This window comes from Cervus canadensis, chromosome 13 (genome assembly GCF_019320065.1).
Source record: "Cervus canadensis isolate Bull #8, Minnesota chromosome 13, ASM1932006v1, whole genome shotgun sequence".
In the NCBI taxonomy this organism is placed as follows: domain Eukaryota; kingdom Metazoa; phylum Chordata; class Mammalia; order Artiodactyla; family Cervidae; genus Cervus; species Cervus canadensis.
Window position 1 is genome coordinate 18,072,098 of NC_057398.1, and position 288,358 is coordinate 18,360,455.

Consider the following 288,358-nt stretch of genomic DNA (forward strand, 5'->3'; position numbering starts at 1 on the left):
ACGCGAGTCTCCTCTTCTTGTCCAGCTAAGGGGAGAGCCAGGTGCTTGCATGGCCAGACGCCTTGGATAGGGACCGGTTCGAGGGGGACTCTGGGGACTCCGGAAGGCCCCTTGTCACTTTTCCCAGACCTGGCAGGAAAGTATTAATATGCCCTGCAGCGGTGGCCCCAACCAAGGGAGCACGCTTTCTCTTTCCACCCAGGGAGAGGGAACGGAGCCCCAGCTATTTCCAAGCCTGTTTTTCCACAACAAACTGTAAGAGAATTAGGACCCAGGAGATTCCGGAAATCTCTACACAGGGAAAGAGCTGATCATCTTTCCTTCTGCCAACAAGCTTCACTCTCCAGCGCCATTGCTCTCTGGTTGCCCTAAGGCAGTAGAGTCACCATCTAGATGACAGACCTAGCTGCCTACGGTATGGACCGAAGCCTGCGGACTGCTGCGCAGAGGGGATGGGGTGTCAGGGAAGGATGGGAAGGAGGCCTGCCCTTGAGTGAGTAAGAGTTACTCTGCACAAAGTGCGGAAGAGGGCATCTGGGCAGGACAAGGCATCCAGGCCTGAGAGCGGCTGTTTGGGGAGCTGTCTGTGGGCGGACTAACCTTTGCTAATTTAGGCACCTGGGAGATTATCTAGGACACACCCTCAGTGTTACAGAACAGGCCCAAGGTCACACAGGTGGTCTCCAGGGTCGTGGGCAATGCTCTTGCACCCCACCCTCCACCCCCATATTCCCACAGCGAGCAGATCCTCCAACTGCGACCTACCATTCTGTGCTGGTTAGTACTGATCACTTCATAATACAGTAACTGGTACCATTTATGGAGGGCGTCCTGTCACCTGGCATTGCTGCAGTCTTAAGAGATGGGTACTGTTTCCTGTCTTCTTTGTACAGATGAGGAAACTGTAGTTAGATGATCTGTCCAAGGTCGCAGAGCTGACAAGTCCATTAACCACCCAGAACAATGCTGTTGCCAGCATTCCGCATATTCAACATGGAAAGATTTTGTTTAAAAACATCAAAAAAAAAAAAAATTGTGAAGTACTGTGATAGTCAGATTATGTTGCTGCTATGGTCTGGCCCTTCCTTTCTGGATCCTCTCTGCCTTCTTCTTCTGCCAGCCCACATAAAATCCTGTAAACCTCGAAAGACTTCCTCTCCTCTGTGCGCAATGTCAACCCTACCAACAACAGTATTACTATTATTGAGGACCTGTTATGAGGCAACGCACTCTATGTTGGATGTTTTAGATCATTAGAACAACTCTGCAAAGTAGGTACAGTGTATCCCCACTTTAGGAATACAGAAACTGGGGTAGACAGAAGTGATGGGGCTTGCCCAAGGCTACACAGCTAGTATAGCCAGAGTCTGAACCCGGTTCTATCCAGGTCCAACACTCTCTGCCTTGTTTCTTCCTTTCAGAGTCACTGCTTTGGAGCTCAGACTCTTAATTAGAGATTTCAGCTCCAGGACTTCTGCTCCCCACCTCCCCCAAAAGTTAATGATCTGTAAGGTAAGTTTCTGAAAGTTCTAGCAAAGGCCTAGTATTTAAAGGAAACCTGCCCTCGGCCTTTTTAACATGCAAATATTCACCTTCAGTATACTCATTAAATTTGTTACTTTGCACTTAACAGGGGGATGAAGTGTCACAGCTATACAGAGGCTTTAACAGGCACCTGTAGGAGACGTAAGAGACACGAGTTTGATCCCTGGGTCGGGAAGATCCCCTGGAGGAGGAAATGACACCCTACTCCAGTATTCTTGCTGGGAGAATCCCATGGACAGAGGAGCCTGATGGGCTACAGTACATAGGTAGCAAAGAGGTTGACATGACTGAGTGTCTGAGCACCCAGCACACAGGGTCCTAAAAACACCATAAGCCAATCCTTAGAATGCTCTTAAATGATTGTGGCATTTGCATGCCTCAAGGCACATCCCATTCATCTGGATTCTGTTTGGTTCAGCAAATATCTCTTGAGCTCCTACTGTGTGCCAGGCACTGGGGAGACAAAATGTAGTACCACAAATCCTGCCCTTGAGGAATTTCTGGTCAACTCAGAGTAGGGAAGGGGCGGTGCCTAAACTCTGTATAAGTGGTCCCATCAAGGTGAGCATAGGGTGGAGGTGTGGGTCGTTCACAGGAATAGCTAGACTGAGATGCCTGCTGGGTGGTCAGGAGGAATCTAGGCGAGCTGGGTCTTGCAGAATGAGCAGGAATTAGCCAGACAGAGGGGGAGGGGTGGGATAGGCAAGTCAGTGAGGGAGGGATTAGCATAAACACAGGCATTGAGGTGTGAAACTGCCTGGTTAAGTGTTAAATATAAAGGTTAATCTGGGAAAGTCTGGGGGTACGGGTGAGGCTGCAGAACTAGGGTGGTGGGGCCTGGTTGAAGGCTCTAGGTCCCCGGTGAGGTGCTTGGACCCTGTCCTTTGAAGTGAGAGTCCCTGGAAGGTGGTCTAATCTGGGCCTTAGCCTTGAGCACCTTTCTGGGCTGGGCAACTGCCTTACCTCCTTGAGTATCAGACTCTTTCATTACCATCCTTTGGAGAGGAATCTAGGAGGAACCCAAATGTAGAGTAAATAGCAGACACAGAGCCCCCCTCCTCCTTTTGGATCACCTAGGGAAGTCTCCCTCCCCTTAGCCTGGATGAAAACACAAGCTTCACTCCTCCTCTCCACCCTCCCATAATGGGCTCTGAACACTCAGTTTGAATAAGGAGCCTTGTGGGTTGTGGAAGTAGGGATTTCCCTTAGGATGGAGGGAAAGGGTGAGCTGGTCCTTCACGGTCCCTCCCTTAGAGCAGGTGGAGTAGAGGGGGAAAGGGTGGGAGGGACACCTCTGTCATTCTTCCCCTTACTGCCTGCAGGAGCATGTCCAGCTGGAGATCTGCATTTCCTGTCCTCATCAGGGGGCACATGGTCCCCGAGCACTAGGGCATCTGATTCTGGCGGCCCCCCTGGTGATACTGGTTACAGTCCAGGGCCTCCCCCTCAGACAGACCCTCATCTTTCTTTCCAGCAGAAGCCCAAGAGAGTGTCAGGACTGGTTTCCCATGCACCCGCCTCTCCCTTGATAGGAATCCTCCTGCTGTTTCCCAGGGTCCAGTCTACCCAGAGCTTATGTAGACCCTCCCGGGATGCTGCTAAAAAGGCTGATTCTGAGGTCTCGCCCTTGGGGATTCTGATTCCTTAGTTGGAGTTAGGCCCAGGAATGTGTTCCCTAACAAGCTTCCCAGGTGATTTTGAGGCCAATCAGTGTAAAGAAGCAGAAACCCTCAGCTTAAAACTCAGACTCCTTTGTATGGCACAGCGGTCCCTCTAGCCCCAGTTCTTATCACCCCGAGAGCCTGTCCAGCCCGCCCACCATATTGAATTGCTTCTAGTTCCCCTGACTGGCCATACTGGCTCATGTCTCCTCACCTTTGCCCAGTCTTTCCTTCAGCCTGAAACACGCTGCTTCATGCCACACACACATACACACATCCCACCCCAACTTGGCTGTCTCCTCCTAGACCGTCCACACTCAGCTCAAGTGGCGCCTCTGCAGAGACGCCTTCTCCAACATCCTGTGCTGTCCTCCCGACCTGGGTTCGCGCACCCCGGACCCACTTCTGCCCGAGCACTTATCACTCTGAGTGGTCGGCCTCCGACACCTCACAGCGCTTCCTGTTCCTCAGCCTCGTTCCTGGCCCCAACACACTCCTGGCACATAAAAGCTACTGACTAGAGGCCACGTAGTTAAAATGAAAGACAAAAAATCCCTGTCAGGTAAGGATGCCTAAGAGCAGAAGACGGGGCCGCTCCTGCTCAGGGGATCAAGGTCATTTCCAAAGGATGTGGTTCATTCCCTCAGTGTGGCCCGTCCTGCCCCAGGGCCTGCGAGATAGTCGGCCACGGGCAGGGCGAGGACCGGCCTCCAGCCTTCGTGACTCCCAATTACACGTAACACTCCTGCCCTCCTCGCTTTTCCCCCAAATGGCCACTGATCCCAGACATTGGTGTGGCCCTTACACTTCAATTCTGAGTGAGTCTGGAAACTTGCAGATAAAATGGGCCTCAGAAGAAGAAATAGATGGGGAAGGGGAGAGGAGAAAAGAACGCGAAAGAAGCAGGTAAAGCTAGGTGGAGAGAAGACAGTCAGGCAACTTGGCAACTGGGCACCTCCCGAGAGCAACCACCTAGGTTTCTAGTCATGCCGCTCTGCACACACTAACACACGTACACACACATGTACACACACACGTGGGAACACATGTATGCCATGTTCTCCTTTGCCATGCTTGCCTGAGCTGACTCAGACCCAAGAAGAACAAAGGCGTGCTTCCTACCTGGTCAGCCCGCACCGCTGCCCGGGGCAGGCAGAGGGGGAGCTGCCGGGCTGGGACGGGCCTGCCCTGGAGACACTGAGGCCCTGGAGGCCCACTCGCCCTGTGCCCACCCTGAGTCTGCCAGGCATCTGCTCCCGTGCAAGTGCACACTGTAGCTTTTCATTTCCTAATCCTAATCACCGGGAAATGACTGGGCTTAGGCAAATGTTTTAATACTCTCGCTCCGACTCCCCCACGCCTGCTCGGTGGGAGGCCGCCATCAATAAGAGGAGAGGACCCCTAGCTCGCACCTGCCTGCCAATAGCCATGGTCGTCTTGGCCACATTGATTTTTCTCGTTAATGAAACGAGAGCAGATGCATGCGGAAGATACTGGAGGTTGACTGAGCACGGGAGTCATGTCTGTGACAGCTTTTGATCTTGAGAAAAGACAGTGTTCAGTTCTATGTGATAATTCGATTAAGACATATGAGAAACTCTGAAAGCCTCACGGTTTTTCTGCTGCAGATGGAGCCCTTTCTAGCCCCTCAGGCTCTGCAGTCCCTCATCCTGTCGGGGTTCCTGTCTCCCGTCCCCTCCTGCCCCCACCAGCTTGGGAGGTTTTGCTGGAGACACAAATGAGCCTCCAGAGAGCCTCTGTCTAAGCGAACACCCTCCGCTTCCCGGGTCCCTCGGAAAGTTTTTTCCCCTGTGTTAAGTGAAGGTATGTAGTGGGTGAGGTATAGGAAAAGACCCAAATTTGCCAAGTCCAGGATTAGACTGGCGACCTGGGTTCAGCTCTGGCTGGACTATATCTCCTTGTGGGTCCAAGCACTGGGTCACTCTGAGTTCAGTTTCCTTACCTGGAAGTGTCAGGCTGGACTAACAGGTCCCCAACTAAGCTTCTCAGAACCCCAGGGCCCTGTGAGACATGAACAGGTCTCCCAAGAAAAAGAGATTTCAAGTCCAGTAAATCTGGGCGATAATGCATGCCATCTCACCTTCCTGGCAGTTCGTTAGGCCTAAAGGCATTTCACAGGCTCAGCCATGTCCTGAAGTGAAAACAAAACAAGATAAAACCAGTTTACCTTTGCTTAACACTGCCTTTCTCAAAAGTAACTGACCACGGAAGCTGTTTTCCCCCCACCCCCACATAGCAATTAACATCCTGGGGAACACACTCTGGGACAACATGGACCAGACAAGCTCTAGGGTTCCTTCTTGTTGGGATGGTCTAGGCCTCTTGACTTGGAGAGGAGCAGCAGGCAGCTGCTATGCAGCAAATTCTAGGATCCTGTAGAGAGGGCCAGGCTACAAGCAGAAAAGTCTCCATCAGGGGGCAAGTGACAGCCCATCCCAGCTTAATTTTACCCTATTTTTTAAGAAAACCTAATGCTAAAAGGAGTTAGAGACCAAAAAAGGGGAGACTTCCTTTTAAAAAAAAAAAAAAATCTCAATTTCCTTTCCAATTCTTTGTCAGTTTGATTAAGTCAATTTACCTTAAAACTAACAGCCTCAGTTTGCCCATCTGAGCAAAGGGAGAGCAAAGGAGACTTGGCTGAACTCACTCAACATTAATCCTCAGAACAGGATTTCCCAACCTGGGGTCCCCAGACCCCTAATGGGGGTTATCACCCATATTTCTCTCTCTCTCTCTTTTCTCTCTCTCTAATCACTAAGTCATGTCTGACTCTTGGGACCACATGGACTGTAGTCTGCCAGGCTCCTCTGTCCATGGGATTCTCCAGGCAAGACTACTGGAGTGGGTTGCCATTTCCTTCTCCAGGGGATCTTCCTAACTCAGGAAGCGAACCCAGTCTCCCGCATTGCAGACAGATTCTTTACCAACTGAGCTATGAGGGAACCTGGAGTCCCCAGACACCTAATGGGGAGGGGAGCATAAGTTATCACCCATATTTAAAGAAGTCTAATGGAAATCATACATTTACCATGAGACGTGTCTTTGCTTTTGACTGGTATTATATCAACTGAATATGACAGTGTGGGTTGCCAAGGGGACAAGGATTATTATGCAATAAATATGGTTGGTTTGTTGGACAAAACTTTTATTACTTCTTAAGGATCATAGAAGTAATAAAAGGATCAGTTGGTAAGCAAAGGGTTACAAGTTACTGACTCAAGAGGTTGGGTCCAAAACCAGTTCTAAGAGCTGTGGTGGAGAGTGAAGGAGCAGACAGGATCTGCAGAAGGTTAGGATGTTATTTTGTAAAGAAGAACTATACACAAAAGATCTTCATGACCCAGATAACCACAATGGTGTGATCAGTCACCCAGAGCCAGACATCTTGGAATGTGAAGTCAAGTGGGCCTTAGGAAGCATCACTATGAACAAAGCTAGTGGAGGTGATGGAATTCCAGTTGACCTATTTCAAATCCTAAAAGATGATGCTGTGAAAGTGCTACACTCAATATGGCAGCAAATTTGGAAAACTCAGCAGTGGTCACAGGACTGGAAAAGGTCAGTTTCCATTCCAATCCCAAAGAAAGGCAGTGCCAAAGAATGTTCAAACTACTGCACAATTGCACTCATCTCACATGCTAGCAAAGTACTGCTCAAAATTCTCCAAGCCAGGCTTCAACAGTACGTGAAATGAGAACTTCCAGATGTTCAAGTTGGATTTAGAAAAGGCAGAGGAACCAGAGATCAAATTGCCAACATCCACAGGATCACAGAAAAAGCAGGAGAGTTCAGAAAAACATCTACTTCTGCTTTATTGACTATGCCAAAGCCTTTGACTGTGTGGATTATAACAAGCTGTGGAAAATTCTTAAAGAGATGGAAATACCAGACCACCTTACCTGCCTCCTAAGAAATCAGTATGCAGGTCAGGAAGCAACAGTTAGAACTGGACATGGAACAACAGACTGGTTCCAAATTGGGAAAGGAGTATGTCAAGGCTGTATAGTGTCACCCTGCTTATTTAACTTATATGCAGAGTACATCATGTGAAATGTCAGGTTGGATGAAGCACAAGCTGGAATTAAGATTGCTAAGAGAACTATCAATAACCTCAGATACACAGATGACACCACCCTTATGGCAAAAAGCGAAGAGGAACCAAAGAGCCTCTTGATGAAAGTGAAAGAGGATAATGAAAAAACTTTCCTCAACATTCAAAAAACTAAGATCATGGAATCCGGCCCTATCGCTTCATGGCAAATAGATGGGGAAACAATGGAAGCAGTGACAGATTTTGTTTTCTTGGGCTCCAAAATCACTGCAGAGGTGACTGCAGCCATGAGATTAAAAGATGCTTGCTCCTTGGAAGAAAAGCTATGACCAACCTAGACAACATATTCAAAAGCAGAGATATTACTTTGCTGACAGAGGTCTGTCTAGTCAAAGTTATGGCTTTTCCAGTAGTCATGTGTGGATGTGAGAGTTGGACTATAAGGAAAGGTGAGCACCGAAGAATTGATGCTTTTGAACTGTGGTGTTGGAGAAGACTCTTGAGAGTCCCTTAGACTGCAAGGGGATCAAACCAGTCAGTCCTAAAGGAAATTAGTCCTGAATATTCATTGGAAGAACTGATGCTGAATCTCCAATACTTTGGCCACCTGATGTGAAGAACTGACTCATTTGAAAAGACCCTGATGCTGGGAAATATTGAAGGTAGGAGGAGAAGGTGACAACATAGGCTGAGATGGTTGGATGGCATCACTGACTCAATGGACATGAGTTTGAGCAAGCTCGGGGAGTTGGTGGTGGACAGGGAGGCCTGGCGTGCTGCAGTCCATGGGGTCGCAGAGTCGGACTCTACTGAGCGACTGAACTGAACTGAACTGAGGGTGTTCACAGGGAAGATGTCGCCCCCAGGGAGCCCTGGGGGACATCTGGAGTTTGTGTGCAGAGGTGTGTTTCGTGTGTGTGTGTATGAGGGGCTGTGCCACAGTGGCCCCTTTCAGAGCTTGCTGGGGAAGAGTCTCAGTGGGCTGCGTCAGGGTGTGCGGTGCTACGTTTACTGAGCTGAGGAGAGAAGGGTGCCCACGACGTGGCCAGTGGGCTCAGGGATCAGGTCAAAGTGGATTCGCTACACATTCTTAGAAGGCCTTCATCAGTGCCAGTGTCTGAGGGTTTGCAGGCCCTTGAAAGCTCTGATTTTATGTGTGTAAAGTCCTATCCCATTGGGCCTCCCACCACCCTTTCATAAGCAGCCACATCTGGAAAGGTTCTCTGCTTGTTTCATGGCTGTTTACTTCCGCCCCGTAGATGCCCTCACCCAGAATCACCCCTCTACTCTCCTGCTTCCGTTTCTCCCCCTCAGGCCTCTCAACCAACATCCCTCCCACGAAGTCCGGCTCCATTTCTGCAGCGGGGTTGGGGAACTGGGCCCCGGGACTTGTCTCTGCCCCCAGGAAAGCAGTGGTGAAAACATGGTTGGTAGGTCCCTGTATGTCATGAGAAAGCTGCTTTGCTTTTAAAACTTCTTCAGTATGGAGCATCTAAGATGAAAACTTTCTCTTGCTAATATTGATATTGCTAATAATATATCTTACTAAGAGTTTTGGCCATTTCTGTGAAGATTCAGAGGAAACAAGGAGAACTGAGGTGGATTCCATTTGCCCTAGCACCTGAACCTGGCTACTGGCTTTAGCTAATTGGCCAAGCTGAAAAGGAATTTTTTCTAGAGTGTTGAGAACAAAGCATTTTGGAGTGTGTATGTGTGTGTGTGTGTGTGTGTGTGTAATTATGTCAAAAGACCTGATAAATAAATGCATAGTTTGGAATGGAGAAGTTAGTCATTAAAGTATAGGGGAAAACGTGAAAAACTTTGAAATGATCCCCAAACATCATTGGATGTACTGTCTATGCATCCTTTCAGGTTATCTGAGCTATTTTATAATTCTATGAATTGTAGTAAAATGGATAGTAATGCAAATGATTTTTGTCCTGAGAAATGACGATTGTATTTGTAGAACTGACTCATGAATATTGACCAATTTTGCTGATTTTGCATTTGTTTGTAAATTTTTCTCACATTCCAGATGTCTATATATTTATCTAAATATCTATTTATTTTTTTTAATTTTTTTACATAAAAATATATTTATCTAAATATCTATATATATTTATCTATATAAGAATCTATATATTTAGATAATTCTTTGAACAGGTTATAGCATTATACTGATTTTCTGATTAATGACAAAATCTCTAACATGTTTGCATTTTAGATAATTCTTTGAACAGGTTATAGCATTATACTGATTTTCTGATTAATGACAAAATCTCTAACATGTTTGCATTTTATAACTGTATGAAAGACATGACTATCCCTCTTAAAAACTATCTTTTGACGTGTCCACAGAGAAAGGGCCATGTGAGGATACAGTGACAAAGCCACCATCTGCAAGCCAAGCAGACAGGCTTCCAGAGAAACCAAATCTGCTGACACCCTGATCTGTACTACCAGCTTCTAGAACAATGAGAAATATATTTCTGTTATTTACGCTCCCCAGTGTGGGGTATTTTGTTATGGGAGCCCTAGCAGACCAAGACTGTTTACCCAATTTGTTTATCCATTCTCTTGTTGATGGACGTTTGGTTGTTTCCAGTTTTTTTTTTTTTACAATTGTGAATAAATAAAGCTGCTCTTAACATTTATATACAAAAATTGTGCTTGTGTGCTAAGTCACTTCAGCTGTGTTCAACTCTTTGTGACCCTGTGGACTGTAGCCTGCCAGGCTCCTGTGTCCATGGGATTCTCCAGGCAAGAATACTGGATTGGGTTGCCGTGCCCTCCTCTGGGGGATCTTCCCAACCCAGGAAAAGAACTGGCATCTCTTATGTCTCCTGCATTGGCAGGTGGGTTCTTTACCACTAGCGCCACCTGGGAAGCCCATACAAAAATTATCCTTGGTCAAATTAATTCAATTTATGTTTTCAACGAATATTTCTTAGTGTAAGCCAGGCATTATGGTTGGACAATGAGAACAGAAAAACAGATGGCATCCTTGCCCTCAAGAACAGTCTAGAATGGAAAAATTTGTAGTGGTGGGTACGTCTGTGCTCAGTTGTGTCTGACTCTTTGAAACTCCAAGGACTGTAGCCCACCAGACTCCTGTCCATGGGATTTCCCAGGCAAGAATACAGGAGTGGGTTGCCATTTCCTTCTCCAGGAGATCTTCTCGACCCAAGGATCAAACCCACGTATCCTGCATTGCAGGCGCTGAGCCACTGGGGGACAAGAGAGCTGAGCCTGTATATGCCCAAAATAAAGTACAATCGCCCTATGTGGATCTGTCTAGTCTCTGGACATGCATTGCCCCTAAGGGCCATGGTTTGGGGTGAGGCAACCAGCTGCCACTGAGGCATACCTCGGAGGAGCTGTCAACCAGAGACACTGCTCACAGCACCCCCACACCTGTGGCCCACACCTGTGGCCCAGATCTGTGATGCAGACCTTTCCTTAGACAGAGACCTGGCTGGTGCACTCTGGCTCCACCATAATCCACCCTGTACGCCATTCAGCTCACTTTTCCACACGTGTTCTTCCAGGACTGTGGTGAGCTTTTCCTCCTGAGGGAGGTTAAAAGGATGAGACAGCCCCTCACTTGATGCAGCTGATGCTCTTTCCTTCTAGATGCCCCTCATCATCAGTTTTCAGCTCTCCCAGCCTCAGAGGCTTGTCTGGTGATGTGACCCTGACCTTACCCCCAAGGAGCCTGGGCCCTGGTCACCGTGTCCTTGGACTGAAGTTTCGGTATCTCTCCATTTACACCACAACTGAGCAAAGAAGTATCAGGGTACTCAGATCACCTGTATTAAAAAAAAAATAACTTTCTTTCCACAAAAAGGACAAAAGCATGACAAGCAGATATAAAGATGAATGAAGGGACTCCTCAAGATGGGAGAGGAAATGGGTGGACATGGAGTACATCTCTCTCCATGGATGCATCAGGAATACACCTTCAGACACAGAAGGTCTTGCAGAACACTAGCTGAGAGGGGGCAGGGGTCCCTGACCACTGGAAAGGAATATATATCCACACAATACTGGCTAGGACCAAGGAAGGAGGGGAAAAAGAGGAGAATGAGCAGCTGGACCTGCGTCCGGGATGGGGAAACTGAAAGTGAAAGTGTCAGTTGCTCAGTTGGATCTGGCTCTTTGCAACTCTATGGACTGTAGCCCACCAGGCTCCTCTGTCCACGTAATTTTCCAGGCAGCAATACTAGAATGGGTAGCCATTCCCTTCTCCAGGGGATCTTCCCAACCCAAGGATCGAACCTGGGTCTCCAGCACTGCAGGACATTCTTTACCATCCCAGCCATCAGGAGGAACTGAAGCAGGGGTCAAATCCCAACATGGGACAAGGGTCTGGGACAGCGGAGAAGAATTTGAGGCTGTTGCAAAGTGCAGTGGCTGATCTATATAACAGTCCGAATAGAAAGAAAACCACACAGACAATCCTTGCCACAGCCTTACGTACCCTGGACAGGGATGCAAATCCTCTGGAACCCTTGGTGGCTGGGAACTGGAGTGCAGGGATTGGAGAGCAACCCCAGGATGAGGTCTGCTGTTGATTGTAGGGAAATGGCCAGAGGGGACATGAGAGAGGAGATCGTGGTAGGAAATGCCTTTGGAGGAAAGCAGAGGAGCCAGGGAGGCAAGGTGATGATGCTGAGTCATGCGCAGGGGATGGAGCCATCACTGTAGCTTCACTCTCTGCAGACCAGCGCTGATAGTTGACGGATAGAGAAAGACCCCAGGGAGGGTAGCCCTTCAAGTGCCTAATGCACTGAGCAATAGAGAAGGGACCCCAGCCAGGGATTTGCCTTGGAAACAAACTGAACTCATTCTGTTGTTTTTGAGATTGCATCCAAGTATTGCATTTTGGACTCTTTTGTTGACTATCAGGGCTACTCCATTTCTTATAAAGGATTCTTGCCCATAGTAGTAGATATACTGGTTATTTGAATTAAATTTGCCCATTCCCATCCATTTTAGTTCACCAATTCCTAAAATGTCGATGTTCATTCTTGCCATCTCCTTTTTGACCACTTCCGATTTACCTTGATTCATGGACCTAACATTCCAGATTCCTATGCAATGCTGTTCTTTACAGCATCGGACTTTATTTCACCACCAGACACATCCAGAACTGGGTATCATTTCCACGCTGGCTCAGCCTCTTCATTCCTCCTGGAGCTATTTCTCCACCCTTCTCTAGTAGCATATCAGGCACCTACTGACCTGGGGAGTTCATCTTTCAGTCTCATATCTTTTTGCCTTTTCATACTGTTCATGGGGTTCTCAAGGCAAGAATACTGAAGTGGTTGGCCATTTCCTTCTCCAGTGGACCACATTCTGTCAGAACTCCCACCATGACCTGTCCATCGTGGTTGGACAGGCACATAGTTTCACTGAGTTACAGAAGGCTGTGATCCATATGATCATTTTGGTTAGTTTTCTGTGATTGTGGTTTTCGCTCTGGAGGCCAAGAGATTGTAGTTCTTGCTTCTATCTGCCCTGTGACGGATGAGGCAAAAATCCCTTAGAAGAAATGGAGTAGCCCTCATAGTCAACAAAAGAGTCTGAAATGCAGTACCCAGGTGCAATCTCAAAAAACTGCAGAATGATCTCTGTTCGTTTTTAAGGCAAACCATTCAACATCACAGTAATCCAAGTCTATACCCTAACTACTAACGTCAAGAAAGCTAAAGTTGAATGATTCTATGAAGACCTACAAGACTTTTTAGAACTAACACCAAAAAATGCCTTTTTCATCATAGGGGATTGGAATGCAAAAGTAAGAAGTCAAGAGATACCTGGAATAACAGGCAAGATTGGCCTTGGAGTACAAAATGAAGTAGGGCAAAGGCTAACAGGGTTTTGCCAAAAGATTTCTCTGGTCATAGCAAACATCCTCTTCCAACAACACAAGAGACGACTCTACGCATGAACATCACCAGGTGGTCAACACCAAAATCAGACGGATTATATTCTTTGCAGCCAAAGATGGAGAAGCTCTAAACAGTCAGCAAAAACAAGACCTGGAGCTCAGATCATGAACTCCTTATTGCAAAATTCAGACTTAAAATGAAGAAAGTAGGGAAAGTTATTAGGCCATTCAGATATAACCTAAATCAAATCCCTTATGATTATACAGAAGTGACAAATAGATTCAAGGAATTAGATCTGATAGAGAGCCTGAAGAACTATAGACAGAGGTTTGTAACATTGTACAGGAGGTGATTACCAAAACCATCCCAAAGTAAAAGACGTCGTAAGAAGGCAAAATGGTTGTTTGAGGAGGCCTTACAAATAGCGGAGAAAAGAAGAGAAGCAAAAGGCGAAGGAAAAAAGGAAAGATATACTCAACTGAGTGCAGAGTTCCAAAGAATAGCAAAGAGAGATAAGAAAGTCTTCCTCAGTGATCAATGCAAATAAATAGAAGAAAACAATAGAACAGGAAAGACTAGAGATCTTTTCAAGAAAATCAGAGATACCAAGGGAACATTTCATGCAAAGACGGCAAAACAAAGGACAGAAACAGCAAGGACCTAACAGAAACAGAAGAGATTAAGAAGAGGTGGTAAGAATACACAGAAGAACTATACAAAAAAGATCTTGATGACCTGGATAAACATGATGGTGTGATCACTCGCCTAGAGCCAGACATTCTGGAGTGTGAAGTCAAGTGGGCCTTAGGAAGCATTACTATGAACAAAGCTAGTGAAGGTGATGAAATTACAGCTTGGCTATTTCAAATCCTAAAAGATGATGCTGTTAAAGTGCTGCACTCAATATGCGAGCAAATTTGGGAAACTCAGCACTGGCCACAGGACTGAAAAAGGTCAGTTTTTATTCCAGTCCCAAAGAAGGACAATGCCAAAGAATGCTCAGACTACCACACAATTGCACTCATTTTATGTGCTAGTAAGGTCATGCTCAAAATCCTTCAACCTAGGCTTCAACAGTACACAAACCAAGAACTTGCAGATGTACCAGGTGGATTTAGAAAAGGCAGAGGAAACAGGGATCAAATTGTCAACATCTGTTGGATCATAGAAAAAGCAAGAGAAAAAGCAAGTAGAAAAGCAAGTAGAAAACCATTTACTTCTGCTTCATCAGCTAACCTAAAGCTTTTGACTGTGCTGATCACAACAAACTGTGGAAAATTGTTAAAGAGATGGAAAAACCAGACCACTTTACCTGTCTCCTGAGAAACTTGTATTTAGGTCAAGAAGCAAAAGGTAGAACCAGACATGGAGAAATGGACTGGTTCAAAATTGGGAAAGGAGTACATCAAGGCTGTATATTGTCACCCTATTTATTTAACTTATATGCAGAGTATATCATGAGAAGTGCTGGGCTGGATGAAGCACAAGTTGGAATCAAGCTTGCTAGGAGAAATATCAATAACCTCAGATATAGAGATGACACCACCCTTTTGGCAGAAATCAAAGAAGAACTAAAGAGCCTCTTGATGAAAGTGAAAAAGGAGAGTGAAAAAGCTAGTTTAAAACTCAACATTCAAAAAACTAAGATCATGAAATCCAATCTCTTCACTTCAATGCAAATAGATGGGGAAAAAGTGGAAATAGTGACAGACTTTATTTTCTTGGGCTCCAAAATCACTGCAGATGGTGACTGCAGCCATGAAATTAAAAGATGCTTGCTCCTTGGAAGAAAAGCTGTGACCAACCTAGACAACATATTAAAAAGCAGAGATATCACTTTGCTGACAAAGGTCTGTCTAGTGAAAGCTATGGTTTTTTTTTACAGTAGTCTGGTACAGATGTGTGAGTTGGACCATGAAGGCTGAGAGTTGAAGAATTGATGCTTTCAAACTGTGGTGTTGGAGAAGACTCTTGAGAGTCCCTTGGACTGCAAGGAGATCAAACCAGTCAATCCTAAAGGAAATCAACCCTGAATATTCATTGGAAGGACTGATGCTGAAACTGAAGCTCCAATAATTTGGCCACTTGATGCAAAGAGCCAACTCACTGGAAAAGACCTTGATGCTGGGAAAACTGAGGGCAGAAGGGGACGACAGAGGATGAGATGGGTGGATGGCATCCCTGACTCAATGGACATGGGTTTGAGCAGACTCCGGGAGACAGTGATCACTAAGACAGGGAAGCCTGACGTCCTGCAGTAGTCCATGGGGGTCACAAAGAGTTGGACATGACTTAGTGACTGAAGAATAACAAGTCATCTTGACCAACTTTGGGTGGATTTGTGCTGCCACCTGGCTTTTGTTTTTACTGAGTCCCACCACTTTCACAGTTCTGGAAGGGTGTCTTCATAGAAGAGAGTCACCTCTGAACTTTTAGTGATGCTGGTATACCTCTGACCATTACCTTCTCCATGGCCTTTGTTCATGGTAAGTCCTCTTGGCCTTCCAGCCATAGTGTATCCAGCAAGCCCACTTCCCTAGCTTTGTGGCCCCTGCCTTCACTGTCTGCTGTAGCAATTCTGGAATTTTAACTTTGCTGAATACGGACAATCGCTTTTTCAATGTTTCTAGCAGCTATCATAGTAGCCAGTTTTTAACCAACTTCTGGAATCCTTGCTAGGGAGTTGTATCTTGTCGAGCACTTCCAAGTCAAACATACTTCTCTATTCAATCTTATATTCTGGAACCCTCTTATATTCAAGAACCCTCAGGATATCCTCCAGCTCCTACAAAATATGGAACAGGGGTGGGAGGGCTAGTGAGGATTATGCGGAGTTACGTCTACAGGCTCAGAGTGTTCTCAGGGGTTTGAGGAGTCAAAACCTATGCAAGGGATCCAACCAGATGTTGCATCTGATGTGTCAGGCTTTCCCATAGTGGGTCCTGACCTAGCACAACCTGCCTTGGTTGGTTGGTTAACTGTCTTTGAAGGTCTACTACTCTGGTAAGTCCTTTGTCCTTCCTCTTCCCTCCCACAGTAGGAGATGAGCTTCTTTGTATGGCAACGGAGAGGCCCTGATTCTACATCTGGCTTTCAATTGCCTGGTACTTGTCTTCAGCCATTCTTGCTCCTTCTGTAGATATCAATGGTACTTAGCAATAGCCATCCAATTTCATTTCTCTATAGCTCTTTTCTCCTCTTCACATCTTCAATGCCTGATCCATCGCAAGTTCATCCCTTCTCCAGTATACCATCCTGATTCACCATGGATGAAACTTTTAAAAATTGCAGGGAAGACAGGGAAGGAACGTGACTGGCTCAAGGGAGAAGACTCCTGTGAAAAGCAGTTGATTAAGGAGCTCATTTGTTACTATTTAAAAGAGCCCCAAGAACTGTCATCCCTGGAGGGGCAGAGGATAAATTCTCACCAACAATCAGAGAACCCAGCTTGCTGAGGAACCTATAGTTTGTGTGTGTGTGTGTTTTGTGGAAAGAAAGTGTTCTTTGATTTTCTTTAAAACGGATACATTCTGATCAGGCATAGCTTTGGAAAGAAGCTGCTTCCTAGTTCCTGCTAAGCACGAAATATATGTGTATGTTTTTTTCCTTCTAAGGAATAGGGAGAATGTGGGCTATTCAGTCAGTCGGATCTGCATCTTAATTCCAGGGTCAGCAGTTACTGCAGTGTCCACAGCCGAGCACTGAGCACTTTCTCCTCTATAAATGGTGCTAACACTACACGATGTCACTGATGTGAGATGGTCCCTGCCTGTGCTGGGCAGTGAGGGTCAGCAGTGACTACTCTGCCCTTGGGGGACCTTATCTGTTCTCTGTGGAGTAGAACAGAAAGTTCATGGGATGAAGAAACAGCTGCTAATTATCAGGAAGGGAGCACCAGGATGACGTTTTCACACAACTTGATTCAACACAGGATCGCTGATCAGTTTGTCAGTAAGCAAGTGTTCCTAAGAGGCACAACCTCTGTAGCAATTGATGAAAAAATAAAAGTCAATTACTTCCTAAATTTGCTCAATAGTTTATCTACTAATAATTTCTAGAAGTTACCTTTCACTTTAACAAATATTCATTAGGCTTCTACTATCGTCTAGGTACTTGACACATTTCGGTAAATATGATTTTGTGTGACTTCCCAGTGACAAAACATCTTTGGAAAAAGGATGTCTCCCCTCCCTTGATTTGTATTACTGCTAGAACTCCAGACTAGACTAAGATTGGGGCATTGCATGTAAGGAAATCAGCGTATATCCTCATGGTCACTGACAACAGCTGGCAGCAGGACACACACCCTACCCAGCAAGTTTTTTGACAAAGGCTGTCAGGGATGGGCTTAAAGATTCTTAAAAAAATCTATGGAACTGCAAGCAAAAAAATATCTGAATTCAATAATTGACAGGAACAATCTTTGACAAACAAGTTTCTAAACTATCTTTGATATTTCATTATCAAAGGGCTGCAGAAGACTTGATTGACTAAAATTAAAAATGTAAAACACTACAGTGTATGTATACACCTATAGGCATACAAATGTTGAGCATGTATTTTCATCATCAGATTATAGAAAGAGGTGCTGAGGATCCAACAAGTCATATATATCCACAGCTTATCTGACTTTAACCTGGTAACTGCATGTTATCATATTCTGGTTTAGTCAATAAAATATTTTTCTCTTTTCATTTTGAGTATATTTAACCTGGGGTCAGTTAATTTGATGACTTTTTCTAGATAGATAGGAGTAATAATCCAGGAATTCCACAGAAAATTCTATGTTCCCACAGTGTCTGGGTATGGTGTCAGCTGTCCAGCATGTAACTAAAAAAAAGATCGGCTGCATCAATCCCATTGCTTTAGGGTCACACTTCATATATTACCTAAAGAAAAAAGTGCTGTTTTAGATTATTTTTCAATTTAGTAAGAGTTAAAAAATGTTCACCCGTGAAGTCTGTTTGCCCTAAACCCTTAACAAGTTAGTAGTCCTAAGAGGAATCATGTTCAGGATACAAGAAACCCAGAGAGAAAACACACATAGTCACACAAACCATTCACCAGTGACAAAGGAGTCAGTAAACTGTTGGAAAACAGAGAAAGCTTGTAATAATGAAAAAAGAACAGTTTTTTTTTTTAACCAATCACTTATTTTCTTTTAAAAACACATAACCACATTAACTTTTTGCTTTATACAACCATCTAGAAACTATAAAACAGTACCACATTGTGCATTAAACCTACTTTCAAGAAGGGAACGCCACACTTCATAAGAATTCTACCCATGTAAGAAGGAAAAAGGAGACAGTTAATAGCATAGTCACAGATACAACATGAGTCCAAGCAAGCATCAATTCTTTGACATCACCTTTTCCATTTACCAGAGTGGAGGGAGTAAGAAAGAAATCAAGGGAGAAAAAGGAGGGAAAGAAGCACCCACAGAGGACTAATCACATTCCATGGTTACTTTTGACAACTATAGCTCAGTTTCATAGAATAGTATCACCTGACCAACACAATGTGGCGGGGTGGGGTGGGGTGAAGGAAACATGAGTAAGAGGGAGAAGGTTCAAAAAGACAGGTACATTTTACACCCTATTGCCCTCCTAAATACTCTTCACTGATACAAGCTTCTGTGCTAATCTGGAAAACGGTAAGATATTAATCTTCACAATGTGATAAAGCTTATGAGTTCTGCTCTTTCTGCAAGTGTGAGTGGCTCACAATTGTATAGTTCAAAAGAATAACAATGTCACAATCAGCTACTCTTTCGGGATTCCCCACAATCTTTCTCCTATTTCCACCATGCTGGTGTTGCAGCATGGACCATCAGGGAATTGTAGGGAGGGACTTCAGAGATAATGATAAAAGGAGAGTGAGATGAAATCCTTTCTCTTTCTTAGAAGTTCACATCTTTCTGATAGTTAAGTCTTCCCTCTGTTTTCTGGTGGTTCAGAGGAAAGGGCATAGGAAGAACTAAGGTAATATGGTGGACGTTTACTCAAGTAACTGGTCTGACGGTATATAAGATGAGATGGTGTAATTAGCAGACACACTGGATCCAAGGCAAACAGTTGGTTATTTGATTGTCCTCCTTAGGTTGATGGCATAAAACAAAACAAACAAAAAAACTGAAGGTAGCTTTAATAATAAAATAAGCTAAAGGTCTCTGCTATAAGGAAACATACTTTAGATGAAAAGCAGTATAATTTGTTTCTCTTCAGGGAAACTCATCTTGTCCCTCTGACTTCCTCTTCTGTAGTAAGTGTGTTGAAAGTGTTAGGCCAATGTGATAACCACCATACTCCATAGTAAGCAAGCAAATACATTCCGGAAGGTTGTTTTTAAGGGGCAACTCAATATCACAGTTTTGCCAATTCATATTAGAAAGGCATGATGAACCATTCGCATCAGCAGGCTCCTCTCAATTCCCAGGCAAATTTCTCATATCATTTAAATTAAGCTCCGAACTTCTTTGACGTCTTCATATTTGGTGAGTGGTGTGGATTAACGCTGGGTAAATTACTGGTTTGTAGCGTTAATCAGCACAAATTTCTTACAATCTAATATGATAAACTCTAGCCCACATTACCACTGTGCTGACATTGTATAGACTGAAAATATAATGCAGAAAGTTAGCTTTTAAGATTTGCTATCAAGACTGACACCTGAAATGCAGAAATTTATGTGTTTAAGCAATTTGTAAAATCTCTTTAACCCTTCCTTGCTTCAGCTAAACATCAAAAGCAAGAAATAAGCCAGATGCATCATAAAAAGGAATGAATTAAGCTCAAAATTTTGATTTACTTCTCTTAACTTTTCCTGAAGTTCTACTAGAACTTTTATTGTCTTAACTCAGTGACATAGATTATATCTATTACTGGCTTTAAAAATTAATGTGTTAAAAGTTTGGTGATTTTGTAGTTGAGAAAGCCTTAGATTCAATGTAACTTTTTTCGATCTGAGAAGCCACTTTAATTTTTAAAATTTCAATATGCTGTACAGCTCTTGTTTCTTAAGAGCTAAAAAATTTCATGCAAACTATTACAGAAAATAATCTGAAATTCATTTACCAAATAAAGTGCAATCACATCAGAGAATCCTAAATATTTGAATAAAATAACACCATGGATAGTTATTTTCTAAATTACTTTCCTTAGACTAAAAATTTTTTCTAGTCATTGCTAAGAAAATTGCATTTGGGCATAAAGAACTATTTCCCGAGTAAAGGAAAGTAGAGGAGAAAGAGGGTAGCAAAACAGGCAGGTGGCTACCAGCAGTATAACCACCCAAAGCAAAGACTGCAAAAGGCAGCATCACCTCCATGTGATCAAGCTCATCCACTTTCCTCACTGCCCGGTTCTGCTGCCAAGCTCCAACTTCCTCTTGCTCTTCTCTGCTACCTCCACAATTACCTTATTTCTCTTCAACTAAGTGTCTGTTAATCAGTGCCTGTACACTCAATAATAGGCTATTTTCTCCTATTCTTAACTTGCCTTAATTAAGAAAGCATGAACTGCTTTCTCTAGTTATCATGAATATACTTTGGTCAACCATGGTAGAAGGATACCATATACCAACAAGTTACTTCTAACGAAATCTCAGTTAAAATCTTCAAACTACATGCTGGGATACTGGGATGTCACAAATCCGAGGGGCTGGGCTCCATTTTCCTTCTCTAAGGGTTCACACATGCTTCTGCTGGGGTGACTGGCATTCTCCTCCCACAACACTGCTTCTGTATCTGAAATGAAGCAGCTTTTTTAAGGAGAAAAAGGGCTGATGCGGAAAAAGAAAGTTGCACATGTTTCCAACCTCCTTCCAATCTTAAAAATAACTATTATAACCTAATTAATGATGACAATGTGTGATCATTTTACTGTCTCTCTGTATGGTATGAAGTCCTCAATTATTCCATTTTAATGGTATAGGCAGCCTTAATTAGAGGAGCATATCTGTGCATAGAAAATAAGCCACTTTTGTCTTTTACTTTCTCTACACACATCAATGCTTTCCATATTATCACAAAATGAAAAAGAAATTTTATCCTCTTTTAAAAATACTTCTTTTTCATTCATTTGGGGGTATTTTAACTGATATCATCAATTGAGTGATTCTCAAATAAAATAAAACTAGACTTCCTAAACCTAAAATCAGGTGAAGTTTTTCCTTTGGTTAGATTGCTGCTCCTTTAAAATAACTCTGTGATGTTCATTTCCTAGGAGTTCTATTGAGAGTTTCAGTGTACAAAACGCTTCAGTAAAATTTTAGGTAGGACACAGCATTCACAACTACAGCATACAAAAGTTAGGTGACAAAAATGCACATTGCCTTTTCTGGAGGAAAAAATTATAAATTCTATCTTCCAAACTGTTTCCTCTTGATGAGGAAAAGCCTTCTTTTCTCTTTATAGCTTCAGGAGGAACATAAAGCTGTTGTATTTAAAAACATGTTTAAGCATCTGTCAAAGTAAGCTGAATGTTACCTAAGCCTTATCATTCCCGAACAAACTATTCTGATAGGACCAACAGCAGAAAAAGAATATATTCAAACAATGCATTATCTATGAAAAAATAATACTGATCAGGGTTGAGAATCATTATAGTTGAAAAAAGACCAAACTGGCCATAGGATACACTAAAGTAAAAACACTGGGGAATTAAAATACCAGAAGTCAACTGTAAGATTTTACGTGTATCATTATATAGGTTTACTAACAGAGAATGAAGCTGACAAGTCAAATTGCTCTGGATACACATTAGTACCACCAATTTTATTTGTACAAGAAATGACTGGTCCACTGGACTTTTCTATATAACTCAGTAATAATTACTGCTCCTTCTGGACAGACCAGTGATATTTCCCCCATAGTTTTAATGTACAAACCCAGAATAGTTAGGAAAAAAATCCCAAGTATAAATAATGCAACCTTTAATCTATTAAGGGTCACTAAATTGTTACCACTGATTATTAGAAATGATCCATTTTATTTAAACTTAAAAAAAAAATTAAATTTCTCTTCTTCAGTTGTGGGCCAAGGAATATGCTTGGCAAGACAAACAAAGCAGTAAAGACCACAGAGATTTGTGATTTTTCAGAAAAAAAATGTCTCAATTCAGGAAGGGACCAAATTTTGGAAGCTTGACAGAATAAAGATGAAAAAATTCCTTTAAAAAGAAAATGTTAGTTAATTGGTAAAATTTTGGTAATAACAGGAATTTTAATTAATCTCCTGGAATCATGACAGGGATGAGTGAAGACTTGTGATGTATGGCATAAGAGCTAATGACAAAAGGGTATACCAAAGGGCAGTAATTATATGCTTTTAATACTAAGTAAATGATAATGCTAAATTTAATGCCAATCACATTCAAGGGAGAAAAATCCTTTAGGGTTTTTGGGCTTATCTGATGACTTAGGAAATAGGAAAGAAATTAGACAAAAGTGAAAATGAGCATCGTGTACAGACCATTATAGTCTGAAATTTCTAAGAAATATGCTTTTTGTGTATAACCAAGCTTAGGCCCCCCAAATTGTACAGTTTTTCCGTCACAGGAGGGCGTGAAATCTAATGTTCATCCTTTAAAACTGCTGGGAGAAACGGCTGCCAATCTCTGTTTCATCGCTGTCAAGTGAGAGAGGAAAGATAACTTGTTCTATGCTCTCAAAAGCACGGTTTCCCCAAGACAGACTTTTAATTTGATCAACTTCTGGCTAAAGTAAGTGGGCCCAGAAGAAAAACTATCCAATGAGGGTGTAGAGAGTCTATGAAATAGCTGAGCCTTCTAATCCCAAGTTGGTAAACGCTGTACTTCAATTACCCTACATGTTGAAGCTTAATAAGGCGTAACTTCAGTTACGGTTGGAATATGGGCAAATGTATTCCACATCTGTTCCTTAAAAAAATGTATCAGACCTCTTCAATAAATTTCAACTGGTCGCGTGGACGTGTGTGAAGGCTTTGTTGCAGGAGACACGCTCAGGATTCAGAAGCAGCAGCAACTTAAAACATCAGTAATAAAACTTTGGCTTAAAATTAAAAAGAAAGGAAGGAAAAGTCAAACAGGTACAAGTCGTCTCATGAAAGAGGTATTGTGGACTAAACCCTCAAATGCTGTCCAACATTAGTTTCCCCTGTCTTCACTGTTACCACCTTCATTGTACAGGAGTTATATCATTCTTTTATGGTTAAGTTTCATAAATAATGAGAAAACCATATGTAACAAATACATCATCTTTCCCACCCACCCAGCAACCCTCCCCAAAATAAGAAAAGTTACATCAAATTAAAAAGTAGCTTCGTGAATGAAGGTACTGCTCTAAGTTGCACTTTTCCTGCAAGTGCGGCCAGTGCTTTTGCGCTGGGTATGAAGGAAAGGAAAAGATTCTCCACATAAACTGACAAAAAATTTAAAAATCAATGTCCGGTTTCAACCAGTCAAAACCGGGCCAAGCGGAAGCCGAGGTATCTCGGTACCGTCCCATCAGAGGGTCCTTGCAATGCCTGTTCTTCATCCTGATAGGTTATCTGTATCCTTGTGATTGTAAACAATCCAGGAGATACTATATTTTTGTTCCTTAAAATGTCCTCTGATTGGCAAAATGAAGTAAATATTTGTCTTAAAAATAGAAAATGAAAATTAAACAAGAAGAAAAGAAAAGAAACACAGTGAGCTTGTTTGGAGTCCATAGGATCCGATCTGGAAGAGCTCGGAAAATGTGTTATATATCTTCTCCTGTTTTCGGCTGGAAAGGTACTAGAGGTTGCGTTGGTCGAGGAAAGAATTGTAGAGTAGGAAAACCAAGGATGTTAATCTAGACTTCAGAGGATTCAAGTGTTAGCTTCATCATCTGTGTCTTCTATCAATACCTTAGTGTCACGAGCCTTGGATCTAGTGGTAATGAGAGGAAAAAAGAATACTTAGTCCATTACTAAAATACAAACACATCCAAAGTATTAGGTACATTTTCAATCTTACTACCATTAAAAATACATCATAACCAGTCATGGACACTATATACTACACCAGATCGACTGCTCCTAGAGCTTTGTATTAAATTTCAGATATTACTGTAAAAACACTAAGAAACTATATTGCAACCAGAGGAAGGAAACAACAATGGCAGGTCATGTGTAATGTGCAATGGAGGGGTTTAGATTTTATGATGTATTTTTTTAAGCTCTCCGAGATGCCAATTTTCATCTCTGTAAAGCAGGAATAATGACACCTTTTTACATAATACTGTCTCTCACTTCATGGAGACAGTATGAATATCAAGCGAGAGAATAGATATAAAAAGCATCAGTAAAGCATTAAACAAATACAAAGAATTACAATGAGGGTGACAGAAAAATCATTTGAGGAACACATGAAAAACCAGGAGGGTTGGCCAGTAGATTAAGACTAAAGGAGAGACATGACAGTTGATCAAGTATACACAGAAGACGGGCTTCCCTGGTGGCTCAGACGGTAAAGAATCCGCCTGCAATGCGGGAGACCTGGGTTCAATCCCTGGCTTGGGAAGATCCCCTGGAGGAGGGCATGGCAACTCTCTCCGGTATTCTTGCTTGGAGAATCCCCATGGACAGAGGAGCCTGGTGGGCTACAGTCTATGGGGTCACAAAGAGTCGGACACGACTGAGTGACTACGCACAGCACACAGAAGAGAGAATACTAAATCATGTTAGAAAGCCCAACAAGGATCAACTGGTTGAAGTTATACTGAAGCATATTTCAACATAAGCTATCTACCACAGTAAATATCCAACAATAAAATCAGGTGCCTTGTATAGTTATAAACTTCACTATCACTGATGACTGTTAATCAGAATAAGATAATCAACCATTCAGGATTCCATAAAAGAGATTCTTGTACAGGATGAAAAATGGAGTATTAGATAAAGTCAAAATATTCTGCAACTCATGAGCTCTATGAGGTAAAGTAGGTATTATTATTACTTGACAGAGGTAGAAATGGACATTCCAAATGTTAAGGATGTGTTAAATGGCTGCATGAGTCTCAAAGTTAGCATTCAGTCTCAGATCTTATTTTAGATTTGCTACTGTCTCCTTTGCACATAACCTGCTCCATTGTTCTAAATGTCTTCCTCTGGAGGCAATCTAGTATGCTGGGGTTTTTCCGCTGAACATCTGAAACTGAACATAAAAGATCTACTGCGTCCTTGTTTTTGAAGCAGAAAGAGTGTATGTCTGGATTGCCCTCTGCTGGTAACTAGCGAGGACTTCACTTTCAAATTTAGGAGCTCAATGGGACAACCATCTATTGCACTGTCTTCCAGCCCTTTGTGGACCTTCCCTTACTACCTCTACCAGTCTCCACATCCCCTCCTCTTGCTTCTTCAAACTCTGCTTCCTGCTGTATGTAATGGTATCATGCTTTGTTCTGACGTTCTTCCTACTGACCTCCCTGACCATTCCTTTCCTACCCCTTTTGTTTGTTCTTTTTCTTCTCTTGCTTGTGCTTGTTCCCTAAGACACTTCCTTGCTCTGCTTTTCTCTACCTTCTCTTCTTTAGAGAACTTACAAATTCTATCTGAACGCTCAGACAATTTCTCCTCTGCTCCCTGTGGGTTATTACCATCTCTAATTTTTTTTTTAACTTCCTTTAAAATGTTTCCTTGTTTTCTTTTTTGTCCTACTCTAAGAGCCCTAATCCAAGTCTTTAATGTTCCATACTTAAGAATAATGCAATTGTCTTTTAATTGATCCAGCCTTCAGTTTTCCCTTTCCCAATATATGTTGCACAGTGCCACTGAAAGTTGTGAATATATTACTTTCATAACATTCTATGAAAAAATTCTCTGTGACTTCTTCCTGCCTACAAGATAAAGCTTTCAGTCTTCTACAATCATACTTCATTCAGCTAAATTTTGTTACTATTTGTTACGAGCTCTAGTCACATGGCTTTTCTTTCCATCCCTCATTTCCACCTTCATGTCTTTACTGTGCCTCTAGCCTATCCAAACACTCCCTTATCCTTCAGAAAACTGCCCTGTCTCCTCTTTCATTCCAATCCTTTGTGATATCTACTGTCTCTAAATTTCAAATGCGACCACATATACCCTATACTTAGAGGGTACAGCTATCCTCCAAGCAACTTTTAGGAATATACAAAGTCAATGACCGATAAAAATATTGCTGTAGGTATTTACTAAGAAAGTAAAAAAATAATAGCTTATACTTATTGTGCTCTTTCTGTGAGGAAACTGGTGTAAATTCCAAGTCATAACAAATAATCTACCTAGCCACCCTCTGAACAGGGACCATACTAATCCCAATTTCCAGATGAGCAATAATATAGAGAAATTAACTGATTTGGCCAAGATGACACAGATGTCAAGTGGCAGAACCAGGGTTCCTAAAATTTATAACTTGAAAATGATTTTTATACAAGATAAACTTAAGAGTCAAATAAATTATTCTCCAACAAGTTTTCCCCAGTGTGCTTTTAAGCCAAATCAGTAGGTATTAATTAATGCATTAATTAACATACTAATGATATTTTACACTATGTGTCCATTAAGACATTCTATACATAGGTTGTGAAAAATGGCTGAACACCAGCAATTTCATCAGGTGCAACATGACTGCTTCTTAACTTAAATGTTGTTGTTTAGTCGCTAAGTCACGTCCAGACTCTTTTGCAACCCCATGGACTGTAGCTTGCCAGGCTCCTCTGTCCGTCGGATTTCTCAAGGCAAGAATACTGGAGTGGGGTTGTTATTTCCTTCTCCAAACTTAAATGCTACCCAGTACTAAAACCTGAAGGGAACTCATCTCACAGAAGTGGCAGCCGTACGTACTGAGAGGCGAGGCGAGGCCGGCGCAGGGATATGCTCTGACTGTACTTCCACGGCCGGTTCTTCTGGCGGTTCCGAACCCCATCTTCCTGGTCCATCATCTGCTCTAGCAGCGTCTGATCATCAGCATTCAGAGGGGCCACAGAGATGTCCCGCACAGCACGGAATTCACCACAGTTATTCAGATGTTCATTCTCCAGGCGGAAGAAGTTCCACACAAATCGCCTTAGCAAAATGGGGTAGGAGTAGGTGAATTACTTATAAAATTTGAATATACTACTACTATCACCTGTAGACCTCCAAGTACATCAACTTTCTACTCATGGAAATACACACACACACACACACACACACACACACACACACACAAAGGAATTAAGGACTAGAATATTAAAATAGAAAAAGGTGGTGTGTGTGTTGGGGGGAAGGGGACAAAAACAGAATAGGCAAAGGAAAGGGACTCACAGAACACAGGTTCAAAGTACTCATTCTTTCACTTTATTGAACAAATATTTATTGAATACCTACAGTATGACAGGAAAAGCCACAGTATGACAGAGACAAAGCCTATGCCTGTATAAGTGTAATTCCTAATAACAGAGACAGGTATGAAACAAATAAACAATTAGTTAACAGTATGTGCTCTGAAGAAAATAAAGCAGGGCAGGGGTACAGAACATGCTTCTTTGAAGAGATGACATCTAGCAGAAATCTGAATGATGTAAGGAAGCAAGTCAGGTAAAATTCTAAAGAAAAGAGTCTGAGGCAGAGGAAACAGCAAGCACAAAAGGGGCAGAAGAAACAGCAAGTACAAAAGGGATAGAGAAAACAGCAAATACAAAAGGTCCCACACTGGAGAGGACTTTGGTGTGTTAAAACAACAGCAATGTCAGTGGGGCTGGAATGGAACAAGAAGGTTAAAATGGCAGGAGACAAAGATGGAGAGGAAGAAAAGGGCCTGATTCACAGACAGCCTTAAAAGCCACAGTATAGAGTTTAGACTTATAGTGTGACAGAAAACAAGGAGTTCTGAGCTGGAGAATAATATGATTTAAGATCAATCTATCTGCTGCACTGTGAAGAGATCAAAGACAGCTGAAGGGAGATCAATTAGAAGATGTTGTAGTAGTCCAGGAAAGAGATGACTGAGACTTAGATACAGGTGGGGATAACAGAGGTGATGAGAAGCAGACAGACAGGATTTATTTATGAAGATGAGGCTTACTGGACATGGGATGTGGGTGGTCTCAGGTTTCTGTTTTCAGTGAATGGTGACACCATTTACTAGAGATCTGAGTTGTTTCTATTGCCATTAGATACCCAAGAGGAAAATTCAGTAGCTAGATGGATATGAGTTTGCAGTTCAAGGGAGAGACTAGGACTACAGACAGCATAAGAACAGAATTTCAAGTCACGGGCTTAGGAATAAGTGGAGGAGAGGAGTAAAAGAGGATCAAACCCTACAGCATGCAACATTTACAATTTGGGAAGAGGAAAAAGAACCAGTAAACAAATCGAGATGGAACAGACCGTGAGACAGAAGAGAGTAGTTCCTGAGAAATCAAATGAAGAGCTTTGCTGAGAGGTAAAGTCAGATAGAAGAACCACCACTGGATTTAGGTAGAGGATAAAGAGGCAATATGATCTAAGAGCACAGATTCTGGGAGACTGTCTAGATTCAGATCAGGGATCTGCTACTTACTAGGTGTAACAGCCTTGGATGATTTACTTAACTTATGCTTCATCAGTAAATGAGACAGTAGCAGTACTTATCTGACAAGATTGTTGTAAGGATTCACTAAGTTAGTACATGTAAAGTGCTTGGAACAGTGCCAGGTACATAGAAGACAACACATTAGTGTTTGCTGCTGTTATTAATTATTAACAAAAGCCATTTAGTTTGAGTACTGAGGAAGAGGACGAGATGAATTAAAGGGAGAATGGGGAAGGAGTCAGAGAGCAGAGATAGCAAGTAAAGTTATCTCTTAAAGAGTTTTGCTGTAAAAGAGAGCACAAAAATGGGCAGTAGTTGCAGGAAGAAAAAAGATTCAAAGGATCTTTTTTGCTTCTGCTTTAAATGGGTGATATAACATCTGATGCTTTTAACCAAATAATTTTTTAAAAAGAAAAAATCAAGAATAAAAAAGTAATTGAGCTACCTCTTTTTTTTTTTTACTAGAAAAAAAATTAAAGCAGCATACATGAAAGATAAAGAAATGAATGGGGGGAGGTGGTGGTGATGAGAATTTCAATGACATTTCTATTCAGAATTACTTTAAAATTTCCATTGCAATTTCAACTTCAACCCATGGATTATTTATATATATGCTGCTAAATTTCTAAATGTTTGTGAATTTTCAGGTATCTTTTTGTGATTTTACTCTTCCAACATTTGTTAAGACTTCCTTTATACAGCCTAACACATGGTTAATTTTGGTAAATGTCCCATGTATATTTAAAAACATTTGTATTTAGTAGCTGGGTTGTACACAATGCTCTACATATGTCAATTAAGTCAAGTTGGTTAACTGATTACTTGTTTTCTTAAAATTTTATTTATTTATTTTTGTCTGTGCTGGGTCTTCATTTCTGTGTGGGCTTTTCTCTAGCTGTGGCCAGCAGGGGCTACTCTCTAGTTGCGGTGTGCAGGCTTCCTGCTGCTGTGGCTTTTCCTGTTGCAGAGCACGGGCTCTAAGGTTCAGAGGCTTCAGTAATTGTGGCACGTGGGCTCAGCAGTTGTGGTTTGCAGACTCTAGAGCACAGGCTCAACAGTTGTAGCGCACAGATTTAGCTGCTTCATGGCATATGGGATCTTCCTGGATCAGGGATCGAACTCATGTCTCCTGCATTGGCAGGTGGAGTCTGTACCAACTGAGGCACCAGGGAAGCCCTGATTACTGGTTTATACTGAGAAAAGTATGCTAACATTTTCCTCTAAAATTATAAATTTATCTACTTTTACTTTCTAGCAATGTCAACTTTCATTTTACTATTTTCAAGCTATGTATTAGGTGCATACAAATTTGAATTGGCTATCACAGATGAATCTCAAAGTCTTTTGGTTTGGGAAATTTCTTTAGTGCAAAATCAGCTTTAGTGTTCTGCTTATCATGGGGTACCTGCCTTCACTTAAGAGTTTGGGCTATCATGTCAGATCACTGATGTTTTTAGGAATATTAAAAAAACATTTCTCTGACACTTTTATTATTTCCACTGAGAAGGTGGGCTAAATAACCCAGGTTGCTAAATTGTGAAGTGTGATCCTCAAAAGATTTTAATTCTAATTTCTGTTCTAAGACTTTTTACCTCCCTGTTTCTACTCACAACCCTTCTAATGGAGCTCAATGATTTTTTTTTAATTTAAAAACTTATTAAGTGTAACATACATTCAGAGAAGTGAACAAGTATGATGGGCACAGCATAATGAATATTAACAAATTGAACCCATTGTGTAATTAGCACACATTTCAAGAAACAGAACATTACTGCACCTTACTCCCCACTCAAGGAGGTTATCCTGGTGCCACTTCCACTCACTGTCCCACAAGGGCAAATATTATTTTGACTTCTAATACCATAGATAAATTTAGCCTGCTTTTGAACTTCATAAATTTGGATTCATACAGGGACATACTCTTTTGTGGCTAACTTCTTTGGCTCAATACTTTGCTTTGTGAGATTCATTCATGTTTTTGTATTTAGTCTTTTGTTCTCATTACTGAATAGATTTGCATGTGCATAAATATCACAATTTATCTATCTGCTCTAATATTACTAGGCCCTTGGGTAATCTCCACTTTGGTCTGCTGCAAATAATATTATTGTGAACATTATTGTATGTGGATCTTGGTGCCCTTAGGTAAGCATTTCTGTTTGCTATATACCAAGGAGTTCATGCACAGCTTTGGTGGATACTGACAAAGAGTTTTCCAAAGTGGCTATTGTACTAGTTAGTTTCCTCCTACTTGCAGTGTTTGTAAATTCCAATTGTTCTATAGTCTTCTCAATACTTGGTGTGTCTGTAGTTTTCATTTTAGCATTTATAGGTGAGTAGCTGTATCTCAAAAGTAGGTTTAACTTGCATTTCTCTGATGACTAATCATGTAAAGAACATTTCCATATGTTCATTAGTCATTTAGATATTCAAATGGGAGTCCAATTCTAAAAAAAAAAGCTTCTAAAAAAGTTATCATCAGCATAACTTTGTAAGAATTAATGTCTTAGTCCTACAGTCAGAATTTTCCAACACTGAGGCAGATGAGAAGTCTGAGAAAAGCTGGAAATTTTAAGCTTTTCAGGTATAAGTTTTTAATGAAATCTAATTTGTAAGTATTGAGTAACATTTTAGGTAAAAAAAAAATCTCTGATAAACTTTATAGTAGTCTGCTTACCGGAAAACCTCAAGGGGAGCAAAGACAGTAGCAATGATGTCCCCAGAATGAGGCAATGAAGTCATGGAGGTAATTGAGATCTGGATAGTCCAAGCAAAGCGCAGGATCACGTCCTCTATGATGGCACTGTAATAGTAGGCCTGAGGGATAATAAGCAAATTGAGTAAACGGACCATCATGTTTCTTACAAATAAGCACACCTAGAACAGTAAACAAGAGTCATATATCATACTGACAAGAGTGAGTAAAGTAAGTAAAGAGTTCTATATTTTAAAAGACTTCACCAATTTAGTTTTTTTCATAGATAGGACAATATTCAAAATGAAGTTTTATTGAATTTCAGTGATCCTTTAACAAATATATTAATACTTCATTCCCATACTGTGTACTAGGCTCTCTTCCAGACCCCAGAAATACAAACCAGATGAGATCCTCGAGCTGACTGGGAAGACATTCTAAAATGTAGGTGATACACTAATAGCTCAATAGTTCAAATTAGAAAACATGAGATTTATTAACTGTTATTTGCGCTTTTACTTTCAAATTGCCTTACCCTTCATTTGAAAAAAGTTTTTCCTTCTTTTTTGATGTCAGAAAATAACACAAAGCTTAGCTTTCACAGACAATTAAATTTAAGGAATGTTCCGTTTCCACATGGGGAAGACAAGCACTCGACTAATTCTTTCAGTTTTAGCCACACAAAAGTCTTAAGGACACAAACTGCCAATTGACCGGAACTATAATTCATGGATTTTCTATTCATTTCAAGATATCCAGCTCTTTAAAAATATGTATTTAAAGGTCACAACATCTTATGGAAACTAGAATTGCTAAGTATTAAGTCATAGCATTTTATTTTATTAAAAGAATGTCAGCAAAGGAGTATCAGTCAGTCATGGTAGAAGGCTATTAAACAAAACAAACAACAGTCCTCTTCTTGTCCTATTCTCTAGAGACAAACATCTTCAAATTTTGAACATTTATCTTCCACATTTCTAAATAATGTGTGTATATTGCTATATCTTGATTAATTAATTTTAGACATTATTCACTGCTTACTATGATTAATTTTATGAAGTTTTTTAACACATTAACATATCTCTTTGTTCCTTCCCCCAGCCATTCAATACAGCGATAATGTAATTTTTGGATAAATCCACATGCAGTGAAATCATTATTAGATGTCTCGATGAAAAGCTGCAATTTCATATGTCTTTAAGAGCCAATCAAGCAGATCCACAGCTGACTGATGTGGGAGCTGATGTTACCAAAAATTAAAAGTCTTTTGGGAGGAATACACTTAACTTGAGGTGAGGAGATACAGAAAAGTTAAGTTTTAATATGGAGATAACATAAATGCTTCCTGGACCTGGGTATGGTGCTCAACAGAATGCACTGTTAATGCCAAGGAACTTATTTTAAGGTTCATATAGCTGTGTTCTTAATTTTTAAATGAAGACCCACTGAACTTCACAAATAGCGTCTTCCCTTTTTTAGCACAATAAATTTAACTCCAATATTTGCCCCTTTAAAGCTGAGAGGGCTATGGTGATCCTCTAGCACGTTTTTCTTATATATTTGTAAAGCCTAATGTACAAAAGCATATTATGACCCTAAAATGGGTCATAAAAATACATAATAACAAAGAAACTGGAAGATTCCATTAACTAATTTTATTACGTAGAAATAAAAAAGTTAGTACTTAAAGGATGAACAGATTAACATTTATGTAAAGATATAAATAGCTCATCAAAGCAACCATCATAAGAAGATAGAAATGTATTATATCTCTCAGTAAGGCAAGAACAGTACAAGGAGCAAAGGCACATGCATTTGGTGAACAAAAGGCCATCTTTTCTTGAACACATGTCTGCTGTCTGACTTGTGCTTAATATTACTTTTTTAAATTTTCTTTTCAAATGAGACTTAAAAATCACTGTCAATGAACATCTCCTTTTCGGCCTTCATTTGTTTATATGAAGTTACCCTAACATATCATTCATCATATTCAGTCTATCATTTATTTTCAATCCTCACACTTGAAAACAGCCTTTCCTAAGCACCAATTATATATTACACAGTCACATACTTTCAAAGTGCAATTCTGAAGTATTGGTGACATTTTGACATAGTATAAAATATTAGTGACCCAATTTATACTCCCCTCTGCATCACAGAATTTTAGGATTGGGAAAGGATCAAGAGATAATCTAGTATAACACCCTACCTTAGAGAATACAGTGCAGTCTGGTTGTCTAAAGTTATACAGCTCATTAGTGAGAGAGTTGGGGTTAAAATTCACTTATACGGATTCCCAATTCATTGTTTAATTTCTTTCAATATCTGAGTAAAGATACTTTTGGTCTTTTGACTATTTAATACAGTCCTTCTCATCCTTTCATTCATAATTTAGATAACGTACTCAAATGATTCTCAAGTAATTATCCATGTATTTTTGGATAAAATCAAAACTTTAAGAAAACTGACTGAAATAAATGAAAAGAAAAGCCTTCTTGATGTACCCAAGCAAAGTCAGGCACCCCTTCTTTCCTTTGTGCTTTCATAGCACTGTTCATTCAGTCAAGATTTTATTTATTCATTCATTCATTCCACAAACATGGTCTACTGTATGCCTGGGACTATGCTGGATAGTAAGGGATATAGATACCTAAACAGGTAATTAAAATGCAATGTGATAACTGCCATAATGGAAGTCTGTATAGCGTAAAATGGGACTAAGACGATTGGCTAATTATGCTTGGAGAAATAAGAAAGGCTTCTTAGAGAAAGGAACAAACTGACTTTTAAAAAGAAGGAACAAGGGATTTCCAGGAAGTCCAATGGTTAAGACTTTGAGCTTCCACTACAGGGGACATGGGTTTGATCTCTGGCCAGAGAACTAAGATCCCACAAGCTATATAGCATGATCAAAAATAAATAAATAAAATTTAAAAATAAATAAGCACCTTGATGTAGAATGCTAAAAAAAATGAGGTAAATTAAAAATAAAAAGAAGGAACAAGAATTTGCAAGGTAAACTAAGGGGAAAGAGGGCATTTAAGACATAGGGTATGGTATGGTTGCTAAGTCGTGCCTGATTCTTTCACAACCCCATGAACTGTAGCCAACTCCATGGACTGCAGCCCACCAGGCTTCCCCCTAAGACTCATGAGACATAGGGAATTGCATGTTAAAAAACAAATCATAAATGATAGTTATGTATTCCTCTATTCTAGTCTTTATTACATTGTATTGCAATCTGTTTACTTATCTATTTAGAACATAGATTATAGCCTCCTTGAGAACCAGAATTTTACTGTTTTTATTTCCTACAGTACCCAGAATTTAGTTAACATCTGGCACATTTTTACTGACTGAATGGATTAGCATTTTTTTGTAATTATTTTCTTTAAGTAGTCTGGTGTTGGGTATATACTGTAATACACCTGAGTGTTCTGTTTTTGTGTTTTTTGTTTTTTTTTAAATAAATATAAGCACTCTTTGTACATACTTTTTGGGGATATACAATCTCTTCCCGGAGGAAGGTGTTTTCTCCTGCATTCTTATCAAAAAGACCCCAGTCCATCTTCAGATCCCAGATGAGGGTATAACAGGAACTGATGAAACAAAAGACGATCCATAGATAAAAGAACACCGTGGTGTCTGAGTGACCTCGTTCTGAAGAAAGAAAAGGGAAACAGAAAATTACTATATTCGAGTAAAATTCTTCATTAAGTAAAACTAATTAAAGAACAGATTCTTCCTCCAGCTCCATAAATAGATTTTAAGTAAATCTCCTTAGTAGGATCCACATCTAAAAAAAGTTAAGTAATAAATCTGATTTATCTGAAATTCAAAATAGTTATCAAACATTCAACTAATATACAAGATTTATAGAAAAGTGCATTTAGAATTTAGAGGCTCAATGCTGAAAACATAATATTTCAAGTAACTGTGATGGAGGTTTAGAATATTACAAAAGTTGTCATTTTAATTTTTGCCATCAGGTGGCAGCTTTGGGTCAAATATTAAAAAAAAATGTATGAAACACCATTAACAAGGGATGTGCTGCATTTACTTTGAGAAATTCTTGGATTGTTTTTACTTTAGAACATTTCCTTCCTATACTTAGATCTTATCAATACTTATTGTGAAAACAGGTAATTTTAATTCTAGATAAAATGCTAGAAGGCAACAGATTGATAAGGAATGTATCCTTAAGAACATATATGAAAGCAAATTTCTCTCAAACCACAAAGCAAAAGCATGATATTTTTGCTCCTTTTGGATTTTATTTAATGATGAAGTCACTCAGTCATGTCTGATTTGTCACAACCCCACAGACTATATACAGTTCCATGGAATTCTCCAGGCCAGAATACTGGAGTGGGTAGCCTTTCCCTTTTCCAGGGGATCTTCCCAACCCAGGGATTGAACCCAGATCTCCTGCATTGCAGGCAGATTCTTTACCAGCTGAGCCACCAGGGAAGCCCAAGAATACGGAAATGGGTAACCTATCCCTTCTCCAGGGGAATCTTCCCAACCCAGGAATCGAACCGGTGTCTCCTGCACTGCAGGTGGATTCTTTACCAACTGAGCTATGAGGGTTTTAAGCTGACAACACTATAAAGTGCACTAAATCAGAATAATACACAACTTTATCTTTTTCACTCTTAAGTGCTTTGTATATTTTCCAATGAAACTCTTCTTTGCTAAGTCTGAAAGTTATTATGATGTTATTTCTGTTTTCTGGCTATATGGCATAGGTATATAATTACTACTAAATGGTCCTCAATCATCAGGAAAAAAAAAAAAAAGGTGTAACCTAATTCAAAAAAAGTTTAAATTTCAGTTAGTTTCTCAAACGATTAGAAAGTAAAGGCTGTATCATGCATTATCCATAATCCTTCCTATTAAAATAAACAAGTGCTAGAAATTCCCTGGTGGTCTAGTGATTAGCACTTGGTGCTTTCACTGCCAGGGCCTGGGTTCATCTCTGGTCAGGGAACTAAGATCCCACAAGCCTCACAGTACCACCAAGCAAGCAAACAAAAAGTTCTTATTAATCATTTTATATATTAAGGTGTTAAGTACAGTATTATTCAAAGGTACCCTTTAAACATCTATAATCTATTTAGTTGAAATGGCCATTTGTTATTGATGATAAACTGGAGCTCAAAATAAAATAAGCAAAGTATTATGAGAACATCAAGGAGAATGGGACTGTTTCCAAAAGTCCGAAATAAGAGGAAGCAGCAGTTGAGTTATTTCTAGAAGAATAAATAAACAGTGTTGCAAAAGTCAGGCAGATGAGACAAGGCTATTCAAGGCTAAAAGAAACTAATGAAAGGGCATGAGGGTGGGAAAGTGCAAGGTATTTTTTGAGAAGCTTCAAGTAATCTAAGTCTAGCGTGGGTGAAACAGAAGATGTGGGGGAGTGGGTATGCTTTGAAATGAGGCTGGAAGACATTCTGGGTCTGACTGTGGAATGCTTTCTTGTGCCTTAGGATTAGATCCATACTTCAGAAAAATACCTGATTGGCAGGTTGCTTTCATCAGAGCTACTTAGTTGGTTAAAAAAAGATACACTTATCTCTGAGCTCCAGTGTGTTGTTAGCAACAGTTTGTACCAGCTTTACGAGCTGATTAATAAATTTTCAAAAACTTTGCAAACTGGTTGTTAAACACAGTCATTTTAAGTTAAACTACATAAACATAATCTGCTATATTAAAAACAAAGGCAATGAAAACTCAGATTCATCACTTCCTAATTATTTTACTAAAATGATATTATTTGTTCTTTTAGGTTATATATGTTTATTGTATCTATATAATGGAAATACTGTTTATCATCTCCCAACATTCCACATGAATCACCTTAGTAGCTTGAAATTGGCTATGGTGGCAGTCTGTATTTACACCATGGAAATCAGCAAACACTGCAAATCAGTGCCCCAGCCCCATTCCCATTCCTGGACGAGAACTACTATTTTAAACATGCCAGGACACCACTGTTCACATTCTTCTCCTGGAAAGTCAGTGGCAGGGAACAGAAATACAAGTTTTTTAAATGGCCCATAGCTGATTCTAATGAACAGTCAAGCTTGGATATAAACACATTTTAAGGTTTAAACTATTTCCACAAAACTTTCCTCCATCAAAAGCAAACTGGGTTAATATTTGTACTATAGCACGGTGCTATACAAAATATCAATTTAAAAATTTTAACTTAATATTTTCTTACTACATAGCTTTAGTCAGATATGTTATGACCTGTTCACTTCCTTCTATATACAGACATAGAGTCTAGCTGAGTAATATTTTCAATAATTAGCATCATGGTTGCACACAAAAAAATCTGTAACTCATCTACTAAAGTTTGTAAAGAATAAAGCAAATTTAGCAATGTAATACAATTCATTCATCATACTTTCAAAATAAGATCAACAGAGAAAAAGAAAAAGGAAGTAATAATGAAGCTAAAAATAATGTGCTAATTTTCTGTTATTTCTTCTAGCTTTTAAATACAAGTTCTATCTTTAGAATATGGGCTTCACTGGTGGCTCAGACAGTAAACAATCTTCCTGTAACATGGGAGACCTGGGTTTGAGATCTGGGTTTGATCCCTGAGTAGGGAAGAACCCCTGGAGAAGGAAATGGCTACCCACTCCAGAATTCCTGCCTCGAAATTAAAATGGACAGAGGAACCTAGCAGGCTACAGTCCATGGGCTCGCAGAGAGTCAGACATGACTAAGTGACTATCACTTTCACTTTTCACTTATCCATCTTCAGAATATAATTCTTAAAATGGGACAATGGGCTAAATTGCCTTCCTTTAAGCCCATATTATTTCTATGAAGTTTCTATGAAACATACACAAGAACTTACTGACTTAAAAAATATTTTAATATAGTATTTTAGAATAAGTAATTTTTATCTTATGAACTTCTTCAAACAATGGTTAACATGCACCCGGTCTACAAATGCTGTATTTTTGATCTCTTTTTAATTATCACCCTTACTTGATCTTTCCCATCCCCTAAATGAGGAGTGCGTCTCCCTGAAATTATCTGCCTTCATTGGTATTCAGGGATTGTATCAGGAAGATATTATCACTTTAGGCAAGCAATTACATCTAATTCTCTGTTGGCTAACTCTGGTAGCCCACTTTAGTAATGGTCAGAATCACAGAAAATCAAGTTATTGGTATTCTACCCTAAGCTTCTATTACACACCTGCCATATTAGAAGCATAATTAATACCAGACATGTGGATGGTAACAGTATCTACTGAATCTAAAACAAATAAGCTTCTTAGAGTTTTCTACCTATTAGGCTTCATAGGAAGATAAAGCAAGAGTATGTTAGGAAAACTGCTAAGGAAAAAAACAGAAAAAAATCACATATGGACATCATCCTGAGCAATATTTCATGAAGGATATATTAAATATGGGCTTCCCTCATGGCTCAGATGGTAAAGACCTGCAATAAGACCTGGGTTCAAGCCCTGGGTTGGGAAGATCCCCTGGAGAAGGTAATGGATACCCATTCCAGCATTCTTGCCTGGAGAATTCCATGGACAGAGGAGCCTGGCGGGCTACAGTCCATGGGGTCTAAAGAGTCAGCCAGCAGGTTAAATATGAAAAAAGTGGCACTGTATGTAAAGTGAACACTGTTCTTTCAACCAAAACCTTTCTACTCTGGTAATAGCTTACTAGTTTTTAATCTTAAATTAAACAAGGAAACAAAACAGACTGGGGACACTGTTTTCAAATCCCAAACCTATATAGGTAAGCTGAGTTATGAATGAATTTAGCATCTAGCAAATTCCTAGTTCTACTCCTATAACCTAAAAACATCAAAGCACTGAATTATGAGACTAACATGGTTCTCTGAAAATTAATGGATCTAGAAACTTCTGTGATCTTTAAACACATTTCAGTTAATACCTGAGGTCACATGTGCTATATCTCCTTAGGTGGTTATTAATTTATCCCAGAACAGGCAAGACAGACATTATATTCCCATTTTAAAGTTAAGAAAGCTGAAGTTCAGCGAGACAGTAAGTGGAAAGATAGGTGGGTCTGAAGTTAGAAGATCTGGGTTTGAATCCAGACTCTATCTCTTGTCAACTCTGTGATTATAGAAAATTCATAATCTTAAAATGACAGACAAAAATGGAAATCACTAGGCCTAAGGATAAATAAGGAAGCTAGTAATAGGAATCCTAATCAAAGGAAGTTTTTTTTTTTTTACTAGACAGCACCATTTCTCTAAGACCATCTCAACTCAAAAAAATAGCTCCATAAACTATTAAGCAATATTAAAAATATTTCCAAGGTATCTGGAAAGCAGAATTTAAAAACTATACACATATTACTATTTCGTACTGTATATAACATGATGTTAATAGAAAAAGACAGAGGTAGCTATCTCTGATGAAGAAAATATGATTATTAAGGGGATTCATTTTTAACTTTATTTATGTATTATTTGAATTTTGTTTTTTACAGTGATATATACATATCCATGTTTTACTTGTATAATTAAAAGAAAAAGGAAGAAAGTGGACTAAAGAAAACAGTTACTAATAGGGTGATGATATTTTATAAATTATTTAAAGGAGTGTTTAATGTTGTTATATTGTTTTTATAAAAAAGGACACAGGAATTCATTTATTCATTCAACAAATGTTTACTGAGTGTCTACTACTATAAGCTGTGTTTTATATACATATATTAGATCAGCTACAAAGAAAAATCTGTTGTCTACTGGGTAACCAGGTATATTTTAGAGAATAGAAATATACTGAAGAATTATTAAGGGTTAAGTGTGAAAGAGGAGAGATGTAAAACAAACAAAAGCACAGCGTGTAAGTGTTACTACAGAACTGTGTATAGAGAGGGAATCAACAGGTTAAGACTTTCAGGAGGGGAAACAGCCAGGAAAGGCTTCCTGGAGGAAGTGCTACTTGAGTTGAGTCTTGAAAGTTAAGTCTTGAGTTAATCAGGTTTGTGAGGCAGACAGAGCCATATCAAAGAGTAGAGATCATTCGATCAACAAATGAACACCTACTTACTAAATGCCAGGTATTATTTTAGACACCATGTACACAGTTATGAATCTAATTCACCAGTGGACAAATTTCCTACCCTAACGAAGTTTACTACTTACTTGGGGTAGACACAAATAAACAAGATGATTTCAGATAGTGAAAAGTGCCATGAACAGAACATGGTGACATGAGCGATTCTGGTGGAATTCCTTTAGATAGTGTACAGGCAGAGAAGATCTCTAAGTTGATATCTGGGTAGTAAAAAGGAGCCAGCTACATGAAAAGCTAGAGGAAGAGTTACATACATAATATTAATCTCCTAGTAACCATATTTTAAAAGCTAAGAAGAAACAGGTAAAAATAATTTTAATAATATATTTAATATACCTAAAATGTTATTTTAATGTATGACCAATAATAATATAATACATACAATTCTTAGGGAGACCTTTTACACTCTTCCATACCAAGTCTACAAAATTCAGCTTGTATTTCACATTTAAAACTTATACCAACTTTGACTAGACATGTCTCAAGTGTTCAATAGCTCCATGTAGCTAGTAGCTACATTACTGAATAATGCAGTGCTAGATACTATAAATGAGATGACTATGAGGAGTGAAGATTGGAAGTGGTGTATTAATGAAAAGGCTCTTGTGGTAGCTCAGTGAGAAAAAATAAGGACTAGAATTGAGAGCAAATATAAGGTATAGAGAGGTCAGGCAAAATCTGAGAAACATTTAGGAACTAAAATTGTCAGAATTTGGTGAAGTGTGAAGATGAGAAGAAGGGTAGAATCAAGGATGACTCCTATCTGTTGTTGCTGTTGTTTTCCCTCTTTTTTTGGCCACACTGCAAGGCATATGGGATCTTGGTTCCCCAATCAGGGATCAAATCTGTGGCCCCTGGAGTGGAAGAGCAGTGTCTTAACCACTGGACCACAGGGAAGTCCCAAAGAAGGACTCCTAGTTTTTAACCTGGCTGACTGGGTGAGACAGTGCCAAGAATTGAGATAGAAAACACTGGTGAGTGTGGTGCTAAAGAAACCTTAGGGAATAAAAATATTTAGTTTTGGAATACTGACTTTGAGATACCTATGAGACATCAAGGTGGAAGATGGCCAGAAAACAACTGGAAATAAAAATAAACAATCTTGAGATACAGACTGGGGAGTCATATACATGTAGCCAGTGATTGAAACCATTTTGGAAGCATCAAAATAATACAAGCCTCTTCTGTGAAAAGGGCAATGACATAATCAGAAACAGAAGTCTTCTATCTGTATTGCATTTGACTAAACTTGGTTGAGTTTATTCTCCCTGTGTTTCTTTATACCAAAGATCTGAAGAGATGAGAGCTCTTTCAAATGTTACAGACCTTCTCTTAACTCTTCCAAAATAAAATTTAATTCTGTATTTGTAAACATTTCAAGGTTCATAAATATGTTTAAGTTATTGTATAAAGTCATTATGACTATCAGAATAGAGACAATAAGGAAAGGCAGAGTACTGTTTTCAGAGGTAGGAATGAGAAAAGGAAACAGGCTAGACCAGATGGCTTACTGAGATAAGGAAAGTCTTTTTAGGGTGAGAAACTGTTGAGCATATATATAGGCTGAAGGAAAAGAGCCAGTGATGATGAAAAGATTGAAGACTTAGGAAAGAAAATGGGTGACTGCTGGAGCAAGATCCTGAAAGAGATATGAGGAAATAAGGTCAGAGCACTAACCTTGTTCCCAAGTCTGGGAAAAATATGATGAGAATAGGTTTGGATTAAAAAAGTATGTATATAGGTGAAAGACAGCTGAAGGAAAATGACCTGATAAGTTCAATTTTTTCAGGGTAGTAGGAGACAAAGGTAGTCTGTGAAAGTAAACAGGGGAAGACTGGGTTGGAGATCTTGAGAAAAGGAATGAGCTAAATACTTTGTGCTTATATTTTCTTCTATTATTATATAAACATACTTTTGGGGCTTCCCCGGTGGCTCAGCAGTAAAGAATCTAGCTGCAGTGCAGGAGCCACAGGAGACACTGGTTTGATCCCTGGGTCGGGAAGATCTCTTGGAGGAGGGCCTGGCAACCCACTCCAGTCTTGCCTGGAGAATCCCATGGACAGAGGAGCCTGGCAGGCTACAGTCCATAGGGTCTCAAAGAGTTGGATATAACTGAAGTGATTTAGCATGCAAACATGCAAACATAGTTTTTCTCTTTTTCCTACAAGACTATACCCTATCTACTATTTTTAAAAGAATCTAACTTCAAAATGGAGTGAGTTGTATATGTGTTTGTATTATTCCATTAAATTGTAATGTCTTTTAGGGAAAGATCTCATGTCAGCATTTTTTCAGGGCCTATGTACTCCACTTCACACAGCAGGAACTCAACATTTGCCAAGTTGAATTGAGGGCAAGCACTGTGTTTTACTCATTTTTAAACTTTCTGCACAATGCCTTACATTCCAACAAATATTTGGGGAAGGCAAATGGTTCCTGGCAGCCTACACATACAATGTGTCTCTAAAAACTTGTATATGCTGAATATGAAAAAGTCAAGTAACAGATGTACATCTTGTATGAGGATTTAGTTTCCTAAGAACTAAAAATAAAAAAATAAAACACTTTATTGTATCTTGTCTTTTAGACATAATATTTAATGACATAATTCCCAGCATCTTACAGACATTTTTCATTTTTACTCTTTATAACAGAACACAGATAATCTCTTTAAAACCAACATGTTGGCACTGACACTTAAAACTTGCTAACAGCATGCCTAATGATCTCCATCCTTGCTTTAGTTATATTAAATGAGACATTTCCTTTCTAATAATGAAGTATAATATATAATTTCTATTCATTTTAATAAAAATATACAAAATACCCAGTTTTCAATTGAAAATCACTAGTCATACCAAGAACACGGAAGATAACAAATTGAAGGAAACAAGTCAATCAGTAGATGCCAAAAATGAGATGAGAGATGCTGGAATTATTTGATGAAAATGCTTTAATGAACAATTAAATAAATAAATACTTAAACAGTGAAAAAATTAAAAGCATCACCAAGGAAATACCTAGTCTCAGCAAAGAAACAGAAGACATAATAGCAGAGTAGAGAAGAGAGAAGAAAGAGTCTGCAAACTGGAAAACAGAAGAATAGAAACTACAAATCTTAAACACTGGAAAGAAAATAGATTTAAAAAAAGAAGAAAAGAGAAGAGGTTCAGGACCCGTGGAATCATAAAAAATGTGTCATCAGAGCCCAGAAGGAAAGAATTGAGAGGGGCTGGAAAAATACTTAAAGAAATAATGGCTGATAACTCCTCAAACTTTTGGTAAGAGACTTAAAGCTAAAGATTCAAGAAGTTGAGCAAACCTCAAATAAAATAAACCTAAAGCCAAGACACATTATAATTAAACTTCTCAAAACTAAAAATAAAGAAATGATGACCACAAGAAGGCTATCAAATAAAGCAGATTTCAGAGCAAAGAAAATTAGTGGAAACAGACAGGGCCATTATATAAGCATAACAGAATAAATCCACCAAGAAGATTAGCAAGCCTCATTGACTGTGTCTATGCCAAACAACCAAAATAGCAAAATGTGTGAAGCAAAAATGGACAGAATTGAATGGGAAAAAAGACAAACCCACAATTACAGTTAGAGATTTGAACTCTCCTCGTCAACAACTAATGGAACAAGTAGATAGAAAATAAGCAAGGATACAGAACTCAACAACATCATTTGTTAATAGGATCTCATCAACATTCCACCCTACAAGAGCACAATAGAGATTCTTTCAAGTGCCCAATGAACATATAGCAAGATCTGCCACAAAAGTCAATAGTTAAAAAAAAAAATTTAAATACTTGGAAACTAAACAACACACTACTAAATAATTCATGGATCAAAGGGAAAATCTCAAGGGATATTTAAAGAATACACTGAACTAAATGAAAATATTTCAAAATTTGGGGGATGTGGCTAAAGCAGTGCTGAGGGGAAAATGCATAGTATCATACATATTATACATACTACTGCATACATTAGAAAACAGAAAAAGTAACAAATCAATAATCTAAGAACCCACCTCAAGAACCTAGAAAAACAAAATAAATCCAAAGCAAGTAGAAGGAAGGAAATAACAAACACAGAAATCAGTGAAACTGACAAGGAAAACAGAAAATAATCGATGAAAAGCTGATTCCTTGAAAAGATCAATTAATAGCTGACAGAGTAGACACAAATTACTAACATCAGAAAGAAAACGGGATTATCATTACCAACACTGAAGACATCAGAAGGATAAGGGAATATTATATTTAACTCTACCCCCATAAATTTCAACAACTTAGATGATATGGACCAAATTCTTTAAAAAAACAAAGAAACTGAATTTCTAATTTAAAAACTGCCCCAAAATACAACTCCAGGTCCAGATGGTTTCACTGGAGAATTCTACCAAACTATTAAAGAAGAAACATTCCACAAATTACAAGAAGAAACAAAACCTCTCAATTTATTTTATGAAATTAGTTTTACACCTATGCCCAAATCAAAGACAGCACACAAAAAGAAAAATACAGACCAATATCCCTTGTGAACACAGATACAAAACCCTTAACAAGATATTAGCAAACGGAATTTAGCAACATGTAAGAAAAATTATATACCATGACCAAGTAGGGTTTATTCCAGAGATGCTACACTGTTTCAGTATTCAAAAATTAATAATATAATTCACCATTTTAATTGGTTAAAACTTAGAAGAAAAATGACAGGATCATATCAAAAGATCTAGGCAAAGCATTTGAAAAAAAAATCTCTCAGAAAAAGAGGAAAAGAGAAGAACTTCATCACCTTGATTCCTCAACAAAAACCCTATAGCATTAGCTAAGGAAAGTTTACTTATTATACTTACTGGTAACAAACGAAATGCTTTTGCCTAAGATTAGAAACATGGCAAGGATATCTGCTCTTACCATTCTTACTCAACAGTATTGGAAGTTCAAGTCTGTGCAATAAGCGGGGAAAAAAATGAAAAGAAGCAAAAAGTATAGAGATTGGAAAGAAAGAAATAAAACTGTCCCTTATCGCAGCTGACATTATTGCCTATGTGGATAATCCCAAGGAATGTACACTGGGATTATCCAATGCTGTATACTTGGAACACTGTACATCAACCATACTTCAATTTAAAAAAATTAGTAAAAAAAGATATGTCATGTTCATCTATGCATGCCAGGCATCCAGCACAGCCTGACATACAATAGGTGTTTTATAAATGTTTGCTGAATAAAACAGATGTGACAGATGTAATGAAAAAAGAAATTCAGTCATTAAATTATACTTAATGCAATTTATCATCTGTATAGATCCTTATTTACTGACTCTTCCATAACAAAATGATCTCTTCAGTGATTTTATTAAAGATTGACTTCTGCCTTTTCTCACTCCTTTAGTAATATAACAAAATAATAATAATTCTAGAATGTATAAAATTATGTTTTCATCATCTCTCCTGCAGAGAGAAACAGTTTCATTTCTTGAACTAAATGGAATGCTACTGAGCATAATTACTCTACAATATAAGGATCCCAAAAGTTTTTGACACTCTCTCAAGTGCTTACTTTATAAAGCTGTAAAAAACCTTCAGATACTAAATTCACATGGGTAGGAACTTTTTTGTTAGTTAAACTGAAAAAAATTAAGCAACAAACACAAGTTAAAATTATAGACCACTAAAACTGGAAACAAGATTAAGATTTAAGTAGTCATAACTGAACTCTGGTGTTGGAGAAGACTCTTGAGAGTACCTTGGACTGCAAGAAGATCCAACCAGTCCATCCTAAAGATCAGTCCTGGGTGTTCATTGGAAGGAATGATGTTGAAGCTACTTTGGCCACCTCATGCGAAGAGTTGACTCACTGGAAAAGACCCTAATTCTGGGAGGGATTGGGGGCAGGAGGAGAAGGGGACGACAGAGGATGAGATGGCTGGATGGCATCACCAACTCAATGGACAAGGGTTTGAGTAAACTCCAAGAGTTGGTGATGGACAGGGAGGCCTGGCGTGCTGTGATTCATGGGGTCGCAAAGAGTCGGACACGACTGAGCGACTGAATTGAACTGAATATCAGTAGTACACAGTAATAAGAGTTGAGTAAAAATATAAAAATAAAATATAGATATGTTAGAAAAATGACAATATTATACATTATGATTAATTAACAGATCTAAGAAGGAGAGAGTATATATAACAGGAAGTATGAACAGAGAAAGATGGAATGCTAAAATCTCTCACCATTTTCCACACAACCTGTCAATCAATACTCTAAACTTGTATAACATATCAGATGTAAAAGAGCCATCTGAAATAACTCAATCTCAGAGTCCAAGACTGTGATGTCTTTTTGTAAAAACCTTCATTTGATGCCCTTTCTTTCAAATGGGCATTAGAAATAAGAGTAAAACCTGTACTATCCCAAACTTTACCAGTACTTCTGAAACATCTATTCAAATATTTAATCCAGAATCATCTCATCAATTACAGTATCAATTCACTTTGAAAGTGAAAAGTGAAAGTGTCAGTCACTCAGTCGTGTCCGACTCTTTATGACCCCATGGACTGTAGCCCACCAGGCTCTTCTGTCCATAGAATTCTCCAGGCAAGGATACTGGAGTGGGTTGCCATTTCCTTCTTCAGGGGATCCTCCCGACCCAGGGATTGAACCTGGGTCTGTGGCATTGCAGGCAGACTCTTTACCGACTGAGCCACCAGGGAAGACACAATTCACTTTGAGATTTAATTAAAAATAAAAAGTTTAAGTAATCTCTAATGACTTTAAGCTAAAAAAAAAAAAAAAAGAAAGTTGATGGGGAAACAAAATCTTTTGGTCAGTAAAGAACCCTTGTACTTCGTTGGTTTTTTTTTTTTTTTTGTATTTGTGCTGAGGCTTCCATTAGCGTTAACACCTCTAATCTGTCTCTGCCCTTGTTCTCTCATTCTTCACTAAGGAACTTATTAACACATACTCTCTTAAAGCTTTCTTATGAAGTGGGAACTCTGTTATCAGGTAACATGCCCAAGGTGCATTTGACCCAAAGCCTATACTCTAATTCAGTATATTCTCCTGCTTCTCTACTATTCACTGCTTGACTATCTAAGACTTTACAAATAGTACAGTGAGAGGAAGCAGTATGCAAACCAAGTTGTTTCCATATTTGCTTACTACTTTCTTTAAAGTCTACTAATGTTTACTTAAGTGTGATCAATAGAAGTACCACGAGGTACAGGTTAAAAATGTAAATTTCTGGATCATCACCCTAATCTTAGTGAATTAGACTATAGGTGGGCCCAATATTATGCATTTTTAAGTAATAATCCATGGTGAGTCACACATATACCAAAGTTTTAGAATCCCAGCATCACATCATGCTACCTTGTTGGAAATAACTTTTTTAGAATAGAAAAGGGAATGGATTCAGAGGCTGAGAATTATGGTTTTGCTACTTACTGCCATGTGACCCTGGGCAGGCCATTTAATCTTGCTGATATGTTAAAATAATAACAACTACTACTTTCTCTCAGGGTTAATATCAGGTTCAAAATAAAATAATCTATGCCAACATAATGGCAAATAGCTCTATGAGAATAATAGAATATAAAGAGCTGAAGGATCCTGTCTTAGATAAGTCTAGTCTAGGACAACTCTCTTAATTTTTTTAATGAAAATAACTACTTTGCTGTTTATTAAAGAATCATACACTTACAATAAAAATTCATGAAAGGACAATGTGAGAGCACTGGACAACCATATTACCCATAAATGTTAACTTATTCATCAGCTAAAATTTTAATATTCTTTCTTTTCATTTTCTTATATAATAATTATAATCAGAAGAAAGTTAAATAATAGTGATGACTGCAAATATCCTCATGTTAGTCGAGATTTTAATGAGAATGTCTTGAATATTTCACCTTTAAGTCATGATTCTAACTGTTGGTCTGGGATGTTGATCGACAGAGAGAGAGAGAGAGAGAGTATGTGTGTCTGTGTGTGTGTGTGTACACGTGCATGCTATATTTAAGACATATCCTTATGTATATTTTTAATTAGTGAATGTCTCTGGCATCTATCTAGATGATCAGTGTGTGTGTGTGTGTGTGTGTGTGTGTGTGTGTGTGTGTGTGTGTGTGTGTGTGTACACGTGCATGCTATATTTAAGACAGATCCTTATGTATATTTTTAATCAGTGAATGTCTCTGGCATCTATCTAGATGATCAGTCTCATGGCTTTTCTTCCTCAGTCTTCAGTAAAATATTCCTAAATTATCTTAGTCATGGTTACTCCAAAGCCCATGTTCTTTCTCTCAACATAAAATAGTGCTTTTCATTAAGATGATGCATTTAAAATTCTTCCTGGCAGAGGATTTGATTAAATTGAGCAGAGAGAGGGATTTGGCTTTCTAAGGTGAGGACATTACACTTTCTGCAACAGAAGGTTAAATGAAGGGTAAATTTTAAACACTGGTTTCAAATATCAAATTTGTTTCAGTCGAGGAAGGAAATACAGTTGGCCACATATTCATAACTGAGGAGGAGGAAGAAGGTTATACGACAGATCCTAGACTTTCAGTTTGTCCTTCTTCAGTGCCCTGGTCTTTTCTACACCAGCTATGAAATGTTATAGAAGCCTCAATAATCCACTTTGGTAGATGTTCATTTCTTTTGAGTAGACTTCCTGGTGAGATTAAAACAGCTGCAAGTAGTACAATTCTGCTTTTAAAAGAAATACGCTCTTAAAAAAAATCAATTAAAAAACAGAGATGCTCCAGGGTATTATTATTCAGAGGCAAACAAAAGTATTTACAGACAGCCCTGAGAATCCCACACGAGGAACAAAGAAATGCAACACATCAATGTGATATTTAAGCAGTAGGTAGATGCTTTATTTTCCCTCCTATTAAGCAGAAGCACTATTTTAATATGTGAAGAAAATGCTACTTTTAACATAAGAAAAAATTCTTTCACTCTAAATATTTCAATTAAAACCAAATCTTATACCTCATTCAAAATACCACCAAAGAGGGATCTCCCTGGTGGTCTAGTGGTTAGGAACCTCACTTGCTAAACAGGTTCAATCCCTGGTCAGGGAATTAAGATCCCACATACTGCATAACATGGCCAAAAAATTAAAACAAACAAACAAACAAACTACCAATGAAACCGAGTATTAGTCACTGGTCTTTCTTTCCATATTTTGCTTGCTACATCCTAGGAAGCATCCTGGAATGTTTATTAACAATATGTATTAAGGATGTAGCCAGGCAGCTTTAACAAATACTTAATTATCTCTGGTATTTTTTTAAAGTGAATTTCCGGACCCTAACAAAAAAATAAAACTCTAAGCAAATTGCTCATGTCAAACCATTCTCCCATCACTTGAAAGAACATTAATATGTTAGTTAGTTCTTCAATTCAAGAATGACTTTCAATTTTCTGGCAGAGAGAAATTATTTATATAGTTGGGCTGACTCCACAATGCTCTTACTAATAAAAGCGTATGACTGTTATTGTGATATAGCCAGTTCCTGGCAATGTCTCTGGTTTTCCACGAATGTGGCCATTAATACAAAAGGATCACAAAGAGGCCTTTTGACGTGGCCTATCCATGTAAAAGTACAGTTTAAATTACTCTCCCCCAATGTACCTCTGTGATTTCCCAAACACAAATTTATTTGGCACTGGCACAGGGATAGCACACTACCCTATCTGATCTTCCTATGTTTACCACGAATTTAACATTTCACTTGTGAGATGAGCTCAGGTCATTCTATAACATTAGAAGGGAGTTTAGAGTAGAGTATAAATAATCACAAGACTTGGGTGTGAATTCTAACTTTGTCACCTACTTGCTATTTGACTTTGGAGCTATATTGTTTGTATTCAGATTCATAACCTAGGTTCTTTCATTTCGTAACTGTAGGACTTTGGCAAGTCCTTAACCTGTTTTCAACTTCTTCATCTAAAAATGACAATCAAGTGATTACTTCTATCAAAGACTCTCCTGTTTTTTTCTTTGGTACACACAGAATTTATTCAGGCAAAGAGAAGCAGCCACATTCTCATGCTAGAGATACTTGAAGTTGAAGTTCTAGAGGTAACACAAGTGTCCAGCCCAGGATCAGTAATGTTGCACATGTAAGCTGTGATGTCTTCACTGTTGGGGATTCTGTAAGCTACCTAACATCCTTGAAATAAACCTTCCTTCTTAAAATAACTGGCTTCTCTGGTGGTTCAGACGGTAAAGCATCTGTCTGCAATGTGGGAGACCTGGGTTCGATCCCTGGGTCAGGAAGATCCCCTGGAGAAGGAAATGGCAATCCACTCCAGTACTCTTTCCTGGAAAATTCCATGGATGGAGAAGCCTGGCAGACCACAGTGCATTGGGTCACAAAGAGTCGGACACGACTGAGTGACTTCTCTTTCTTTCTTAAAATAACCAGAGGATTTCTGTTGGGTGTCATATGAATCTTGGGTATAGAGGGTTATTGGAAGGCAAAACCCCCAGAGTTTTAGAAATCTATCTTGAAGACTGAGGACTCAAGTTTCTCTCTCTTTTCTCAAAGTTCCACTTAGTACATGTCTATTTCCACAGCAAATGAATAATGGAGAATAATAATGGTGAGAACCACAGTGTGGCGGCCATTCTCTAAAATGGCATCCAATGTTCCTTGCCCCCAGGTATTCACATCTGCAGGTAATTCCCTCCCACATTACTCCAGGGTTGGCCAGTAGCACATAGCCTAAGTGATGGATGGACAAAGACTCTCCTTGATATAACTCTAATCAGGCTCCTCTAAGTTCTCTAGACCTAAAATTTGGTGTCCATCCTTGTCAAGCATGCATCTCCCAGCTGTGGCAAGAATTTTGCTAAGTCAGTTTACAGAGAACCTTTTACCCTCAATATCTCATCAAATTCCTCATCCTCTACCCTTGGCATCTGATCACCCTGGTCTAATTTCAGCAAAAATCCTGTGTAGTCAGTTTAGCCAGAATCCTCCCTTTTAGTGTTTCCTTTTAGCAATTTCCACTCAGTGACCACTATCCTGCTCCTTGCCTATAAATCCCCACTTGTCCATTCTATATTCAGAATTGAGCCCAGTTCTGTACTGAGAGCTCTTTTCCTCTACTGTAACAGTTCCTGAATAAAATTTACTTTTGCCACATTACCGTTCAGCTCTGATTCTAACACCTCAAAATGTTGCTACGAAGATTAAATAAGTCAACACATGTTAAATGCTTAAAATTGCTTAAAAGGATGTTAGTGCATAGAAGTTTTCAGTAATTATTATCTTTAAATAATATCATTATTCTTCATTTTCAAGTGCTGTGGGTCATTTTTTACAAGTTACCATATAAACTCACTATAATTGAATTATTCGCCTACTGCTGGACATTTATTAGACTACTTTCATTTTTTACTATACAATGCTGTGAACATACATTCATATTCACCCATTTCTCTAATCACTACCTTAGGAAAAAGTTATGGAAAGGGACTTACTAGGTCAAAAGGTATGAATGATTTTAATACTCTTGACAGAATTACCAAATTGCTTACCAATTCAATCAACAGAATGAGTGTCCATTTCTCTACATACCTGCCAGCAAAGGGCATCATCATGTCTTTGATTAAATATGATTTCAATTAGCATTTCTTCTGCTTTTAGTGAAGTAGAACATTTTTCATATGTTTATTAGTCATGCTTATTTATTCTGAAAAATTATGTTTATATCCTTTCCAATTAAAAAAAGTCAGTTAAAATTGATTTCTGTTTTTGTTGTGATTAGATTACAGATTAAAAATTTCCATTCCCTTCTTCTGTGACTCTTACTCATTGATGTTGCATTTAATAATTTGCTTTGGCTGTTCAGGATGGGCAGACTCCTTTAACCTCAGCTATATGACTTGCTTTGGCCAATGGGAGGCTAGCAGATGTGAGGAAAGCAAAGACTTAAAATGTGTTTGCGCAACAGAACTGTTTCTGTTAGCACCACTTGAAAAGCTTTTCCTTGGGTAATTGCTGTCCCCTTGGCTGGGGCCCCAAAATGAACAAACATACAACCAACTCAAACCCAACTTTCAGGGAAGCACCAAAAACCCAATGAAAATGGTGGTGTGAAAGCCCTGCAATCCAGCTGAGTCTAATTTAGTTCCCAACAATTCCCAGCTGACCTACAGATAAAAAGGAGAATAAATATCTACACATAGATAAAGAATAAATTACTGCTGTTTTAAGTTGCTGAAGTTTGGGGTGGTTTAACATGCAGCAATATCTGATTAGTACACTTACGGTATTATACTATGAAACTCTGAAAGAAAGAGATCATATATAATCTACTACTTGTATTCCCTAGAGTAACATATACCGAGCAGGAACTTAAAGCCTTGTAACTCATTTGGCTCCTCACTTTTTCCTTTTTTTTTCTGCTGAAAATACCTAAGAACAGTAACTTTTCTCAATTTTATACTTTTCACTAATAACAGTCTCATATAAAATTATACATAAGATAAATAATCTATAAGTTAAAATTAAAAATTTTATTTGCAAGTAATTGTCTTTAAATTCCTTTTAATTAGACACATTGCTCCATAAACTGAGTTCATAATTTTGACCTCTCTTTTAAACATCACAGATCCTCTACTAGTATCTAAATAACAGAGATTGTTTTTAAACTTTAAATTTTTATGCATGAGTATTTCAAAAGCAACACAATTTACACAGAAGTGCTAACAAATTACATCAGTTAAAAGAGCAACTAAGAAAACAAAAAGTAATTAGAGAAAAGACAACAAAAATGGCATCAAAGTATAAGTGTTTTTCTAAAAAGCTTTTTCTTTTAAATGACAAAGATGATACAAAAATATAATCTATTCAAATCTATAATTAATATTTTAAAAACAATTTAAGGTAAAAAGAGATTGTTAGTGTAATATTTATAAAACCATTTAAAATCAGCACAATGCCGAGTACATGAAAGTTACTCAAGAAATACTGTTAAAGTCAATTTAACAATCAGAAACAAACAATATCTCATATTTGATTTTATAGCATCCAGCAAGATTTAAGCTAATGCTCACAAATGGTGAATTCTAAAATAATCTGTCTCTTGTCTGCCTTATTAGTCAGGCTAGAAAAATTACAGCAACATGTATCCAATTTCAAAAGGGTTAAAGATTTGAGCTACTTTCAACATTAAGTCCAAAATGAAAGCAATTATTCAAATGAGTGGTTTTTTAAAAGTTTGTTTATGTCTTTAAAAAGTTAATGAAACAAAAGTTTCCCCAGAGATTAAAAAAACAACAACACTAAACTGTGTTTCTATTATAATGCAACAAGACTAAAATTTGGAAATTCTGGCATAGAAGTCTATTATTCAGGGTGGAAACAGGGTAACCAACAGGCCATACCCGGGGAGAGGAAGCACTTCAGGACTATGTGTGCTCACCCAGAACAATGAAAGGACTCTGCACTGAAGGCGCTGAACTACTGCTGAGGAATCCTCGTGAGGGGCCACAGCGCGCCTTACAGAATGCTAAAGACGACAGGCCCTAGAAGATACGAGGGATCTGGGCACTGGAAAACCACGGGGCAAACAAATACAAATGAACTCAGCTTTTAAGTGAGTAGAGAATATCTCTTTCCCAAGTATTTTTAAATGTGTTATAGTAAATGCTAACAAATGCTAACAAAAATGTCTAAAGTAAAATATGAAATATTTTTAAAAGAACTTTTTTATCCTTCTATGTATTCAGAGAACAGCAAAGAGCAAAATCTACTAAGAATTTATAAATATTTTAGAATGTTAGAAACTGTAAATGAAAAACAGAAAATCTAATGAAGTACTCTCACTGCATCAATGGATTAGAAATAACAACATAATGGGTTTTTCTATTATTGTACCTCCCACTGGCTTTTCCTAGCCAAGGCCAAGAAACCCCAAGAACACACAAAAACCATTTACAACACCTTCCTGTCTCCTCTACTCCCAATTCCAACAAAAAAACTTGTAGGAATGGCTTCTAATTTAGGCTTGTAATGAAAAGTGGATTCTTAAAATAAGATTGGCTTTGAGCGTTTCTAAAATCAGTGATGGAAAATAAAATATACTGACACACTTAAAGTGTGTTTCCTTCTTACTACAAGGGAGGGCTAGCTGCAGTATTATCATACTTCCCTCACTTGAAAAAAATGGTTTTAAGTATAAAGTTAATTCTTGTGCATCCATTTTTACAAACCATGAAGCATAGGACATAACCTTTGGCACAACCTTGAAAATGCCCCCAATAATGCTGTTACTATGGTAACTCTTGTAGGCTAGTTCTCTGAAAGGACTCAGATTCCTGAGTCTGAACAAGGTTACCTCACCATTTTCTACACTTCCCCCCCCTCAGAAAATGTGTCCTTTGCAATAATACATATACATTCAATAGAAAAAGATCTACATCATTAACCATACAGAATCTGTTCTTTTAGCTCAATGATCATTTCTAAAGTCTCTGCTTTCTGGTATCTTTTCGCTTGGAATACTGTCCAAGCAAACAAGAGAAATCAGATTCTACTTCTGATCACCATTTAATGTCAAATTTTCTGTCAAAGATTACTTTGAATTGTCTTTTTGGTAAAAAGAAAAATTAGTGATAAAAATATTTAATATGTAGCAACTATAATGTTCTTTTAATAGAAGTATATAAACTGTTCTGCACTGTTTTTTTTTGATTTAAGGGATATGGTTGGGCTATACAACCAATGCTCTCTCTAAAAAATGCTTGTGTGTTTAAAAATTTGTCCGTGGGCACATGAATCAAATTCAGTCAGTAAACAGCTATTACTTGAACAAAAGACCAAACACATTCATAATTGATACCTGGTACAATACCCCAACCATACACATGCAAAGTGATCATAAGTGTCTCTTTTAAAAAGATTTCCATAAAGGAAGACACATATAAACCAGCTCTAGGCAGTGAAAGTAAAAGTGTTAGTCGCTCAGTTGCAACCCCATGAACTGCAGCCGGCCAGGCTCCTCTGTCCATGGAATTCTCTAGGCAAGAATACTGAAGTGGGTAGCCATTCCCTTTTCCAGGGGATCTTCCCGACCCAGGGATCGAACCCAGGTCTCCTGCATTGCAGGCAGATTCTTTACCATCTCAGCCACCAGGGAAGCCCCAATAAAACATACCTGCAAAGCACAATAAGTTGATGCACAACAACAAAAAGTTTTGACTGAAGTTAACATACTTAAGTATACCCCTGTGTAAATACCTCACTTTTTAGTTTTAATTCTGAATTAGGGCTTCCCTGATAGCTCAGCTGGTAAAGAATCCGCCTGAAATGCAGGAGACCTGGGTTTGATACCTGGGTTGGGAAGATCCCCTGGAGAAGGCCATGGCAACCCACTCCAGTATTCTTGCCTGGAGAATCTTCACGGACAGAGGAGTCTGGAGGGCTGCAAAGAGACTGAAACGACTGAGCGACTAAGCACAGCACAGCACAGGTAAGAATTAGTAAATCCTCATTAACAGAGGAGCCTGGTGGGTTATAGTCTATGGGGTCTCAAAGAGTCAGACACGACTGAGAGACTAAGCATGTGAGATAAGGGGTTAACATATAAAATATACAAATAACTCATACACCTCACCATCCAGAAAAACACACCTATTTTAAAAATGGGCAGAGGTCCTGAACAGATATTTTTCCAAAGAAAACATCCAGATGGATGTCAGGCAAAAGAAAAGATGTTCAGCATCACTAATCATCATGGAAATGCAATTCAAAACCACAATGACTTATCACCTTATGTTTGTCAGAATGACTATTACCAAAAAGACAACAAATACCAAGTGTTGGAGAGGATGTGGAGAAAAGGGAATCCTTGTGCACTGTAGGTGGAAATTTAAATTGGTACAGCCACTAAGGAAAACAGTATGGAGATTCCTTAAAAAAATAAAAATAGGAATACCACACAACCCAGCAAGTTCACTTCTGGGAATTTTTCTGAGGAAAACAAAAGCACTAATTTGAAAAGACATACGCACCACTGTGTTCACTGCCTCATTAGTAACAGCCAAGGTATGAAAGCAGTCTAAGCATCCATCAATAGAAGAATGGATAAAGATGTGGTATATGCACAGAATGGAATATTATTCAGTCATAAAAAATGAAATCTTGCTACTTCTCATAACACGAATGGTCATAGAGGGTACTGCTGCTGCTGCTGCTAAGTTACTTCAGTCATGTCTGACTCTTCGCGACCCCAGGGACTGCAGCCTACCAGGCTCCTCCGTCCATGGGATTTTCCAGGTAAGAGTACTGGAGTGGGGTGATAGAGGGTATTATGCTAAGTGAAATAAGTCAGATAGAGAACGGTAAATATTGTATGATTTCACTTATAAGTAGAACCTAAAAAAAAACAAACCAAAAAAAAGAACAAATATAACAAAACAGAAGTAGACATATATACAGAGAACAAACTGGTGGTTGCCAAAGGGGAGGTAGGGGACGGGATGAATGAAATAGGTGTGGGAGACTAAGAGGTATAAACTTCCAGTTATAAAATAAGTAAGTCATAAGGATCTAATGTACAGCATAGGGAATATAGTCAGTAATACTGTAATAACTTTATATGGTGATAGCCAGTAACTGGACTTATTATGACCACTTTGTATAAAAATACTGAACCACTACAATATACACCTGAAACGAACCTAATATTGTTAAGTAAAAAAAAAAAGAATAACTATTAAAACATACTGGGAAGACACCAAAAGCAGGCAAAAAGCCTGAGCTTACTTTGGAAAGACACTGGCAATAAAGAGTAAAAATTCTGAGTTTGTGGCTTTTTGCCTAGAGGGTATTCCCAATACCCCTTCTACTCCAGTACAGAAATATCAGTCTTACTGCCTACAGGACAGAGTCAGGGTTGATGGAATGGCTGGCAATTTAGAGGAGTAATCCTTGAAGGAAGAGACCTGCAGAAAGGCTAAAATACACAATTGAGTACACAATGTTAAGTATCCCAGGCCAACAAACAAGCATGTACAACGGAGAGTCTGAGGAGCTAGCCAACAGTAAGTGCACATGAGAGAGGAGTTATAAAAGGAAAAAGTAAGGGAGCTTTAGGATATGACTCTTTCACTGAGGTACTTAGTTAAATTATATCATTTAACAAGAGTACCTCTTCTTAGTGGTAAAATTATTGGCTACATTATCAATATTACTGCAATCACGGAATCTACTGCAAAAAGTAGAAGTATCAATAAGGTGTTCTATTGGACCAAATCTCAAGTTTTTAAAAAAAAAAAAATCACCCTAATCTTTCAAGACCATCAGACACACAGCAGCACTTCTAGAGCACTAGGCAGGGCTCCTAAATACAGCATCTCAATTAAACATCACCAGAAAAAATTTTATCAAGCTATCTAAAAATAACTATAGTAATTTCAACTGGTAACGTTTCTTTAGATGAGAGTGCAGCTTCTAAGGTGTAGGCTGACACTGATTTAAACAAAGAAGGAAGGCATTTTAGTAAAAGCAAGTGAGATCTTTGATTGACAGTTCTTAGAAGAAGGTTAAAAATTCAAAAGGAGCGACTGCATGTGGCTCAGAACCTAAAAGCCTTTTTCTCCTCCCAACAGAAGAACAGTCTCAAGTAATAACTAGTTGCCATGGAGATAAGAAACTAGAGAGATCAGAGAACTCAATTTGCAGTTAAATAGGCTGGAAACAAACGCTACTACTTGGTGAAGGGAAACGAATAAAAATATACATGGCTGCCAGAGGGAATCTTTTTCACCTAGCATTTCCCAACCTCATTAATGAACAAGAAGTCTAAAAAACCAAATGAAAATCCAAAGTGTCTTGGATTGAACCCATTAAATAAACATAATTCAGGATTTCAAACATTATCACAAATCCTTCCTATTCTGTATGACTTTGATTCTTTTCAATGGTACTTGTTAGTAAATACTGGAATGAGGCTAAAATTGTGTTCAAGGACAAACTACTATAACTGAGGGGACTGGAAATTCAATGGGGAAAAAAAGCATGACAAATGGAAAGGTAACCAGATTAAGAAACAGATTCAAGTGGTGAAAATCTGGATTTTGAAAAATCTTTTCACAACCATTGAATACCTTTGTGAGTGCTGTAAAGAGCTGCAAACGTCACCGTGAAGAAAGTCGTGGAGTATTTCCCAGCATTAACTAAATGAGGAAAGGCTCTTTTTGTGTCTCGGTATCGGCGCAGGCACTGGATGAAGCGAAGCCAAGCAGGAATGCACTGAACAACAGCCCGCACACCATATGAATATTTGTGGCAAATTTCTGGTTCTGTGAAGATTTCAAAGAAGAAAAGATTACAATTAAAAAAAACAACTTGTTCACATCATCTAGTCATATACTGCATATACTGTAACCATTAGGAAGTCTTTAAGAGCAGAGAACCTGCTTTTCAGAATCATTTTTTTTTTTTGCAACTATTATATTAAACTTTTTAGTGATCGGTAAGCTGAGGAGAGAAGGTAAAATACACAGTGGGAGCTTATAAAAATCTGCCCACTCAGATTTACAGTTTTGTAATCCATGCCTTTGTGTGCGTGCTCAGTCGTGTCCGACTCTTGTGACCACACAGACTGTAGCCCGCCAAGCTCCTCTGTCCATGGGATTCTCTAGGCAAGAATACTGGAGTGGGTTGCCATTCCCTTCTCCAGAGGATCTTCCCAGCCCAGGGATTGAACCCAGGTCTCCTGCATTGACAGGCGGATTCCTTACTGTTGGAGCCACCTGGAAAGGCCCCTTTGTAATCAGCTTTGTACACTGTACACTCCTCTAGAGGAGTGTAGTAAAACTATAAGACAGAAGTTGAGTACACTAATCAAAGAGGAAAAAAATTAGTGAGCTCTGTAACCTGGAACATCTGGAAAACCTACAGATGTCACTGTTGATGACAGTCAATTTTATGAACTTCAAACCACTACAACATATCCATTATGGGTTGTCCACACTCTTGTTCTTTAAAACAAAAGAAACAAACAACAGCAGCAACAACAACAACAAAAAACAAAGGGCAGAGTTTACATTTTTAAAATGAGAAGAACAGAGTTGGTAAATCAATTTTCTTCAAATTCTGGAAATATATCATAGTGGCTCCACATATAACAGAGTTGTGATTTGCTGGAAGTCAATGAAAATCTGTGTTGGCCCTGGCATCATTAACTTTCATTAGTCAGATGTTACATAATCTGTCTAAATTTGGTCTTCATCATTAAGGCAAAATTCCCTAACTAGAATACCTGGCATAAGCGATAGTAAGAGTTACAAAAAGAGCCAAAAGGAAAACAAGGAGGTCTCCAATAAGAACTAAAAAACAACCTCTAATGACTTGCTCAAAGCACCTGATCTAATTTCTAAATAATCAGTATTTTTGATCATCATAAAGCAATACTGTGATGGCAATTGTTGACACTAGAGCATCTGTGATATAATTACTGATGTACTAGAAGTTTTTTAGCTTTAGAATTCTTTAAATGTAAGTTGTAAATCTCCTGGCAAATGAGTGGCTAAAATTATATAATTTAAGAGCCAAATTATATCGGATAAAGATACTGCTAAAACAGTGCCAAGTACATTTAATTAAGTTTGTAATATTATTGGATGAGCTTAAATTTCTCAGTTATCATTCCCAATATTTCTTGGTTTACACTGGCAGTTCAGTAGTGTGGATGCACATTCATACCCTACCTTCTGACTCATTTGGCAACAGGCCCTCACTTTCGTCCCATTTGAGCTCAAAGCTGTAGAAGCAGATCATGTACTCCAGGTCCATTAGTATCACGGACAGGCTGTTCAGCTGGTCGGCCAGCCAGAAATCAGCAAAGCCTACCTTATGGAAGGGGGCTGTAAACACTCGGAACTAGGAGAAAGAAAAAAAAAACAGAAAACAAAGAAACAAGAAAATTCATATTAAATATATCTAATTTGTGTCTGACTCTGAAGCATGATTTAGTTGATGAAATATAAACCAATGAACCAATCACAAACACAGGGTACCTGGCAACAATAGTTAGGTTCAAAATTAGTAATGAAAAGAATGAGTTGAATAGATCACTAAGAAAGAAATTAAAAGGGTGGGGCGGGGGGAAGGCAAGAGCAAGAGTCAAAAAACAGAAAGCAGAGAGGTAGGAAGAGCTGAAGTTGAAAGCAGAGAGAATGGCAGAAATGCACTGAGAGGACATTTACCATTAAGGTCTAAGATAAATTTGCTGGAGACCCATGTGCTATGATTATTTCTGGAACATTCTCCCATCTTAGCTAACTGAATACAAAAATCTTCTTTGCCTACAAAAGGTAGGAAGGGAAAGATAGTACCTCGGCTAAAGTATGTCTTATTCCCTAACCAAAGTCACTTTCGTTTCGCTAATGCCATGGCAATGATCATAACTGTCTTGAAATTATGTCATAAAAACCAGCCCACACCCCACTATTATGAAAACAATGATAAATAAATTCAGGTTATATGTCTTGAACACTAACCCATGTGGTGTATTTTTCTCATGATGCATTTCTTATAATCCATTAACTATAACAAATTCTATGTGCTAGGTGTTATCTATATCCCCATTTTACAGAAGATAATGCCTTTTAACCCTATTTTGCAGAAGCCTGTTTACCACTGCAAAGGAAAATCCTGGCATCGCAGAGGGAGGAGTTAGATACTTCTCACCAGAAAGAGGCTCAAACTGTACCAACTTGCCTTGAAAGGCCTTGAGTGAAGTGAAGATGGGCTGAAGGCAGCTTTGCTTCTTACCCTGTTAGACACTTTCTATCTCACACAGGTGAAAATGAACTCCTAAAACACAGAATTCTAAGCAACTGTTTTGAGAAAATGAGTTTACAGCTCCCCTGCCATCAAGGTATTTACTAGACATATCCAGCCTGGGAGACTACAGCCCTCTTCTCTCAGACTTGGCTGGTTCTTTCTATCCTTTCTCTAAATAATTTCTTTGATTATTCCAGGGAAGCAATAAACGGTTTTGTTATAAATCAATCCTGGGCAACAGCTATCCTGGAGCTTTAAAAATTAGAGCAGGGGTCTGCAGGATACAATATAGGCTTTAAAACATTACTTTCCAGAGCTGACCTATCTTGAGTCCATGGTTCAACCTTTTGATCACTTGCTTACTCTTTCAGTAAGCTAGAATAGATACTATCATCTGCAACCATAAGCTCCAGATACAGCAAACTTTTTTTTTTTTGCAGGGTAGGGTGGGGTAGGAGGTGTTAGGGATTGAGATGTTAATCATTTATGCACAAAGAGGTTCTGGCACCAGTTTGTATAATATTTTAAGAAACTCTAGGTATAGAATGGATTTAAAGGATTCCAAGAGACAGAAACAAGAGAACAAGTTATGATGTAACAGCAAAGGATCAGGAAGTTTAACTCAGTCTCTAGTCGTGAACTTTTTTGTGAAACGTGGACTTTTGTGAAACTGGTAGCCTAGAGCAAATTTCTCATTTCTCACTGACATGAGACAGACTACCATTAACTGTCACAACCTGCCAAACCTAGCCTTATAACCTGGCTATTAGAGAAAACCTCTGTAAGAGCAGAAGGGTAGGAAGGTGTATTAAATAAGAAACAAAGAAACAGAGGGATGGACTAGGAAAGGAAAGGAGTAGCATAAAATAGAAACTGGGAGGAAGGGAAAAATTACAGAAGAGAGAAGATGAAAAAATAAAGAAAGGAGGGAGTGGTTAATGTTTGTATAGGAGAACCAATGAACTTAATCATAGTCATTCATGCATTTAACAAAGATTCATTAAGTATTTATTATATGTCAAGCATTGTGAAGGTACTGAATAAATAAAACATGGCCTGTATCACCCACAATCCCTTTGGGCAAATAAACACCAAAAGAAATACTGACAGCACCATGTAGTAACTGCTATTACAGACAGGCAAACGAAATACCCTGGAAATATTTAAAAAGAAGTGAGCAAGTAGTCTGGTCAGAGGTGTAGTGAGCAGAGATGAAGATGAAAATAAACAGAACATAGTTAATTCCCTGATAAGTCAGGCCCTAACACATGGTCAAATTCATCTTAGATTTCTCTGGATTCCCCCTTTTAAGTGAGAATTCTCCTTCCTTTCTTATTATGGCTAAGGTCTTTCAACTTCTACTTTGCTTTGATTTTAATTAAAATAACGGAGAAACAGTATTAAGAAAGCGAAAACAATCTGGATATCTGATGTTTTACCCGCATACACAAAAAGGCAACTAATAAGTTACTACAAAGAATGTATGTTAACATCATCTTTGAATTAATGTAGACAAACAGTTAAGGAGATGAAATCTTAATTTCTACTTATAGATAATCACATTCTTTCAAATCTGATTTTAAGATTTCATTAGTTGATCCACTAATCAAAGTTAAACATCTTATATAAAATCTACCAGGTCTGTTAAATGGTAGTGTTTAAAAACACAGGTTATGGACCCAGAATGCCTGAGCTTACATCCCATCTCCATTACATCCTGGCTGTAGGACCCTACTTAAGTTCTTTGAACTTAGGTTTCCTCATTATAAAATGTGGATTAATAGTAGTTCCAATCTCATGTTTTATTAAAAGGAATAAAATAATTGATGAGGAGGGCATGGCAACCCACTCCAGTATTCCTGCCTGGAGAATCCCATGGACAGAGGAACCTGACAGGCTATATATAGTCCACGGGGTCGCAAAGAGTCAGACACAACTGAGCGACTAACACACACAAAATAACTGATACACATAAAAATGCCCAGACAATGCGTTATTAAATGAGAACATTTCTGTACTTATACCAGAGATATATGTAAAAATTTTATTATACAACTGAAGAAAATATTAGAAAAACCAATTCCAAAATAATATAGGAAAATACTCTTAATTTAAAAACTTCATGCAGCCTTCTATAAGAATAAGTTGATATCTTTGTTTAGAAAATCTGAAGCATTTTTTTATGCTTCCTAATTGGATTACAATGAGGACAAATACAGATCTGGATAGAGGATATATGAACTAATGAATGTGAAGAAACTGTTATTAGTTTGACATGTAATACTAATATCAAAACAAATCAATTTCTTAAAAATCGGGGAGAGGAATAACATATCAATTCAAATTAAAATATGAATATAAATGGTGCCCAGTGCCTACCACTATGGCCAGGTGACATGTTCTTTTTCCATGAAAAATTAAAGAAAAAAACAGGAAAGGGAAATGCAGTTTACTTTAGGATGAAGCTTTCAAAATAGCTGTATCAGGGAAACATAACTACCATAGAAACATTCTTGTTAATTCACTAGAAATAAATCTAAGAGTAAATTTTCTCAGTGAGATTTGAATTAAAAATAGGTCAATAGGTCAATTAATATTAAAATAATCTATAAATGCTTTTACTATTTACAATTATTACAAATACAACAAACCACAATGCTTCTTTCTGTATGTCACTGCTTCTGACAGTATATTTTACTATTCTCTTATTTCTTCTTCTAATATTACTGCCAATCTATTCCATCAACAAGTTCTCATTTATTAACACACAACAGATGCACAGATAAATATCTACTCAATGGGGAATCATTCTACTAATAAGAATAACTGGTCATGCATGAATCATAGCAGCTTCCTATTTAAACAAAGAAGGATGCACTGGGGAAATGCTCACTTAGCACATAATGTACACAACTGAACTATTTTGTTATTGTAATGATGCAATCATATTAACACATGAATTTTCTAAGTCTTCCAAATCTCATCTGAAATAACTTTATAGAGATTTCACAATAATTTAGGAAGGAAAAATAGGTGTTTATAATTTTGAAGTTATTTCCTTGTAACCAGAAGAATATTACATTTTTATGAAAATAACACAAAATCCAGAAATAAAATGACGACCTCAAAATAACAAAGGTAATCTAATATTGTTGTAGAAACTGGAAATGATTGATTTTTAGTACAAATTTCCAATGAGAAAAAAAAATGACCCAAATTTTTGTCTTACAAAAAAAATTCCTCTAAAAAGCATGTTTTTCTAGATGATGACAAAACACATTAAAGGTGATGATATGACTTATTACACACCTCAATAGCTAAGTTCCACACTCAGAATACAAACTTAAAATTAGACCCAGTGGTGCTATACTTAAAGGGAATGATTTGCTATTTATTTATATTCAATAAAGTTTGTGGAAAAGACAGAGACTCTTAATTTGTGATATACAAATAAATACAAATAAATGAACAATCAACTTGGGGAGAAGGGAAATCAAGATCTGGCCCATTTTCTTTTCCATATTGCTATAAATACTTATGTTGGAACATAGGTTGCTTTTAATTTGTTTAGTGCTTACTATGTTTTTTTAAGAGAAAGGTCATATTTTATATCTTTAGATATAAAAAATTTAGTTAATGCTATATGTAAAGAGTATACTGCTTAGCACAACAAAAATTCTGCTAACCCTAAGGGGCATACAAAAGGAAAAAGAAAAAAAATTATAGTTTTCAAGGCAGTATTATTTCACAAGGTTAAAAAAAAAAGTGAGACAGTAATTATGGGAATTTTGAAAGTTTGTGGAAACTGGCCAATTACTAATTTTCACTCTACTGTTAGTTGTATTTTATAATCTATGAAATAATTATATTAAAACATTCTCGACTGATTTTCAAAACAGAGCTGGTTAAATTTGAGAGTAAGCAGGAGTTCCTTCCCAGAGCAATCTTTACAATATCCCAAAATGTAAAATATAGCTACCATTTTTGCAGGAAATTTCATATCCTAATGCTAAGACTGCTTGATTTTGAGATTAAGAAATAGGTAAAATGGAATTTTAAAAGTTAATTTTTCAAACTAAACTTGGAGATCTAACAGGATAATCCTACTGCTTTTAGAGACCCAATACTTCACAAAATAAAAATATTTGATGACTTATGGTAATTTAACAGGTATATAATAGTTTAACCACTTGAAAAAAAGGAAACGAAGTTCTACATGTTATCACAGTTGATTAAGTAATCTGTATAGTAAAATAATTAATTATGAATTATTATCACTTTCCAATATCACTGTAATATCTCGACACTCTACTCCATTATGGAGGGAAAAAAAAATACATGAGTGCTTTCCTTGGGGCCACTGTACTGCACAACATGAGGTGTACCAGTTACACTGTGTTCTTTGCTTCTGGAGCTGGGGTACCACTCATTTAAACTACAATGTGAACATGACTTCTGAAGTTGGGTAATACAGGAGTTTTGTTTTCATTCTGGAAAAAGCCAATGATCAATATATCACTCTAAAAACGAAACAAAATTTCTGGACTTACCAGAAGTTTAAGCAGCCAAAACCGGGATTTATAATAGAAAGTTTTGGTGGGGTTGATGAGAAAGAAAACCATAAATCCATAAAGGGCAAGTGGGTACACATATGTGGGGATGACACTAATTGGAGCAAAGAAGCATGCCAGAAGGCTCAGGCACCACAATATCCCAAGGAATCCAGCAATCTGATAAAGGATGGGAAAGACAAAGAAAATTATTTTTATTTTTACCGTTACATAGAAAATCTTTAATAAAACAAAGATAAGAAAAATGGTTTAATTATTACATCAATAATCCCCTTCAAATAGAAAATAGAGTTTAGTACCCACTAAACCAGCCACATAGCTAATGAAAACTGTATTCATAGGATATTATATCTGGTTTGATTACCTCAAAGAGATGCTGATGAGACAAATTGCTTCTTGGATTAAGTTCAAAGATGAGCACATGATTTACTCCAGCCTGTCTCCAACCATACGTGTTGATGCCCAGTAGAAAAAGGAATTCAATCAGAAGAAAGCCACCCCGATAGATTCTTATCAAGGGCCATATATTTCTATCTGTTTCAAGTTTAAATATAGCTGAAAGAACATCAATTAACTGGTTAGTCAGGAAATCTGCAACATGTCCTTTAACTGTCTTTTCTCTTCTCAATGATATAGCCCTGGCAGAGGAATTTTTAATATTCAAAATGCAATCCTAGGTTATTTCAAGAGCCTGATAAACTTGCTTCAAGGTTCTTCTCTTCATTTCACTCTGCAAAATTCTACCAGAATAATTTTTCTGGAAAATTTGACTTTCAGCCTACTTATCCATGGTGAAATAGCTTAGAATCATCAGCTCAGCTGAGAAATTTCTGGCATGACAAAACTTCTTTGGCTTTGGTTTGGCCATCATTGAGCTGGATATAGTAACATCTACTTCAGAGTTACTATGAAAATTATAAGAAACAGTATACATGAAAGCAATGTGAAAGTTGAAATGTCATATAGATGACAACAGTATTTATAGAATGTTTATTTACTACGTACTAAGGATTGTATCTTTCCATATAACAATTTGTCTAATCTTCACAATGGCTCTGTGAGTTAAAAACCATTATCTCCATTTGATTGACAAGGAAACTACAGCACAGAGAAGTTAAATAATTTGCTCAGGGTTACCAAGCTAGTATAGGGCAGTGCCAGGATCTTAACTCAGTTTTGCTCCAAGGCCCAAACTCTTAAATTACTACATTCAACTGTCCATATGCCCATACAAATGTTCAGTATCACTACTATCCTATAGCTCTCCAATAATTATAATGTTCAAACATGTGAGCCTCACGATTCAAGTTCCTCACAATCTCATCTCCAACTCACTTCCCCCAAACTTATCCCATAGTGCCCCTAAATTAATTTTTACTGCCTGATAAATTTTATTATTGTTTGAACAAATTCACTTTTCACATCTACTTAAGTTGTTCCCTGTACTTGAAACGGCCTTGTTCCTTCTTTTGACCAATTCTATTTCTACATTATTTAAGAGTCAGATTCTCATCTGTTCATAAACTGACTGAATCAATATGTTTCATTTTGAGCCTATGTGCCAAAAATTTCAGTTTGGCAACCAATTTCTCAATTTTCCAAGTAACTATAAAATTTACTGTTAGTACTCACTTGAAATTTTATACTTGGAGTCAAATACTATAGACCAGATTTCAAGTCTTATATTTACTAGGGCGTATTTAATTTTTCTAACTCTCAGTTTCCTTGTTGGTCAATGGGGGAGAATATCTATTCTCATAAGTTTGTTAAGAAGATTAAATCTGAACAACAAAATGGCTAAAACACTGTTTGGTCCATTATGAATATTCAGTATGTATCAGTTTCTTTTTCCTTTTACTTGATGAAAATCAATGTCTTCATTAATTTGACAAATGTTTATGGGGTGCTCATTATATATGACATAATTCTAAAACCTGGAGATTCAATAATGAGCAACAGACAAAATAACTGTCTTCAGGAAAGTTCTATTCTATATAATGTCAGATAAGAATTTTGAAGAAAACAGTAAAGGGATAAAGACTGTTAGGTGTATTTTAGGTAGGGTGGTTGGAAGATGATATTTGCAGGAACCTTAAGGAAATAGAGACTGGCTTGTGTGAAGGAAAGACAGACTGACTCATGTGAAGGAAATAAAGACTAACTTGTACGAGTATCTGGAGGAACGGAGGCTCCAAGTAGAGGGAAAGTACAAAGAACCCTAAGATATGTATAAGCCTCATGTAGTCCAGGGACAGGAAGAAGATCAGGTCCACTGTGACTGTAATGAATGAGAGGTAAAGTGGCAAAAAGTTACCTAAAGGCATATGAGGTAGGATTTGTAGTACTTTGCCAAGATTTAAGCTTTTACTCAGATGTATGAAGCAAATGAAAGGTTTTGCATATAAGTGATACAGCCAGACTAATAATTTTAAAGGGCTACTCTATCTGTCATGTGAAGAACAGATTGCAAAGGAATAAGTATGGTAACAAGAAGATTAGTTAGGTGGTTAAATTTTTTTTTAAAATGTGTATATAGTTTTATATACTGATTCCCAAGCAAAGAACACATATACATTACAACAGTCAGGAAACAAAAATAAGTGCAAATCCCAAAGAATACGCAGTTAAACTACTAGAACTAATAAATGCAGCAAAATTGCAGTCTACGAGATCAACACACAAAATTCAGTTGTCCTTACATACACCAGCAATGAACAGTCAAATGAAATTAAGAAAATAATTTCAATTACAAGAGCATACAAAAGAATAAAACATCAAGGAATAAATCTAACCAAGGAGGTGAAAGACTTGTACACTGAAAACTACAAAACAATGCTGAAAGAAATCCCATATTCATGGATTGGAAGATGCGATACCGTTCAAATGGCAATGTTACTCAAAGTACTTTACAGATTCAATACAATCTGTATCAAAATTCTAATGACTCTTTTTTTCTTTTGGCAGAAATGAAAAATTGATACTCAAATTCATGTGGAATTATAAGAGGTCCCCAGGTAACAGCCAAAACAATACTGAATAAAAAAGGTGGAGGACTCACAATTCACGATTTCAAATTTTACTCCCAAATACTACTGGAGTAAACATAGACATACAGACAAATGAAATACAGTGAGAGCTGAGAAAAAAAAATTTATACATCTATGGTTGATTGATTTTCAACAAGAGAGCCAAGACTATTCAATGAAAAAGAATATTCTCTTCAACAAATAATGCAGAGACAATTGGTTATTCACCAACTGGTTATTCACATGCAAAAGAATGAAGTTGACTCCATTCTTCACAGCATGTACAAAAATTAGTTCAAAATGGATGAATAAGCTAAATATAAGAGCTAAAACTATAGAACTCTTAGAAGAAAATATATGGGTAAACCTGCAGAACTTTGGCTGGATTGGGCAATGGCTTCTAAGATATGACACCAAAAGCATGAGTAACACAACATCAAAAACAGATAAATTGGACTTCATCAAAATTAAAAAATTTGTATATCAAAGGACATTATCAAGAAAAGAAAAAGATAATCTAAAAAATGGGAGAAAATATTTGCAAATTATGTATCTGATAAGGATCTAGTATCCAGAATATATAAAGAACTCTAGCAAATTAGCAATAAGAAGACAACTCAATTAAAAAATGGACAAAGGACTTGGACAGATATTTTTCCAAAGAAAATATACAAACAGCCAATAAGCACATGAAAAGATGTTCAATATCATTAGTCATTGAAAGTGAAAGAAAGAGTTATTTGCTCAGTTGGGTCTGACTCTTTATGACCCCATGGACTGTAAGGCTACCAGGCTCCTCTGTCCATGGAATCCTCCAGGCAAGAATACTGGAGTGGGTAGCCATTTCCTTCTCCAGGGGCTCTTTCTGACTCAGGGAATCAAACCCGGGTCTCCTGCACTGTAGTCAGACTCTTTATTTTCTGAGCCACCAAAATTACTTGGACAGACATTTTTCCAAAGAAAATACATAAACACATGAAATGATGCTTAATATCATCAGTCATTAGAAAAATGCAAATCAAAACCATATAAGTATACTACTTCAAACCCACTAGGATGGCTATAATTAAAAAAAAAAAAAAAAGGAAATTCCCAAGTATTGATGAGAATGTGAAGAAAATAGAATCCTCATAAATTGCTGGTGGAAACAGAAAAAGGTGGAGCCTCTGTAGAAAATAATTTGGTGGCACCTCAGAAGGTTAAAAAGCATTATCATATAATTAAGCAATTCCACTGCTAGGTATATATTCAAAAAATTGAAAACTGGTACTCAAACAAATCCATGTATACATGTGTTCAAAGCAACAAAATTCACATTAGCCAAAAGGGAGAAACAACCCACTATAGCATATATTCAGTTTTGGTAGATACTGCCAAGTAGATCTCCTGATGTTATTCTTCTGCATTTCATGCACCATCTTCGTGCCTTTCTAACTACATCATTTCATTGGATGCTTTCAACTTTTTCCAGCATCTTTTTTTTTTAAAATATTTTGCACTTGCCTCCTCTCTAAAGTGCATTAACGCAGTTTCATTTAAACTTCAGATCATATAATTTTTTTTAAACAGTTCCTGATAGACATTTGAGACATTCTTAGAATTTTGCTATTATAAACAAAATGACAATGAATACCCTCCTTTCATACATGTCTTTGCGCTCAGGTACAAGTATGTTTATAAGATAAACTTATAAGAATAATATGTTTAATCAAACTGATTGTATTATAAATTTTTATATATATTGCCAGCTTTCTAAAGAGACTGCAACAATTAATACTCTTACCACTAGTATGCAAGTACTTGCTATTTCACACTCACATGCACTTAAAAAAAATTTTTTTATTGGAGCATAGTCGACATAAAATGTTGTGTTACTTTCTGCTATACAGCAAAGTGAATCAGTCATACGTATATCCATTCTTTTTTAAGACTCTTTTCTCACATAGGTTACTCAGGAGTACTGAAGAGAGTTCCTTGTGCAACACAGTGGGTCTTTATTAGTTATCTATTTCATAAACAGTAGTGTGTATATGTCAATCTCAACTTCCCAATTTATCCTTCTCTCCCATCCCCACCCCGGTAACCATAAGATTGTTTTTTACATGTATAACTCTTTTTCATAAATAACTTTGTTTATACCATTTTTTTTAGATTCCACATATAAGTGGTATCATACGATATTTGCCTTTCTTTGTCTGACTTACTTCACTCAATATGACAATCTCTAGGCCCATCCACGTTGCTGCAAATGGCATTATTTCATTCTTTTTTATGGCTGAGTAATAGTCCATCATATATATGTACCACATCTTCTTTATCCATTCCTCTGTCAATGAACATTTAGGTTGCTTCCATGTCTTGGCTATTGTAAATAGTGCTGCAGCGAACACTGGGGTACATGTATCTTTTTGAATTATGGTTTTCTCCAGGTTTATGCCCAGGAGTGGGACTGCTAGATCATATGGTAGCTCTGTTTATAGTTTTTAAGCAACTACTATACTGTTCTCCATAGTGGCTGTACCAATTTACATTCCCACCAACAGTGTAGAAGGTTTCCCTCATGCACTTTTAATGATCAACCCTTAACTCTGTTCAACCAAAAAGTGAAATGTGACATATTATTATTATATCAATTAAATATAGGTTACCAGGAAACTACAAGAAAAAGTTTTTAAAAAATCTGAGCAGATAACTTTTCATCTTCATAACACTAAATATCTGGAATAGGTGAGTTTCAGACAAATTATTAAATATTAGGTCATGTCCCCTTGAGGAACTACAGCAATTATGCACACTATTTTATTATGTCAGTGTTTGAAAAAAGAATCATGCTTGTACATGCATTACTACTGCTGAGTTTCTCTCTCAATTCTCAACTCTGTTATCTTTTAAGTAACCGCTGGGAGATAAATAAGGATAGACAGCTGGCTTTAACCGTATTTATCTCACAGACACACAAAGATTAAACAAAGAAGGGTTCTGAGGGGAGAGAACATAAATGCACAATGCTAAATGCATAAAGCACACATTAGGAAACAAACCAGACTGTCTCACAAGAACACAGGCTACATATATGAAAGAAAACAAACCCCCAACATGTCCCTGAATTTAAGAAAATGTTTCAATTCAGTCACATAAAAAGAATGAAGCTTATTTATCTATTCTTTTGTCTTATTTAATGATGGTAATAATGATAACACCATGCTCATCTTGGAAAGAAAAAATTTCACACACAGATGAGTAATGTTTTTCCTATAGAAAGAACAACTTCCATCTCATACGACATATACTTCAAATTGACATAGTATTTCACACCTATAAATGCTTTACTTATACCTCTTAGCTGATGTCTATGAACTGGTTTCAAGGTATCTTTTCATTTGTATCATCTAATACTCTTCTTCACCTTAGGTGAATTTACCACTTCTCTCCTTCAAAACTTATTCCCTCCTCTTATGCTTCACCCTCTAGAAAGGCCAACTAAATCTCTGCTCATCTGTCTCTTTCTCTTGGAATGCCTTTTATTTCATCAATGCCCAGGATAAATACCATTTCTTTAATAAAGTCTTCCCTGAAGCTCTCATTTGAAAGTAATCACTTGTTCCCTTGACCTGTTTAGAAAATACTTTCTATTTTGTAGTCTATTATTATTGTTTTAATATGTCTCAATCTCCCTTATGTAACAATAAGCTTCATGAGGAAAGTAATTCTCTTATTTATCTTAAGGTAGCAAGCCTAATCATAGATATATAAAATTTACTTGTTGAATGAATTCTCATACAATGCTGTAAATTTAAGGTATTTAACTCATTTAACAAGTGAGGAAATTGTTTTGGAGAACTTACGTGATGTCCTTAAAGTCAATTAGCAAATTAATAATTAACAAATAGTTGAGCTGGGACTGCAACCCAGGCAAGGCCTTTTGAAAATAAGTCCGTGTTTTTCCCATAACAGTTAGCTTGATAATCAATCTAGGACTAAGTTCTTTTTTATTGTAGTATTTCCATGCATTCTATGTAAGTAAACTGCATTCATCCCTAAAGATACAGAACTAGATTTAACCTGCACTGAAAAAAAAAAAAAGCCACAAAAAGACACTGCTAACTATAAAGAGGCAAGAGTGGTTGCACAGAGACAAGTTCAGAAGGTTGTTGCAGTATACTAAGCAAATGGTTGTTTAGACAGGGATGGTATTGGTCGGGGTGGACAGGTTCAGAACTTTATTGAGGACAGGGCAACAGGATTTGGTGATGGATTGAAAATGAGTATGAGGGAAAAGGTTAAAGGTTTCTGGCTTGAGAAACTGGTGAGAGGTGATGCTATATGGAAGAGAAAGCGTATTTAGTGATTAAAAAAATTTGTCTATCTAAGTTTAAGATGCTTATTAGACTCTAAGTAGCCAATGAGATATCATTTCAGAGGAAAAAGTATATAAGCTTGGGAGTTATTAGCATACAGATGATAGTTTTAGCCATAGGCTTGAATAAGATCACCTAGCTAGAAAATGCATGTAGAAAGAGAAAGATTTGAACATTAAACTCAGAGGTACTCCCCAGAGAATGGGAAAAAACTGCCAGCGAAGTTTAATAAGAAAACCAGCAGAGTGTGGTTTCCCAACAAAATCAACTAAAGAAAAGGTTTCAAGGAGTGATCCACAATGTCAAATGCTGCTGAGAGGTAAGTCAAATGCTGCTGGGTGGTTTAGTAAGATTATGCCTTCCTTGTTATATCATTTCTTGACACTGGGAATGCACTTGTTTCCAATTCCTCCTACCTCTTTATAATTTTTAAATTCTATAGAATAGAATATTATATAACCAAGTTTCTTAAAGTCATATGCAAAGTAATTGTAAATAGTTTCTAGAAATGATACAAGAGAGTCTCCAAAAAGCAAAGTAAATGAGCTTGTTTAGCGCGTAAATTTTGTAATATTTATTTACTCTCATCTGTGATCAAGGGAGCTGAGGTTCCTGATAACTGAACCCTGAAAATGACGGAGAATAGAGTCATAAACTAGCAATGTTTAAAGGGGTAACTATATCCAAAAGGAAAAAAAGAGCCAAAATAACCAACCAACACCCACTTTCCCATCAGTTATACAAACAAAAGACTTAACCCTGACAGATTTCTCTTTCAGTAGCTTTGGCAGTTGAGTGGTAGCTTTGTTAGAAGGACAGAATATGACATAAGCAGATCAGTAAGAATAATTTAATTCAAAATTTAAACTACTCACCGGCAAGCACAAGAGTAATATTCAATACAATGAATATTCCACAAAATAGGCCAACTCTAAAAGTAGTCCATGCTGGTGCAGGCTATAGAGAGAGGGAAATGGCATTTTGAGTACAGGGCAAAATACTGAATACATTAAGCATACAGTATAATAAAATTAGTACTACAGGCCTCAAAGTCCTACAGAGAAAACAGAAATATTTTATGATGGGAATTTTCATAAATCTGAGCTGGAGAATCATCATTATCCAGTAATATTAGAATTGAGTCACCTGTTTAATTATTTTTTAGAAATACGTGTCACTAAATAAAGAAAATTAAGATCTAAAACAGCAAATTATATAAACACTGAGTTTTCTTATAAAAAAGATTTAAGTGCAATTTCATTTTTACAATGTGTACATCTTTAAATTTAGGAAGTCAGTATTACTCAATTAGAGTTCACATATTTAGTACTATATAATTAGAGACAATGGTAAAAATAAGAATACATTTCTGAGTATTTACAGTATTAAACCAGAGTAACTTCAAGTCAATTTGTAAATATATACTAGAGATTCTCAAGTGAAAGGCATTTCAGAATATCATTTCATAAGTGAAAGTGAAGTCGCTCAGTTGTGTCGGACTCTTTGTGACCTCACAGACTGTAGCCTACCAGGTTCCACTGTCCATGGGATTTTCTCGGCAAGAATACCGGAATGGGTTGCCATTTCCTTCTCCAGGAGATCCTCCCGACCCAGGGATTGAACCCTGTCTCCCGCAATGTAAGCAGACGTTTTACCATCTGAGCCACCAGGGAAGTCCCATTTTTTGGCATAAAAAGCCAATTGCTCTCGCACCATTTGTTTGACGAATTTGAAAAGATGATCCTCTCTCCAGTGAAGTGCCTTTTTGCATCTTCATTGACAATTAATTGTTCATATATTTATTGGTCTATTTTTGGACTCTTTATTCTATTCCATTAATCTATTTGCCTATCCTGACACTAATAACACACTGTCCTGATTACTGTAGTTTTAGTGTTGATACCACATAGTGTTAATCCTTCATCTTAAGTTGTTTCAAAGTTGTTTTGGCTCTTCTTGGTCCTCTGTAATTTCACATAAATTTTTAGCTTACTAGTTATTTTTAAAAAGGTCTGTTGAGATTTTGAGTTTGTTTGTGATGCATCTAACAACTTAGGAAGATGCAATATTTTAAAAATACTTGGTTTTCTAATTTCTCTCACATCTATCTTCTTTCATTTTTCTCCATCATGTTTTACAGTTTTCAATATAAAAGTCTTGCACATCTTCTGTCAGACTTATCCCTAAATATCTATATATTGATCTTGTAATCATCAACCTTGCTAAAAAACTCACTAATTAGGGCATATTAGCTGTTCTATAGACCCACTGGATTTTCTATTAGGTCCTCATGACATCGGCAAAAAACAAAACCAAAACAATCCACCAGTTTTACTTCTCTCTTTCTCATCTAATTGTCTTTAATTTCTTTTGCTTACCATACGGCACTGGCCCTAACCTCCAGAACAATGCTAAATAGAACTGGTAAGAATGAATACACATTTTTGTTCCCAGTTAGGGAGAAAGCATTCAATGTTTCACCATTAAGTATGATATCAGCTTTAGGTTTTTCATAAACACCTTAAATAGGGATGAAGAAGCTCTTTTTATTACTGATTTCCATCCCATTCTGGTCAGAAAACATACTTTCTATGATTTAAATCTTTTTAAATTTATTAGGATTTAGCTTATGACACAAAAGATATCACTTAAACTGTTTTCTGGTATAACTACTATGTAGATATCATTTGACAGATGCTTTTTTTATGCATAACTATTGCATTTTGGATGAAAGTATGTAGTAGCCCAGAATATCTGAACCCCCCCACTTTCATATCATCAAATAAATATCTCATCTTAATCATCTGCTCACACGAAGTTAGCATGTCAGAATAAAGAAGGGCAGTAGTACAGGGTAAGAAGATAAAGGTCAGAAGACATTAAAATTTATTATGAAGTAAGATCTGGCATCTGATTTTTTCAAATGAGAATAACAGTAGTAATAAGTACTCACAAACTTTGGGTGAAACATTTTTTAAAGTAATGAAACCAGTATATTTTATCACCTAACAGACTGTGTGTGTGTGTGTGTGTGTGTGTGTGCATGTGCATGCACGCGTGCATACACACATGCTCAGTCAGGTCCAACTCTCTGGAGCCCCATGGACCGTAGCCCGCCAGGCTCCTCTGTCCATGGAATTTTCCACGCAAGAATACTGGAGTGGGTTGCCATTTCCTACTCCAGGGGATCTTTCTGACCCAAGGAGTGAACCCTGACTTCTTGCTTCTCCTGCATTGGTAAGTAGATTCTTTACCACTAGCGCCACCTGGGAAGCCCCCTAAAAGACTGTGTTGATTATTAAATAGGTCACATGAACCAACTGAACAACTGCAAATACTAACCTGAGCAGCTCCCAAAGGGGGAACACGTAAACGTTTCATAGCTTTTTGTCTGTCACCATCTTCAAGTTCATTGGTCACTACAGCCTAAAAGACACATTGTTAAATATTTATGCAGGTTATACTAAACTTGAGTAATGCATAAATAATTCTGAACCATTTATATTAATATATATGGTATTCTGATATACTCTTGGTGAGTATATACTGAATAAAGCAAAAGGAAAAATCATGAGTAAGAATATATGTAAAGCAACTAACAACAAAAGGAGAATAAAAATGAGGAATTACCTCATTTAAAATAAGGCTTTAATGTTATCAAAAATATGTGGTATATAAGTGAGATGACTGTACCTCAGTTTCAGAGATGAGCTGGTTGATTTTCTTGCATGTATAAAATGGGGCTACTTCTACATGAGCCACTCGCCAATCTGCTCCACGAGATGTTTCCAGGATCTTGTCATGCTTTTTAAGGATTTTTCGGAACCCTGTAAAATTCAGATTCTACAGAAAGAAATAAGAAACACTACTATAATTTCTACCACTATAAGAGAAAATGAAAAACAATAAGCACTTTGCACTGACTGAGATGAATGAAGATTGAGCACCAAGGGAAATGGCAATGCTTTTATAAAAGCATTTATTATAAAAAGATAAGACTCTTCTTTCTTATTTCATTTATTCATTTCAAGGTAGTATGCTATTAATAATACAAAGAAACTCTAGATTATGAATCCTATTATTTTAGTTTCATGTAAATTAATGGAAGTCCTAAACGTAAAACATTTTCATTTCCATTTTCCCATGTACAACTCTTTTCAAAATAGCTAATTTATATTATTTTGCTTCTTTGATGAAAAGAATATATCCAGAAAATATTCTGGATATATCATGAACTGAATACATTTATTAGTTCTTTGCTTTTTAAAGGACTGGTATAGCTATTCATCTCCCCCCTACTCTGCAAACATGTACAAACAAGCATGGAAAACGGACTATCATCTATTTCTCTTAACTTTCATTTTGTTTTCATACATTCTGTTTGGGGATGGGTGTGCAAAGAGCCAGTGGAAAAGAAGTGATCATAGTTATAGGTTTTGCTGATAATGAGTAGGAATTTCTACTTTTCCTCCATTTCAGCAATATAAAAATACTATACTTTTCTATATTCTCAAATTCTATTGTTTTTTGATCAACAGAAAAAAAATACAAAATCGTGGATTTGCAAGTTTCTTTAAAACAGATCTCCCAAATTTCCTCATCATATATCTCCATCAGTTTAAAAAAAAAAAAAAGAGCAGTCATTCTAAATTAGGTTTTGCATGCTTGCTGGTTTGTTAATACTTTTTTTTGATACTTTAATAGATCATTTTAAACTCCCCTTGGGGAGGATACCTCATGATTTGAAGACTGGTTACAATACATTTTCCCTTCTCCTCATTTGCAAAATAAATGTATTCTTACAGTATAGATAGTCTCAAAGGATAAAAGAGAGATAAGAACTTTTATGAAAAATTATTTTTCCAGAAGCTTTTTTAAATAATGACCCCAAAACAAAAACTTATGGCAAAATTAATAAAATAAAATTTAATAAGAGTACTTCCCTGTAACAGTAAGCATAATTAATAAAATATGAAATGTTAAAGAAAGTAGAATTATGAAAGGGAAAGATGGAAATAAATAAATGCATTAAGGACTTAACATTACTGCAGACATGACACCTTAATTACATTTTATTTTAAAATTCCAATATTCATCCATGGTAATATTTTTATTATATAATCTCTAGTTTTTATATAGTGATGATCTTAACTAGATTAGAAGTAATAGTGACAAGAATAAAATGGAAATACAACAGCACATTAGGTTTCTTTAAAGATATGGGAGATATTTTTGCCTGTTTAATTATTTATTATTGAACAAATAATCTGTTTTTCAATATGTTCTTTACAGATTTAACTATATGAACAAATTTACAATTTTGAGTGCCATGAACATGAATAAATGCCATGCATTTCTATAAGTTAGTATACATAGTAGCTCAACTTTTCAGACTGGGTTTTAAAATTTTCTTTTGCAGGTCTTTTTTTTAATAGTCATATTGCAGATAATAAAACTGAAAGGGCTCTTAGTGGCAAGTTGAAAAGTCAGTATCTTTTACATTATTTGTGTTAGTTGCAGGAAAGTTAACAGTTCAGTTGCTTTTGTGGAAATTTTGCTGTAGGTGGGGGTATAAATGTTCTTACATAGCTAGCAGTGATTGGGTAGATATATATTATTTCTTACTTCTACTCACTATTTAGAGATGCTTCTAAAAATAGGTAGCAGACTACTACTCTTTGAGTCAAGGGTTACTCCTGAATACTGTATAAAAAGGTGTGGGGAAAATTATCTTCAAAACCTAAGCCTTGTTAACATTATTTTATCATCTCTGATATCTGATTTTAAGAATAAATGAAATTCCAATAAGAATTGAAAGAATAACACGCTAAGAATTTCCCTTTTTGGATTGACACAGTAGTATAGCTCAAGGTGATTCTAATATAATTTCTCAATCATTTAAAGGTTCTATCCTCCATGATAAGAACTGAAGTACCTGATAGTTCTGCAGCAGGATAAGACTGAGGTAGAACTCGCTGAAGGCCAGTTTAAGGTCTTTAATATTCCTATGTTGGACACGTTCCTCATGGGACAGATGGAAGACTGGCTTTCTGCGTTGTCGCAGCGTGGTAACACCAGTGCTTTCTTTCTGCGCATCCAGTGATGATTGAAGTTCATTCTGAAGGGTAGCAAACCTGCGCTGAGCCTCTGCGAGCTTTTCTATAAGGAATAAAACAGAACTGTCAGATCATCAAGATAAAAAAACTCGCAAAAGTTCTCACTGACTTCTGAATTTTAACTAATTAGTTTCCCTAAAACTTCTAGGGAAAAAACACTGCATTGTAATATTTAGAAAGAGATAGGAAAAACATGTTTTAGGGTAATAGCCTCCTTTCATTCTAGCCCACACTTCACCCCCTGCAAAACCTCAAGTGTACTCTTTCTTTTTACAGATGAAGAATGGTGACATAGATTTAAGAGCTGCTAAGAGTGAGACTACAAAACGATACAAGCTGCTTTGTAATCTGGAAAACAGTTTAGAGATTCTCAAAAAGTTAAAACATAGAGTTACCTTAAGATCCAGCAATTTCACTCCTAGTACATACCCAGGAAAACTGAAAATAAACATGCACACAAAAACTTGTACATATACACAAACTGGTATTCATAATAATCAAAAAGTGGAAACAACCCAAATATCCTCTAACTGGTGAATGGTAAGAAAAATATGGTATATAGATACAGTGGAGTATTGTTCAGCCATAAAGAATGAATTATTGCCATTTGCAGCAACATGAATGAACTGAGAGATTATTACAGCAAGTGAAGTAAGTCAGACAGAAAGGCAGCCAAAACATAATCTAGGAATCAGGAGGGGGAAGTAGGAGTGGCTCCTTTCTCTATTATATGAAATATCAATAACCTCAGATACACAGATGATATACCACCCTTACGGAAGAAAGCAAAAAAGAACTAAAGAGCCTCTTGATGAGCGACTAAACTGAACTGAACTGAATTTTTGCCTCCCAACATGCAACTTGAGTTCTGCCTATTGGTTAGTTCTCAAAGGGAAATGCTTCTTTCACAGAACACAGCAATGGTTCTACTGAATTGGAAGATGAGACTTCCATCTGGCCATTTTGGGCTCATGATACCACTGAACCAGAAGGCAAAGGTGTTTACTGGTTAAAGTGTTTCTGATTACCCAGGGGAACAGGTAACACAACAGTAGCAAGGAGGATTGTGTCTGCAACCCAGGAGACTCTCTGGAACACATCCTAGGACTTTAATGATCAATAATAAAAGTTACTGAAAACTAAAGCAATCCAAAAAAGACAGAATTACTGAGGATTCAGCCCCTTTAAGAATTAAAGTCTGGGTTATCCCACCTGGTAAAGAATCCTCATCAGCTAAGATACTGGCTGAGGGCAAAGGAAATATGGAATGGGCAGTGGAAAAAGAAAATCATCGATATCAACTACCACTTCTTGACCTTCTTGTTCTGTCTTTTACATGTCTTGTATAGTCCTCTCTATCTCTTTGTGTTGCATTCTGAGTACTTCAGCTCTACCTTCCATTTTATAAATTCTCTCTTAAAGTCTACCCAATTCATAGTGTAAGCAATTTTATTATCATTTAAAATTTTCTAATTGATTATTTTTAAAAGTCAATTTTGATAGTTGCTACTCTGCTCATGGTTTTGATTCACTCTTTTATGTCTACAGTCATAATAAGTATATGCTTTATTTTGCATCTGAAAATTTTCAAATTCTATATATCCTTTCATTGCTAAACTGTATTTTGCCATATGGATATACCACATTTTGTTTAAATGTTCATCAGTTCATAGCCATTTGGATTGTTTTTAAGTCTTTTTAGGCCTTCCCTGGTGGCTCAGATGATAAAGCATCTGCCTACAATGCAGGAGACCAGGGTTCAATCCCTGGGTCAGGAAGATCTCCCGGAGAAGGAAATGGCAACCCACTCCAGTATTCTTGCCTGGAAAATCCCAAGGAAGGAGGAGCCTGGTAGGCTACAGTCCATGGTGTCACAAAGAGTCGGACACGACTGAGTGACTTCACTTTTCTTTTAAGTCTTTTCACTATATAAATTATGCTGCTGTTAAGATTCACATACAAGTTTTGTGTGGACTATCATCTTCATCTTTGCAAATCTGGGCTCAATCCATGTTTGTTGCATGAATGAATGACTATGTAGGAAAAAAGTTCTCTCTACTAATTCAAGTTCCTACACAGACATAAGGAAAAATAAAAACTTCAAGGGTTATTTTGTTACTTTCTTTAAACTAGTGATTCTCTTTCTCAAGGACAAGACTATCTAGAAGAGCATGTGAGGGAGAATCCCTAGGTGGGAGTGCGGAGGATAAAGCATATGGAATTAAAAACAAAAATTAATGTTACTACAGTTATGGTGTGAGAGTTCTAAACTTATCCAAAGGGGCATAGGTTTTAAAAGGATGAGAAAGACTGCTTTTTTGACACCAAGTGTCCACGTCTATTTTGTAATGATATCACTGTTTTCTAGAGTTAGACCTCCAAAAAGCTTCAAAGTGTGAAAGTCGCTCAGTAATGGCCAACTCTTTGCTACCCAATGGACTGTAAGCCTGCCAGGCTCCCCTGTCCATGGAATTCTCTAGGCCAGAATTCCAGAGTGGGTAGCCGTTCCCTTCTCCAGGGGATCTTCCCAACCCAGAGATCGAACCCAGGTGCATTACAGGTGGATTCTTTACCATCTGAGCCACCAGGGAAGCCCAAGAACACTAGAGTAGGTAGCTTATCCCTTCTCCAGGAGATCTTCCCAACCCAGGAATTGAATCGGTGTCTCCTGCATTGTAGGTGGATTCTTTACCAGCTGAGCTACCCCAAAAGCTTAAATGAATGGAATAGCAGAGAATCTAGAAAAAAGTATTAAATATGTATATAAAATATATTTGGTCTATCAATAGTTATAAAAAATAAAAATGAATATTCCTAAGCAATTTTATAAATACTGATGAAAATTGTCTATTTTGGCAATAAATTCCAATTTCTATTCATGCCAGTGAACCAAGTCACACTCTGAATAAGAACAGATTACTATTATAATATCTGCTTATTCCATAACCTCTCATATAATAAGATATTTGATAAAAATTTCCAATAACCATTCAAGAACTTTCAAAGCACTTGAATCCCCTCAAAGAGCTAAAAAAAGGTTATAAAGATCTATTTTAGTTTTAATGAGATTTGTATACATATTTTTTACTTTTAGAAAAGTTGTTTTAGAAATACAAGGCATCTTCAAAATAGCAAAGCTATTATGTTGTCATGCAAATGAAGAATAATTCTTGATTAAATAAAGTAAATGTCTTAGCACACTTTTATTGTTTGTTTGTCTTTAAATATTATCATCTTGCAGATTCAATTTATGGACTTCACTGTTACCTGAGATACAAAGTAAGTTTATGAGAATGTTGACCCATTACAGATGATTCAGGTAATCTTGTTATATTACATGCAACTTTTATATTGCTTTTATGTGGAATTCTTATGACCTGAAATTCTTACAACCTCATATACTTAAGGCTAAAACCTCTATGTGTGAAAATAATATTCTATTCTTCCATTCTTTTCTCTCTAATCAATAGCACTAATTTTCTTACAACTCCAGCCTCAGCTGACTGACTACCTGTTATCCTCCTTACCCCCAAATATGTTACAGACTTTAATGCATTATGCATCTGGATAGGTTTTTCCCTTTTCTTGGAACACTGTACTCCAATTCTTCTCACAAAGCCATTCCCAAACACATTCTGCCAAAAGGATCTGGCAAATGCCCACCCATTTTCAAAGACCAAATTTAAATGTTTCTGTTTATGCATCTTCATGTTTGTTTCCATAGTACTTTGCAAAACTCTACAATAACAAGCATCATAAAGTTTTAAAAGATAAAATTAGTAAAGAAATGTATTTGCACTCTGATATTTTCCATTCTACTATATTCTCTTGCTGTTGTTCACTCACTAAGTCATGTCCAACTCTTTGCAACCCCATCAACTGCAGCATGCCAGGCCTCCCTGTCCTTCACTATCTCACAGAGTTTGCGTAAACTCATGTGCACTGAGTTAGTGATGTTATCCAGCCATCTCATCCTCTGCCGCCCCTTCTCCTCTTGCCCTCGACCTATAATCCTTTTCATATTTTTAAAAAATGCTTGTGATGACCCCACAGCACTCACCAGTTATTGGCTTGCAAGCTACAATTGTTTAAAAGAACACTAATTTAGATGATAGTCTGCCTTTTTTGTGAAGATTCAATCCTGAAACTATTTTACCCGTGACTGGGCATTCCCCATGCTTTCAGTCTTAGAAAGAAACAAAAAGAAAAGCAAGTAGGGAAGGAAGAGGAAATAAAGAAGAAAAGAGAAAGAAAAGGTTAGTTTGGGTTGTAACTCTGTCCTCACATGCATAAGAAGAAGCCCTATATCCTTTTGTTAATGTAAGTCAATTACTTCCACAGCAGAGTAATTCCTGCCCTTGACTGCTGATTTCCGGGCGTACGGAATCAGAAATAATTGGACACTTAATACTAATTGACTATCACTTAAATTAAAAAATTAAATAAACTCTTTTGATGTCTAACTTAAATAAAATTAAATGCACATGTATTAAGTATATGGCTTGATGAGTTTTGACTCATCACCACTATAATCAAGAAACAGAATACTTCATGCCAGAAAGTTCCCTTATATCCATTTGGTTTCAATTACTGACCGCCCTCACCCCCCATCCCAACTAGGAAACTCCTTATTTTCTGCCATTATATGCCTAAAGGTTAGCACTGTCTTTTCTAGAACTTAATGTAAATGAAATGATATAATGTAAAGTCTTTGGCTTCTTTTGCTCTGCAGGACATTTATTTTGGGGCTTTTTGTTTTGTATTGGGGTACAGTCCTTTAGCAAACAATGTTGTCATAGTTGCAGGTGAATGGGGAAGGGACTCAGTCATACATGTACATTATCCATTCTCCCCCAAGTTCCCCTCCCATCCAGACTGTCACACAGCATTGAGCAGTTTCCTGTGCTATACAGAAGGTCCTTGTTAGTTATTGATTTTAAACAGAGCATTCTCTAAGTCTGTGAACATTTTTAAGAGCCTCCATATGCTGTATGTTCTAGTAACGTGTTGCTTTTTGCTGCTGAGATGTATTTCACTGTAAGGATAAACTGTATGTTCAACCATTTACTTGCTGATTAATATTTGGTTGTTTCTAGTTTGACCTATGTTAAATAAAGCTGCTGTGAACACTTAAAAAAATAAAATAAATTATTCCAACCAATTAAAAGGACTTCCCTGTTTTAATTGTGGAATACTGAAAGCAATAGATACAGTCTAAGATTCTTTTAAATGTAGGCACACAAAAATACTCCTTAGAAGCCAAGTATTTTGAATGGAGGGAGAAAGCAAATTGGTTCAAGAAAAGAGAAATTTGTGACATGAAGTAACTTGTACTCCCAATGGAAAAGAACAGTACTGGCCGTCATAAAAAAAAAGTTTCTAGCACTACAACCTTCAGTTTGTATTGACTGATACCACTTTCAGTAATAGAAAACAGCTGGAAGACTTCTAGGTCAGGTATTAGCAAAAATGTTATCATCAAAAGGACATCTTTAAAAAATTTCCCTCTCTTCCCATGGCCTTCAAATGTTGAAGATTTAATCTGTAACTCTAAAAAACACTTCTATCTTATTAGCTAAAAATATGTAATAAGAAATAAAAAACTTACATTAGGTTTTCTGAAATACTGAGAACAGTTTGATTGTTTACATGTGAAACCCTAGAGGGCTGAGAATCACTTTGCTCATTTTACAGGTACATACGTAGATGCATAGGAAAGTTACATACATCTTAAAAAAATTAATAAAGTTCAAAAATCCAAAAAACAATTGGTAAGTGATAGACTTGGTATGAAAATCAGCATCTGTATTTTAGTAGTACTCACACTGTTTCACTGGTTTGGCTTCTATAGCGTTTCTGGGGGGACTTCAAGGTTTCAGCCAAGGCTGTGCTCAGTTGCTCAGTGGTGTCCAACTCTTTGTGACCCCATGTGACCCCACCAGACTCCCCTGCCCATGGGATTGCCCTGGCAAGAATACTGGAGTGGGTTGCCATTTCCTCCTCCAGGGATTACTCCCGACCCAGGGATCAAACCCACATCTCCTGCGGTTCCTGCCTTGGCAGGCAGATTTCTTTACCACTGAGCCACCTGGGAAGCCCTCAATCAATGCTAGATCTCACTTTAAAAATAACCATTTTTAACTGACCATTAAATAATTTGTGAGATGTGACTGGGTAGAGGTAGGGTTTAAAAGATGAATTCATCCCTATATGATTAACAGTTTTTCATGTGCCCTAATATCTGAGGTTTGCAGTCTACAAGACAATCTGCCACAGAGAAGGCGGCTAAATAAGGAGGAAAATGATACCATCTAGGATAAGTGCCAAATTCTATTTCTGTCAGTCATGTCTTCATATTACCCATTACTTCTTGACCTGGCAAAAAGTCTGAAGACTATCAATTTGTACCTACTGCTTAATGACATCAAGAGACATGCTCCAATGGCTCTGCCACTCACACACAGATAGGAAGTTATTAACTCATAACTCCCAAATTTTTTTTTAGTAGAAAGCCTAAAATTATCTTTGAAAAGTAACCAAGTCTAAGATATCATTTTTCAAACTAAGGGTTGTAACCCAATACACAATCATGAAAGCAATTTAGTGTATAATAAATTAGCATTTAAAAAATCAAATAGAGAATAAAGAATATATTATAAGTAGTAAGAATAAGTATTGTTTCATGAGAATATTTTTAATCAAATATATTACACATACCCACATATATAGATGTTTGCAAACATACATAAAACACACACATCTGTCTGTATGATGAAGTCATAATTTATATGTATTCAAAAAAATAACTATGTATTAATTTATTTTTGGCCGTGCTGGGTCTTTGTTGCTGTGCAAGCTTTTCTCTAGTTGTGGCACATGGGGGCTACTCTCTAGTTGTGGTATGCGGGCTTCTCACTGCAGTGGCTTCACTTATTGTGAAGCATGGGCTCTAGGGCACATGGGGTCAATAATTGTGGCTCCCAGACTCTAGAGCACAGGCTCAATAGTTGGGGTACATGGGCTTAGCTGCTCTGTGACATGTGGGATCTTCCCAGATCAAGGATCAAACTCATGTCTCCTGTATTGGCAGGTGGATTCTTTACTAGTGAGCAACCAGGGAAGCCTTGCATGCATTTTTTATTGCAACTCAAAATATATTAAGTATCTAACTATTGCTAAGAGCAGATATTTAATTTTCTTTGGAAATCAAAAAACATTACCTGTTTTTTGTCATCTAATTTATACTTAATTAGAGTTGGGTTCAGAGAGCCTTCCCAGAAAAATTATAGTAAAAGAAAAATGCTAACGAACTTGACTTTGTATGTTTCTCATTTACAACCTTAGATCATATCCAATGGACTTTTCTTAGTCTAAACACTCTTTCCTTTGTAAATGCCTTCCTCTTTTAGTCTCCATTTTCCTCACTCTACATTATATGGCTGCCCTCTCATCTGTCTATATCCTGATTCCTCTTTATTCTCTTACTTCCTAATTGTAGAAATTAGGGTTAGGAAGTCTAATTTCTTTGAACACTGTAATTTCTGCTGTACATTTTTAACCCTTGTTGAAAAGCTATGCATTTGCATGGTGTCAAATAATATTTCTGTTTTGTCTCTGCCTTCTACATACTTGTAACAAAGTGAAAAGGACATGTATATATGCTATGCCCTTTCAAGCTCTGTGCCTTTGCATAAACTGCTCCCTCTGCCTAGGAAGAAATCCAGCCATAAGTGAAAAATGAGAAGGAAAACACAGAGTTTAGAAATTTGCTTCCTTTTTAAATTTATTTTCTGTTTAAAGGAGTGACCTGCTAAGGAGACCATTTATTCAATAAGTCTTAGAGGAAATAATTTCTGGAACAAGGTCTCCAGGAGCTGAAACTCAGTCATTAGTTATAGAATTTGCCATGGACTGAGGAGATATATCTTTTCTACAAATATTAGAGGAAAATAAATAAGGGTAAGAATGTCTATAGGTATTTGAGGGGAGGGGAGTGGCATAGATCTGCATAAGTATTACACACCAATAGGAACTGAAAGTCTTTATTTTTATTTGTGAAGGATGTGTAATGAACATGATAGGAAGGATGGTTGGGTCAGATAATTCAAGAAAATGGTATGGGGTTTAGAAAAGCACTCTGGAATATGGAAAAGGGCAGAGTAGGACTCACAGGTAGCTTTGAGAACATAGTTAAGAATGCAATAATGAATTTACAGTGGTTCACATTTGTTTTGCTGTATGTTTTTTTTTTCCCCCCAACTGTCCTAAGCAGCCTTGGGGTAGGAATGAAGACGGTAAAAGGCTGGTAAAACTCTACAGCTGGAGTTTTGCCAGGCAGAAGCAATCAATATAAGGCAGCGAGGGTGAAGGGATTAAAAGCACAAGGACTGATAGAAATGAAAGTAATTTGGGGAGGACCCTGGTCAACTGGAACAGGATGAAGGAGTCAAGGATTTAGAGTTCTGTGAGATGGAAAAGCAGACAGATGTTAAAGGAGTAGGGGGTAAATACATATATAAAAACAAAATGTTAAAAGGGTCAGACATAAAGAGATAAGTTCTAATATTTTCATCTCAACTCCAATCGCATTTGGTAGATGCCACTCTGGAGGCCATATCCTAGAGAGTGACATATGAGTGTTTCATGCAATGGAAAGGCTTAAAAGTGACATAGTTAATAATCTGCAGCCATGTCATTAAGCTCTGAGAGAAATGGTAAAACCACGTTTCTGACTCTTTAATACTCGGGAATGGGCCATGGTGAAGCTTTATCAAAGTATCAATTCATAATGAGTTCCTGAAATCCTTACAACTGCAAGAGAATTGGGCAGTGACCATACAAAGCTCACAGTGAAGTACCATATGTATTCCTACCTCAGCTAAAGAAAATATCCCTTAATTGCAGTATAGTAGGAAAAGCCCCAATCTAAAAATGGTCAGAAGTTTCAACAATGACATGGTAGAGTTTCTCCTTCCTTAGCAGCAGAAATTGTTTCCTATATGTTGTACCAAAAAACTGCTTACCTGAATAAAATGTGTTGATTTTGGCAAGTTCTTTTTCACAGGTTTGGAAAAACTTTTCTTCAAACTTGGCAAAATACCTCTTTACTGTGTCCTCATCTGTAACTGAAAGCAAGGAAAACAATATTTAAAGTTAATGTCCAAAGACCAACTAGGGAAACAAAAATGTAAGTTACTAATACTTTCTTAGTCTTCAAAATGACAACAATATATGCATTTCTTTGAAAAAATGAACTTGTGAACCATACCAAGGAAAGGTTAATCAAAGGCTTCTTCATAGGCACACAATTTTTTAAACTGAATGAGGTTTTCTAAATATCTACTATAATAAATTTATAGTGGTGGAGAAAATAAGTGTTCGTAAGACTTCAGAAGACACTACTGCAGAGAGAGGTGATCAAAGTAGGCTCAAGGTACTGGAAGGTGAAGTGAATAAGATTCAGCAGACAGTAGACTAATACTGCATTTAAAAATGCAGAAGAAAATGAAGACATGAATATGTAATGGTTTCTGGAAAAAAAATGAGTTGACTGTTATACCTACCTACTCATTTTCACCTTAGCTGCACCAGACATAGAGAAAGAGACATAGACTGATGGTTATAAATTAGATATTCCAAATGTTCAGTTGCTGGATAGCAACATAAATGAGTTAAGTATGTGGGTAATGGTGCAAGAGTGGTGATAAATGGCAACTGACACATTCAGGATAAGTAGTGGTATGGATTCTAGTTAACAGCAGAGCACAAGTCCATCTAGCTAGTTGTTGCCTAGGTTGTCAGATCTTCCAATTTTTCAGGGAGAAGTAAAATATCTAGATATTTTAAAAACACTGTGTGGGCCAATCAATGTATGTCTTTGCAGGCAGGATCCACTTTGTGAGTTGTCATCTAGCATATTGATTTACTCAATCTTGTAGTACAGATATACATATCTTCAGGAACCCCAAGGCTAAAAAGGGTATGTTTCTTGCCCAAGTGAGCTCTGACTAGACTCCAGATGCTAACTGTAATTTAGAACTATCTTATTTCTGGATCTCTAGGGCACTCTAAGCTTGAAATGCCCAGAGAAAGTATAGGTTCTTTTACATCCCTCAGATGCTTCAAATCTTAGGAGAATCCTGGAAATTCTTAAATAATTCACCCCTCCAGAAATAAGAGAAATAGTATTTCCTAAGCTCAACATCCAGAAAACTAAGATCATGACATATGGTCCTATCACTTCATGGAAAATAGATGGAGAAACAGTGGAAACACTGTCATCAACTTTGTTTTTTTTGGGCTCCAAAATCACTGCAGATGGTGATTGCAGCCATGAAATTAAAAGACACTTGCTCCTTGGCAGGAAAGTTATGACCAACCTAGATAGCATATTAAAAAGCAGAGACATTACTTTGTCAACAAAGGTCCGTCTGGTCAAGGTTATGGTTTTTCCAGTGGTCATGTATGGATGTGAGAGTTGGTCTGTGAAGAAAGCTGAGCGCCGAAAAAATGATGCTTTTGAACTATGGTGTTGGAGAAGGCTCTTGAGAGTCCCTTGGACTGCAAGGAGATCCAACCAGTCCATCCTAAAGCAGATCAGTCCTGGGTGTTCATTGGAAGGACTGATGCTGAAGCTGAAACTCCAATACTTTGGCCACCTCATGCCAAGAGTTGACTCATTGGAAAAGACCCTGATGCTGGGAGGGATTGGGGGCAGGAGGAGAAGGGGATGACAGAAGATGAGATGGCTGGACGGCATCACCGAGTCGATGGGCATGAGTCTGAGTAAACTCCAGGAGTTGGTGATGGACAGGGAGGCTTGGCGTGCTGCGATTCATGGGGTCCCAAAGAGTTGGACACGACGGAGCGACTGAACTGAACTGAAGTAGTATGTAAAACACACACACACACACGCACATACACTAATTCCAGAGATATTTTAAAGAAAACAAAAGCTTAAAATGAAGTTTTAAAAAGCATGTTCAATCTATTCATTTAATTTGAAAACAAAAATGTAAAAAAAAAATAGCACTACTACTTCTCTATTCTTATGCTTTAGAACTGAACAATTTATGCAGGATTCTACTAATTTTGCAGTAAAGAAAGGATGGCTACTTTAAGTTCCTCATGTAAGCTTAGCAGCTGAGGTACAATAAAGGCTGTAACTGCCCAAGGCCAGTGAGAATTATTTTTTCAAACAATAAAGCAGGTCAAAGCTTTTTGAAAAACTGACCTTGAGTTAAAAGATGCTCCATGGTATATGCTACTCTGTTTTTTCTTCTGGCCTCTCTAAATGGCTTTCAGGATCTTAGTTCCCATATCTGGGACTGAACTCGGGCCCCCATAGTGAAAGCACTGAGTCCTAACAACCAGACAGCCTGGGAAATTTCCAGATGCTGCTTTTATAATATATCTGGCTATAGTTTATTTAGAATAAGAGCAATATCTTACTCTACTTATCTACCCACTTTTTAAAAATTTTAATTTTATCCTCTATTGTATTATTAGGAAAAAAACCCCAACATGTCCTAATGTCAATCAGTTACAAAACTATCAATTCAATTAGTTACAAAAGACTAAATTTAGTTCAAAGAAATCTTGTGTAAATATGTCCATATATTAGCAAGATCTATCAACAAACATAAGATTAACATCAAGAGGAAAAAAAGGAAGAAAGATGAAAGGGTGGGGGAAAAAAATCCAGAACTGGCAAAGAATGACTCAGAGAGTACAGCTGTAAAGACCCTTTGCTCTTAATTAAATAAATATTAATACGTCAGTTATATTAAAGAGAGAGAGAGAGAAAGAGAGCGAGAGAATAACGAGAGATCTGTCATTTCTGTTACAGTTTTATCTCTACTTTCCATTTGTGGATGGCAGACCATTTCTTTCTCATCTACCACTCCCAAAATTAGTAAGTTATTAGCAAATAACTCTAAGAGTACTAATCAAGGTAAAATATTCTTACTGCATAGCAACCACCATCAAGTGCTTTTTATAGCAATTTTCAGGACTATATACATATATATATATATTTTACCATAAGTGTCATCTTATTTTCACATAAAATCTCTCAAAAACCAATTCTTTAAAACAATTAGTAACCTCAAATTTTTACGACTACTTTCAGTTTTCTTAATTTCCAGAGCTTTGAGAGATTGAAGGTAAGAATTATATATTTTTTTATCTTTACAGATCCTATGTCCAGCATAATGTCTGGTACACAGTATGCACTCCATATTTCATTTTTTAAATTGTAAATATGAAACATATTTGTTTCATAATAATTTTGAGAAAACTGTAACTCTCTATTAAAGTTTAAAAAGACTAAACTCAAAAAAAAATAAAATAAAATAAATTAAAAAAATAAAAAGACTAAACTCCAACAATTAAATATTTGTGTACAAAGGAATGATGCTGACCCAAATATAAATTTGAAAAGTATAAAACTTGTAAAGAAAAACAGGTATAAATCTTCATGATCTTAGATGAGGCAATGTTTCCTAAGATAACTTTCCAAAAGTATAAATAATAAAAGAAAATACTGATAAAGTGGAATTCATCAAAATTAAAAACTTAGGTGTTTAAAAGGGCACTATCAAGAAAGTGAAAAGACAACCAGAGAATGGAAGAAAATATGTGCAAACCATATGTCAGATAAGAATCTAATACCCAGAACTCCTAAAACTCAACAACTAAAAGATAAATAGCCCAATTAAAGCTAATTTTAAAAATGGGCAAGGATCTGAACAGACATATCTCAAAAAAAAAGAAAAAAGACAACAAGTGTTGGCAACGGTGGAGACAAACTGATACTCTTGTATATTGCTGGTGAGAATATGAAATGATGCAGGCACTTGGGAAAAATGTTTAAGTTCCTCAAAGTATTACAGAGCTACCATATGATCTGGCAATTCCACTTCTAGGTATATACCCAAGAGAAGTGAAAAAAAAAAATTGTGCATGAATGCCCAGAGCAGCATTATTCATAATAGCCAAAAAGTGGAAATAATAGAAGAGTCTCTAAACTGAAGTAGGATAAACAAAACATGGCATATCCATGTAATAAAATATTATTCAACCATAAGACGCAGTAGTAGTATTATACATGCTACAACACATACAGCATGTAGTAGTAATATACATGCTACAGAACAGACCTTGAGAGTATTATGGAAAAGAAGATAACACTAAATATAACATATTACAAAATCCCATTTTATACGATATGTCCAGAACAGTTAAATCCATAAAGACAGAAAGTAGACTAGTAGTTGGCAGGGGATGTGGGGAGGGAGACTGGGAATGATAAAAATGTCTTGGAATTAAGACAGTAGTGATGGTTGTGCAATCTTGTGAATATATTAGAAGCCACTAAATTTGTATTTTCAAAGGGTGAAATTTTACGGTATCTGAATTATAACTCAATAAAAAATATTTTAACTCCAAGTTTAACCCTATAACAGAAACACACTGAAACATTAAAGCCTATTTATTTATTCAACAAATAATTATTGTCCTATAGATGACGGGCTCTGTGCTAAACGCTGGAGATAGAAGAACAAGATAGATGTGGTTTCTGCCCTCATAAAGTCTATAGTCTAATGACAGAAGCAGAAAGGGAAAAAACCCACACAAAGAGTTACAAACTAGAAGGTATAATGAAAACACAAACAGGGTATTGAGATAGACTGAAGAACCAGAATGGATGACTATTCTTTTTGGCAAGCTAAGAGATCATCAGAAAAGACCTTTCCATAGGAGATAACTTTTTATCTGAAACCTGAACCTAAAACATAAGGAAAAGAAAGGGCAAATGATTACCAACAGAAGGAACAGTGCATTAGGAAAGAAATTCGGGTGCCGGAGGGGACCTGAAAGCAGATCACAATGGGACTGACAGTATAATGTGACAGGAGGTAAGGTCAGGGAAGTAAGCAAAGGCCTTTACATACAGGAAGATCATGTTGAGTTTAAATTTCATTCAAAGTGCAATGGAAAGTTTTGAAGGGTTTTAAGGAGGAGTCTAAAAAGTAGAAGAAAAAAGTAGAATTAGTTTAGTTTTACTAAAAAGATAATCTAAAATACCATTTCCCAGGACATTATGTATAGAGATGACAGGAAAGGAGGAGGAGAAGAATTTCAAGGAATTCAAGTAAGTCTGGGAAATACAAGTATAAGCTGATCTCTCTAATGTAGTAATTCTCAATGAGGGATGATTTTGTCTCCTGGGGGTCATTTGTAAATGTCTAGAGGCATTTCTGTTTCTTAAAACTAAGAGGGTGTTACTGGAGTTTAGGGGATAGAGGCCAAGGATGCTGTTAAACACCCTATAAGGCTCAGGACATCATCTTCTCTCTTTCCTCTTCCTCAACAGAGAACCCGAAATGTTACCACCACCAAGTTGAGAAACTTTGCTTCAAGGAAAAAGCTTTACTATGCAAACATACATTGTTATTATTTTATAAGGAGGAGAAGTAGTATACTGTTTCTGAAAGTTATTTATAAAAACACAATCTTTCTTGGGGGTAGAGGGAGGCTAGGGAAGGGGGTGAAGAACATTTATTAAAATTTTCAAGAATATGATTCTGTGGAAAAATAGTTTGAGAGGCATAAACTTTAATATTACCACCATCTCTGCATTTTTATTATATTCCATATGCAATAGCTTCTATGGCTTCTTAGCATCTCAAAAACTATTCATAAATGAAGATGGCTGATAAATAAAAATTAACATGTGACTAGGTTCCATCAAATATAGGAAGAATATTTAGCACTACTGGTTCCACGCTTTTAGGAAAAAAAAAAGTGTTCTGAGATTTTTTTAAAAGTGTGATTTACAAATAAGGAATAAATAACTTAAAATTCTATTTTTTCCCAAATGCTACTTCATCAACAGATGGGTGATTATATAAAGCATATGGCAAAGAAGGATTTCAAACATTAAAATGTTACTCTAAAATCACTGGTGTAGTAGAAATAGGACTAATTCAGTGTCATTCATTCAACAAGCAGTAAGTCCCTCCCATGAATCAGGCAATGAGCCAGGTGCTAGGAATATAATGATAAGCAAGATACATATAAACTCTGCCCTCAGAGATTACACCTTACACAAGGAAGCAGACTTTAATCAAATACTCACACAAATATATGAACTGTAATATGGGTCTGAAGAAAAAAGTAAAGGTAAAAATAAAAAAAATTAGTGGACCCAATCTAGTCTGCAAGAATTGGGAGAGGGGCAGTGAGGGAGTCTCTGAAAGTCATCTGAGATGAAATCTGACAGGTAAGTAAGCATTCGCTAGAGCAGCAGAAGCACTCCAAGCAGCAGGAACAGCATATAACATGATATTGTAAAATGAAACGAGCAGGAGACATTTGAGAAACTGAAGAGGACAGTGTAACAGCAATCCAGGGAGCAAGGAGGACACCGGTGGCAGTTAAGGCTAGACAAGCAAGCAGGGGCCAGATCAGTCAGGCCCTGTAGCACAAAGGCCTAGCCTTTTCCTATGACCAATGAGACATCCTTGTGTGATCAGATATGTTTTGTAAATGAGGAGATGTGGGGACACTAATCAGATCTGGTATCAGTTCAGTTCAGTTGCTCAGTCGTATCCAACTCTTTGTGAATCCACGGGCTGCAAGGCTTCTCTGTCCAGCACCAGCTCCCGGAGCTTGTTCAAACTCACATCCCTTGAGTCAGTGATGCCATCCAACCATCTCATCCTCTATCATCCCCTTCTCCTCTTGCTCTCAATCTTTCCCAGCATCAGGGTCTTTTCCAATGAGTCAGTTCTTCGCATCAAGTGACGAAAGTATTGGAGTTTCAGCTTCAGCATCAGTCCTTCCAATGAATATTCAGGACTGATTTCCTTTAGGATTGACTGGTTTGATATTCCTACAGTCCAAAGGACTCTCAAGAGTCTTCTCCACCATCAAAAGCATCAATTCTCTGGTGCTCAGCTTTCTTTACAGTCCAATTCTCATATTCATAAATGACTACTGGAAAAACCATAGCTTTGACTAGACGGACCTTTGTTGACAAAGTAATGTCTCTGCTTTTTAATATGCTGTCTAGTTCTGTCATAGCTTTCTTTCCAAGGAGAAAGCCTCTTTTAATTTCATGGCTACAGTTACCATCTGCAGTGATTTTGGAGCCCCCCAAAATAAAGTCTGTCACTGTTTCCATTGTTCCCCCATCTATTTGCCATGAAGTGATGGGACCTGATGCCATGATCTTAGTTTTCTGAATGTTGAGTTTTACACCAATTTTTTCACTCTTCTCTTTCACTTTCATCAAGAGGCTCTTTAGTTCTTCTTCATTTTCTGCCATAAGGGTGGTGTCATTCTATATCTGAGGTTATTGATATTTCTCCCGGCAATCTTGATTCCAGCTTGTGCTTCATCTAGCCCAGCATTTCGCATGATGTACTCTGCATATAAATTAAACAAGCAGGGTGACAATATACAGCCTTGACAAACTCCTTTCCCAATTTTGAACCAGCTTACTGTTCCAGGTCCAGTTCTAACTGTTGCTTCTTGACTTGCATACAGATTTCTCATTAGACACTAAGGTCTCCTGAGATAGGTATTCCCATCTCTTTAAGAATTTCCCACAGTTTGTTGTGATCCACACAATCAAAGGCTTTAGTGTACTCAATGAAGCAGAAGTAGATATTTTTCTGGAATTCCTTTGCTTTCTCTATGACCCAAGATGTTGGCAATTTGATCTCTGGTTCCTCTAGTGACATATAATTGAGATGAAATTATCTCATTGGCACTAGCTTTGACATAATTGGAATTATTTATCACCCCAATGAATGCTGATCTAATGTCTGCTAGTCAAAAACCACCAACAGATGAAATTATTGTTGTTGCTCAGTTGTCCAGTCATGTCCAACTCTCTGCGACCCCATGGACTGCAGCACGCCAGGCCTCCTTGTCCCTCACCATCTCCCAGAGTCTGACCAAGTTCATGTTCATTGTTATCATTGATACCATCCAGCCATCTCATCCTCTGACACCCTCTTGTTCTGCCCTTGATCTTTCCTAGCATCAGGGCCTTTTCCAATGAGTCTGGTCATCAGATGATCAAAATAAATGAAATAGCAATAAATAATTCCAAAGAGGGGATAATTCAATAGCAAAACAAATCATGTATACCAGTGTTTTCAAGTATTTTTTGCTTTCAAAACCTCTAAAAAAATTTTTGAAAAACTATCTTGAATAAAATTATGACAAAATGTTTTGAGCACATTTAAATAGTTATAAGCAATGAAATTTTTGATGCATCATAATTATTTGCATTTTAAATTAATATGACATTGGTTTAAACGTAACTAATGGAATTTAAATGCCATAGCAATATGATCATTGCAATATGATCATCCATTCATTATCAAATACATAAATGAGCTCTTAATATTTGGAAATGTTATATAATTTCATTTTTTTTCTTTAACTTACATTTCCATTCTACTTACATTACAAAATTTATTCTAATATAGTTTTGGATCTGGAAGTCATTTATGATTATCAATACTGTACTTCCTAGATATTAAATGTAGATAAATGAAAATTTAAATACAACTTTTCAAACCATAAAATTCAAATATTAGAATTTCTTCTGGATTGAGCTATCATTACTATTATTAGAACATACTACATCATACTACATCAGTACAACAAGTATGTAATAAGCTTTGATAAACATCAGATATAAAAAGTAAAATGTTATTGGTAATTTGAAAATAAATCTCATCTTTAAATGGATGATACTTTTTCTCCCAATTAGTTCCTATATCCATTGATAAATGTTACTTTATTCCTAGAAAGATAAATAAGTAGACTGGAATGAAAGTAGCAACATCAATTCTTTGAACTCCTTCCAAATGTTTTCCAAAACCTGTATATAGATCTGTTGCTGGGGTTTCCCAGGTGGTGCTAGTGGTAAAGAATCTGCCTGCCAATGGAAGAGATGAGGGAGATGCAGGATCCCTGGGTGGGGAAGATCCCCTGGAGTAGGGAATGACAACCCACTCCAGTATTCTTCCTTAGAAAATTATTGGAGAGAGGAGCCTGGCAGGCTACATACAGTCCATGGGGCTGCAAAGATTTGCATACAACTGAGTGAGCACACACACACAGTTTTAATAATGTACAGGGTGACAAAAAAGTCATTCTTCAATTTCACTGAAAACAATTTGACTTCAGAAAGATTTGTTTCCCTGTTAATCACTCACTTTCTCAACATCGACATCAAATATTTGAGTATTTAAGAGTATTCCTTTGTTTGGGAGCCAGAGAGTCAATTCAGATTTAATAAGAAACAAGCCTTTCTTTTATAAAATCAGAGAAAGGCCATCTGAAAGGGGACTCTTGGACAACTGCCTGGCAATGACTGAGGCAAATCGGTTTCAGGAATTAGTACATGTGGAAGACGGAGCTGGATTCCCCTAAAGGACAGTAAGAACTCTTTATAGTACTGTTTCTCCATTTCACCAACAGGACAAAACACTGATTTGTATACAGATGATATTGTTAAGTGAATTATCTATTCTTCACTGAAGGACTTTCATTTGTTAATTCTGTTAGCCTAATTATTTTACATTAACTAGAAAGTATATGCCATTATTTAAAGCTACTTTGTTAATCAAATCTATGCAGTTTAAAGCTATCCAGTAATCATAGGTTTTTCACTTCTATAAAGCAACAGGTTATATACATTAAGATTGTATTTACTAAAAACAAACCAAAATAAATCCCATACAAGTACTAACCAGGCCCAACCCCACTTAGCTTCAGAGATAAGGCATGTTCAGGGTGGCATGGCCATAGACAAATACAAAATATCTGATGATTACTTGAGAGGTAGTAGTTTAACTGAATTTTCAGGGTTTTCTTTTTGCAAAGATGAAAACAAGAATGAACCATAAGAATTATAACCACTCTGGTTACTTATTCCAAGAATAAAGCTTTCAAAGAATGACAGTTATTTCAAAGAACGACAGTAATTTCTCTCTGAAGCAGCAAGCAGGTAGCTAAAGATAGAATGCTTTTATAAGACATAACATCAATATTCCAGTCAGATATGAAAAGTTAGGAAACACAGCTTTCTAACAAAAAAAGTATTGAAAAATCAAGCATGTTGTACTCTTTGTTACTTCTTTAAGATCCATAAATTACACCTTTGTTGAAAAACTTCCCCAATATTTCCAAATTTTATTCTGACTTCACAGCAACATGTCAACTAAAAAAAAAAAATTAAGTTCTCAGCTCCAATTGCCTCAAAGCCAGAACGTTATACACTTCCCTCCTCCTCTATATTCTAAGACTGTTCAGTAGTCTTCAAATTAGAACAGAAAAATAGCCATTAATAAAGAGACTCTTCCAATGACTGACAGACAACTTTAAAAATGCATCCCTGAATCACATTAAGAAAGATGAGACAACAAAGGAAAAACAGATAAAGCAATAATGAAACAAACTGGCTACTAAAATCAGTTTTTAAAAAAATCTTAGTGATTTTATGTTTAAATAGAAGATTTGGTAATAGAAAGTGGTCAGGTTTCTATTTCCTTGAGGAAAAATGAACATATTCAATTCAATTAAAAAACCTTAACTAATTCCTAATCTAAAAATCAGTTTGGGCTCTTAATTAAATATAGACAAATGAACAACTAAACATACTTTATAGCTGCATCTCTCTTAAAACATGGATTGAGTGTTCTAGTTCAAGATGGCAACACAGACAACTCTTGAATTCATCTCTTCCCTCAGACACACTGAATGTGCTGCTGCAGCTGCTACTTCTAAGTCGCTTCCGACTCTGTGTGATCCCATAGACGGCAGCCCACCAGGCTCCCCCATCCCTGGGATTCTCCAGGCAAGAACACTGGAGTGGGTTGCCATTTCCTTCTCCAATGCAGGAAAGTGAAGTCACTCAGTCGTGTCCAACTCTTAGTGACCCCACAGACTGCAGCCTACCAGGCTCCTCCATCCACGGGATTTTCCAGGCAAGAGTACTGGAGTGGGCTGCCATTGCCTTCTCCAACACTGAATCTAGAACTACTCAGAAAGTAATCCAGAAATGAGGTGAGTGACTCCTACATATCAGGTGAAGGAAAAAATGCCTACACATCCACTTGAAATCACTAGGAAAGGATGAGACACATTCTGGCCATAAACCCCATCCCTGGCAAATCACCAGACAATCGGGAGGGAACGCCCAGCTTCACCAAGAGGGGAAAAAGGACTGGACCCCACATCTAAGGGAGAAATAGAAAGCAATAAAATAGTGGTAGGGTTCTTCAATAAATCACTTCAAACAATGCACAGATCATCCAGACAGAATATCAATAAGGAAACACTGGATTTGAACAAGTTAAACCAGACTTATAGAACATACCATCCAACAGCAGCAGAATACAGGTGTACCTCATTTTAGCTTTACTGCACTTTACAGATATTTCATTTTTACAGATTGAAAGTTTGTGGCAACTCTGAATCAAGCAAGTCTATTTGCGCCACTTTCCCAACAACATCTGTTCACTGCATGTCTCTGTGTTACATCTTGGTAATTCTCACAATATTCCAAACTTTCTCATTATTATTATACTTTTTTTATGATGACTTGGGATGTCTGATGTTACTATTGTAATTATTTTGGGGCACCATGAACCACACCGTATAAGATGGCAAATTTTACCATAAACACTGAATGTGTTCTGTGACTGCTCAACCAACTAGCCATTCACCAGTCTCCTTCTCCTGATTCCCCAAGACACAATAACGTTGATATTAGGCCAATTAGTAACTCTACAATGGCCTCTAAGCGTTCAGGTGAAAGAGTCACACATCTCACCTGAAACCAAAAGGCTAGAAATATTTAAGCTTAGTGAAGAAGACACATCAAAGCCAAGACAGGCCAAAAGCTAGGCCTCCTATGCCAGTCTGCCAAACTGTAAATACAAGGGAAAAGTTCTTAAAGGAAATGAAAAGTGTTAATTCAGTTAACACATAAACGATAAAGTAAAACAGCCTTACTGCTGATAGAGAAAGTTTAGCAGTTTGAATAGAAGATTAAACCAGCCACAGCCTTACTGAATGAAAGTAGCTACACTAAACAACAGATTTTCCATGTAGATAAAACAACCTTCTATTGGAAAAGAATGTTATCCAGGACTTTCACAGCTAGAGAGAAATCAATGCTTGGCTTAAAAGCTTAAGAATGGGGGGACTCTTTCATTAGGGGCAAATGCAGCAGGGTACCTGAAGTTGAAGCAATGACTATTAATCATTTCAAACATCCTAGAACCCTTAAGAATTATGCTCAATCTACTCAAGGTTTTTTGTATTTCCATACAAATTGTGAAATTATTTGTTCTAGTTCTGTGAAAAATACCGTTGGTAGCTTGATAGGGATTGCATTGAATCTATAGATTGCTTTGGGTAGTATAGCCATTTTGACAATATTGATTCTTCCAATCCATGAACACGGTATGTTTCTCCATCTGTTTGTGTCCTCTTTGATTTCTTTCATCAGTGTTTTATAGTTTTCTATGTATAGGTCTTTTGTTTCTTTAGGTAGATATACTCCTAAGTATTTTATTCTTTTTGTTGCAATGGTGAATGGTATTGTTTCCTTAATTTCTCTTTCTGTTTTCTCATTGTTAGTATATAGGAATGCAAGGGATTTCTGTGTGTTAATTTTATATCCTGCAACTTTACTATATTCATTGATTAGCTCTAGTAATTTTCTGGAAGAGTCTTTAGGGTTTTCTATGTAGAGGATCATGTCATCTGCAAACAGCGAGAGTTTCACTTCTTCTTTTCCTATCTGGATTCCTTTTACTTCTTTTTCTGCTCTGATTGCTGTGGCCAAAACTTCCATACTTTCAACACTATGTTCAATAGTAGTGGTGAGAGTGGGCACTCTTGAAGCCAAAGTAATCTTGAGAAAGAAGAATGGAACTGGAGGAATCAACCTGCCTGACTTCAGGCTCTACTACAAAGCCATAGTCATCAAGACAGTATGGTACTGGCACAAAGACAGAAATATAGATCAAAGGAACAGAATAGAAAGCCCAGAGATAAATCCACAAACCTACGGACACCTTATCTGTGACAAAGGAGGCAAGGATATACAATGGAAAAAAGACAACCTCTTTAACAAGTGGTGCTGGGAAAACTGGTCAACCACTTGTAAAAGAATGAAACTAGAACACTTTCTAACACCATACACAAAAATAAACTCAAAATGGATTAAAGATCTAAATGTAAGACCAGAAACTATAAAACTCCTAGAGGAGAACATAGGCAAAACACTCTCCGACATAAATCACAGCAAGATCCTCTATGACCCACCTCCCAGAATATTGGAAATAAAAGCAAAAATAAACAAATGGGACCTAATGAAACTTAAAAGCTTTTGCACAACAAAGGAAACTATAAGCAAGGTGAAAAGACAGCCCTCAGATTGGGAGAAAATAATAGCAAATGAAGAAACAGACAAAGGATTAATCTCAAAAATATACAAGCAACTCCTGCAGCTCAATTCCAGAAAAATAAATGACCCAATCAAAAAATGGGCCAAAGAACTAAACAGACATTTCTCCAAAGAAGACATACAGATGGCTAACAAACACATGAAAAGACGCTCAACATCACTCATTATCAGAGAAATGCAAATCAAAACCACAATGAGGTACCATTACACACCAGTCAGGATGGCTGCTATCCAAAAGTCTACAAGCAATAAATGCTGGAGAGGGTGTGGAGAAAAGGGAACCCTCTTACACTGTTGGCGGGGATACAAACTAGAACAGCCGCTATGGAGAACAGTGTGGAGATTTCTTAAAAAACTGGAATTAGAACTGCCATATGACCTAGCAATCCCACTTCTGGGCATACACACTGAGGAAACCAGATCTGAAAGAGACACGTGCACCCCAGTGTTCATTGCAGCACTGTTTATAATAGCCAGGACATGGAAGCAACCTAGATGCCCATCAGCAGACGAATGGATAAGGAAGCTGTGGTACATATACACCATGGAATATTACTCAGCTGTTAAAAAGAATTCATTTGAATCAGTTCTAATGAGATGGATGAAACTGGAGCCCATTATACAGGGTGAAGTAAGCCAGAAAGATAAAGAACATTACAGCATACTAACACATATATATGGAATTTAGAAAGATGGTAACGATAACCCTATATGCAAAACAGAAAAAGAGACACAGAAGGACAGAACAGACTTTTGAACTCTGTGGGAGAAGGTGAGGGTGGGATGTTTCGAAAGAACAGCATGTGTATTATCTATGGTAAAACAGATCACCAGCCCAGGTGGGATGCATGAGACAAGTGCTCGGGCCTGGTGCACTGGGAAGACCCAGAGGAATCGGGTGGAGAGGGAGGTGGGATGGGGGATCGGGATGGGGAATACGTGTAACTCTATGGCTGATTCATATCAATGTATGACAAAACCCACTGAAATGTTGTAAAGTAATTAGCCTCCAACTAATAAAAAAAAAAAAAAAGAATTATGCTCAATCTACTCTGCCTCTGCTTTGTAAATGGAACAACTCCTGCATGACAGGACATCTGTTTATAACATAGTTTACTAAATATTTTAAGCCCACCATTGAGACTTACTGCTTAGTAAAAGCTATTTCTTTCAAAATGTTAGTGCTGACAATGCGCCTGGGCACCCAAGAGTTCTGATGGGGATGTGCAATGAGATCAGTGCTGTTTTTCATGCCTGTTAACACAACATTCATTCTGCAGTCTACAGACCAAGAGAAATTTCAGCTTTCAGGTCTTATTATTTAAGAAATATATTTCGTAAGGCTATAGTTGTTACAGATAAGGATTCATTTGATGGATATAGGCAACATAAATAGGAAATCTTCTGGAAAGGAGTCACTATTCTTGATGCCATTAAGAACATTCATGATTAATGGAAAGAGGTTAAAATATCAACATTAACATGACTTTGGAAGAGGCTGATTCCATAACTTGAAGGGATCAAGACTTCCATGGAGGATATAACTAAAAGCTTTGAAGGAAAGAGCAAGAGAATTAGGATGAAAAGTGAAGCCTAAGGAAATCTAAAAAAGTGGGAATATATGTATACATATGGCTGATTTACTTCACTGTACAGTAGAAACTAACACAACATTGTAAAGCAACTATATTCTAGTAAATTTTTTTTTAAAAAGGGAAGAAAAAAAAGACTTAAGACTGTGCCAGTAAGGAAGTGGGTAACTTGCGGATCTGAATATAACTCATAGATCACTGTAAGAGTTAGATAAAACAGTAGATTCCCTCCCTCGCTCCAAAAAAAGTAGAGTCTAAAAGATGTGACTGAATTACGGCAATCTCATGATAAAATTTAAACAAATTAGATGTTGCTTTTTAATGGATAAGCAAAGAAAACAGTTTGTTGAGATGGAGTCGAGTCCTGGTGAAGATGTTGTGAAGACTGGTGAAGTGACAACAAAGGATTTAGAATATTACTTAGTTGATAAAGCAGTGGCATGATTTGAGAAGGCTGACTCCAATTCTGAAAGAAGTTCTGAGGGTAAAACAGCAATGCATGATACAGAAAAATCATCTGAGAAAGGAAGAGTCAACAGAGGAGGCAAACTTCATTGTCATCTTACTTTAAGATATTGCCACAACCACAACTTTTAGCAACCACTACCCCAGTCAGTCAGAAGCTTTCAACATCCAGGCAAGATCCTCCACCAGCAAAAAGATTACAACTTGTTGAAGGCACAGATGATGATTAGCATGTATTTAGCAATAAAGCATTTTTTAAATTGAGATATGTACATTTTTTAGTCATAATGCTAGTACATACTTAATAGACTACAATACAGTATAAACATAATTTTCATTTGAGCTAGGAGACCAAAAAATTTTGACATGCTTTGTTGCAATATTCACTTTATTGTGGTGGTCTGGAAGCAAACCTACAATATCTCTGAGGTATGTGTGTACATATTCTTCCCAAGTATACATGGGATATTCTCTGGGATAGATCATGTGGTAGGCAGTAAAATAAATCTTAATAAATTTAAGAAAGTTGAAATCATAGCAAGCATCTTTTCTAACTACTATGAAACTAATTCTAGTATGAAATTAGAACCTTTAAGTCTCAACCTCTATAGCTATTCTGAACTATATTCAGTTCCCTGAATCAGTCGTACTTCTCTTACCTTTGGACCTCAACACAAGTTGTTCTTCTCCCTGAACATTTTCTTCCTATGCACCCCAAAACTGTCTCTTCCCCAGCCTCAACTTTCATATTCACATTATTTCCCTTGTTCCCTGACACCCTACTCAAAAGCCTTTCTGGAAATATTACTGACCAGAATAACCCTGAACATATCTAACACATTTAATTATTGACTGTAATTGACAGATGAGTGGATAAAGAAGATGTGGTACATATACGTAATGGAGTATCACTCAGCCATAAAAAGGAATAAAACTGGATTATCTGCAGAGACATGGATGGACCTAGAGTATGTCATACAGAGTGAAGAAGGTCAGAAAAACAAATATCATCCATTAACACATGTATGTGGAATCTAGGAAAATGGTATAGATGAACCTATTTACAGGGCAGGAACAGAGATGCAGACACAGGGAACAGACATGTGGACACGGGGCAGGGGGATGAGATTAATTGGGAGATTGGGACTGACGTGTGTGCACTGCCATGTGTAAAACAGAGAGCTAGTGGGAGCCTACTGCATAGCACAGGGAGCTCAGCTTGGTGCTCTGTGGTAATCGAGATGGATGGAATGGGGGTGGGAGAAGATCCAAGAGGAAGGGGCTGTATGTATACATATAGCTGATTTATGTTATTGTACAGCAGAAGTTAACACAACATTTTAAGCAACTAGACCCCAATAAAAAAATAATAATTCTAGTAAAGAACACAAAACTACTGGATTGGCCAAAAAGTTCATTAGGGTTTTACTGTAAGGCGTTATGGAAAAACCCAAATGAACTTTTTGGTAAACCCAATATAAGCAACTTTTCTATTTGCTTTGAGACTGGATGACATATATTACATCGAAATTCCTATGGAATAAAAGAAAATATTGGCTGTGAATAGTCTATTATCTCTTGGGACAAGGAGTATCAGGTAATTTCAGGCACAGAATAGGAGAAAGGGTATTAGGGAACTAAGTCTTAGGGGGCCAGAAAAGGAAAAAAGCTACAGTGAACCTTATGTGTTAGAGTAAATCAGAGATACCAGTGTGAATTCATGGTTGTTAATATATACATAAATAGACAAAACAATACAGATATGTATATATGCAACGGTTAACACACACACATTCTCTCACACACACTCGCACATACATTTTTCCTGCTCCATCTGCTCTCAGAGTATAGGAAAATGATTCTCTGATTCTCTTAACGACAATGAGGAAACCCAGCATTCACTTGACTTCTAAATACCTTTAGAAGGTCTTGACTTCTAAATACCATTCCCCAATTAACAGAAGTCAGGGCTCTTAGGAAATGATTGTAGTGCTACAGCAGGGAAAATACAAGATGCCCCTGGAATATCTTGTGATATCAGAAAATAAGAAATTCTCACAAAAGGACTGGGAGATGTCAAAATTGACACAGAAGCCAGCGTGGAAAAGCTCCCAATGGCCAGAGCAATAAAATAAATGATAGAATAAATTATAATTCATAGAATAAAACAAATATCCACAGGTCCATATTAGTAAAAATAACTGAATAATAAATGTGGGAGAAAAGACAACTCTCCATTATAGGAGAATTCTAATTAATAAAGATAGAAGAAATGTGAACACCACAAACTCACCATTAGGCAAATACCACAATATTAAACTGTTGCAGGCAAGATCCACCCACAGATGCTAAAAGCAAAGAGCAAAAGTCTGAGGAGCAAGAAGATATTTATCAATACAAAGGGGAAAATAGGAGCTTTACAGTGCAGAAACTAGGTGATACTTTAAGCAAGTAATCAGAGTTAATATCAGTAGTAAAATGGGACATGTCAACATCATGTACCCCTGAAATGGTGTATTTTGAAGGACATATCACTTCTTTGGTATTTCTGACAAAAAGGCATGATCTGAATCTATTAATGAAAAAACATCTGACAAAAGTAAACCTAGATACTGTTAAAAAAAAAAAACTCATCAAAGTATATAGCATATATATAGTATCAAAGTGTCAAAGTCATGACTAAAGAAATGTTACAGATCGAAGGAAACTAAAGAGATAAACAACTCAGTGTAATGTGGGATCCTGAACTGGATTCTTGCACAGAAAAGAACACAAGGAAAAAATCTGGTAGAATTCTAATAAAGTCTATAGTTTATTCAGTAGTATTGTACCAACACGTGAGTTTTCTGGTTTCGATAATTTCACTATGATCATGTAAGATGTCAACATTATAGGACAACCAGATGAAGAGTATACATGAACCCTCTGTACTCTTCCTGCAATGTTTCTATAAGTTTATTTCAAAATAAAAAAAAAATTCAATATATCTATGGCTTGAAGGCAAGCCAATTAAAAAATAAAAAAACAACTAAACCTAGTCAAGAGAATGATTTAATTGTAATACCATTCCCCACACTATTTAATTAATAAGATGGTCCAACAATAAATCGTAAATATCAATGTTAAATAGCAAATATTTTAAGCATATCCACTATGTGCCAGGCACTGTGCTACTGGCTAGGAATATCGTGATCAAAAAGGCTAACACAGTCTCTATCCTTTGAGAGAAAACAGACACTAATTAAGTAATTAGAAGAGCAAAATATGTAGTAAAAAGGAAAGCACAGGATGCTAGGGGAACCTGACAATGAGCACCAAGGCAGTGCAAGTGATCAAGCAAGTCTTTCTGAGGAAATGACACTTCAGATGCGATATAAAGAAGAAACTTACAGGATATAGGGCAGGAAGAGGTAACTATATATGCAGGAGTTGAGAGTATGGCTGAGTTGAGAAGAATATTCTGTACTGCTGGACCGCACCAAGTGAAAGTAATCTAAAGTAAACCTGAACAGAGAGCAAGGAGTAGATAAGAGAAGGGCTAGGTAAGACTTATAAAAGATACTAGGCAGGGGAATAGTATGGTCTGATGCATCTTTAACAAGAAGGTGCAGGTGAAGAGACTGAGACATTTCTAGAAACAAAGCAGATTAGACATGCTGAGAACCTTTCACAGTACAGAACACCTAAAAATGCTGAATAAAATTTAAAGACCATCTCTATATACGCAGAGTTGAAAGAAAGTTAAGAGACACCTTCAGAGGTCAAAAACCTATGAGAAAACACAAATCCATGAAGGAACTGAACACTGAAGCAAAAAGCTAACCCAAGGACATCCACAGAGATAGGCTGGTTAAGGAAATAATACACTATCTAAATTAAATAGTACTTACATATAAACAGTAATATGCTCAAAACCAAAACAGCTATTTAAAAGAAAAAATAGTGAATTAAAAACCAGCAGATATAGATGTCTTTCACCACAGATAATTTGATAAACAAGCTCTCAAAGTCCACAGTCTAGTGCCAGAAGCACCAAAGTTGATCTGTTTGTTCCTTTTCAGTTGATTCAGCTATTCTGTTCTTTCAATCCTATGCTGCTGCTGAGTCGCTTCAGTCGTGTCCGACTCTGCGCGACCCCATAGATGGGAGCCCACCAGGCTCCCCCATCCCTGGGATTCTCCAAGCAAGAACACTAGAGTGGGTTTGCCATTTCCTTTTCCAGTGCATCAAAGTGAAAAGTGAAAGTGAAGTTGCTCAGTCATGTCCGACTCAGCGACCCCATGCACTGCAGCCTACAAGGCTCCTCCGTCCATGGGATTTTCCAGGCAAGAGTACTGGAGTGGGGTGCCATTTTCAATCCTATATGCTACCATAATTGCCTTCAACAAATCTCCATTTTATTCACTTTTCAACATTTAACTGCTTGCAGTGAAAGAACTCAACTGATAATCATTTCTACACTTAAAGTAGAACATATCATACATCCATGGAGATGAATAATTTCTACCTACATTTAGGATAACTGTTACCAACTGAATCCCAGCACACTGTGAGAGGAGTCAAGACAGTACAAGCTTAACTTCTACTACTACTACTACTACTATTAAAGTTTAGGCAACTTTATCATACAATTGAGATCTTAAAACAAACGAGTGAACTCTCTGGTAATTGTCTTCAGGTGACTTGGATATTATAAACTCTATACATCTAAACATCTTTTAAACATCTGAACATCTTTTAACTTTCTAGTGTCTTATGCCTAGGCCACTTTTGTGTCTTCGCTGCCATATTTCTCACAGGGGCCTGATGTTAGCACATCCTGTTAGACAGTAAGTACTAGAAGAGATCATAATTTTTCCAATAAAGATTACACTTAATTTGAGAGTAAGAGGTATTAACCCTCCCTTTGTTTTGTTAACCTCAAAGCAGTGCTTGCTCCTTCCCAAACCAGGAGGACATGCTTTCTGTATAGAGTGCTGCTACACTCTATGATCTCCATGTTTAGCTCTGAACATGCATTAGGACTTCACTGACTCATAAGAAAATGGGACCTTGTGTTGAACATTTGGAAAACATCAAATTAATGAAAATTGGTATTAAAACATAAATAACTGATATAATATTTCTAAGAAGCAACAGGGTGGGAATTCTCCTTTAGAAAAAGGACAAGCACTATTCAAAATGAGTTACCAAGACATAAAAATAAAGACACAAAGGAAAATCAAAGACACTCCTAAAACTTGCATTCTTAACCAGCAGCTCACAGATAAACTATAAAGAATTCCTTCTAAAACTAGGAGTGAAGTGTTAGCGATCCCAGGAGACATCTATATTTTTACTAAAATATGTAAAGTGATTTATTTACCTTAAAGAAAGTTAAAATGTACTGCTTCAGAATGCTAAAATCTCTGAAGTAAAGAGAAGAGAATACAGTACCAATTCTTCCTTGTTCCAGGATGCATGCAACAAATTAGTTAAGTAGACTGCAGCTGACTTAACTCACTGAAGAGTACTCAGTGAAAAGCACTGCTTTTTTCTGAACTTACTGAAATCTTTAGTCACAGAATTTTTATTCACATAGAGGGAAATAAAGTTCTTTTATTGGGCAAGATTCGGAGAATCATTATGAAAAATAACATCTTAGAGCCTTAAGGCCCCTAGAAATGTCTAACAGGCTGGAGGACACTCAGTGGGACAAGAAGGCTTTAATTCCTACAGCCAACTTTATGTGCTCTTCAGACTTACATTTAATATTTTCTGTTTAATTCTATTAAAGGCAATGTGCATAAATCCTACAGAGATTCCTGATTATGACTTTATTCTACAATATCCTTTTCATCTTTTGTCCTCAGAGTCACAAAGAATTGCATAAATATAATCTTAGTCATGTTTCCAATCTAAACTCAGATGGCATTCCCCAAAAGAAGGTTTTAACAGAATTACAGGGTTTGAGAGTTGCATAAAGAAACCTCAATTCTGAAGAGTTATTTTTGGCACACAGAGTCCAGAATTAGATCTATGAATCTTCTATGAATGAAGCAGAGGATCTTGTTAAAGGTTTTAGGAAATAAAAGTAGCCAATAAATTTGCAGATTACTGTTTATTTCTTCATTTTTTCACCCCAAAATAAGAAATAAAAGGCACAAGATATAGACATGTTAATTTGGGGATACAAAATAAATGCTTATTGATGATTTTTGTTTACATTTTCCCCCTGAAATCACTTCGCCTCCAGAAAAAAACTATGTTCTTAGTTTAAAGCCACCAGCACTGTAAATCTATTTGCCACAACTTATTTTCAAATTACAATTTCACCAAAAGACTTTTTTAACTGCTAGAAATACTTCATAACAATTCACTTCTGAGTGTAATTTCTTTAAAAAAAAAAAAGTTTTTGGAAAGCATATTCCATTTCCTTTAAGTTTACATCCCAAATGTGGGCCAGAAGAACAAGTTTATCTCCTAATTAGAATCACATTTGACAACTAAACACACCCAACAAACGTCTAGTGCCTGTTTATTACACACCAGGTTCAGTGGTCCTTTCCTTAATACACTGTATATATCAAAAAAGTAATATGATGGCCAATACTATCTCATTTGTGCTAATTTTAATTTCAATCCTTCCCATTAGCACCAACCTGTACAGAAAATATCTGCTATGAACCTTACAGCATTTTTCTGGAAATTCATATAATTTTTTGCCTTACTGATCTTATAGCTTAGAGTATGCCAACAGTACTAACAAATGCAATCTTCCCAAAAAATAAATAACAAAAACTGCAACATAGGAGAAGGAAATGGCAACCCACTCCGGTATTCTTGCCTGGGAAATCCCGTGGACAGAGGAGCCTGGCAGGTTATAGTCCATGGGGTCGTAAAAAAAGAGTCGGACATACTTAACAATTAAACAACAACAATGTCAACCAAAAAAAAAAAAAAAAACTGCAACCTACTGAATTGGGAGGCAGAAGGGTATGACAAAAAAGGACAGTGAACTAGGAGACAGAAAATCTAAGTTCCATGCTCAATTTCATTAATAATAAAGTTATACAACCACAGTAAGTTAAGCTCTATCTCTCCTAGGGGTCTCTTATTTTCCTTTTTTCTTCTCTCTTTTAAATCTCAAGAGTTTATTACCTCCCTGAAGATTATAAATTAACACTATAAAGAAAACGAGAATGATGAAATGGTAAAACCGACAATACTATCAATACATTAAAAGTGGGAATACGTTTGAAAGCAGTATCAGACGGGACTTGATCTGAATATCTGAGTGTAGGAAGGACTTAGAAGTCAATGAGAATAGAAGAGATATAGACAAATAAGGGAAACAGTGGGCGAAAGGACCTGAAACAGAATACTGTAAGAAGCACAGTATATATAAAGAAATTAAATTGGTTGGAACAAATGCAAATATAAAGGTAATTTAGAACTTGATGGATTATACCGTGGGCTCTCCTGGTGGCTCAGGCGGTACAGAATCCGCCTGCAATGCAGGAGACCTGCGTTTGATCCCTGGGTCAGGAAGATCCCCTGGAAAGGGGAAAGGCAACTCACTCTAGTATTCTTGCCCAGAGAATTCCATGGACAGAGGAGGCTGATGGGGTCACAAAGTGTCGGACACAACAGATGGCTGGGAAAACTGGCTATGGACTGCCTAGGTTCAAATCCTAGCTCTGTCACTTACTAGCTGAATGCTTATATGAGGTCTAATCATTTCCACTCTTCCTAGACAGTAGTAATACAGGAGTAGTAGAAGAGAAAGTACTACTCCAATGCAATGGATCTATGTATCTATTATCCTGCATATGCTGTGGCTTCCAGACATACACACATAATCTCTCACCAGACTGCATGTTCTTTGGCTAGTTAAGATCTAGCCATCCTTGAAGACGTTACTTTACAAACTTCCTGATACCACTGAAATAATTTTATTTAGAGTTCAAAATACCTGAGACATTACCAGATATGAAACTTATTTCAGAGATGAATATGTTAAAAACCTAAAAGGAACAAGAATGTGGCCAATGTCATGTTGATGCCATCTGATTCTCCTTACAACTTAATACTAAGCACTCAATCATTCAGAAAGAAATATTTAAGCTAAACATCCCTCTTTGGAACTTACAATAGTCATAGCCTAGATCAGTGGTCTCCAAAGAGGTGTGATTCAAATTGTGCAAGGTAATCACTTGGGGGAGGGCAAGAACATTTAGAATATTTATTTATAGAATTTATTTAAAAAATTAAGCTTTACTAAAATGTAATGCTAAAAAAATGCATAGAAACACATTTATTTTTTAGCATATACTACTAAAAAACAACCAAAAAATACTGCTGAAGGCTTGAAGAAATAAAAAGAATAAACTATACAACATTGGCTATTTGATAGGATAAAAAAAGATTTTTTAGTATATCTCAGCTTATGAAATTGCCATATTTTATCTTAATTTGAAACAAAAGAACAATTTTTTTGCTATATATTAAAAAAAAAAGATGTACTGGAAAAGATATTCTTAAGAGCAAATAACTTATTTAATAAAACCAATGTTTTGTGAGAAAAAAATTACATGTACATGAAGGAGGTCCTTTGGAATTAAAGAACTATAGGATTAAGCTGAGCCAAAGAGAAAGAAGAGAACTTGTTAAAGTACTTCACTGTATTACTCATGAGCAAACTACTGTAATAAACTGAAGCTAGCAGTGCCTAAACTGCTACACAAACTCATCAAGGTCATTAACTATTTTAATAAAAAAAACACTTTAAAATGTAGTAAGAAAAAATGTAATGAAATTCTTAAAGTAGTTTGTAGTAAGCTATAGTAATAGTAAAAATCTTTCATTGAACACAAAAGTGTGCCATTCATCTCATATCAAAGTAATTAAAAAAGCTGTTAAGCCTAAAATCAGAAAACAAATGTTTTGTATTTGCTGAACTTTTCTGGAGTAAGTAGCTTTCAGTAGTGTGCTATGTAGCAGATATTAAAATTAAAAAAAAAAAATTCAATCTGTCCTTTCAAAGAAAAGGTAACATTTCAACAATAAGTAAGAATGCATGTGCTTTTCAAAAGTGATCTGTCCTAATGGAGACAGCTTTTTGAAAAGGGTATTTAGAAATGGGACTTTTAAATTGCTATTGCCAAAACACTCTCTGACATGAATCAACAGCAGGATCCTCTCTCTATGACCCACCTCCCAGAATATTGGAAATAAAAGCAAAACTAAACAAATGGGACCTAATGAAACTTAAAAGCTTTTGCACTACAAAGGAAACTATAAGCAAGGTGGAAAGACAGCCCTCAGATTGGGAGAAAATAATAGCAAATGAAGAAACAGACAAAGGATTAATCTCAAAAATATACAAGCAACTCCTGCAGCTCAATTCCAGAAAAATAAATGACCCAATCAAAAAATGGGCCAAAGATCTAAACAGACATTTCTCCAAAGAAGACATACAGGTGGCTAACAAACACATGAAAAGATGCTCAACATCACTCATTATCAGAGAAATGCAAATCAAAACCACAATGAGGTACCATTACACACCAGTCAGGATGGCTGCTATCCAAAAGTCTACAAGCAATAAATGCTGGAGAGGGTGTGGAGAAAAGGGAACCCTCATACACTGTTGGTGGGAATGCAAACTAGTACAGCCGCTATGGAAAACAGTGTGGAGATTTCTTAAAAAACTGGAAATAGAACTGCCATATGACCCAGCAATCCCACTTCTGGGCATACACACTGAGGAAACCAGATCTGAAAGAGACACGTGCACCCCAGTGTTCATCGCGGCACTGTTTATAATAGCCAGGACATGGAAGCAACCTAGATGCCCATCAGCAGACGAATGGATAAGGAAGCTGTGGTACATATACACCATGGAATATTACTCAGCTGTTAAAAAGAATTCATTTGAATCAGTTCTAATGAGATGGATGAAACTGGAGCCCATTATACAGAGTGAAGTAAGCCAGAAAGATAAGGAACATTACAGCATACTAACACATATATATGGAATTTAGAAAGATGGTAATGATAACCCTATATGCAAAACAGAAAAAGAGACACAGAAGGACAGAACAGACTTCTGGACTCTGTGGGAGAAGGTGAGGGTGGGATGTTTCGAGAGAACAGCATGTATATTATCTATGGTGAAACAGATCACCAGCCCAGGTGGGATGCATGAGACAAGTGCTCGGGCCTGGTGCACTGGGAAGACCCAGAGGAATCGGTTGGAGAGGGAGGTGGGAGGGGGGATCAGGATGGGGAATACGTGTAACTCCATGGCTGATTCATGTCAATGTATGACAAAACCCACTGCAATGTTGTGAAGTAATTAGCCTCCAACTAATAAAAATAAATGAAAAAAAAATTGCTATTGCCAAAAAATACACACAAATGCCTGCATACTAAAAAATTTGGAAACAATTAAAAAAAGAATCTCCCAAATGAGGAATACAAATCGGCTGTGATTCATCTGGAAAAACTAAAGATGAAACTAATCCTATCGGTTTGTAACAGCAATTAGAGGATACCAAAAAAGATAAAAATTTAATAGGCAAACATAAAGAAAATTTTTGGAATTAGTGAGTGAAATTTGAAAATAAATAATTTGAGTTAGTTTGTAACTACAAACTTCTTCCATCTGTATCTACTCTTCTTTGTAAAAGAAGACGATGGCCAGGAAAGCAAACTATCAAAACAAATACAACTTACGAAAAGAACTTTCAATATCTATATTAAAAACCAATTATATTTCAAAAGAAATTAAGAAATCAATTCCATTTAGAAAAGTGTACAAAAGAATAAAAAGTTTAAGAATAAAGTTGACATAAGTGTTAAAGATTTACTCTGAAAATTATAAAACACTGTTGAAAGAAATTAAAGATGATACAAAAAAAAAAGGGGAGACATCCCAAGTTCATGGATCCAAAGATTTAACTGTCAGTATAGAAATACTTCCCAAACTGATCCATAGATTCAACACAATTTTTAACAAAACTCTATTGGTTTCTTTGCTAACACAGACAAGCTGATTCTAAAATTCTTATGGAAATACAATGAACCCAGCATAGCCAAATCAATCTTGAAAAATAAGACCAAGGTTAGCAAACTCATACTTCCTGATTACAAAACTTTATAACCAATAAGGAATTTGTATTCAAAATAAATAAAGAACTCTAATAACTCAACAATAAAAAGAGAACCAATTTAAAAAATAGGCAAAGGATCTGAACAGACATTACCCTGAAAAAAATATACAACTGCTAATAAGCACATGAAAAACTGTGGAGTATCATTAGCCAGTTGGGAAATGCAAATCAAAACCACAATGATATGGGAATTTCCTAGCAATGCAGTGGTTAGGACTCTGTGCTTTGACAGCAGAGGGCATGGGTTCAATCCTTAGTCCGGGAACTAAGATCCTACCAGCCATATGCAGCACTACCAAAAAAACAAACAAGCCAAAACCCACAATGACATACTATCTCACATCCCTAGGATGGTGATAACCAAAAATTGGGAAAACTACAAGTGGCAAGGGTAAGAGAAACTAGAACCCTCATACACCGCTGATGGAAATATAAAACGGTACAGCTGCTTAAACAGAGTTACTTTATGACCTAGAAATTCCACATCTAAGTATATATGCAAGAGAACTGAAAACTTAAAGGCATAAAAAAATTTGTATGCAAATATTCATAGCAGCATTTTTTATAATGGTCAAAAGGTGGAAGCAACCCCAACATCCATCAACTGATGGACTAACAGCTGAATAAAATGTGACCTTATCCATAAGATAAAATATTATTTGCCAATTAAAAGAAATGAAGTACTGATACATGCTACAACATGGATGATCTAGGAAAACATTCTGTTAAATGAAAGAAGCTAGTCACAAAAGACCACATAATGTCTGACTGCATTTATATTAAATGTTCAGAATAGGCAAATCCAAAGACAGAAAGCAGATTGGTGTTACCTAGGTCTGTGGGAGATGAAAAGCAAGGAAGAGTGACTGCCAGTGGTACAGGGATTTGGGGGAGTGATGAAAAGGTTTCAAAAGCGACTATGGTACTGGCTGTACACCTCTGTGAATATACTAAAACTCACTAAACTATACGCTTTAAATGGATGAATTCCATGATCTGTGAATTAAGTCTCAATTGAAAAATTAAGCATATTCCATCACACTGCTCTGACTTCCTAAAAAATGGTTTTGTGCTGATAAAGGAAATTCATATATCAGGACCTACAAAACGGAGGCTGCCCCAGTGACCCAGACTACATCACAAATCTAAACTTAAGTCAGCCTGCTGCTGCAGCTGCTAAGTCACTTCAGTCCGACTGTGTGAACCCATAGACAGCAGCCCACTAGGCTCCTCTGTCCCTGGGATTCTCCAGGCAAGAATACTGGAGTGGGTTGCCATTTCCTTCTCCAATGCAGGAAAGGGAAAAGTGAAAGTGAAGTCATTCAGTTGTGCCTGACTCTTAGCAACCCCACAGACTGTGGCCTACGAGGCTCCTCCGTCCATGGGATTTTCCAGGCAAGAGTACTGGAGTGGGGTGCCATTGCCTTTTCTGTAAGTCAGCTTATAACTATACAACTCGATCCTGCCTGCCCAAATCCTTCAGAAAGAGAGTACCACTGTTTGTGAGGCATTGTACTTCCCAATCCATGAACTGTCTACCCCTGAATAAAGGATATCAAACTCATTTACTAAACTGCATTATTTTTGTCATTTGACAGCACTGTTAATGAATATAAATTATTTTAAAGTATATTGCTAATTTCACTCCTTTATGAATAGGAAATCTGGAATTCCCCCTTTGTCTAGAATTGGCTGATTTAATTTTTAAATTTAGGGGAACAGAAAAAATACATTTAGAAAAAAAAAACCTTTTTATTTGCAAACAATCTCAAACTTACAGAAAAGTTGTAGGTACAGTATTATAGAGTGGTATAAATAACAACATATGTATGCAAGCGGTCTTTGATCCTGATTCCTGGAAAGAGCTCATAAAACTCTGTAATTTCATGAGTGACAGGAATGTCTTTTGTTGCTCAAAATGAGCTTATGCTAATGAGGTGCCTTTTGCTAGTCCCTTCATACCCTGCAGATTGCTTCAAGATGAAGGCTGGTCACCAGAAAGACCAAGACTGTGATTAGGTGTTAGACCTTTAAGCCTCACTCCCTGACCTCCAGTGAGGCTCGGAGAGGGGCTAGAGATTAAGTTCAAGTGACCAAAGATTTAATCAATTATACATGTGTGTTAGTCACTTAGTCATCTCTGACTCTTTTCGACCCCCTGGACTTTAGCCCACCAGGCTTCTCTGTCCATGGGGATTCTCCAGGCAAGAATACTGGAGTGGGTTGCTACTGCCTTCTCCAGGGGATCTTCCCCACCCAGGATCAAACCCAGGTCTCCTGCATTGCAGGCAGATTCTTAACTGTCTGAGCCACCCGGTGAACAGCTGGGTTCAGAGAGCTTCCAAGTTGGTTAATATATCAATGTGCATGCCTACAGAGGGCATGGGAACTCTGAAATAATCACCCCAACCCTCAATACCTTGCCCTGTGCATCTCCTTCCATTTGTCTGTTGCATAAGTAGAGCACTTTCCTGAGTTCTGTGAGTCATTTCAGCAAATTACCAAATGTGAGGCAGGGGTGGGTCATGTAGGTCCCAATATTGTAGTTGACCAAGCAGAAGTATGGGTGCTCAGGACTCCACTTGCAGCTGGTGTATGGACTGCCGTGTATGGACTGCCCTGTAGGACTACCCTTAAACTTGTGGGATCTGACACTAAATCCCAGGTAGATAATGTTAGAACTGAACTGAATTGCCAGATACCCAGTTGGAGTCTGAGAACTGGGTGTTGGTGTGGAAAAAGGACACATAAAAAAAAAGAAAAAAACCATACAAATAGAAAAATGATTCGTTTCCCTGAACCATCTGAGAGTAAGTTTCAAAATGATGACATCACCCTCAAATAATTTAGAATATATTTCTACAAACCATACCATTTCCTGCATAACAATAATATAAACAACAAAATCAGAAATTTAATATTGATATGATAGGGACAGAATGAAGGGACAAATAGGTGACTAAATAGTTAATCTCACCAGGGGACTGTAAGTAAAAATATACAGGAGACCCCTGTAAGTTAATGATTACTCAAAAAAGTAGGCTTGCTTAACCACAAAACCATGCAACAGAAGCACAGAACATGTCCCAAAACAGTAAAACAATGGTGGCAAGAGACCCATATCCTGCCCAGTGAGCTCACTAAGTTAATGATCCCTAGGACATCCTCTCTGCACATACAAAAAACAATAATCTGTAGACTTAGCTTGACCAGCAAAGACAATAAAACTCCCCTGCTTAACCTGGAGGAGGAGCTAATGATGAAAATATGACATCTATTCAAGAAGGTCTTCTCCCCCTTCCCACTTTTCCTTTGATTACAAAACTGTAGCCCAGTAAGTTCTCAGGGCATGGCATTTCTTGCCCATCTTCTTGTAAGCCTCACAAGCATCCTATTCTTATAAACCACTTCTTATCTATCACATGCTCTTGCTGAATTCTTCCCTGTGGTGAGATATAAAGGACTATGGTACTGGAGGTCTTTGGAGCACCCTTGAAATGACACCAATCACTGTTAGATGGCGACTGCAGCAGGACTTCCCTGGTGGCTCAGACGGTAAAGCGTCTGCCTACAATGTGGGAGACCCGGGTTCAATCCTTCGGTCGGGAAGATCTCCTGGAGAAGAAAATGGAAATCCACTCCAATATTCTTGCCTGGAAAATCCCATGGACGGAGAAGCCTGGTAGGCTACAGTCCATGGGGTTGCAAAGAGTCAGACACGACTGAGTGGCTTCACTTTGTTTCATGCAGCAGGACTGTGGTAAGATCAGGTCTAGGGTAGGGTCCTAGCAAGGCCGTGGGGTGCCACAGGCTAGCAGTTCTGGGGAGGATGCTCCATCAATGACAGCCCATTTCAGGTGGTCTGATCAACTCTGAACGCTTTGGGGTTCTGATCAGGTACCTAAGTATAGGCCAGGGAAATGATGATATATATGAATGTTTAAAGACAGGGAACTGGAAGAATGATGGCAACCAGCACAGGTTGCTATAGAATGGTATGGAGATGTGGAAGGGATCTTATTACCGCTACAGAAGACAAGGGAAATGGTATATGAAAAGGAAGGATTTTACTGTCTGGGTTGCCTTGGTTAGATTCCAGTCCTGACTGCATAGAAACATAAAAAGACAACAGAATGTCTATGCTTGTGCACACTCAACAGCAAGCCTGGGATAAAGCCAGCCACTATATGATGTCACAGGATTTAGCAATCTATACTCTTGTCTTTCACTCTGAGGTTTTCCTTCTCTGCTCTACATCTGTTTTTGTTTCGTTTCTTTCCTTTTGGACTCCAGAAGACCTTTTACTACACTCACGAGACCAAGGCATTCTTCTCTCTCAGTTTTATCTGGCAAGAAACCAGCTTAATTCCGAGACTTTTCTTCTATCCCTGATTAAAACTGAAGACTATGTGTTTCTCACAAGGCCTCCTGCCTTTTGAGATGGCCCACATTCTGACTGTGAAATGTTTCTAAGTAAATACCCATCATTTTGTCTCTTGCTGAATTCTTTCTGTGATGAGACATCAAAAACTTCATCAAGTCTTAAAATCAGGTGTGTAATCTCAATTAAATGACCCTGGGTTCAAGTCCCAACCTGAGTTTTGACTGGGTTAGAATCCCAGCTACCTGGGTTTACATCCTAATCTGGGTTACATGGGTTCAGTCCTAAACTTAAAAAAAAAAAAAAAAAAAAAGCTGTAAATTAAACAGTCAGGAGTATGGGAAATCCAAGACAGCCACCTGGTTCTTTCTGGCTCCTTGACAACCCTATTTTTATTTAATGGGTTAAAGCTTTTCTTAACTAAGAAGCTAAGCTCTCTGTCACACACATACAAAATGGTTAAAAATGTGTTTTTCACTTGGGGCATACTTTTTCTTTATTGGACAAATGTACAAGCCCATGTGATCAATTAGCCAGACTTATTTTACAAACAAATCAATTTAATTTGGCTATATTTGGTAAAAGTAAGGGTAATTTTTGGGAAAAATTATATTTTAATAAATATTAAATTTTAGTTTTGCTACTTGAGGTCCATATCTACTGCTTAAAATTTACTTCCCAAATAGCTCTTTGGACCTATGTTATATTATTGTAAAACTTAATTAAGTTATTAAGAAGGTATTCTAAGCTTATTTCTCAAACTGATCACTGTAATCTATCTTTGGATAAAGACCAAATGCTTTTAATCTATAATCAGGGGATATATGGTTAAAAAAAAATTGTCTTAAAAGGACTGTGTCCCACCTAGATAGAAGACCTCTTATCAGGTATTCTTAAGTTCACCACGCCACCCCACCCCCACCCCTGAAAAACCAAAGGGAATCAACTTCCAAGACTTAAGATCAGTTCAGTCGCTCAGTCCTGTCCTACTCTTTTCGAACCCATGGACTGCAGCACACCAGGCCTCCCTGTCCACCACCAACTCCTGAAGTTTATCCAAACTCATGTCCACTGAGTCGGTGGTGCCATCCAACCATCTCATTGTCTGTTGTCTCCTTCTCCTCCTGCCTTCAATCTTTCCCAGCATCAGGGTCTTTTAAAATGAGACAGTTCTTCCTATCAGGCAGCTGAAGTATTGGAGTTTCAGCTTCAACATCAGTCCTTCCAATGAACACCCAGGACTGATCTCCTTTAGGATGGACTGGTTGGATCTCCTTGCAGTCCAAGGGACTCTCAAGAGTCTTCTCCAACACCACAGTTCAAAAGCCATCAATTCTTTGGCACTCAGCTTTCTTTATAGTCCAACTCTCACATCCATACAAGACTACTGGAAAAACCATAGCCTTGACTAGATGTACCTTTGTTGGCAAAGGAATGTCTCTGCTTTTTAATATGCTATCTAGATTGGTCATAACTTTCCATCCAAGGAGTAAGCGTCTTTTAATTTCAACGCTGCAGTCACCATCTGCAGTGATTTTGGAGCCCCCAAAAATAAAGTCAGCTACTGTTTCCACTGCTTCCCTTCCACTATCTGCCATGAAGTGATGGGACCAGATGCCATGATCTTAGGTTTCTGAATGTTGAGCTTTAAGCCAACTTTTTCACTCTCCTCTTTCACTTTCATTAAGAGGCTCTTTAGTTCTTCACTTTTTGCTATAAGGGTGGTGTCACCTGCATATCTGAGGTTATTGATATTTCTCCCAGAAATCTTGATTCCAGCTTGTGCTTCCTCCAGCCCAGCGTTTCTCATGATGTACTCTGCATGTAAGTTAAATAAGCAGGGTGACAATATACAGCCTTGACATACTCCTTTCCAAATTTGGAACCAGTCTGTTGTTCCATGTTCGGTTCTAACTCTTGCTTCCTGACCTGCATACAGGTTTCTCTAGAGGCAGGTCAGGTGGTCTGGTATTCCCATCTCCTTCAGAATTTTCCACAGTTTGTTGTGATCCACACAGTCAAAGGTTTTGGTATAGTCAATAAAGCAGAAGTAGATGTTTTTCTGGAACTCTTTTGCTTTTTTGATGATCCAGCAGATGTTGGCAATTCGATCTCTGGTTCCTCTGCCTTTTTTAAATCCAGCTTGAACATACGGAAGTTCACAGTTCACGTAATGTTGAAGCCTGGCTTGGAGAATTTTGAGCATTACTTTACTACTTTTCCCTTAAGTAATAAATGTGCCCCACAGAGGACTTCCTGAGCCTTGATGTCAGTCTTTCCCTCTCTCCAACTCCTAAAAGTGCTGATTCTTTATTTCCAATTTACAGCCAGACCAATTCTTACTCACTCAACAGCGCTAGGGACTCCTTCTATACTATTCCTTTGCAGCAGTTTCTTGGACATTAACACCTGGTTGGGAGACTGCTTTAGAAGCGATAACATCCAAAGTTTTAAGCACAAATCTTAATTACATTACATGGTAGATTTTAACATGGGAAGGAAACTCTTGGATAGCTAACTACTGCCCCAGTGAAAGCTACTATATCCAGGGAAATGACTGTTCCAACAGGGCTATCTCACAGGCGGCAGCCAAAGCGCCAGTCAAGGTTATTACAGCCAGAGCCCACACAGACCAAATGGCAGCCCAAGTCCAAGAAAGCCATATAGTACACTAGGTGTGGAACAACACTGACCCTCAGGCAGATCCACAATGGAGTCACCAGATAAATTTTATTGACAGAGACAGATGGGACTATATGATTGTTAAATAGAGGGAATAAAAAAGTTTACAGTGAAGCCTGTTATTTATGAAAAAATAAAAGCAGTCCAACAGAGGCAAGATGAAAATCCTGCAGTTTTTCAAGGGAGGTTAATGAAAACTTTTTAAAAGTATACATATATGGATCCCTCCTCCCTCGAGGGACAAGCCCTTTAAGCTAAAGCATTGCATAGGCAAGTCTGCCCAATATATCAGGCACAACATTTAAAAAACTGCTAGCTCTCACATCTCTACAAACGAGTTGCTCCAAATGGCTTACTCAAGTTTTCAATAATAGGGGTATGGCCAAAAAGACTGAAATGCACCCAGAAAGATAAACAAAAGGCTCAAATGATTACATGGCTTTGTCCACTCAGGACAACCAAAGAAGAGGCCAAGCTTTCTGGGACAATCAGGCCACCGACGACCACAAGTCCCATGGGTACCCAGACAAAATCAGTGTGCCTGCCCTATGTGGACAGATGGGACACCGGAAGAAAGATTGTGATCTATGTGCCCTTTGCCAACAACCAGGGCATTGGAAGAGGGAATGCCACAGATGCCAGTGAGTAACAGGGGCCCCTTGGCCATTGAAGGTCTCATAATCATAAGACTAACAGGGCCCGAGGCCAAAGGTGGCTCTGCCTAGAGATGAGATCTTGATAACTAATACCAAGACTTCGGTGGTCATTGAAATGACAGGCCACCTGATAGAATTTCTCACATACAGTGGTGCAACCTTCTTGGTTTTAACCCAAAGAATTCAAAGTGAAAGTGAAGTCACTCAGTCGTGTCCGATTCTTTGTGACCCCATGGACTGTAGCCCACCAGGCACCTCCCTCCATAGGATTCTCCAGGCAAGAATACTGGAGTGGGTTGCCATTTCCTTCTCCAGGGGAATCTTCCTGATCCAGGGATTGAACCCAGGTCTCCTGCATTGTAGGCAGATGCTTTAACCTCTGAGCCACCAGGAAGCCATTAACAACTGTAGAAAATATGTAATGGGAGTGTCAGGAGACAGGGCCACACTTTACTGAGACCACTTTTCTGTAACATCAATAGTCGGTTTTTTTCTACATTGCTTTCTATTTGTGTCTGATTATCCTATTTCTTTAAGGTAAGGGATTTACTAACTAAATTAGGGGTCACTCTCTCTCTCTCGGGGCAAGAGAGCCACTCTCATCACCAAATAATATTAGTAACAGAAAAAAAGGAACATTAAATTGATAACTGAGATAACTTCTCAGTGCAGAAAAGAATTCAGCAAGAACAAAGTGGAACATAACTAATTTATTGTATTAGAATAGGATGCGTGTGAAGCTTACAAATGGGCAGGTGAGAAATGTCACGCCCTGAGAACTTACTGGGCTACAGTTTTATCATCAAAGGAAAAGTGGGGAGGGAGAGAAGACTTTGTCTTTTTTAAGTAGATGTTATGTTTTCATTAGTTCTTCCCTAAAATATAAAACACTGAGATTCTGGGCCTAACTAAGAACGAACAGATTGAGGTCTTAAGTGACATTACTACAGATTTGGAAACTGGGGAAAAAATGGTTTGGATCTTCAAAATCATGGTTATAATCTTTTAATGATTTTTTAATGCTTATTGTTATATTTCCTTTAATTTATATCTTTTTTGTAGACTCACCCTTCAAGGCTTAACATCTGAGCTAAAGAGATGATGCTAACCAGAATGACACTAACTTACAGTTGTCCCAATACAGAAGGGACAGTAAGTCATGTGTTCACTCCTTCCCCAGGCAAGCCTATGCCCTACCTCAGCTCAAAAGAGCTAATGACTGAACGAACTTCTCCTCTTACCCTTTTTTAAGCATAAAAGGGTAAGCACCTGGAGGGCGGAATGATGGGGACAGAATGAAGGGACAAAACAGGTGATTAAACAGTTAAGCCCACCAGGGGATTCTAAGTAGAAAAATACGGGAGACCCCTGTAAGTCAATGATTACTGGAGAAAGCAGGTTTGCTTAACCACAAAACCATGCAACAGAACCATGGGACATGCCCCCAAACAGTAAAACAATGGTGCGATGAGACCCACATCCTGCCCAGTGAGCTCAGAAAGTTAATGCTCCCTAGCACATGATCTCAATACACATAAACAATTAAATTGTGGATCTGGCTTGACCATTCAGGGACAAGAAAACTTCCCAGCTCAACCTGGAGGAGGAACTAATGAAGAAAACACGACGTCTATTCAAGAAGGACAAAGGTCTTCTCCCCATTTTCACTTTTCTTTTGATTATAAAACTGCAACCCAGTAAGTTCTCAGAGCATGGCATTTCTCGAGCACCAGCTTGTAAGCATCACAAATGTCCTATTCTAATAAATCACTTATCTTCCACAGCTTCTGAATGAATTCTTCTCTGCACCGAGACATAAAAGATTATGGCACTGGAGCTCTTCAGAGCCCCGCTGAAATGACACCAATGGGTTTCAGATACCCACTATCACTTAACCCTCAGATCCTATTCACGTTTCTCCAAAGATCCAGTCCAGAATTACATTTAGTTGCCGTGTCTCTTAAGATTCCTTTGATCTGAAAAAATTCTTAAATCTTTTCTGGACCTTAACGACCTTTACACTTTAGAAGATTGTATGCAGGTAGTCATTTTATAAAATGTCCCACAATTTGGGTTTATCTGGTAATTTCTTAAGATTACACTCAAGTTATACATCTTTGGCAGAAACCTCACAGAAGTGATCTGTTTTTCTTATTGCATTTGATCAGATGGCACACGACTTAGATTTGTCCAATTACGGGTGATGCTACTAATTACTTGACTAAGGTGCTGCCTTAAGTGGTAGGCGTCTCCAATGTAAATGAATTCTTTTTTCTCTTTGCAATTAATAAGCATTTTGTGAAGCATGTGCTAGTAGCCTGTTCCTAATCAAAATTTAAATTTACTAATTTATTGTCATTTTCCCTCTCTGTAATCAATAAGGATTTTAAGGAGTGGTAGTTTGAGACCATGTAAATATCCTAATCTTCATCAGAATTAAATGTACTTATTTTAAAATTTCTATCAGTATGCACTTATGGATCTCTATTTATTTATTACTATCGTTATTCACCTTAATACCCAAAATGTCCTAGATTTGGCCAGCAGAGGCCTCTTTGAGTAGGTTTCTCTATCACTTTGACATGTCCCCATCATTCTTCAAGTAATTCCTTATTTTCTGGCACAAGGTATTCTAGGTAAACCTTGTACACGCCCTCCCCCAGCCCTGGAATCAACCACTTCTCTAAGAAATTCTGGTTTGTTTTTGTGAGGCAAGGTTCAGTCATTTCTACAGGATGATATACAAGTTCCCCCAAATCACTATACTATGCAAAGTTGTTCAGTAACAACTGCATGGCTTATGGATAAAGTGGGATTAGGAACACAAAACTCAAAATCTTCATCAGGGCACATTTAAAAAACAGGAGCCTAATAAAAATAGTATCACAGTTATATATATATATGTTAAATGGCTACAGAATACATAAATGCCACAATAAATGTAGCATTTTAACTCAAAAACAAAAAGACCTCAAATTTGCTTCTGAAAAGTGGCAATCTGAAGGGCTGTAATTTTTGAATTATTGTGAAGTGGTAAAGACGGTGAGTTATATGAAATGAGAAAAAGTTTGAAATGGATGTGAATGGATGTAGATAACACTAGTGGTAAATTAAGGTAGCTGGTAAATTTTGACATGCACATGTGTGCACTGTTTGTATTTTTACAGTTTAATTCAGCTGTGCATAGTAGTCTGAGTTCATCGAGGGCAAAATTATACATAAATAAACACCAAATCACTTTGCTTTCCACCTGTTTCCTAATATATTAATTGCACTGAAACAAACTCACGTTTTCAAAATAAGTGTTAGAAGAGAACTAACTATACTTAGAAACTAACATCTGGATGCTCAGTGAGCTCATTTTTCATGGGGTGTTGATTTCCAGGCCCTCTCAGTAGACAGAATTAAGGCATACATGTATACACATCCATACAACATGTCTACCTATATACGCTGAAAAACATCAATTCATCATAGTATCTCCAATGCTAAAGGGGTTGGGGGCAGGAGGAGAAGGGGATGACAGAGGATGAGATGGCTGGATGGCATCACCGACTCAATGGGCATGAGTTTGAGTAAACTCTGGGAGTTGTTGATGGACAGGGAGGCCTGGCGTGCTGTGATTCATGGGGTCACAAAGACTCAGACATGACTGAGTGAGTGAACTGAACTGAACTGAACCCCAACCGTAAAGTTCATTCTACTTTTATTCCTCTCCATATCTGAAATTTCCTTCCCTAAAAGTTGGAAACCTGGCTCCTACTACTTTCAACATATTTACTTATTTGATCAACCCCTGTGTGTAACCAGTATCCCATGGCAACAGAGATCTACTCCTGCCCATGCAGGTGTCCTCCTCATCCCCTTCAGGCTCCAGTACCATGCACTGGGCTTTTGGAGTAAATTATTAGGGGGATTTATTGACTTTCTTGACCATGTCAAAGCCTTTGACTATGTGGATCACAATAAACTCTGGACAATTCTGAAGGAGATGGGAATACCAGACCACCTGACTTGCCTATTGAGAAACCTGTATGCAGGTCAGGAAGCAAGAGTTAGAACTGAACATAGAACAACAGACTGGTTCCAAATAGGAAAAGGAGTATGTCAAGGCTGTATATTGTCACCCTGCTTATTTAATTTATATGCAGAGTACATCATGAGAAATGCCAGACTGGAGGAAGCACAAGATGGAATCAAGATTGCCGGGAGAAATATCAATAACCACAGATATGCAGATGACGCCACCCTTATGGCAGAAAGTGAAGAAGAACTAAAGAGCTTCTTGATGAAAATGAAAGAGGAGAGTGAAAAAGTTGGCTTAAAACTCAACATTCAGAAACCTAAGATCATGGCATCCGGTCCCATCACTTCATGGCAAATAGATGAGGAAACAGTGGCAGACTTTATTTTGTTGGGCTCCAAAATCACTGCAGATGATGACTTCAGCCATGAAATTAAAAGACGCTTACTCCTTGGAAAAAAAGTTATGACCAACCTAGATAGCATATTAAAAAGCAGAGACATTCCTTTGCCAACAAAGGTCAATCTAGTCAAGGCCATGGTTTTTCCAGTAGCCATGTATGGATGTGAGAGTTGAACTATAAAGAAAGCTGAGCACTGAAGAACTGCTCTTGAACTGTGGTGTTGGAGAAACTCTTGAGAGTTCCTTGGAATGCAAGGAGATCCAACCAGTCCATCCTAAAGGAAATCAGCCCTGGGTGTTCACTGGAAAGACTGATGCTGAAGCCGAAACTCCAGTACTTTGGCCACCTGATGTGAAGAGCTGACTCATTTGAAGAGACCCTAATGCTGGGAAAGATTGAAGGTGGGAGGAGAAGGGACCGACAGAGAATGAGATGGTTGGATGGCATCATAGGCTCAATGGACAAGAATTTGGGTAAACTCCGGGAGCTGGTGATGGACAGGGAGGCCTGGTGTGCTGCAGTTCCATGGGATCGCAGAGTCGGACGTGACTGAGCAACTGAACTCTTTAGCTCTTCTTTGCTTTCTGCCATAAGGGTGGTGTCATCTGCATATCTGAGGTTATTGATATTTCTTCCGGCAATCTTGATGTGCTTCCTCCAGTCTGGCATTTCTCATGATGTACTCTGCACATAAGTTAAATAAGCAGGGTGACAATATACAGCCTTGACGTACTCCTTTCCCGATTTGGAACCAGTATGTTGTTCCTTGTCCAGTTCTAACTGTTTCTTCTTGACCTGAATACAGGTTTCTGAGGAGGCAGGTGAGGTGGCCTGGTATTCCCATTTCTTGAAGAACTTACGAATATATGCTTAGGTCTGTGCTAGCTAGAACTACACTAGAAGTAGAAGATATTTCCTTCTCTCAGCCTCTCAGGATGCTGATTTTATAGACATGTATCAAATTGATAATAATACAAGATAAAATATAACAGTGATGAAATGAATACCATACCACCACAAAACTAAAAAGAAAATTTGTTTTCCTCTCAGCTTATTTATTAGTAGTACAACTGAAGTGACAGTTCTAACATTTTTAGTACTGCCTCTTTAAAGACGATTACTCTGACATGTAATACTTTCTAGTTGTTTTACTTTTTTTCAGAAGAGATTCAACTATGATTTGTTGAGTGTCTACAATTTGCTAGGTCCTGTGCACACAGCCATCTTCAATTGTCAGAACTCCAATTACTATTTTGTACAGGGCAAAGTTAAGCTCAAAGAGATCTGCCAAAAGTCACCTAAATAGCAGAGTTCATTGGGATTCAAATTCAGATTCTGTTGCTAACACAGTATTGTTTCTACACAATATATAGCTAAACTATTCTACTTTTGTTTTTTAAACCATTAAAAGCAACTTTTAGATACCAGTTACTTTTTTATCATGTGGTATTCCTATCAAATTCTGAAACAGTATTACAGTATCAAACTGGAAAATTATTTTTTAGTTCTATGATTCACTATGACTATTTAAGATTATGATCAGTAACTTTATACATTCTAGTACTCTTTAAAAGCACACTGATATTGTCTATGGTGATTCAATGACAAGCCGGAAGATCTGTCTTCTAGAAATTATTTTATGCCTAAAAAAAAAAAAAAAGACTGAATGTTCAATTTCCCTACACAATCAGACATTTCAGAGGCAGTATATGGAAGAGCATTCTTCCTCTGGCATCTGTTAAATCAAAATTAGTTAATCTTCAGTTAAACGTACAGTCAATCAAAACTCTTCACCACAATCAAGTTGTTTAACCAAGGTGTATGGCTGAGCAATGAAGAAATTTCCAAGTCTTCAAAGAAAAATGACAGTAATAGTTACATACAGAAGATGAAAATAAGGCAAGTTTCAAATGCCAAAAATCAAGCATACAAGACTTTGATAAAGTTGCTATTTCTAAAACCCTCCAAAAAGATTAAGATAGGAATAGGGAAATACCAGTATCATCCAATGTTTTATAGTAACGTTTCAATATTCAAATAACCTTAGCATCAGTAATGAAAGTACACCAAAGAGAAAAGCAAATTTAGCCATATAACTCCAAAAAGAGAAAAGAATAATCCTTTAAAAAATTTAGTCATCTAAGCTAACTACTACCCTTTACTCTGTTACAATTTTTCTGTCTTATTTATAAGCCAACTTCATTTTCCAGTCCATTTTATCTTCTGTTATCCACGGTTAGTATGTGAGTCTGCAAGCAAATGTTAATTAATGCCATAAACATTCAACTTTTACTTGAATTTCAATCTTATTTTCATCCTACTCATACTATCTTCTTCCTCTTTTTCCATTACTAAGTGTCACAGATGATGCTATCATTATATTGCTTTCTGTATTTATAAGGGTCCAAGTTCATATCCCCAGACTAATGGGCGACATATTTATTCCCTTTAGACATTAACTCTTCCTTTCTCCTTCCTCTTGATGGAAACAATTTTCAACAGTCTATGTGAAAGATGAGCTCACCATGTCTTACACACTTAAAATTATAGACACAGTGGTGAGATTTATTTCAATGATTATTGCCATTTGTTCATTCTACTCCACAGGAAAGAGGGTCTGCCACTGCAAACTGAACTATTGGCTCATTTAAATTATTCTACCTCTGAAAGTGACCTATATTTAATTTTCCAGGAAATGGATAAAACAATTACGCATTGTGACAACTATAATAGAACACACAAAATTTTTAAACGCTATCAGCAAATTTGGCTTCCCTTTTACTGCTATTTTATAAATAAAACTAATGTTAATGCTCACAAAGTAAATCTAATATAAAATTTCTCTAAATTTTTGAACAGTAGCAGGTTAAGAGAGATAGCTTTAAAGAATCTCAATTTACTGTAAACATCAGAAACTTCCATTTTCTAGTAAATTCATTCCAAGTATTATTTATTAGGTACTGATCTAAAAGGTATGCTTTGAATGACTGGTGTTATTAGAAAACATATACCAAGGAGTCGAAGAAGGCAATGGCACCCCACTCCAGTACTCTTACCTGGAAAATCCCATGGATGGAGGAGCCTGGTAGGCTGCAGTCCATGGGGTCGCTAGGAGTCGGACACGACTGAGCGACTCCACTTTCATTTTTCACTTTCATGCATTGGAGAAGGAAACGGCAACCCACTCCAGTATTCTTGCCTGGAGAATCCCAGGGACAGGGGAGCCTGGTGGGCTGCCGTCTATGGGGTCGCACAGAGTCGGACACGACTGAAGTGACTTAGCAGTAGAAGCAGCATACCAAGGAGTACAGGAGAATTTAATTGGGTTAACAACAATCAAAAAAATAAAATAAAGCATATGGATGAGGAATAAAAAAAAAATCAAAATTATCTTATTCACAGATAATACAAAGTGTATGTACAACTTTCTAAGAAATCTACAGAAGCACTACTAGAACTAATAAGTGAACTTAACTACATTTCAGACTGTAAGGACAACACACAAAATTTAACTATATCTCTATATACTAATGTGGCTTCTCGGCTGGTGCCAGGGGTAAAGAACCTGCCTGCCAGTGCAGGAGACGTAAGAGACCTGGGTTCAATCCCTGGGTTGGGAAGACCCCCTGGAGGAAGTCATGGCAATCTACTCCAATATTCTTGCCTGGAGAATCCTGATGGACAGAGGAGCCTGGTGGGCTACAGTCCATGGAGATGCAAAGAGTCGGACATGACTGAAGTGCTTGAGCTAGCAACAAATGACTAGAAAGAAGACCTAAGTAAATGGAGAAATATATCATGTTCATTGATTATAATATTCAAAATTGTTAATATGTGAATTCTCACCAAAATGATTTACAGATTCAATGCAATTCCAAACTAAATCCCAGCAGGCTTTTTTGCAAAATTTGACAAGTATAGATTTTAGACTTTATTTGGGAATGTCAAAAAACCTAGAGTAGCCAAACAATTCTAAAGATGAAGAAAAAAGCTGGAACATTTATATAGCCCAATCTTAGGACTTAACTATGAAGCTACAGTAATGAAGACAAGTGTTACACTGACCTAAGGATAAACCCTATGGAATACAATAGAGAGCCCAGAAATACACCCACATATGTATAGTTAATTGGTTTCCCATAAAGACATCAATATAATTCAACCCTTCCTATACATATTTTCAAACGTACGTGAGGAGGAAACACTATTACTCCATGTTATTTGTTTGGGAATAACAAAATTAAAACGTGCAAAGGCTTACTTTTCCCTGATTAGTAACATATTAAATCCACACAGAAAAGTATCTCAATGTTTTCTCTTCTCTATGTTCAGCAATTAGTTCCTCTCCTTTGGGAAATGGAATGCAATGAGCTATGTACTGCAGAAATACAGCTGCTTTTCTCTTATTTAAGCTAGATGAAGTAAGAGAAGAGAGAACACTGACTACATGACCCTTCAGTACATATTCTGAATGCATTAAAAAAAAAAAAAAACTGTCAAACAGGAGCCTTAAAAAATGCTTTATTCCAGATTAAAAATGGGAAGAAAAGCCATCATAATGATGGAAAATGTAATACTACCAAAGAATCCATTATACATACATATATATCTCTTTGGAGTGACTGAAAAAAGAGAATCAGCCTGTGTTGTACCTAAAGCTGAAATGCTTTTTATAAACTCATTTCCTTATTAATACTGGAAGGAGGACAAAGGATAAAAAAGGATGAAAAGTTTCAAAATTTAAATCACTCCCATTTCTTGGGAAAACATTTTCAAGAAAATGTTCATAAGTGCTATGACTCATAGTTGTTTTTCAATATTCAGTAAACATTATATTTTTTAAGTTTCTAATATCCCTCTTTGAAATAAAATGAAGTATTGGTATTTTCAGACCTGAAAGCTCTTAGCATAGAAATACAAAAGAAACCCATACTCCCTGATTCCTTCAATTTGTCCTTTAAACTAAGGTATGTCTTTAATAATGGTTAAAGTGATAATACTGGATGATATACTAATCTTGAAATTAAAGCCAGTGTTAAGATTTTCTTTCACCAACTCTGATTTTATGGCAGGTATTTTGACTCTGTTTGAAAAGGCCAAGGGGAGAAAAGGAAACGGGAAAGTAGTATTTAATAAATGCCGCTCTGTGCCAGACACAGTATTATGCTAGTAAATAATCAGTTCTCAATGTGTGCATGTGTGTTTATGAAATGTATATATGTTTATTACAAATTTTAATAACAAATGATACACAAGACACAATTTATAATTATAATAAAATATACAATAATGTTTATTGTAAATTCCATGAAGTAAAATAATTCTGATAAAATGCTCTGGGCTGGTTTTGCAAAAAGTGATGAGAAACCAACCTAGGGTTGCAACTGATGAATGAATGTAGTTCCAACCTTAACGTTGTTTGATAATTTCATTTATGTGAAAGAAAAAGAGAAAAGTAAAATGACAAAGATGTATGTCATATCCTCACACTTGTACATCAATAAAATGAGCAACTTCTTTGCTGAATTAGATAATAGTTCAGACACAGCAACAGACAACAGACTGTTTAATCTGCTTTACTGGCGTTTTCCCTGTCATTTTCTTAAATCCAGACAATCAACAACACAATAAATCAAGCTCTGGTTTACAGTATTTACCAGTTTCCATGGTGTAAACACTACCATGACAGATTTCTGTCACGCTACCAATACTTTCCCAAACAAAGAATTGGGAAGAGATATACAACAGCACATCATTGTATATTTCACCATATGGATGTAACATACATACATTAGTACAGTGTAGCAAAATAATTAGAAAGTGAAAGAGCTTTGAGCATTTATATGCCATTACTTTTAACATAATTTAATCATAAGTTTACATAATTTAATTTTTTAATGATGACTGTATTTAACAATCAGTTCATAAGATTTCTAGAAACTGAATCACCTCTTGCAAGCTAGTATAAGCAAGCTCTAGTAGATTACTGGCTGGATACCATATAAATGTTTCACAGACAAGGGAACTATCCAGCAGGGGTTCATTTGAGATCGCTCAGTTCATAAATGGTAATACTGTGCCCCAAGCTTCGGTATGACTGACTCAAATCTGTGCTCTATTCTACCAGGTTATCAAAGATACACTTTATATCCAACTTTAATATAAAAATTCATACAAGGATGTTTTCTTTGCAAATGTCCAAGTGGAAACCTGATTTTGGTGTTCTTTTGACTTGGAATAACAGACAGTGCCATCACTTTCAGTAAGGGAAGGTTTGCTGCATGGGCTTGGGTTGATAAGGCAGGGACCTACCCATAAAAATCTTGATAGAGATATGCCTCATGGGAATTGGAAAGTCATGGCAACTGAGGGATTGGCCAATCTTCTTATCTCTCACAGCTATATGGTCTCTATTTTTCTGAATACATCTGTTCATTGTTTTTGTCTTATACACTGAATATCTACCGAGCAAAGAAAATTATTACCACGGATAATAAAAGAGACACCATATAAAGAAAGTGAGTCAATTTATCAAGAATACACCAATTCCTAAAAGTGTAAGCACAAGAGAGCTTTAAAATATATGAAGCAAAAACTTACAGAACTGAAAAGAGAAACTGACAAATCCACAATTATAGTTGGAGACTTCAACACATCTCTTTTAGTAATCAATAAAACGAATAGATAGAAAATCAGCAAGAATATGGAAGAACTGAACAACAGCATCAAGCAACTGGGTCTTTGAAATTTAAAGAACACTCCACTCATCAACATCAAAATATACATTTTTTTTTCAAATCTACATGAAACATTCACCAATCACATCCTAGCTTATAAAATAAGCCTTAGCAAATTTAAAAAAAGTGAAATTATATGAAGCATGTTCCTTTACTATAAGAATAATTCAATAATTTTTAAAGATAATAGTAAAATCTCTACACACTCCGAAATTAAATATATTTCTAGATAACCCAGAAGTGTGAAAGGAATATCAAAGGAAATTAGAAAACATTTTGAAGTGAATGAAAATACAACATATCAAAATTTCAGAGATATATAGTGCTTAGAGGAAAATCTATGGTATATATAATGTTTATATGAGAAAAGAAGAAAGGTCTCAAAACAATCAAAACAATCATCTTAACTCCTACATAAAGTAACTCTCAAAATGAACAAAATAAACCCAAAGCCATCAGAAAAAATTTTTTAAAAAATCACTGAAATTGAAAACAAAAACTTGACAGAAATGAGTGAAACCAAAAGCTAGCACTTTGTAGAGAGTAATAAAATTGATTTTAAAAAAAAACAACCCTCAAATAAGACTAGTGGAAAAAAAAAACGAAGACAAATTACCAACATTTAAAATGCAATAGGGGAAAAGATAAGTTTTCATTCCAAACCCAAAGAAAGGCAATGCCAAAAGAATATTCAAACTACCGCACAATTGCACTCACCTCACTAGCTAGCAAAGTAATGCTCAAAATTCTCCAAGCTAGGCTTCAACAGTACGTGAATCAAGAACTTCCAGATGTTCAAGCTGGATTTAGAAAAGGCAGAGGAACCAGAGATCAAATTGCCAACATCCACTGGATCATCGAAAAAGCAAGAGAGTTCAGAAAAACATGTACTTCTGCTTTATTGACTATACCAAAACCTTTGATTGTGCAAACTGTGGAAAATTCTTAAAGAGATGGGAATACCAGACCACCTTACCTGCCTCCTGAGAAATCTGTATGCAGGTCAAGATGCAACAGTTAGAACTGAACATGGAACAACAGACTGGTTCCAAATTAGGAAAGAAGTATATGTAAAGGCTGTATATTGTCACCCTACTTATTTAACTTACATGCAGAGTACATCATGTGAAATGTCGGGCTGGATGAAGCACAAGCTGGAATCAAGACTGCCAGGATAAATATCAATAACCTCAGATATAGAGATGATACCACTCTTATGGCAGAAAGTGAAGAGGAACTAAAGAGCCTCCTGATGAAAGTCAAAGAGGAAAGTGAAAAAGCTGGCTTAAAACTCAACATTCAAAAAACTAAGATCATGGCATCCAGTCTCATCACTTCATGGCAAACAGATGGGGAAACAAGGAAACAGTGACAGACTTTATTTTCTTGGGCTCCAAAATCACTGCAGATTGTGACTGCAGCCATGAAATTAAAAGACATTTGCTCCTTCACAAACCTAGACAGCATATTAAAAAGCAGAGACATTACTTTGCCGACAAATGTCTGTCTAGTCAAGGCTATGGTTTTTCCAATAGTCATGTATGGATATGAGAGTTGGACCATAAGGAAAGCTGAGCGCCGAAGAATTGATGCTTTTGAACTGTGGTGTTGGAGAAGACTCTTGAGAGTCCCTTGGACTGCAAGGAGATCAACCCAGTCAATCCTAAAGGAGATCAGTCCTGAATACTCATTGGAAGGACTGATGCTGAAGCTGAAGCTCCAATACTTTGGCCACCTGATGTGAAGAACTGACTCATCAGAAAAGACCCTGATGCTGGGAAAGATTGAAGGCAGGAGGAGAAGGGGGTGACAGAGGTTGAGATGGTTGGATGGCATCACTGATTCAACGGACATGAGTTTGAGCAAACTCTGGGTGTTGGTGATGAACAGGGAAGCCTGGCATGCTGCAGTCCATGGGATCACAAAGAGTCAGACATGACTGAGCGAATGAACTGAACTGAACTGAAAGAGTTTCGTAACTTTTAAAGAAAATGAATAGTCACTAAAAACATTTCAAAAAAGAAATCTCTAGACCCAAATGGTTTCAATGGTGAAGTCTAGAAAACATTTAATAAAAACTCCTAGAATGAGTTTTCAAGATTACAAGGACAACACATTTTTTAAAAAATCAAGCATACTTTTTTACACAAACAATGAACAACTGGAAAATTAAATTTAAAACTCAATACCACTTAAAACAGCTTTAACAAGGGGAAATAATTAGACATAAATATAGCAAACTATGTATAGGATCTATATCCTAAAAAACTATAAACCACTGATGAAGTATGTAAAAGACAACCTAATGGAGAGACTTACCATTGATCATGGATTGAAAGATGTCTATTCTCTCTAAATTGATCCCTAGATTTAACACACTTCTAATCAATATGCCAGGAGAATTTTTTGGCAGATAGATATAGATAAATTGAGTCTAAAATGTATATAGAATAGCCAAAGAACTACAGCAAGCATTCAATTTTTGAAAAAGAATAATAAAGTCAGAGGAATCACATTACCTAATTTTAAGACATAATCAATAAAATACTGACAGTGTGGTACTGGCAAAACAATAGATACACAGTACGAGGAAACAACAGAAAGTTCAGAAACAGACCTAAACAAATATGGCCAACTCATTTCTTGGCAAAGGTGCAAAGTTAATTCAAAAGAGAAAGGAGAGTCCAACAAATCTTATCAGAACAGTTGGACATCCGTACATAAAATGAACTAGCCTAAACCTTACATTTTCTACAACAGTAAATTCAAAAGGTAATAAAACTAAATACAAAACTATGAATCTTTCAGAAGAAAACAAAGGAGAAAATCTTTGTGACCAGAGGTTTGGCAAATTAGGCAAGATTCCAAAAATGAAAAGAAATAAACTTCATCGAAGTTTAAAACTTATGCTGTGTGAAGGACACTACTAAGAGAATTTTATAAAGATAGAAGCTACAGACTAGAAGAAAATATTTGCAAGTCACAGAATCAACAAAGGACTTATATCCACAATACACATATAAGGAACTCTCAAAACTCAATAGTAAGAATATAAACAATTCAAATAAAAAGTGAGCAAAAGACTAGGAAAAAGATGGCAAGCAACACAAGAAAGATGTTTAACACTATTAGCCATTAGAGAAATGCAAAATAAAACCACAGGGATGAAAATGTTCTAAAGTTAATATTATGGTAATGGTTGTACAACTCTGTGAGTATACTAAAAACCAATAAATTATACAGTTTACATGAGTAACTTTTATGTTACAAAAATTATAACAAAGACACTAAAAAGTAAAACTACAATAAGATACCATTTACACATGTATTCAGTTCAGTTCAGTTCAGTCCCTCTGTCGTGTCCAACTCTTTGGGACCCCATGAATCGCAGCACGCCAGGCCTCCCTGTCCATCACCAACTCCCGGAGTTTACTCAAACTCATGCCCATTGAGTCGGTGATGCCATCCAGCCATCTCATCCTCTGTTGTCCCCTTCTCCTCCTGCCCCCAATCCCTCCCAGCATCAGGGTATTTTCCAGTGAGTCATCTCTTCACATGAGGTGGCCAAAGTATTGGAGTTTCAGCTTCAGCATCAGTCCTTCCAGTGAACACCCAGGACTGATCTCCTTTAGGATGGACTGGTTGGATCTCCTTGCAGTCCAAGGGACTCTCAAGAGTCTTCTCCAACACCACAGTTCAAAAGCATCAATTTTTCAGCACTCAGCTTTCTTCACAGTCCAACTCTCACATCCATACATGACCACTGGAAAAACCATAGCCTTGACTAGATGGACCTTTGTTGGCAAAGTAATGTCTCTGCTTTTTAATATGCTGTCTAGGTTGGTCATAACTTTCTTTCCAAGGAGTAAGCGTCTTTTAATTTCCTGGCTGCAATCCAGTGTGCGGTCCGTCGCAGCCAGCGCGCTTCTGCTGGAGCAGCCGTAAAGAGATACCCCACGTCCAAAGTAAGAAAAACCGAAGTAAGATGGTAAGTGCTGCGAGAGGCCATCTAAGGGCAGACACACTTAAACCATAATCACAGAAAACTAGCCAGTCTGATCACACGGACCACAGTCTTGTCTAACACATGTATTAGAATGTGTAAAAATAAAAAATACTAACAATATCAAGTGTTGGTGACGATGCAGAGCAATTCAAACTCATGTGTTACTGGAAATAACCCTAATTTCCCTCAGCAGATGAAAGGAAACTGTCATATATCCATTACAGTGGAATACTATTCAGCAAAAAAAAGGAAGGAACTAATGATACAAGCAATAATGAATGAAACATGAATCTCAAAGGAATTATGCTGTATGAAAGGAGCCAGTATCAAAAATTACATGCTCTATTATTCTATTTATATGATATTCTCAAAAAGACAAAATCATAGTGATGGAAACAGATCAATGGTTGATGAGGGTTATGTGTAGGAGGAGAGAGTGACTACAAAGGGATAACTTAAGGAGTTCTGGGGATGATAAAACTATTCTGTACCCTGATTGTAGTAGTACTTTACATGTATTTATACATGTGTTAAAATTCATAGAGCTGTACATCCCCAAAGAGTCAATCTTATGTATGTTAACTTGAAAAATAAAATGTTAAGTAGTCAAATAACAATATCAATTTATATTATCACTATCACCAGAGCCCATTTCCCATTAAAGAGGGAAATGAAACAAAGAAGAAAATAGCTTAAGTCAAACCATTTGTTTTAGAAAACGCTATATTAGGTAACATATAACCTGAGTTTTCTCCAGCCTTACCAGCCTGAAGTATATCAGTGGTAAATTGTTTATTGCTTTCTGCCCTTACTTACATAATGTCTCGTATTTCCTTTTGGCCTCCACTCTCCACCCAATCCCCAACTCCAGTTATTTATGGGAGGCCACAGATGTCTCACAGGTGTTCTTATGGTCTCCACATCCTGTCCTTATTTTGTTGCTGTCTGACTCTTCATTTCATGGAAGTGCTTCACTATTGTTCCTACTGACCTTCCAAAGTTGCAAATCCTTAAAGAATTCCTTTATTCCTCAATACATAAGAGACATGCTATGTTAGTAGGATGTTTCAAGAGAACATCATTGAAACATGTATATTACCAAGGGTGAAACAGATCACCAGCCCAGGTTGGATGCATGAGACAAGTGCTCCGGGCTGGTGCACTGGGAAGACCCAGAGGGATTGGGATGGGGAATACATGTAAATCCATGGCTGATTCATGTCAATGTATGGCAAAAACCACTACAATATTATAAAGTAATTAGCCTCCAACTAATAAAAATAAATGGAAAAAAAAAAGAGAGAGAGAGAGAGAGATGCTAGGTTTTTGCAGAGATGAGGAGAATGCCCTCTTGTAATCATTTCAGGTTCCTTGACTGTGCCAAGCTCTCAACTCAAGATCTTGCTGCTATTTCAACTTGAAAAACTTCCCCACCTTTTCCCTAGCTAATTCATCCTACAATTGTCAGTTAAAACAGTAATATCAAAAAAAAAAATAAATAAATAAAAATAAAAAAAAAAAAAAACAGTAATATCTTAAGGTAACCCTTCTCTGACCCTTTCAGATTATATTAAATTCTTTTGTCATATTCTTTGATAGTACTCTATATTTATTCTTCGCAGTGCTTACATACCTCTAATTACTTATTCAAAATCACTGCTAGGTTACAGACTCCATGAAGACAGGGCAAGTGTCTCTTTTGTTCACTGCTATATCATATCTCTGGTGTGTAGTATATGGTAGACAAACATAAGTGGTTGCTATATGCCTCTCAGAGGTAACAGTCTCCCTGTCCCTGGAGGTGTAGAAAGAATGTTACAGGACAACTTCAGTAATAATGTAAAAGGGATTCAGACAAAGGTTGGAAGTTAAAACTAGAGGACCTTCAAAATCCTCTGAAATATTTCATTATAACGTGAATCACAAAATTTCAAATAATCAGAACACAATTGAACATACAATAAAACTATTCTGAGCATAACCTATACTATTCAAATTCTGGTGTGACACAGTTATTAGTCACTAAAATGTCCTTAAAAGATGCTTGAAGTAAAAATTCTGAACAATATTTAACTTAAAAATTAAAGGACCAAACTCAATCTTGTGCTCCCAACTGAATTAACAGATGTTGCCTGTTTTTGTTTGGAATACATGCCATTTCATGGAATTAATTATGTAGCTAATATTTTCTTTCTTATAAAATCTGGTGTTAATTGGAAATCAATTTTTCTTAAGTTTCAACAAGTTAAGTGTCTAGAAAGAGACGAAATGTCAAACCCAAATCTGTTTAAAAGCATTTAGAAAGACACTATTTGATCAGTTTTCAAATAGACTTGGACTATTAAAAACAGATCAGACACATTCTGTCTGACAATATGTATTTTCAAATCTAAGTGTGTTTCTGTACTTCAATAGGCATTATTCAATGAAGACACAACAAAAACACATTAAAGATCAACTCTCCCTTATGAGTAGTCAAGGGAACTAAGCTGCATCTCTGCCATTCCTCACTGGCTTACTACAAACAGGATTCTTGAGATTCTTAACTAATTACATCTGCAAAGACCCTAGTTTCAAACAAGGTCACATTCTGAAGTTAATCTTTTTGTACTTCAACTTACTCTCTAACATGAAAGAGGTAGTGTTGATGAAATAAAACTGTTAACTTTTCCCACAGACACCAGTATCTTTGTTGCTGTTAAGGCAATAGACCTTTTGCAGTCCTTACCTTCTGAGACTCTTTCACTGCATTTCACAATCCCGATCATTCACAGTTCTTGACACCCTATCTCTCCATCTTGATTTCCAAGACACTAATCTTCACGGTTACTTCTTCCTACTAAAGTCCACCATCTATGTGATTAACACACCAAAATGTTTATCTCTGGTTCATTTCATTTCTTCAGGCTGCTTCTTGTTTGTAGAAAAGCTGTAGCCTCCCAGGCCATTCCTGAGTCACAAAAGCCCGGCTCAAGAATTCATGATTGAAATGACATGAACATGTAGTGACAAAAAAAGTAGCAGCTGGGACAGGAGAACAGCATCTGTTGCTTTACAGATGCTAAAACCTCAATCAGATGGAAGGTATTAACTACCTGATGATCATCAGCACACAGACCTACTGGAGCCTGAGGATTAATAATGTTAACCCTGCGACACCGAATGTTACCTCACCATCAACCAATCAGAGAACTGTGCACTGGGAGGTCATACCCCGGTGATTACCCTCCCTCACTTTCCCCTTAAAACCTTCCCTGAGGCCCTTCAAGGAGTGCAGGTCTTTTGAGCACGAGCTGCCCTGTTCTCCTTGTATGGCCCTTGCAATGGGCCCTTCTCTGCTCCCAACTCCAGGTTTCAGTTTGGCCTCCCCGTGGCTTGTGCACATGAACTTGGGTTCAACAAAAATTTCACTACTTACTGAGCCCCGAACTTGCACACCATAATGAACATCTGTCACTGGCTCTCCCACAAACACCTTGAACTCATCATGTCCAAAACTGAATTTAGTAGACTGGGCAGTATAATGGTTAGGAGGCAAAGACTTTGGAATGAAGACTACCTGGGTTGAAATACTGGCCCTGCCTCTTATTAAATTTCTGACCCTGAAAAAGTTACTCTGATCTTTGTTTCTCTCATCTATAAAACAGAAATAATAATTACAATTATTCCCCACTTACAGGTTACAGTTTATGACTCTGAATAGAATCAAGGTGTGTACTGATCAATTCCTGTTTCATCATGGAGGTTCACGCTATATTGAGATCCAAGTTTCATGACAATGAGCTTGTGAAACCAGAAAACTATAGTGCTTCTTACAATCAGAGATGTATTTTCCATACCACATTTTAACCATGTTTCTGTTAATCAATGATGTGTACATCTTAAAATATTTTTTCTGAAAAACTGGTATTAAATTGGTGAAAACTAGGAAATATTAAAGCAGATACTGCTTTTCAATATAACGATTACTTCATTGACTAATTACTGGCATCTTTATTTTCAGTTTAGCATATCCAGTGGTGTTTATTCTAGTTAAGTACTAGTTTATTTCTCTATTCCTCACTGCACTTCAACTAGTAGCAGCATGTGAAAGAGAAATCATATTTATTAAAGTTCCTTAAAGTGAATTTGTCATTTAATTATCATCTTCTTACTCGGGATTTTGCTAATTTCAGCCTCTAGCACCCACAAGCCATTACTTACCTTTCAAGGCAGGCCACGTTTTAACTTTTCCAAGTCCCACCCAGGCACTTCTGCCTTGATAAGGCACTACTTCTACTTTTAAAAATACTTAAAAGTTATATTTTATAATTACATTAGTATAAAAAAGAATATAATCCAGGCGGGACTTATTATTACACATTCATTATTCATATACTCCTTTTTCCTCTGATTTTAGTGTAAATGAAAATGGTAACATTTCTATGGGCTCCTAAGAAAACTATGGGCCCTAGACCCTGTACTTAGAGTGCCTAATGGATAAATCAGCCCTGTTTCAAAGCCCTGCTTCAATGTCACCTCTTCAAGATATTCTTTGATCTCCTCCAAACTTGGTTCAAGGCAGAATGTCACCTTCTTACTCTCACAGCACTTGGTTCTCTTTTTTCTTGTAATATTTATCTTATTAAATTAGACACTAAAGAATCATCTCACCTACCATGGCTTACTCTTTTTTTTTTTTTCCCACCACCACTCCTCACCACCAAATTTGGCAGACAATTCTGGCTTTTTATTAAACTAAGTATTAATATACTCAGGATAGAATCCACTTTTCTCTCCATTTTTGTTTGTAGAAAGAAGAGTAAAAAGGAACTGAAGAACAAAAAAGACTGTTAAGCACTTGGTCACACACAATATCCAGATAGAAAGAGGTTCTTAAAGCATGTGATGCAACTCATGAAACAGCCAAATGTCTCAAATTGTTTGTTGTTGTTTAGTTGTTAAATTGTGGCCCCATGGACTGCAGTCCGCTAAGCTCCTCTATCCATGGGATTTCCCAGGCAAGAACACCGAGTGGGTTGCCATTTCCTTTGCTGGGGGCCCTTCCCAACACAGGTATTGAACCTGTGTCTCCTGCACCACAGGCAGATCTTTACCACTGAGCCACCAGGGAAGCACAAATGTCTCAAGAGGCATGCCAAATACTTCAAGTCAAAGTATCTGAATGCTGTTAATTCAGTGTAATGAAAAACACAGAAAACTGAAGATGTTTTTGAATGACCAGGGCTTAAAGGATACAGAACAAAGAGATTCCAGAAAGGAACTGAAGACAGGCAAGGGGAAGAAAAGAGGAGGAGACTATTTTACAATCAGTGTTTTTCTGAATGGGACTATATCATATTATCTAGTCCCTAAGCAGATAGAGTAAGTTCTCAAGAGGCAGGGGCTTTCAAAAAGGAATAAAATGAAAATAGGCTTCCCAAGAGGTGCAACAATAAAGAATCTGTCTGCCAATGCTGGAGATGCCAGTTCAATCCCTGGATCAAGAAGACCCCCTGCAGTAGAAAATGGAAGCCCACTCCAGTATCCTTGCCTGGAAGAGTCTATGGAGAGAGGAGCCTGGCAGGCTACAGTCCATGGGGTTACAGAGAATTGGACATGACTGAGTGCGCACGCACACACAAACACACACACAGTCCCTGCCATCTACGAGGAGGACGTGAAAGCAGTTCCTAACGTGTACTCTTCCAGGGAAGACAGCTAGCACACATTTTAGCTTGGCCAAAAGAAGTTTGTCCTGGTTTTTCTGTAAGCTGTTCCAGAATACCCTGCACAACCTTTTTGGCCAACAAAACATACTGACTGAAAGAACTGTCTTTGGAGCCTTTTGTGGCAAAATGGCCCTTGTACAATAACTGGAATAATGACTCTAAAGTTCTTTATATAACTGATATAACGTTCAGCTGTGGATGTGACTGGTGATGGAAGTAAAGTCTGATGCTGTGAAGAACAATACTACATAGGAACCTGGAATGTTAGGTCCATTAATCAAGATAAAATGGAAGTGGTCAAACAGGAGATGGCAAGAGTGAACATCAACATTTTAGGAATCAGTGAACTAAAATGGACTGGAATGGGTGAATTTAACTCAGATGACCAATATATCTACTACTGTGGGAAAGAAGCCCTTAGAAGAAATGGAATAGTCATACAAAAGAGTCCAAAATGCAGTACTTGGGTGCAATCTCAAAAATGACAGAATGATCTCTGTTCGTTTCCAAGGTAAACCATTCAACATTACAGTAATCCAAGTCTATGCTCCAACCACTAATGCCAAAGAAGCTGAAGTTGAATGGTTCTATGATGACCCGTAAGACCTTGTACAACTAACACCAAAAAAAGATGTCCGTCTCATCATAGGGGACTGGAATGCAAAAGTAGGAAGTCAAGAGATTCCTGGAGTAACAAGCTAATTTGGCCTTGGAGTACAGAATGAAGCAGGGCAAAGGCTAACAGAGTTTTGTCAGAGGAACGCACTGGTCATAGTAAACACCCTCTTCCAACAACACAAGAGACATCTGTACACACGGACATCTCCAGATGGTCAACACAGAAATCAGATTGATTATACTCTTTGCAGCTGAAGATGGAGAAGTTCTATATAGTCAGCAAAAACAAGATGAGGAGCTGACTGTGGCTCAGATCATGAGCTCCTTATTGCCAAATTCAGACTTAAATTGCAGAAAGTAGGGAAAACCACTAGACCATTCAGGTTTGACCTAAATCAAATCCCTTACATCATACACTGGAAGTGACAAATAGATTCAAGGGATTAGATCCAACTGACAGAGTGCCTTAAAAACTATTGAAAGAGGTTCGTGACATTGTACAAGAGACAGTGATCAAGAACTTCCCCAAGAAAAAGAAATGCAAAAAGGCAAAATGGTTGTCTGAGGAGGCCTTACAAACAGTACAGAAAAGAAGAGAAGCTAAAGACAAAGGAGAAAAGGAAAGATATACCTGTCTGAATGCAGAGTTCCAAAGAACATGAAGGAGAGATAAGAAAGCATTCCTCAGTGATCAATGCAAAGAAATAGAGGAAAATAATAGAATGGGAAAGAATACACAGAAAAACTACACAAAAAAGATCTTAATAATCTAGACAACCAGAAACAGTATGATCACTCACCTAGAACCAGACATCCTGGAGTGTGAAGTCAAGCAGGCCTTAGGAAGCATCACTATGAACAGAGTCACTGGAGATGATGGAATTCCAGCTAAGCTATTTCAAGTCCTAAAAGATGATGCTGTTAAAGTGCTGCACTCAATATGCCAGCAAATTTGGAAAACTCAACAGTGGCCACAGGACTGGAAAAGGTCAGTTTTTATTCCAATCCCAAAGAAAAGCAATGCCAAAGAATATTCAAACTTCCACACAATTGCACATCCCACATGGTAGCAAAGTAATGTTCAAAATTGTCCAAGCAAACCTTCAACAGTATGTGAACCGAGAACTTCCAGATGTTCAAGCTGGATTTAGAAAAGACAGAGGAATCAGAGATCAAATTGCCAACATCCATAGGATCACAGAAAAAGCAAGAGAGTTCAGAAAAACATCTACTTCTGCTTTATTGACTACGCCAAAGCCTTTGACTGTGTGGATCACAACAAACTGTGGAAAATTCTTAAAGAGATGGGAATACCAGACCACCTTACCTGCCTCCTGAGAAATCTGTATGCAGGTCAAGATGCAATAGTTAGAACCAGACATGGAACAATGGACTGATTCCAAATTTGGAAAGGAGTATGTCAAGGCTGTATATTGTCACCCTGCTTATTTAATTTATATGCAGAGTACATCATGCAAAATGCGGGCTGGATGAAGCACAAGCTGGAATCAAGATTGCTGGGAGAAATATCAATGACCTCAGATATGCAGTCTTATGGCATTCTTACGGCAGAAAGCAAAGAGGAACTAAAGAGCCTCTTGATGAAAGTGAAAGAGGAGAAAAACTGGCTTAAAACAACATTCAGAAAACCAAGATCATGGCATCTAGCCCCATCACTGCATGGCAAATAGATGGGGAAACAGTGGAAACGTGACAGAGTTTATTTTCTTGGGCTCCAAAATCACTGCAGATTGTGACTACAGCCATGAAATTAAAAGACGCTTGCTCCTTGGAAGAAAAGCTATGACCAACCTAGACAGCATATTAAAAAGCAGAGATATTACTTTGCCAACAAATGTCCACCTAGTCAAAGCTATGGTTTTTCCAGTAGTCATGTATGGAAGTTAGAGTTGGACCATAAGGAAAGCTGACTGCCAAAGAATTGATGCTTTTGAACTGTGGTGTTGGAGAAGACTCTTGAGAGTCCCTTGAACTACAAGGAGATCCAACCAGTCTATCCTAAACAAAATCAGTCCTAAATATTCATTGGAAGGACTGATGCTGAAGCTGAAGCTCCAATATTTTGGCCACCTGATGCAAAGAACTGATTCATTGGAAAAGACCCAGATACTGGCAAAGATTGAAGGCAGGAGGAGACGTGGGTGACAGAGGATTAGACAGTTGGATGGCATCACTGACTCAATGGACACGAGTCTGAGCAAGCTCCAGGAGTTGGTGATGGACAGGGAAGCCTGATGTGATGCAGTGCATGGGTTGCAAAGAGTCAGACATGACTGAGTGACTGAACTGAACTGAACTGATGGAACAATGAATTTAGAGCTGAAAAATATGTACACATGCTAAACTTCAGGAGTTCTTTAAGATGTAACATTTTTGTTATGTAGTATTGCCAACCGTCACTTTATGACTTTATTATAATTTTGGAATTATATGACATGGAAAGCTTCAATAATCTATTAATACTTTAGGTTCCTACAAGGTTTGATTTCCTAAAAACACTCCTGTGAAAAGGCATAAATTGGAAAAGAAGGAGAGATGTTTTAAATTTTATGTTCTTCAAGAAAATACAAAACAGCCTTTAAATTTTTTCAATGACAGAGCTTTATGGTTTATCAGAAACTTTATCATTCCAAATCTGAAAAGCTGCTAGTATATAGAGGACAACTGCTATGTTAAAACTGAATTCTTTGAAATATATATGTATATAAAATTAAGAAAATGTTCTCCATCTACCCAAAACAATTACTGTGTTCTTAAAAATACAAAGGTTTGATAAAATGACATATATTCACATTAAAGGCCCTGGGGGGCATTTGATAATTCCACTGATCTGTGTAAACACACCACCTGTCCATAACACATCAGTCTATAAATAATTGTAGCTCTTCCCATCCCCAAAATGGAAACATCATTTCGGGAGGAAAGCAAAGCAAGAGACACAACTGTGTCAAGTTGAAAAACAGTCTGAACTCTATTGTGGGACCAGTGTTCTGATGGTCAAACATTTTGCTTTCTTAGGCAGGATTAAAAAAATAAAATAAAATCACAGATGAATAAACATAAATTTATTTATCACTTTAAAGCAATAAAATTACATTTTTGTTCAATTAAGTTACATTATATATCAGATCATATTCACCATAGGCCAATTTCTCAACTAATTTGTACAATTTCATTTAGTCCCTTCTTAAAATGAGAGTTCTAAAATAATTTAAAACATAAAACTGAATGCATAAATATAAAGTAACATTTTAAATGTTTCTAGTTTAAGGTTTTAAATCTCTCCTCTAAATGTTTCTATTCAAATGTCCATTGTACATAAAAAAAAAAAAAATCTAAGCTCTAATATCGTATCCTAGAAAGGACATGTTTTACTATACCTATTCAACCTATGACACCATGTGTATTAAGTTGCTCCATCGTGCCTGACTCTTTGTGACCCTATGGACTGTAGCCTGCCAGACTCCTCTGTCCATGGGTTTCTCCAGGCAAGAACACTGGAGTGGATTGTCATGCCCTCCTCCAGGGAATCGTCCTGAACCAGGGATCCAACCCGCATCTCTTATGTCTCCTACATTGGCAGTCGTGTTCTTTACACTAGCGCCACCTGGGAAGCCCATATGACACCATAACTAATGGCAAAATGACTGTTCCAATCCCTGCTCATACCCAAGACAGGCACAATTTCTTTCCTCACCTCTCTCAAAAAAAGACCCTCTTTTATATGCAGAGTACAACATGCAAAATGCGGGCTGGATGAAGCACAAATTGGAATCAAGACTGCCGGGAGAAATATGGCAGAAAGCAAAGAAGAACTACAGGGTTTCTTGATGAAAGTGAAAGAGAAGAGTGAAAAAGCTGGCTTTAAACTCAACATGCAGAAAACTAAGATCATGGCATCCGGTCCCATCACTTCATGTCAAATAGATGGGGAAACAGTGGAAACAGTGGCAGACTTTATTTTCTTGGGCTCCAAAATCACTGCAGATGGTGACTGAAGCCATGAAAAAAGACGCTTGCTCCTTGGAAGAAAAGCTATGACCAACCTATTCAACATATTAAGAAGCAGAGACATTACTTTGCCAAAACAGGTCCATTTAGTCAAAGCTATGGTTTTTCCAGTAGTCATGTGTGGATGTAAGAGTTGGACCATAAGGAAAGCTGACTGCCAAAGAATTGATGCTTTTGAACTGTAGTGTTGGAGAAGACTCTTAAGAGTCCCTTGGACTGCAAGGAGATCCAACCAGTCAATCCTAAAGGAAATCAGTCCTGAATATTCATTGGAAGGACTGATGCTGCAGCTCCAATACTTTGGCCACCTGATGCAAAGAACTGACTCATTGGAAAAGACCCTGACGCTAGGGAAGAATGAAGGCAGGAGGAGAAGGGGACGACAGAGGATGAGATGGTTGGGTGGCATCACCAACTCAATGGACATGAGTTTGAGTAAACTCCGGGAGTTAGTGATGGACAGGGAGGCCTCATGTGCTGCATTCCTTGGGGTCACAAAGAGTCGGACACAAATGAGCGACTGAACTGAACTGAACTGAAATGTGAACAAACAGTACCGAAAAGAAAAATCAAAAACAAAGAAATCTTACAACCTAGATTTCTCCCATGTCAGTACCTAATGGAGCAATTTCCTTCTAAATTCTAATGACATCTAACCACCACATGCTGATTTTACTCTCTGATCAATTCCATTTTTTAAATATTCTGAAATGGGTAGTGTAACGGATTAAGGCACTCTATAAGGGAACAAGTCTTGAACAGAAAAAAACATACAGAATCTCACTGACTGGCAAGTACAAGAAACGACAATAACATTCTATGCTTGTCTTTAAATCCCATGAAGAGCTCATTAAAACACAGATGAGCAGGCCCCATCTCCTGATTCAGTATGTCTAAGGTGAGGTCCAAGAATATACATTTCTAACTCGTGCTTAGGTGATTCTGACGTCATTTGTCCAGGGACCACACTTTGAAAATCACTGATCTAATAATATTATATGCATTGTCATATCCTACACACAAAATCATACCTCAAATTGCTCTAATTTCATTAATTTTGAAAATTTTACTTTATGCCAACAGTTTTCAAATTTCTTTTATTAGGTGGCCTATTTCCTCGAGTCTTTTTTATGTTTTACATCTACCAAAAAAAGGAAAGCTTCCCAAAAGGCTAAAGGGCTGTCACACTACCTACTGCTTTAAGACAATGGAACTTGAAAGGCTTCATAAATTCTACCCTATGTCACTACATAATTACATTCGCCATTCCTCACTAATCAGGTTTACTCTCTAAGACAAGACACTATGCTTTGGCTTGGTTTAGATAACTAAATTTGTTTCCCTTTTAATAAAGATAATCTAAAAACTTTATTACAATATAAAAAACAGCTCTTCTCCTATATCCTAGCACTCTTTCCTCCATGTCAGAATCACTTATCATTTCATAAACCATTTCATAGTTGGTGCTACTGATTTCTACAAAATAAAATTGTTAGAAGGATGCTAAAACGTATCAATATTTATTAAATATCAAAATCAAACATTTTGATCCACTAGACAAGACCCTAACAAACCTCTCCAATTTATCTTTCAGATTTTCTTACACAACCCCTGTTTTTACAAGTCTATCTGCTAACTTTCCACCAGATTTCATCCTTCTCAACTATAAAGCTCTGTGTTCTCCTCTTTCAATTAATATCACCTTTAAAAGCAGTTTGAACTGGGTATTAATTCATTTTTCCTGACTGCATTCAATTCACTATAATAATTTTTGATCTGCAAACACATTGTGTTTGAACTATATAATACTTTGTACTTTTCAAAAAACTGCTTTTTCCAGTTCATTCAGTATGTATTTTCTTGTTTACAAAAAAACTGAAGTTCTTTGATTTCTTCTGATTCCTTAAAGAAAACTATAGTCCATATAAGATGGCATCCAATAAATGCTTACTAATTACCACAACTCTGACAAATAAATAAGTTTACTAAATAGAAATGGGGAAGAGAATGTTACTAATGCTTTCCAATAAACTGCATCTTCTCTTCTGTCTGGCACACAAATAGACAATAGTTCTGAGTTCCTCTACAATTAGGTATGCCCACATAACACAGCTACACTGTACAACAGAATGCAGGTGAGAGCGATATATTCTACCTCTAGGCCAGGGCAATTAAAATCTCCCACATAATATCCTACACATTCTTTGTTTCTGTGGTTACTTTTGAAGTCATAGGCTGAAAATGGTAGAAATACATATGAAAAGGCCTGGATCTTTAAATCAATTTTTGGAAAAAACTTGTCTATAAAATGTCCTGATCAGGCATAACCACATTAGATTTTGTGTGAATGAGAATTAACCTCCATTATGTTAAGCCACTGAAATCTGGACTGATCTGACACAAGACTAGCACTACTGATATTAATATGGCCAATAATGTTTACTAAATTAAAGAAATTTGTTTTTACAATTTTCCAGAAATTTAACTGTACATTGTCCTAAGTAACCTGAAAGCATTAATAGCCTTTATTCACTCATCAATGTTCCTTCACTATGTTCAATATCACAGTAGATTATGTACAGTGTAACAAAGTAGATGATATACTGTGACATTTAAAATTTACTTGAAAATTTAAAAAAAATTTATTTGAAAATAATTTCTTACACAGTATTTATTAACGCTTTTATAAAATTTCATTCATGTTAGAACTATACCTGAACCCCTCACAAGGGCTTTACTTTAAGACCTATGAAGACAAAGTAAATTTTTCAATAATAAAAGTAATTAAAACAACTAACACTGTGACCGGAATAGGTTGATTCCATTTAGCAAAGGACAAGCCTTAACTTTTAAGCCACATTTACCTACATCACCATATTCTATCATACCAACCTGATCTAAAATACAATGTCGAAGTATTTTAATAGTCACCTGAGTACCACTGTCTTAAAAATTATATTATATATACACACAACATTTGTTACAGATAACAGAAAAAAGGAACTAGGAATAATTCTAACTGAATTCTGATTCAAACCATCAAAATTATTTAATCTCTTGGTTTAAAAAGAAAACTTCCCTCAAAAGGAAAATAATTTCAAATATACAAATCACCTGGTGTAAAAAAAAATTAGAACACTATTTAAGATGTATAAGTATCAGTAAGGACACCAGGAAGATATCCAAACATAGCATCTTATGTAAAGACTAAATTTTTAACCAGTGTTGCTTTCTGCTTAGTCAGTGTATCAATTTTTTAATTAATTTTTTTTTTCCTGATTTTACGTTTTTCTTTTTTTGTTACAGCCCTCAGTTTTATCAGTTTCCTGGCCTTATAAATGTTATCACCAAGACAAAATGTTCCAAACAAAATGTGACTTTCTGGACATAAAGAAATTAAAAACAGGTCACTTCCTACTGCCAAGAAAACTCTGAAGCTCTATTAAACAGATAGAACATGTCTCAGAATGACTGTTACCTTCTCCAGACTTTTACCCCCCCAGTCTATTACATAACTGTCAGTTAATACTAATAGAAAATTATGGTTAAAGATCTTAATGAACACCATTACATTAATGTTGGTGAAAAAACCCAGAATGTATTCAGGAAACTTGTTAAGTGCTACTACCATCCACTGACTAACTAAAACTTAAGAAGAGGAGTTAGAGCAAAAGTTTGTGATACTGCAGTTCTGTTAGTTTTGGATGATTGATTTAAGGCTGTAAGTCATCTAAGGGCTAAGAGGAAACTATTTTAAAAATAAATTTAAGAAAAAGAATTATGGGAGGGGGGATAAAAAGCAGTAGCTTTAACAAATCTTTACAGACCTGTCAGCTTTTATAAATCTATTTTATCTTATCAAGGGAAAATATTTATAATAACTCAAAGTGAGATGGAATGACTAAATATATAATCTAGGATTATTACTATTATCATCTTATCATTTTCTCTAAATTATGGTTAATTTATACAGGTCATTAGACAGTGTTACCAAGTCAGTCATGCCCACATGTGTATTTGCCAGTGTACTTACTAGCAGACGGCTTGATCAGTCTTAATAAGGTTCTCATTATAATTATTATGGATTGAGAGTATCTATAACTACACACCCACAACCCTCACAACTCTTCTGGTGGGACAGTCAAAACACAAGATTTTTTATCTGGAATGGACCGTATCAATCATCGAATCCATTACTCTTATTTTACAGATGAAGCAACTGAGGCCCACAGATAATTGCTGGACAGCTAGTTCAATACAAAGCTGAAATTAAACTAAGAGTTGTTTTTGACTATCATGTAATTCTTGATTTAAGACTTCAAACTAGCTAAACCTAACTAAGCCCAAATTTATTACAAAATAAAAGAATGACAGCATCTCCAACAAGAAAAGCTAGTATGAGTAATGGTTGACAAATACTTAAGTTTCTATGACATTTAGGAGGTGATAGTAAAACTCCAGCTCACCTATTAAGACCAGAGGATGAACATGAGAATGCATCAAGTTACAAAATGGAGCTAATACACTTATTTCTGATACAAGTTTAACCTGTTCCCTGTAGTCCATATATGAACACTGTGTGTAAATTATGGAGCAAAAAGTAATAATTAAATCACATTAATAAAGAGTTAAAAGAAATAAAAAAAAACAACTTCTGGTATGTTACTGAATGCATTACACAGCATAAAGAGAGTGTTGCAGTCATTGAGCTAAAAAAAAAAAAAGTATTTCTGTTCTATTTGATTATTTAGTGGTAAAAGCTGCAATGAGTTTTATAGATGGACTTGATACAGATAAGACGGAGTAAAACTCTGTGAGAAGTATGCCATTTTTCCCCTCCAATCTCCCTGCTCTATGAGAGAGAGATAATCATGATGATGATGATGATAATAATAAGCAAGGATTTGAAAACAAAGGGGAATATTTCTTTCTTGTCTGTATTATTTCATAATGCATTATGCTTTTTAAAGTGTCTGATATGCAAAGAAATATGTTAGTCATAAAACTTATTTCTTTGCCATAATTTCTTTAGCCTCATTATGCAAAAAAAAAAGAAAAAAAAGACAAGCCAGATTAAAACTACTAACAATTTCTGGAACATGTTTATAAAAAAATACACAACTCTGGATGAATTCACAATGTGCTGGTTTTATTTTTTCTGTTGCATGTTAAGGTCACATATATGTACTATAACAGAAAATGTTTATGAAGTGTACTACTTAAAACAATCCCAGCTGTCGTGTATCGACAGCATTTCAGGCAACACTGCTCTAAAATACAAGTGAGGCTATGTAACAGGACAAAGCTCAAAGCCAAGACAGATAATGTTAAACTCATGATTTAAGAGGTTAAGAAAAGAATTTTAAAAAGCAATGTCTGGCTTAACCTGAGACAGCTACCTGCTTTCTACCTGCTTCTGCATGCAGTCTGTTGCAATATGTCATGATTAAAGAAAACTAAGTCTCTCATATATGTAGTTGGAAAAGTATCTTAATATCCTTTTCAGATAATTCTGTACATTCTGTTTTGACACCACACCAAAGGTCAACAAGTAGTAACTTGCTCTAAAGGTTAGTTGCAATGTGTAAGAATCTTTTTTTATACTGTTAACATTAAAATCCATTTGTCTAGTCTATACTTTGAACGGATCTTGTATCCAATCATAATTGTCTAATAACATGCACTGGTCATTTGGAAAAGATCTTCCAAAAGTTGACACATTTCATTTTAAAGTGACACCAGTTAGTATTACCTCTGGTCTCAAAAGAAAACTGTTAAATAGTGGGAAGCTGACAAGCTTACAGTGGCAGATAAAAGTTTTTCCAAATTCTAATTTTCACTTAAAAGCTCATAATTTTTTAATTGGAAATTACTATTGTTAGTTGCTTAAGTGATACTATGTTCATTTTTGAGAACATGTCTACTGAAGTACAGTGGATATCCACCATATTTTACAGACATTATACATTTAACACACAGGCCATAGTCTGCCTGTCAGATCTTGTGAGTAAAAAAATATACAAAACTATTTATATGTAGGCCTATCACTGAGAAAATGTGGCAACTATCAGTATACTTTAAGTAAGATGGAAGAAAAAAATACATAAATAAATAAGTAAGATGGGAGAACATCAAAGAAGTATTTGTAAGCTGGGCAATTCAAGGCCACACCTCTTATAGAAAACATAAAATACTTTCCAAGAAAGGTTATTTTCAACTTTCCAAACTTGTATTATGGTCACTTTAGGTCATTTTCTCCTTGTGAGGTGGGGAATGGGGAAGCTGACAGTGATGATTTCAAAAGTCAAGACTTTAGTCAATTTGATTCTGGCAACAGGCTTAACCTGAAGGCAGGCTTCCTTCTTCTGCTCCACTACTAACTTCAAGTAATTTGACCTTCCTAAAACATGTGACTACTGTCACCCATGGGCAACTAAATGTAATTGAGGACTTGATCCTTGCAGAGATCACTGGCATGGTCTTCTCCATCATGGGCTGGATATGCAACTGTTGAAGAGCACTGGAGTTTAGGAAAAGGAAGAAAACTAGGCCACTCTGGGAGGCCCTGAGCATTTCCAACACTGTGGAATCCTAAGAGAAGATCAACATCAGCCTAGTAATAGTGATCCATACTTCCCTAGCCTCTCAAAATAAATGGGTAGATTGAGTCTCCCTACAAAGGATACAGAGAGAACAACAAATAAAACAAAACAAAACATAAATAAATTTAACGGTCTAAACATATTAGGGAAAGTTTCTACAAGGTAGAGCTAAAACCAAAAAAATTTCCAAAACTCCAATGGAATCTATGCTGATTTTGATGACTAATTAACTGATGGCTAATATTAAGGCCTATCTGTGTAGATTCTAATACATTTTAACTTTTGCCATGGTGGTGGTGGTTTAGTCGCAAGTCATGTCCAACTCTTGAGAGCCCATGGACTGTAGGCTGCCAGGCTCCTCTGTCCATGGGATTCTCCAGGCAAGAATACTTGAGTAGGTTGCTATTTCCTTCTCCAAACTTTTGCCATAGATGGTATCAAATTTATAATATGCATTATGTATTGGTATCAAATTTATAATATGCATTATGTATTTGATAAATAAAAAATTTCTAAAGTCAGATTTTCACCTTGTTTTTCCAGTTACTAAGAAATTTGTTGAGCACCTAAAAAAGTAATTTGTATATCCCACAAGAATGCCTGCTGCAATGATAAATCATGTGACATACTCAAGAAATGTACACATTTTTGTAGTATGCAATAATGAAAATTAATTACTTGATAAAATTTTATAGCAGAGACTTTTGTAAGAGATGTCTAGATGGCATTTCTAGGTATTCTCACATTTCCAGGTATTCTCTGAAGTCCATCCTACAATATATAAAAACTCCTTAACTATACCCCTTGACAGTTAATTCCTATGCATCCCTGAATTCAAAGGTCACCTCCTCAAAGAAACCTTCTCAAACTATCCACCCTTAATTTATCAAATTCCCAACCATTCACACAAAGAACTCTACTTTTTCAGATTCAAGCAAGCAAAGTTGAGTACCTGCTCTGATGCTTCTCTACTAGACTATAAACTCTGTGATTACAGGGACTATATCTTTCTTGCTTATAATTTTATCTCCTTACACTGAACAAGTACTCAATAAATACTGCTAAAAGAATAAAAGACTAATAAAATGATTTAATTATTTATAATTAGAATAAGAAAATATTATTTTTTGACCTTTCAGCCAGGTCAATTATATGTACTGTTTCTCCTTGCCATCTTTTCATCAATAAACTTACCTGTTGCATGTCCTTTTCTCAAATGGAACTTAAAACATACTCAGTCCTAAATTCAAATCTCCCAATTAGAATAAAGAACCTGCAGGACAGAAACTATGTCTTACTGGAACTTCTGATTCTTAGAATATTATGACTTCAAAAATTTTTTAAAAAATGTTTACTTACCATGACCATATTCTTTAACTCCCTCTTACTTGCCTTTTCTCGCCATATCTGTCCAACAAATAGGATGGACATACCTTCTTTGCAAAATTTATGTTACTTCTGCTGCTACATCTCCCTACCAAAGTCACCTCTGCCATAATTAACATATTCTATATCTTGAGGAATAAAAATGACTGATTTTACCAGAGTAAAGGTCAAAAATTCATGTGAGGACAGATAAATGATTCATCAAAATCATATTATATGTGGGAAATAAGCATTTTTTAAAAAAAAAGAAACGACTCTTATCATAGCATCCTTTTAATTTAAAAAATACTTAACAGATTCCTACTTTCAATAAGAATACAGTAAGTCAAAGCAAACACAAGGCAACAACCAGAAAATGCTGGCTAAGTTTTTTTGTTTTTTAGTTTTTAGTTTTTGGCTGTGTCGTGGGGCATGTGAGATCTTAGTTCCCTGACCAGGGATCAAACCTATGACCCCTGCATTGGAAGCATGGAGACTTAACCACTGGACTGCAAGGCAAGTCCTGGATAAGTTTTAAAATCTTATTTGCAGAAGTATCAGAGAGCTATGGGAACCATAAAGACTTACAAAGCAAGGAGAACAGTTCAGAGCAGAGCTGATGATCTCCAATTGCCTTTTTGTTTCCAAACTCACCAACTTCTGACCTAGAGCATGGGCTATGGGTTGGGATTGGCCCAGGCAGGGAATCTCTGATGGGGGAAAAAGAAACTCACCAAGATCATAAACTTGAGAAAATTGCAGTTTAGGGGACACGAAAGCCTGACAGAGAGAGGGACCTTGCCTCAAGTATGTAACTGATCAGTACACTTGCTCCTCAAGACATCTGCCAAGTTTTAAAGGTACATGGGTGGCAGGAGGCTAGAGTGGCCTGAGAACCTCTGAAAAGCAGAGCTGATTTCCAACAGCATTTCAGTGCTAAGGAGACAGATCAGCCAGGTTCTCAATCAAAATCACCAGGACTCAGGAACAAGACCAGCTACAGCTTTGGTGAAACAACTGAAAGTGTACCCAAGCCCAAGTGAAATATGAAAGTTAAAAGTGTTAGTCATTCAGTGTGTCTGACTCTTTGTGCCCCATGGACTGTAGCCCGGCAGGCTCCTCTGTCCATGGAATTTCCCTGGCAAGAATACTGGAGTGGGTTACCATTTCCTTCTCCAGGGGATTTTCCTGGCCCAGGGATCGAACCCAGGTCTCCTGCATTGCAAGCAGATGATTTACCTGAGCTACCAGGGAAGCCACCCAAGTCCAAATTCGACTCACTTCCTGACCAGACTAAGGTACTCAGCCACTTTAACCTATCTGCATAATGGAGAAAAGGGAGAATCCTCTCCAGTCAAGGATGACATCATCTGAAATCTTTAAGCTTCTTTTATACAAACAATATTCAGCATATAATGAAAATAGGCAAGAAAACATGATAACCATGAGAAAAAAGCCAAACAATAGAACACACTCACAGATCATTCAGTTACTGGATTTATAAATCAAGGACTTCATAAATAATCTGTTTTAAACAATTCGTTTCTGAATTTAAAATTAAACAATAGGTATTCAAAAAGATTATTTTGACTTTTAAACACTTTTTAAGAATATCAAGGCAATGTGTCATTTCAGAGTACTATTAAAAACTTATATGGATTACAGTGATGTTTGCTGATAGCATTTTATTTATTTTAACACATCATAAACTTACTGGTTGAGGTGAGTATTACTAACTTTTGTACAAACCTATTGCTTTTTTGTACTGTGCTTGTGCTCCATACAATTATTATTTTGGGAAATGATTGTAAACTAGTAAGTTTTATATATCCTGAAATAAGTCAAGACCTTTAAAACAGCTATGATTAATATTTCAAGAAAATACTGGGTAGAAATGGGGATAATAGCTAAAAGAATAAAAAAATTTAAAAAACCCCAAAATATACTAAAAGAAATGAAATAGATATTATACAGCTTAAGAATCCAATATATGAAGTTAAGAGTTCAAGGAATGAATTTACTAGCAGACTGGACATGAAGAAGTCTAGGACTGGTATTCTGAAAGACTATTGGTGTTTTCTATAGAAAACATGTTCCTATAGAAAGCATGTTAAGAACAGAAAACGGAAAAGAGTGTTAACGTGTGTGAGGGATGCAGAACATATATAAGGTTACAAGTCTCAGAAGGAGAAGATGAACAGAATGGGATGAAGCAATATCTGAACAGATAGTAGCTGAGAAACTCTCCCAAACTAATAAAACAAACAAAAACAAGCCACAGATCCAATAAGTTCAGCAAATTCCAAGCTGAATAAATACAAAGAAAACCATATCTAGGCTCATTATAGAAAAATTCATGGAAATCGAAGACTTAGGGGAAAAAACTTTAAAGGTATCAATAGGAAAAGAGGCAGATTACCTTCAAAAAAAGCAACAAAAGCAGCTGATTTTCCATCAGGAAAGACTGAATCCAGAATACATAAAGCATAATCTCAAAGCCAAACAAATGATTGTTGATGTGAACTTGCAAAAATTAACAAAATTTGATGAAGTAAAAGTCCAGGAAATCTTTTATCCTGAAAGACTTCAAATATAAAACTAAAGAAGCTGCTATGAACACAACACAGATGTACTTGGCCATAAAAAGAAAGAATACAAGTTGGCAGGCTCACCTGAACAAAGACAGTCTAACACTATAATCAAGAGGAAAGGATGGTGGTAAGACACATTTATTCCACAGTCACATAGGCACTGGGACATCCCTAACTTTGGTTTCTGATGAGAGATGATCTAGGGAGATCTACAGTTAATGGCTAGTATACTAAGACAATTACTGGAGAAAGGTTGCTATAAGCATGAAAGTGAAAGTCGTTCAGTCGTATCTGACTCCTTGCAACCCCATGGACTATATAATCCATGGAATTCTCCAGGCCAGAATACTGGAGCAGGTAGCCTTTCCCTTATCCAGGCGATCTTCCCAATCCAGGAATTGAACCAGGATCTCCTGCATTGCAGGCGGACGTTTTACCAACTGAGCTATCAGGGAAGCTGTAAGCATATAGGTTAGTAAATCACACACACAAGCAAAAATGAGATGTACTCATCTGGGGAACTGTGAAATAACAAAATAACATCTATTTCTGCTTTATTGACTATGCCAAAGCGTTTGACTGTGTAGATCACAATAAACTGTGGAAAATTCTGAAAGAGATGGGGATACCAGACCACCTGACCTGCCTCTTGAGAAACCTATATGCAGGTCAGGAAGCAACAGTTAAAACTTTGACATGGAACAGACTGGTTCCAAATAGGAAAAGGAGTACGGCAAGGCTGTATATTGTCACCCTGCTTATTTAACTTATATGCAGAGTACATCATGAGAAACACTGGGCTGGAAGAAGCACAAGCTAGAATCAAGATTTCCGGGCGAAATATCAATAACCTCAGATATGCAGATGACACCACCCTTATTGCAGAAAGTGAAGAGGAACTAAAAAGCCTCTTAATGAAAGTGAAAGAGGAGAGTGGAAAAGTTGGCTTAAAGCTTAACATTCAGAAACCTAAGATCATGGCATCCACTACCATCACTTCATGGCAAATAGATGGGGAAACAGTGGAAGCAGTATCAGACTTCATTTTTTGGGGTTCCAAAATCACTGCAGATGGTGACTGTAGCCATGAAATTAAAAGACGCTTACACCTTGGAAGTAAAGTTATGACCAACCTAGATAGCATATTAAAAAGCAGAGACATTACTTTGCCAACAAAGGTCCGTCTAGTCAAAGCTATGGTTTTTCCAGTGGTCATGTATGGATGTGAGAGCTGGACTGTGAAGAAAGCTGAGAGCCGAAAAACTGATACTTTTGAACTCTGGTGCTGGAGAAGACTCTTGAGAGTCCCTTGGACTGCAAGGAGATCCAACCAGTCCACCCTAAAGGAGATCAGTCCTGGGTGTTCATTGGAAGGACTGATGCTGAAGCTGAAACTCCAATACTTTGGCCACCTCATGCGAAGAGATGACTCACTGGAAAAGACCCTGATGCTGGGAGGGATTGGGGGCAGGAGGAAAAGGGGACAAGAGAGGATGAGATGGCTGGATGGCATCACCGACTCGATGGACATGAGTTTGAGTAAACTCCAGGAGTTGGTGATGGACAGGGAGGCCTGGTGTGCTGTGATTCATGGGGTCGCAAAGAGTCGGACATGACTGAGCGACTGAACTGAACTGAAATAACAAAAAAAAAAACCCCACACACATATATAAGTATATATGTGCGTGCGTGCGCACACACGCATGCGCGCACACACACACACGAGATCTCTGTCTCTAGTTCTAGTACGGAGCTCCTAAAACTCTTGCAATCAACTAAGTGATAAGAGCATTAGGAGCATCTTCTTTGCTTCAAGCATTTTGTTTGGTCTTTGACCCTAGTTCCTAACACAGAGCTCCTGAATCCTTTGGGATTTCCTGGGTGATGGGAATATCTTTTCTTCCAATGAAGCAATGTTTGGGGGGCTCCTGGATGGCAGCTAATCACAGAAAGACCAAGCTGTGACTAGAAGTTTGGAATTTTCAGCCCCATCCCCTCCCTTTCAGGGAAGAGAGAAGAGCTGGAAATTGAGTTGATGATATCTACAATGTATCTACATTGACTACCTATCACGTAGTCAATGATCAATCATGCCTACAGGATATGAAGTTTCTACAAAAATCCCAAAGGTACAAGGTTCAGAAAGCTTCCAGGTTACTAGGAGAGTGGTGTGCCTGGAGAGGGCATGGATGCTCTACTCCTTCTCATATACCTTTGCCTTATGTATCTCTTCCATCCAGATGTTCTTCTACGTATCATATCCTTCTATAATAAAGCAGTAAACATTAAGTGTTTCCCTGAGTTCTCTGAGCTACTCTAGCAAGTTACAAAACCCAAGGAGGGGGTCATCATGGGAACTCTGATTTAGAGCCATTCAATCAAAAGCACAGATGATAACTGGGGATTGAATTCCAAAGTGGGGGGAATAAATCCTTAACTTGCAGTATCTGACCTAACTCCAAATAAGCAGTGCCAGAACTGAGTGGAATTTTAGGACATTTTAGCTCGTATCACAGAGAATTACTTGGGGGCAGGGTATGGAAAGCCTATACATTTGGTGATCAGAAGTGTCAGAAATGAAGTATTCTGGGTGAGTAGTAAGGGAGAGAAACACAGAATAAACGGATTTTTCCTACTCAGGAACTGTATTCAGGAATTACACTCACCTCTAAGCTGAAATGTCTCCCATACAAGGAATTTGTGCTTTTATCAAATCCCTCCATTATAACTACAGATCACAAAATATACTTCAGTTTGAATCCAGTTTTGAAACACAGCTTTGGAATCTACCTGAATCATACCATAATCTGTCCCAGTAAATTTTTCATGGTGACCTCAGACCTGGGAAAATACTTACTATCTTCTATTTACTAAATAGTTAGGTTAAAATAAGTTAATAATTATCTGTGTCATATTGGGCACTACCGAACTTCTTAGACACTGAAACCACATTGGACAACACCATCTTCATTCCCTTTTCTCAGTGGTTTTCATACAGTACTGCATTTCATCTCAAAACCATTGAAAATTCATCTTCACAAATACATAACATCAAAAGGAAGGTAGTGAGATCTAAAACTGTAATTGTGAACTACTTAGCACTAGTAGTTTGAACAGTTTCCAACAGATGTCAAGTAATGCTGTATTTCCTTCAGAAATGTAAAATACCTCTGTGCACAGTTTGGGCATCTCAGATACATAAGATATTAACAGTGACTATCTTATAAAACAATAAGTAAAAGAGATTAACAGAGATTGAACAAGTAATAGATAATGAGCAAAGGTGAGAAAGAGAGTGAGGGACAGACAGGAGGTTTGTGAGACCAAGAGTGAGCAACAAGGAGATCTTAGAACAGAACACAGCAGAAAGAACATCACCACCACCACAAAGACAAGAAGAGACATAGACAGACGGTGAGATGGTGAGAGGGAGACAGATGCACAAAGAGAGAAAAACAGATAAGGAAAGACAAAATGATGAATAAGACACAAACTGTCACATGAAGAGACAAAAGCAGACAGAGGGACAAACAGACAGTCAAGGACAGGGAGATACTGATGGGGGAGAGAGAAGACAGAAGAGATGACAGAAAAGACAGAAAGGCAGACAAAGAAGGCAGTAAAAGATAGATGGGGTAAACACAGAAAAGATGATCAGAAAGGTCGAGATAGCATTTAGAAAGACAGGGAGAGAGAAAGGGGTAAAGAGTGAGTCAGGGAGACAAGGAGAAACTATCAGGAAGATGAGTAAGACAGGTAAGGACGGACCCAGTTATTAGGACAAAGGGGTAGATGAAAGGAAAAAGGACGAAGAAAGAGGCACAGAGAGGCAGTGAGCACACAAAGAGAAGAGAAAGGAAAGCAAACAGGAAGAAAGGAAATCAGGGAGGGTAGCTGCTGCTGCTGCTAAGTTGCTTCAGTCTATCCGACTTTGTGCGACCCCATAGATGGCAGCCCACCAGGCTGCCCCGTCCCTGGGATTCTCCAGGCAAGAACACTGGAGTGGGTTGCCATTTCCTTCTCCAATGCATTAAAGTGCAAAGTGAAAGTGAAGTCGATCAGTCATGTCCGACTCTTAGCGACCCTGTGGACTGCAGCCTACCAGGCTCCTCCGTCCATGGGATTTTCCAGGCAAGAGTACTGGGATGGGTTGCCATTGCCTTCTCCCAGAGAGGGTAGAAGAAGAAAAAACAGGCTTCCCCTCATACCACGTCCACCCAGGGGAACAGGGATTTTATTCATTAGTTCATTCAATTCTTAAAGCATGATCCCTACAGTCTACCAGTGCATAAAAAAGAGCCAGGAATTAGCATAACCATTCATAATGCAGAGCTCTGCACTCCAGGGTTTTCTCTGGCCACAAGGGAAACATTCTCTCTGCATATTATTAGCAAATACAATCCACACTCTTACTTCAGATATTAATATTCTCACTGACATAATTTCATAGCTTTGTGAGTTTCCAAGGGTCTCTGTCCCAAGCAACCAATCTAATGCACCAATAATTTGCTTTTCCTAGAAAGACTCTACCACTATAAAATTATACAGAAAGCAATTTTAAAAGAGGAAACTACTAAATTCTAACGTGTTATGTTTTCAGGACAAACCAGTTATGCATACTCTCACAATGTATTATAAAATTAGCATTAGTTTGAATTTTTAAACTATTTATTGAAATTTTAAAATTAATAAAGCAGAAAATAGAGAATAATAAGCCCCAATGTGCCCAATGCCCAGTTTCAACAATGATTAACATCGTGCCAATATCGGCTGGTGGCAGGCACAGTGTTAAAAGGATCTGTCTGCCATGCAGGAGACCTGGGTTTGATCCCTGGGTCAGAAATATCCCCTGGAGAAGGAAATGGCAACCCTCCAGTATTCTTGCCTGAGAAATCCCATGGACACAGATGCCTGGTGGGCTAACGTCCATGGAGTCTCAAAAGAGTTGCACACAACTTAGAGACTAACAACAACATTAATATCATCATTATGTTTAAAAATGTGAAATAAGAAATAAAATTCAACATATGTACAACTTTTATCTTTATTGTTCCATAATTTTTAAATGCACTTTGACTTAAACATACTGGACTTTAAATTATTTTACTGCTAATCATTATGAAATTATCATATATTTAGTTTTTCCAGAATTAGAACCTCTGTTCTTAGATTCAATAAGTCTATGTCTACCCATTTCCTGGGTAGACATACCCTGGGTAGAATACCCAGGTATTCTAAGTATTTTATAAATGCAGATTATTCAAAATCTATTCTAGGAAAACAAAGTGTTACTATCCAATAGCCAAAATTACATTGAAAAGTTAAGTTGGAAAATACATGATAGTTTGTCTAATCCAGTGATTCTCACACTTGGCTTCACATTATAATGAGCTGAAGAGTTTTAAAATATACAGATGCCCAAGTCCCAAGATTTTGATTTAGTCAACTTAGGTTACAGCCTGTATACTGAGGGAGTTTTCTGTTTTTAATGTTCCCCAGGTGATTCTAATATGCAACCATGGTTAAAAATCACTAACCTAGTCCAGATTCCCACCATTTACAAAAATTTCCTCAAATATCTGTGTGAGGTAACCACCTGATAACCAACTTGCAAACTCACTATATATCAATCAGTTTAACTTTAGGGCAATATTTAATTATTCAAAAGTTTTAACAAGCAAAATATGCCAGTCCATAACCAGCAACCCAAGTTCTACCTTATCCAGTCATATAAAATAATTCTTATTTTTATTCATCATCAGAGCTACTCTAAGTATTCTATGCCAAACTGTTCTTCATTCATTTACCCTGACAACAATTTTCAAACTAGTGGTTCATTTCTAGAAAAGTTCAATATACTTTTTAAAAAATTGCATCTATAACCATTCATAATACTCCAGGAAAAAGATGGTCTGGTTAGAGGGCTCTGCACAGTAGTAGTATCACTTTTTTTGTTCTATACAATATAGAACTTAAACAGTTTTAGAAAGTTCTATCTTACTACTGGCTCAAATCAAAGAGACAGGCAATCCCTAGATATTTTTATATTAACTGTAATTATGTTCCCATTCTTCCACCCTACAGATTTTTTAAATTTCACATCTAGTCCATCCTATTGCATTTAACAGTAGTGTACTGGTAAATGTTCTCCAATGTGGTGGGACTAATCAGCATTTGCCAGTTTCTGTAATGTAAATACTCCCATCATGGCCAATTTCAAGCTACCAACACTGAACAGAGGATTGGGAGGAGATGCAGAAAATCATCACAAGCCTGTGTGAGACAATTTCGGCATACCACTAAATGTAACTCATAATTCTTAACTGGAAGTTTCCATCACAATCTTCAGAATCCTGTTTTGAAAAAAATTTTCCCAACCTAGCTCATCCTGAAGATTTGATGCAGTATATATACAGACTAGAATCCAGGTTTTTTCACATTTTGAACAATCTCCAGGTGGTTCTGAGTCAGAATCACATAGGCAGGTAAAATCCATCGAGATCTTTTGAACTCATCAAGATTTATTTAGGTGTCTTCCAGCAAGAAAAACAATTTTTTTTAATTGCTTCATGAAACAAAAGTTTTAAATCATGACTTGTTTTCATTAAAATAATTACTGAAAACATTAATCTAAAACTTTCCCTTACAGCTGGACAAACCTGTCAATACTTTATTAAATGTATTTCAATCAGCTACAAATCCCCCTAAATATATTATCATTCATCTTATATTTTTCTTTCCTGTCCACAGGCATAGCGTAACAGGTTTAAAAACTGTCTTCCTGAGATTGTATGCCTATCGCACTCTCCTATTCAATTATGAGAACTAACTCCAAAAGAAAATTAGGTGAGTTTGCAATTATTTGCTTTTATGAACCAATATGCACTCCTAGAAGATGAGAAAATTACTGAACATGCAGAAATAATCCACTTAAGGAAGGTCCACTTCTGGGTAGGAAGAGTAGCTGGAGGCCAACCAGCAGCCCCATATTAAGCTACTACACTGGGTAATATATATAATAATCACTATTATAGAAGCGAACAGCTGCTGAAAGAGCAAAAACTAAAGGTAAAGGACCTAATTTCAGAGAGGGAAGAACCTTAGAGACAAGTTTCCCTTCTGTAGCCACTAAGCCTTGTACATTTGCTATTTGATGCTCCTGCATGAAGCCAAGAACCTAGACCTCATACATGCAGAGGACTGCTTCTGGGAGCCAGATAAAGCAACAAAGTTACAAAGCAAACAAAAGGTTATACTTCAAGAAACTAAGAAAATCAAATTAAACTCCAACAGGAAAGAAAGAAGAAATAAAGAAAAGAGCACAAATCAATAAAATACAACCAGGCAAACAATAAAGACAATCAATGAAACCAAAATGTGGTAGTTTGAAGAGATCAATAAAACTGATAAACCCTTATTGATACTGACCAGGAAAAAAGAATATATAAATGTTCAATACCAAAATTAAAGAGGCTCTAACTAGAGATCCTGGAAACACTAAAAAGTTACTAAGGGAATATTATGAACACATTTTGTAAATAAATCTGACAACTTAGAGGCAAGGATCAAATTTCTTGAAAGATAAAAACTACCAAAACTCACTCAAGAAGAAATGTATCTGTACTATCTATGCAAAAAACTAAACTTATAACAAAGAGACACAAATTTTCACATATAGAAAACTATATGGCTAGATAATTTCATTGATAACTATTACAAAATATTTGAGAAAAAAAATACAAGTGTGTTAGTCGCTCAGTCGTGCCTGACTCTTTGCGACCCCATGGACTGCAGCCCACCAGGTTCTTCTGCCCATGAGATTTTCCAGGCAAGAATACTGGAGTGGGTTGCCATTTTCTTCTCCAGGGGGTCTTTCCAACCCAGGGATCGAACCCGGGTCTCCTGCACTGCAGGCAGATTCCTTATCGACTGAACTACAAAATGCAAAACAAATACAAAAAAATTCTGCTATATGAACTCTTCTACAACATAGAAGAGGGAGGAGGGCGTTAGCCGTTCAGTCACGTCCGACTCTTTGCGACCCCGCAGACCACCAGGCCCACCTGCAGGCTAATTCTTTATCGTGTGAGCCACCAGGGAAGCCACCCCCTCCCCCTTTTAGGGACAAGTCTCAATTGATTCTATGAGACTAACTTTATTTGATCCTCAAACCAAAGATAATATAAAAAAGAAACTATAGACCAATATACCTCATGAACAAAGACATGAAAATCTTTCACTCAATTTTAGCAAATCTAATTCATCAATATATTAAAAAATAATGCCAACACCAAGTAGGATTCATCCCAGGAATGCAAGGTTGGGTTTAACATTTAAAAGTAAATCAGTGTAATTCACCATATTAACAAAATAAAGAAGAAAAAAAGTACAATTAAGTCAACTGGTGCAGGAAAAAAAAATTTGACAAACTCCAACATTCATTGCTGATAAAAATCACTCAGTAAATTAGGAACAGAAGGCAACTTTCTCAATACACTAGAACATCAACAAATACCTACATCAACCCATTCCACCACTGTCTCCATACTTCTAAGATTTACTGAAAATGAAAGAATTACTTCTTCAGAGTGATATTTAGGAGGTATATGAGAGACCTAAAAAAATGGATGCAACAGTAGTAGCTATAACAATGGGTTTGGCATAGTCAATTAAGCAGAAATAGATGTTTTTCTGGAACTCTTGTTTTTTCAATAATCCAACGGATGATTGCCATTTGATCTCTGGTTTCTCTGCCTTTTCTAAAACCAGCTTGAACATCTGGAAGTTCACAGTTCATGTACTGTTGAAGTCTGACTTGGAGAATTTCAAGTTTTACTAGCGTGTGAGATGAGTGCAATTATGCGGTAGTTTGAGCATTCTTTGACATTGCCTTTCTTAGGGCTTAGAATGAAAACTGACCTCTTCCAGTCCTGTGGCCACTGCTGAGTTTTCCAAATTTGCTGGCATATTGAGAAGCACTTTCACAGCATCATCTCTTAGGATTTGAAATAGCTCAACTGGAATTCCATCACCCCCACTAGCTTTGTTTTTAAGTGATGCTTCCTAATGCCCACTTGACTTTGCATTCCAGGATGTCTGGCTCTAAGTGAATGATCATACCATCGTGGTTATCTGAGTTATGAAGATCTTTTTTGTATAGTTCTTCTGTGTATTCTTGTCACCCCTTCTTAATATCTTCTGCTTCTGTTAGGGCCATATCATTTCTGTCCTTTATTGAGCCCATCTTTGCATGAAATCTTCCCTTGGTATCTCTAATTTTCTTGACGAGACCTCTAGTCTTTCCATTCTACTGTTTTCCTCTATTTCTTTGCCCTGATCACTAAGGAAGGCTTTCTTATCTCTCCTTGCTATTCTTTGGAACTCTGCATTCAAATGGTTATATCTTTCATTTTCTCCTTTGTTTTTCGCTTCTCTTCTTTCCACAGCTATTTGTAAGGCCTCCTCAGACAGCCATTTTTCATTTGCATTTATAACAATAAATTAGAATTACACTGTTTTACTTTGCAAACTGTATCATTACCTATTTGTGGAACAAGCTCAGTATAAGGGTTTAATAACAGGTAAGCCTCATGATAAACTTCTTCTTTTCCTCTGTACTGACTCACATTTCATTTTAAAAACATTCTGACATTCTAAAACTAAACTGAGTCTAATTTCACTCTTAACAAAATGTTTGGAAAACCAAGGTTACTTATTAGCCTCTGAGTGAAAGGTCTTGTAAATTTATCATGTGCTTTGCTGGTCAACAAAATGAATCAGTTGGCATTCACTGAATCCTCAAAGCAAAGCAAAGGAGACATAACGAAGTTTAAGTTGCACTGCTGCCAGTCTCAATAAGCTAATAGTCTATTTGGAGAGACAAATAAATATTTACATAAAATTCAGGTTTTAAACTTTAACAACAAATAAACAACTATCAAAAGTTCATCCTAACAAGTTATACACATGCTACACAAAGCCAAATACACTATTTGACTGATCACAAACTGGCTCATTCTCTTTAGTCCTATTTCTTAGACAAACTGCTTATACTATACTGCTTATATCACGAGATCCCACCTGCTAACTCTCTCATCACAGTTCAGTTCACTCGCTCAGTCGTGTCCGACTCTTTGTGACCCGATGAATGGCAGCAAACCAGGCCTCCCTGTCCATCACCAACTCCCAGAGTTTACTCAAACTCGTCTCCATTGAGTTGGTGATGCCATCCAGCCATCTCATCCTCTGTCATCCCCTTTTCCTCCTGCCGTCAATCTTTCCCAGCAGCAGGGTCTTTTCCAATGAGTCAACTCTTCGCATGAGGTAGCCAAAGTATTGGAGTTTCAGCTTCAGCATCAGTCCTTCCAATGAACACCCAGGACTGATCTCCTTTAGGATGGACTGGGTGGATCTCCTTGCAGTCCAAGGGACTCTCAAGAGTCTTCTCCAACATCACAGTTCAAAAGCATCAATTCTTCGCTGCTCAGCTTTCTTCACAGTCCAGCTCTCACATCCATACATGACCACTGGAAAACCATAGCCTTGACTAGATGGATCTGTGTTGGCAAAGTAATGTCTCTGCTTTTTAATATGCTGTCTAGGTTGGTCATAACTTGCCTTCCAAGGAGTAAGCGTCTTTTAATTAACTCTCCCATCTACCAGTCTACAAATTTTCTCTATACTACTATTTTACACTTTTGCATAATGCTATGTTTATAAATTACGTATACTTACATCTGCTCAAATCTCTCTACATCTTCCTCTATAATGTTCGTCTCCCTTTGGCTGACCACTCACATCTTCTTCTATGTGTTTAAGGACATACACATGAGTGTCTTTCTGAGACAATCCAATACAAAACTTCAAGCCAAAGTCTCAAACTCTCTGGCCTTTGTCACTGTATTTAAGATTAATCTAATTGGATCACTGAGATGTGGCCAAGTCAGCTGCCTAACAGTACCCCACAATTTTACTAATACATTTTTATAATGGCCTAGCTACTATGTATCAGAAACCATATTACAAAGCAAGATGAAGCTGAATAAAATAAAGCCCTACCTTTAACAAATTCTTGAATTATTAGAAGAAAACTTCAAGCACAAAAATAATTATAATATTGTCAGTACTGTAAGAAAATTATGCATAAAAGTTTCATAAGACAAATGAAGAAAAGATCAGAAAAAGACATATCATTTGGCTGGGAATAGGAAGTTTTTGGTTACATTTCACAAATCACAGAACCAGGATGCACAAAATCAAAAAGGCAAAAGTAATTGGTTTGTCACAGTTAGAACTGGACATGGAACAACAGACTGGTTCCAAATAGGAAAAGGAGTACATCAAGGCTGTATACTGTCACCCTGCTTATTTAACTTATATGCAGAGTACATCATGAGAAACGCTGGGCTGGATGAAGCACAAGCTGGAATCAAGATTGCCGGGAGAAATATCAATAACCTCAGATATGCAGATGACACCACCCTTATGGCAGAAAGTGAAGAGGAACTAAAGAGCCTCTTGATGAAAGTGAAAGAGGAGAGTGAAAAAGTTGGCTTAAAACTCAACATTCAAAAAACTAAGATCATGGCATCCGGTGCCATCACTTCATGGCAAATAGATGGGGAAACAGTGACAGACTTTATTTTGTTGGGCTCCAAAATCACTGCAGAGGGTGACTGCAGCCATGAAATTAAAAGACGCTTACTCCTTGGAAGGAAAGTTATGACCAACCTAGATAGCATATTAAAAAGCAGAGACATTCCTTTGCCAACAAAGGTCCATCTAGTCAAGGCTATGGTTTTTCCAGTAGTCATGTATGGATGTGAGAGTTGGACTATAAAGAAAGCTGAGCGCCGAAGAATTGATGCTTTTGAACTGTGATGTTGGAGAACTCTTGAGAGTCCCTTGGACTGCAAGGAGATCCACCCAGTCCATCTTTAAAGGAGATCAGTCCTGGGTGTTCACTGGAAGGACTGATGTTGAAGCTGAAGCTCCCGTACTTTGGCCACCTCATGTGAAAGGCTGACTCATTTGAAAATCTTTCCTTGATGCTGGGAAAGACTGAAGGCAGGAGGAGAAGGGGACGACAGAGGATGAAATGGTTGGATGGCATCACTGACTTGACGGAGATGAGTCTCAGTAAACTCCAGGAGTTGGTGATGAACAAGAGGCCTGGCGTGCTGTGATTCATGGGGTTGTGAAGAGTCGGACACAACTGAGCGACTGAACTGAACTGAACTGGTTTGTCCGGATTTCAGCATCCCTACTCCTGTCTCTGAAAATAAAGCTTCTGACACAGAAATATGTCTCAGGTAAAAACAACACTATAAATAGAAATACTAGTGAATTTGTTGGGTCAGGATGAAGCTGTTTCAGATAAAATGCTTTTAGCTGCCAAGAACATAAGACTTAAAGAAAAAATGGCTTAAATAAGAAAGAAATGTATTATCTCACATAAGACGTCTGGAAGTAAGGTAATTCCAGGATTAGTTTCAGGTCAACATCTTCACATCATCAAGGATTCAGACTCTTTCCAATCTCTGCTCAGCCACCCTCAGCATGTCAGCTGTTCCCCTCATAGTCAGAAGATGGGTGCAGCAGTTTCAGGCATAATACAACACAACAAAAACCTAGGGGAAAGAATTTATTTCTTCTCTATCGCTTTTTATAAAAGCAAGAGAACTTAAATCCGTGCTGAAATCCATATTGTAGAAATCTTCATCTCAGGTTTTATTTGGCAAAATGATCACAAGCTCATTCCTAAATCAAACAGTGGCTTAGACCAATAATTTAAAAACTGTTTTAGTCTCAGGACTTCTCATACACCCTTAAAAATTATTAAAGATTCACAAAAGCTCAGTTTCTATGAGTAACATCTATAACTATTTACCATAACAGAAATAGTTTGAGAAGTATTAGTGATAAGTATATCATTTACTTAAAATAACAAAAAATAACATATTGGTGAAAGTAACTATTTTCCAAAATTAAAAAAAAAAGTTAACGTAAAGAATTTTTTTTTAATCTATCTCATATCCGGATTTTCCTGTCTGTTGAGTACCACACATCATGTAGCCTCTGGGAAACTCTACTATGTACTCATGACACAATAAGATTTTTTAAAAAATTAAGTAACATCTTACCACATATCAGGAAATAGTTTATACTTCACATACTCCTTGAAAAAAATCTCAAAGACTCTCTACGGTCCATATTTTAAGAACCTCTCACTTAGACCAAATAAGATTCATCCCCTGAGATTGAGAAGAGCTCAACCTCTCCTGAATTGAATAAAGTAGCACAAAACCTAAAGAAAACTAGAATTCAATTAGCGGGTGACAAAAGAGGTGGAACAAAGGGAGTGGCTGTTTAGAAAACAAACAATAGTAATCAACAGCAGAGATAATAAATCTGAGAAGGCAAAATCATAAAAAGTCTTAGATACTAAAATCTGTCTTAAAACCAACACTAAATAACAAAATGAGGTTTAATCTGAAAAACTATTTTTAAAAAGTCACTCGTAACAGAAAATTTGTGCTATATACAATATTTACCCAATTCTTACAACCACAATGAAACATTTATGTATATAAGTAAACAATCTGTATTCCTACTCTATAATCCCTAAGGTGCTGACTACATTCACAGTCTGTATGACAGTAGAAGTCAAGCATTGGAGTAACTATGCTAAAAGCACAATATTTTTTTAAAATTTATTTAGTTTTTAATTGAAGGATAATTACTTTACAGAATTTTGTTGTTTTCTGTCAAACCTATGAATCAGCCATAGGTATACATATATCCCCTCTCCCTTTTGAACCTCCCTCCCATTCCCTCTCCATCCCATTCCTCTAGGTTGATTCAGAGCCCCTCTTTGAGTTCCCTGAGCCATACAGCAAATTCCCATTGGTTATGTATTTTACATATGGTAATGTAAGTTTCCATGTTACTCTTTCCATACATCTCACCCTCTCCTCCCCTCTCCCCATGTCTGTAAGTCTGTTCTCTATGTCTGTTTCTCCATTAGTTCAGTTCAGTCGCTCAGTCGTTTCCAACTCTTTGCGACCCCATGAATCGCTGCACACCAGGCCTCCCTGTCCATCACAAACTCCCGGAGTTTACTCAAACTCATGCCCATCGAGTCGGTGATGCCAACCAGCCATCTCATCCTCTGTCGTCCCCTTTTCCTCCTGCCCCCAATCCCTCCCAGCATCAGGGTCTTTTCCAATAAGTCAACTCTTGGCATGAGGTGGCCAAAGTATTGGAGTTTCAGCTTCAGCATCAGTCCTTCCAATGAACACCCAGGACTTCTCTCCTTCAGGATGGACTGGTTGGATCTCCTTGCAGTCCAAGGGACTCTCGAGTCTTCTCCAACACCACAGTTCAAAAGCATCACTATTTCAGCGCTCAGCTTTCTTCATAGTCCAGCTCTCACATCCATACATGACCACTGGAAAAACCATAGCCTTGACTAGACGGACCTTTGTTGGCAAAGTAATGTCTCTGCTTTTTAATATGCTATCTAGGTTGCATAACTTTCCTTTCAAGGAGTAAGCGTCTTTTAATTTCATGGCTGCAGTCACCATCTGCAGTGATTTTGGAGCCCAGAAAAATAAAGTCTGATACTGTTCCCACTGTCTCCCCATCTATTTCCCATGAGGTGATGGGACCAGATGCCATGATCTTAGTTTTCTGAATGTTGAGCTTTAAGCCAACTTTTTCACTCTCCTCTTTCACTTTCATCAAGAGGCTTTTTAGTTTCTCCATTACTGCCCTGTAAATAATTCTTCAGTAACATTTTTCTAGATTCCATATATATGCATTAGAATATGGTATTTATCTTTCTTTCTGACTTACTTCACTCTGTATAATAGGTTCTACATTCATCTACTTCACTAGAACTGACTCAAATGTGTTCCTTTTTATGGGTGAGTAATATTCCACTGTGTATATGTACCACAACTTCTTTACCCATTCATCTGTCAATGGACATCTAGGTTGCTTCTGTGGTCTTTTTTAAATAAACACAAACATGCTTTAACAAGGTATAAAAAAGAACTGACAAAGGTAATTTGTAAGGTAACAAAATAAGTTAACAGGTTCTGCAAAAAGTTAAAAATTCACTTCATTAATCAATAGAAAGCTTTTATTTATATAATAAGCACTAATAAAATAAATAAAACACTTTATTCTTTAATGATTGTTATTAAAGAATAACAACCATTACTCTTTAGTGGTTGTTAATCCATTAATGGCACTAATTAATTGTGCCTCTGAATTTAATCTCAGCTCATTTTCTTCCAAACACTGGCTCACTATTCACCAATATCCTAGAATTTGTCACCATCCACTAACTTCATCACCTAACTTATGTTTATAGTAACTTACAAGTCAGACAGTATCTACAGGCCATAGGTACCAAGAAACAACTTTTAGCAAGCAACACCCAATGCACTCCAAATTTTAATTACTTGTCAAAGACTTCAGTTAATTAAAAAGTAACCACAATAAACACTTGAGCCTACTCAGTGTTCCACAGTTATAAAGTTGGAATTGTCTCAAGGAGGTATAGATACTTGTATTCCAAACTAAATAAGTGTAATTATAAAATCCAGACAATAAAAATGTTTTCAACTATTCATATTGAAAATATTTTTACATATATCCGTATTACTGGGGGCTTCCCTGATAGTTCAGTTGGTAAAGAATCCGCCTGCAGTGCAGGAGACCCCAGTTCCACTCCTGGGTCGGGAAGAACTGCTGGAGAAGTGACAGGCTACCCACTCCAGTATTCTTAGGCTTCCCTTGTGGCTCAGCTGGTAAAGAATTCACCTGCAAGGCGGGAGACTGGGTTCAATTCCTGGGTTGGGAATATCCCCTGGAGAAGGAAAGGCTACCCACTGCAGTATTCTGGCCTAGAGAATTTAATGGACAATATAGGCCATGGGGTCACAGAGAGTCAGACACAACTGAGCGACTTTCACTTTCAGTATTATTTTAGCAAAATAAAGTACATTTTATTTTTCTCATTGTAAATGGCAAGGAGAAAGGACAGCTTCCCAAGTTAACTAACTTTAAATGTCAATAAGATCCCCCCTTCACTCACACTGAAACTCATTAAAGAAACTCATGCTTCCAAATTACTTCATAGATCTACTTACCTTAGTGACCACCCAAAACTTCCATATTTAGCCCCTACATTAAATGCCAGAAGGAAAATAAGCTTAGAGTCACACTGTACACAGTTAGAAGTTAAAAACAATTAAAATTATTCATATACATTTGAAGATTTCTATAATTTGGTGGACACTTTTTAGAAATTGCACAATGGAGGCTGTTTTTGAAAAACAATATATTTAGGTTTCAACCAATAAAATGAAGGCCTAAGTCTAAAAGAAAAAAATGATTTGAGAAGTCATATAAAACAACAATTTCAAATTCATTAACCATGTACGAGAATGAGAAGAGGACTGATGAGAGAGTAAAAGAGTAAGGACAAAGGAAAAAGAATGAGTAAGAGGTAGAAGGACAGAATAACAATGATAAATATATCAAATATAAAAAGAAGGTACATTATATTTTGGTTGCAAGAGTCCTGAAGTTGATCAGAAGAACTGTGATTTCTTAATCACTAACTAGTGACCCTGGAAATTTGACATTTGTTTCACCTCACTAGGTCCTAGTAACCTCATCTTCTAAATTAAGAGGAATAGACAACGTCAATTTTTCCCAAAGTGCCTCACAGAATTTTTAGTCCTTAAAAAGAAAAATGGGTTTCATGGTCAGATAAATTCTGGAAACATTAAATACTGTATTTCTTCCTCTTTGATGGTCACAATGTAAACTAAATAGTGAAGTGAAAGTCACTCAGTCATGTCCAACTCTTAGGGACCCCACGGCCTATACAGTCCATGGAATTCTCCAGGCCAGAATACTGGAGTGGGTAGCTGTTCCCTTCTCCAGGGCATCTTCCCGACTCAGGGATCAAACCCAGGTTTCCTGCATTGCAGGCGGATTCTTTACCAGTTGAGCCACCAGGGAAGTCGCTATTTAGTAAACTAAATAGTAAGTAAGAAAAGTCCTAAAATGCCCTAGAATTAAAAATAGTAACAATAATATTAATAAACAACAAGAAAAATTCTTGTTTTTATTAAATGTTTTACAATCTTATTTGGCCACAAAACACTTTGTGCTCATAAACCACAAATAATCCAACAGATCAGAGAACACTCTTCACAAAACATGGCCTGAATAATCTCTAAAATCTTTTTATTACTTACATTTATAGCCTTTATCACACTGTGCCACTAAGTGTCACCATTACAAAGTACTGCTTTTAGCACTCAAATACATATAAAAAGCAATGAAATTGAGACTTCAACTTGGGAAACAGGGTTAATCAGCATTAGAAGCACAAACACTCTAGAAAAAGAAGAAGTCATCTTCCAAAGAAAGCAGAGAGAAAAACTTGTTTCTTCTTATAAAGCAGAAGTAAATAAAACTTCCCAAAGATTATGCTTGACATCCACAGAAAAGGAAAAGAAAATGTCCCTAAGATAGACAGGAAGAGGTAAGCCTGTCTCTCACAAGTCACCCCTGGGAATGCCAAGCTGGTGGCAGTACTACATTAGTACTGGGGGAAACAGCAGCAGTATGAGAATGCATAAAGTAACTATGGCAGCTACCAAAAGAAGAAATGGACTCAGAATGAATTCTACAGATGATATGGCCCACAGTTTATCTGATACATGAGTCCATCTACGGTATTTCACACGGGGGACTGACCAGTCCAGTCTTCCACTGACTACCTACAGGAGCTGGGAACCACACAGATAACTTAACCTTTTTTTGTTAAGATTAAAACAATTGTATTACAGCACTTTTCTGGTGATCACTGGTCTTTTTCTCATCTCAAGAACTCTCACACACCTCTTTTGACCATATTTTGATAACAAGATGAGTCAGTGGAAAGAATGCTAAAATGATGTCTAAAAACTGAAAATCCAATCTTCAACACTTGTCACTGACTGTGTAACAGTGAGTTAACCAACAGCTCCTAGCTTTGATTTCTTAAACTGAAAAATAAAGCAATCTCTAAGATTCATAAGCATTCTAACATCTTATGATTCCAAGTCTCATTACGGCATGATCTGTCTACCTACAAATCTGCTTACTCTGGCCAAGAATTCTAACACGTCTAAATCCTTTAGTGTAGTGTTCAGAATTAAACACGAGATTCCAGAAACAATTTATTCAGTAAAGAAGAGTGGGTTAATTATCTTCCTCTTTCTAAACACTATATTTACATTAATAAAGACTTTGATCAAATTAGATTTTGCGTAGCCACATTACATTCAGATAACTGTACCTGGTTATCCAGCCCTGTGGATCCTACCGACTACTTTTAACCAATACTGCACTAAAGTTGATCTCCCTTATCCCATACTTTGCAAATTGATTTTCTGGCACTGAATGTAAGATTTGAGATTTTTCTTAATTAGTCTGCATCTTGATTTGTTTAGGCCATCATCTTAGCCTTTTGGATTCAAATGCATAATTCAGAATATTAGCTATTCTTTCCATCTCATGAAGTGGTTGAATACTATTATTAGCAATCTCAACCAAGACAATGATTAAAATGCTGATTATAAGGGCTGATCAACAGAAAAGGCTAACACTGGAAATAAAGCTTCTACCTGAAAAGTCTAGAAAAAGAAGAGCAAATTAAACTCAAAGCAAGCAAAAAAATAGAAAACAGAACAAAAAAAAGAGAGAAAAATCAATGAAAATGAAAACTGATTCTTTGAAAAGATGAATAAAATTGATAAACCTCCAGCCAGACTGTAAGTAAACAAAAAAGAAGACACAAATTGCCAATATCAGGAATGAACAAGGTAGCGGAGCTACAGATTCTACAGCTAGTAAAATAATAAAGGAATGTAATGAGCAACTTTATACCAGTAAGCTCAACAATTTAAATATATTAACTCCTTAAACATCATCAACTACCAAAGTTTACTCGAGAAAAAATGGATAATCTGAATACCTTATTTAAACCTTCCCAATAGAGAAAACTGCAGGCCCAAATGACTTCATTGTTGAATTTTATCAAACATTTAAGGAAGAATAGTTCCAATTCAATACAAACTCTTCCAGAAAACTACTCATTCCATGATGCCAACATTACCCTGATGCCAAAACAAGACAAAGACATTAACCAGAAATGACATCTATAGACATATATCCTATATGAATACAGATCAAAAATTCTAATGAAATTTTAGTGACTTTAACTCAGCAATATATTAAAAAGGTATGCAATGACAAAGTGGGGTACTACAGACTGAATATTTGTGGTCCCCCTCAAATTCATATGAACCCTAATGCCCAATATAATAAAGCACCACTTTGGGAGGTGCTCAGTCTTCACAGTTGAGCCCTCATGAATGAAATTCCTGCTTTTATAAAATATATAAATATTCTTATAAATATGAATGCAAGGAAGAATTTAAAAGGAATATATTTCTACAAGTAACACTGACTGAAAAACTAGCAAGCAAAAACATCACCAAAAATTACTTTATCATAAACCTTGTTTTCAGTTTAAGTGCTCTGTGTCTTGATAAAGGTAACGGTTGAACAACACTGTAAATGTAGTAAATGCCACTGAATGCTAGTACACTTTAAAGTGATTAATTTTATCTTACATCAATTTATCTGAAAAAGAAAAAAGAAAAGAAAGAAAACTGTGAATATTCTGGGTCATGTGGCTAATTAAAAATTACAAATCTGCTATAGAAAACAAACCTCTGGTTACAAAATGGGAAAGGAAAGGTGGGAAAGGAAAAATTAGGTATGAAATTAAAGATACAAACTATTATAAACAAAGTATACAAGCAACAAGGATATACTATATAGCATGGGGAAGTATACCCAATATCTTGTAATAATCTATAACAGAACATAATCTGCAAAAATACTGAAACACTATGCTGCACACTTGAAACTAACAATAACCAACAAAAACAACAATAACCAACAAAAACTAACACCATATTTCAATAATAAGTTTTCAAAAATTATGAATCTGCTTTTTCCAGTATCTTGAAGGGAGCATTTGACCCTAATTGTTCATGGCAGACAGGTGGAAGACTCCCAACATGAATGAGGACAACTATAGGAATCATAAAAACAGCAGAGCTGAAGACTAGATGGTACCATACCTAAAAGTCTGCATTCTTCTGGACTTCTATCTATTTTTGGATACTGTTGAACTAGTACAAAGAATTCACAATGATCTCTAAATTTTCATCTGCGTTAGACTAACAGCCTCAAATGTTAACGTATATTGGTTTCCCAAATAAAATCCACCTTTTTAAAAAAATTTAAGACCCTTGGAAATTTGGCCTCATCCTTAAGAGTTCATTGCTGCTGCTGCTGCTGCTGCTGCTAAATCGCTGCAGTCGTGTCCAACTCTGTTCGACCCCATAGACGGCAGTCCAGCAGGCTCCACCGTCCCTGGGATTCTCCAGGCAAAAACACTGGAGTGGGTTGCCATTTCCTTCTCCAAAGCATGAAAGTGAAAAGTGAAAGTGAAGTCGCTCAGTCGTGTCCGACTCTTCCTGATCCAATGGACTGCAGCCTACCAGGCTCCTCCGTCCATGGGATTTTCCAGTCAAGAGTACTGGAGTGGGGTGCCATTGCCTTCTCCCTAGAGTTCACTATTCTCCTGTAATACCCCTCTGCTTCATTTAAAGTATTTCACTGAATCGCCCCCCAGTGTCTTACGTATTTACACACCCTTTGGTTTTGTCCTGCTGTTTCTTTGTGCCTAGAAAGCCTTCTCCTACAGTTATAACTATGCTTCAAGACCTAATTCAAATCTCAACTCCTTCATTAATCATTCTCTTACTACTTCACTTATGAAAATTCTTTTGTGGACATTGTAGATAAACTGTTCCTAAGGGTATGTACCTAATATATTGCACTATTCTTGTATTGTTAAAATTTCCTCTCTGCTGTAAATACCCCAGCTCATTTACCATGTCATGAGTGAACCATCATACCATATTTTTCCTTAAGTAGAAAGACATAATCTTCCAGAAAAATAACAAACTTGTTATACACTAAGATAACAGAGGTCTCAGACAGAAAAAAATAAGAGTATAAAAACAATAAATCTTACAATATAAGTTACCTTATTCTGCTCCATCCTTTATAAGAGGAATGCCCAAATTAGCTATTTCATGTTCTCATTTCAATGACCAAAAGATTCCATTTTGAATAGCCTAATAAGAACATATTTTAGAACTGCACAGCAATTGTGAAACAACAGAAACTCTTAAATACATTAATCACACTAAATTTGCAATGCCCTGACTCAAAGTATAGATATTTCAACCTCAAATAAGATTCATGTGCCTCGGGAGTATATGCAAAATTAACTGCATGTGATAACACACCAATACAAATTCAATTTCCTTTTCCAATCTCAACTGATTGCATCTTTTGTAACAAGAGCATAGCTGATCAATTTCTTATCAGAAGCTATAAACTGGCACTCAATCTTGTAGGGCTCAACTATGTGTCTCCTCTCAACCTTCAATAAAAATGAAAATTTAATCAGTATAGGCAGATTCCCTACCCCCCAACACTATAATCCCAAAGAGCTGTACTTACGGTTAGCAGGCAAGAGTATTTATTATCCAATCCTAAAAGTCATCAGAGTTCACCTTTTCAAAGCTGGAGCAGACACTTTCAAGTCTAAAGCATACTAAGAATCTAAGCTTTAATGAATGAGGTACTTTCTTTTATAATTATATACATATATATATATATGTATTTATGCATATATGGGTGTGTATGTATGCATTCTTCCCACTGAAAAAGAAAGTATAAAACAATGAATAATTTAGTAGCAATGATACTCTGAAAGAAATGCTGTTATGTGGCTTCTAAAGGAATTAAGACTCTCTGGTTATCACAGAAAGAATCAAGACTCCTTGGCAAAATGGCTGATTCCAGGTCCCAGACTGGAAATATGTCAGATGAGTCTGGAAAGTTTTGTCATACCAGATAGAAAGGAAGCAATCAAAGACTATAAGGGTCATATCAAAAGGAATAAGAAAATCATTTGAAAAGGCTCCTACTGGGTCAGAGCTAAATATCTGATCATCAAGAGAGATAAAAACTACACTGGAACAAAACATAACTAAGTAGACAGATTCAAACATCAGTCAGTCAGTTCAGTCTCTCAGTGGTGTCCGACTCTTTGCGACCCCATTAACCGCAGCACGCCAGGCCTCTCTGTCCATCACCAACTTCCGCAGTCCACCCAAACCCACATCCATTGAGTCGGTGATGCCATCCAACCATCTCATCCTCTGTCGTCCCCTTCTCCTCCTGCCCTCATATTAATTCACTAAAACACTTAGAAGAAACATTTCATTAATCATCTTTGTAAAATGTTAATGCACCAATATTGCTTCGAAAACTATAAAATAATTGGGCAATCATCCTACCTTTCCTATACAATCTGTAGCTAAAGGCAACCAAACAGTTAGAAAAGGGAAGTTTCTCTTTAGAGAATGCTGGCTAATAAACACAAGAGAATTAAAATATAACCATTTTGTACACATTAACAAATTCATGGATCTAAGGCTAGGCAATGATCATCAATAGATAGTAACATAACAAAGAGAAACAATCTGATATTATATATCCCTCCTAAAAGAGGTACACACAAGCATGTATATAGTGTTCTTAGGAGAAAGCATATACACATAATACTTAATTTGAATTAGATCAACTCTCTAGACTTAACTACAAATTTACAAGAAATACAAACAACATGTTAAGGTACACCACAGGAGTACAATCAGTAAAATCCAGACTCTGGGAGGCCGAAAAAACAAACAAATCAGTTTGCTCCACCAAATAATAATGATAATTAACATTTTAAAAAGAAAAATGCAAGAAAAATAAGAGAGTCAGAAACCTACATACCAGTTGGAACCAATAAAGCGTTCTCCAATGAGTGAAATGCTCTGTGGTCTCCAATATGGGAGCCTCTAACCTCACGAGGCTCTTGAGCATTTGATACGTAAGTAGTGTGACTGAAGATCAGAGTATTTCATTTTAATTGTAACTAATTTCAATTTTACTAGCTACTTGTGGCTAGTGGCTACTGTTTTGAATGGTGCCACTGTTGACAGATGGAGAATTAACATGCTTATTAATCAAACACAATAAATCATATGATAGATCTTATTTGTGTCTCTGGTCAGACTAAAATATCTTTTAAAATATATTAATAGTAAGTTCTTAATAGTATCAAATATCTGATATTCTTAATAATATTAAATTACTAATAATATTTTTATGTGTGATAACTATATTTTGGTAATTAGGACAGGAACTATCCTTTAGAAATATTTACACCAGAGAAAACCATAATTCAAGAAGATATATGTACCCCAATGCTCACAGCAGCATTATTTATAATAGCCAAGACATGGAAGCAAGCTAAATGTCCATTAACAGATAAACAGACAAAGATGGGGGGGGGGGTGTCTGTGTGTGTGTGTGTGTACACACACAATGGAATATTTCTGAGCCATAAAAAAGAATGAAAACAATGCCATCTGAAGCAACATGGATAAACCAAGACTTCGCATACTAAGTGAAATTAGTTAGAGGAAGACAAACATGATATTACTTACATGTGGAATCTCAAAAATGATACAACTGAACTTATATACAGAATAGAAACAGCCCTACAGATGTGCAAAACAAACATGATCCCCAGCAGTGAAAGCCAGGAGTTGGGACTGACACTTAGGCAGCGCTGTGTAAACAGGTGACCGAGAGGGGCCTGCTGCGGAGCCCAGGACTCACGTAGCTGAGCCGCTGTGCTGTACCAACACCTGAGACTAACACAGCATTGTAAACCAACTCTGCTTTTCTAAACGCACGCTTAACACAGAAGCAATACTTACGGAAAAATGATATAATTTCTGGAATCTGCTTCAAAATGATCAGGAGGACAAAACAACATTAGGCACTGAATTGATAAGAACTGAAGCTGGGTGATGGATCCATGGGATTCTGTACACATTTTCTCTACTTCTGTATATCTTGAAAGAAAATTTTTGAAAAATTTTTCATAATAAAAATTTTGGAGGGAAGAGAGGACATTTACCCCACATGCTAGGACAAGGTCTGCCTTTTTGTTTCCCTCAGGAAGGATACCAGAAATATAAAAGAAATCCTAAACAGGGATAGTTTGGTTAGAAGCAGGTAAGCTATCCTATATTGTATTTTATTCAGTCAAGCCTATATACTGGACAGCTTTTTACTTTCTGCGTATCATACTTAAATTTTTTTTTTTAACATCATTTGACTGTTCCCTTCAACGTGGGTAGATTAGACTGTGAAAACAAATGCCTGTTATACCTCTAGTTCTAGCACAAAGTTTGAAGATACAACATGAACTACAATGCATTTCTTTTCAATTCAGATTTAGGAATATGGTAGGCCAAACTGACCACAACCATTCTCACTCATGGTCAAAAGATATATCTATGTCAAATCACTGGAATCTGTGATGAAATTAAGGATCATGAGATGAAATCATCCTGCATTACCCAGAAAGCCTTAAATCCAATGAAAAATGTCCTTAGATACACAGAGAATAGATGAAGAAGGCAAAGTGAAGAGGCACAGATTGAGGTGAAGTGGCCACGAGGCAAAGAAGTCAGCAACTACCAGAGGTTGGAAGACATAGATTATCCCCCCAAAATTCCAGGAGTGAAGCCCTGCCAATATCTTGATTTCCCACTGTGGCCTCCAGTACTGAGAGAGAACAAATGCCTCTTACTTTAAGCCACCAAGTTTGTGATAAACTGTTACAGCAGACACAGAAAACTAACAGAGGATTATCTACTCTTTCAACCACTGAATGCCTTATTCCTTCTTATTACTGCAATAATTAAACATTATTGCAAATCTAAATGATTTTCAGAGCATATTTTCTACCTTGAGGTCAGGGATTTTAGTTTCTTTTATTCAATGATACAACCCAGTGCTGAAAACTACTCTCTGATCAAAACTTTCTATTCTTTCTACCTTTCTCATTGGCATTCTTTCACTAAAGACGTAAGGTCGTCCTACCTAAAGAAAAAAGAGCATAAAAAAAAACTTCCCTTAACTGAAAGTTCTGACAACTTGAAGCTTTAACAATTGTTCCAGTTTTCTAATACTAGTTTAGAAAATTCTATCTGAAATCATCATATTCATTCATGTGTTACAGTATTCTTTTGTATACTATGTAGACTGGATACCAATAATTTCCAGAATTTTTGTTTCGTGACTTACTGTTTTGTAATTATTCCTTCTCTACTTTATGACCTTCCCTCAAACTTACCAATAAATAAATAATAATTTTGTGTGACAAATGACACAGTACCCTTGTGTGTTATTGACCTTTATATGCAAAGGAAAACTTTAAATACTGAAAATATTTTAAATATTCTGTAGTATCACAAAGAAAGGATTAAAAGCATTTTTTCATTTCGTCTAGGTTCCAACTTGTATGCTATTCAAAGTTGATACATATTTTCATCGCATAATTTTACTACCTATTTATATCATCATCTTGTGTCCTAACAATGAGCTTTAAATTATGTTTAATTCTCTGTGAAAGAGAAATATTTTGTCAACTCAAATAGCAATGTTATTTATTATTCAGAAGCACATCTTTCCTATTAGTGAACTAGTTCAAGATCAGCGGCATCTTTAAAGAATACACAAGTATATTTTTGAGGGTAATAATATTTTTTATCTAGAAGTTATCATTTCCATAATACAAGGGAATATGTAATCCTTTTCCAATGTAAACATGAACTAGGCATATCCTTCAGAAGAAAAAACTCCATTACATGTCTCTGAATATCAATCAGGTCTTTTGATCCTTTCTAAAAGAAGTTCATGGGGAACAGAAAATACATTATTCTTAAAGAGATGACCGTTATCTTTTTGGCTTGCCTCACGTCTCAACTTCCACTCTTAGCAATCTGTATTTATTTCAAAACAAGGTTGCAGTGGTCACAAACAAATCTAGAATTTAATTTTGGGGATTAAACTCTCTACTCGTTCCTGGTATATAGTCTTCTCATACAATATGAACCCACTACTAGCAGAAGGACTTCTAAACATCGACAATAAACGACTGAACAAAACAACACTAGCAGCAAGGTGGAACCTATAAGAGATACTCTCATGCTACTACCAAGCTGAAAATGTAACAAATTAGCTATAGTTCTCCCTATCATAAATATCAGATGGCTTTATTTCTAGGTCAGAAAAAAAATTTTTAAACAGACAGTGATATAGGAAAACAAAATGAAAAACTGGGGGAAGGGAGACACAAGATTATAAACAACGTAAGTAATGTATTATGAATGCACAGCTTTGACAGCAATCCTATACATGCAAAAACTACTTCATGAATTTTAGAAATGCAATTCAGTCTTCCATCCTCTTGAACTTAAAAAGCAACCTCACATCTGTTAAAACAACAAAGACCTGGGGGAAAGAGGTAAGGTGGAAGAAGATGCCTGAAGTGGACTCTGTCCATTCAAGTGTATAATCAGAATGAATTATTTACAAGCATACTTTCATCTTCAATGCCACTAACAGCTGAATTCTAAGGAGCTTAGGGAGACTGAAACACATCTGCTAATCAAGTTGAATAAGCAGAGGAGACCTAAGCAAAAAATGATCCAACAAAATCTGTTCGTAAGATTGGGAAAGGGGGTGGGCAACTAAAAAGAAATGGCAGAAAAGCAGAGGCTAGTATAGCAGTGGTCAGTGACTTACATCCTTAACTATATCTATTCATTCCATTTTAGAAAGTCAGATAGTTGTATTAAGCTAACTGAATCATAGAGTTATATTAAGCTAACAACAGCCATATACTCTCCATCAAAAGGAATACTTTATAACAGAAGAGGCAAAATGTGAAAGGAAAACAATCAAAGCACTTTGAGGTCTTTCCATTTCAATTCAAATTATCTGAAACACATATTTCATTAAAGTAGACATACATGGAAAATATTCTTCAACAATTCATACATGGTTTTTCAAATTTATGCCTATTTCATATATCTTTGAAAGGAAGCATATAAAAACAAAAAGTAGTTTAGTGCCTTACAAAAAATATACAACCACCCAATGGCTTATAAAAATCTCAGCAATCAAAGGAAACTGTGCTTGGTATCAAGACAACACAATGCCAAAAAAATCTTTATAAACTAAGATGTCACATCCTCTGCTTCTCTTCCAGTTTTAAAGAAGGGCTACGTGTGTCACCTCAGCCTACAGTTTATGAAATGACAATCAGCATTATAAAACAACAACAAACTACGCTTAGCCTTCTAACCAGCAGGCAAAATTCTGCATCTAAACATCAAAAGAAGTTAAAAATTAAAAAAAAAAACTAAAAACAAAGAAGCAAGCTAGGTGAATTTTTAAATAAACGGTACTTTGGCTTTAAGGAATATTGAGGGAAAGGATTCATATTTATTCCTACTCATTAATGTGCTCAGTAAATATTTAAGGTATGTGCCTATTTTAGATACTAGATGTAAAACATAAAAAAAAAAAGGTAAAATCTCTGGTCTCAAGGGACTTATATTGTCTCAGTTCAGTTCAGTCAGTGAGTCGTGTCCAACTCTTTGCAACACCATGGACTGCAGCATGCCAGACTTTCCTGTCCATCACCAATTCCCAGAGCTTACTCAAACTCATGTCCATCAAGTCAGTGATGCCATCCAACCATCTCATTCTCTGTCATCCCCTTCTCCTCCTGCCTTCAATCTTTACCCAGCATCAGGGTCTTTTCCAATGTCAATTCTTCGCATCAGGTGGCCAAAATATTGGAGTTTCAGCTTCAGTATCAGTCCTTCCAATGAACACCCAGGACTGATCTCCTTTAGGATGGACTCGTTGGATCTCCTTGCAGTCCAAGGGACTCTCAAGAGTCTTCTTCAACACCACAGTTCAAAAGCGTCAATTTTTATGTGCTCAGCTTTCTTTATAGTCCAACTCTCACATCCATACATGACTACTGGAAAACCATAGCTTTGCCTAGACAAACCTTTGTTAACAAAATAATGTCTCTGCTTTTTAATATGGTCTAGGCTGGTCATAGCTTTTCTTCCAAGGAGCAAGTGTCTTTTAATATACTGTCTCAAGAAAACTAATAAATCAACGAAAAAAACACAAGATATCAAATAACTGTATGCAAAAATAAATAAAATAGAGTGATATAAAAAAGTGACTGAGGGGCTACGTAAGATTGACTATTCAGAAGATCTCTTGAAGGACACAGCTATGAAATGATCTAGTGATTCTCAACATAGAGCAAGAGCTAAGGCCCTACTGTAGGAGCAAGCTAGGGCTGATTTAGGTATAGAAAAGGCAATGGGACTGGAGCCTAGTAAAGAAGGGGGAAAATGGTAGAAGGTGAGGTCACAGACACAGGATCAGATTATTTAGGGCCTTGTAGGTCAGAGTAATAAATTTTTACATCATACCCTTGGATTGTAAGAGGCAGCCTCATGAAACTTACTGTCATGCTTTTTGTAAAATAGTTCCTGGGGATATAATCTAGCACACCAAAGAAAATATTCTTCATGAAGGTCCAAAGGAAGAACTTCTCTCAAATCTCAAGTTGAGTAAAAACTGATCTTTTTCTGAGGAACTGGTATAAATTTACCTTATGAATTAATTCTGAAATTAATCATGCTCACCTCTACCTTCTGAACTCCAGCAAAGTCAGGGCTGAACTTACAATTAGCTTCTGGCAACTGTATAAATCTTATGGCATCTTTTTATTTTTTTTAAATAAACTCTTCATTTTAGAATAGTTTCATATTTACAAAAAAGTTACAAAAGTTGTACAGAGGGTTCCATTTACTACCCCCCACTCTCCAGTTTCCCCTGTTAATAACATCTTACATGATGAGTATGGTACCTTTGTCAGAATTAATGAGCCAATAATGATACATTATTAACTGAAGTTCATAATTTACTCAGATTTCCTTAATTTTACCTGATGTTCTTTTCCTTCCAGGATCTTTATGGTATCTATTGTATACATTAAATTTACTAGAGGACTTCCCTGGTGGTTCAGGGAGATACAGATGGTTGAGAAACTACCTGCCAATGCAGGGGACATGGGTTAAATTCCTGGTCCACGAATCTTCCACATGCCGCAGGGCAACTAAGCCTGTGAACAACTACTGAGCCAGGGCTCTAGAGACCATAAGCCCCAACTACTGAAGCCCTTGGCTCTAGAGCCTGTGCTCTACAACAAGAGAAACCACCATAATGAGAAGCACGTTTTCCGAAACTAGAGAGCAGCCTCCACTTGCCGCAACTAGAGAAAGCCTGCATGCGGCAATGAAGACCCAGCTCAGCCATAAATAAATAAATAAAAATTTACTGGAACTGTATCTCACAATTCTATCTTTATTTCCCCCTTATTCTAACCTTTATAACTACTGCTATCTAATGATTTTATCTAATTTTACACACCTTTCCCAATACTTATAGGAATTATTTGGAGTAATAAAAAAACTTAGTACAGATTTCTGCAAAGACAATTAGTTTCTGCCCAATAAGTCAAGTAGTTCAGTATTATTCCAAGTAGATAATGCTTCATTAATCTTTTAAAAATACAGAGACTCAAGGAAATGCCTGATTAAAAATGTTATTCAAAGATACTATTTGGATAAAAATATAAAGTCAATATAAAAAAGTATTTTTATGTTTCAATGCTAGTTTAATCTCTTGAATTCTCCTTTGGTCATCACCTATAGCATGAGTAATCCTGATTGTTCTTCCTGAGTCATGCAAACTTAACATGGTCTCAGATCACATAAATCTAAGATGATGATGAAGTAAAATGACCTTTTAAAGTCTCTTTCAATTAGAAATGTCAGTTTCTAATTCTGTGACATAGGCTGACTGTCAGATTCTCATATTTTTCCATCACAAGAATAGAAAACATTAATGCTTCTAAACAAAAGATACTATATTTTAAAAAGATGATGGCAAAATAAAGTTTGAAGCTTTACTTGAAAATAACTCAGTATAAACCAAAACAAATTTAGTGTGAGGATTATATGAAGTGTGTAAGTCACGTGTATCAAAATTATCCTGAAGGAGGAAATTTCCCCAAAAAACAGGTGTGACTATTTACCCAAGAATTTGGTGACCAAAAATTTTGTGGCCAACCCAAAAAATTTGAAAAAATTTGATTATGTCAAATGGGTACCACAATTAGAAATTCTGTTGTCATATCCATATTAAACTGTCTTGCCTCAAAACAATCCTGATTATTAAGATACGACTGACTCACTGATGTTGGGACTTTCCGTTTGCAGCTTAATTTAATCTGTCCCAAATACCTCATTGACAGTAGGAATTATAAAAAGCACAATATAGTTTAAAGGGTTTTAGCATCTATTTCTGAAAGTTCTTCAAAACATTACTTCATTAAAGGTTGAATTTAAAGGTCCAAAGTGCGTGTCTGTCCCTCCACATAAAAAAAATAAATCCTCATTCTATTGTTACATATGTTCTACAATTCTTCCTGCAGAAAAAAGATAAACAGTAAAATTCTTAATTATGTCCTTATTTTAAAATCATTACACTGTGTAAGTTTTAACAAAGAATTTTAAGCCATCTTCTCGGTCACATATTTCCAAATGTGAATGCCTACCAAAACTAACAAATTACACAGAAGAGTAGGCAATGATATCAATACATATCAAAGGAGATTAGCTACGAATTGATAAGGAATACCTGAGATTAAGTCTTTTAGCATTTTAAATATTTTCCTTCAGAATATGAGACTCTCCTAGTTACAATCACAAAACATTTATTTGTTGTTTTTCTGTAACACATTTGTTTTAAATAAAAGTAGAGACACTTTATTTTCACGAATCAACATATAATGATTCATGAAATTAACTCTCAAAGGATGAATAAAGCAAAATAACCAAGAAAAATAACCAACAATCTGAATGTTTATTTGAATAATCAAAGCAACTTTAAGTAAACACGCTTTGATTTCTTAATACACTGAAATTATTTTGTTTGGTTGCTTTACTTTTAAATGGGAAAAAAGCCACCTTACCTGGGATACTGGAATAAAGGCACTATCTTAAAATTAGAAGAAATGATCCACTAGTGTAAAAAATAGTGATCAAATTCTTAAGCTTTCATATACTGTGCCTTTTATCTAATATACTTCTATCAAATAAACCACTTCATTCTTTAAGAATCCATTTCAAGTTATTTTTCTTTCACTACAATTAGAAACCCATCCCATCTTAAACAAAAGTACTGTGAAAATATGAATACACTACTTATTGCACTATGACTCATCTTAAGTAATAAACAAAAATGATTTTTTAATTCTAATAACAATATTAAGTTATAACTATTTAATATATGTAAATAATCAGTACAGCTATTACTTATACTCAACTCAATGCAATAAACATTTAAAAAATAAACATCCTATAGATGCTAATAGAATAATCAAACTATCAATGAACTTAAGAAGTCAATTAACCTACTGGCTAGTTATTACCTAAAAAAACTTAGCACTAACAATACTGATCTAAAATTCTTTTAAGATTACTTATGGCAAGGGTTCTTGACTTTGGCTATATATTAGAATTACCTAGAGAGACAGTAAAACTATCAGTGCCTGAATTCCACTCCCCATATCCTATTTTACTTGCCCTGGGAAAAATGTTAAAAGTTGAAAGCCCTATCTTGGACTCTGTGATAAATCTGTTGATGATGCATTATTTTACAGATAACTGCTAAGTAAAAATCTAGAAATATGATCTCAGTAGCAAGAATAAAGGAATAACAGAAATGATCATTTAAATTTAGCACCATATAAAACAGAATAAATTAATACAGTATCACAATGCAAGTGAGAGACAAAATTGAGTCCTTTTAATAACATTTTCTAATCTCAATACTATATAATGTTTCCTTAAACTACTTTCCAATACCTTCAATTCTTCAGTGTGTCTAAAGAGAAAAATTCCTGTTAAGAAAATAAAAACTACATGACTTTAGTCTGAGAACTGAAAGAATGAATAAGTTCAGAATATTTCCCTTATGAAGACAGCACATACATGTGCATAATCAGCCTACAATACTCCCTTTATAACAGGGTCCAATGAAGTTCATGTCTCTGGGCAATGAGATAAAAAGCTATTAACTATAAATATTTGTCATTTTAGCATATTTTGACAGAATTTAGTTTTTCCTCCAAAAATAGCTGACAGTATATGAGATTTACTAGCAACATGACCTAGCATGGAGGGATGAATAAAGAACATCATAACTTTCAACACACTTCAGAATATCTTTGTTACAAACCAGATGGTAAAACTTAAAAAAAAAAAAAAATTAAGGAGAAGTAGCCCAATTAGAATAAAGTTAAAAGAACCACTATTAAAGCTAGTTACACAGGGTGAGGAAATCAGCTTAACTTCCACGTAATTTCATTTTTCTCACATTCTTAAAATCTTTTGAGGTGGTACTCTTCAAGACACATAAGAGATAATAACGCAATAAAGAACTAAGTATTTGTTTTCAGTTAAATATTAGAGAACACATTAATTCTATTAAATGTATTAAATATAATCCAAAATTTAGCGACATATTATAAAACTAATACCCAGGTGCCAATATCCTGGTAAAGATTTTGAGATGCTGAAGGAAGCACATTTTGAATTCAGAATGGTTAGAAAGATATACATGTCTATGTCATTAAAGACAATGCGATTTTTAATTACAGATCTATAGTTTTAAAAGACAACTTCATATTCATCTCTCATGGAAATATGATACAAAATTTTAAAATATCCAGCCTCAGAAGGAACACTCCCTCAAATAGTTGTTGAATTAGCTCCTACTTATTTACTGACATAAGAACTACGACTTTAACTTACAACTCCTCAAACCTATCAATGGTTAAACCCATAAAGAGTGAACTGGTGAGCAGATGCTGAGGTAACAGAAAAGGAAGGATCAATAAAGATAATTAGAAAGATAACCACTATGCTTAGGTCAGTCACTTTACGACTGCCAAACTGTGCACATGCATACATTTAAATGCTTATATCCATGTACACACACATACACAGAGTAGTTACGTCTTGTTTCACGAGTCTCAGTCTAAAGACATGACATAAATAGAAACAAAAAGCTTTGTTGCCCAGACTAGTTATGAACTAAGGATTCACTGAATGATGGATGGATGGATGAATAGATAAGGGAAACAGATATAAGAACACATTGCTGGGGGAAGGGAGCATGGCACTTAAGAACTTTAAACCAGTATCTGTGATTCACAATGCTAAGGTGATGTAAGGACATAAGAGATCCATCATAAGGTAAATAAATGCGAGCTAAACAATAAAAATTTCACGGAAACATAAAGTAATCATAATATATATTATAAAAGCCAAAAAAGATCTGTATAGTAGGGTAAGTTATATTAGTTTTGTACTATTCAGTTTAAAATACCTCTTCTTAAAAAGTTGTTTTATGTGGTTAAATGTAGGGATTAATGCATCTTACCTTCCACAGAAGGTGCCTGGTCCTGAGCTGAATACAGCATATCCTTAAAAGCCTATTAGAAAGTAAGAAAAGAAATACATGAAATCATGAGTAATCTTCACAGTGAAAGCATTTTCAGCTGAACAATTACTTCTTTTCCAATATCCAGACGACTACACAGGGTTCCCCAAATCGAGAATTTAGTGAAATAATTTGATTAACTTTAATAAGCTAAAACCCAAATACTATTCTTTCATATCCAGTACTGTCCCATCTTTAAGATGAGGGCTAATATATACATACTTTCAAAAGTAAGGGGGATTTGGAGAAGAATGAAAAATCATAAACACTCTAGACCAAAAAAAAAAGAAAAATCATCACTGGTCAGTCACAAATTGGCCTCCAGCATTTCTCAACCTCAGTAAAATTGACACTTAGGGCTAGATAATTCTTTACTTGTTTTTTGTATCTAGGTTTTGTTTTTTCTTTTGTATCTATAGCGATTCACTAGATACCAGCAACAACTGACCAAAAATGTCTCCAGATGCTACCAAAAGCCCCAGAGGACAAAAATCACCCCTCCCTAGAATCACTGGCCTACAGCATTCAAGCATATAAAAACCAAAAAAAGAAGAAATAAACCTCCAAGGTGGTCTACTCCAGTTAAATCACATTCTTCTCAAATGGATTTACCATTATTTTAAGTTAGTGACCAATCTTGTTAGTTCCATGACTAACCCCTAACAAAGTCTGACAATACACAAAAGCCCTAAGTGAATATAACAAAGATCTAGAACTTCCTTTAAGAAAAATGTATATACAATCACTTTTATTTTTAAATAATTTCAGATGTCCCAGGAACTACTAATTTCCAGTCTAAAAAAGAAATTAGCTCAGAAGATTTTATCAAACATCAGAAAGTATTTCAGCTCACAGACTGGAATTATATATTAAAAGTCCTATACAACTTTACAGTGGTAGTTATGCTATAGTTCTTCCATGGAATATTTTAAGAGTGTAAATGAGTACATTGCTTAGAGTAGAATAAATATCCAGAAGTAGAAAAATACAAGAAGAAAGAAACAAAAAAAATCCAGCCAGAGAAACTTAAGAAAATAAAACTACCACTAGTTTTGTTCAGTTGCTCAGTCGTGTCCAACTCTGCGACCCCATGGACTGCAGCACACCAGGCTTCCCTGTCCATCACCAACTCCCGGAGCTTGCTTAAACTCATGTACTACCATCGAACCAGGTAATATCAGAGACTCAAATACCTGACTGAAGTTTTTCTACTTCTTAAGTATGACAGGCATATGTACCTAAATCAGATGATGTTATCAGTAAGTAAATAAACCACCAATGACTAGCAGAAAAGCTTGTATGCAGTAGGAACTTAATACACAGCTCTTGAATTCAAAAGGGTTTATTTTCAGCACTCTGAAAAAACACAGTAAGTAAAATCTCTGATATGTAATGCAAATGAATTAAATGTACAAAAGGAAAGTTTACCAAATTAAGGTTTAAAAAGATTAAATTTTATAAAGAGAAAGATTATGATAGTCTTCATTTTGATTATAAACTAAATCATAATTTCATTTAAATCAAGACAACTCTCAGTAAAATCAAGGACAATTCTTTTTGCTTCTTACTACTTCAGTTTTCTTCTGAATAAGAGACCCTCTATGTTTTTGACAGTAATAGACTTTAGAGGACTCTATAAATAGGATACCATCCCCTGACTGTGACTAGAGAATAGACCCCAATTGGAAACCACCAGGGGAAAATCCTACAGAGTATTGTCTATATTAGCACTTATGACTGTCTATTACATGACTCAGCTGAGTTAGGAGAAGTGCATCCAAATACACAAAACAACAAAATTGAGTTTCCTCATTCATGCTGTTTTAGTTTAAGGAAATCCAATACATTATGTAAAATTCTGTATCTGTATAATAAGTAAAATCAGTATGTATTCATTTGCATTACAAAAGATTTCTCTGATCACTGAGAAGGGCACAGGTATGACTCCTGGTCGGGGAACTAAAATCCCACAAGCTATGTGGTGCAGCCAAAAAAAAAAAGATTCAAAGGAATCCTTACATAAGCATCTCTACTGTAATCTCTGAGTATGAAGTTATTTTTGTTATGTTGTTCAGCCATTCAGTCGTGTCTGACTCTTTGCGACCCCAAGGACTGCAGCACACCAGGCTTTCCCTGTCCTTCACCATCTCCCAGAGCTTGCTCAATTCATGTCCATTGAGTTAGTGATGTCATCCAACCATCTCATCCTCTACCGTCCCCTTCTCCCCCTGCCTTCAATCTTTCCCAGCATCAGGGTCTTTTCAAATGAGTCGATTCTTGGCGTCAGATGGCTAAAGTATTGGAGCTTCAGTTTCAGCATCAGTCTTTCTAATGAATATTCAGGATTGATTTCCTTTAGGATTGACTGGTTTGATCTCCTTGCAGTCCAAGGGACTCTCAAGAGACTTCTCCAACACCACAGCTTAAAAGCATCAATTCTGCAGTGTTCAGCCTTCTTTATGTTATAATGTTATTGAAATGTTTGTTATAATGTTTAATGTTATTATTTTTGTTATAATGTTGAAATATATATAAACTAGGACAAAACTCTTAGTGTTATAACAATGCATATGACAGTAAAATCTTACAAATTAAATCCAAACACAATCACAAAACCAGTATTATTTAATCAATAACATTAACATGACAGGAAACAAGATGTTTGCTGAGTTAAAATCTGAATTGGTAACATGAATACAATGCCATTTTGCCTATTCTGAGTTTGGAATGCCAAGATGACTATGTCAGATGGGATCTACTATGAGGCAGTATAGTCAGCTATCTACTAGGAGGCAGTGGCTAGAGGCTATGGAGTCAGGTAATGTGTATGAAAACCAACTCTACCACTTATTAGCTATGTAACCATAAAAAATTAACTTCTCTATACTTCAGTACCCTCATCTGTAAAACAGAACTAGTAACTACACATACCTCCCAGATCTACTGTACAAAATAAAAACTTAAAACACAAATCCTTACATTAATTATGATTCATTATTATTACTGAATAATATCATATATATTATTATATATGGAGTACTTTGATCAGTGCCTAGAACACAGAAGATGCTCAAAGAATGTTGGCTAAGAGAATGTGAACTACCACAAAATTTGTGTCATACAGTGGGCTAGCGCATCATTTGGCCATCTATCTGCTAGACATGACTGCATCATTTATGCATTAGAAATGCCTCAGTTCTTAATTCTCAGTTCTTACTACTTCACAAAGTAGTACAACACTACTTGGAGCCAACATGGCCAAACAAGCATAAACAGAGACACTGCAATCTCCTGGCATCTAGGTTATAAGATGGTCAACTAGATGATTTAGAATATGTTCCTATTATATTTTCTGATGATCGCTGACATGAGCACACAGAGTTTTTAATTCTTATAAGAAACTTACAGATTCCTAAGAAAACATATGCAGTCTCAACCTACATACACTGTATTTTTTCCTGCACATATTTTATTTTTATTTTGCTTTACTGGAGTATAATTGTTTTACAATGTTGTGTTAGTTTCTGCTGTACAATGAAGTGAATCAGCCATATGTACACATATAGCCCCTCCCTCAAGGCCTCCCTCCCACCCCACCATCCCATCCCAGCCATTAACATCATCACAGAACACCAAGCTGAGCTTCCTGTGCCATACAGCAGGTTCCCACTAGCCACCCATTTTACACATGGTAGTATATATGAGAACAGACACGTAGACACGGGTGGGGGGCGTGGGGAGGAGAAGGGGAGGGCGGGACAAATTGGGAGATTAGGATTGACATGTGTACACTTTAAACAACAAGGACTCCTCATTTTATTACTTAAACTTTCTACAACATATCTTTTGTACAAAATAGGGTATAGTTCAATAATACTGCCAATACAAGTTTCTTACGTTGTTAATTTTTAATAACCCACAGTAGATCATCACTGGGCTTCCCTGGTGGCTTAGTGGTAAAGAATCCACTTGCCAATGCAGGAGACATGGGTTCGATCCCTGAGTTGGGAATATCCCCTGGAGAAGGAAATCGCAACCCACTCCAGTATTCTTATCTGGGAAATCCCATGGAAAGAGGATCTTGGTGGGCTACAGTCCATGGGGTCACGAAAGAGTTGGACATGACTTAGCAACTAAACAACAACAAAGATCATCTCTGATCTTCTTTCCAAACATATGGGTTTCACAGACCGTTTCATAGAACAAGGATCAGAAGCTAGAAAGATTCCTTGTTGTTGCTGTTAAGTCTCCAATCGTGTCCGACTCTTTGCAACACCACGGACTGCAGCACGCCAGGTTTCCCTGTCCCTCACCATCTCCTGGAGTTTGCCCAAGTTCAGGTCCACTGAATCGGTGATGCCATCCAACCATCCCATCCTCTGTCGTCCCCTTCTCCTCCTGCCTTCAATCTTGCCGAGCATAGGGTCTTTTCTAATGAGTTGGTTCTTCGCATCAGGTGGCCAAAGTACTGGAGCATCAGCTTCAGCATCAGTCCTTTCAATGAGTATTCAGGGTAGAAAGAGTCCTACTGTGTCAACTCGCTATTAGCCTCACATATGACATACCATAAATATTATCATCTTCATTAACAAAATATCTAATTTATATTTTTCTCATATGCTTCAAAGCATCCAAAGCAAGCACACTGCAATCCAATTACTGGATTAATAAACAATAAAATAAACACAGGCATTTGAAGAGAAAGGGCAAGGAATATTTGTTATAAAACTTTAAAGGAAGCATTATCCCTGTTAACAGAGCTTAATAATTCAATAAAATTTACATCAGACTTTTTCAAGTGGCACTGACTATAATTTTGATATATACTTAAAAATATGTACACTATGCCTGATTTACACACCCCAGAAACACTCTCCAATTATCTCTTATCTTCTTTTTGTATTCCCTTTCTTTTTATCACTTATTTATGGCCGCAGGAGCTCTTCATTGCAGCATGTGGGCTTAGTTGCCCCATGGCATATGGGATTTTAGTTCCCCAACCAGGGATTGAACCCACGTCCCCTGCATTGGAAGGTGGATTCTTAACCACTCAACTACCAGGAAATCCCTTATATTCCCCTTTTAATTTTTTCACCAGAAATACTGAGTAGTCTGTGAATAATGTGCAAGTCAGTTACACCTGACCTGGTTTCTTTGTCTCACTATCCAGAAATCAGTCATATTTTCCTGATACTCAAGTGCCAAGAACAGTTCTATAAATCAAATTATAAACCTCAAAAGAGGGCACTGGGCATTCTCAAGAGTCCTGTACGAAGAATGACCATCTAATTTACCTTTATTTCTATCCCCAAATAGAAATAAACTAACCTAGCTCTGCTTTTGATGATAGAAATAATTTGTAAAGTAAAAAAAAAAAAGACAAATTTTTATAATCTAATGTAATAAAATTTAAAATTAATGTATTCTCATATATGCTTAACAATCCTATAGTATATTAGTATATTAGAAGCATTATGCATGACTCAATTTTCATGGAATTTAAATGTATCCCATCAGCAAACTGGAGAAAAAAATGGCAACCACTCCAGTATTCTTGCCTAGGAAATCCCATCTATGGGGTTGCAAAGAGTTAGACAAGACTTAACAACTGAGCACTATCAGTAAAAGGCAATTCAATATACAAAAGTTGTCACAACATTAAATTATTAATGAATTTGTTAAATGTATAAAATATATGTAATTTATAATAGGAAGAACCAACTTGGAGTATGTCCTGTTATATCTGTATTTATACATTTCCTCCATAACACACTGCAATATCCACTGACATGGTTTTTACTATTTCTTTATGGGTATCTCCCTAATCTAAATCCTCAGCCACATGTCTGCTAACACATATACAAAATGTCTAAAATTCATTTTCTTCCCAAAGCCTACACTTTTCATGTCTTTATTTCTGTTAATGTCACTGCCAGAAACCACATCACACAGATCAACAACCTTAGTCACTGTCTCACTCCTTCAATAAATACTTGTGACTCTGCTACGTGTCAGGCCTGTTTTAGGCACCTGGGATACACCATGAGGAAGGAAAACTCCTTGTCCTAGGGGGTTAACTTTCTCCTCCTTTGCACTCCTAAGTTTAGTGATCCGATTCAGTCAATGCCACCACCCCAACCTCTTTTCTTTCATTCTCTCCCATCCTCTCACCTAAACTATTCAATGGACTCTTACTGATCATTCTTTAATCCATGTTTCTTTGAGAAAAAGACATGTTACCCATTATTTGGAGTGAAATGTTATTCTCCAAAATTTACCTCTAATTTTGGCCTCTCAATTTTCTGATACTCTCCTTTTTATTTCCAACACTTTTCTAAATCATTAGATTTTTATGTCAGATGCAGTAATTAGCCTCTGAAATAGCCTCCAATGATTCCTAACTCCTGGTAGTAACACTCTTGTGCAATCCCCTTCCATACTAAATAGGACTGACCTGTATAGCCGACGGGGCTTCCCCATTGGCTCAGCGGTAAAGAATCTGCCTGCAATGCAGGAGCCATGGGAGCTGCAGATTTGATCCCTGGGTCAGAAAGATCCCCTGGAAAAGGGAATGGCTACCGACTCCAGTATTCTTGCCTGGAGAATCCCCATGGACAGAGGAGCCTGGCGGGCTACAGTCCGTGGGGTTGCAAAGAGTTGGACAGGACTGACACGACTGAGCATGCATGCAAGCACATACAGCCAACAGAATACTGCATAAATGACAGAATACTACTTCCAAGGTTAAGTCATAAAAGGCACTGCGGTATTCATCTTGCTCTTTCTTCGATTCCCCACTCTAGAAAATGCCAGTCATGAAAAAACTGAAGCACCCCTATGGAGAGATACAAGTGGTAAGGAACTGAGGCCTCCTAAAAAAAAGTCAGCACAAATTTGTGAACCATTTGAGTGAGCTATTCTAGAATTGGATCCAGTCCCCGGCAAGCCTTGAGATGACTGCAGCCCCGACTGACATCTTGACCACAACCTCACAAAATACCCTGAGCCAGAATCACCCAGTTAAGCTGCCTCCAAACGCTTTACACACAGAAAGATAATAAATGTTTCTCATTGTTTCAGTAGTTTTAGGTAGTTTGTTACAGAGCAACAGATAATTAATACACAACGCTAATTCCGAAAAATATTTTTATATCACAGAATGTAACGTTATTAGATCATAACCAACATCTTTGGCTTGTCTTGATCAAAGTACCTAAAATGTTTATTTCCATAAAGATACAAAAACTATGGAAAGGAAGACTATGACAATTTCAAGAAGTGATTTATTTAGCAATAACAAGCAAAACTGCATTCCCGTAAGTCACAGCCACCAATACTGTAATTTAACTTACACTGAATGCCCTTGAGAAATCATACAGCTGCATTTCTGGGCTGGGACAGAATAAATCTGACAGATTAAATCAGCATCTTCCTTACCTAAGGATCCTGCTCTGACAATAACATGCAGCTGATAACAAATGTTCTTTTATAACTAATTAAATCTATATGGCTCATTCTTACATTTACTGTGGTAACAGTTGTAAATTCTCTAAGGGCAGAGAGTAATCTCACTTCAGTTCTTATGGGCCACAGCATCTAGCACAGTAAAAGTCAAAATATGTTTGTAAACTGCACAGACTTTGTAACATAAAGCCTAAATATCCAAGACCAGTACATCAGTTAATTTTTTAAAGTGTTAACTATGTTATTTTTATTAATTATTTTATAGCATTTCTAGTTTCATGAAATACCAAAATGTAAAGTCATTTCTTTTGTCCCAATTTTCATTATTTTTGTTAATTTCCACAAAATTCAAACCTCTTTCATTTACTAGCCACAAGAAAAGTTCTTAGTGTCTTTGACTTCAGCCCTCTTTAATATATAAGGTTTAGACAGGTTGATAAACCATATTGAATTTTGTCCAAATATAATAGTATGGCAACATAAAATTCCCACTGTTCTTAGTAACAGTTCGTTAGTTTATCTGAAAGAAAACAAAAAAGGAACCCAAAGGTTCTGCAATACACCTATACACTTTATAAAAATGGTTTCTAATCCATGAGTCTCAGACCAGTTCACAACTCCAATTTCAATACTACCAGCTATCATCATTTAGTTTCCAAGAAATTTCATGACATTGAAAGAGGGTCTTGGTATACTAAAAGACTGAGTACCAACACCCTAAAATAAATATCTGCTGAATAAATGAATAAAAAGTTACTCCTATGGCTTATTTTTAATGATGATAGAAATTAACAGCTATACTTTATTGAAAAATATCTTCTATAGATCAGGCCCTTGCTGGCACTTTCATATACTGTTGCTGTTTAGTCACTAAGTCGTGTCTGACTCTGCCATCCCATGGACTGTAGGGGCTCTTCTGTCTATGGGATCACCCGGCCAAGGATACCTCAGTGGGCTGCCATTTTCTTCTCCAGGGGATCCTCCCGACCCAAGGATCGAACCCATGTCTCCTGCTTGGCAGGCAGATTCTTTACCACTATGCCACCTGGGAAGCCCTTTCATGTATTATTACATTTAATTCTCATAATAATCTTGAAAGGTAAATATTATCCTCATTTTTCACCAAGAAAACTGAGGTTCAGAGAAATAACTGTTTAAAAGTTCACAGCCAATAAATGAGGGAAATGCAATTAAAGCAAAAAAAATTTAGATAAAATTAAAGCTATCTTCTCTATTGCCTTCAAGATGAATGGATCCCACACATCCTTCAAAGAATATTTTATTTTATCCTACTCATTCCTAAAGGTTCCATCCCATTTTCATCACTTTTTTTTTTCCATTTTCATCACTCTTAACAAATTTCTCAAACGAAAAGTACAGATATGAAAAAAAAAATTAAATTAAATTTAAAAAAAAGTACAGATATGTTGTCTAAATGACTTTTAACCTCTTCAAACTTGGAATAAAGTTAGCAGAAGAAAACTGTGTTCAGAATTTTGTCATATCCAAAGGCCTACCTTAATCCTCATTCTCATTAACCTGTCTACAAAGCATGTCACTGCTGATAGTCCATTTACCCTTCAGACCCTTAACTCCTATGACAACTTATTTTCCAAGATTTCCTCTGTCTCTATTTTTCTGTGTTACATACAGTGACTTAATTCTTTAACTACTATCTCAATTAAAATGTCTTATCTTTTGACATAATCTTTCAAATTCCAGCTAGTAGTTATCTCTACATATAGATATTTCACAAAAGAAATCAGCGTGAATTTACCACCCCCTAAAGTAGCTCGTCTCTACCACTTTCCTTACGTTTAAACCATTACATTAAATTCTTCCCTCCTTCAACCTCTATATCTGGCTAGCCATCCAACTTCTGTTATTAAACCACCTACATAAATCACTGTGCTAAGCAAAAGAAAAGTGATACGCTTAAAAATGTCTAATAGGAACTTCCCTAGCAGTCCAGTGGTTAAGACTCTGTATTCCCAATGCAGGTGGTATGGGTTTGATCCCTGAATGGGGAACTAAGGTACTGCATGCCACATGGCACGGCCAAAACAAAAGTTTAATAGTATTACTTTATCTTTACCAATAATACTTTTATTTAATTTCAAATACTAAAGAGAAAAAAAAAAAGATCTAACTACTAAAATATTGTGTATGTTTGCAATTAAGCAACTTGGAAGGGGGATGATACTTTAGTATGATATTCTGTGCTTAACAGGGCAAGTTCACAAAATACACAATTATTATTGTTGACTATTGATATCATGTTGTTTAAATTTTTTAAACATAAAGTTGGTTAAAAATCGTCTCATAAATTTTCCTAACATAAAACCTATCATATTAAATAACACTGTCTCTAAAATGGAAGAAAGGTCAAGAAGGAATGCCAAAATTCTGCACTTGATAGTAATTTCCTTCCCTAAAACATTTTCTTCTCTAATACATTATGCTTACAAATCAATTCAGAAATTTTAATAAGGCTTACAACAAAAGTGCAAAAGAAAAAGGAAAAAGGGACCAATTTTCTTCCCAGTTTTTCAGTTCTACCAAAAACCAAAGAATCTTTCAAAATGTATAATCTTTTTTTCTTTCATCAGTAACCATCAGCAAGTAGTAACAAACTTTATGTTCTATGAAATACTCAGTTCAGTTGCTCAGTCATGTCCGACTCTTTGCGAACCCATGAACCACAGCAAGCCAGGCCTCCCTGTCCATCACCAACTCCCAGAGTCTACCCAGACTCATATCCATTGAGTCGGTGATGCCATCTAACCATCTCATCCTCTGTTGTCCCCTTCTCCTCCTGCCTTCAATCTTTCCCAGCATCAGGGTCTTTTCAAATGAGTCAGTTCTTTGCATCAGGTGGCCAAAGTATTGCAGTTTCAGCTTCAGCAACAGTCCTTCCAATGAACGTTCAGGACTGATTTCCTTTAGGATGGACTGGCTGGACGTCCTTGCAGTCCAAGGGACTCTCAAGAGCGTTCTCCAACACCACAGTTCAAAAGCATCAATTCTTTGGTGCTCAGCTTTCTTTACAGTCCAACTCTCCTACTGGAAAAACCATAGCCTTGACTAGACGGACCTTTGTTGACAAAGCAATGTCTCTGCTTTTTAATACGCTGCCTAGGTTGGTCATAACTTTCCTTCCAAGGAGTAAGTGTCTTTTAATTTCATGGCTGCAATCACCATCTGCAGTGATTTTGGAGCCCCCAAAAATAAAGTCAGCCACTGTTTCCACTGTTTCCCCATCTATTTGCCATGAAGCGATGGGACAAGATGCCATGATCTTAGTTTTCTGAATGTTGAGCTTTAAGCCAACTTTTTCACTCTCCTCTTTCACTTTCATCAAGAGGCTCTTTAGTTCCTCTTCACTTTCTGCCATAAGGGTGGTGTCATCTGCATATCTGAGGTTATTGATATTTCTCCCAGCAATCTTGATTCCAGCTTGTGCTTCATCCAGCCCAGCATTTCTCATGATGTACTCTGCATATAAATAAGCAGGGTGACAATATACAGCCTTGACATACTCCTTTCCAAATTTGGAACCAGTCTGTTGTTCCATGTCCAGTTCTAACTGTTGCTTCCTGACCTGCATACAGGTTTCTCAGGAAGCAGGTCAGGTGGTCTGGTAATCCCATAACCTTTTTTAAAAAGGTAAAATTCTTTCAATTTCCATTTGTTCAACTGAATAAACGGTCTAAGTTGTCTTTTCTTAGTTACAGTTTCACTGATCCCTTCCCCCAACTGTGTCAACAGTAAATGAATCAAGATGCTGCTCAACTGTTAGACTCAAACCACTAAGGATAGATATGTAATAATGGCTAATACTTACTATGTGTAGTAACTATTAAACCTCCTGTTTTCCAATTATTGATTCATTTCATTTCACATGATCCTCCAAAAGCAAAAAGTATTATCATTTCCAGTTTAAGGATAAGAGAATTGTGGCACAGAAAGGCTACATGACTTGCCCAACAAGGTTATTACAGTTACAATTAAATTACAATTACAATAACAGGGTTGTTACAATTTCAATTTCGGTGGTCTCTATATCAATTCACTTTCTAATTTCTGAATCTACCAAGAACTGAATTTTTGAAAGTCCATGATACTAAGCAAACAAATCCTAGAAAAAAAAAATTTGCAATCTTCTTTAGCAAATAACTAATGGTAGTATAATTTGAAATACTAATATTTCAAATAAGCTTATTCTACTCAAAAAGAAAGATTTAATCAAAAGATGTTTGAACTACATGATTAGAGGTGGTGACTCACCTGCTTATCAACACTTTTGTTACCTGCTATTATACAAATATTTGAAAAACAGGAGAAAGACTATCGTCTCAATTTTGTCATCAATGATCACATTTCACTGAATAAACAAAACTAAAAGAATAAGACCCACTTCTCCTAATTGATACCAAAGTAACTCATTTCCAGAGCTCTAGTCACGCTCTATAGGGGATAAACATGAGCTTTTCCTATTTTCTCCACTGACTGCCTTCAATGATGCTCTCGTAAATCTCTCTTTCCAATCCCTTAATGATATCTCAAGCAGATCCCATAGTCTTTCAGTTACATTCTGTTTTGTTGTTGTTTTTAAGTTTCTAAACATGCCAGATACTACCAGATGTTGGATGCTAACATGTATCTATGACTCTGCCTGACACACAGCAGGCTTTCAGTAAATATTATTACTATCATTATTTCATCAAATCTAAGATCCCATTAGTAGTAATATACACTGGTACTTTATGTGCGTCTAAGAATGAAAAAAAGTCTGCCAATTTAATCTATGACAATTAATTATGAGATATATCTTGATTTTAGATGTCAAAGTGTGGGAAAACTGATTGAAAGAGGTAGTAAATTCAAGCTCTCACTATTTTTGGCTATATTATTTGGTTTTCCTATCTTTGGTCTTGGTCTCCCCACTGCATCTCCAGGATCTAAACTACATTCTCACTTTGCATTGATCCCTCTCCCCAAGTCTCTTTAAAATCCTTACTGGTTCACAACCAGGAAACATTTCAAGTCCTCAGCATGGTATTCAAGGCTCCGTACAAATCACACTATCAGCCCTCCAACATACCTACTAAACCAGATTTCACTAATATGCTTGCATACTTCCACCTATCTATGCCTTTATTCAAAATTACTCTATCTGCCTAGAATGCCCTCAGTGTCCTGTCCCCTCTTCACCGTGTCAACAAACCCTACTGAATCTCTAGTACTTCTGTGAAAGCTTTCAAGATAAATACCTTTGATTCTCCAGAACAAATCAATCGGCCATTCCTCTGTAACATAATCACAATACACTACGATTAGAAGACCAACCAAGTTACAAGCTCCTTTAGGACAGGCGTGTACCTATTTTTACATCACCAGCCCCTTGAGAGATCCTGACCATGTATCATCATGTTAAGAATCCAGGCTGTAAAATAAGACAAACCTGTGTTTGAACTCTGGTTTTACCATTCACCAGCTATGTGACCTTGGGCAATCAACTCAATCTAAGATTCAGTGACTTCTTAGAACAGGATAACAAAATCTACCTTAGAGGGTACGGATTAAATGTAAAACACCTGACACAACAGAAACACTCAACGAACATTAGCTGTTGTTATTATCATCGTTGTCACTTTATTATTTTTTCAAAAAAGGAAGGGGACACCATGAATAGTTAATGAATAGATTAACATTATATATTCTAATCTTCTCTAGTCAGATATGCCCTGACTTCAGCTTGGCAGTATGTTATAAGAGATAGGGGGTAGAGAGGGAGGTGCTCTTCATGTAGAGGTAACATGTAACCTGTGTTAACATTCAGGTATGCTACAGAGAAATGTCCAAATGATTTTTCAACTTTCCTGAGTCCTCCTTTCATCTCTACCTAACTCCTCAAGCCTTAACCAAAATTCCTCAGTCCTATCTCCTCACCTAAAATAGGTTTTCTACCTAAATGGGGCAATGGTTGTAACTGAGTAAACAATATTTTTAAATTTGAGCTTCTTATTTATCTAGTCTTTTAACTGACACACAAGAACAATTTGAGGTTGTTACTGTGAACTAAAGGATTAGATTCAGATAAATGTATTAATGCTGAGTAAGTAATAATTAACAAGAACATTTAAATTCATATGGTCTCTTATAAAGAAAATGAATTTTTAAAATTAAAAATAAAGAAATGTTTATATAGCAGTGATAAGCCTCAGTAAGGTATACCAGTGAGCAAGAGGTCAGTATTTTAATTCCAGGCTCTGCTATCAGCTAGTTGTGAGGCTGACCATACATATATCTTGGCCTTTCTGCCCTCAATCTATTCATCTGTGAAACAGAGGACTTGAGAAGGTCTTTTTCAACTCTAAAACCAATTCTAGTATTAAAAAATTAAATTTTCATTAGAAAACGGAAACAAACTAAAATTAGATAGCCACTAAAAATTCAAAGGATTCACTTAAGCTATTCAGACATACTTAGGAACGCACATGTAAATGTCACCCCAACTGAAAAAAAGAATATGCAGGCACAGTCTATAACTGAAATGAATACAAGTTACAAGTAACCAAGGAGAACTAAATTATTTCACAACCATATGATTGCTCCCACCTGAATTTCTTACTGTATATAAAAAGGACAATTTATTAATATAAATATCACAGATAAAAAGAATAATATCTAAAATCAATAGAGACATTTTCCAAAAACCTGAACTGAACAAGCCCAGAGGGACAAAATTTGAGGCTCAGTTTTCCTCACAAAGATACCGCTAACCTAGCCTTAACTAATACCGCTGAACTCTGTAGTAGAAATAATTTTAATAGCAAATATAGGCATTATTTTAGCACTTTTCATATATTAACTCATATAATCCTCACAGAAGTCCTGTAACTACTATTACTGGCCCCATTTTACAAAGGGAGAAACTGAAGAACAGACAGGAATTAATAGAATGACTTGCCTGAGCTCACTCAGCTAGTCAATTGTGCAGCTGGAATATGAACCGAGGCGGTCTGGCTTCAGAGTTTGTTCTCTCCGTGCATCACCGACACACAGGTACATGATGCAAATGGTTAAACAATAAAATGAATCCCAGCGATTGGGTCAACTCTGCCACTAACCAAGCTACCTGTGCTTGAATCACAACCTCTTTGGACTTCATTTCCCACTCAAGTAAAAAAGGGAATTGGACTAAATAATCTGAAATTCCTTACAGGTCTAACGTTCCATGATCTATGGAATGCTTTAAAAGCAAAAAGCCACAACTGTGGCATAGCAGCAGCTATGCTCACTCTTCTTTATCTTCCTCCTTTTACACTTATCACTATATCTCATTATCTTTTTCCTATGGCGCATCTTTATAAGTTCCTCTGTTTAACAGCTGCCTATCTCATAAGAATTACACTAATAATCTTGAGAAAAAAATTAATTAATAGAGGTGAACTCTAACCTCCAGACCACATTCTACTACCTCCAAACCATGCAGAACTAAGACCTAGGACTAAAAATAGTCCAGCCATTACTTCAGCAGGTGCTGGAGACTGGGCCTAAACATATGTATGCACAAATGGATGTATTTATTTATTTTTCATAAGCCAGCAGGATGTAGGAATTAAGAGCAGGGGCTCTTTCAATCTCATATCTGCTAACCACAATTAGCAGTTTCAACATAATCAGTTACTGAATGGCTCTAAGACTCAGGTTCCCGGTCTACAAATAGAGCAAACATAAAAACCTACCTACACAGCTTGCTATCAAGAAATGTTTTTAAAGTAATGCCATAGTGACTGACAAAGTAAGCACTCAAAAAATAACAGCTGTTGTTACTGCCCCTGTTAGCATCACTGCTATTTACAATTCCCATATAAAGGCAAGAGCTCCCAAGTATGACAGATTTTATTTCAAATTCTGGCTCTACTACTTACTAAGTATATGGCCATGAACAAGTTGGTTAGTCTCTCTAAGCCTGAGTTTCCTCATCAGTAAAATGAAGATAATAAATCATCTATCTTCAGTTCAGTTGCTCAGTCGTGTCCGACTCTTTGCGAACCCATGAATCGCAGCACGCCAGGCCTCCCTGTCCACCACTAACTCCCGGAGTTTACTAAAACACATCTCCACTGAGTCAGTGATGCCATCTAACCATCTCACCCGCTGTCGTCCCCTTCTCCTCCTGCCTTCAATCTTTCCCAGCATCAGGGTCTTTTCAATGAGTCAGTTCTTTGCATCAGGTGGCCAAAGTATTGGAGTTTCAGCTTCAACATCAGTCCTTCCAGTGGACACCCAGGACCGATCTCCTTTAGGATGGACTGGTTGGATCTCCTTGCAGTCCAAGGGACTCTCAAGAATCTTCTCCAACACAATTCAAAAGCATCAATTCTTTGGTGCTCAGCTTTCTTCACAGTCCAACTCTCACATCCACACATGACCACTGGAAAAACCACAGCCCTGACTAGACGGACCTTTGTTGGCAAAGTAACGTCTCTCCTTTTTAATATGCTGTCTAGGTTGGTCATAACTTTCCTTCCAAGGAGTAAGCGTCTTTTAATTTCATGGCTTCAGTCACCATCTGCAGTGATTCTGGAGCCCCCCAAAATATCTTATCTTAGCGAACAGGAATTTGCTGTATGGCTCAGGAAACTCAAACAGGGGCTCTGTATCAACCTAGAGGGGTGGGATGGGGAGGGAGATGGGAGAGAGGTTCAAAAAGGAGGGGATATATGTGTAACTATAGCTGATTCATGTTGAGGTCTGACAGAAAACAACAAAATTCTGTAAAGCAATTATCCTTCAATAAAAAAATAAGTTAAAAAGAAAAAAATCATCTATCTCACAAAACTGTTGTGAAGATTAGATGAGGTAACAAAGCTGCTGACACGTGGTCCCTAACTGGTCAATAAATACTAATTCCTTTCTCCTTAATGACAAAAAGAGCACATTTCCACTAATTCAATTCAATGCCTAGAGATTAGAAGTGGGAATCCCAGGGAAAACAACTTTCTTTTCTCTATCATTCTGTGCAGGGGGATATACTAGAGAATTCTCACTCATGGGATTCTCTTTATCCTCTTATGTGCTTCCTAAGACTTGAGAGCTTTTTCTCAGGCCATCTCCAAATGTTCTGAAAGGAGCTGTGTGTTCAAAGGCAGCAACTCTTAGAAACTCTCTCAGGGAACCCAGAAGATCAAAACTATTTTCATAATAATACTGAAATGGAGCAGGACCCTAAAGATCCTTTGCCCCCCTGCCCCCCCACCCCTGTCCTCAGCCTGCCTTTTATCTGTGGAAAAACTTTAGTTAAAGATTAAGTTTGATCAGAGAAGTGAGAAAAATGCCAGGAAAGAATCCGCCTGCAACACGGGAGACCTGGGTTCAATCGCTGGGTTGAGAATATCCCCTGGGGGCGCCGCAGAGAGCGGCTTGGGGCGGGAGGGCGGTGTTGCTTATGTTTCTGAGGCGGCGACGAGGCCTCGGGCTTAGGGGGTCCTGAGAACGCTGCGCGGCTGGGGAGGGCCGTGCAGGGATCTCGCGGTGTTGGGCATGCGCGAGCGGCTCCGCTTCCAGGGCACAAACGCCGGCGAGGGTTGCCTGGCTTTATTTACGTTTGGAAAAGACCCGTTTTAGGTGAGGGGTGCGGGTGCGTTGAAGACAGTAGAGGGGGACTTTGGTTTTGTTTGATTTAGGGGAAGGGAGGTGTGTCAAGGAAGTGTGACCCGTTGGATGGATATTGGTGCCACTTAGTGAAAAGGGCGTACGCTGAGGTAGGAGCCGGTCTGGTCTTGTTCATTCTGGTCTCTTGGTGACTCCTGCACGTGGGAATGACAGGCAGCTGGGTGGTCATGTCTGGTCGTCCGTAGAGAAGGGATCTGGACCGAAGATGCTGCTTTGGGAATCCTTGGCATATACGTGGTAACCAAAGCTACCAGAATGAATGGAAGCTAGGGAGAAAGCATAAAGCAAACTTTTCTTGGAAACGAAGAGTTAATACTTTGGCCTTTGTGGGCTCTAGGTTCTGTGTCACTGCTACTCAGTTTTGCTGCTGGAGTGTGAACACAGCCACAGACAATAGGAAATGAATGGATGTGACTGTGTGTCAATAAAATTTAAGGGATACTAGCATTCACTTGTCATGAAACGTACTTTTGATTTTCTTTCTCCCAGCATTTGAAACAAAAACCAGGACTTCCCTGGTGGTCCAGTGGCTAAGACTCTGTGCTCCCCACATAGGTCAGGGAACTAGATCCCACATCCCATAAGTAAGTTTGCACGCAGTAACTAAAGATCTCGAGTGCCACAACTAAGACCCTGTACAGCCAAATAAATAAATATTAAAAAACAAAAACAGGAAAACTATTCTTAGTTCACGGGCCCCATCAGCATACAGTAGTGGGCCAACTGGTGGCACCCAAAGAAATACTGTACACAAGGAGGGTCTGGGACCAGGGCTTGAGGAATGGCAACATTTAAGGCCAGGTAGAGAAAAGGAGCTGGAGGGAGCAATTTGAGCGGCCAGAGGAAAGCCAGCACAGGGTGAGGTCATTGTCTAATGCTACTGTGACATCTAGTTAAAAGGAGGACTCAGTTCAGTTCAGTAAGCTCAGTCGTATCTGAAAAAAAAAAAGAGAGAGAATATCCCCTGGACAGGGAATGACTACCCACTCCAGTATTCTGGCCTGGAGAATTCCATGGACTATATAGTCCATGGGGTCACAAAGAGTAGGATGCTACTGAGCCACTTTCACTTTCATTGAATCCATGTTAAATTTTGAGGTTTCCCAAGTGGAGCTAGTGGTAAAGAACCCGCCTGCCAATGTAGCAGGCATAAGAGACACACGTTTGATCCCTGTGTCGGGACGATCCCTTGGAGGAGGGCACGGCAACCCATTCCAGTATACTTGCCTGGAGAATCCCCATGGACATTGGAGCCTGGTAGGCTACAGTCCACAGAGTTGCAAAGAGGTGCACATGACTGAAGCAATTTAGCACGCAGCTTTATTCTAGATAAGGAAACAGCAACCCACTCCAGTATTCGTGCCTGGAGAATCCCATGGACAGAGGACCCTGGCAGGCCACATACAGTCTATGGGGTCACAAGAGTTGGACATGACTGAGCGACTAAACCATCACCACCAGTCATTATAAAGTATAGTCAAAGACCTTTAGTTTCTTCTCAAGGGCTATGGAATAATCTGAGCCATATCCTGTGAGCTGTCTTACAGATACTAAAACCCCTACCATGTAGGAAAAGTTAACTACATGATGACCAGACTGTAGCCATGACATAAGCTGCCAAAATTCTGAGAACTGGCCTCAAGGAAATGGGAACAAACCAACCATGGGACTGCAGATTATCTGTACTTAAATGAAATGACGCTGGTCAGACCACTGATAATCAATTTCAAGATGACTGTCAGAGCTGACTGTGCTGTTTCTGCATGTAGCTCCCTCCCTAAGCCTACAAAAACTCTTGTCCACTGACTATAGAAGAAGTGGGGCCGGTACTGGTCTTTGGATAAGTGTATCATCTCCCCACTCCTCCCATCCCCCACCCCCACCGCTGTTGCTGACATCCAAAATAAAGCAAACTTCTTTCCACCAACTTGGCCTCTTTATTGGTTTTTGAGCAGCGAGCAGCAGGACCCCATTATCCGTTACAATACTACAACTTCATGTGCCTTTTTCATTCATTCTTTCACAAATACACAGTGGAAGTTCCCAAAGGCCACATGAAATGTGATGTCATGCCCCTGAAGGATAGTAGGAGTGCTTGTATACTCTGTGCTTCACAAATCTCTCAGTTTCAATTTCAAATATAGAGTATTATCAATAGATATTGGGATCTTTTTAACAATTTTTGAGAGTTTCAAATAGTACCAAGACCAAAAAGTTAAAGAATTACTTCTCTAAGGTATAGAAAAAGCTCACAAAGCACATGCATTACTCTGTGAATTACAATTTTACCAATTTAGTCTAAATAAGTAATTCACACAATAATCTAAAAGCTTCTCATTTTCCTGTGTGATTATATTTCAGGCCTTCAATCTTCAAAAAAATGACTGATTCACTAATTAACTGTGAATATTCAGTGACAGAACTGGTTCTAAGGACTTACATCTCCTTATTTATGGTCTATAGTCTTTCTAAATTCTGCAGGTCATCGTCAATAAGAGATGACTGTTTTCTTAATCATCACACTGTCCCTCTCATTACACATAATAAGAAAACTGCAAGTTATGCTTACAGCAAGTTAATTAAACTTTCCCGTGATCTATAATAAATAACTTTTTAAGGCTTTTCTGATACCAGATACCATACCTGCCTAGTGATAGGAAGAAACAGGTAAGCAAATTTCCTTCTATAAACAATTAAATTTAAATGTGTATAACATATAAAAAGTTTGAAAAGCCAGGGAGAATTCTTCCATATTATTTACACAGTGATCCAAATTTATAACCATGTTCCAAGTCCTCAATCTACAATCTTCCCTTTCTACACCATTTTAAATTTTGAAAGCACTATGTTGAAATATGTGCTTGAAATATGACTGAAATATAAACCCAAACACACACACAAAAAAAACTGTTTTTTGTTTTTTTCTGTTTTTAAGAGAGATAGAATTTAATGACGAATCTATCAGCCTATTAGCACATATAGAGCCCTTATTAATATGTGTTGAATGAATAAATAATTTTTTTAGGCATTTGTTCATGAGCATTGCCTGTTTCACTTCTTTTAGCATTTACTAGGTAAGGGGAAGACCTGAAAACAAAAATACAACCAGGCAAGACCCCGAGTGAATTTTGACAATCTCCCAAAGGCCAATTAAATAAATACCAAGCAACCCACAAACTACCTCCAGTTAAGCTGTACAACTTGAGCAAAATCTTCCGAACTTTTTTTGTTACATTACTATTTTTAAAAAGTTTACCAAGCACCTCCAATATATGTACATTTATTTATACATTATCTCCTTCTACAACTGTATACATTATAAACACAGAATTTTTAAATGGAAGTTTTAAAAGATGAGACAATAATAAACTAATTTAAACTTTCACTTGTGAATAATACAAAAATATTTTTAATCTCTCTTAAGAAATTACCAATAACAATACTTTTAAAGAACAATCTAACAGAAAGTTTCACTGCGTTTTAAAATCCTAGTTTTTAGTCTTTCAAAGGCCTAATTCCAACTTCAAGATTCAGTTAATTTTGAAACTTGATGATAATGGCTATAAGCTGGAAAACTGACCTTACAAATGCAGAATACTCTAATACATAACATATATTTAGGGTGAAGTTCACTATGGATGACAACGGACGTTAAAATCTTATTTTGAAAAATTATTTTAATCATTTTGAAACTTTTTGGCAAGCTTCTTGTTAGGTCTATTAAAGAAGCACTGTTTTTTCTGTAATTTGGCTGACAAAAAGCTAGTACTAGAACTGTCAGCTCTGCCATTTTCTTGTTGTTCACATGTACTTGCATTATTGGTTTCTTTACAGGAGTCTTTTTAATTCACATTCATTTTATATGGGTTAGTTTAGTCAAAATTAGGTAATATCCATAAATTTATCTAACTATATGCAACCATAAACTGAACTATTTGCTGAAAGTGAAGAAACAAGTGAGAAAACTATTAGCAATTCTTGACTCTCCTTCAGACTACCTCCTAAAATGAGGTCATCTCATCAACATATTTATTCAATGTTGGTAAAATTTCATTTCTTCCTGTCTTACACATAAAAATGAACATAAGTAACACTTCTAAAACTACCTTCTCTTCCTTCATGGGAATGTTGGGTATTCTCCTTAGGGGCTATGATGCAAATATACTTGAAACCCCTAGCCAGCACAACTTAATCAGTCTCTCAAATGCTTTTCAGGTTAGGACTGAATTTGAGGCCAGGAATGGTTTTCCATGGTCACCCCAGGTCAAGTAAGATTCTATGTTCTTATGATATGGGTCTTCACCCAAAAACTGATCCAAACCCAACATTCAGGGATGGGTAGACAAGTAGAATCTTTCCAGGACACTCACCCTGACATACTTTATTAAACAATGAAAATAACAGTAATAGCTTCCTATCTTATACAACAATTCACTCAGTTAAGAAACATTTGTAAATAGCAGGCATCTTATTGCTATACTTATTCACAAACGTTATTTTAAATATACTATATTGTACTTTCATTTGCAGAAGTGCCTAAAAGGAAAAGTGTGGCTTGTGCCCCATCGGGTGGCCAAACTGGAAATTTCAAACAAGTTCCAGCAAGGCAAGTTAACCCTAACTAATCAACATAATACCTTGGGGAAATTGAAGCATGCAACACAAGTGTTCTCATGGGAGAGTTCTATAAATGAAAATCACAATAATGTTATGGTGTTTCCCTACACTTGAAAAAAAGGGGTATGCAGTTTATGCAGAATCCTTTCCAAACCTTGCAACAAAAAAAATTAAAACTATTGCCATCACTTTTTATTTGAGTTCAGTAAAAGCTTCATTGGGTCAGTTTTCCATTCACAGATTAAGATATCATCAGATTTTTTTGAAAAGAGATTATTAATTTAAAAGAACACTTTTAATTGTTATACTTAAAGTTCTATCATCTTCATATATCAAGCATAATGAAATCATAAAAATGTACAGAAATTTGGAGCTATATGGGTCCTTAGAAAATAGAGGGTTGTGAGCCTAGAAATCAAGTCCAGTTCTCTCACTTTACAGATGAAGAACCTAAAGCCCAGAAGAGGAAGTGATTTCATCAGGGTCACACAGTCAGTGTGACTTGACTCAATGCTTACACCTCTGTGCTGAAAAGACTCTGTAAGATACTGGACATGTAATTTAACCTTTCTGGACCTTAATTTCTTCGTCTGAAAAAACCAAGGCGACAGGTAATCCATCAATTCCCTTTTAACTCTAAAATCCTGAAATTTAGATATCTCATTATTTTAGTACCTTACAAAACTACAGTGTACACAGACAAAACCATTCCTGGTTCCTGAGAAACCAAAGCAGCACAAGACCCTAGGGAAAAAAACACAAGTCATCAGCCAAAGGCACCAAATATATTTGCTTCTTTTGCTAATATTCTGTAAAATATTAACATGGTCATACTAGTCTGGCAGAAACTGGTCTAAATTAATTTTGATTAATCAATTACAGAGCTCTAAAGTATGCAATCACTGATTCTAAATTTTAAAAAGTGCTCTTGAAAAGATTTATTGATGTTCTGCATTACATGCCAAGATTTATACTCAAATAGATTACTGGAAACAGGGATAGCCTCTTTTCCATTTGTGTTTATTCTTTGTAAAAACTATTCACAAATGAATCAAACCAATTTTCTTTGTATTATTTCTCCATGTTGCTCTATTCTTTTATGCTTCCTTATTCCGCCTATGAAGATTGAGTCTATGAACTCTACAATTCATTTTTAAATTAGAAACTGATCATTTTCAGGATATTGATGGATCACTAATACTAATTTTATAGTCCAAAAAATGGAAGCCATTAAAAGTTAAATCAAAAACCTATGAACTATAATGGACCTTAAAAAGCTCTAACCCTATATTCTTACTTTATGAAAGAGGACAGAAGCCTGGAAAGGCAAAGAGCCTGTCCCCATGGCTTTATGACAAACATATACAAGAATCAGCACTTAGGGTATGACTGTGTGTACACAGTAATACATATAATCATAGAGGTAAAACATTTTCAGCTTGTCTAATGCTCTGATGTTTCAAGTAAAATTTAATGCAGCAAAATGACATGAAAACCAAAAAAGCTGAACAGTTCATAGCAGTTCACAGCACTAGAAAGCAGCCTACACTAGAAATCATGGTAATATACCAAAATATCATCACCAGTACTTAAAAAACAAATCCAAGTGTCTGTTCTACTAACAGTGTTTCAACAGCATCATCTTCACATGTGAGAAACTACATTTTTCTGCCATATGAAAAGGTTCTTCTCTCTAGCAAATGCTGACATCTTTCACGATATTCTTTTTTCCCCCAAAGTTTCTAAGCTGCCAAATTTCCTCTAAAGATTCTTATTTATGCCTCTTTATTTTTAAAGGAACAGTACTAGCTCTTGAGAAGCAATATACAACACACAGATCCCAACCCTATAAAAAATGGCTCCAATTCAAAAAGAAAAGTGCTCCTTATTAATTTTGCCTACCAAATAACAAGCTTATGAAAGATCCAAGTCACAAAGTAAGGACTCTCTGTAGAATAAAAGTCAATAATCAACAATTAATGAATTTTTTAAAAAATAATGTTTAATTGGCCTAGGAAAAAATAACACAGTCATACATATGAAATGTGTTCCTCTCTGACCAACTTAAAGTAAACCATCTAGGACTAGTTAGTGTCCAAATGCAGTATGTGAATTGAGTACCAGAATGACTCCAGCCACAAAGCTGATATTATAAATCAAGAGGTAATTGCATCTTTAAGTCTTATGCTTCTCCTTCCAGCCCTAAAAATTGTATTCTAAATTAATACAATTTTATGAAACGGTTAAGTGCTGTAATACTTAAAATGAATCACAGCATACAACCAGTCACTATTACTCCCCAAATGAAGCATTCCATACTATATAGGATGTTGCTTCAGGATGCCCTGTTCTATGAAGAACTGGCAGTGGTGCTGAAAATTACTACTAGAAAGATGAAAGACCAATACCCTCCTTTCAATAAAAACCATCATCTGGACTCTAGCCAAGGTTTTAAAACTGACCAAATGTTATTAGCAACAATAAATCAAGAGCTCTACAGGCTGAAAAGCTTGTCCCTTATTTCATTCTTACAAAACGTAGTCACAAAACACTAGAAGAAAATTAAGTGAAAGAAAGCATTAACAACTCTAGGCCTTTCATTTCTGGCAATAATGAAATACTGTATGTTGCCAGGTGAATTTATTTTACAATCTTCAAGGTTCTGTTTAACCTACTTATGTCTCTTTCCTTGCCTTCTTCAATTCTTACAACTGTTACATGAATAAATAAACTTCTGAGATTGCCTAAACATCCTTTCAATGAACTTAAAATAGAAATGAAAAAGAGAACCAAAATATCTTAATTCATAAAATCTAGCTAGCATATTTGTGTTCATATTGATTTTATACTCTTTGTTCCTGCACACAACACAGATGTGAATTACCGGAGGTTACAGATTAAGTCTCTCTATCCAGGAGCTGAACTGCCAGCCACTGAGAATAACGTATTGCAAAGCTTAAAACCCTCCAGGTATCTTGGCTTCTGAATACATAAATGAGCTCATTATCTTTACTTTTCCTTTCATTAACGTAAGCCTCCTTATCACTATCTATTAAATACCGTCCAGGAGCTGTTATCACAGAAATTAAGGGTGAGGAGGGCCATGATTTCTGTATACACAGGAATGTTTTAAAAGTACATTGTTTACAAGATAGTACTTTTCTCCCTAGCTAACAAAAATTTTAGGAAAGAAAACCTGAAAATGTTAATAATTCCCTTCTCTTTCTTTCTTCCTCTTCCCCTTCACTCCATTCCAAAACCGAAGAGCCAAAACCAAAGATATGATTACTTTATATACTTCATGAAATCAGTGAAAACACGAGTCACCGTCTTATTATCAAAACAAAACAGTTGATTACGATACGTTCGCCTACTGTAACCACCGCACGTGTGATACATATTTAAATCAAGTTTCGACCCTGTTACAAAGCCTTTGTCAACAGTGGGCAAGTGGGGGAAAGCTGAAGGGCTCAGTGAATTGAAGGAAATCACCGGAGGGGCTAATCTAGGAAGAGGATTCCTCGGAGAGAGGTGAGCCGAAAGAAACAAGACCTAACCTTGGAGAGGGGGCGCTCGCCCAGGGCGGGGACCAGAGGTCAGGGTGAGCGGGAGGAGGTGGGAATTAGCACGGAACCGCTGTACCCCGGGCTACCCTCACACCCCGACTCCGCTACCTGCGGCTTGCCCTCCCACCACCATTCCTCAGCCCCGGCCGGCTGTGCAGTCCCTCCCGGCCCGCAGCCAGCATATCCGTTACCCCGGCGGCAACGGGGCTGCGGGGGAGGGGAAGGTCAGCGGGGCCCGGAGGGGGCCGGCCGCGGCTGGGATGCCGCAGTGGCTCCCCGTCGCACCGGGTCAAAGTCCGCCCGGGTACGGGGGAAACAGCAAGAGCGGAAGGCGGCGGTGGAGGTCGGGACTTGCGAGATGGTGGCCCCTCCAAGTCCTCCCACTCCTCGGCCGCCGCCGGTACCTCATACTGGATATATTGCTTCCTCCACTCGGGAGTGATGTGCGCGGAGAGGTGCTCGGCGAACTTCATCCTGCCGTCTCCCTTTCACTCCTTCTCGGGTCCAGCAGTTACAGGCGGCGGCGGCGGCGGCAACAGCGACTCCGACTCCTCCCCACATGGGCCCCGGCGCGGCGCGGCGCTGCGCTTCTCTCCTCCTCCGCCGCCGCCGAGGTCTCCTCAGAGCCGCCCTCCCGCCATCTTCCTCCTCCTCTCCATAGCCCCGCCCCGCCCCGCCCTCTATACGTCATCGCCATGGTAACCGCCTACGCGCCCAGACGAAAAGGGCGGAGTAAGGGGCAGGATTTGGGTATATTCCTTAAGGCTCCGCCCCTTCTGGGCCGGACGTGCTGAAGGCACCTCCCCTGACCTCTTCCGTCTGGCTCCTGTTGGCCTTACAGCTGCTCGCTACGCCTGCCTGCGAAGCAACAGTGTTGTTATTGCAATTAATATTAATACTGTAGCAGCAATAATCCACACAATACGTTTATATTTGCAAAGATTTGTGCAAATTTTTTTCCATTTTAATATTTATTCTTCATAAGACCCTGAAGGATGGATCAACATTAATCCAAATTGAGTAACTAAAATAGACTAAATACTTAAGGCCCAAATGTATTTCAAGGAACCCTATTTTACACGCTCTAGGTGCTCAATAAATGCTTATTGAATTTAATTAAAGACGTCAGTGCCAAAAATTACATGCTGCTTCTGAATTTCAATGTAATTATCTAGTCCAGGGGATACCAGAAAGGCCAACAACAGTACATGGACCCAAACTAGAACTGGGATTACCACCTGGGCTTGTGACTAAGCTTCCTGGGAATTAGAAGTGGTGTTGAGAGGGAAGCCCATGTTGGAAAGAAAGAGAATCCTCTAGAAATAAGGTTGGAACCCCACCCTCAGGTGACCAGACATGAGTACAGTATGCAGGCTGACTGTCCTCAGGGAGCATGCAGAACAGATCACTCACACAGCTTGGCACCACTTTGAGTGTGGGAGTAACTAATCTGGAGGACTTGATTTTGGACAGTAACCAAGGTCCGTCCATGACTGGAGGAGCCCTGGGTAATATTAATAATAACTAACATTTGTTAGGTGCTCACTGTCTACGTAACAAATACTATTCTAAACACCTTACATATGCAGTACTTTGTCCTGTAATTCTCACAATTTTTAAGAGACCCAAAGACTAAGGGATACAATGGTTAGAACAGTATTCTAAGATATCAGCATCTACTATTGGCATATTTTTTTTCCTCCATGTATTTTTCCCCTTTCCCCTTCCTCTTAATTCATGCCAGTGTGGATTCTGCAGTTATTTCCTCAGGACAGGGATGATGCATGATGGAAAACAGTCATGGGCTGTGAGTCTTTCTGACTTTCATTGTACAGAAAGCCTCAACCTCTGGTGAAGGTTAGATCACTCACACAGCGTGGCACTACTTTGAGCATGGGAGTGATTGACCTGGAGGACTTGATTTTTAACTATAACCAAGGTACTTCTGGTGAAAGGGTAATCGGGGTCAAAAAAAGAAGAATAGGAGAAGGAATGAGGACTCCTCTCAGCTTAGCACTATACCCCTCTGCTCACCATAACAGTTCCCCTCTACTGGAGGTAAATGTTGCCAGGAGAAAGACAGACAAGAGAGGTCCATGCTCCCAGGAAGGAGGAACAACCACAGAGAAGAAATGGTTGCATGGTGTCCCTAGAAGGACAAAACCAGAAGCAGCTGCAAAAGAAATTGCTGAGCCTTTACCAGATATGGACTAGAATGGCTGACTCTTTGTTTAATTGAAGTATAGTTGATTAACAGTGTTTCAAGTACATATCTAAGTGATTCAGATATATATATATATATTATTCTTTTTCAGATTCTTTTACTTTAGAGGTTATATAGTTCAGTTGCTCAGTCTTGTCTGACTCTTTGAGACCCCATGGACCTCAGCATGCCAGGCCCCCCTGTCCATCACCAACTCCCGGAGTTTACCCAAACTCATGTCCATTGAGTCGGTGATGCCATCCAACCGTCTCATCCTCTGTCATCCCCTTCTCCTCCCACCTTCAATCTTTCCCAGCAACAGGGTCTTTTCAAATGAGTCAGCTCTTCGCATCAGGTGGCCAAAGTATTGGAGTTTCAGCTTCAACATCAGTCCTTCCGACGAATACTCAGGACTGATCTCCTTTAGGATGGACCGGTTGGATCTCCTTGCAGTCCAAGGGACTCTCAAGAGTCGTCTCCAACATCACAGTTCAAAAGCATCAATACTTCAGTGTTCATCTTTCTTTATAGTCCAACTCTCACATCAATATTAAATATAGTTCCCTGTGTAATACAGTAGGTCCTTGTTTATCTATTTTATGTATAGCAGTGTGTATCTTTTAACCCCAAATCCCTAATTTATCCCTTCCCCCCTTTCTCCTTTGGTAATATAAGTTTACTGTCAATGTCTGTGAGTCTCTTTCTGTTTTGTAAATAAGTTTCTTTGAATCATTTTTTTAGATTCCTCATGTAAGTGATATCATATAATATTTGTCTGTCTCTGTTTGATTTACTTCACTTAGTATGATAATCTCTAGGTCCATTCATGTTGGTGCAACTGGTATGGTATTATTTCATTCATTTTATGGTTGAGTAATATTCTTTACCTCATCTTTACCTCTTCATCTTTTGATGGACATTTAGGCTGCTTCCATGTCTTGGCCATTGTAAATAGTGCTGCTACTGAACATTGGGATGCATCTTTTCAGTTGAAGTTTTCTTTGGAGATATGCCCAGGAGTGGGATTGCTGGATCATATGGTAGCTCTATTTTTAGTTTTTTAAGGAACCTGCATACTGGTCTTCATAGTGACTGTACCAATCTACAATCCCATTGACAGTGTAGGAGGGTTCCCTTCTCTCCAAGCCCTCTCTAGCATTTATTGTTTGTAGACATTTTGTTGATGGAAGACTGTAGATTCCTGGCAGTAACTTGTATAGCTTGTGACAGTAACTCCTATAGCAGTAACTCCTATAGCCTGCTCCCAACAGCACCATACCTTGGTGCCTCAACTGTGCACAAAATTCTGGAAGCATGACCCAACCGAGGGAAGAAAGAAAATCCTCAATACTAGCTCTATAACCAACAATTTTTAATTTTTTTTCATGACGTTCAGTTGGACATGAGCCCCAACACTCAGAGCCCTGACAGTCAGTTGGACATGGAAATCTTAATTTGTCTACAGAAGTAAATTTAATGATAAGTGTCCTATTCCTAACGTTACTTCAGATAGTTCACTGACAGAACCATCAAAAACTTAGTATTTATTGAACACCTACTTTCTACAGAGCACTGTGCTAAGATACTAAGAATGATAATCTGAATAGTTTTAGTGTGAATCAGAAGTATTAATTACATTTTCTTTTGGAAATAGACAACTCTTCATTTATCAACATTTTACTAAGTACTGTGGACTGCAAGGAGATCCAACCAGTCCATCCTAAAGGAGATCAGTCCTGGGTGTTCACTGGAAGGACTGATGCTGAGTCTGAAACTCCAATACTTTGGCCACCTCATGTGAAGAATTGACTCATTGGAAAAGACCCTGATTCGGGGAGGGATTGGGGGCAGGAGGAGAAAGGGACGACAGAGGATGAGATGGCTGGATGGCATCACTGACTCGATGGATATGAGTTTGAGTAAACTCCAGGAGTTGGTGATGGACAGGGAAGCCTGGTGTGCTGCAATTCATGGGGTTGCAAAGAGTCGGACACGACTGCGCGACTGAACTGAACTGAACGGAACTGATGATATGTCAGCATGCCACTTTGAGAATGAAGAACAGTTCAAAAATAAACATGACTCTGTCTTTTCCTCGAAGGACATCAAAATCCAGTTAGAAAGAGAAATAGGGCCAATAGCTAGACTACCATGTGATATGCACTGGAATTGAGGTACCTACAAGAGACATTCAGCTAACTAGGAAGGAAAGGTTGGCATCCCAAAGAATGTGACTCAAATACAGTCTTAAACAACAATCTGACAGGGAGAAAGACACCCCCAAAGATTCCAAAGGCAAAAAGCAAAAAGAATTCAGGACTTAGAGAATGGCAGGCTTCCCTGGTGGCATAGCGGTAAAGAATCCATCTGCCAGTGCAGGAGAGGTGGGTCAAGAAGATCCCTTGGAGAAGGAAATAGCTATGTACTCCAGTATTCTTACATGGGAAATCCCATTGACAGAGGAGATTGGCGGGATCCATGAGATCACAGTAGTCCATAGGTCATGACTTATCGACTAAACAACAGCAACAGAGAATAGCACGAAGTTGTCTAACCCAAATATCCTTTAAGGCAGCTTAATGTCCCTGCCTCAAAGAAACTCTTCCCCATTCCCTTACCTCCCTTACCCATTCTGGCTCCTACATTCCCCTGGTGCAGTCCCCTCACTGTATCATCAACAGTGTCAGACTATGAACTCCTTGAAGACAAAACACACTTTTCTCTCATTTTCTCTAGTTTATCACGGTGCCTGGCATTGAAGCAGTCAATAAAATATTGATGTAACAAAGGAAAGAAAGAAGAAAGGAAAGAAGGGCAGGAGAGAGGAAGGGAGGAAGGAAAGGGCAACCATATGGAGGGAAGTTGCAGGAAATCAAGTTAAGTTGGAACAAAATTGTCAAGGAATAGATCATGACAGCATAGGCAGTGCAGAATCTTTGGGAAAGTCTGTGCAGTGACCAACTCTGGCTTGGGAAAGCAGTATAACATGCCTTCCTGGTTTTGAACTCTGGCTCTAGGAATGAACAGATCTGAATTAAACTCCAACTCTGACATATGTAGTCTTTGTGACTTTGGGCCAAGTACATTAGTGCTTAATGCCTCAGTTTCCTCATCTCTCAAATGGGAATAATAACACTTCCTAACAGGTTGTTGTGAAGGTTGAGATTCTACATATAAAGCGGTTGGCATAACTGACCTCTGGTTGACAACTCACTAACTGTCAGTCTCTCAAAAACCTGTTAACTACATGAAGGACGAACTAACAAATCAGTGACCAATTCACTAACAAGCACCTATGTAGCATTTAAAGGGTTCCCAGGTGGTGCTAGTCGTAAAGAACCCTCCTGCCAATGCAGGAGGCATAAGAGGCATGGCTTCAACCCCTGGGTTGGGAAGATTCCCTGAAGAAGAGAATGGCAACCTCACTACAGTGTTCTTGCCTGGAAAATTCCATGGATAGAGGAGCCTGGCAGGCTACAGTCCATGCGGTTGCAGAGTCGGACATGACTGAAGCAACTTAGCACACATGCATGTACCATTTACTCTATGCCAGACACTGTTTTAACTGCTTAGCAAATACAAACTTATACAATCTTCACAAGGACCCCATGACATAGCTACTATCATTATCCTCATTTTAGAGATGAGTAAGCTGAGACAGAACAGTTAAGGACTTTGCTCAAGGTTATCCACCTAGTAAGTGGCACAGCTGGATTTGAACCTTGGCAATCCAGCTCCAGAGTCTTACTCTTGACCATCATATTACTCTGAATGTTGATGCAACAACCCAAGCCAGTCATAGTGATGGACAGAAGGAGGTGGGGCAAGTGACTGGCTAAACGCTGCTGCCATGAACTGAGAAATGAAGTGAAGAGCAGATTTGAGGCATTGTTGGATGTGTTAAATGGTTAGAATCTATGAGACACATAGTATTCCAATTGAAAACACAGATCTAGAGCTCTGGAAAAAGAAGATTGGGCTTAAGACTGCGGAGCCATTCACATTTAGGTGATGATTAAGTCCTGGTAAGTCTGCCCAGGGAGAGAGCATACACCAAAATGGAAAGGGGCCCAAGGGATTATCCTGGTGTGAGCCTGATAAAGAACATGGGACAAAGAAAGAGGCTGGGGTGTGGCCAGAGTGGGTAACAAGACAATAAGGAGAGAGCAGTGTCCAGGAAGCCATAAAACAATGAAAGTTTCGTAAAGGAAGCAGTGACCAACACTGTCAGATGTTACAGAGGGGTTAAGGAGGATAACTTCTAGGCTGTTGTGTTTAGCAATTGAAGACTCACTAGTGACCTCAGAGAAAGTGACTTCCGTAGCCTGAAGGGCTGCAGGAGGCCAAGCAGTGGACAGCATTCCTAAATTGTCTTTATTCTGTGTGCGTGGTGTAGGATCAGGGGTGAGAATTTACCGGCATACTCAGCAGTTTATCTAGAAATTCATAAGTGCTGAGTCTGAACACTTTATATTTATCACACATAATTCTAAGTTTGGGAACAGTTATACTTACCACAAAGTAACTCTTCTAAAACTTAGAATTATGTGTGATAAATATAAAGTCAAACTGTTGCTTGAGCAAATGAGACTGGTGATCATGCTCAAAGGTGAAGAACTGATCTGCAGAGAGATCAAATCTCATACAACATTTTCCACTGAACCTGAATAAGCTAGGATGTCCTGGAAGTAAAGATGAGTCAACCCACAGCATAGCAACACTGGTAAAGATGGTATTGTAATACCCCAAGGCAGGTATGATGGTGGTTTGTATCAGGAGGATAGCAGTGGAGGTAATGAGAAGTGGTTGAAAATTGAATGTATTTTGAAGATAGAGTCAACAGGATTTACTGGTGGATTAGGTTGTGAGCAAAAAAAAGAAGCATCAAGGATGACTCCACGGCCTTTTGCCTGAGTAATTAGAATGAGATTGGGGGACATTGCAGAAGAAGCAGGTTTGGGGCAGAAAGTGAAACTCAAGAATTCAGTTTGGGGTGTGTTATGCCTGTCAGACATGCAGATTGAAATGTGCAATGGGAAATTTAAGGTTTGGAGGTTATCCGAGAGGCCCTGGGTCAAGATGTAAGTTTTTGAGTCAACAGAATATAAAAATATGTAAAGCGATTCGTGAAACTGCCCAGGAAATGAGTATAGATAGGAAAGAGAAGAGGTCTAAAGACAGATTCCTAGAGTACTCCAATGCTTAAAGGTTGGGAGGACAAAGATTAAAAGTATAAAATAAAGCAAAATGTTAAAATATAGCAAAGGATAACAATTTTAAAAGGATATTTTTCATTGTACAGATGAGAAAACTGTGGTTTGGAAGGTATGGCAGACACTTGCGAGGTTTGGGAGCGACCTTCCTAGATGATGGGATCCCCCATCCCTTAGGTCTTGATAGGAGGCAAGACCCCAGTGCCCACTAGGTATAAAGTGAGCAGATACCCCAGCTCATACCCCAGCTCTGTGGGGTATGTGGCCCAGATTTGGCCAGTCAGATGCTCCTGCCAGGAATTTTGTCTTGTGTGGAAGTACAAAAAGATGAAATGATAGAGCATATTTTCAGAAGCTAAAGCAGATTTCAAACTGCAGCAGTGAAAATGGCAGCAAATTGTCCAGAGCTGTACTGTCAAAGGCAGGGTCCTGATTGTTTCACTGGCATGACCTCTGTTCTGTCCTTGGCTATAAGCTTTTCTTGGCTTCTGCCTTTTTCTAAGACTTGTTTACAAGACTTCACATTGATACTATGAGCAACCCAAGGCCATCCAATAAAATCTATTTCTGTTTAAGTTAAATGGAGTCAGATTTTCCTGTTTATAACCAAGCACCCTAGATGAGTCATAAGGATTAAGAACTTTGCCTATAGCTATTGGCAAGGAAGTACTCAATAATAAGATACACACGATTTTTATGGACAGGGCTTGGCTAATGGGCTCATGGATCAAATGGTCATAGTAGCAGGCATGGAGGATATGCAAGAGTTCAAACATATTACCTTTCCCTCACCATGGCTGATCTATCAACTGCTTAGAGGGACCAATGCTGAGTCCCTAATATAATTTGGGATAAGTCCCATATTTGGGGTGGGATAGACCACTCAAATACCTGGTTCAAGATTGACTACATTGACCTCTTTCCATCATGGGACTTGGGGAGAGAGGAAGTAATATATCCACACCACAGTAAGTAATTACTCTAGATATGGATTTGTCTTCTCTGCCAGCTTGTTTTTCCTAGCAGTATCATCTGTGAACATCTTTATTTACCATCACAGTGTCCCATTTAATATTGCTTCTATGAAAGAAGTGAGAGAAAGGAAAGATGTCTATAGATTTCACTGGTCTCTCCATGTACCCTATCACCTATAAGCACATACCCTTACAGAATTATAATCTATTAAAGACTTAGTTATGGTACCAACTAGAAGACACCACTCTGAGTAGTCGGAGTCCTGTGCTGTTGAATGAAGTAATGCTCTAACCAGTAGCCAATATAAGTTGTTGCTTCTCTCAGGCAGACATGAGTCCAGACACCAAGAAATGGAATGGTAATATCACTTCTCTTTATTACATTTAAGGACCTAATCACAAAGTTTTTATATCAGTTTTACATAATGTTTGGGTTTCTTTTGAGCTTCCCTGGTGGCTCAGATGGTAAATAATCAGCCTGCAATGCAGGAGACCCAGGTTTGTCCTTGGGTCAGTGAGATCCCCTGAAGAAGGGAATGGCAACCCACTCCAGTATTCTTGCCTGGAGAATTCCATGGACAGAAAAGCCTGGCGGGGTACAGTCCATGGGGTCACAAAGAGTCAGACATGACTGAGCAACTAACCCTTTGGCTTTCTTTTTGTTTAGAAGGCTTAAAGCCCTGAGAAAAATTGCTTCCACCCAAAGACTCAACAATGATTCCATTAAAGGGGAAGCTAGGGTAGCCATTTGACCCAAGTGGGCTCTTCATGATGTTAAAAGATCAGGGCTTCCTCTATCGCTGGAATGATTTTCAAGGAGAAACAAGAGTTTCCACTACAAGTGAAGTCAAGTGGATGGGTAAGAGTGGGCCTAAAACCAAAGGTAACCTTCAGGGTAAATCTTGTGCTGCTCTGTCCAGTGATAAAAATTAATTGTAGATGTACCAGTCCATTACTGGCAAAACTACATATGGTTCAGATTGTGCAGAATGAAAATTTAAGTGACCCCATCAGATAAAGTAGCATGACTAGCTGAGGTATTGGCTAAAGATTTTTAAAAACGAAGAACATGAAAGGGAGTGGAAGAAACATAAATACCAGCTACAGGCTTGGGGCCAGATGGAGAAATAAGGTCTGTTCTAGCTCCCCTGTTTTCTTCCTGGCTTTTTAATGCATACAGTAACCAATTTCCTTTGCTTACTCTTTTCTTTTTCTCTAGTATTTCATGTGGCTGTGTTAGAGGTGGTGAACTTTGTAAGTGGGTTAGAGGATATGAAAGTGGTATTGTGATCAAACTAGAAGAGGAAGGAACATCCCCTTGGAGCCAGGAGTTCTTCCAGGACCTTCTCGATTTCTCAGACAGTGGCCCCCTCCTCCAGGCCTTTCAATGACACTAGTTCCTTGTACTCAGTCCATCTTGACTAAAACAGCACCAGTGGTTTTCTGCTATCTGTACTTAAGCCCTAACTGAAAAGCAAGACAAGCAAGACAACACTGCAAAGAATAAAAAAAATAGATAAATAAGCAATGTTTATTTTCTTATTGAATCAAAATGATTATGGAATAGTGCTTTAGATTATTTGTTTTGGTTACTTAACAGAGCTTTTTCCTTTCTATGCAGGCTGTAAAAATTGCTTTAGGCCACAATGTAGCTCACTTTGAGATGGCTTTGTCTTTTTATGAGTCTCACAGATGTCTTGATCAAAGAGGAAGAATTGCTGTTTTCCGCCAACACTTAACATCTTTAAAGTCAGAGAAATAACCTTTCCCAAAGTGCAGCTAGTTCCTAAGGGACAGGAACCACTCCTATCCTATTCACTTGAAACAGCACTTAACGCAGTAGACTCCACATATTAATATAAATTGATTCTTTAATATATCCTTCCCCCCTCCCAGCCAGTGGTGATAAGCATGACAATTTGGGGATCCATGCAGAGACATTCTTGTTATAAAAACATGTCCTTAGAATCTAGGTTCTTTCTCCAATGCTTGGGATGACTGAAAACTTAAGCTTAGAGTAAGAGATTTGTAAGCAAGGGGTGATACAGTCAAAAAAGTGAGAAGCCTGAAGCATTCCAGGATTGGGGGTCTTGTTATCATATATACCAAAAGAGCTACTGGAGTACATAAGAGCCTTTTGCTATTCTGTTCAGTCGCCAGTACCTGCAATAAAAAATTCTCCAACTTCAAGGAAATTTGATTTTAATTGTAAGTTTTTTTCTTAATTACCAAATTAATACACACTAATCATAGAGAATTTAGAAAGCACAGGAAGGTATTAAGAAGCAGGAAAAAAAGACACACACACCCCCCTCCAACTTCATCATGCTGGAGAAACTACTATTTATATTACTTTTCAACATTTATACTACCTTTTTTCTTTTGAAGTTAGCACACTTGAAGCTTAGAGAGGTGCGAGGAAGAGCAGAAACATATCTCTCTTATAATTCTTTGATGCTCCTAATATCAGGGTTCCCATCCTTGAGGCATGATCCCCCACTTCACCAAGGCACCTCCACTAGCTATGCAGTCTCTGACTTGGCCATTAAAATGAGATGTTTTGTTTTGACTCTGATGGAAGGAGTTACTCTGCATGACAGACTGATACTAAGAAAAACCAGTTAGGGAAGCCCAGCATGTTCTTCCCACCAGTCGACAGTACATTCCATTTCATGTTTTTCTGGTTATCTTCTGAGAGCCAGGATCTGGGTGGAAAGAAGGCAAGGATGGCCATGAGAAGCATCAGTTAGATGTGAGGAAACAGGATGTATCTCTAGAAAGCTATGTGTCAATATGGTTGGGAGTGGGCAAGGACTACAGATTTGGAGGTCTGTCGGACAGGTGTATTTTGAAGATAACACCCATGGGCTCTTGCTAGTCAAGCAAAAAGCAAAATGAGGGTGGAGACGCCAAGCAGGAGACCGCCTACTGCATTAAGGAAAACATTCACCACTTCCTACTTCTGCTCCCTGTGTGTCTTTGAAAGCTGGTTTCTGACGACAGCTTAAAAAAAAAAAGAAAAAGAAAACACTTTCATTTGTTCACTTCCTGAAATCCTGAAATGAACCATACAGCCCCAGGCAAAGCATGCACTAAAATGAAAGTCAATTTTTTATCTCCTTGTGAATTGGAGGTTTGAGTCTTGTTCAAATGATATATTCCCTGAGACACACTGGGACAGATTCTCAGTGGTAACTCCAGTGCTGAGCAGGTGATTAAGTTTCTGATTGTTTGGATTAGCACCTAAATGTAATTTCATGATATATATTGATTAATGTGGCTTTATCATACTCCCCTAAAAAGAGATTTGCTAGTTCTATCTCCAAAATATCCTCTGAATCAATTCACTTCTTTCTATCTCCATAGCACTAGACTGTCTTCTCTCACCTTACCTGTAATAGTAGCTCCCTAGGTGATCTCCCCTTCCGGCCCTACTCCATTGTCCATAGTCAGTTCAGTTTAGTCACTCAGTCGTGTCCAACTCCTTGCAACCCCATGGACCACAGCACGCCAGGCCTCCCTGTCCATCACCGACTCCCGGAGTTTACTCAAACTCATGTCCATCGAGTTGGTGATGCCATCCAACCATCTCATCCTCTGTAGTCCCCTTCTCCTCCCACCCTCAATCTTTCCCAGCATCAGGGTCTTTTCCAATGAGTCAGCTGTTCGCATCAGTCCATTGTACACACAACAGAGCAATCTTTTAAAACATAATCCCATCATGCCTTTTTCTTGCCTGTTGTTGTTTAATCACTAGATCGTGGCCAACTCTTTGCGACCCTATGGACTAGAGCACTCCAGGTTCCTCTGTCTCCACTATCTCCCAAAGTTGGCTCAAACTCATGTCCATTGAGTCGATGATGCTATCTAACCATCCCATTCTCTGCCGCCCCCTTTCCTTTACTTGCTTAACACCCTTCAGTGTTTCCCATCCCATGGCATGTATGATAAAATTCAGAATCCTTATCATTGACATGCAGGATCTGTCTTGCCCTTCCTCTCCTTCAGCTGGGTTCACTTTCCTCCTAATTCACTGTGCTACAGCTTGACTAGTCTTTTTTTTCCAGTTTCTTTGAGGCACCAAGCTCTTTTCTACCTCAGAGCCTTTCTATGTGCTCTTTGGCATGAGATATTGTCTTCCCTTCTCACTCATCCTTTGAACTTTAGCTTAAAGACTGAAATGAGTTTCAATCATCAACCATCCATGCCCAATCTAATTGGGGCTATTCCGCTATACATAGCACCCCATACATTTTCTTTACAGTTCTTACTAAGATTTGTGAATATATCTATATATATATACATATGTATATATACATACACGTATATATACATATATATATATATTTAGTTGTAAGATTGTTAAAATCCAGTCCCCCGACAGATGGTGGATTCTAAGAAGATGGAGATTATGTGAGTTTTGCTTCTGCTGTATCCCGGAGTGCCTGGCACAGTACCTGACACGTAGTAGATGCTCAGAACTTCTGGAATGAATGATTCTACATCATTTGGATTTGAAGAGTTTAAAATATTAATTACCAAAAAGCTAATTTCCTTGTGTCTGTTTTCTACTAACAGAAGACACATAGGAAAAACCTAACTAATATTTGTTGATTGACTAACTAATTTTAGACTGATGTTTTGTTAGGGAAGAAAGGTATCACATATCGAGATGGGTTAAGATCAAAGACACCAAAATATAGTAACAGTCAACCCTTTTCTTACTGTGGTGAAAGTGAAAACAGTTATAGTGAAGATTAGGTACAAACATTTATAATTACTTTAATGATAGGGTCTCCAAACAAAAAAAAAAAGAAATCAAGATGTACTATAGCTGAATATTACTGGCTTGGTTGTGTTATCTATAGGGAGAGCCTATGATTGGTTACAAGGGGCTGACGACTGAAATCAAATCCATCTCACTGGATTCAGTAGGCTTGGAAAGAAGAGTACAAACTAAATGTGGAGTGCATGGAGAAAACCCTCTCTCATAGGGCAGAAGATGTATTTCAGATCTTGAGTAGCAGACCCAGTAGACAGCCCAAACTCACAGGTATCGGTGACAAGCATCATGCTGTGCATAAATTTTTGTATAAAATTAGTTTAAACATATATCAGAGGGAGCCACAGTCTTGTCTTGAGAAGCTAAGCTGAATTCACTCAAGATTCCTGTTGATATTTCCAGGCATGTCTGGGTCAGAAGAGGTTTTATTTTACCAAAGGGCATCATAACAGCCATCAGACCAGTGGAAGAGAGAGGTGAGGCTCACAAGTTTGGTTCAAGGATTCTAGTTCAAGGTCAGTGTCAATGAGAGGAATGTTTTAATCCCAAATAGCAGCTGTCACTGTGATTGTCCTCCAGCCCAGCTGAGCTGGGAGGAGGACTGAAGAAATGGACACAGCAAAGTGTAAGGTACTATAGGTCAGGCCACAATGTGGGACACGTGAGGACTCGGACTGGACACAGCAGACCAACCTATGGCTGGATCAGAGAGGGCACAGAACAGAACACCAGGCTGCAATGGCATCACGGAGACCCCGGCGCCTTCTGTGGGCACTGTCCCTATGGTGCTTCTTTGCAGGTTTGGAAGTATTTTGCAGAAGCATATTGACCTTGGTGGCAACATGAGAGACATCACTGGATCAAACCAAAACAGGAGAGGAGGAAAATGTATGGAAACAAAGAGTACAAAGTCATGACCACCCGGGGCGCCCCTGGGCACTTTCAGAGCTACTTGAAAGGAATTTATTATGGGTTGGATTGTGTCCCCTAGAAAACCATATTAGAGTCCTGCCCCCTAGTACCTGAGAATGTGAGCTTGTTGGAAATAGGGTCACTGTAGGTGTACTCAAGCTATGGACCTTTGGAGGGGCTGTAATCCAATGTGACTGTAAGTAAAAGAAAGTGCTATGCGAAGACACAGACATGCCAGGAGAGCACCAGGGGATGATAGAACAGAAACTGGAGGGAGGCAAGGCAAACCAAAGGATGCCAGGTAGTGACGCTGCCATCAGAAGCTAGGAAGAGCCAAGGAAGGATTCTGCCCTATAGGTTTCAGAGGGAGCATGGCCCTGCCAACACCTTGATTTTGAACTTCTGACCTCCAGAACAATGAGACAAAAAAATTTCTGTTGTTTTAAATCTGCTCAGGAGTGGTACTTTGTTACAGCAGCCCGAGGAAATTAACACAGAATTTGAGGAAAGGAGTTTCTCAGACTGAATGAGCCAAAGAGACATTATTTTATTGTTCTCATTTTGACCCTAATTTTCCCCATAGTTTTATGAGGCCAGAGAAACACAGTTTATACATGACAATTATATAAATAGCATGCCAAAAAGCTAAGCTTTTATTTGCTGACTTGAATTTAGTCAGTTAATGTGCTACAATTTAGTACAGTTCATGCAACTCTAAGACATGCCTGCACCTAATTAAATGAAATAATGTATGTAAAGCTCTTAAAACAGCACCTGGCGCGTTGTAAACCTTCATAAATGTTAGATAGGATTATTATCATCATCTGATTATCCTGATCCTAGAACTTTCAACTGCTCGTGTCTCCTCTGCATCTGAGAGTTGCCAAAAACTGCTGAGAAAGCCTCACACCTAAGCAGTCGGGCACCTCTGAAAAATAAACATCACCAAACTCACCAGAGCCCCTTACCTGGCCTTGGTTTTCCTAGTTAAGGTTCTCTCTCATTCTCTGCAACCCGGATTTCAAATCACACATCCTCAGGCCTCTACTACCCTCCATTTTTCCTCAGTTCTCACCACCAAACCTATAAACCCACATGTATCCACAGCTATTCTGGACTTGCCCTGTTATTTGGATGTTAAGAGGTACCTTGGGACTTCTTTGGTGGTCTAGTGGTTAAGACTCTGAGTTTCTACTGCAGGGAGCATGGATTCGATCCCTGGTAGGTATACTAAAATCTCACATGCAGTGTAGCACAGCCCGTCTTCATTTCTCATGGCAAACATCCCTTCCTGAGGGTCAGACCTCCTTGCTCTGCCTTCATGTTTTCCAGGCCTTTCCTTCTCGTTGTTATTTAATACCTGTCTCATCTACTGGACTATAAGCTCTACAGCCACAGGGAACATGTCTGCTTTGTTCACAGCCAAACCCTTACCACTTAGCACCTGCCTGACATATAGCAGGTACTCATTAAGTATTTCTTGACTGAATAAAAGAATAAACAGTTACTAGTCACCGTGAAGAACTTCCATGTATATGGAAAACGTAACACAATGCCTGGCACATAGCATGGACTTGATACATATTTGCTATTGTGTTCAGGAAATCATAAGGAGTCTGGTTTGACTAGTGTCAGGGGTGTGAAGAGAGGTTTTGGCAAATGGTTCAAGTCTGTTTAGAGAGACAAAGGAGGAGAGAACTGCATGATGGAAGGGGTTATCAGCAGCATGTAATCCAGCAAAGGCAAATATTAACATTTCAAAATCCCTCCTTTCCAGCCCAAGATGGCTTTAGACTTTCCTTTTAACCACATCACCCAGACTCCTTATAGCAGACTTCAACAAAGTGTAATTGGTGTGCTCAGGGGACCTGGGCAGGATCAGAAGGGTGCACTAATGACCCTGGTAAGAACAAAGATCCACTGTGCATGTGTTCTGTGTAACACAAACAGCTACCTCCTCCCTACTAGAAAAAGGTCTATCTCACATTCTAATCTCTGTGAGCACAATTGAAGATTTCCTATTCCTATCTCCTTTGGAAAAAGTAAATAATTTATTAACCTCAAAAGGCTTCCTGGAACACTGGGTTAATCCCTTTAAAGGGATACATCTGGACATCCTAACTTCATTACAATTGTAGACGTGAATGCTACCAGGTATATTTTTTTTTTCTTCCCCAAACTGAGTGGTGCCAGGGAGTCTAGAGACAAGCAGTCAGCCAGCCAGGTTCAAATCATCGTCTCTTTGAGGTTGTGTTTTGGCAGCCACAGCAGGACCAGCCTTCAAGGAGCAGTAGACTTCTTGTCACCCTTGAGTGACCCTCAACGGGAGAACTGGAACCAGAAGGGGATGACTTCCAGGGAAAACAGCTGACCCACCACCTGTACAAACTTGCACCTAACTGGCCTGACATGAGAGTCCACGGGGAAGGGCTTTGGTAAACCAGAGGCATTGCCAACATGTGAAATCAAGCCCCTGCACTCTGCACATGCCAGCCCCATGGAAGGCTGTGCTGTCAGAAACCACCTGCATTACAGGGCTGCTTTATTCCAAATCATTTTGTTAATTCAGATCCCCACCAACTACAGGGTAGCAACGACAGGACTCTCGTCATGGGATCAGCATCTTTGGCCCTGTTTTCACACCACAGGAGACACCTTTCGTTTTACAACATTTGGGTCTATGGCAAGCTCTTAATTATATTTGCCGCCAAGAACCAGTTAATGAAGGGATATTTCGTGGCCTTGGGCAGAAACCTCAGACTCAGCAACCAAGGAACTGAAAGCCCTGACCTCAAGGCAATCTCCACAACGGCCTCCTGCCTGATGCATATTTCAAAGATTTCCAGGTTTTAAAGCATGGATTACCTTTGCAAATGAAAAATTGAACAAGCAAAAGCATTTAGTGGCATGTTATTACAGTTCCAATGATTTTGAAGAGGCTGCTTGGTTTAGCCCAAGGCAGAATTTCAAATGAACAAAGAAGTAAATATCCATGTTTTTCATTATTTCCTATTTATTCTACCAGGATTTAAAATATGGTATATATTCATCCCACCTCAGGTTTCTAGCCATTATAAAATGCATATATCAACCTACTGAAAAAATTATGCATATTGATAAAATGCTTAATAGTTTCAGGGGCATTCAATATCCAGCCACCCCCCAAAATAGGTTGTTTATTTGTTTACAGGATTTTGCATGGTAGTGAAATTTTAAACTCCATTCAAAAGATAGAGTCTTATTTTTTCAAGTATTTCAAACTTTCCATGTATAAGAAAAATGATAAAAGCAAAGTAAAAGAAATCAGTGTTGTCTTTACCATGATAACATTTAATCACTACTGTGTGTGGCATTTTACCAGATACTATTCATCTAAATAAATTCATTGTATACCTATTATGTACCAAGTAACTCCCAAAATGAAACGATTATAAACATAGTCGTTGCCTTCAGGCAGTTCAAATCTAGAAGGAGAAACAGGTAAGCACAGCATAACGTGGTAAATATTGTGGGAGGACAATACATGTTAGCTGTACCTGATGTATAAATGAAGGAGTTAATGAAGGAATGAATTGTCAAGGATATTTAGGGAGTATAATAAATTCAGCATGGAAACAGGCAATAAATACATATTATTCAGTAAAAATGGAGCATGGAATATTTTTAAATGAAGAAAATTTCAAGAAGATCAAAAGATTAAAGACTTCAGCTGTAGTGTTACAAGAGAAATGAGAAGTCCTATGTTCAGTTTATTTATGTGTTGGTAAACCAAGGCCTGAACATGAAACACCTGATAATAAAGAGCTAAACTAAGAAATACAAGAAAAGAAAAAGAGATAGGAATCAGATTGCTATATAATGGTATGATTAATCACTCTTATTTTTAAGTTATGAATATCTATATCCAATTATCATGACATACCTATGTTAATTTCTCCAATGTTGCTGCAATTAACCAGAGTATAAGTTACCACAGGTGAAGTTAAAAGGTAAAATTTGACCAATTCTCCTTTGAGCCTTCAAAGTGCAACATAATATCCATTTTCACTACAAAGGGAACAAAACCTTCATTTGTCACCCCCTCAGAAGAAAGATAAAAAATTGTATGTATCAAACAGAACTTTTCAAGGACTCTGTGCTCAGGAGAAAGAAAGAAAAGGACAGAAAGTGTACAGCCCAAAATAAGGTAAGTTTTGGTCCAAAGAGGCAGTATGTTGTAATGGATTTGTTATGGAGGAGGTGTATTCCAACTTTATTAGGTTGCTGTATGACCTTGGTTGTCATTGCCTCATCAGTAAAACAGGAATAATAATGCATGTCCTACCCTGAGAATGCATGCTTCTTAAATAAAGTGGAGTGAAAGTCATTCAGTCGTGTCCAACTCTTTGTGGCCCCATGGACTGTAGCCTACCAGGCTCCTCTGTCCCTGGAATTCTCCAGGCAAGAAAACTGGAGTGGGTTGCCATTCCCTTCTCCAAGGGATCTTCCCGACCCAGGGATCAAATTCTTGTCTCCTGCATTGGCAGGAAGATTCTTTACCATCTGATCCACCAGGGAAGTGGTGGCTTAAATGAAGTGTATGAAATGTTTGAAAACATTATGAAAATATAAAAATCCCATTTTAGGTTTGTTACCATTGGGATGAGTTCCAACAGGACAGTATTTTTCATCTATAGGAGCTGAAATACCTTTATTATAGGGAAATAAAAGCACATTATATATGAGATCTCCTCTCATAATCTATGCAGTAATAAGAATGAAGTAATGGAAATATTCCAATTTCTCTATTTCAAGCACATCTATTTCTAGTTCCGGGGCACAGTTTGCTTCTTCTTCCTTCCCTTTTTCCTTCCTTCCTTTCTCTCTCTCTCTTTCTTTCACCCTTGTTTACCTTTTGTCATATCTTCATAAACATTTCTAAGGCTATTTCTTGGCTTCTCTTTTAAAGTATTATTTTGATTATCAAGTTTTAATTGAAGACCTGAAGGAAAAAGATCATAAACCTGTTTCTTCCCTCTAACAAAGTCTAACCTACCTTCTGCCAAGAACATCTAGAATTTGTTAAAAATAGCACATTTCTTTATTTGGACTCAATTGACTTGTACTTCTGTGGACCTGTCGAAATGTTAAATAATAAATTGTTATCTCTGAATAGATTCTTCCTTGGCTAAGATACAGTCAAAAAACGTGTTTTAGATGAGTCATTCAACCAGAATAATTTCCCCCTGGATTACTAGAGTCATCAGGGGAGAAAAAAATAAAACCATGTGAGTAATTTTCCATGTACCTCGGGTTCGATATCTAAAATGTTTCATAGGCCTTCTGCATCACAAGGCAGTTTGTTTAAAAATGCAGGCACATCCTCTTCTCTGCCTCCGTGTGTCCCTTCCTCTTTAGCAGCTGAAGGCAGGTGCGTCCACGATGAACAGTCAGCAGCCAATACCCCTTGTGCTTGTGTGTCATCACGGCGAGCTAGGAAGGAGCATGTCTGAAAAAGTCAGGCAGAGAGACCATCCTCCTTTTTCCTATCACCACTGTGACCTGTAAGCAACAGTAGTAATAACAAAAGTTATGAACAACAATCAAAACAACACGTGCACAATGCAAAGGTACAACTTCTGTAGCTACCCAGAGCTTTAACCAAATAGCCACCCACACACTTGCTGCTGTTCCTGGGTCGGGGAGAGGGGAATGACTGCTGGTTTGGCTCAAAGAAAGGAGAGAGAGAGGTGGTGGCGAATCAGAGGAGGAGGCAGACACAACCCTGTCTTAGACAGGAGGGCTCCAACTGAGAAAATCATTTCTCACCCTCAGTGAGGAGCCCATGAGTCACAGAAACAGGAGAGCGTGTTGTTCGTGACCTCTGCCAGAAAATTCAAAGATTAGGACACTCATCAGGAGAGGCAGTGCCCTGCATGAAAATCTTCAGCTTTGATTTTTCAGTTAAAGGCGACATTTCAGAAAAATGTATAGTCAACGTTTCTACCATTAGCCTGTCTTGCTCTTCTATATTGCACAGATGCTCGGCTGGGGAAATTTGATCAATATATTAGATTCCTGGCAGAAAGATGCTATCAGACCACGCATGTGTGCCTTGACATAGCTCAATTTCCATCTATCCAAGAAGGTATTGATTTTCTGCTCACGGAAGTGCACACACACATACTAAGAGCGCTTACAGAGGATGGGGGTTGGGCAGGCATTTATTGAAGAACAGACAGCTCTGCCATTCCCCAAATGCATTCCAAATACCCTCTGGCTTGGTGACTTAATATTTGGATCATCTAAATAAACTCCTCACATCAGGATTAAATCAATGACTGATGAGAAAAAACAGTATTCCTCTGCTCACTCTGAATGCTAAGAACTCAGCTTTTTCAGAAAACGTGGTTTTCTTGGAATCCTATTCCAGGCTTCATATGAAACAACTTCCTGAAGTCACATCTTCCTAATGCAACTGGAATTAATTCTGCGTTACTTGATCACAGTCTTCTCTCCTAGGGCTTGGAGGCATGTTAACACTTCCCTCACTGCTCCACTGTCCTTCCCTCCTTTCTATCAGTCTCTTTCTGATTTAGAACACTGTGGTAGTTATTTATGCTGCTCATCGAATATTTCCAGGTCTTCATCTTCTGGCTTGGGCTTGGTCCCTCTGTGCTTTAGGTGGGGCTGTGTGACCAGTTCTGATCAATGAGTAGAAATAATTTGCATTATTTCCAGGTTGAGCTTTTAATTATTTATGGGAGTGCTTCCACAGGAAAATACTGATATAATAGACTTCATAAAAATTAAGAACTTCAATATGACAAGAGATATCATTAACGAAGTTACATGGTAAGAGACAAACTGAGAAAATATTTTCGAAATACATAACAAAAGGCAAGTAACCATATACAGAGAGAGTCTATGAATCAAAATACACAGGCAGATATAAACAGGCATTTCACAGTAGGAGAGATATGAGTAGCCAATACATATACTAGAAGATATTTAATCTCAGTTGGAATTAAGGAAATACAAATTATCACAAAAATAGATGAAATTCAAATTAAAAATTCCAAAAATTTAACAGGGAGAGTTAAAAAGTTGGCTTAAAGCTCAACATTCAGAAAACTAAGATCATGGCATCTGGGCCCATCATTTCACGCCAAATAGATGGGGAAGCAGTGGAAACAGTGGCTGACTTTATTTTGGGGGACTCCAAAATCACTGCAGATGGTGACTGCAGCCATGAAATTAAAAGATGCTTACTCCTTGGAAGGAAAGTTATGACCAACCTAGACAGCATATTAAAAAGCAGAGACATTACTTTCCCAACAAAAGTCCACCTAGTCAAGGCTATGGTTTTTCCAGTAGTCATGTATGGATATGAGAGTTGGACTATAAAGAAAGCTGAGCACCAAAGAACTGATGCTTTTGAACTGTGGTGCTGGAGAAGACTCTTGAGAGTCCGTTGGACTACAAGGAGATCCAACCAGTCCATCTTTAAAGGATATCAGTCCTGAGTGTTCATTGGAAGGACTGATGTTGAAGCTGAAACTCCAGTACTTTGGCCACCTGACGTGAAGAGCTGACTCATTTGAAAAGACCCTGATGCTGGGAAAGATTGAAGGCGGGAGGAGAAGGGGACAACAGAGGATGAGATGGCTGGATGGCATCACCAACTCAATGGAGATGAGTTTGAGTAAACTCCGGGAGTTGGTGATAGACAAGGGAGGCCTGGCATGCTGCAGTCCGTGGGGTCGCAAAGAGCTGGACATGACTGAGCAACGGAACTGAACTGAACTGAAAAGTTTAATAATTTCCAGAACTGGCAAGTGTGGGGAAATAGGCAATCTCATTCCTGCTGGCATAATATTATTGGAGGGCAATTAGTTACATATTTCAAAATTATAACATTATTTTGACACTAAAATTCCATTTCTAGGGACCTAAATTCAGAAATATTTGCATATTATATTAACAACATTTACTTAATATAAATTATGGGCCAAGCCCTGTATAGCTGTTTTATTCATATTAGTCACTTAGAATCTGAGAGGAAGTTCTATTTTTACCCCATTTTACAGGTGAGGAAACAGAAAAAAGTTAACAATTAAGAAGTGGCAGTGCAGGGATCCAGACACAGTGCTCACTTCTGTGTGACACTGCAGATACTATGCTATCTCTCTCAAAGAAATATGCATACAGATGTATATTGCACCATTACTTGTAATTTTTTGGAGTTGAATAAAAGGTGAATGTTCAACGATAGGAGGGATGGTTACATGGCAAATTCAAATGATAGAATATTATGCAATAATTCAGAAGAACAAATCCAAGAAAATTAAAAACATTTAGTCATGTAAAAGATGTAGAATATTTCTTTTTCTTTTTTTTTTTTTATTAGTTGGAGGCTAATTACTTCACAACATTTCAGTGGGTTTTGTCATACATTGATATGAATCAGCCATGGAGTTACATGTATTCCCCATCCCTATCCCCCCTCCCACCTCCCTCTCCACCCAATTCCTCTGGGTCTTCCCAGTGCACCAGGCCCAAGCACTTGTCTCATGTATCCCACCTGGGCTGGTGATCTGTTTCACCATAGATAATATACATGCTGTTCTTTCAAAACATCCCACCCTCACCTTCTCCCACAGAGTTCAAAAGTCTGTTCTGTACTTCTGTGTCTCTTCTTCTGTTTTGCATATAGGGTTATCATTACCATCTTTCTAAATTCCATATATATGTGTTAGTATGCTGTAATGTTCTTTATCTTTCTGGCTTACTTCACTCTGCATAATGGGCTCCAGTTTCATCCATCTCATTAGAACTGATTCAAATGAATTCTTTTTAATGGCTGAGTAATATTCCATGGTGTATATGTACCACAGCTTCCTTATCCATTCATCTGCTGATGGGCATCTAGGTTGCTTCCATGTCCTGGCTATTATAAACAGTGCTGCGATGAACATTGGGGTGCACGTGTCTCTTTCAGATCTGGTTTCCTCAGTGTGTATGCCCAGAAGTGGGATTGCTGGGTCATATGGCAGTTCTATTTCCAGTTTTTTAAGAAATCTCCACACTGTTTTCCATAGCGGCTGTACTAGTTTGCATTCCCACCAACAGTGTAAGAGGGTTCCCTTTTCTCCACACCCTCTCCAGCATTTATTGCTTGTAGACTTTTGGATAGCAGCCATCCTGACTGGCGTGTAATGGTACCTCATTGTGGTTTTGATTTGCATTTCTCTGATAATGAGTGATGTTGAGCATCTTTTCATGTGTTTGTTAGCCATCTGTATGTCTTCTTTGGAGAAATGTCTGTTTAGTTCTTTGGCCCATTTTTTGATTGGGTCATTTATTTTTCTGGAATTGAGCTTCAGGAGTTGCTTGTATATTTTTGAGATTAATCCTTTGTCTGTTTCTTCATTTGCTATTATTTTCTCCCAATCTGAGGGCTGTCTTTTCACCTTACTTATAGTTTCCTTTGTAGTGCAAAAGCTTTTAAGTTTCATTAGGTCCCATTTGTTTATTTTCGCTTTTATTTCCAATATTCTGGGAGGTGGGTCATAGAGGATCTTGCTGTGATTTATGTCAGAGAGTGTTTTGCCTATGTTCTCCTCTAGGAGTTTTATAGTTTCTGGTCTTACATTTAGATCTTTAATCCATTTTGAGTTTATTTTTGTGTATGGTGTTAGAAAGTGTTCTAGTTTCATTTCTTTTACAAGTGGTTGACCAGTTTTCCCAGCACCACTTGTTAAAGAGGTTGTCTTTTTTCCATTGTATATCCTTACCTCCTTTGTCAAAGATAAGGTGTCCATGGGTTCGTGGATTTATCTCTGGGCTTTCTATTCTGTTCCATTGATCTATATTTCTGTCTTTGTGCCAGTACCATACTGTCTTGAAGGTGTAGAATATTTATAGTAACATTATCCATCATAATAAAAAAGCAGGAATAACCCAAATGGCCATTCATCACCAACTGATGGATAGATAAACAAAACGTGGTCTATCCATAGGATGGAAGATTATTCAGCCCTGAAAGAGAATGAAGCTCTGACACATCTGCAACATGGATGAAGCTTGAAAACATGCTAAATAATAAAAGATACAAATGGCCATATTTTTCATGACTCTATTTATATGAAATGCCCAGAATAAGCAAATCTAAAGACAGAAAATAGATTATGGTTGCCAGGGAAATGAGGGGACAGGGAAATTGAAACTAATGGCTAATAGATACAGGGATCCTTTTTGGGGTGATGGAAACATTCTGGAATTAAATAGTGGTAAAAGGTTGCACAGCATAGTGAATATAATAAACACCATTGAATTACATACTTTAAAATGATGGGACTTTTATATTATGTGAATTATATCTCAATTTCAAAAAGAGAATAAGTATCTTTGTGCAGAAAGATGTTAAAGAGAAAACAGCAAACTTCAAAACAATATGAATAGCGTGTTTCCATTTACGGAAAAGGAAACATATGTGTTTGTAAATGCATAGGAAAAAGTCGACAAGAATACAGACTAGTCTGTTAACAGAGCCTTCCTCTGGAGTGAAAACACAATTGGGATAGAGAAGTGAAAGGCAGACACTTTCTGGTCTGCCAGAAAACTTTTTACTGTATGTACTTTTCACTGAATATACTTATGTTTTGAATTTCTTTACAATAATCATATATTACTTTTATAATTTTTAAAATGAAAATTAAAATAAAAGCTTTTAAACATTAGTTTTTCTGGCGTAGTCACTAAGTCATATCTGACTCTTTGTGACCCCATGGACTGTAGCCCGCCAGGCTCCTCTGTCCATGGGATTTCCCAGGCAAGAATACTGGAGTGGGTTGCCATATCCTTCTCTAGGAGATCTTCGCAAAACCAGTTATCAAACCTGCGTCTCCTGAATTGGCAGGTGGTTTCTTTACCACTGAGCCACCAGGGAAGCCCTAAGCTGGTAAATAAAAATAATCTCCAGAAATAAACCATAGACAAAATAATAGGATACAATGGTAAAGCCCAGGACTGGAAGCCAGAAAACCTGGATTCCTGATTTAACTCTACCTTAATGACTTTTGGGTCATTAAAAAGTTTATCTAGCATTTCTGAGTCTCAGTTTCCTCGTTTCTCAAACAGACAGCTGGACTAGATGACCACCGTGGAACTTTCAGCTCTAGAATCTGGATCCCACAATAGGCCATCCTCCCTTCTTGCTTCGTTGCCAAGGTTACTCACAGCTCCAGTCTTTCAGACCATGTTTTAGACAAGGTATGAAATACAGTCATGAACTGACACATATTCCAAGATCATAACCTTCCAGGAAAAGGATCATCAAATCCATTGCCCAGCTTCTGCTTAATTATGACCTTTTTTATTTGATCTGATAGCAGTTAATTTCATGGACTTATGGCTGAGTCAAGTAATAGAATAGTTCTTGGACAAACAAGATAATTTGCCAGACAGGTCATTTTTTTGTTGTTGTGTAATACATGGAAATCTCATTTCGGAAAGCAGGCAACTCTGAAATAAGTTATTTTCCTTTCATCATGTACATAACCTCTCAGTTGTCTTTTCATTAACTTTTGCTGGTCCTAGATAGAGAGAAAAGAGGAGGTCAAAAGGAAGAGAGAGAGGCATAAGGGCCCTGAGAATTCAGGGGTGCCAAAAGAGGATGGCTCAATGATGCATTATACATGAGTGAACAAATGAGTGCCTATGAAAAATTTGTTTCCTTCTCTATCAGTGTTTCAGCTCCTCTGCCTGGTGGCTAAACTGCTGCAGCAAATGGTGGGGATGATGTGCCTATCTGAAGGGCCTGGAAGAGGACCCTCCAGAAGCAGAAGCTTATACTCAAAAAGCTGAACCAACCCATCAAGCACAGTGCCGGCTCAAGTAGATGCCCTCCAATTACCAGCATTCTCCCGTTTTCCATCTTCCATGGGAGACATAGAAGGAGAATAGAAAGAACCCAGACTTGCAGACTTTGGAGCCTGTAAGACCTGGACCCACATCCTGTCTCTGCCATGGACCATCTGTGTAACCTGGGACAACTGTGAAAACCACAGGATTGTCATGAAGGTTATGCAAGATAACAGGTGTAAAAGGCCTACCACGGTGACTGGCACACAATAGGTAATTAATGAACATTAATTGCTTTTCATCTCTTCATTCTTAAAGAACTCAGGTCTTAAGTTTTGTCCAACGCAGACCTCAAGAACTGCTTCAATAGGATGGTTTCTGAGAGCAAAGATATAATCCACCCTTTTATTTTTTAAATTTAGTACTTTTAATGTCATTGTACCTTGCTTTTTGAAGAAGGGTCTCCCCTTTATTTTGCACTGTGTGGGTTCCACAAATTAGTTAGCCATCTCTGAGGATGTATCAAACACTGTGTTCCCTTGAGTCCCCTCGCCTTGGCCTGAGGAGAGGAGGAAACCTTAACTTCCCATTCCTCATGGATGAGAGGTCACACCACTGTCTCTGAACCAATCCTCCACCATCTTCTCCCCCTTCCCTCTTTTATAGAGATGGGTGATGGGAAGGCCAGCAGCTTCTGTATAGGGGCTTTAGCACTTGGTTTGAGAATGTGTGGATCCTTGGCACTTAATATTTTGTCTTTTGCATTTGAAATCTTGACACTGGGAATAAAGGGGCCTGGACTGCAAGGGAACTTTGGCTCCTTGTAACCACAAGGGTGGGGCTTCCCAGGTGGCTCAGTGGTAAAGAGTCTGTTTGCTATGCAGGAGATGCAGGTTCAATCCATTGGAGAAGGAAATGGCAACCTGCTTTGGTATTCTTGCCTGGAAAACCCCATGGACAGAAGTCAGTCCATGGGGTCACAAAAGAGACAGACATGACTTAGCAACAAAAATGACAGCAACAACAACAAAACACTAGGGTTTCAGAACATTTGTGGGAAGGTAGGTGAACCAGCAAGGAAAGGAGAGGAGATCCCTTCAGTCTTGGCTGGCTTCCTTCCCAGCTGAGGGAACATGTAAGATTTCCCAGTGATGGAGGTGGAGTTCTCCTGGCAGAGCACCCTTGTGCAGAGTGGTTCTTCATACCAGAGAACAACCACAGCTGTGTCTTTAGCTCTCAAGCATTCTTAGACAGTTCATCATGGTGGGGCTAGCCAGGCTGTTGGAAAGGACATCCAGAGGAGTCCTGTTCCAGGCAGGTCATGGGTCAGGCTCCAGAGCCCTGCTACAATGTGCTGACGAAATGGTACTCCTGCTGGAGCCTGTGAGTGGCCCAGCAGATACCCTTCCTTTGATCAAACTTCATACATGAAATATGCTAGCTTCAGATTTTCTAGTTTTTAACCCAGGATACTCCCTTATTCTTTGTGGCAAAGAGACCAGGAAAGCCGTGTGCTCAGTCTCTACAGGAAAATGGGCAGTGAGGGTCATGAGAATTTCCAGGAAACTCGGAAGGCCGGCTGGGTCTCCATCAAGGCTCAGTCAGGGCAGGGCCAGTGTACAGCAAGTGGGGCACTGGCCTTGATTCTGCAAAGTACTGATTTCGCTGTAGAGTCTACCATTTCTTTGTCAAATTTGTATATGTTGCCTGTAGGGGACTCACTTCCTTTCTAGAGGCAAGAGGTCAGTTGCAAGGACGTTCAGTGTCTTTCATCCCAAAGCCAATGCATCTGACCCTGGGGCTGGAACTACGTCAGGTCCTGGGAATGCTGGCCTTAATCACCAGAACTGATGGTCGGCCTGGCTCACAAGAGATGGTCTTCACGGGCTAAAAGGCTTCTGGAAAAACTCACACAATAGAGCAGCAGGCACAGCTCCCAGTGCTGGGTCTCCAGCGTCGACTGGTCTCCCAGTTACTTAAAATCCCCCTCCTTGGTTAGTTCACTTTCCTTTCCCCTGAGTGACCATCCAGACTCACAAGTTCAAACCTGCTGCCCAACCGCCATACCCCTCACTCTGAGCAGAATCCTCACTGCCTAGGAATTGTAGCCACACCCATCCTTAGAGTCAGCTTTTCCACCTTATCTCTGAGGCTGGCTGAAGTCTCCCGTCCCCTGTCAAGGCCTCCACCCAAGTCCTTAACCCCCTCCCACTCACTCAGGTGACTTGTCACCTCTCCTCCTCACCTTTCTCCTCTTTCCTACCTTTGCCCTCTTTTTCTTCGGGCTCTTTTTCTTCTTCCCTGGTCTCTCCGAGAGTGAAACCAACTGACACTGTTTTCCTTGACTTTATCCTCTTCAATTTCATGCCTTTCTTTCTCCTTCTGAACCAGTTCTGCTCCAAACTAGACAAACTGAGCGGCTTAGGGAGGCCAGGTGTGGGGGTCTGGGTACCCAGGCAGGGAGGGGTAGAGTCGAGCCCCAGGACACAGAGCAGAAAGAGAGCAGAGGGCAGCATCAGGTGAAACAGGGTGAGAACGAAAGAAAGGGTCAAACACTGTATCGATCCAAAATATACTGGGTGGAGACGGGGTAAAAATGAATGGGGGTTAAAGGATTTGTGATTAGGAATAGGAAGATAGAGCCCAAAGTTTCAGGAAATTGGAAGGGAGCCAGTAAGGTTTCTTAAGGTGCAGATACCTAGTCCAGCCTCCATTCATAGGGAACCTGTGTTCTTGCCCTTGGGTGGAGAGGGAACAATTAAGGATGTCAAGCCTGTTTGGACAATTTTCTTCCTCTGCCAGTCTCCTTAGAAGGTTTATCAGTGAGCACTACTCTACTTCTTTAGTCCAACATCACTTTAAAGCTCACTGCAGGGACTTTCCTGATGTCCCAGTGGTTAGGAATAGATCTGCCAATGCAGGGGACACGGGTTCGATCCCTAGTCCGGGAGGATCCCACATGTTGCAGAGCAACTAAGTCCATGAGCTGCGGCTACTGAGCCCACACGCCCATGCTTCTCAACAAAAGAAGCCACTGCAATGAGAAGTCCACACACTGCAACTGGAGAGTAATCCCCACTTGCCACAACTAGAGAAAGCCTGTGCGCAACAATGAAGACCCAACACAGCCAGAACAAACTAACAAAAAGCCACTACAATCTGAGTTCTATCTTTACCTTCCCATCAAAACCTCTTGGGAAGTGATCACCAATGGTCTCTGTGTTGGTCTCTTCTCCGAGTGCCCCTTCACGAGATTTTCCTCCTCTTGTTCCTCGGCTTACCCAGTATCAAGTTTGTTTTAGGTTCTTCTAGCCACACTCACAATCATTAAACATTTTCTACTACTCTTGTAGATTTTAAATAACAGTTTTCTGTTATTTTCCAAATCTAGACATTTGGCCCTTAGTTCTCTTCTGGTCACCAGACTCACATCTGAACTGTTTCGCTCTGAGATTCCCCAAATATTGCTTGTGTCGACATTGCTGGTCAGAAGCATCATGTGGCAAATGGAGAAGCAGAAAATGCTGCAGGATAAGGAAAGAAACATGATGAGTGGCTACAAACAAGCTGTCAGGTCAAGATATTTCTAAAAGAACAGGGATTTTAAACTTCTCTCTGAGGTGCTTACACACTCCAAAAATTTCCATATAGGATAACTGAATTAAAATATCCTGACTTTACCTTTTTGCTAACTGGGGGACCAAGAGTAGGCCTGAGTCATAGAACTGTCACTCTGGGGCACTATCATTAATGAAACTCCTACTGAAAGTGGGCTTCTCTGTCCAACTCCTTTCGATTCTATTAGCTTTAAATTCCTCTGAAAGGGAATCTCATTGGCATAGCTAATCTTTCCACACCAGGCCTTCCTTGGGAGGGAGTTCCTGCTTTTGCAGGAAATCAGCAAAGACCTCACAAAGGCTGTGACACTTGAGATAGTCTGAAAAAGATTATAGGTGCTAGGTGTGAATGTGTGTGTGTGTGTGTATGTGTATATGACAATTTCAGAATTTTCCAGCATTATTCTAAATCTAGAGCCTTCATTCAACTATTATTTACTTTTTCCATTCTCTAAACCACAAGAGTCACTTTTGTTCTGAAAAAAAAAACACCACATTTGAAGGAATTAGAATGAGTCTGTCTCCCTCGTTTTGGTAGGGACAGTTAGCAAAGTCTAGAATAATATTTTCCCATTCATTCAATAGTCTTGCTAAAGCTAGAGCATCTTTTTTTGCAGGTTTTAAAATGCACTTTACAGATTATTTTGTTCAAACCTTATAACCACCCTACCTCCGTAATTATTGTTACAAAGCATATTAATTCTGAAAACTGAGGCTCTTGGCAGTTAAGTAACTTGTTCAAGATCAAATTACAAATATAATGGGGTAGGGGAGACTTGAATCTAGATTGAATCTCCAAAAATGATGTACTTTCCACTCCTTCATACTGGGATGACTCACAAAATGGTGCGTTAGATCTGCTGACGTAATCGAACTTATCTATCAGTACATCCCCATCAGGCACTAAGAGCTAACATCTGACATATTCTAGCTGAACATTTTCCTAAACTGAAAGTTCAGATGATACAACCAAGATGAGTACTATTCGAAATAATTATAAGAGTTTGAAAAAGTTTTCTAAGCAGGTTAAGAAATACATTTACTTATTTTTAAAACAAACTTATTTTTAACAAATAATAAAAAGTTCTGTCTCTCTGGCATTTGTCCTTTTCTTCCATCCTCGGAAGCATATATATAACATTTATTAATATATGATAATAATGTCTTCCACATGATGAACTGGTCATTCCTGCTTATGTTTGTTTTTGGTTAACTTGGCGCATTTGATTGTAGGGCTAAGAAATCAGTTCAGTCCTCATGAATAACTTTATTTTGGCATTCCTTTTCTCTTTTGGATTGGAAAAGTAACAGATGCTTATTGTATAAAAGGCAAATCATACAGATGTCTCAGGAAGTAGAAAGCCCTGGCAATCCCACCCCCAGACATAGCAGCTATTAATAATGTGGTACATAGTCTTTCAAATTTCCTCCATTCATATACCAACACATACTATATTTATACATATTTTTACATAAATGGGATCTGCCTTAAACATACTGTTTGGCAATCATTGTTTGTTTTTGACAAACAAACATCTTAGCTATCTTCCTTTGTCCAGTATCTATAGATTGATCTCAGCTTTCAGATAGCATTTGACAAAGGAAAACATCCATTTCACAGAAACAGAATGAATTTCAAATGTTTTGCCAGTGCCTGCCTTAATCAAAACAAAGCCTGAGTGAGAAAGCCGGGCTAGTGTTGGATGCTGCAAAAAGATCAGCATCACTTAATAGTTATACCTACTACACAGTGTGTTGTTGTAACATTCAGCCTTAAAAAAGATTTAGACCATTACATCCACATTTTGAATTAGCAGCCAATGGACAAGAGGTGACATAAGGAACGGTTTGGAAAATACCCTCTCATGGGGTCACCTTCAGGCAGTGGGTTGTAAGGCTCTGAGGCATTTCAGCAGCTTGCCCTTAGCTAGAAACACACTCTCAACACCTCAGCGCTGATCTGTTGAAACCTCTCATTTAGTGAGAAACACAAGATAAATCATTCAGTATGCTGGGCAATTCATTAACCTGTCAAGGACTTTCTTCCTGAGCCTGGGATAATGGGCAGAAAAAGGAATATAATCCTTAGTGGATAACAAAAGGCACTGCTGGAGGAATGGGAACACACACGTACAAGGCATGTGATGGGCTCTGTTTTTCCATCTGGAACAACCTGCCTGTCATCTCTTGAACATACGCAGAGTTTTGCCGTAGATTGATCTTGCCTGGGAATGAGATACGTTTTTTTCCCCAGCTGTCTTGGAAATGGGAACTGACATAAGTGATAGACCGTACTCACAGAAGGCCATATGTCTAATATTCCAGGTCTTGGACTGTCCATAAAGAACCAAAGAAGTAGCCTAAGACTCGCCAGCATTTTATAAGACAGCAAAGAGAAGACATGTTCTGAGGCTAAGCCATAAAAATCAACATTAGTCCGGGGATTATCTAAAATGTAGCCAAGTCATAAGCCTCAGAAAACTGAATACACTGTGTTCTTTTTCATGTTTTTCCATAGCTTTGGGGCTCATCAGGGAATCCTGAGGCTAGATTTATAGGAAGCAAATGTTTTGTGGTAAAGTTTTATTACTACTTTTCAAAACAACTCTTTTTTCCCCCTCCGTATTATTTCTTTATTCTGTGAGATATTTTGTTTTCCAACTCTGAGTCCTGGTTTGGGAATCTTCATTTTTCAAATGAAAAGTTTAATAGGGCAAAATATTTAGAAGCTAATTCTTTCTCCTTTCCCCTAAAACTTTGGTTTGCTGTCATTAGGACAAGATCTCATGAGCAGGTTGCTGCAAGTTCCATACACTCTCTCGGTCTTAGACGACCTTGGCCTGCGGTGCCTTTCTGAAGCAAGGCTTCAGTTCCCCAGCCAGAGACTGAGGTCAGTTCTTGGAAGTGAGAGCATCAAATCCTAGTCACTAGACCAGTGCTCAATGACAACGCCCTGGCTTTGCAGAAAAATAATTCCCACAAAGATGAAAAGTAGTGAAACAAAGTATTTATCCAGAGGAGGAAAAAAAAAGAGAGTACAGTTTGTGCAGATCGACACACGGGTGAACTCAGAGAAAGAGTCGCTGAGTCAAGCCCTCATGGTAGTTCGAATTATTTTTATGCGGCATTTCTTCCTGGTTTCCTTTGGGCAATCATTTGATTTGCCTGGTTCAGAGTCCATGTTTGGTATATCTGAGGGTCTTCCTATGTGTGCACACTCATCTCTTAACCAAGATGGATCCTAGTGAAGAAGCCTATGGGTAGTGTACTTCAGTTAGTGTCACTCCCCTTTTGACCTCCAAGGAGCCTTTCTGTCCCTGTGTAGTCAGGGAAGTCTCCTGACTTTGCAAATGAGTAATATATGGTCTCTTGTCTTCTACCTGGGCAGGGCCCAGTCTCCTCTCTCAGCTGACCTGCTATTTTCATTTTGGAGTATTGGTCCACAGGGTTACCCTGGGTGGGGGGCCCATCTTTTCTGTGTAATACTGTGGGAGTAAGAAAGTAAGTTGGGGAGGGATAAAAGGAGGATAATGGAAATTTCTTAAGTTTTCAGCAATCTGATGCTCACTAATAATGTTCATGTTAATAATTATTAGGGTAACTAAATGTTCCAGGTTGCCCACGATAACCTGGTTTATGCCTGTGGTGCAAGCATATAACTAATGGCATCCACTTTCTCTTTTAAAAGTGTTCTGGACACTAAATTACATGATCACTTTTAATCATATTAGACACTATTCTGCTATCACAATGGGAGGAGGGCTCACAGAACAACTATACTTCGAATAGTATATTAACTGTATATTACACAACGGTAGTTTTCTTTCAAAATTTAAAGTGCACATCTCCTTTATCCTAGAAATTTCTCTTCTTTGAATCTATTTTATAGAAATTCTAAAGTTATGAGCAGACTATGTATATGTATGTGTGTGTATACAAGTCATGCTCACACATACAGAGACACAAAAATGCTTAGTGAAAATTGGAAAAGATCTAAATGCTCATCAGATGTCTAGTTAAATACAATGGAATCCTATGTAATTATTATAAAAGAAGATGGTAGATATATAATGTATTGATGATATGATGACATGTTCAAGACTTATTTTTAAATTAAAAAAGCAAGTTGTAAAAAAAAAAATATATATATATATATATGACAGTGCTTGCCATGGCTCACTCTAAGTAACCTTTAGGTTCTTTCATATCTCCTCCAATTTCCATTCCCCATCTCCAAACCAGGCCAAACCAACCTCAGAGTAATTACGACTTGCTTGCTATGCAAATGAAGCTTCTCTCCTAGCATTCCCATTTAACCAGATCCCCCAGTTTTCTCGGGGTTCCCCAGTAGCTCAGCTGGTAAAGAATCTACCTGCAGTGAGGGAGAACCTGGTTCGATGCCTCAGTTAGGAAGATCCCATGGAGAAGGCTACCCATTCCAGTATTCTTGCTTGGAGAATCCCTATGGACAGAAGAGCCTGGTGTGCTACAGTCCATGGGGTCACAAAGAGTCCCCTCAACACACACAACAGCCTTTCCAATACAGAAATGCTGGAGATGTCATAACCTGCAATATAATCCTCTTGTTCTAATATGTATTTTGGAAAGAGATTTCCAAAGCTATTGACTGTGATTACTTGTGGGAAGTAACTGTTATTCCCTTCTGTACTTTTGTTTTAACTCACAGGCATTTATTGCTTATAATTTTAAAAATTAATTTAAAAGGACTACAAGCATAGTTTACCATATAAAACTGTATATTTTAGGTGCATCTAATAACAGAGCATCTGGAAACTCAGAGAAAAAGAGTAGAGAACAAGACCTCTGGCATTTTTCCTATAAATATACTTTGGAGTGGATGTGGCATATTCTATACTTATCTCCCAATTATCAGGCTAATTGAGGAAATAAAGTTGAAATGTAGCTTTTCCTCTCCAACTTTTTCATAATCATTTAAACTGGATCAGTTAAATGATACATTAGTTGGTTCCTCTGAATCTCTTTGGAAGTAGATTAGGAAGCATATCCTCATTATTTAAAGATGCAGTTTTTTCTCATCATTTCTCTGATATATCTTCTAAAGACAAGTGTGAATCGAAGAGGTTCACAGCAGAGAAAGCAGGATCTGAAGGAACCCAACCGTGGGAAACCAACAGACCAGACTGTACCACTTCAATTTTCAAGGGTTATAAAATTAGTTTTAATTTTAGAGTTAAACATGAAAGTAAAGAAAAATCAGCTGATATAAAAATCTAGTGCTGGAACTGTGTCTTTCGTTGGAATTTCATGGAGCATGGAAATCTCAGGAAATCTGTATGGGACCATTGTGCCGGGTGGTGCAAGCTGTGAACTGCATCTCCTTGTTGGAAGTGGTCCTGCAAGCTGAGCACAACATCAGCGAGACTGACCTGTGACCCACTTGTACCTTCCTGCAGCTGCCCTCCCTGGACCACCTGGAGCAGCTGAACACAGAGACACGGACATGGGGAGAGGCAATGACAACCTGAACAAGGCCTACTGGGCCCTGAGGAAGGCGTTCTCTGAGGAAATAAAGAAGGCCCCTCCTAAAGAAGAGAAGCAAAAAGCAAAGGAGAAAAGGAAAGATATACCCATTTGAATGCAGAGTTCCAAAGAATAGCAGAGAGATGAGAAAGCCTTCCTCAGTGATCAGTGCAAAGAAATAGAGGAAAACAATAGAATGGGAAAGACTAGCGATCTCTTCAAGAAAATTAGAGATACCAAGGGAAGATTTCATGCACAGATGGGCTCAATAAAGGACAGAAATGGTATGCACCTAACAGAAGCAGAAGATATTAAGAAGAGGTGGCAAGAATACACAGAAGAACTGTACAAAAAAGATCTTCACGACCCAGATAATCATGATGGTGTGATCACTCACCTAGAGCCAGACATCCTGAAATGTGAAGTCAGGTGGGCCTTAGGAAGCATCATTACGAACAAAGCTGGTGGAGGTGATGGAATTCCAGTTGAGCTATTTCAAATCCTGAAAGATGATGCCATGAAAATGCTGCACTCAATATGCCAGCAAATTTGGAAAACTCAGCAGTGGCACAGGTCTGGAAAAAATCAGTTTCATTCCAATCCCAAAGAAAGGCAATGCCAAAGAATGCTCAAACTATCGCACAATTGCACTCATCTCATGTGCTAGTGAAGTAATGTTCAAAATTCTCCAAGCCAGGCTTCAACAGTACATGAACTGTGAAGTTCCAGATGAACAAGCTGGTTTTAGAAAAGGCAAAGGAACTAGGGATCAAATAGCCAACATCCTCTGGATCATCAAAAAAGCAAGAGAGTTCCAGAAAAACATCTATTTCTGCTTTATTGACTATGCCAAAGCCTTTCACAATAAACTGGAATAATTCTGAAAGAGATGGGAATACCAGACCACCTGACCTGTCTCTTGAGAAATCCGTATGCAAGTCAGGAAGCAACAGTTAGAACTTGCAGTCCAAGCATCTTTTAATTTCATGGACCTGCCTCTTGAAAAATCTGTATACAGGTCAGGAAGCAACAGTTAGAACTGGACATGGAATAACAGACTGGTTCCAAATAAGGAAAGGAGTATGTCAAGGCTGTACACTGTCACCCTGCTTAATTAACTTATATGCAGAGTATATCATGAGAAATGCCAGGCTGGATGAAGCACAGCTGGAATCAAGATTGCCAGAAGAAATATCAATAACCTCAGATATGCAGATGACACCACCCTTATGGCAGAAAGTGAAAAAGAACTAAAGAGCCTCTTGATGAAAGTGAAAGAGGAAAGTGAAAAAGTTGGCTTAAAACTCAACATTCAGAAAACTAAGATCATAGCATCTGGGCCTATCAATTCATGGCAAATAGTTGGGGAAACAGTGGAAACAGTGGCTGACTTTACTTTTTTTGGCTCCAAAATCACTGCAGGTGGTGACTGCAGCCATTAAATTAAAAGACGCTTGCTCCTTGGAAGGAAAGTTATGACCAACCTAGATAGCATATTAAAAAGCAGAGACATTCCTTTGCCAACAAAGGTCCATCTAGTCAAGGCTATGGTTTTTCCAGTAGTCATGTATGGATGTAAGAGTTGGACTATAAAGAAAGCTGAGCACCAAAGAATTGATGCTTTTGAATTGTGGTGTTGCAGAAGATTCTTGAGAGTCCCTTGGACTGCAAGGAGATCCAACCAGTCCATCCTAAAGAAAATCAGTCCTGAATATTCATTGGAAGGACTGATGTTGAAGCTGAAACTCCAGTACTTTGGCCACCTGACATGAAGAACTGACTCATTTGAAAAGATCCTGATGCTGGGAAAGATTGAAGGCAGGGGGAGAAGGGGATGGCAGAGGATGAGATGGTTGGGTGGTATCACCAACTCAATGGACGTGAGTTTGAGTAAACCCCGGGAGTTGGTAATGGACAGGGAGGCCTGGTGTGCTGCAGTCCTTTGGGTCTCAAAGAGTCAGACACGACTGAACTGAACTGAACAGAACTGAAGGAGGCCCACCAACTGTGACCCCACCCCCAACCCCACCCTGACTCCAAGGCCAAGCCTGGGGCCTGGGGTCCAACCCCACTGAGCCAGGGTGGCTGAATTCGACTCAGCTAGTTCCCTGCAGTGGGAGTGCAGTGCAACACGCTGGTTGCCCCACCGCTGTGGTCGTTGAAGGACCTTGCCACCACCCCCAACCCTCTTCCCTTCCCCTCTCACCTGTTTCTCCTCACTCCCCTCCCACCACTTGCCTGTCTCCCATTCACCGGATCCCCACTACCCACCTGCCTCTTTCCTGGCCTGAGGGCTTACTGGTCTCTATTCTCATCTCTGTTCTATACTCTCTTATAGGGCCTAATTTATTTTATTTCTGTTAGTTTCATCATTAGCATCAGTCCCCACTGCCAGCCCATAATTGGATTGTAACTTTCTTCCGAGCAAAGACTGATCCATATTCAGATTGGAAGCAAAGGTGCCTGGCACAACACTTGGCACCTAGTAGGTACTTATCCTTGTGGGTTTTGTGGGGGTTTTTTTTGCATAAAAACAAAACAACAACAAAAAAATCCTCACCTCTACCTCCACAGAAAACCCTCCCAACGATTTCAAGTTTCCCCAGGGAAGGGATTCTCTTGGGCAGGTCCAGCCTTGCTCTGAACTGGCTCACTGGCTAGACTCCAGAAGTCAGACGGCACTTTTCCCCTTTGGGTATTGGATTGAAGTGCTTTTGTAACTGCCACATCTTGCAGTTTCCCTAACCTTTCTTCTGGGAAACTAGAGTTAGAGCTTTGGAACTAATGGGGTGTAACGACACGCATTCTGCATACACCTATTGTTATTGGTGGCTTAGCTGTGCTTAGCTGCGCACAGCACCCTGATGAGCTGGCTCAGGAGACACCGTGACTCATGTCATTTTCCCTGTAACCAGGGGTGACCTGGAGAACTTCAGGCCAGGAGGAAATTAGTTTCTCTCACTCTAGCTCTATAGATGAGTCTGGCCACCGTCTTGGCGTCCATCAACCTGACTGAATTAGTTGCTGCTCTATCTGATAGTAATGGTGATAGCGCCTGGCTACAGGAAAGCTTCCCTGCTTGGCTAAAAGAGGTTGTGACCCACGTGCACATGGATTTAATGGGAGCTTGAAAATCCACATCTGATTAAAGCTTTAGTATCACCAATTAGAGACATGGTAACATTAACTGGGCAACCTCTTTTAAAACCCGTGAGTCTGAAGCTATTAGCTATTCAAATGTTATGAATCAGTTTGATATTTGTTGACAGTTTCCAGCATCTGCCTGAGAGCTACCTGGGAGGTAGGCACTTGGATGGAGAGTAGGGAATAGGAGCATAGGGAAGACGCCAGAGAGAGGAGTGATTTGGGGGCACAGACATGGTGACTGAAGACCACAGACTTGGCACTGGAGAGAGAATAGGGGGATCCAAGGGCAGGCCTGAGCACTTGGAGAAAGGGGTGAGTGTTAGAGGAAGGTTTAGAAAAGGGAGAATCAAAAGATCCCTAAACTTTGCATGTACTGTAGTTTGTTTTTGTATCTATGATCTCCTAGTTTATAAGGTGAAGAACAGTAGGCTGACTTAAAGTGGAACCTTCAGGAAACACTAGCACTAATAAGGATGGGCAAGATGGATGAAATTCTGAGGGCCTACTGACTTTTAACATAAAATTTTTTTCTTTTTTTTAAATTTTCCAAAGTAATATGTATGCAGAAAACTTGGAAAACATAAAAAAAAAAAAAAGCACAAAGGACTCCAGAGACAAATAAACCAACAAAAACAGAAGGAATTCACCTCCAGAGATACAAACCTTTACCATTTAGGCATTATGCTTCCAGACTTTGTGTCCTTATTCACACATGTGCATATCTTTTTTAGAATGTAAACTATTCCCACTCACATACTGTTCTACAGTCTGGACCTTGTATATTCTGAAATGTGTTAGGGAGCAATTTTTCTGTCTTTCTGTAGTTCTGTAGGCTCACCTCACTGCCCTGTTGCAGGGAGCTTGATCCCACAGAGACTGATTGCCATAGACCGACCCTGCCCACCCAGGGCCTCTTTGTTCACTGACAGAGAACCAGGGCTCAGCTGAAAAGGATGACAAGGCTCTGCTAATTTGTACATTACTTTGCATATATTTTCTTTCTAAGAGGCTTTTAAGTAGCATGGAAGATGAAACAAAATAGATTGATTAATGTAATCTGTAGGCTAACATTCAGGGTCCCCCATTTGCAGAACTAAATCATGTAATCACTGCCTGGGGTAAGAAAGCTTGATTCTGCACACAGAGAAAAAAGCCAAAACATACCCAAGGAGACATACCTTCACAGTCCATACAAGCGGACCTGCCCTATACCTTCTTTTCCTGTCTCTTAACGCTTCTTACTCTTGATGCTTCATTACTCTCCATCCTGGCCAGTGGGGCTGCACTGTGGAGGCTGAGTATTTCCCAGTTGGGTCCTGCTTCTTCTTCCTACTTCCACCACTTCCTTAGGTTAGCCCTTATCTCTCATGTGGATTACTGCAAAAGCCATATACCTGGGGACTTCTCTGGCAGTCCAGTAGTTAAGACTTTGACTTGCAGTCTTCCCTGGAGGCTTAGTGGTAAAGAATCTGCCTGCCAATGCAGGAGACAAGGGTTCCATCCCTGGTCCGGGAAGATCCCACATTCCATGAAGCAACTGAGTTCATGCGCCTCAGTTACTGAATTTGTGCTCTAGAGTCTGCAAGCCGCAACTACTGAGCCCCATTGCCCTACAGTCCTTGCTGGTCAACAATAGAAGCCATCTCAGTGAGAAACCTGCACGCCACAACTAGAGAGTAGCCCCCATTTGCTACAACTAGAGAAAAGCCTGCAGGGTAACAAAGATCAAGCACAGCCAAAATAAAAATAAATAATTTTTTTTTAAAAAGACTTTGCCTTCCAATGCAGGGACTGCAATTTTGATCCCTGGTCAGGGAACTAAGCTCCCACATGCCTCAAGGCCAAAAATCAAAAAACATAAAACAGAAGCAATATTGTAACAAATTCAATAAAGACTTTTAAAAAACGGTCCACATAGAGAAAAAAAAAAAAGTCTTAAAAAAAACATAGAGAATGTTCAGGTCAGTCACAAGCCTGCCTCTTCAATGGAAGAGAACCTAAAGTCCACCTCTCGATGGGAATGATATCAAAAATTTTGCAGCTATGTTTTAAGATCATCTATCTATGTATCTATTATCTATCATCTATCAGATATCTATTTTTTATTGTATTTTTTAAAGATTTTTTTTTTATGTAGACCATTTTTAAAGTCTATTGAATTTGTTACAATATTGTTTCTGTTTTATGTTTTAGTTTTTTGGCCATGAGGCATGGGGGATCTTAGTTCCCAACCAGGGATCAAACCCACACCTCCTGCACTGGAAGGTAAAGTCTTATCCACTGGACCACTAGGGAAGTGCCCAGTCTGCCTATTTTTGGAGTTGAATAAGCGCAGAAACAGTGTTAAAAGGTACACACCAAACTGGTAAAGATGAAGGGAAGGAAAAAGACTTTCACTCTTAATTCTCTTCCAAAGGAAAAGAAAAAAGTAGTGGAATTACAGGTGATTTTTATTTTGTACAGAAAATTACTTCCCCTATTATCTCAAGCCTGCAAAGGCTAAGAATAGGATGGTAGGTCCTAATTTGGCACATTCTGAAAGAAAGTGCTAAACCGCCTAGCTATGCAGGACATACACATTGTGAAGTGGCTCTGCCAGCATCTGCCAGTATCCACCTACAGGCTGTGGAAGAGAAGCTAGAACCATCTTTGGGGAGATTTAAGAGGCCAGAGCAAGAGCTCCATTACAGAGAGTGGTCCTGTTGCTGTGTTCCACAACACGTTCCATCCCCACTCTGCTTGGGAAACACTCTCTCAGCTTAAACAAAGTGAGAGCATTTCACAAGAACCATTGGGAGGTCTTGACCTGTGTCTCTGGGAGTTCAAGGGATACAGGGACTGATCACCGACTTTCACCAGAAGTAGCCTAAAGGTGAAAGGCTGGCTGGAGAAGACTGCCTTGCAGAAGAATGAAGAGAGAGGACTCCTTGGCAGGGAGCTGCCCTTTCCAATGGGTGGGCCACTGGAATAGAGGTGACTCATTCATAGGACACCCATGATTATCATGGGGGATCCCAGATCCTTAACATTGGAAGGTTTATAATACTTCATCTTTATGAAATGTTTGAAGGCTTACAGATGTTCTGAAATTTTAAAATACATTGTATCATCTGAATTTCACACACAAAAAATCTATCAAAGAAGAGTTACATCATTTTAAAGATATTACAAATAAAGAAAGTGAGAACCAGAAAAATTAGGTGATTTGTCTGAGGTTACAAGTTCAATAGTACAAGATCCAGGACTCTGCTAACCCTCAATTGAGTGTTCCATCCTGTAGTGCACACCATGGTTTTCTCTGTCTTGGTTAGTACACAGCCCTGGGTCAATGTGATAAGGTCTTTAATAACAGGCATTATAGCCTCTTGTGGTTGAGAGTTCAGAACAAAATCAACAATGACCAAACCTCCTGGGTGACTGTTTCAAATTCCTTCCTAGAGGCAGTGAAACCCATCTGAAGAGTCTATAAAAGTAAAGATTATAATAGGAATTCACTTAGCATGTTGGTTTTCTTGAAGACAGCAGAGTCTTTGGTTCAAATCATTCTGGTGATGAAATTAGAAGCATGTCTTCTGTCTTTAATAGATAGCCATACTCCCATTCCCTCAACAGCAGAACTTGGCCAATGGCATGTTGGAAAGAGAGCTATGCTCTCTTAGAGGGCTTCTAGCCTGTCCTCTGGGATAAATTTGCAGGACAAGTTAAGGATGATTTTCATTATGGAAAATTTGACATTAGCTCATGCACTCTAGTTATGCATTCTTGGGTTTATTTATTTAAAGAGCAAACACATTTCCTCTGAGTAAATGGAACAACAAATATAACTTGCTAAATATAGCAGACAGCATTCAAACTCTGGGCTTCCCCGATGGCTCAGTGGGTAAAGAATCTGTCTGCAATGCAGAAGACACAGGAGATGCAGGTTTGATCCCTGGGTCGGGAAGATCCCCTGAAGGAGGAAGTGGTAACCCACGCCAATATTCTTGCCTGAAAAATTCCATGGACAGAGGAGCCATGAGGGCTACATTCCAGAGGGTTGCAAAGAGTCAGACACAATGAGTGAGCATAGCATTCAAATCTCTGCTCTGCCAATTACTAGCAGTGACCTTGGGCAAGTTATTGAAATGCTCTGAGCCTCCGTTTCCTCATCTATTAAACTAGAATACTAACATAGGTGGTTTGAAAATTCCTTGGTGCCTGCTGAGTGTCTATTCCCTCAGTTTCCATTTGGAGATCCTTCTCCCCTACCCTCTAACCCTTCCGCCTGGTTGGGGGTTCAACCATCTCACTCCAGGAATGCAGACTGTGACCCGACCCAGAAGAGACTCTGAGGTTCCTGACCATGAGACCAGTTCAGGATGAACACGTGATCCCACATAATTGGAGCACACTGCTTCCCAGGTGGCTCAGGTGGTAAGATATCTGCCTGCAATGCAAGAGGCCTGGGTTTGATCCCTGGGTTGGGAAGATCCCCTGGAGAAGGGAATGGCTACCCACTCCAGTATTCTTGCCTGGAGAATCCCATGGACAGAGGAGCCTAGTGGGCTACAGTCCATGGGATTGCAAAGAGTCAGACACAACTGAGCATGCACGGCCTCTCAGGAGGAAGCAGTCTACTTTCTGCCAAAAAGAGAGACACTGGAACACTGTCTGGCTGGAGCAGCTCCATCACCTGCCCCCACATGGAAAATGAGAATAAAGCCAACACATAAAGGCAGATGGAACCAGTCCAAGAGATGGAGCGAAGAGACAAGGTTCTGATAACACTGTTTGAGTCCAGCCATGTCTGAGCCCAGTCCTGTTCCTGGACTTCTGAGTCTCATGAGCTAATCAATGCCCTTTGCATTTCTAGCTGTTCAATTCAGATACGTCAAGAGGGTCCTCAGTGATATTCTCCCTAAATTTGAGGAGAATACAATGTTTTGTAAAGTGCTTAGCAAAATATCTGGTACACAGAATGCACTTGATAATGGTTAGCTTGATTGTGCTTCTTTGGAGTTTAGACCAGAAAAGAGGAGACTTTAAACTTATTTTGAGTCCTGAGCACATTTTGCCAGGCATGGTAAAGAGCCAGTCTTATTGACAGGCTGAATCCCATGAGGTGTGACAGCAGATATGCCAAAAAGTCTCTCCTATCCTCCAAAACATCTCTCATTCCTTGGTACTGATAGATATAAAAAATATCCATGAATATCTTTGTTTTAAGACCTTTTGATGGACTTTCCTGGTGGTCCAGTATCTAAGACTCTGTGTTCCCAGTGCAGAGAGCCTGAGTGTGGTCCCTGATCAGGGAACTAGACCCCATATGCCACAGCTAACAGCTCACAAGGCAGAACTGAAAGATCCTGCATGCTGCAACCAAGACTCAGTGCAACCAAATAAATAAATAAACTTTTAAAAAGAAAAGACCTTTTGAGAGAAGTGTCTCATTTAGCCATAGCAGCTGTGGGAATGGGGGCTTCCCAGGTGGCTCAGTGGTAAAGAATTCGCTTGTCAATGCAGGAGCCCCAGGGGACCCGGGTTCAATCTCTGGGTCTGGAAGATACCCTAGAGGAGGGAATGACAACCCACTCCAATATTCTTGCCTGGAAAATTCCATGGACAGAGGAGCCTGGCGGGCTGCTGTCCATGGAGTCAGGAAGAGTCGGACACAGCTGAGCCTGGACGCAGTGGAAATGAGTTCAGTAGCTGCATTCCTGAGGGCAGATTTTGATAGTGGCCCATAGAGACAGCGGAGGCCACTGGGTGTCCTGAGGGAGCCATGCTCAAAGGAGACTGCAGCAATGAGAGTCCAACTGTCTACCTGCACAGTTTTGCATGGGCTCTCCTTGCGAGGCACCCTCAAGAAGCTCTAACCAAGAAGTCCATTTTACAAGGGATGGACCTTTTCTGAACTTAAGATAATTGGCTAAAATGACCAGTCAAACCTTTATTAACCAGCAAGCACTGCACGTAACCCAGTCCTCCTCTCTGCCCCGCAGCCACTGGAGCCTAGTCAGCTGCAGACGTTCCAACGGGACCAAGGACACAAGAACAGTGGCCGCCGAGAGGCAGCAGAAGCAGCCCAGGGCGGTGAGGCTGAGGAACGGCTACAGTGACAAGAGAACCCAAACTTGCTCCTATCAGGCGTGTGTGAGCAGTCATCTGTGCTCTTGCCTGCAGAGGAGGTGGCTGAATGTAAAGAATGGCAATCCCCCCTGGACTGAGTACAGATCACATGAAGTTCTGTGAGAACACAAGGCCAGACAAGACCCTGATGTGAACCTGAATCATATTTCAAAGAATTTAGGCAGAAACACCTGGAAGCAAACAGTCTGTGTATTCATTTATTATTTATTTCTGGCCATGCCTTCCAGTATGCAGGACCTTGGTTCCCCGACCAAGGATTGAAACTGTGTCCCCTGCATTGGGAACGCGGAGTCTTAACCACTGGACTCTTAACCAGGGAAGTCCTTGTAAGCAGCAGTCTAAACAATTTCAGATGTCCTACTTGACCCTCAAAACTTCAGTTTCTTTCTCCCTCCTTTTCTCCCTCTCTCACTCTCTCTCCTTCCTTCCTCCCTTCCTTTCCTCTTTCCTTCCTTGTTTCTTTCATTCTTTAACTTAAAGCCCTTGTTTCCTTCCTTTCAAGTGCATAAACTCCACAGAAGTCTCATTCTGTTATTTGAGTAGTGTCCCTTCTCAACGTCCCATCCTGTGGCTGCATTGACATTTCCGGCTTCTGTTTATTCACAAACTAATGCCTGGCAGGCAGCACAACGCTGAAGATTTGCAACACCTGCTTTGCTGGATCGGCTCTGAGCCACTGTCAGTCAGGACAGAGCACAGAACTCTAGATCAGGTGAAATATGGCTTCCTGAGCCTGGTGACTTGTGGAAAGAGGCCATTCACTAGACTTGAGAGAGAATTAATTAAAAAGAGAATAAGCTCTTATACATTAATGTTACTTAAGGCAAAGTACTTGTGCACCTGAAATTATTCTGAATCTGCTTCCCACATTCTGGGATAAATCGCACTCTGACATTTTTTCATTTTCTACTTCATATTCACTCATTCTTCTGCCCTTAGTCTCACTGGTGCATTTGAATAATTTTTCTGTACACACACCTCAGCTAGTATTAGCCCTAATACAGATGAGCATTTCTGTGTCCCTATCTCTACATAACATGCATTAGATAACTTGGCAGCAAAAAAACCAAAGATATGCCAGATAAGCAGGAGTGAAAGAAAATTATTTGTTGTGGTTAACCATTGGATAAAATATTACGGGGCTAAACACCAAAGTAGTGTATTTTGGCTTCCTCAGAACCGTATTTCATATCAGCAATTTGATCTCACAATTTAGAAACATTCTTATATACTATGAAATCCATTAGCTGGCTTGTATGGGTTAGAATTATCTAGATAAACTATTTGTGTGTGTTTGTGTGTGTGTATACACACACAGAGTGGGGGAGATTATTATAAGGTACTGACTCATGTGATTATGGAGGCTGGGAAGTTCCATAGAAATCTGATGGTTGGTTCAAGTCTAAACCCCTGCGAATGAGAAGAGTTAGTGATGTAAGCTCCGGTGATGTAAGTTCAAAGTATAGAAGAACGATGTGCCAGTTTAGAAGTCAGACCAAGTGAATTCTTCTTTCCTCTGTGTTTTTGTTGTATTTAGGTGCTCAATGGAGTGGATGAGGCCCACCTACATTGGGGAGGGCCATCTGTTTTACTCAGCCTACTGATTCAAATATTAATCTTATCTAGAAACAACATCACAGACTCCCCAGAAATAATGTTTAACCAAATATCTGGACACCCCATTTCCTGATCAAGTTAGTACATAAAATGAACCATCAGATGGCTCATGTGATGAAAATAATGGTTTTAGTTGAAATCTAAGCAGTGGCAATGACCTGATTTGAATTATTTGAATGATGCAAAAATTCTTAACAAGTATTTATTGAGCACTTACAATGTACCAGGCACGGTCAAGATCTAGGAAAGGTCGAGTGTGACTGATGCTACTTTGAAGTATCAGAAAATGTTTTAAAGATGTTAACACTTCAGTTGAGCTTTCAAGAAGAATGAGAATCCATAAGATTACCAAGGGCAGAGAATAATCCAGGCAGGGGGAGCACCATGTGCAAAGTCATGGAGGACTACTTTGGAAAGTGTGAGTGGTTCCACATGGCTGGTGTTATGAAGGCTATTATGAAGGAGAGTGGAAGGAGATGAAGTTTAAGCGGTAGGTAGAGGCTACTTCACAACGGCCTTATCACAGGCTGGGGGCACACACTGTCAGTGGTCATTCCATGAATTAGTTCTCGTTCTTGCCAATGGGACTATGATTTGTTCAGATAGTAAGGGGCCCAGGGCCAGGACATAAATCACATTAGGTCAAGCCACTCGTAGCAATTCCCTTCATCTTGATGCTAAGGCTTGGTCTAGGATTGAGTTGAGTTGAGTTCAGTCACTGTATGGCATTTAGTACTGGCCAGAGAAATAGATGTCTGGTAGTGTGGATCACAACAAACTGTGGAAAATTATTAAAGAGATGGGGATACCAGACCACCTGACCTGCCTTCTAAGAAATCTGTATACAGGTCAAGAAGCAACAGTGAGAACCGGACATGAATAACAGACTGGTTCCAAATCAGGAAAGGAGTACGTCAAGGCTGTATGTATATTGTTACCCTGCTTATTTAGCTTATATGCAGAGTACATCATGAGAAACGCTAGGCTGGATGAAGCACAAGCTTAGAATCAAGATTGCCGAGAGAAATATCAATAACAGATATGCAGATGATACCACCCTTATGGTAGAAAGCAAAGAAGAATTAAAGAGCCTCTTGATGAAAGTGAAAGAGGAGAGTGAAAAAGTTGGCTTAAAACTCAACATTCAGGAAACTAAGATCATGGCATCTGGTCCCATCACTTCATGGCAAACAGATGGGGAAACAATGGAAGCCATGACAGACTTTACTTTTTTGGGCTCCAAAATCACTGCAGATGGTGACTGCAGCCATGAAATCAAAAGATGTTTGCTCCTTGGGAGAAAAGTTATGACCAACCTAGACAGCATATTAAAAAGCAGAGACACTCCTTTGCCAACAAAGGTCTGTCTAGTCAAAGGTATGGTTTTTCCAGTAGTCATGTATGGATATAAGCATTGAACTATAAAGAAAACTGAGTGCCAAAGAATTGATGCTTTTGAACTGTGGTGTTGGAGAAGACTCTTGAGAGTCCCTTGGACTGCAAGGAGATCCAGCCAATCCATCCTAAAGGAAATGAGTCCAAAATATTCACTGGAAGGACTGATGCTGAAGCTGAGACTCCAATAGTTTGGCCTCCTGATGTGAAGAGCTGACTCATTGGAAAAGACCCTGAACTGGGAAAGATTGAAGGAGGGAGGAGAAGGGGCCGACAGAGGATGAGGTGGTTGGATGGCATCACTGACTCAGTGGACATGAGTTTGGGTAAACTCCGGGAGTTGGTGATGGGCAGGGAGGCCTGGCGTGCTGCAGTCCATGGGGTTGCACAGAGTCGGACACGACTGAGCAACTGGACTGAACTGCACTGGAAGGGCACAGCGGGCTCCCCGGTGGCTCAGCGGTAAAGAATCCGCCTGCAGTGCAGGAGGCCTGGGTTGGATCCCTGGTTGGAAAGATCCCCTGGAGCAGGGCATGGCAACCCACTCCGGTATTCTTGCCTGGAGAATCCTATAGATAGAGGAGCCTGACAGGCTACAGTCCATGGGGGCCCACAGAGTCGGACATGACTGAAGAGACTAAGCAGAAGCAGCAGCAGAGGGCACAGAAAAAAGAGTTTCACCTTTGATTAAAAAAAGAAAAGAAGAAGGCTGTATGAGAAAGAGTTCCTGTTTCCCCTTCTCGTCTTTTGTGATTTGAAAGTTGTCATAGGGGGATGTGATATCTTGAGTAGCAATAGCTGTCTTGTGCCCATAATAGGAAGCCTGAGGATGACAGCCACATACCGAGGATGGAAGAGAAAGGACAGAAAACTGTGGAGTCTTCGACAATATCAGAGTCACCAAAACAATTGTAAGACTGCCTGCCTTAGCACTTTTAGCTTAGAAAGCAGTCGTGATATTCTGGTTAAAGCCAGAATTAATTGTGCTTGCAGTCAAATTTTTCAAAACTGCTGCTGTGTTAAGGATGACATTTTAGATGTATGACTAAGGAGTTTTGGTCCTTATCATGGAAAGGAATGGGAGCTATGGAGAAGTTTAGACAGGGAAATGAGCTGTAAGATTTGTGCTTTAAAGCCATGACTCTGGGTGTTGTGAGCAGGACAGGCTAAAAATGGAAGAAACCAAAGTTATTCAGGATAACTGCCCAAGAGGTTAGGTAGAACCTAAGCCAAAGAAGTGACAATAATAATTGGGGGAGAGGAATAAATCTGTAAGATAATTTTAAGTCAAAATGACATAACTTCAAGTGGATGTGAGCAGTGGGGAAGACAGGAGAATCAAGGATAGCCCAGAGTTTCTGACTTGGCTGACTTGAGAGACAGGAGTGTATATTTATGTGCTAAGTCCCTTCAGTTGTGTCTGACCCTATGGACTGTATAGCCCACCAGGCTCCTCTGTCCATGGGATTCTCCAGGCAAGAATGCTGGAATGGGGGGCCATGCCCTCCATCAGAGGATCTTCCTAATTCAGGGATTGAACCCCAGTCTCTTACATCTATATTGGGAGGCAGGTTCTTTACCACTAGAGCTACCTGGAAAGCCCGAGAGACAAGCGATCTGACTCTAATTCTGGTTCTGTCACAAGCTGATCGAATGATCCTAGGCTAGTTTTCTCATTTGGGGAAGGTCAGATAAAAAATACGATAGCAGACTGATCTCATCTCTCTTGGCAGCTCCAACTCCCAGGAACACTTTTGCTGAAAGGACTAGAAGGACCCAGAAGGACCACCTTGAGGAAGGAAAAGCCCTCTTTCTCTAGTGGAACCTCAGATTGTTTTGTGCAGAGCTGGGTGGAGGGTGACTTTGAGTCTTTGTCTGCCTTTCTGGCTTAGGTTGCCAGCAGAGCAAGAACTAGGGCAGGGGGTTCCTTGATACCTGGGTGATTCCCAAACATATAAATCAAAACCAGCAAAACAGCGTTTCCCACATACCCTCAAGACTTATCCTTTATGAAAGCCTTCATATAAAGCTTTGTCCGTATCCCTTAGGATTCACTTCTGGGCATAGAATTCTTTCCTTCTGCAATTTCTTTACCATCCAGATCTGCCAGCTGCAAAGAGCAGCCATCTGCATTCAGGTAAACCAGTTATTCCTTTTCACACGAAGGCAAGAAACAATGGAACAGGTAAAGTGATGTCTTTACCCTGGGAAGCCAAGAGGAATGATGCAAACCAGGCACAAAGCCCAGAAACTGTTGCCAGGATACATGGCTGCTGGGGAGCAAAGGTCACAGAACCATGGAAAGGGTTTCACAAATGACTAATTAGTTTTAATTTATTTCTATTTATAAAAAGATTGCCTCGGCTCACCAGGACTTACTATAGTTCAAATTTTAATCTCTCTCACTCTTATACCACATTTTATATTAGTTTTACACATTATCTCATCTGATGGGGAGGAAGGATTGAGGAATGCAAAGGTCCAGACCCTTCCCTCTATTGAGGGCAATTCTGAAGGGCTTCCCCAGCTCCAGAACTCCCCCTGGGATCAGCTGAGGCCTCTGAGGCAACAACATCATAATTCAACCATTCCCTTTGCCAATCCTGTCTCACTCCCACTCTTAGAGGTGTTGGTTTTGATAGTATTCCCCAGTAAAATTCCTCGCGTGTGTCAAAGGAAAACTGCAGCTGGACAGCAGTCAAAGTGGTAAAAAACATTTTATTCAGGAATAGGAGAAACATTTATTCCAATAGGAGAAAACAGATCTCTGTATAGAATTGGGCTCAATGTCAAATATAAGAAGGATAGTTGGCAATTTATAGCCAAGAGCAGAGTAGGGTCAGTGGGTGGAAAATACTAAAAGGAAACTAAGGGGAATTCTGACTAAATCAACTTGACAAGATTTTTGCTGAGGGCAGACAAGGGAGATCAAATATCATTACCTGGAGGATGCTAGGGGATGAAGAATTTGATCAGGTATTGAAGGTGAGCAGATATCAAGGGTGGGGGATTCTGTCTAAGTTGACTTAATAGGATTCTTGCTAAAACTGGGTGATGCAGGCTTGACAAGGACAGACACTGAAACCCAAGGTCAAAGCCTAGTTAAGAAGAGGCCTTAAAGGAGACTATAACTAGCAGTCAGTCAAGGAGAGTCTTTGTCACATGTAAATTTCTGTCTGTTTCCTGGGGAACCTGACCTATGACAGTAACATAGGGTCATCAATTAACTATTTTTCTAGGCAAACACACACACACTTCTATCTATTCTTATTGTCACTTTATTGTTTTTTGAAAATACTTTAATTCCAACAAAGAAAGAAGCACAACTCAGAATAAATTAAAAAATGCTTTGAATCAAATGTTTAATTAAAAAACAAAACCACTGGTTAAACAAAGATTTCTCATATAGGACAGAAACCATAAGCCTGAACCAATTTAAAGCTCTGCACTTTGAATGTCACACAAACCATAAGCCTGAACCAATTTAAAATTCTGTTCTTTGAATGTCACAGATTAGGAAAAAAATATTTGCCAAAAACATTTCTGACGAAGAATTTCTTTCCAGAGTATATAAAGTACTCTCACAAAGCAATAAAAATACAAACAACTCAGTTTTTTTTTTAGTGAAATGACCTCTTAATCAAAAAAGAGATACAGATGGCAAATAAGCCCATAAAAAGATGCTCAACATCGTTAGCTATTAGGGAAATGCAAATTAAAACCACAACGAGGTATCACTATACACCCGTCAGATCGGCAAAGACAGAGACACCAAAAAGCAAACCCTGATAATACCAAGTGCAGACAAGGATGCAGAGTAAGTTGAACTCTCAATACATTGCTAGTAGGTGTGCAAAATGGGTTATCCATTTAGGAAAACAGTTTGATTTTTTTTTAATAATTTTAAATATTTACCATATGACCCATATATCCTACACCTAGATGCTTACCCTATTGAAATAAAACACATGTTTACACAAAGACCTGTATACAGATGTTTATAGCAGTTTATTCATAATTCCCCCAAACAGAAAATAATCTAAATGTCCATCAGCTGAATGGATAAATAAATTATTGTACCACCATACAATGGAATACTGCTGCTGCTACTACTGCTAAGTCACTTCAGTCGTGTCCGACTCTGTGCGACCCCATAGACGGCAGCCCACCAGGCTCCCCCGTCCCTGGGATTCTCCAGGCAAGAACACTGGAGTGGGTTGCCATTTCCTCCTCCAATGCATGAAAGTGAAAAGTGAAAGTGAAGTCGTTCAGTCATGTCCAACTCTTCGAGACCCCATGGACTCCAGCCTACCAGGCTCCTCCTTCTATGGGATTTTCCAGGCAAGAGTACTGCAGTGGGGTGCCATTGCCTTCTCCAACAATGGAATACTACTCAGCAGTTAAAAGAATGAATTAAAGATACACACAATAACATGAATCAATCTCAATTAAATGAAGCAAAGGAAGTCAGACATAAAAGGCTATGTACTGTATGATTCCACTTCTGGGAAAAGAAAACAATCAGGAGAAAAGTTAGATCAGTGTTTGCCAGGGCCTAGGGGAGAGGTTTATTTTAAATAGTCAAGAGGGAATTGGGGGGGTGTGATGAAAATATACTACATCTTGATTGTGGTGATGGTAACACAACAGTTGCTATGATTCAACACACATCAAACCAAACTTAACTGCATTATCCTTACCTTTTGTAGGTTTTTCCACAGACTAGTGAAAACTTCATCACCTACCGACACTGACCTGTGGGTATGAAGGGAAGCAGGGAGAACAGTCAGTGGCTACAGGATCACGTGAGACTTTTTCTGGATGGATGGAGATGGAGATTCGGTCTATAGACCGAAGGGAAGGAGGTAGTTTTTGAGCGGAGAGACCAAAGCCACTGGAGATGGGGGGAGGCTGACTGATGAAGTAAAGGACTACTGTAATCAGAATTCTTGATGTCAAACAACATAAACTCAATTCAAACTACCTTAAGCCAAAAGCTAAGTTTGGAGCTCACATAATTGAAAAATCCAAAATTTAAAAACAATGCTGTCAGTACTTGTCTTAGCTCAGGCTGCTGTAACAAAATACCATAGTCTGGGTGGCTTAAACAAAAGACAGCTGTTTCTCACTATTCTCTAGACTGGGAAGTCTGAGATCGGGGTGCCAACATGGTCAGACTCTGCTGAGAGTCCTCTTTCTGGCTTGCAGATGGCTGATGGTGAGAGAGAGAGAGAGAAACAGGAAACTCTCTGTTCTCTTTTTACAAAGGCACTCATCCCATGGTGAAGACTGTCATCTAAACTTAATTACCTCCCAAAGACCCCGCCCCTCCAATCTCCAAATACCATCACATTGGGCGTTAAGGCTCCAGCATATGATTTTCAGGGAGATACATATATTCGGTCCATAGCAGAACTCTAGCTCTGTTTCCCGGCATCTTTTGCCTTTCCCTCACTCAGCCTTGTTCTTAGGCAGGCTCACTTCAAATAAGATGACCAGACTTGGGACGTCCCTTGTCCAGTAGTTAAGGATCTGCCTTTCAAAGCAGCTTATGTGGGTTCAATCCCTGGCAGGATGTGGCATGTTCAATCCCACATGCCATGGGGCCTCACGCTGTAACTACTGAGTCCTTGGATCCTGTGTGCTGCAACCAGCACATGACCCAGCCAAATAATTTTTTTTTTTTAAGTAAGACCACCAGGCTTACATTGGTGTTATAACTGACAGTCTCAGAAAACAAAACCAAAAATACTCCATCCTGCAGTGCTCATGTCCAATCTTGAAACAGATTTTAAGTGGCCTTATTTGGGTTGTGGGCCCACCTCGTGCTCGGGAAAGCCGAATCTCATCGCTAACTGCCCAAAGCACACGGGAAAGGGAAGGGGTGATTAGGAAAGTAAGAAACACAGATCAGAGAGACGGAAACACGGCATATGTTGATCATAGATCCATAAACTTGAGAGGGGATAGAATTGAAAGGACAAGTGAAAAAAATTGCTTCGCTAAAGGGATTCCTTTCTTTGAGACAGATGGGAATGAGGTAAGGATGAATGAAATATAGAAAAGGTGGGTTGTTTTTATTGGGGAGAGGGGAATGTGGTCAGGAAAGTGATGTCATTCACAGCTGTGAGCCCCTCTTTTGAGCCTGCCTGGGAATAAGGCTAAGAAGAGACAAAAGATGCTAGGAAATGCAGAACCAGACTATTGTTATAACCTGAATGTTTGTGTTCTCCAAATTCATATGTTAAAGCTCTAACCCCCATTTTGATAGTATTTGGAGGCGAGGCGTTGGGGAGGGATTAATTTCAGAGGAAGTCATGAGGGTAGAGTCCTCATGATGGGTTTAGTGCCCTTATAAGAAGGGACTGGAAATATATATCTCTCTGTCACTCCAAGCCCTTCTTTCAGTCTATGAAGTAAGAAGTAAGAGCATTTCCTGAGAATGAATGAGTAGGGTGGGAGGGGGAATAGAGATAGATAGGTTTGGTGGGGGTGCACATAGGGACAAATAAAAGGATTGCCAGTGGCTCTGAGGTTGGAGGTAAAAAATTCTATCCATCCCGTAAGGCTCAGATAAAATACGTTCTCCAAGAAATTGTACCCACACTGGAAGCTGTCTCACACCCCTCCAAGCTTCATGGCGCAGGGCGCCACTCTTATAGCCCCCAACATAGTAAAATTATCAGGTTTACATGGTGCTAATTATTCTGTTAGCCACATCAACCAGGTTCCTGCCTTTGGAGACCGACAGTCTGAATAGCAAGTGGAGGTGCTAATTTCCTGAGGTTTTTGAGTTTTGAAAAGTGAGTAGTAAAAGTTTGGATGGAGATTGATTTACTTAAAAAAAAAAAATCTGAATCTATTCAGTTCCTGAGTTTGGGTAGTGAAAGTTCTGATTAAGAGTTTGAATAGGATGACCCAGTTGTGTCCTTGTGTGCATGAATGCGCATGTCTATGTGGGCCTGTTAACTTGCCTGCTCTATCATACTTTCTCGATGGCAGAAGCCTTGTGTGACTAATTTTCATGTTTCCACATGTCCCTAATGTGGTGGGTGCTCAATATTTGTTAAGTGGATAAATAAAAACTCCCAGCTTTCTTTTCCTTGCTTTTCTTTATTCCTACTAAACTTTATTGCTCCATTAAGATAATTAAAGGTGAAACCAAAAGAACAGCTTTAAGAACTGCTCTTGTGATTGGGACTGCTTCCAACTGCCATGGTAAGCAAGCGCTTTTCTTTCTCTGCAAGCCCAGCCCCCACTGGACAAAACCTGAATCAATTTCAGAGGATGGATTTTGCTGCTTGTGTAAAATGTTCTGGCTTCTAGTCAAATGGACATTGCAGGAGTATATTAAAATGACTTTGTTCTCCACACCAATGAATTCATTTAAGCAGCACACAGTTTCGATTTCTTAGTACCTTTTGGGAGGGTAGAGCATAGGGAAATTAAATCATTGTATGAAAACTGCTGAATCAGGAATACCTGGGTGGTAAACAACTCGCTGAACTGCTTTAGTGCATCTGGGATAAGTGAGCACGTGGGTTATTGTGCCTGAAACCTGTTTCCATCATAAGGATTGTATACGCCTTGCTTAAAGAGGAGCAATAATAAGTAACTGTGAACATACAGTACTGGCTCTGCTGCCTGTTCTTCATTTGTGACTCTATCCTTAGACAAGGCAGACTCTCAGAACCCCAACAAAAAGACTGAAAGATTCTGATAATGGCTGAAACATCTTTGTTTCTGCATGCTTCCCTGTGAATGAGGCTAACATTAACAGAGCTGGCATTTAATAAATATTCATTGAAGGAGTGGATGAGTAAAGAAAGAGACTCTACTGTTAGAGAGCAAAGCTTAATAAAGACATTTCTCCAGGAGGAGGCAAAGAAACACAGTCCCTAGAATTGTATTCAAGGACTCAGGAATTTGGAGAAAGAGAAGAAATGCATATTTCTGATGGTGGATTAAGGATGGAGGTTAAGACTTCCCTGGTGGCACAGTGGATATGAATCTGTCTGCTAGTACAGGGGCACAGGTTCGATCTCTGGTCCAGAAAGATTCCACATGCTCACCACATGTGGAGCGGCAAAGCCCATGCACAACTACTGAGCCTGCATGCTGCAACCGATGAAGCCTGGGGGCCTAGAGACTGGGCTCCACGACAAGAGAGGCCACTACAGTGAGAAGCCCACACACTGCAACGAAGAGTAGCCCCCACGCGCTGCAACTAAAGAAACAGCAACAAAGACCCAGCTCGGCCAAAATATAAATTAATAATAAAACTAATTAATTAACTTAAAACTTTACATGAATAGAGGTTAATCAGCTTCAAAATAGGTACTTTCATATTCAATTCATGACAGCTACAAGCATTATTTGTCTAAATAGGACAGACTAGTTGGCAAGAACATTGGATGTAATTTCCGCTTGTATTTCTCACGAGCTCAGTGGCCTCTGACACGCCTTGCAATTCTCTTGAGCCTCAGTTGCCTTGCTTATAAAATGGATATAACCCACAGGGGCTTTATGAGAATTAAACACTATATATAAACATGTGTTAGACTGAACCTGACATATTTAGTCATTCAACAAATATGTATGTGCCAGGTACTATGTGCTTAAGCTGAGTTTTGAAGTGTCAGTTACATAGACAAAAATGGCATGGTCAACATGTGCAAAGGCAAGGTGGCATGAAGCCACTGACTGTTTAAAGAACTCAACACACTGATAGATATACCAAAAAGATAAGACCTTATCCCTTGAAGAGCTTAGTCTAGAGGGAAAGATTTGTGTATTTTGAGTACTGAGAGAAGTATGGATGGAGCACTATGGGAGCAAGAAGAAGAACGTCTAAATCAGTTTGTGGAGCATAGGAACACTTCCTGGGAGAGGCAATGCTTAAACAGTTTTGAAGAAGTATAAATTACATAGACAAAAATGAGGAGGTCATTCCAGAGAGAGTGGTCAACATGTACAAAGGCAGAGTGGCATGAAACGACTGACTGTTTAGGGAACTACACGTACTGATGGTCCAGCATGACTGGAGCAAAGGGTGGCGGGGGTGGGGGGACAGGGAGCAGAGAGGGAGAGAGAGGCAGGCAGGGGCCAGATCAGAAGAACCTTGGGTGCCAGGCTTACTGTGCACAGCCTGGGAGGCTGTAAATGGAGACCCAGAGCCTGGGCTCTTGACGCCATAGTTTCCTCATAATAGTTCTGGAGTATGTACTCAGACTTTAATATGAGAAAGAAAAAAAAAAAATCCAAAACTACTCTTTTGTTTAAACTTTGAAATCACCAATATTAAATATCACACAGGGAGTCACAACCTATGGGAGAGAGCTGAAACCACAGATATGAACCCAGTCACCCAGGGGCTGTGTGCAGTGAGAGGTGCAGAGGATAACAACAGAGCCTCGAAGAGTCTTCAAGGCTCCCCTCACATTCTTCCCTCCATCACCGCTGAAATGTTCCTTTGCTATTTGTCCTTTTCCTTCTCACCCTGCCTCCGGGGTGAGAATAAGCCTTCTCTACTCAACCATTGCCCTTCCATCACAGACATCCTACTCCAACCATAAAGATTCACAGTTGTGTCGGGGGCGAGGAAAGCAGCAGCGATGATTTTAACAGCTCTATTGAGACATAATTCATGTATCATATAATTCAGCATGAAAGTGCACAGCTCAATATTTTTCACTGTTTTCACAGGGTTAGTCAACCATCACCACAATTGAATTTCAGGACATTTTTAGCCTGCAAAAGAAATGGGATTGGATGCCCATTTGCATCTGTTCCCCATTCCACAGCAATAACTTGAATATTTTTTTTATGTATTGGGGTGTAGTTGCTTTACAGTGTTGAGAGTGTTTCTGCTGTAGAATGAAGTGAGTCAGCTGTATGTATACATACATCTCCCCCTTCCCGGACCTCCCTCCCACCCCCTACCCCCACCTCTCCCCTCCTCGAGGAGCTGAGCTCCGAGCTCCATACAGCATCTTCCCACGAGCTATCTGTTTACAAGTGGTGGTGTATCTATGTCAACCCCGGTCTTCCAGTTCATCCCACCCCCACCCCTCCTTCCACCCCGCCCCGCACATGCCCATTCTCTACATCTGCATCTCTGTTCCTGCCCTGCAAACAGATTCATCTGTACCGTTTTTCTAGATTCCACATATATCCACCGCAGTAATTTTTAACTTAGCCATTGTTGGAGCTGAAGTAAACCAACTAGTAAAACCAATGCCTTAGGCATAGAGGGCAGAGAATCACAAGCCTGAGGACAATGAGGTTCAGAGAATTCAGACACCTGCCCAAGGTGACACAGAAGTGACAGAACCAGGTCTCCTGGCTTTCTCTTCGATGCCCTTTCATTTTTTTAAATAACGCTATAGGCATTCCATGAGGACTCTGAATGGAAGTGATTAAGGTACCATGGAAGAATAATGGCCTTTATTTTCTTGAGAAATAATTTCTAAATTAAAAACATGTTGCAAGAATACTATAAACTCCCATATGCCCTTCACCCAGATTCCCCAATTGTTAACATTTTAACACATTTGTCTTGATTCTCTCTGCATATTTATATACTCCCCACCCCCAATGATTTTAGAAGTTGTAGACACAATGTCTCATTTTCCCATAATACTTCAGTATGCATTTTCTAAAAACAAGGACATTCTCCGATATAACTACAGTACAAACATTGAGACAATGTTACTGTCTAATCCACAAACAACTTCAAATTTTGCCATCTGTCCCAGTAATATTTTTTATGGGTCTAGACGTCAATCCAGGATTATGGGTTGTGTTTAATTGTTTTATCTCTTTGGTCTCCTTTAGTTTGGAATAGTTTCTTAGCCTTTTTTTGCGCTGTATGTCTTTGACATTTGCTCAGAGTACAGTCAGTTATTCTGCAGAATGTGCTTCGGTTTGCATTTGTCTGATATTTCCTCATGATTAGCTTTAGGTCATGCATTTTTTGTCAGGGCCACCGCAGAGTAGGGCTTTGATCTTCGCGGTGTACCACATCATGGGTACGTGATGTCAAGTTGTTCTCCTACTTGTGCCATCAGATCTGGCCACTTAGTTAAGCTGGTTCTTCATAGTAAAGTTAATTAATAAGCATTTTGTACTCATAAGTATTTTATTGGGAGCTACTGTGAGATGATGTGAATATTTTGTTCCTCATCAAATTTTCACCCGCTGGTTTTACCATCCTCTGGTGATTCTTGCCTAAATTAAATATTATTATGGTAGTGGCTAACCCATGATTTTCTTTTTTCTTTTTTTTAAAGATTTGTTTATTTATGGCTGCACTGGGTCTTCACTGCTGCACACACGCTTTCTTTAGTTGTAATGAGCAGGGGCTACTCTTTGTTGTGGTACATGGGCTTCTCATTGCAGTGGCTTCTCTTATTGCAGAGCACGGGCTCTAGGGTACTCGGGCTTCAGTGGCTGTGATTCCTGGGGTCTAGAACACAGACTCAGTAGTTGTGGTGTACGGGCTTAGTTGTTCTTTGGTGTGTGGGATCTTCCCAGATCAGGGATCAAATCTGTGTCCTCTGCACTGGTAGGTGGATTCTTAACCACTAGACCACCAGGAAAGCTCATAACCCCTGATTTTCTAATTCCATCATTCTTTCCATATTTATTAATTGGTGTTACACTGTGAGGTAGAGCTTTCTTATTTATTTATGTGTATCATTTTAGATTCATGGTTCCTATTTTTTTTATGACAGGTTGTGACATATTAGTCTTGCTATCTATTTTGATTCCGAATTGCCCTCAGTTTGGCCAATGGGAGACTCTTCAAGCTGAGCCCTTTTGATATGACCTCATTATTCCTGAGCTTTACCTCACTTTCTGGGAAAAGATTGGCTCCCCTAGTAACTCAGATGGTAAAGAATCTGCTTGCAGTGCAGTAGACCTGGGTTTGATCCCTAGGCCAGGAAGATCCCCTGGAGAAGGGAATAGCAGCCCACTCCAACTTGCCTGGAGAATTCCATGGACAGAGGAGCCTGGCAGGCTATAGTCATGGGGTCGCAAAGAGTAGGACACAACTGAGTGACTAATACACACATACACTGGAACAAGATGTTCCAACTTCACCTTGTACATCCACTGTCCTAGCTCTGTACGTTATATAGAGCTGCTATAGCAAACATCACAGACCTTGTGGCTTCAAACAACAGAGATTTATTCTCTCACAAGTTTGGAGGCCAGAAGTTTGAAATGTGTATCACTGGGCTGAACTCTAGATGTCAGCAGGACCATGCTCCCCCTTGGAGGCTCTAGGGGAGAAGCCCTCCTTTGCCTCTTCTAACTTCTGCTGCCTCCTAGCATTCCTTGGCTTGTGGCCATATCCCTCTAGTGTCTGCCTCTGTGGTCACATGATCTCCTGCTCTTCCGTCTATAATTACTTTTTCTGTTTCTCTCTTATAAGAATTCTTGGAATGTAGGGTCCACCCACATAGTACAGAATAATCTCATCTTGAGAGAAACTTAATCGTATCTGCAAAGACCCTTTCTTCAAATAAAGTAACATTTACAGGTTCTAGGGATCAGGATGTGGATATCATTTGGTGGGTTAGTTTTAGCCCACCACATCTTGGAGTCAGTCATTTCTCAAAGGAGTGCTGGTTCTTTGTAATGGAGAAAGATATTTAGAAGCCAAGATGTGAATGCATGGTATGCTCTTGCTACTTGGATGCCTTTATTTCCAGACATTCTATGCAGATAGAACTAGGAAATTACAGAGATAGACAGATAGACAGGCAGGTAGATAGATATTGTGTATGTCTGTACACATGTAGGACTGCATCCCACAGGCCTACAAGCCCGGCTTCAAGCCCGAAGAAAGAGACTGGAATCCATAACAGAAGCATCAGTGGTTTAGTGGAAGCAAGGTCCTAGAGTGACGCCCCACTGTTTGTGGCAGACAGTGGGCAGGACGTGGTGGCAGTCTTCACTCCCAAAGGAAAGGGGAGATTATGGGTTATAGGGAATTGACATCAGGTGGCTCATTATTTACCAGGGAAACCAGTAGAGGGGTATGCCCTTCACTGCCCCTTTGATGAAAAAACAATCACCAGCTGGGCCTGGGCAAGTAGTAGGAAAGTCAGTCATGTGCAGGGTACAGGGTGAGACAGAGAGCGAGAGACCATCTTAAGTGACCTAACTATGCAGTATATGTATACCTATCTGAGTATATATCTATACACACACACATAAATACACATAAATCTAATTTATGCATATGAAAGCCAGGAGCTCACACACAAACCTTCAATTCCAATCCACTAGTACAGAGTTTATTCCAGTCTTCTTCCTATTTGGAACTTGACTGTAGATTTGTCCAGCATTGAGAGGCCTGGCTCCCGTTATCCTCAATATGCCTATTATTTGATCTGTTCTCCTCTAACCAATCTCCTGACCATGCCAACAAAACCCACATATACGTGTTGCTGCCAGGCACACTGGTTATAGAGGAGGAATCCCATCCTCCCTAAGAAAGATCAAAACACCTTCATTTGTGATCTTACATTTGTTATGTGCAGAGAGATGTCCTCAAGCCCCAGAAATGAATGATTTTTATAATCCAACATCCTGAAGTAGCTCCATCCTAAAGGTTTCAAGATGACAGTGAAGGGTTCAGAAGATCCCGTACGCAGCATGCATATTCACATTAATGTTGCATTTTCCACATCCTTTAAAAAATGTGAATTACTCGACACACTGAATCTTAAATTGCTTATAGACATAAAATGTTTTCAGCTGGATGAACACCTTTGTATTTTAAAACCCTAGAAGGGCCCGGGGGGAGCAATTTTCAAATCCACTCAGACACACTAACAGATGATTTTGCCCCTCACTAACTCCCTTTCTGATGTTGTTAATGGGAGGAAGGGCGGAGTTCAGCAGTGCCATTTAAATTCTAGACAAACACTGGAGTTATAATTCTATTGTGTAATATCATTGTCTAAAACATAAAGTGGTTTTCCTACCGGGAAGCAGAGACTGGGTGGTGGTGGGATGCAAGCAGAGGGAAATTAGTGGATAAGAACCAATTTGGGTGACTCTTCCAGGTAAAATTCTTTGGGTACATTTTTGGTCTCTTTGGTCTCTGCATTAAAAAAACAAAACCAAGCCAAAAGAGTGTGTGAGTATGTGCGTACGCGTGTGTGCACGTGTGTATGTGTGTGGCTATCTTAGCTGTCTCAGTCCCTGGGCTGCTTAAACATTAATAACATTCCAAAAATGCAACAGATTTTGTTTTCGTTGCTATGGCGTATGCCAGGCATCTGGGGTGATACAAGGAAAATGGAAACCTGAAATCCTCCTGAAATTGCGGAATAATGACAGTAACTTCTGGTAGCAGGAACTGGGTTTCATTTTCCCCTTCAGTTAGAAATATTCAGAAATTAAAGGGAGGATATTCAAAAGGGGGAAAAAGGCTCTGGTGACTACACACCACAGTTTTAGAAGAAGGAAGACGTACATCAGGACATAGAGGAAATGACATGGCAGATTTTGCAATACTTTTTTTTTTAAACAAGGTCTAGATCTGTGGTGTGACTATAAAGCAAGTAGAATGTCTTTAACACTACACAATTTACTCAAACATTCAAAGGAGTTGTACCCACTTCAAAGTGGCCACCCAGAGAGCCCATGCACAACATTACGGAGACTGTAATCTTTCAGAACATTTTGGAAACATCTTCTGGAATTGACTTCAGAGTCATTTAATGAGCCATATAAAATTTTAGGCTTGTGTCTATAGCAACGATTATTTTTTTCCCACCCAAACTAGAATTTCCAGCCATTTATTACCCGCTTTCATTCTTCTCATTTGACTTTAAAAGACTTGGAATTTTCTTCAGAGATCACTCTCAAAAATCTTTTAATGCAATTCAAAAGATCATGTCATTAGTGATAAGTATGATATTAAGAACTACTTTTTGGGATACCTGGGATATGCAGATACTTAACATACATTTTACCTGATCTTTTTTCCTCATTTTGCCAATGAGGAAACTGAGGCTCAGGGGGAGATTAAGCAACTGGGTCAAGGTTACATAGTTAAAAAAATGACAGAACTGGATTTGCACCCAGGTCACCTGTTTTTAAACAAAGCTCAAGCTTTTTGCCCTGTGCTACTAGAACCCTCCTGCCAATGCTGGTTTGATCCCTGGGTCGGGAAGATCCCCTGGAGGAGGACATGGCAACCCACTCCAGTATTCTTGCCTGGAGAATCCCAAGGACAGGGGAGCCTGGCAGGCTACAGTCCATCGCATCGCACAAGAGTCAGACACAACTGATGCGACTTAGCTTGCAAGCACACACACCTAAAGGAGCACTCCACTTTTTTTTGAGAATTGGCATTTTAGCCCTAGAAACATGTGGTGATCCCCAAAGTGCTCATTTCAAAGGCACAATGCTCATCTGATTGTATACTTTCTAGTTTATTTGTTTAAAATCTGTGTCATTATTTTATTGTCACAGCTCGTGTTTTTCTGTCACAAAGAAAACATTTACAACCGAAAGGGATGCTAACGGGATGTTACCCACAAACGCTGCTGGTAAATGTTAATTTTACCATTTAGAACAATGAGTCTCAGGAACTGGAGGTGGGAGGAGGGATGGGAGCTCAAACTCCCACGTGCCAGCCCACCCGCATCTCAGGGGGGCTGGGTTGTAGATCTGGTTTGAAAACAAAGCAATGCTTTGTTCTAGTGCTTTTTTTTCTCCCCTGATACTTACGCTGAATTTCAGAAAATGAAAGGAGGGCGTTCGATGTTTTAAAGTTCATCAAGTGGGAAAATGTTTGTTTGTTTGTTTAATGCAGGGATTTTAAATAAGTTTGCAAAAATTACTATAAGAAGGAAAACACAATTTGCTTTAATATTTTAGAAATTTTTGCCTCCGTGCAAGAGAACACTGACTGGTAAAAGCAAGCGGTAAGGAGGTCAAAGAAGACACCCATTGTTTAATAATTCAAAGCAAACCCTCCTTATTATGCCTCTAAAAATCATTATTGTTCCAAGAGGGGAGCTGGGGAGAGGAGAAGCAGCCTCTGGGCACAGACGAAGATGGAGCAGTGTGTGAAGTTTAGGAGCTGCAGACATTCAAACCTGCTTCCTCCTTGACTGAACCCTGGCGTGAGAGACAAATGCTCTTGAGCATCTGCTGTGAGTGTCGGGGATTCTTTCTGAGCAGATTTGTAGCTGCCGTGTAAACAGCTGGGTTTATGAAATGGCCCCATTTGCACCAGCCTCTTGTTTGATGAAGGAATTTCAGTGTGTGGCCTTGTGCAGCCGAGAAGGTCAGGGTGGCCGATTGTTTGCTGGGTAAAATGCTGCATTTAGGAAGTATTGTGTGTTCAGGCACTTAGGTTTCCACTCTCCTTCTGTACCAGTATTTCCATCCCAGCTTTCCTCTGTATTCCTCTTATTCTCAATTATTTGTGACTAGAAGGGCGGTAAGATTCATAGTTTCCAGAAACCCTACCTGCTTTATTCACCCATGTCCTCTCAGGACATAGCATTGTATCTGGCACCTGGTAGGTACTCAGTGAATGAATAATCCAAAAGCTCTTGGCTCTATCCCGCTCAGACTCTGAGCTGGTCATTACCCAAAACTCATCTGAGTTCATTGGGTCAAATTCCAAAGAAAACAAGAGAGTCAGTTTTCAATGATGCATTGGCAGTATGCCATTGCCAGGCCCTTCTTGCTACCACTTGGAAAGCAAACTACTGGTTACCCTGCCAGTCTTTTGGAAGGAAATTAGCACTTTGACATACTACCCTCAAAGGGTCTACCAATCCCTTTTCTGGAAATGCAAAATCTGGATTTCTTCTTGGGCTAAAATCTTGGGCTTAGCACCCTTGGGGCAGAAGCCAGGGGTATGGGGTGGGGGGTGGGGTGAGCCCTGAAAAGCAGCCATCAGCGTGGCCTGCAGCAGCAGTTCTCTGGAGGGGGTCCTTGATTCAAGCCAAAGGGGTCAGCCATTGGATAGACTTGAGAAGGGATCAACCACAAACTGGGAATTGATACATTGGGAGCAGAGGATGCCAAAACTGAAGAGAGGTCAGAGCAGGCTAGAGGCCAGGTCCTGCGTGGAGGAGGAAGCTTGTCTTCCAGTTGTACTTCCTGGACTATAAAATTGCCAGTACTCAGGGAGGATAGTCAAAGAAGAGAAGTCAAGAAAGCAGAACCTGGCCACTGGGATCAGCATGAGGGCATAGGACAGTGATGCTCAGTAGAACATTAAAATCATCTGGAGAGCTTTTGCAGTCCATGGATGTCAATCACATCCCTGCATGCTAAGTCACTTCAGTCATGTCTGACTCTTTGGGGCCCCATAGACTGTAGCCCACCAGGCTCCTTTGTCCATGGGATTCTTTAGGCAAGAATACTGGAGTGGGTTGCCACGCCCTCCTCCAGGGGATCTTCCTGACCCAGGGATCGAACCCACGTCTCTTATGTCTCCTGCCTTGGGTTCTTTACCACTAGCACCACCTGGGAAACCCATCGAGCACACCCCCACAGATCCTGATTTACTTGGTTGGAAGTGGGGCTCAAGTCTCAGTGGGTTTTAAAAGCTCCCCAGGTGATTCTAATGTACACTAGACAAAGCAAAAGTGAACAAAAAGCAGAAAGAATGTGCTTATCCCTATAATTTCTTGTCCCATAGCCCTCACCTGCCTGCTGGTCCAGCTCATCTCAGGCACTGTGACCTTGTCCCAGCCTAGTCCTAGTTCAGAGAAACTGAAGGAAGCTGATTTCCATAGATCAGGTGAGTGGCTTAATTGGGGCAGTCCCCTCCATCTTCTCCTTTGGAGAGCCAGACCATGTCCTAAATCAACTGAAGCTTTGCATCGTAAGCAGTGTGATGGAATTAACATATGAAACATTGGTTTAACTTCAGACAAGAGCTGTCAGCCGCAAATTAAAATACAGGAGCCTGAATCCAGAGTTAATTTCAAATAAACAATGAATAATCTTTTTAGTAGAAGTAGGCACCATGCAATATTTAGAACATATTTATACTAAAAAATTATTTATCTGAAATGCAAATTTAACAGGGCGTCTTGTATTTTATCTGGCAAATCTACTTCAGACTCAAATGTATATTTGAATTTAAGAGCATGACTAACTTTTTATAGTAAAATTGAAACGATTGGGTTACTGTATATGAGTTGGGCTATTGCAAGTGTCGAACTGCCAGATACGCCCACATTTACAACCTGTTTTGCCAACATAAGTAATAGGCCTCCTTTCACTCTCAAGAAGTGTCAGGTTTGAATGATGAATTATGTGGTCATTCTATGCATGGTGACCCAGACTGAGAATACCTGTCTGTACTCAGGAAAATGAGGATTTTCCTTGATTAGTCCCATAAAGGAGATGATCTCTGGTTTTCTTTCTGGAAGCCTGGACTAGCTATTTTTAAACCATATTGTGCCTTTCTATTTCACTGATACTCTTCTATGGCTGGTAGAGGAGGAAGACAGACTATGTGGAGGCCTGTAGGAGGTGAGATGACAAATTCCCTCACTGCCACCAGCATGCCCTGCACCATGCCAGGAGTGGTAAGAGCTACAAACTTGACTCTTCCCTGGGCTGGGGAAACCTCTCTCACTTGCCCACCAGGTCTGAAGACTAAGGCAAGTAGCCATAAAGCTGCTTTTATTTTTTTAATTTATTTTTAAATGTATTTTATTATTCTTAATTTTGGGGTGCACCTCACAACTTGCAGGATCTTAGTTCCCTGACCAGAGATCAAACATGGGCCCTCGGCAGTGAAAGAGCAGAGTCCTAACCACTGGATGGCCAGGGAATTCCCAAGTTGCTTCTATTTTCACCTTTAACTGGTGTCTTTATCTGCCCGTAATGAACCATTTGTCTAGAGGAAAAAGAACAAGTTCTCAATTCCACCTTTGGAACTAGGAAATTAGTCTTTAACCAGATGAGAGCACTCAGCACTACACTAACTGCTATTTGTTTCATTCTGTCCCCCTGTCTGTGTCCCTCTAACTCTAGTGGCCTGATCATACATCACAACTAAGGCAGCTCCGAAGAATCAGCCCTGGGCCGTGGCCTTGATTCAGATATTTATCAGGCGGCCTCCTTGTGCGTGCGCCCCATCCATTACTGAACAGCACGTATTCCCAGAGCGCCTCAGCTTTATTTGCAGTTCCTGCTATTAGCCTCAGGTTCGCTTCCTTGCTTTGATCACCAGACTTGCCCCTGCCCCCATTTGTCCGTCTGCTTGACTTAGGGCTTTACAAGTGAGCTATAGCGTTCTTGGAGCGATAGGATGCCTAGGTACACATTCTCTACTATCTTTGGTCACCTGGGATCCCTCAGGACATTATACCTGAGACCCTGGATAACCTATTCCCTACCTGTTACCTCACTGGGAGCAATATTCCGTCTCGGTGACAGCGTTCCTAGCACAGCCGCATAACTTCGGTGTTCTAGCTCATCAGCCTGGAGGTACCTCGCTCCAGGCTCACCAGCCTGGGGGTGCCTCGCTCCGGGCTCACCAGCCTGGAGGTACCGTGTTTGGTCACATCTCTTCTCACCCCGAATGGCAGTCAGTTCAGGCTTTTCTCCACTTGGTCTACCTCTCCACAAACATTGCCAAGAATGCTTGGCTTGCTTTCCCGGTCCACACATCATCTCCCTTATAGCTGCTTCCTGGAAAGAAATAACAACCCTGATGAGTGCTTGCAGGTGATCTCCACACCTGCTGACCTCTGGACCCAGAGACTCCCCACCAGGGGAAGCTAATGTGGAAGGCTGGTTTCCCTGCTGACATCTGGATGACCTCGGAAAGCCAAAAGAAAAGAAAAACCCTATTTTTAATGATCATTTTGCTCAGATGGTAAAGAATCTTCCTATAATGCAGGAGACCCGGGTTCAGTCCCTGGGTCGGGAAGCTCCCCTGGAGTAGGAAATGGCAACCCACTCTAGTATGCTTGTCTGGAGAAGTCCATGGACAGAGGAGCCTGGTGGGTTAGTCTATGGGGTCGCAGAGTCGGACACAACTGAGCAACTAACACTTTCACTTTACTTGTATGACTAGACCCACTTGCTGTTCTTTGACTTGTTGGACCAATTTTTTCATCCTCCCACTGAGCCATTGGAGTGCCTACAACTTCTCACAGGCCAGGATGGACAATGGCAGGGAAGGTCCTCCCAGATGAGCCCCAGCCAGGCTGAGTCCCAGCTAATTCCATATGGCCTGGCCCATGCAAAGTGCCTGCTCCAAGTTGCCAGACAGCCCAATGCTGAGAGCTGTTTCGTGTCTGCATCTCCATGGGGCTCCAGTTCCCAAAGTCCCTGCTGCGTACCCCGCCCACCTCCTAATATACCACCTGCCACCCTGGCTGGATAGTCCTGACAGTAAATGCCTGGTCGTTTGTGCCCATCTGAGCCTGTGTGGGCACAGAGATTCTCCTATGTGACCCCACTTCTTGCCATATCTGTAGCTGGGCTACCACAGAGCACCTGGGCACTACCATTCTTTTGATTTCGCTTTTCCAAATTACCTTCAGCCAAAGGCCTTCTGAGCTTTCATTCCAACAACATGCCAAAAAAAAAAAAAAAAGACAGATGGAAGCGAGGAGGGTGTTCAGGCAACAGCAAGCCCTGAGAGGTGCCAGGGGAGAGCAGAGCAATTATACCCGATAACCCTGCTTCCTGATAACCTTTCTGTGCCCTTTTCTCTTATCGCTAATTCACTGGGGCTGGAACACGGTGACTCAAACCCCCACAGTGGAACTGAAAATAGAAAGGCCAATACAGATTTTTCCCTATCCTCAGATAACTTAAAATAGGAAACCTTTAAAAAAATGTAAGTTTAGTGTTCTTCAATATTTCTAAAGAACAAATAAGTTGGATTGAGCATAATTTAATTTACCAAAAATGTTAATTTATACACATAAAGAAGAGTTTGACTACTGTATAAAGCTAAATACTAACCAAACTTGTTGGAGGGCAAAGTTAAACATCTTATAAAAATAAGTAAATGCTACTGAACACTTAGTGAGCTGAACATTCTCTATATTTTTTAAAGATTTTTTTTTATGTCGACTATTTTCTTAAAGTCTTTATTGAATTTATTACAGTATGGTTTCTGTTTTATGTTTTGGATTTTTGGCCACAAGGCATGTGGGATCTCCCTGACCAGAGATTGAACCCACACCCCCTGCACTGGAAGAAGTCTTAACCACTGGACTACCAGGACATCCATGAACATTCTCTATGTTTATTTTGCTTGCAAAGTCATGGGTAATCCAAAGTCGTTTCTGACATATATCAACCATATAGAACTATAAAATAAAATGAGTTCATTAGTTGCTGGGCCAGAGAAGAAATGTTTATTTCTTAGGGACTTTGATATGTAGCCAAAAATTTAAATGACAAGTACTTATATCTAAATGTGACTTCTAGTGTTTCTTTTGTTATTGAGACATCCTAGGAGGAGCATCTCTAATAAGCACTATGGTAATGCCATAGTGGTCCCTGTGCAGTCTGGATCTTCAGTGACACTGGTTTTTTTGACCTTGAATTACTTTAGAGTCCACCTACCACCAGGCCATCCAGGAACTGCTCCTACTCTAGGAAGAGACCCATGGCTCTTACAAGTCCAGTGTTTGTGAGTTTAATTTCTTGAGCCACCTGGCTCACCTGCTTCTTCCCTCTATCTCACCCCCTTCTTTAAATCTCTTTCACTTCTAGCCTGGTTGCTCTTATATTAATACTATTTTGTTTTTGCTCCTTCAGCTCTCCTCTTGGGAGACAAAATAGCATGTGATTTCCAGTCTGCCACTTACCAATTGCTGGCAACTTGTTCAACCTCTCTGAGCTTCACTCTTCTCATTAATAATAATAATATAATACCTTCTTATATGGTTATTATAAAGGCTAAAGGAGATAGATCATAGAAAGTGCTTAGCAAAGTGCCCAGAACATAGTAAGAACTCAATAAATGTCAGCCATTGTAACTACTATCTAGCTTTTGTGATATGGCCAAAGGCTGAGCCATTCTTCAAGTCTCTTGTTTGACTGGACACATTCATGGATTGCTCTGATAGAATCCTTTCCAGCGCAGCCTAGCAACTTAATCTTTCTCTTCCCATCTTCCATGCACTTTTATACCCAATCTTATCTCTGTGGATGAGGCCAGACACACAATTCTATACAGCAGCAGGGACAATCAGAATATGTCCTAGAAGTTCTCATCTACATGTGGAAGCAAGCAGCAGAGGCAAGTCTTACAATATCCCCTCATTATCACAAATGCCAAGTTTTGTTAAATCAAGAAGCACATTTTCAGAACTTTATCATAAATGTCAAACTGAAGATGATCTAATCTTGATCTTTCCAAGAATATCACCTAACAAATTCTCAAAATGGGTGCATCAAGACACTTTGATAGGCAGCTGTGGTTTTAGTTGGTTGTTGATTCCACTTATGAAATTTAAATCTGAAAAATAACCAGTGGAATTGGATAAAAAACCCAGTATGCATTCCATAGTCCTATGTGTGTTTGGGGGGAACCTTATTATGCCTTGGGTTTGGGCCCTCACAAATTTTTCTCTTTGGAAAATAGCATGGTTTAATTCAGGGTCCATTTGCTCACTTTGGGGTAGAGCGAAAGCCTCTTTGGCTTTCCAGATGGCTCAGTAGTAAAGAACCTGCCTGCCAAGCAGGAGACATGGGTTTGGTCCCTGGGCCGAGAAGACCCCCTGGGAAAGGAAATGGCAATTGACTCCAGTATTCTTGCCTGGGAAATCCCACGGACAGAGGAGCTTGGCGGGCTACAGCCCATGGGGTCACAGAGTCAGACGTGACTTAGCAACTAAACAGCAGCAGCAGCAGAAAACCTCTCTACATGTTATTTCCAAAAAAACATTGCCATTGACCATCAAAGCACTTGTGTTAAGTGCAGGGTTCATGTGGCAGTTTTAAAAAATGGCTGTATAGCACTATTTACAACAGCTAAGCCATGGAAACAGCCT

General features: G+C 38.4%; 1 protein-coding gene across 1 annotated transcript; it reads right to left on the reverse strand.

The window, feature by feature from the left end:
- Positions 1 to 18,259: 18,259 nt before the first annotated feature.
- Positions 18,260 to 218,655, reverse strand: XPR1 (xenotropic and polytropic retrovirus receptor 1). The gene is made up of 15 exons (XM_043484781.1): positions 218,400 to 218,655; positions 192,605 to 192,656; positions 88,422 to 88,523; positions 79,218 to 79,441; positions 76,976 to 77,125; positions 76,625 to 76,708; positions 74,158 to 74,239; positions 66,263 to 66,453; positions 65,878 to 66,057; positions 60,250 to 60,421; positions 58,645 to 58,839; positions 34,900 to 35,066; positions 31,389 to 31,528; positions 27,001 to 27,222; positions 18,260 to 24,067 (listed from the first exon to the last, which is right to left on the reverse strand). The coding sequence occupies exons 1-15, from the start codon at positions 218,466 to 218,468 to the stop codon at positions 24,007 to 24,009; spliced, it is 2,091 nt and encodes a 696-aa protein (XP_043340716.1). The 5' UTR covers positions 218,469 to 218,655; the 3' UTR covers positions 18,260 to 24,006.
- Between the last annotated feature and the right edge of the window lie 69,703 nt (positions 218,656 to 288,358).

Bases quoted from the DNA above. Each gene is read 5' to 3' on its own strand.
- XPR1 (XM_043484781.1), bottom strand. From the start codon at position 218,468: ATGAAGTTCGCCGAGCACCTCTCCGCGCACATCACTCCCGAGTGGAGG. The intron at 79,442-88,421 runs GTAAGCAGTTTT...TATTCCTTATAG, and splicing joins AATCAACACATTTTATTCAG to AAAAGCTCGCAGAGGCTCAG. The intron at 74,240-76,624 runs GTTAGTATTTGC...CTCTCTCTATAG, and splicing joins CCCCTTTGGGAGCTGCTCAG to CCTGCACCAGCATGGACTAC.